This window comes from Cololabis saira, chromosome 17 (assembly GCF_033807715.1).
Source record: "Cololabis saira isolate AMF1-May2022 chromosome 17, fColSai1.1, whole genome shotgun sequence".
NCBI classification, from domain to species: Eukaryota; Metazoa; Chordata; class Actinopteri; order Beloniformes; family Belonidae; genus Cololabis; species Cololabis saira.
Window position 1 is genome coordinate 16782163 of NC_084603.1, and position 288358 is coordinate 17070520.

At 40.4% G+C, this 288358-nt stretch overlaps 1 protein-coding gene across 1 annotated transcript; it reads right to left on the minus strand.

Moving 5' to 3' along the window:
* Positions 1-93305: 93305 nt before the first annotated feature.
* Positions 93306-238446, minus strand: LOC133464112 (cilia- and flagella-associated protein 46). Its single transcript, XM_061746098.1, has 60 exons — positions 238398-238446; positions 238201-238319; positions 233796-233927; positions 231856-231920; positions 229674-229838; positions 228754-228877; positions 228159-228253; positions 225659-225811; positions 224953-225052; positions 224500-224598; positions 223574-223764; positions 209158-209383; positions 208841-208958; positions 203405-203549; positions 202149-203080; positions 198744-201401; positions 196675-196771; positions 194471-194595; positions 190187-190302; positions 186955-187067; positions 185236-185448; positions 182281-182413; positions 173198-173335; positions 170524-170634; positions 168145-168326; positions 167025-167156; positions 166797-166944; positions 164622-164688; positions 163485-163623; positions 163204-163384; positions 161813-161966; positions 160138-160355; positions 159892-160026; positions 158903-159052; positions 158428-158576; positions 156582-156680; positions 156446-156506; positions 155064-155216; positions 153274-153375; positions 153043-153147; positions 152849-152955; positions 151936-152118; positions 148607-148742; positions 142880-143077; positions 131682-131877; positions 128355-128464; positions 124261-124440; positions 123178-123351; positions 119869-119966; positions 118119-118183; positions 116599-116765; positions 116400-116506; positions 115184-115272; positions 114637-114795; positions 104409-104511; positions 104202-104314; positions 97261-97342; positions 96927-97063; positions 93604-93696; positions 93306-93415 (listed from the first exon to the last, which is right to left on the minus strand). The coding sequence occupies exons 1-60, from the start codon at positions 238444-238446 to the stop codon at positions 93306-93308; spliced, it is 11199 nt and encodes a 3732-aa protein (XP_061602082.1).
* Between the last annotated feature and the right edge of the window lie 49912 nt (positions 238447-288358).

Genomic DNA, 288358 nt, shown 5'->3' on the forward strand with positions numbered 1-288358 from the left:
CCCTTTGTGTTATAAACATGTAATAAATGTGTTATAAACATGTTATAAATTAGTAAATAACTGAAAAGAACCCCTTTGTGTTATAAACATGTATTGAAAATTTTATAAATTAATAAATAACTGAAAAAAAACCCCTTTGTGTTATAAATATGTATTAAAAATTTTATAAATTAGTAAATAACTGAAAATACCCCCCCCTTTTTTTATAAACATGTAAGACATGTGTTATAAACATGTTATAAATTAGTAAATAACTGAAAAGACCCCCCCTTTGTGTTATAAACATGTATTAAAAATTGTATAAATTAGCATATAACTGAAAATACCCCCCTTTTTGTTAAAAACATGTTATAAATGAGTAAATAGCTGAAAATACCCCGCCCTTTGTGTTATAAATATGTATTAAAATTTTTATAAATTAGTAAATAACTGAAAATACCCCCCCTTTTTGTTATAAACATGTAATAAATGTGTTATAAACATGTTATAAATTAGTAAATAACTGAAAAGACCCCCCCCCTTTGTGTTATAAACATGTATTAAAATGTTTATAAATTAGTAAATAACTGAAAATACCCCCCCCCCCTTTTTGTTATAAACATGTAATAAATGTGTTATAAACATGTTATAAATTAGTAAATAACTGAAAAGACCCCCCCCTTGTGTTATAAACATGTATTAAAAAATTTATAATTTAGTAAATAACTGAAAAGACCTCCCCCTTTGTGTTATAAACATGTATTAAAAATTGTATAAATTAGTAAATAACTGAAAAGACCGCCCCCTTTGTGTTATAAATATGTATTAAAAATTGTATAAATTAGTAAATAACTGAAAATACCCCCCCTTTTTGTTATAAACATGTAATAAATGTGTTATAAACATGTTATAAATTAGTAAATAACTGAAAAGACCCCCCCTTTGTGTTATAAACATGTATTAAAAATTTTATAAATTAGTAAATAACTGAAAATACCCCCTTTGTGTTATAAACATGTACTAAATGTGTTATAAACATGTTATAAATTAGTAAATAACTGAAAAGTCCCCCCCTTTGTGTTATAAACATGTATTAAACATTTTATAAATCAGTAAATAACTGAAAAGACCGCGCCCTTTGTGTTATAAACATGTATTAAAAATTTTATAAATTAGTAAATAACTGAAAATACCCCCCCTTTTTGTTATAAACATGTAATAAATGTGTTATAAACATGTTATAAATTAGTAAATAAATGAAAAGACCCCCCCTTTGTGTTATAAACATGTATTAAAAATTTTATAAATTAGTAAATAACTGAAAAGACCCCCCTTTGTGTTATAAACATGTATTAAAAATTTTAGAAATTAGTAAATAACTGAAAATACCCCCCCCCCTTTGTGTTATAAAAATGTATTAAAAATTTTATAAATTAGTAAATAACTGAAAATACCCCCTTTGTGTTATAAACATGTACTAAATGTGTTATAAACATGTTATAAATTAGTAAATAACTGAAAATACCCCGCCCTGTGTGTTATAAAGATGTATTAAACATTTTATAAATTAGTAAAAAACTGAAAAGACCCCCCCCTTTGTGTTATAAATATGTATTAAAAATTGTATAAATTAGTAAATAACTGAAAATACCCCTCCTTTTTGTTATAAACATGTAATAACTGTGTTATAAACATGTTACAAATTAGTAAATAACTGAAAAGACCCCCCCTTTGTGTTATAAACATGTATTAAACATTTTAGAAATTAGTAAATAACTGAAAAGACCCCCCACTTTTTATTATAAACATGTATTAAAAATTTTATAAATTAGTAAATAATTGAAAATACCCCCCTTTGTGTTATAAACATGTCCTAAATGTGTTATAAACATGTTATAAATTAGTAAATAACTGAAAAGACCCCCCCCTTTGTGTATAAAAAATTGGGGCACGGTGGCGCAGCTGGTAGTGCAGCGGTCTCACAGCAAGAAGGTCCTGGGTTCGATTCCCGCCGGGGGACGCTGTGGGTGCTAAAGTGCGTGTTAGTTCCCCCATGACTTCAGTGCCCACACCATGGGTGGGGTTGGCGAAAGGATCTTTCTGTGTGGAGTTTGCATGTTCTCCCCGTGTTCCCTTGGGTAGCTAATGGGAGCTACCCTCACAAAAACATGCACACAGTCCTGGGCTATACATGCCCCCTCTGGCCAACCGGGGCGCCAGATGGGGTGGGGAGGATCCGGCCGGAATAACGTGATCCTTCCACGCGCTACGTCCGGCCGGAGAAACCCCACCCTGTCTGGTGAAAAGATGCGGCCTGCTCACTCCTCAGGTTAAGGAGGAGACCTGAGCTCAGTGCAGGGCCCTCCCGGGGTTGGTAGAGGATGGCAATGCACAGGACTGTCAGTAGGTAGGAGCACGGGGTGGTAAAAATGGGAAAAAAAACGGGATAAAAATATTAAAAAAAAAAAAAAAAATGTTATAAATTAGTAAATAACTTAAAATACCCCCCCTGTGTTATAAACATGTAATAAATGTGTTATAAACATGTTATAAATTAGTAAATAACTGAAAAGACCCCCCCCGTTTGTGTTATAAAAATGTATTACATTTTTTTATAAATTAGTAAATAACTGAAAATACCCCCTTTGTGTTATAAACATGTAATAAATGTGTTATAAACATGTTATAAATTAGTAAATAACTGAAAAGACCCCCCCTTTGTGTTATAAACATGTATTAAAAATGGTATAAATTAGTGAATAACTTAAAATTCCACCCTGTGTTATAAACATGTAATAAATGTGTTATAAACATGTTATAAATTAGTAAATAACTGAAAAGACCCCCCCCCCGTTTGTGTTATAAAAATGTATTAAATTTTTTTTATAAATTAGTAAATAACTGAAAAGACCCCCCCCCCTTTGTGTTATAAACATGTAATACAAATTTTATAAATTAGCAAATAACTGAAAATACCCCCCTTTGTGTTATAAACATGTAATAAATGTGTTATAAACATGTTATGAATTGGTAAATAACTGAAAAGACCCCCCTTTGTGTTATAAACATGTATTAAAATTTTTATAAATTAGTAAATAACTGAAAAGACCCCCCCCTTTGTGTTATAAACATGTATTAAACATTTTATAAATTAGTAAATAACTGAAAATACCCCCCCTTTTTGTTATAAACATGTAATAAATGTGTTATAAACATTTTATAAATTAGTAAATAACTGAAAAGACCCCCCCTTTGTGTTATAAACATGTATTAAACATTTTAGAAATTAGTAAATAACTGAAAAGACCCCCCCCTTTGTGTGATAAACATGTATTAAAAATTTTATAAATTAGTAAATAACTTAAAATACCCCCCTTTGTGTTATAAACATGTAATAAATGTGTTATAAACATGTTATAAATTAGTAAATAACTGAAAAGAACCCCTTTGTGTTATAAACATGTATTGAAAATTTTATAAATTAATAAATAACTGAAAAAAACCCCTTTGTGTTATAAATATGTATTAAAATTTTTATAAATTAGTAAATAACTGAAAATACCCCCCCCTTTTTTTATAAACATGTAAGACATGTGTTATAAACATGTTATAAATTAGTAAATAACTGAAAAGACCCCCCCTTTGTGTTATAAACATGTATTAAAAATTGTATAAATTAGCATATAACTGAAAATACCCCCCTTTTTGTTATAAACATGTTATAAATGAGTAAATAGCTGAAAATACCCCGCCCTTTGTGTTATAAATATGTATTAAAATTTTTATAAATTAGTAAATAACTGAAAATACCCCCCCCTTTTTGTTATAAACATGTAATAAATGTGTTATAAACATGTTATAAATTAGTAAATAACTGAAAAGACCCCCCCCCTTTGTGTTATAAACATGTATTAAAATGTTTATAAATTAGTAAATAACTGAAAATACCCCCCCCCCTTTTTGTTATAAACATGTAATAAATGTGTTATAAACATGTTATAAATTAGTAAATAACTGAAAAGACCCCCCCCTTGTGTTATAAACATGTATTAAAAAATTTATAATTTAGTAAATAACTGAAAAGACCTCCCCCTTTGTGTTATAAACATGTATTAAAAATTGTATAAATTAGTAAATAACTGAAAAGACCGCCCCCTTTGTGTTATAAATATGTATTAAAAATTGTATAAATTAGTAAATAACTGAAAATACCCCCCTTTTTGTTATAAACATGTAATAAATGTGTTATAAACATGTTATAAATTAGTAAATAACTGAAAAGACCCCCCCCTTTGTGTTATAAACATGTATTAAAAATTTTATAAATTAGTAAATAACTGAAAATACCCCCTTTGTGTTATAAACATGTACTAAATGTGTTATAAACATGTTATAAATTAGTAAATAACTGAAAAGTCCCCCCTTTGTGTTATAAACATGTATTAAACATTTTATAAATCAGTAAATAACTGAAAAGACCCCGCCCTTTGTGTTATAAACATGTATTAAAAATTTTATAAATTAGTAAATAACTGAAAATACCCCCCCTTTTTGTTATAAACATGTAATAAATGTGTTATAAACATGTTATAAATTAGTAAATAAATGAAAAGACCCCCCCTTTGTGTTATAAACATGTATTAAAAATTTTATAAATTAGTAAATAACTGAAAAGACCCCCCTTTGTGTTATAAACATGTATTAAAAATTTTAGAAATTAGTAAATAACTGAAAATACCCCCCCCCCCTTTGTGTTATAAAAATGTATTAAAAATTTTATAAATTAGTAAATAACTGAAAATACCCCCTTTGTGTTATAAACATGTACTAAATGTGTTATAAACATGTTATAAATTAGTAAATAACTGAAAATACCCCGCCCTGTGTGTTATAAAGATGTATTAAACATTTTATAAATTAGTAAAAAACTGAAAAGACCCCCCCCCTTTGTGTTATAAATATGTATTAAAAATTGTATAAATTAGTAAATAACTGAAAATACCCCTCCTTTTTGTTATAAACATGTAATAACTGTGTTATAAACATGTTACAAATTAGTAAATAACTGAAAAGACCCCCCCTTTGTGTTATAAACATGTATTAAACATTTTAGAAATTAGTAAATAACTGAAAAGACCCCCCACTTTTTATTATAAACATGTATTAAAAATTTTATAAATTAGTAAATAATTGAAAATACCCCCCTTTGTGTTATAAACATGTCCTAAATGTGTTATAAACATGTTATAAATTAGTAAATAACTGAAAAGACCCCCCCCTTTGTGTTATAAACATGTATTAAAAATTTTAGAAATTAGTAAATAACCAAAAAGACCCCCCCCCCCCTTTGTGTTATAAAAATGTATTAAACATTTTATAAATTAGTAAATAACTGAAAATACCCCCTTTGTGTTATAAACATGTACTAAATGTGTTATAAACATGTTATAAATTAGTAAATAACTGAAAATACCCCGCCCTGTGTGTTATAAACATGTATTAAAGATTTTATAAATTAGTAAATAACTGAAAAGACCCCCCTTTGTGTTATAAACATGTATTAAAAATTTTAGAAATTAGTAAATAACTGAAAATATCCCCTTTGTGTTATAAACATGTACTAAATGTGTTATAAACATGTTATAAATTAGTAAATAACTGAAAATACCCCGCCCTGTTTGTTATAAAGATGTATTAAAAATTTTATAAATTAGTAAAAAACTGAAAAGACTCCCCCCCCCCTTTGTGTTATAAATATGTATTAAAAATTGTATAAATTAGTAAATAACTGAAAATACCCCTCCTTTTTGTTATAAACATGTAATAAATGTGTTATAAACATGTTACAAATTAGTAAATAACTGAAAAGACCCCCCCTTTGTGTTATAAACATGTATTAAACATTTTAGAAATTAGTAAATAACTGAAAAGACCCCCCACTTTTTATTATAAACATGTATTAAAAATGTTATAAATTTGTAAATAACTGAAAATACCCCCTTTGTGTTATAAACATGTACTAAATGTGTTATAAACATGTTATAAATTAGTAAATAACTGAAAAGTCCCCCCCTTTGTGTTATAAACATGTATTAAAATGTTTTATAAATTAGTAAATAACTGAAAATACCCCGCCCTTTGTGTTATAAACATGTATTAAAAATTTTATAAATTAGTAAATAACTGAAAATACCCCCCCTTTTTGTTATAAACATGTAATAAATGTGTTATAAACATGTTATAAATTAGTAAATAAATGAAAAGACCCCCCTTTGTGTTATAAACATGTATTAAAAATTGTATAAATTAGTAAATAACTGAAAATACCCCTCCTTTTTGTTATAAACATGTAATAAATGTGTTATAAACATGTTACAAATTAGTAAATAACTGAAAAGACCCCCCCTTTGTGTTATAAACATGTAATAAACATTTTAGAAATTAGTAAATAACTGAAAAGACCCCCCCCCCTTTGTGTTATAAACATGTATTAAAAATTTTATAATTTAGTAAATAACTGAAAAGACCTCCCCCTTTGTGTTATAAACATGTATTAAAAATTGTATAAATTAGTAAATAACTGAAAAGACCGCCCCCTTTGTGTTATAAATATGTATTAAAAATTGTATAAATTAGTAAATAACTGAAAATACCCCCCCTTTTTGTTATAAACATGTAATACATGTGTTATAAACATGTTATAAATTAGTAAATAACTGAAAAGACCCCCCCCCTTTGTGTTGTAAACATGTATTAAAAAATGTATAAATTAGTAAATAACTGAAAAGACCCCCCCTTTTTGTTATAATAATGTTATAAATTAGTAAATAACTGAAAATACCCCGCCATTTGTGTTATAAACATGTATTAAAAATGTTATAAATTAGTAAATAACTGAAAAGACCCCCCCATTTGTGTTATAAACATGTAATAAAATTTTTTTAAATTAGTAAATAACTGAAAATACCCCCTTTGTGTTATAAACATGTAATAAATGTGTTATAAACATGTTATAAATTAGTAAATAACTGAAAAGACCCCCCCTTTGTGTTATAAACTAGTATTAAAAATGTTATAAATTAGTAAATAACTTAAAATACCCCCCTGTGTTATAAACATGTCATAAATGTGTTATAAACATGTTATAAATTAGTAAATAACTGAAAAGACCCCCCCCCGTTTGTGTTGTAAAAATGTATTAAATTTTTTTATAAATTAGTAAATAACTGAAAAGACCCCCCCCCCCCCTTTGTGTTATAAACATGTAATACAAATTTTATAAATTAGCAAATAACTGAAAATACCCCCTTTCTGTTATAAACATGTAATAAATGTGTTATAAACATGTTATAAATTGGTAAATAACTGAAAAGACCCCCCTTTGTGTTATAAACATGTATTAAAATTTTTCTAAATTAGTAAATAACTGAAAAGACCCCCCCCCTTTGTGTTATAAACATGTATTAAACATTTTATAAATTAGTAAATAACTGAAAATACCCCGCCCTTTGTGTTATAAACATGTATTAACAATTTTATAAATTAGTAAATAACTGAAAATACCCCCCCTTTTTGTTATAAACATGTATTAAACATTTTAGAAATTAGTAAATAACTGAAAAGACCCCCCCCCCTTTGTGTTATAAACATGTATTAAAAATGTTATAAATTAGTAAATAACTTAAAATACCCCCCTTTGTGTTATAAACATGTAATAAATGTGTTATAAACATGTTATAAATTAGTAAATAACTGAAAAGACCCCCCTTTGTGTTATAAACATGTATTGAAAATTTTATAAATTAATAAATAACTGAAAAAAAAACCCCTTTGTGTTATAAAAATGTATTAAAAATTTTATAAATTAGTAAATAACTGAAAATACCCCCCCTTTTTGTTATAAACATGTAATAAATGTGTTATAAACATTTTATAAATTAGTAAATAACTGAAAATACCCCCCCTTTGTGTTATAAACATGTATTAAACATTTTAGAAATTAGTAAATAACTGAAAAGACCCCCGCCCTTTGTGTTATAAACATGTATTAAAAATTTTATAAATTAGTAAATAACTTAAAATACCCCCCTTTGTGTTATAAACATGTAATAAATGTGTTATAAACATGTTATAAATTAGTAAATAACTGAAAAGACCCCCCTTTGTGTTATAAACATGTATTGAAAATTTTATAAATTAATAAATAACTGAAAAAAAAAACCCCTTTGTGTTATAAATATGTATTAAAAATTTTATAAATTAGTAAATAACTGAAAATACCCCCCCTTTTTTTATAAACATGTAAGACATGTGTTATAAACATGTTATAAAGTAGTAAATAACTGAAAAGACCCCCCCCTTTGTGTTATAAACATGTATTAAAAATTGTATAAATTAGCATATAACTGAAAATACCCCCCTTTTTTGTTATAAACATGTTATAAATGAGTAAATAGCTGAAAATACCCCGCCCTTTGTGTTATAAATATGTATTAAAATTTTTATAAATTAGTAAATAACTGAAAATACCCCCCCCTTTTTGTTATAAACATGTAATAAATGTGTTATAAACATGTTATAAATTAGTAAATAACTGAAAAGACCCCCCCCCTTTGTGTTATAAACATGTATTAAAATGTTTATAAATTAGTAAATAACTGAAAATACCCCACCCCCTTTTTGTTATAAACATGTAATAAATGTGTTATAAACATGTTATAAATTAGTAAATAACTGAAAAGACCCCCCCTTTGTGTTATAAACATGTAATAAATGTGTTATAAACATGTTATAAATTAGTAAATAACTGAAAAGACCCCCCCACCTTTGTGTTATAAACATGTATTAAAATGTTTTATAAATTAGTAAATAACTGAAAATACCCCCCCTTTTTGTTATAAACATGTATTAAAAATTTTATAAATTAGCAAATAACTGAAAAGACCCCCCCCCCCCTTTGTGTTATAACCATGTATTAAAATGTTTTATAAATTAGTAAATAACTGAAAATACCCCCCCTTTTTGTTATAAACATGTATTAAAAATTTTATAAATTAGCAAATAACTGAAAAGACCCCCCCCCCTTTGTGTTATAACCATGTATTAAAATGTTTTATAAATTAGTAAATAACTGAAAATACCCCCCTTTTTGTTATAAACATGTAATAAATGTGTTATAAACATGTTATAAATTAGTAAATAACTGAAAAGACCCCCCCCCTTTGTGTTATAAACATGTATTAAAATTTGTATAAATTAGTAAATAACTGAAAATACCCCCCTTTTTGTTATAAACATGTAATAAATGTGTTATAAACATGTTATAAATTAGTAAATAACTGAAAAGACCCCCCCTTTGTGTTATAAACATGTAATAAATGTGTTATAAACATGTTATAAATTAGTAAATAACTGAAAAGACCCCCCCACCTTTGTGTTATAAACATGTATTAAAATGTTTTATAAATTAGTAAATAACTGAAAAGACCCCCCTCCCTTTTTGTTATAAACATGTTATAAATTAGTAAATAACTGAAAAGACCCCCCCCCCTTTGTGTTATAAACATGTAAACATTTTATAAATTAGTAAATAACTGAAAATACCCCCCTTTGTGTTATAAACATGTAATAAATGTGTTATAAACATGTTATAAATTAGTAAATAACTGAAAAGACCCCCCTTTGTGTTATAAACATGTATTAAAAATTTTATAAATTAGCAAATAACTGAAAATACCCCCCCTTTGTGTTATAAAGATGTATTAAAATGTTTTATAAATTAGTAAATAACTGAAAATACCCCCCTTTTTGTTATAAACATGTTATAAATTAGTAAATAACTGAAAATACCCCCCCTTTTTGTTATAAACATGTAATAAATGTGTTATAAACATGTTATAAATTAGTAAATAACCGAAAAGACCCCCCCCCCCCCCTTTGTGTTATAAACATGTATTAAACATTTTGGACATTAGTAAATAACTGAAAAGACCCCCCACTTTTTGTTATAAACATGTATTAAAAATTTTATAAATTAGTAAATAACTGAAAAGACCCCCTCTTTTTGTTATAAATATGTATTAAAAATTTTATAAATTAGTAATTAATTGAAAATACTCCCCCTTTTTGTTATAAACATGTAATAAATGTGTTATAAACATGTTATAAATTAGTAAATAACTGAAAAGACCCCACCTTTGTGTTATAAACATGTATTAAAAATTTTATAATTTAGTAAATATCTGAAAAGACCCCCCCTTTGTGTTATAAATATGTATATGTATTAAAAATTGTATAAATTAGTAAATAACTGAAAATACCCCCCTTTTTGTTATAAACATGTAATAAATGTGTTATAAACATGTTATAAATTTGTAAATAACTGAAAAGACCCCCCCCTTTGTGTTATAAACATTAAAAATTTTACAAATTAGTAAATAACTGAAAAGACCCCCCTCTTTGTGTTATAAACATGTTATAAATTAGTAAATAACTGAAAATACCCCGCCCTTTATGTTATAAACATATATTAAAAATGTTATAAATTAGTAAATAACTGAAAAGACCCCCCCCCCTTTGTGTTATAAACATGTATTAAAAACTTTATAAATTAGTAAATAACTGAAAAGACCCCCCCCCCCTTTGTGTTATAAACATGTAATAAATGTGTTATAAACATGTTATAAATTAGTAAATAACTGAAAAGATCCCCCCCTTTGTGTTAAAAAACATGTATTAAAAACTTTATAAATTAGTAAATAACTGAAAAGACCCCTCCTTTGTGTTATAAACATTAAAAATTTTACAAATTAGTAAATAACTGAAAAGACCCCCCCCCCCCCCCTTTGTGTTATAAACATGTATTAAAAATTGTATAAATTAGTAAATAACTGAAAATACCGCCCCCCCCTTTTTGTTATAAACATGTTATAAATTAGTAAATAACTGAAAATACCCCGCCCCCCCCTTTTTGTTATAAACATGTTATAAATTAGTAAATAACTGAAAATACCCCGCCCTTTATGTTATAAACATATATTAAAAATTTTATAAATTAGTAAATAACTGAAAAGACCCCCCCCCCTTTGTGTTATAAACATGTATTAAAAACTTTATAAATTAGTAAATAACTGAAAAGACCCCCCCCCCCTTTGTGTTTTAAACATGTAATAAATGTGTTATAAACATGTTATAAATTAGTAAATAACTGAAAAGATCCCCCCCTTTGTGTTAAAAAACATGTATTAAAAACTTTATAAATTAGTAAATATCTGAAAAGACCCCCCCCCTTTGTGTTATAAACATGTATTAAAAAATGTATAAATTAGTAAATAACTGAAAAGACCCCCCCCCTTTGTGTTGTAAACATGTATTAAAAATGTTATAAATTAGTAAATAACTGAAAAGACCCCCCCATTTGTGTTATAAACATGTAATAAAATTTTTTTAAATTAGTAAATAACTGAAAATACCCCCTTTGTGTTATAAACATGTACTAAATGTGTTATAAACATGTTATAAATTAGTAAATAACTGAAAAGACCCCCCCCCTTTGTGTTATAAACATGTATTAAACATTTTATAAATTAGTAAATAACTGAAAATACCCCGCCCTTTGTGTTATAAACATGTATTAACAATTTTATAAATTAGTAAATAACTGAAAATACCCCCCCTTTTTGTTATAAACATGTATTAAACATTTTAGAAATTAGTAAATAACTGAAAAGACCCCCCCCCCTTTGTGTTATAAACATGTATTAAAAATGTTATAAATTAGTAAATAACTTAAAATACCCCCCTTTGTGTTATAAACATGTAATAAATGTGTTATAAACATGTTATAAATTAGTAAATAACTGAAAAGACCCCCCTTTGTGTTATAAACATGTATTGAAAATTTTATAAATTAATAAATAACTGAAAAAAAAACCCCTTTGTGTTATAAAAATGTATTAAAAATTTTATAAATTAGTAAATAACTGAAAATACCCCCCCTTTTTGTTATAAACATGTAATAAATGTGTTATAAACATTTTATAAATTAGTAAATAACTGAAAATACCCCCCCTTTGTGTTATAAACATGTATTAAACATTTTAGAAATTAGTAAATAACTGAAAAGACCCCCGCCCTTTGTGTTATAAACATGTATTAAAAATTTTATAAATTAGTAAATAACTTAAAATACCCCCCTTTGTGTTATAAACATGTAATAAATGTGTTATAAACATGTTATAAATTAGTAAATAACTGAAAAGACCCCCCTTTGTGTTATAAACATGTATTGAAAATTTTATAAATTAATAAATAACTGAAAAAAAAACCCCTTTGTGTTATAAATATGTATTAAAAATTTTATAAATTAGTAAATAACTGAAAATACCCCCCCTTTTTTTATAAACATGTAAGACATGTGTTATAAACATGTTATAAAGTAGTAAATAACTGAAAAGACCCCCCCCTTTGTGTTATAAACATGTATTAAAAATTGTATAAATTAGCATATAACTGAAAATACCCCCCTTTTTTGTTATAAACATGTTATAAATGAGTAAATAGCTGAAAATACCCCGCCCTTTGTGTTATAAATATGTATTAAAATTTTTATAAATTAGTAAATAACTGAAAATACCCCCCCTTTTTGTTATAAACATGTAATAAATGTGTTATAAACATGTTATAAATTAGTAAATAACTGAAAAGACCCCCCCCTTTGTGTTATAAACATGTATTAAAATGTTTATAAATTAGTAAATAACTGAAAATACCCCACCCCCTTTTTGTTATAAACATGTAATAAATGTGTTATAAACATGTTATAAATTAGTAAATAACTGAAAAGACCCCCCCTTTGTGTTATAAACATGTAATAAATGTGTTATAAACATGTTATAAATTAGTAAATAACTGAAAAGACCCCCCCCACCTTTGTGTTATAAACATGTATTAAAATGTTTTATAAATTAGTAAATAACTGAAAATACCCCCCCTTTTTGTTATAAACATGTATTAAAAATTTTATAAATTAGCAAATAACTGAAAAGACCCCCCCCCCCTTTGTGTTATAACCATGTATTAAAATGTTTTATAAATTAGTAAATAACTGAAAATACCCCCCCTTTTTGTTATAAACATGTATTAAAAATTTTATAAATTAGCAAATAACTGAAAAGACCCCCCCCCTTTGTGTTATAACCATGTATTAAAATGTTTTATAAATTAGTAAATAACTGAAAATACCCCCCTTTTTGTTATAAACATGTAATAAATGTGTTATAAACATGTTATAAATTAGTAAATAACTGAAAAGACCCCCCCCCCTTTGTGTTATAAACATGTATTAAAATTTGTATAAATTAGTAAATAACTGAAAATACCCCCCTTTTTGTTATAAACATGTAATAAATGTGTTATAAACATGTTATAAATTAGTAAATAACTGAAAAGACCCCCCCTTTGTGTTATAAACATGTAATAAATGTGTTATAAACATGTTATAAATTAGTAAATAACTGAAAAGACCCCCCCACCTTTGTGTTATAAACATGTATTAAAATGTTTTATAAATTAGTAAATAACTGAAAAGACCCCCCTCCCTTTTTGTTATAAACATGTTATAAATTAGTAAATAACTGAAAAGACCCCCCCCCCTTTGTGTTATAAACATGTAAACATTTTATAAATTAGTAAATAACTGAAAATACCCCCCTTTGTGTTATAAACATGTAATAAATGTGTTATAAACATGTTATAAATTAGTAAATAACTGAAAAGACCCCCCTTTGTGTTATAAACATGTATTAAAAATTTTATAAATTAGCAAATAACTGAAAATACCCCCCCTTTGTGTTATAAAGATGTATTAAAATGTTTTATAAATTAGTAAATAACTGAAAATACCCCCCTTTTTGTTATAAACATGTTATAAATTAGTAAATAACTGAAAATACCCCCCCTTTTTGTTATAAACATGTAATAAATGTGTTATAAACATGTTATAAATTAGTAAATAACCGAAAAGACCCCCCCCCCCCCCCTTTGTGTTATAAACATGTATTAAACATTTTGGACATTAGTAAATAACTGAAAAGACCCCCCACTTTTTGTTATAAACATGTATTAAAAATTTTATAAATTAGTAAATAACTGAAAAGACCCCCTCTTTTTGTTATAAATATGTATTAAAAATTTTATAAATTAGTAATTAATTGAAAATACTCCCCCTTTTTGTTATAAACATGTAATAAATGTGTTATAAACATGTTATAAATTAGTAAATAACTGAAAAGACCCCACCTTTGTGTTATAAACATGTATTAAAAATTTTATAATTTAGTAAATATCTGAAAAGACCCCCCCTTTGTGTTATAAATATGTATTAAAAATTGTATAAATTAGTAAATAACTGAAAATACCCCCCTTTTTGTTATAAACATGTAATAAATGTGTTATAAACATGTTATAAATTAGTAAATAACTGAAAAGATCCCCCCCTTTGTGTTAAAAAACATGTATTAAAAACTTTATAAATTAGTAAATAACTGAAAAGACCCCTCCTTTGTGTTATAAACATTAAAAATTTTACAAATTAGTAAATAACTGAAAAGACCCCCCCCCCCCCTTTGTGTTATAAACATGTATTAAAAATTTTATAAATTAGTAAATAACTGAAAATACCGCCCCCCCCTTTTTGTTATAAACATGTTATAAATTAGTAAATAACTGAAAATACCCCGCCCCCCCCTTTTTGTTATAAACATGTTATAAATTAGTAAATAACTGAAAATACCCCGCCCTTTATGTTATAAACATATATTAAAAATTTTATAAATTAGTAAATAACTGAAAAGACCCCCCCCCCTTTGTGTTATAAACATGTATTAAAAACTTTATAAATTAGTAAATAACTGAAAAGACCCCCCCCCCCTTTGTGTTTTAAACATGTAATAAATGTGTTATAAACATGTTATAAATTAGTAAATAACTGAAAAGATCCCCCCCTTTGTGTTAAAAAACATGTATTAAAAACTTTATAAATTAGTAAATATCTGAAAAGACCCCCCCCCCTTTGTGTTATAAACATGTATTAAAAAATGTATAAATTAGTAAATAACTGAAAAGACCCCCCCCCCTTTGTGTTATAAACATGTAATAAAATTTTTTTAAATTAGTAAATAACTGAAAATACCCCCTTTGTGTTATAAACATGTAATAAATGTGTTATAAACATGTTATAAATTAGTAAATAACTGAAAAGACCCCCCCTTTGTGTTATAAACTAGTATTAAAAATGTTATAAATTAGTAAATAACTTAAAATACCCCCCTGTGTTATAAACATGTCATAAATGTGTTATAAACATGTTATAAATTAGTAAATAACTGAAAAGACCCCCCCCCCGTTTGTGTTGTAAAAATGTATTAAATTTTTTTATAAATTAGTAAATAACTGAAAAGACCCCCCCCCCCCCTTTGTGTTATAAACATGTAATACAAATTTTATAAATTAGCAAATAACTGAAAATACCCCCTTTCTGTTATAAACATGTAATAAATGTGTTATAAACATGTTATAAATTGGTAAATAACTGAAAAGACCCCCCTTTGTGTTATAAACATGTATTAAAATTTTTCTAAATTAGTAAATAACTGAAAAGACCCCCCCCCTTTGTGTTATAAACATGTATTAAACATTTTATAAATTAGTAAATAACTGAAAATACCCCGCCCTTTGTGTTATAAACATGTATTAACAATTTTATAAATTAGTAAATAACTGAAAATACCCCCCCTTTTTGTTATAAACATGTATTAAACATTTTAGAAATTAGTAAATAACTGAAAAGACCCCCCCCCTTTGTGTTATAAACATGTATTAAAAATTTTATAAATTAGTAAATAACTTAAAATACCCCCCTTTGTGTTATAAACATGTAATAAATGTGTTATAAACATGTTATAAATTAGTAAATAACTGAAAAGACCCCCCTTTGTGTTATAAACATGTATTGAAAATTTTATAAATTAATAAATAACTGAAAAAAAAACCCCTTTGTGTTATAAAAATGTATTAAAAATTTTATAAATTAGTAAACAACTGAAAATACCCCCCCTTTCTGTTATAAACATGTAATAAATGTGTTATAAACATTTTATAAATTAGTAAATAACTGAAAATACCCCCCCTTTGTGTTATAAACATGTATTAAACATTTTAGAAATTAGTAAATAACTGAAAAGACCCCCGCCCTTTGTGTTATAAACATGTATTAAAAATTTTATAAATTAGTAAATAACTTAAAATACCCCCCTTTGTGTTATAAACATGTAATAAATGTGTTATAAACATGTTATAAATTAGTAAATAACTGAAAAGACCCCCCTTTGTGTTATAAACATGTATTGAAAATTTTATAAATTAATAAATAACTGAAAAAAAAACCCCTTTGTGTTATAAATATGTATTAAAAATTTTATAAATTAGTAAATAACTGAAAATACCCCCCCTTTTTTTATAAACATGTAAGACATGTGTTATAAACATGTTATAAAGTAGTAAATAACTGAAAAGACCCCCCCCTTTGTGTTATAAACATGTATTAAAAATTGTATAAATTAGCATATAACTGAAAATACCCCCCTTTTTGTTATAAACATGTTATAAATGAGTAAATAGCTGAAAATACCCCGCCCTTTGTGTTATAAATATGTATTAAAATTTTTATAAATTAGTAAATAACTGAAAATACCCCCCCTTTTTGTTATAAACATGTAATAAATGTGTTATAAACATGTTATAAATTAGTAAATAACTGAAAAGACCCCCCCCCTTTGTGTTATAAACATGTATTAAAATGTTTATAAATTAGTAAATAACTGAAAATACCCCACCCCCTTTTTGTTATAAACATGTAATAAATGTGTTATAAACATGTTATAAATTAGTAAATAACTGAAAAGACCCCCCCTTTGTGTTATAAACATGTAATAAATGTGTTATAAACATGTTATAAATTAGTAAATAACTGAAAAGACCCCCCCACCTTTGTGTTATAAACATGTATTAAAATGTTTTATAAATTAGTAAATAACTGAAAATACCCCCCCTTTTTGTTATAAACATGTATTAAAAATTTTATAAATTAGCAAATAACTGAAAAGACCCCCCCCCCCCTTTGTGTTATAACCATGTATTAAAATGTTTTATAAATTAGTAAATAACTGAAAATACCCCCCCTTTTTGTTATAAACATGTATTAAAAATTTTATAAATTAGCAAATAACTGAAAAGACCCCCCCCCCCCTTTGTGTTATAACCATGTATTAAAATGTTTTATAAATTAGTAAATAACTGAAAATACCCCCCTTTTTGTTATAAACATGTAATAAATGTGTTATAAACATGTTATAAATTAGTAAATAACTGAAAAGACCCCCCCCCTTTGTGTTATAAACATGTATTAAAATTTGTATAAATTAGTAAATAACTGAAAATACCCCCCTTTTTGTTATAAACATGTAATAAATGTGTTATAAACATGTTATAAATTAGTAAATAACTGAAAAGACCCCCCCTTTGTGTTATAAACATGTAATAAATGTGTTATAAACATGTTATAAATTAGTAAATAACTGAAAAGACCCCCCCACCTTTGTGTTATAAACATGTATTAAAATGTTTTATAAATTAGTAAATAACTGAAAAGACCCCCCTCCCTTTTTGTTATAAACATGTTATAAATTAGTAAATAACTGAAAAGACCCCCCCCCCTTTGTGTTATAAACATGTAAACATTTTATAAATTAGTAAATAACTGAAAATACCCCCCTTTGTGTTATAAACATGTATTAAAAATTTTATAAATTAGCAAATAACTGAAAATACCCCCCCTTTGTGTTATAAAGATGTATTAAAATGTTTTATAAATTAGTAAATAACTGAAAATACCCCCCTTTTTGTTATAAACATGTTATAAATTAGTAAATAACTGAAAATACCCCCCCTTTTTGTTATAAACATGTAATAAATGTGTTATAAACATGTTATAAATTAGTAAATAACCGAAAAGACCCCCCCCCCCCCCCCTTTGTGTTATAAACATGTATTAAACATTTTGGACATTAGTAAATAACTGAAAAGACCCCCCACTTTTTGTTATAAACATGTATTAAAAATTTTATAAATTAGTAAATAACTGAAAAGACCCCCTCTTTTTGTTATAAATATGTATTAAAAATTTTATAAATTAGTAATTAATTGAAAATACTCCCCCTTTTTGTTATAAACATGTAATAAATGTGTTATAAACATGTTATAAATTAGTAAATAACTGAAAAGACCCCACCTTTGTGTTATAAACATGTATTAAAAATTTTATAATTTAGTAAATATCTGAAAAGACCCCCCCTTTGTGTTATAAATATGTATTAAAAATTGTATCAATTAGTAAATAACTGAAAATACCCCCCTTTTTGTTATAAACATGTAATAAATGTGTTATAAACATGTTATAAATTTGTAAATAACTGAAAAGACCCCCCCCTTTGTGTTATAAACATTAAAAATTTTACAAATTAGTAAATAACTGAAAAGACCCCCCCCTTTGTGTTATAAACATGTTATAAATTAGTAAATAACTGAAAATACCCCGCCCTTTATGTTATAAACATATATTAAAAATGTTATAAATTAGTAAATAACTGAAAAGACCCCCCCCCCCCTTTGTGTTATAAACATGTATTAAAAACTTTATAAATTAGTAAATAACTGAAAAGACCCCCCCCCCTTTGTGTTATAAACATGTAATAAATGTGTTATAAACATGTTATAAATTAGTAAATAACTGAAAAGATCCCCCCCTTTGTGTTAAAAAACATGTATTAAAAACTTTATAAATTAGTAAATAACTGAAAAGACCCCTCCTTTGTGTTATAAACATTAAAAATTTTACAAATTAGTAAATAACTGAAAAGACCCCCCCCCCCCCCCCTTTGTGTTATAAACATGTATTAAAAATTTTATAAATTAGTAAATAACTGAAAATACCGCCCCCCCCTTTTTGTTATAAACATGTTATAAATTAGTAAATAACTGAAAATACCCCGCCCCCCCCTTTTTGTTATAAACATGTTATAAATTAGTAAATAACTGAAAATACCCCGCCCTTTATGTTATAAACATATATTAAAAATTTTATAAATTAGTAAATAACTGAAAAGACCCCCCCCCTTTGTGTTATAAACATGTATTAAAAACTTTATAAATTAGTAAATAACTGAAAAGACCCCCCCCCCTTTGTGTTATAAACATGTAATAAATGTGTTATAAACATGTTATAAATTAGTAAATAACTGAAAAGATCCCCCCCTTTGTGTTAAAAAACATGTATTAAAAACTTTATAAATTAGTAAATAACTGAAAAGACCCCCCCCCTTTGTGTTATAAACATTAAAAATGTTATAAATTAGTAAATAACTGAAAAGACCCCCCCCCCTTTGTGTTATAAACATGTTATAAATTAGTAAATAACTGAACGGACCAACATGTAAACATGTTTCATGTAAACATGAAAACATGTAATACAAGTTTTATAAATTAGTAAATAACTGAAAATACCCCCCCTTTTTGTTATAATAATGTTATAAATTAGTAAATAACTGAAAAACCCCCCCTTTGTGTTATAAACATGTATTAAACATGTTATAAATGTGTAAATAACTGAAAAGACCCCCCCCCCTTGTGTTATAAACATGTAATAAATGTGTTATAAACATGTTATAAATTAGTAAACCCCCCTTTATTCCTGTGTTATTCTTGTGTTTTTAGACTTAACTGCTGCATTCGACACAGTGGACCATGAAGTTTTTATTTCTCGCTTGGAGCAGTGGGTGGGCATCAGGGGCGTAGCACTGGAATGGTTCAGGTCGTATTTGGCAAACCGAGCTTTCTGTATCAGCCTTGGCGACTTTCCTCCTCCACTCCTCTCTCATGTAGGGTTCCGCAGGGCATTTTCATGCAGATGACAGTCAAATTTATGTCCCTCCTAAAAAGATGGCGGTTGTCAAATCAAGTTTTTATCATTTGCTGCAGCTGGCTAAAATAAAGCCAATTCTTTCAAAACAACAGCTCGAAATAGTTATGCATGCCTTTGTCACCACCCGGCTGGACTATTGCAACGCCCTTTATGTGGGGGTTAGTTCTTCCTCCATCTCCAGATGGTTCAGAATACTGCAGCATGCCTTCAGTCAAAAGTGTTACAGTGGCGATGATAGACGCAAAAAAGCGGCCCGCCACTTCATCTGATTGGTCCATATTTGATAGTTCCTACTTTCTGCCATGACTTTTTAATGGTTTAATATAAAGACTCGTGGGTGGTGTCATCGGACTCGCTTTTGAGTCCTTGAACATAATTGGTGCAAATTAGCCCCGCCTCTTCTTCTGATTGGTCAATATTTGATAGTCCCTATTTTCTGCTATAACCTTTGAATGGTTTGACATAAAGAGTCGTGGGTGGTGTCATCTGACTCAGTTTTGAGTACTTGACCTTCATTGGCATGAATAAGCCCCGCCCCTTCTTCTGATTCTTGCTGGCACTTGAGGTCAACTCATTGCTGCTAAAATAGACTATGGGTGCTTTCACCTCTGTCCCGTTTGGAGCAGTTGTTCAGAAACAGGGAGCGTTTCCCCCTAAAGATTGGTTCGTTTGGTACATGTGAACACAACAATCGCGCTCGGATGCGGGACAAAAAAAGCGAGCCGAGATCTCCTAGGAGAGGTGGTCTCGGCTCGCTTCCATTCCAGACCTGGAGCGGTTCGTTTGCAGTGAGAACATAATCCACACAGCACACAGAAACAAACTAGCCACACTCGCTTACGATGCTCCATAGTTTTTGTTTTTCCCGGGGTACGTAAGAGGAAACTCCTTCCGCGTACATTTCTGACCAATGAGAGAACAGTTGGTTTGCGCATGGCATTTGTTAACAGCTTTGAACCGCTACAGACGGTTGCCTTGTGAACACAAACACCACAAACGGAACAAAACAAACGGGCCACAGGTCTGAAGGCACCCTATAACACGCTACAGCTGTAGACAACACAATGTTACTGGTGGATCTGGTCGTTCCTTATCGCCCGTCTAGATCCCTTTTTAATTCTCTCCTCAGCACCAGGTTTATGAACATCTGCACCTCAGAGTTGGATCACCAAACAGACTTCTGCACTGCCATTGCCTGTTGAATAAAATGAATAAGAAGCCACAAGTTGCTGTTTTGCTGATTTCCTCCTCCTGACTCAGACGTCTGACTCCAACCCCCCGACCAATCGGTGGCCTGTAGTGTGATGATGTCAGATACAGCCGACTCAGCAGCTTAGAACCTTGGCAGAATAGTTACAGAAAAAGTATGTACTCGGCACGGCTCCACCCGCTTCGACCCCTAGTGGAGAAGCGTAAAACCGAGGCTAAGCGAGTCGAGTCGGGCTGAGTAGGTACTTACGGTGGCCGAGACCCGCCATTGCTGAAAATTAAAGAAACGCTGCAAATAAAAAGAAACGCTACTGCAAATAAAATAAACGCTTTGCAAATAAAATAAACGCTGCAAATAAAAACAAACGCCGCTGCAAATAAAAGAAACGCTGCAAATAAAAGAAACGCTGCAAATAAAAAGAAACCCTGCAAATATAAAGAAACCCCGCTGCAAATGAAAAAAAAAACCGACGCAAATAAAAAAGCCACAACGTAAGTGAATTACCGGGGACTATTTTTTGCTGATGCACCGGTGTTTTTTACGTGAGAGGAGAAGAAGAAGACGAAGAGGATGTAAGTGAAAAGGAAGAAATAAGAAGAGCGAGGAATAAGAAGAACAACGAACGAGAAAATAAGTGAAAAGGTTAGTGTTCAACGTCGCTACGTGTAATTTTTAATGTGCAACACCGGCGCATCGGCAAAAATAGTCCCCGGTAATTCACTTCCGTTGTGGCTTTTTTATTTGCGTCTATTTTTTATTTTATTTGCAGCAGGGTTTCTTTATATTTGCAGCATTTCTTTTATTTACAGCTGCGTTTCTTTTTGTTTGCAGCGTTTATTTTATTTGCTAAGCGTTTATTTTATTTGCAGCAGCGTTTGTTTCTGTTTGCAGCGTTACTTTTATTTTCAGCAATGGCGGGTCTCGGCCACCGTAGGTACTAGTGGAAAAGCGCCATTATATGTAGAACTCAGACTTTTTGTGATTGTGCATTTTTTTTACCTCATGTCAGGATGTCTGCCAGTCAGTACTGTAGTGTCTACCGATCTCCACTCGGAGTTCCTCTGTCAGCTACTCACCTGTCATCTACCAACGTCCCAGTCCTGTCTGCTCAGCCGCCATTATCTTATTGTATTATTGTGTCTAACAGCCTTCCTTCTGGACTCCCGCTCTTCCGTCTGCCACTCACCTGCTTGTTGTCTGACAAGCCCGGCCACGAGCTCCTGCAGCATGTCTGCTGGCCCATCGGCCATAAAACACTTGATTTAACTTGTACTCTCTTATTGCACTTATCCCTGCAGGGCCAAGTAGACTCAGGGCTGAAAATGTCACATTAATAATTCATTTTGATTAAATTTAGAAAATAAAAATCCGCCTGCAAGAGTAGTGACTGCCTTTTAACATGATGGTTGAATTATTGAATTTCTGTCAGTCATTTGACAAGTCGATGTTTACTCAACATCCATCAAACACTTTGTTTGCTTATAATCAGAGATATAAGAGGGCGGTGCTTCTGCATGGTGATAAATGGTGTTTCAGCACTAGTGCTCGCATCTACCCCCTTCTCCCTGTGCGTTTGCTTAATTTCATTTTCTACTGCACCTTTTGCTCTGTAACATCACTATAATGTTCCCATTGTTCCTTTTGAATCTTTTTTTAATATAATTTAATTCATGTTTTTATTACAAATTGCTTTTGATCTAATTTTTGTTTTGTCTTTGTGGGTTTTAGCCATAATTGTATTACTTCTATTGCACTACTTTGCCTAGTGTTGCCTTGACTATCCATGAATCAGAAAAAAGGCATAGAATTCTAACAAATAAATTACTAAATTTGGACGAATCCTTCACTGTACAAAAAACTAAGAAAAAACAGTCCAAGAAAACCTAGAAAAGTCACAATATGAGCAATCTGCACAAAGTTTTCAGCCCGTTTGCATTCCACCACGGGTCCAGTGGTCATGGACGAGCCGCAATGATGGCGGTGTAATGAAGATGAACTGACACTAAGCAAAAACATTGAGATGAATGAATTTGTTTTGTCCCAGACAACCAGGGTTTGGTAATAAGTGGTTACATACAGGGTACCGGTAGGCCCGCCTGGGTCCTGCTTGGGACCACAGCACCCAGGTTAGAGTTGGTAAAAGAAGGTGAATCACTGTGGGACCTTGAGCAAGACTCTTAACCCCCCCCAGCCGACTCTGCTAGGGTCATAACTAGTGATATATATATATATATATATATATATATATATATATATATATATATATATATATATATATATATTCACACTCAGATGACTTTATTAATCCTATTGGGAGGTTCCCTCGGGGAAATTGACATCTCCATCTCACACACAGCACTGTCATTTACAAATCAAACACCCCAAAAGCCAAAACACCCATATGAAGATTAAAAAAAGTAAAAATAAAGATAAACATAGAAATAATAAGATTTTAAAAAAAGTCATCAAAAGAATTATATGGATAGAAAAAATGTAATATTGCACAAGTTATTATTATTTTTTTCTTATTTTATGTTTATTTGATATGGACATAGCAATTACATTGGACAAACCAGATGCATTGTTTAAGTGTTTTAGCACAAGTGCTAATTCGCAACACTTGTCCATAGGCAACTTTTGAAAAGAATAGAGAGCAATGAAATATTAGATATAAGATAACAAGAATGGGAAAAATAAATAAAAATAATAAAAGAAATAAAAGAAAAAAACAATTGGAAAGGAAATCAAAGAAATACAAACCATTTTCAATTAGAACTAGTCATGTGTACACTGCTGATTAGGTTTTAACCACTGTTTGAGTCCTTTGTTAAAAGCTTTTGTATTGGTCTCTAATTTATATATATATATATAATTATTATTTTAACAAATAGCAAACAGATGCAAACATAACTTCACATCAGTAGTTTCCCCACCTCCCTCTCCTTTCACCGTGAGCGCCAACAGTCTGCTGGTTTGACAGCTCTTGAACATAGATCTCAGATCAGCAGTGTCCAGCTTAACAAACCAGGGGCGCACACATCTTTCATGGGTAGACCAAATATTGGTACAGGGATATAAATTAAGATAGATAGATAGAATATTCCTGGTGCTTTAGTTTTTTTAATCAGTTTTGTGCTCCTTCTGACAGGATGCTGCCCACGTCACCCACACCTGAATCTCCCACTGTGGTTCAGGATGATTTGATGTGGGATATGATCATGAACTTAATCAGTGGAGGAATTTACAGATTTGAACATAACCTGAGCAGGTCATGCTCAAAGATTTACTGGGAAATACCATGGTGATACGGCCGGGTTGAAAGTAAATCACTTTTAGATAGATATGTGTTTATTGTCCCCGTGGGGAAATTTGTTTGCAGCAAAAGACACAAAAACACAACATAGCATAAAAACAGGGACGCAGAACAGCAACACAGACACGGAGCATCCACTTGTACATGGTATTTCCCAGCCAGCTGGGGTGATATTTCCTAGAAATATTTAAAAGTTTAATGGCTTGGGGTATAAAGTACAACGGAGTATTAGGGCCAAACTAAGACAAAAAAAATGGAAATTACGGTAATAAAGTCATAATAATATGAGAATAAAGTCGTAAAATTACGAGAATAAAGTCATAATATTACGAGAATAAAGTCGTAACATTACAAGAATAAAGTCGTAATTTATGAGAATAAAGTCGTAATTTATGATAATAAAGTTGTAATATTACGAGAATAAAGTCGTAACATTACGAGAATAAAGTCGTAATTTATGAGAATAAAGTCGTAATATTATGAGAATATAATTTATGAGAACTCTAACAGGAAGAGTCTTCTCCCTGTGTTAAAATGAGGAATATTGAGCATCTTGTGAAGTTATATTTATATATTTATAATATATTTAATATTACGACTTTATTCTCAAAATATTACGACTTTATTCTCGTAATATTATGACTTTATTCTCGTAATTTTACGACTTTATTCTCATATTATTATGACTTTATTCCCGTAATTTCCATTTTTTTTTGTCTTAGTTTGGCCCTAATACTCCCTCGTAATAAAGGACTTGTTTGACCTGTTTTTAGTGAACAAGGGGGGGCAATAACGAGCTGATGGCAACAATTTAAAACTGGAGTTAAGTGGCTGCCTCTCATTTTGTCACTCGAAATCAATTCACTTTAATTTTATAGCACCAATTCACAACAAAAGTCGTCTCAATGCATTGAAATTACTTCAATCCAACTAATTGTAATCCATTTAATCCAATTAAATCCCAGGAGTGTCCAGATTCAAAGTTCATAAGAAGTAATTTCCTAAAAACAGGCTTGTTAAGGAATCCAAAAGATGGAATTAAATATTCACTTTGTTGCAAGAGGCAGGACTCTCTTCTCCAGCATCCCTGAACTGCCCGGAGCAGCCCGATTTTTTTCTAAAAGTTTATTATCATTCACCTCATAGAGTATAAATGAGAATATTAACTCCTTCAAAAGTCTGTTTAAATGCAACTGGGCTGGAAATGTTGATAATTAAGTGAGAGGGATGAAAAACAAGACTCAAACCATATCAGCGTTTGGATGTTTATCTGTAAATTAAAGAACTGTCAGATGTTTGGCAGCACCAGTCAACACTTTGACCTGATGGGTGATTCGTCAGAACCTTTACTCTTAAAAAGGGCGACTCTAATTGCTGGAGTATAAATATTCCACTATGTCTTTTTTTTCCCCACAAGATGAAAAAGGACATTAGGGCTTTTCTATTTCCCCCTGCACTTTTAAACCCATCATTAATTGATAACATGTCATCATTTTGTCAAGGCTTCAGTGTTAATATTTTATCACTAGAAAAAAGGCAGAAAATTTGAAATCTTGATAAAGTGGACCTGAATGAAAAGGTCCCGCGTTGTTGGTAGTGTTGGGTGATTCAGATGAAAGAGACTAAAAATAAATCTAAATGTCAGTGATAGATTTTGGCCAGAATATGTAATGAATTTAAATGCTTGCTAAATTGGGCTCTAGAATAATTAGTCCTGAGAAACTGTATTAATATTCTTGTTCACCTGCTTGAAAATGCGGATAATATATTCTTCTGGATGTATCTGTGAATTACTAAACAAGTTCTGCCCAATATTGAATTTGTTTGAGTAAGTTGGAAACATATTTAATTTGACATGTTCTCTTTGTACTTTATGTCTGATTTGGCAATTATTTGACTTCAAAAATGTCTAACTAACTAATGACAATATTGTTTTCATGCCAGTATAATATACTATATACTGTACAGTATATTATACAGTAGCTACTGCATACCAGTGGCTACACGTGCTAGTGAAATTGAAGACAATTTCTAATTTGTGGTTTACACACTTGCAAGAAGCAGAAACCAGACTGATCAAAGTGTAGCTTAAACTCATATTTTACGTTGATTATATTTACTTTTACATGACATTCATGGCTCATAGGGCACATACTAAAAAGGTTAGCTAATACAAACAAGTCATATTTGAAAGGAATTTATACATTTATTGGCATACACAATATATTAAATAAAACTATACCTGGAAAAACCTTAAATGGTATGGGCATAACCAGTACTGGAGTTGAGAGGGGGGATGAGGTGGGATGAGCATCCCTCCTGAAATAAAAACGGTCCAAATCATCCCCCCTGTAAAACTGCCATCCCCCCTTTCCATCCCTTATGTCATTTCATCAATGAATGTGGTTTTACTGCTATTTCAACATTTAGAGTCATCACCAGAAAAATAACACCAGAAAAATAACTTATTTGACAATTTTCACCTGTTTCAAGTAGATTTTCACTTGATAAGTAGAAAAATCTGCCAGTGGAACAAGATTTATCTTCTCATTACAAGCAAAAAACATCTTGTTCCACTGGCAGATTTTTCTACTTATCAAGTGAAAATCTACTTGAAACAGGTGAAAATTGTTGTTTTTGAGATTTTTTTTACTTAAATGAGACATTTTAACTAGAAATAAGACAAATATTCTTTTTAAGATTTTGAGTTTTTGCAGTGATCCATTTTACTTATCCTGTTTTCTTTACAGTGATCACAAAAAAAGCAATGCAGTGATCTCCTCTTCCTCCAGTGCCGCTATTTCTACACTATTGGAGGATTGACTCCAGTGCTTTTAAGGATTGACACGACTACTAACTAGTCTCAAAGTCCTCTAGCAGAATAACAACACCCCCTTCCACCTCAGAGAAGGAATGAATAGTAAATATTACTGATTTAAATTGGACTTAATTTCGAGGTGAAACATGAATTTTAAATATTAAAGATACAATTATCAACTTGAAATTTCATTATTTACCATTATAGCAGCTTGGTATGTGCAATGGCATCTCAATCATCCGAGTCCGAGACATGGCGAGGCCGACACAAGACCACAAAAAAGTGGTCTTGAGACCGATCTTAACCCTTGTACTGTCTTTGGGTCAAAATGACCCAATTCTTCTATCCTTCTTTCCTCCTGCCATGCTCTCTCCTTCCTTCTTCCTTTCCTCTTTTCCTCCTTTTTTACCCTCCTTTACTCCTTTTTCTTCCTACCTCCCTTTCGTCATTCGTTCCTTTATTACCTTTTTTATTCTCCTTCCTTCTTTCCTTATTTTCTCCATTCCTTCCTTTTTCCCTCCTTTTTTTCTTACCTTTTCTCCATTCTTTCCTTCCTTTCTCCCTTCCTTCCATCTTTTCTCCCTTTCCTTCCTTCCATCTTTTCTCCCTTCCTTACTCCCTTTCCTACTTCCTTCCTTCTTTTCTCCTTTCTCCCTTCCTTCCATCTTTTATCCCTTCCTTTATCCCTTTCCTACTTCCTTCTTTCTTTCCTTCCATCTTTTCTCCCTTCCTTCATTCCTTCTTTTCTCCCTTCACCCTCCCTTGACCCAAAGACAGCACAAGGGTTAAGAACTACAAGTCTAGTATGTGGTAACAGCAGTGCCTACAACTGGCGCATCAGAAAACACAAAGTGCAACCAGGACGACCCAGGACTGTTGAGCAGCTCCAAACTTGTATCGGACAAGAATGGGACATCGTTCCTCTCCCAGAATTATTCAGCCAGTCTCCTGACATCCAAGATGTTAAAAGAAGAAGGGATGCTACTTAGTACTACACTACACACCTTGTACCAGCTCTCTTTTTAATGTGCTGCTGTCATCAAATTTGAAATTACCTTATTTTCTGAAGATGGTACATTTAATTGTAGGACAAGTATTACTGGTGTTTTGAAGTGAACTTACACAAACTCAATCTTTAACCCTCAAATGTAATTTCCTTGCGGGTATTAAAAAGGGCTGATAAGCTCATGGGTTTAATGTGAGGAGTCCATGCATATAAATCAGTGTCCATCTGTGACGCTGCAGATCGTTATTCAAAATAAAGGAGAGAACGTCACACAGTCAAACTTGACACAAATTAATTTGTGAACGTAATGAAAGACATTGTCTCTCAAGGGTCTTTTATATATTATAAATACAATGTTTGCCCATTAAATCTCAAATGAAACAGTCTTTTATACTCCTCTTTTATTAAACAATCATTTAATGAGAATTTGCAGAACTGTCTCATCGCAACTTAATGGGCATCAGTATGAGTCAGAATAAACAAGAGTGAGGACAAAAAGATTGGGACAAATAGTATTATGTTTGGTGCCACATTTAATCAGATTTCAGCAGATGCCAGTTTTTGTCTCAGAGTTTCTTGAAGTTCACTGGAAGCGTTGTGTATCGGTAAATGAAATGAAGATGGATTGTTTCAGTTTCTTACAATACCAATTTGACCATAATTTTCCTTTGGCGCCCCAGTCATAAATGTTACACAAGCCTCAATTATAATAATGATAATAATAATAATATTCTGTAATTGTATCACTCATCCTTCAACCACTCGTCCTCTAATAAGTGGTGTGGAGATCAGTACCCTAACCTAATTAGCACAGCATAGTTCTCTGGCCATTGAGGAGGAGACATCATTTTGAGATGAAATTGTGACATCATTACTGTGCAAAACATTGTGGAAATGATTACATTACAACTGACTATTGTTTTCTAAAGGATTACTGCAAAAATACAAAGGTACTGCACACTGCAAAAACTCAAAATCTCAGCAAGAATATTTGTCTTATTTCTAGTTAAAATGTCTCAAGAAATCTCATTACACTTAAAACCAGACTCATCACTGGAAAAAACAACAATTTTCACCTGTTTCAACTAAATTTTCACTTAAAATAAGTATAAAAATCTGCCACTGGAACAAGACTTTTTGCTTGTAATGAGAAGATAAATCTTGTCCCACTGGCAGATTTTTCTACTTATTTGATGTGAAAATTTACTTGAAACAGGTGAAAATTGTCAAATAAGTTATTTTTCTGGTAAGGACTCTTGTTTTATGTGTAATTAGAGTTTTTGACAAAAAATGAGACATTTTAACTAGAAATAAGACAAATATTCCTGGGAAGATTTTGAGTTTTTGCAGTGTAGACAGAGGACTTAGCTGCTTTTTCTCAAATGAAACTGCAGAAAGCTCTGAAACGTTAATCAGGGGTTGTAGGAAGTTCTTCCAGGTTCATTCGCTATTTCATAATCTACAATTCTGAGGTTATGAACATTGTGTGAACACGTACACGATCCACGAGCTGCCTTGTGACCAAAAGCTCAGATTAAGGCGAGGCAAGTTTATTTGTAAAGCACAATTCAACACAAGGTAATTCAAAGTGCTTTACATCAACATTAAAAGCGTAAATAACAAATAAAATGAAATAAAATGATAAGAAAAGAGGTAAAATAATAAAAAGCACAAATTGTTAAAAAGTAAGGACAGTAGAGTACAGCAGGTACATCTCATTCTTACAATGGCAAGAATTACGTTTCTATACGGTCAAAACGTACAAAGACCGGGTCAAATACAGTATTACAAAAGTAATCTCTAACAATTCATACGGTGAATTAAACCAATTTGACAATTCTATGCTCTATGTTTCCAGGTCTTATTTCACACCACTGACGAGAATTATGTTTCTATACGGTCAAAACGTACAAAGACCGGGTCAAATACAGTATTACAAAAGTAATCTGTGCCGATTAAATGCAACAAATCCAAAGTTTCATTTATTCTGTCAAGAACATAAATGAAAAGCATGTTTACAGTTGTAGCAAGCTTGTTGCCACTGGGGCCCGACCGACAGGACAGAGGACACAGGGTTTAGTGCAGGAGCTCTTTATTCTCTCACACCGCCACAAGTGAACAAACAGAACCTTCTCCCAGCAGCAGCCCCTCTCTGGAGTGCAGCTGCTCCTTATGAAGGCAGGCAGGATGGAGAGGTTGATGGGACACACCTGTGCCCACTCTGCTGAGTGTCTGCTCCTCCACCCTGCCACACACCCCATCGCCCAACTCAGGCCGGGGACCCTCCAGCCTAGCCAACCACCCCATCCACTTGGCGGCCTGCAGCCTCTGCCTCACGGCCTGTCGGCTGCTGCGCCACCAGCCCCTCCAGCGCTGCGAGCTGCTGCTCCCCCTGGTCCTGGAGCAGGGCTGCCAGGTCTGCCATCTCCTGCGCCAGCACTTCCAGGGTCCGCTCCCCGCATCCGCTCCCCGCATCCGCTCCCCGCATCCCTCCTCCATCCTGTCGGGCCCCACGTTGAGTGCCAGTACAGCAGGGCTAGTGCTACGGGGGCCGACCAACAGGACAGAGGACACAAGGTTTAGTGCAGGAATTCTTTATTTTCTGCCTTCACCCAAGACACACGTGCTTTCAGCTTCAGCAGAGCTGCAGTGGAGCTCCGCTATGCTTCCTTCCTCTCAGCAGCCCCTCTCTGGAGTGCTGCTGCTCCTTATGAAGGCAGGCAGGGTGGAGAGGTTGATTGGGCACACCTATGCCCAATCCACTGAGTGGCTGCTCCTCACCCTGCCAGAACAGTATATAATGAACGAGCGGTTTGGTGCACACACTACATTATTGGTACTCGTTGCATGTTTGGTCTACTTTGGATGGAAGATTCAAATGCCGAAGGAGAGAGAGCTCCAAGATACAAGACAGAGACATTGATGCCAACACATCACTGACTACGGGACAACACTGGCCTTCGTCTTTTAAATGCTGAATGTAAGATTTAGCTCAAGAGTCAAAGAGGCGACGGTCAACCACTCTAGACACGACCCGAGCTGCAGACTGTGCAAAGATACGCTACGGACAATCCAGCAGGGATTTAAGAGGCTAGCAGGTGAAAGGAACAACCAAGTGGCTGGGACGGTGTACAGGAACATCTGTACTGAGTAGGAAATTCAAAAGTCAAAATGGGAGATACGTCCACAGGGTGGAGAATGGAAGAGCAAAATCCCGTGGGACTTCCAGGTCCAGACCGATGAACTGGTGACGGCTAACCAACCGCAGACTGTGGTAGTTGACAGATCAGGGGCCTCATGTACTAAGAGTGCGTGGATTTCAACGTGAATCCGTGCGTGGAATTCTTGCGTACGCAAAAAAAATTCAGATGTACAAAACTGTGCGTACGCCCAAATCCACGCAGGTTTCTTTGAACATCACAATCAGTGTGGATTTGAGTGCACATGCGGAAACACAACACTCCTCCCTGTCTCCTCCCTCAAATACATATATTTGAATATGATAATGAAGATAATTATCTATTATAAAACCGCAGAAAAGTGCGTACGCCAGCCTCGGTGTGTGCGTGAGAGACCGCAACTTTCTACGTTCAAATCAATTTTTGTATATCCGACCATGAGCGTAGAAAGTGCCGACCGCACGTTTTTTGTGCGCGCACGTTTTGTACATGAGGCCCCAGGTGTGTTCAGTTCTAGGAAGGAATGACCGAGGGGTTGTGTGTGTTTACGTAGAGAGCAACTGTTTTAATGTCCTGGTAATCACACATCTGCTTTGCTCATGAAAGAGCACCTGAGAATGCAGAAGAGGAAGTTATGCTGGGTGACGGCTCTACCCTACAGCCAATGAGAGAGCAAAGAAAGGGCTGATAGCACTTTGGAAAAGGAATCCTGCAGACCAAGGAAGACAATCTAAAGTTTTAATGAAACACAGTACGCCAACAGTACCACAGTTTGAGTAGGTAACTACTTTGTCATTACACAATGACAAAGTAGATTGTCTGCAGCACAGACAATCTGCTGTGCTAGTAGGATCACAGGCAGCTCTCTAACCCGCGGTTTCATGAACAAATAGTGTTTTTGTGTAATTAATTTCTTATTTCCACATGTTTTGTTGACAAAGGTGCTCTGGGGAGCAGCTGGGTGGGGCGTGTGACACCAGTCAAGCTTCCAGTTTGATGAGCTGCAGGAGCTGAGGGCCTGGCGTGTCTCGGGGGTCTCCCAGATACACCGGGTGTGATGGAAAATTTAGCCTTGGCCACTTGATTAAACCAAAACTGCTGAGAGCAGCAAACTATAGCCTTGGAAAACTAAGTGTGCAGACTGGTTGTCTGCCCCAAAAAGATTAATACTGACCTTTAAAGATATTTGCTTCTACTTGAATCATAAGAATGAATCATCCTTTGTACCTTAAAATCAGTGTGCTTCATTTTTCATCGTCATTCTGCATCGAGACGCCTCATGCAGCTTATGTTTCTGACCCTTTTGCATGCAACTGTTTAGTTAAATCTGGGGTCGGCAACCCACGGCTCCAGAGCCGCATGCGGCTCTTCAGCGCCGCCCTAGTGGCTCCTGGAGCTTTTTCAAAAATGTTTGACCTTTTTTTCCTCTTCTTTTTTTCCTCTTCTTTTTTTCCTTTTTTTTCTCTTTTTTTTCTTCTTTCTTTTCTTTTTTCCTTTTTTTTTTCTTCTTTTTTCCTTTTTTCTCTTTTTTTCTTCCTTTTTCCTTTCCTTTTTAATCTCAACATTTCGACTTTTTTCTCGACATTTCGACTTTTTTCTCGAAATTTCGACTTTTTTCTCGAGATTGTACTTCAGCATTAATCTCGAAATTTTGACTTTTTTCTCGAAATTTTGACTTTTTTCTTGACATTTCAACTTTTTTCACGAGATTGTACTTCAGCATTAATCTCGAAATTTTGACTTTTTTCTCGACATTTTGACTTTTTTCTCGAAATTTTGACTTTTTTCTCGAGATTTCAACTTTTTTCTCGACATTTCGCCTTTTTTCTCGACATTTCGCCTTTTCCCATTTGCCTTCATTCTAAGGCTTATACAAGACTTTTCATTTTTTGCGGCTCCAGACAAATTCGTTTTTTGTGTTTTTAGTCCAATATGGCTCTTTCAACATTTTGGGTTGCCGACCCCTGAATTAAATCTACTGAAATCTGAATTTCTCAAGTCTTATTCTTGGTAACTTCAACACTCAGTTTCAGTCCAGTTATTCAACTACCGGTAGTTGGAAAAAAAAACATATTAAAGAGCATTAAATGGGTTTTTTCCACAACATCAGGATACATGCATGAACGGTCTCGTTGCTCTGGGGTCCCATCATCGCGTGGGGTGCCTTTTGTGATGTTATGAATGTGACATGAAAACCACATTTCCCAGCATGCCACAGTAGTTAGGGGCATGCGCAGTAGCCCCGCGGCAGTCGGACGCCAGAGGTACGCTGACAAATGAATGTCATGGCTGTTTATTAAAATAAAGGCTTCAGACCAAGATAAAGCCTCGTCTGCTAATTAAAAAGACAACACACCTTTAAAAACCATGTTCAAATGAAACAACTCGTATACTATTTGAAAGAACTTCAGATAGCGATGGTTGGTTAGGAACTAGGTAACTTGGTTTAGGAATAGATAAATAGATAAATAAGAAAAATATAAAAATAGATTAATAAGTTGACGTCACTTTCCCACTGGACCAGCCCCCTTACTCGCACTCGAGTGGCAAAAATGGCTTCTAGGGACAAACTGGACCATGCTGGAGTCTGCTAGCTGCTGACATCATGGGTCCTGGACTTCCTTACAAACAGACCACAGTTTGTGAGGACAGGAGGCCGTGTGTCCGACACGGTGGTCTGCAGCACAGGAGCGCCACAGGGGACCGTCCTGGCCCCCCTCTTCTTCACCGTCTACACAGCCGTCTTCACCCACCACACAACAAACCCTTTGTGTTATAAACACGTTATAAATGAGTAAATAAATGAATAAATAAATGAACCTACCCCCCCTTTGTGTTATAAACATGTAATAAATGTGTTATAAATTAGTAAATAACTGAAAATACCCCCCTTTGTGTTATAAACATGTTATAAACTAGTAAATAACTGAACCTACCCCCCCCTTTGTGTTATAAACATGTAATAAATGTGTTATAAATGTGTTATAAACATGTTATAAACTAGTAAATGTCTAATTTCTACACCGGGGAAATGCACGACACAAAGCTTGAAGGCTTACAAAAGTCTTGGTCCGACTTCAAGGCAGGATTTGTTGGCGAAATTAAAGTGATGAGGACACCGAACTTTATGATTTGACCATTTAACATTAGCTACCCAAAAATCCAACATTACCTGATACTAAATGGGAACCACAAATCCACGTTTCGCTGCCTGGAATCCAGTTGTTTCTGTGAATTGCAGCGATCCATTTGTCTCTCTTAAGCTTATTTTTCGGCAGTCTGTAAAACGATAACTCTGATTTCTTGCTAAATCTATGAGTACAGTCGATCGCACAACAGCTCTTTCCCATTTTAGATGTTTTCCAGTTGCTCAAACTGAAAGTTTACGCTGCCACGCAGTCTTTCTGACACTCAGTCTTTCTGCCACTCAGTCTTTCTGCCACTCAGTCTTTCTGACACTCAGTCTTTCTGACACTCAGTGGGCGTAACCTGCTGTGAATTCGCATCTGTGACGTCATGCGCATTCCCTCTATACAACAGCCTCACATATTTGAGAATAAAAATTGGTTTAGGTTTAAAAAAAAAATTTAATTTCAGGATTTTGACTGACAACAACCAACAATCGTTAAGAAAATAAATAAAAATGGAATAGAAACCACAGCTCTTACACTAATGTGTGGCTTCATACTGTAGTTGTAGTATCACGTCTTAGCGCTGCCATGTATATTTAATTTTAACTGGCATGTAAATTCTAGTAAATGTGTTTTTCCCTGATTTGATTATTTTCATCGTTCTGTGTTCCTGAGATGTTTTGATAGACGACAGCTTCCATTCACTTCCTGTTTTCAAATAACCGACATTGTAGTCAGCTTTAGTTCTCCAACTGCATGTAAGCAATAACTGTACTTGCTTTAAAACCCTGGGATAGGTTTTAAAAGATTACTATTATTTCCTGAAAACTTGACTTTAGTCAGACATAATGAAAAACAGTAACTTTCTGACACCTGGGGCCAGGCACTAACCCCTCAAATCCTCTCTGAATGTGACGCATCGCCGTCCTACATGTTGCAATAAACTTCTCCTGCGTTATTTTCAGACAGCTGCCTAAAGTTTTCCCATTCACAGATCCATGTCTTTGGTCTGTTATTGTGCCATTATCCGTCATGCAAGGTTTCGTTTTGTTGGGATTCTGTTTTGAAGAGAAACAAAGCCGGGGTGTCAATCATGAGTCAGGTCTGTACAACCTTGAAAAAACTGCAGTTTTTACTCGTGTGCTGATGCAGGTCAGACTGGATAATGAGAAGAAGAAATAGGAGCATCATCTCTGTTTTCATTAACTAGTTGCAAAGTCATTTGTTATAACCCTTGTGCTGTCTTCGGGTCAAGGAAGGAGGAAGGGAAGAAGGGAGGAAGAATGAAAAGAAGGAAAGAAAGAAGGAAGGAAGGGAGAAAAGAAGGATGGGAGAAAAGGAAGGAAGGGAAGAAGGAAGGAGAGAGCAGGAGGAAAGAAGGAAGGAAGGACGGGAGGAAGGGAAAAAACAAGGAAAGAAGGAAGGAAGGGAGAAAAGAGGAAGGGAAGAAGGAAGGAGAGAGCAAGAGGAAAGGAGGGAGGAAGGAAGGGAGAAGAAAGGGAAAAACAAGGAAAGAAGGAAGGAAGGGAGGAAAGAGAAAGGGATGAAGGAAGGAGAGAGCAGGAGGAGAGAAGGAAGGAAGGGAAGGAAGGAAGGAAGGAAGGAAGGAAGGAAGGAAGGAAGGAAGGAAGGAAGGAAGGAAGGAAGGAAGGAAGGAAGGAAGGAAGGAAGGAAGGAAGGAAGGAAGGAAGAGAGAGCAGGAGGAAAGAAGGACAGGAGAATTACTTTATTTTGACCCAAAGACAGTACAAGGGTTAAGTGAACTGTTATGTCATAAATACATGATTTAAAGATCAGATCCATTTACACCAGATCTCTATAAATAGTCTTCAACATAAAATCATACCTTAACTATGCAGGTGGTAAATGATCTGTACTTATCAGCAGTACTCGAGTTGTAAAAAGAATTCAGGGGGGATGGTGGATTTTATCATATGGGGACAGATAATTTGTGCTGATTACAAATAATATAATATATTACAAATAATAGCACTGACCAAAACACCTGCAGAAATACTGCAGGAATGACATAGCAGCAGTTAAATGCAGCCTTCTGTAAGCTTTAAATATCCACTGGACTTACATCAAATACATCAAAACACAACAATTAAAAACAGTTTTCTGAACTTATCAATATGACTCTGTCCTTCACAGGATAAGTAAAATGGATCACTGCAAAAACTCAAAATCTTAACAAGAATATTTGTCTTATTTCTAGTCTCATTTTAGTAAAAAAAATCTCATTACACTTAAAACAAGACTCATCACTGGAAAAAGCAACAATCTTCACCTGTTTCAAGTAGATTTTCACTTGAAATAAGTAGAAAAATCTGCCAGTGGAACAATATTGTTTTGCTTGTAATAAGAAGATAAATCTTGTCCCACTGGCAGATTTTTCTACTTATTTCAAGTGAAAATTTACTTGAAACAGGTGAAAATTGTCAAATAAGTTATTTTTCTGGTGTTATTTTTCTGGTGATGACTCTAAATGTTGAAATAGCAGTAAAACCACATTCATTGATGAAATGACATAAGGGATGGAAAGGAGGGATGGCAGTTTTACAGGGGGGATGATTTGGACCGTTTTAATTTTGCAGGAGGGGATGCCATCCCTCCTCATCCCCCCTCAACTCCAGTACTGCTTAACAGTGTCTTTAGCGAGGTTCAACCAAGCCCCATCATCATCAGTTTCTTGTGCCAGCCCCCCTTTTTTCTCTTTTGTGCATGTTTGCAGGCTGGAGCCTCGGGAGCTGCGTTCTGGCCTGTGTTCCCGCCCCCCCCCCCATCCCCGGTCATCCCGTTGCTGCTTCCACCTGCCCCCCCCCCCCCCCCCCCCCCCTGGTCATCCCGCTGCTGCTTCCACCTGCCTGCTGTGTGCTGCTGACGTTCCCGACTCCCCCAGTCTGGCCTTCGGCAGGAGGGTCCCCCCTTATGAGCCTGGTCCTGCTCAAGGTTTCTTCCCTCCTAAAGGGGAGTTTTTCTTGCCACTGTTTGGCTTAAGGCTTTTCTCCCACTATGGGAGTTTTTACCTGCCATTGTTTATATAATAATTGCTCGGGGGTCTATGTTTATGTTTATGTTTATGTTCATGTTCTGGATCTCTGGAAAGCGTCTAGAGACAACATCTGTTGTATTAGACGCTATACAAATAAAATTTAATTGAATTGAATTGAATCATCCCAGCTCCTGCACCAACACACCTTTTCTTTTTCTAGCTATTAATAATGTACTTTTTTCCCATTTAACAAGTTCAAGAAAAAAAAGTCAGAAGTGTTTCTGATGCTTTCTTTATACTATTATAACTATAACCTTTAATTAACTAGGAAAAAAAAGTCTCGTTGAGATTAAAAATCTCTTTTACAAGAGAGTCCTGGCCAAGACAGATACATGCAGCAGCACAAACGCAAAGTTGCAACAAAACAGTTAAAAACAAATCAGAAATACGGATCACAAACAAAATCAGCAGTCAAAGCATCTACAGCCAGTTGTACTTGCTTCCAAGTATTTCAGAAGAACCTAATACGTTTATATTCCCGCTACAAACCTGCTGTTATTAAATAAGTCTTTTTTTGAGGAGCTTATTAAAGGACAAGTTCAAGGCACCAGGAGCAGTAAGAAAAGGGTTTCTGGGAAAAACGTTTGTAAACCAGGATTTATGAATCATTGTGATCTGTTTATGTACGGCAACCAGTACTCTAAAGCATGGAAAAAAAAACAAAAACAACAACAGAAAATAAAAATCATTGTGGCGATCAATAAAGGACTGATGATGATGGCAATTCTGCTGATGCATTTCACTGCCCTTATGAAGACAAATCTCCAGTATATGCACACAGTTCGGGGGGGTAGTAGTACTTTTTTCACTCTGCCATTATTAAGTCAACACACATTGAGCAAAAAAGAAAAGAAATAAATAATGTTGGCAAAGTCCGGTACTTTGTTAGTGCACAGACGTTTATTTAAGCAGATGTTTACACAGTTAAAAAAAAAAGGGCCTCAGTCAAGCGTTTTCAGTGACCTCTAGCTGGTGTTGGTAAATCTCTAGGTAGTGTAAACTCTAGTGTGTTAGAGTCAGTAGTCATAGTTGCAGCTATAGAACAAAACTATAATAGTTAGTCTCAAATATAGCTTGGTGGTAGATATGCTGCTATAGGCTTATGCTGCAGGGGGGACATGATCCACTGGGCGGTGCCTCTCACCCTTCTTCTCCTCTCCTCTTCCCTTCCTCTCATCTCCATTTCCATTTTTATTTATTATAATAATCTCATAGCTATCATTTTTGTCCATCGCTCCTGTAGTTTCTTGTGCTGGCCCCCCTTTTCCTTTCTTTTTTCTCTTTTGTACATGGTGCAGCATCCTCTGCTGGTGGCGAAGAGCATCTCTGAACGCAAAACACCGGATCCTGCAGCGTGGGAGTGAGAGGGGCAGGGTAACGGCCCGGTCAGGCGGGGGAAAGATTTGTCCGTCAAGACTCCTCTCCCTGGCCCTGCCCCTTCTCAACCTTTCCCCGACCCTGAACCTAACCTGGGGCTTGCTGATTGGGCCGGAGCTTCGGGAGCTGCGTGCTGGCCTGCGGTCCCCACCCCCGGTCATCCCGTTGCTGCTTCCACCTGCCTGCTGTGCTGTTGACGTCCCCGACCCCCAGTCTGGCCCTCGGCAGGAGGGTCCCCCCTTATGATCCAGGTCCTGGTCAAGGTTTCTTCCCTCCTAAAGGGGAGTTTTTCTTGCCACTGTTTGGCTTAAGGCTTTTCTCCCACTATGGGAGTTTTTACCTGCCATTGTTTATGTAATAATTGCTCGGGGGTTTATGTTCTGGGTCTCTGGAAAGCGTCTGGAGACAACTTTTGTTGTATTAGACGCTATATAATTAAAATTGAATTGAATTGAATTGAATTCAGTGGCAAATGAATGCCAAAGTCAGAGTCAGATAAATACAAGCAAACAGATCTCAGAGGGTTCCTACATAGACAGAGAGGTTAAGCCACGTTTATGATGCTGTCTAAGATTTTGGTTATTCTCTCTTCCATAATTACGGTCTTGAGTCCGCTGCTTCTGCCAGAATGTGCCGTGTAGCTCTGTGAGCTGGTGTCATCATTGTTGCATTCATTTTGTCGTCACTCCACACATCTTCTGTTGGGGACAGGACGAGTCTGTGAGCAGGCCAGTGCAGGAGCTGTACACTCCTCTTCTTCCTCGGCCGGGACTTTGATTGGTGGCTTACTGTCTGAAAAATGAACAAGCGTCCCAAGATGAAAGCCATCCTGAAGGCAGCATATGTTGACAGGTCTGGACTTTTTCTGACTGTAATTCTCACTTTAGGGTCCATCAAGGTCCAAAGTAAATACATTCACAGCTACCCGATGAAATGAAAACCCACCTCTGAGTCAGGCGTAGCGTTCCAGCTGTGCTCAACTGTCAATCAGCAAGTTTTTCTGGATCTGCTGGAGAGTCGGAGCATCTGCAAATCAAACACCCTTTCAAATTTGCAGTAATACACATATTTCAACTGGTTATGGTGTCAGTGGTCATTCATATCAATTTGAAACCCAACAACAAAACAAATTAAAGCTGCAAGCAGCGATGAACGGGCCCTCGCGCGTGCAATTTTCACCCATAAAGATCAAGGACTCAAAACTAAGTCCGATGACATCACTCATGACTCTCTATCTATATATATATATAGAGAAATATGGACCAATCAGATAAAAGGGGGGGGGGGGGGGGGGGGGGGGCTTTTTGGCATCTAGCGTCGCCACGGTAACGCTTTTGACTGAGAAAAAAGAAATGCGCGTCGTCACAGGATCGAGACGCACATTTTGATGTATAACACACCTGTATGCACTTTACGGTTCGGGACGTATTAACGGCCGAAGAAGTGGCATAAATTGCGCCAAAATGACACGATTAATTCAAAATGGCCGACTTCCTGTTCGGTTTCGGCCATGGCGCCAAGAGACTTTCCTTTTAGTTGCGCCATGATACAGGTGTGTACCGATTTTTGTGCATGTACGTCAAACCGTATTGTGGGGCTTGAGGCACGAAGTTTTCTAGGGGGCGCTGTTGAGCCATTAGGCCACGCCCCTTAATGCAAACCATTAAATATCAAATTTATCGCTAGGCCTGGCTTGCGTGTAAAATTTGGTGACTTTTGGGGCACGTTTAGGGGGGCAAATAGGCCCTCATTTTGTCGGAAAAATAAAAACAACGAGAACGAGAACTCCTACAGATACAATAGAGCCTTTGCACTGTAAGTGCTTGGCCCTAAATACATGTTGGACTCAGGGCAGCCATCAAACACTGCATATTAATGTCTCTTTTGCCCACAATGGACACCTGCAGGAATATCTTTACAGGCCAGATGCCGTTTGTGTGTTTTGTTATGAATGAAAAAGTACACACACACACACACAGTAATCCTGATGATACATCTGTGGCAGTGCTGGCAGCATGACTAACACAGCCTCAGTCTACCTTAGAGTTGATCTATCAGAGGGCCCGATGTTGGGGAATGAACAAAAAAAGAAGAAAAAAAGCCATTGGTGGAACATGTTAAAGTCTGTCGTCTTTGAATGTTGGAAGCTTTCTTTTTCAGGGGAAATCCATCTCCACTACAAGCTCTCCCACTCTCCTCACGGACATCGCACAAGGCTTTGGCAGCAAGGGTTTCCAGATGTTCCTGCTGTGGAAAGTAAATAGAGAGAGGTTTCCAAGTAAATAAAAGACAATGATATACACCAACAATTTATTTAGACTAATGTAGACCAGATATTGTAGATGGGTACATCATACCCTAAAATGGTGTGGATTTGAAAATTTGCTTCATGCACATTCATTTAGGAATTTACCACAAACAAGAAAATTCATAACAGAGCGTTGGCTTGATCTGGAACTTTTGAATAATATTAACCTTTTTAAATATGTTAAACATACCTTGTTTGCAGGCCGGAGCTTCGGGAGCTGCGTGCTGGCCTGCGGTTACGCCCCCCCACCACCGGTCCACCGCTTCCACCTGCCTGCGGTCCCCCCACCCCCCTCTGGGCATCCAGCTGCTGCTTCCCCATGCCTGCTGTGTGCTGCTGACGTCCCCGACCCCCCCCCCCCCAGTCTGGCCTTCGGCAGGAGGGTCCCCCCTTATGTTCCAGGTCCTGGTCAAGGTTTCTTCCCTCCTAAAGGGAAATGTTTCTTGCCACTGTTTGGCTTAAGGCTTTTCTCCCACTAGGGGCGTTTTTACCTGCCATTGTTTATGTAATAATTGCTCCGGGGTTTATGTTCTGGGTCTCTGGAAAGCGTCTAGAGACAACATCTGTTGTATTAGACGCTATACAAATAAAATAAAATTGAATTGAATTGAATTGATACCTTTAAAGACATCTATAGAACCTTTTTCGCTGTTCTGTGTGTGTTTTGGGGGGGTGGACCTCAACCTACTTATCTCAGCTGATGACAAACATCTTATATTCGTAGAAAAAAAAACAATTACCTCAACAATTCAAGCCACCAGGCGCAGCGTAAACACGTTTGGAACTTCGTATGATGTCTGATAACCACAATTCACCGCGTAATTAAACATGTTGTATTGTAATCTGTATTAAACCATATACATTGTGTATACAACAAATTTCAACATTTTTTAAAACATTTAAGAAAATTATTTATTTATTGCATTTTTTTTTTTTTTTTGGTTAACTGCCGGCGGTGCTATGACACTAATCCAGCAGGGGATGCTGCAGCACACCCACTTGCCACAGCTATGGTGGAAACTGTTAGTGTAGTGCAGGGGTCGGCAACCCAAAATGTTGAAAGAGCCATATTGGACCAAAACACTAAAAACAAATATGTCTGGAGCCGCAAAAAATGAAAAGTCTTGTATAAGCCTTAGAATGAAGGTAACACATGCTACATGTATCTATATTATTTTTTTTTTAATTTTTTTTTTTAATTATGCACTTCGAGAAAAAAGCCGAAATGTCAAGATTAAAGTGTAACTGTTGAGAAAAAAGTCGAAATATTAAAAAGGAAAGGAAAAAGGAAGAAAAAAGGGGAAAAAAGAAGAAAAAACAGAAAAAGGAAAAAAAGGAAGAAAAAAAAGAAAAAGGAAAAAAAGAAAACAAAAGGAAAAAGAAGAAAAAAAGGAAAAAAGAAAAAAAGAAGAAAAAAAGGAAAAAAAAAGGTCAAACATTTTTGAAAAAGCTCCAGGGGCCACTAGGGCGGTGATAAAGAGCCGCATGCGGCTCTGGAGCCGCGGGTTGCCGTCCCCTGGTGTAGTGTATAGTGGTGAAGTATAAAAAAATCCAGTCTGAAGAAGCAAACAGAGAGAGTCAAGTCCCTGATCACATTTTGGTTGCAGAGATGGAGCTTCACGTCAATTTATGTGTGTTGAAAATTACTCCTTAAATCCACACTCAGAGGCTTTAATCTACGTAAAAACAAACTCGAGTTTTCTTTACTGTATGCAACGGTTCATTCGGTTTGGAGTGATGACTGGATGAGTCTGGCTGTGAGTGCTGGGACTCCCTATGAAGTTTTTGGGTGTTTTTCCCATTTCTGTCCGTGGAAAGTTCGCTTCAGTGCAGAAAGGGGTTCAAATTTCAAGCCTCTCGTCCATGTTTAATCAGGACCTCCACAACAACTCTATTTGGCATTCACACCAGCAGTTATTTACAGTATTTACACAGTTGCTTCTAACAGAAGCAGTCAACCAGCGGACAACCAGCCAGGTGTATGGTGTTGAACCCTCAACAGAGCAGACGACAGCAGTCCACTGGAGCAACGCGTCACTTTCATCCTGGTCAAATCCACCATCCTGTCAGAGGGAGATGTGCTCCAAAAGCAACGAGACACCACAGACTGACCGACATGATTGCAGAACAGAGTACACATGTGGGCAAATGTGCTGATACCGTTCCACTGAAGAAAGAAAAACCCACAAGGGCCACTGAAATTACTTGAAACTGCCCAATGTAACGAACGTTGACCAAACAAACAAAAGAACTAATGAAACTGGACAAAAATGATTGAAAGCTTATCTTCATATTTTGTTGCACAGCCTTTTGAGGCAATCACTGCCATTAAGAGACGCCCCCCTCCCCTTTCAATGAGCCTTGTGCACCTGGAGACAAGTATTTCGGTCCACTTCTCATGAACAAACTGCTCCTGCCGTCCCAGGTCTGAAGGGGTTCTTCTTCAGACGGTCAGTCGGATGTAGGTCAGGACTCACAGAATCTCACCTCAGAGGAACCCAGTGTTTTGTTCTTAGCCATTCTTTTATCTGCGATTAGAGGGTTAATATCCTGTTGGATAACCCATGACCTGTGGCTGAGACCAAGGTTTTTCTGACAATTGGCTGCACATTTGGCTCCAACATGACTGAAGACACCCGCAACGATAATTACAGGACACATTTCAGTTCAATAACATTTTGGCGGGGTTCTAGCTAATTTGCACAGGCCAGTTTAATTAATGATTTTTGTTTAAATGAGTGTCCCATTATACCATCGGCCACGTTTTGGTCCAAACCCCTCAAAAGCAATTTGATTATCAATAGTCAATTATTATTCATCATTTTCAGGTTATTTCAGTGACATTTGTGGGTTTTTTCCTGTCTTTAATGCAGGGGTGCCATCACATTTGTCCACTCGCGTAACCAGTACTGGAGTTGAGGGGGGATGAGGGGGGATGGCATCTCCCCTGAAATAAAAACGCTCAAAATCACCCCCCTGTAAAACTGTCATCCCTCCTTTCCATCCCTTATGTCATTTCATCAATGAATGTGGTTTTACTGCTATTTCAACATTTAGAGTCATCACCAGAAAAATAACTTACAATTTTCACCTGTTTCAAGTAAACTTTCACTTGAAATAAGTAGAAAATCTGCCAGTGGGACAAGATTTATCTTCTTATTACAAGCAAAAAAAATCTTGTTCCACTGGCAGATTTTTCTACTTATTTCAAGTGAAAATCTACTTGAAACAGGTGAAAATTGTTGTTTTTTCCAGTGATGACTCTTGTTTTAACTGTAATAAGATTTTTTTTACTAAAATGAGACATTTTAACTAAAAATAGGACAAATATTCTTATTTTGAGTTTTTGCAGTGATCCATTTTACTTATCCTGTGAAGGACAGAGTCATATTGATAAGTTCAGAAAAGTGTTTTTTATTGTTGTGTTTTGATATATTTGATGTAAGCCCAGTGGATATTTAAAGCTTACAGAAGGCTGCATTTAACTGCTGCTATGTCATTCCTGCAGTATTTCTGCAGGTGTTTTGGTCAGTGCTATTATTTGTAATATATTATATTATTTGTAATCAGCACAAATTATCTGTCCCCATATGATAAAATCCACCATCCCCCCTGATTGTTTTTTACAACTCGAGTACTGCGCGTAACTGATGACTCATCAGAGGTGTATTCTTATTTGTTGAGAGCTAAACCACACAAATCACCACTTACCGTGTTCAACATGCTTGACCTGGCAGTAATGAATGTACTTGTACTGTACAAGACACTCAGTTGTTCTTGGCTCTCCTTGCACAGCGTACTACATGGCGGGTGTTTATTCAGTGTAAGCAGAACACGCAGGTGGTTCCTCCTGTGCAGGTGCATGTTCTATTTGCAAGAAAAATGCTGATCAAAAAGTAAAGACAGCTTTTACAGTATGCTCCAAGACCAAGTTGTGGGAAGTCACCATGGTGACAGATGCTACGTCTTTGTTATATAAATATACAACATGTAACAGGTACAGCAGTTGCACTCAGAGAGTGAGGCTCTGTTTGTGTGGAAGCTTCCCAACTATGAGACAACATGAAGATGGTATTCTAACCCACGTACTTTAATAAGATTTAAAACACAAGTGTCTTTAATTTAAGAATACAGCAGAATAAAAAAGGATAAAAGCATTTAAGTTTGGGGCTTACCTTGAATTAAAAACAAATACCCCCCCCCTACATTTTCCATACATCCATATGTTTCTACAAAAAGATACATTTGATAGGCTGTCCATGTAAATCTGTACCTCTAAATGACTCTGTCCTATAATTACTTTCATTTCTCAAAAGTTTTGTACACTTACACGGCAGTAGACACGGTTAACACAGGAAATGCATTTATTTCAAACAACATTACCAACATCATTTGTAACAAATCGTTGCCTTTGATGGCGGTTTGGGCTGAGAGTCGGTGCACAAAAGCTGCTGACGGAGGGCGAGTTGGCCGGCGATTAGGGTCATGAGTTTCTGTTAAATCTAGCAGAATATACAGAACACAGTCCAGCGAGTTTCTGACATTTAAGAGGCAAATATACTTGCTGTATCCTGCATTCGCGTTGTGAACGGTCCTCGCTCAAGCACCACGCAAGGAGACCGCGTCGTACCAGCGGTAACCGGTTGGGGGCAGTATTGCTGAGCCAGAGTTAGAAAAGTAATATTTCATGGTACCGTATTTTCTGGACTATAAGTTGCTCCGGAGTACAAGTCACACCAGCCATAAAATGCATAATAAAGAATGAAAAAACATATATATACCGTAAGTCGAACTGGAGCATTAGTCGCATTTTTGGGAGAAATTTATTTGATAAAATCCAACACCAGGAACAGACATGTCACCTTGAAAGACAATTTAAAATAAAAATAGAATAGAGACAACAACAGGCTGAATAATTGTACGGTTTGCTTACGTTACATGACACAACTGAGAACGTGCCTCAACTGAATTAAGTACATGATTTTCTTTCTGATAAACAACGAGCTCAATAGCATAAAGCATAAAATCCTTTATCGTTTGTTTCTGCATTTCCGGCGGCCAGAGTGCATTAAGAGGCTCTTTTCCAATAGCAGAACTTACCTTTAGAAGAACTAGAAAATCACTAGAATAAACTAATCTACAGAATCTCGCCACGACAAACAGGACAAGTAGTAATCCAGAATCCTGTATCTTTGTTCCTGTGAGAGAGGGAAGACGTTGGGAGGATGTTCTCACGTGATTTTTATTGACGTACTGTGTTTTGATATGCTTCCATTTCTTTTGTTGTGATACTGTAACTATGTGAAGTAAAAAAGAAAGGGAACAATTCAAGCAGTCCCAACAATATTTTGAGATGTTTGCTCACCCTAAGAGCCAAATCTAATAAGACCTTCACACACACACACACACACACACCCTGAATGATGTGTTTCAGTTTTCACTTCTTATGCAGAGCACACAGAGGCTGTTGCGACAGGCAGACTTCAAAAAACATGACGTGCATCACATACCTGGACATTTGAGCCCGTCCTCGCGGTGAGTTTGTTCAAAGAAAGATCAAGCTTTGAGCAGAGAGACTATGCTCGGTGGCAGGTGGTGTGTTCTACAAAGTAATGTGCCTTACAGCTTTCCAGTAAAGATCAGAGTTTGAACCGATTTAAAATACAGGAGAACTAAAGGATTTGAGTTACCTTGCGCCTTATTTCCTCTCAAGCACATTGCGCAGCGACGCAAAGGCATCTTTATGGCTAACCAGGCGGCGCAACTGCAGTTCTAAGTAAACCACAGCTTCATTTCCTAAGATAAATGACAGGATGTCTCCCATGTGCTGCAGTTCTCCATCCACTGTTAAGATGAATGTTTAACCACACTTGTTATTTCGTTTTTTTATCCCGAAAATTACTCCACCATAGAATAGCCCCAGTCCCCGTTTACATGTAGCAAAAACGTGGTGTTTTCATGCATTTTGGCCGTTCGTTTACACGAAGACGAAGCTCAAAGTCTCCAAAAACAATAATTTCTGAAAACTCCGGCCAAAGTGGAGATTTGCAAAAAAACTCTGTTTTCACGTTTGCTTGTAAAGAGAAGGAAACAGACATTTAGGCTTCAGAACGTCACATTATGCGACAGAACAACACAGTCTCACTCCCGACTCGTCAAAAACCGACGCTTGGTCAGGAGCCTTTAGCGACACCTACTGACGCAAAAGGTACCCATCTTTCTCAGACGCAAGTAGAATACAATTGACTCCAATGTAATCCCGCCTGCGGCTACTGTATATGTGACGCTGAGAGCAGGTGATCAAATGCATATACTTCAATTTAAAAGTGTGGTTTGATGACATTTCTAGGGACAGAAACGTCACCAGCGTCATGTGTGCGACCTGTGTTTACAATTTGTTTGGCCACTGTGAACATGATGGATGCTGATAAAGTAGTGCTGATTTTTACGTTTGTGCAAACACAATATTCCCAGTCAATATTTTCTTGTATTTTACTTGTGTTACTTGAGTGTGACTTTTTTTTTATTTTATTTTTTTTTCCATTTCATTTTTATTTATTTATTTTTTTCCCCGTTTGTTTATTTGTTCCGTCTTGTTTTGTTTTTGTCTGTGTGGACACAGCAAGACCTACTTGCATTTAATTGGACAATTAATATGATACTTGCTGATTGCTTTTTTTTTGTTTGTACATTTATATTGAAATTTAATAAAAATATTGTTAAAAAATTTGATGTTTTTTTCCAAGATTCCGATTGGCTAGCATGACTTTATGCTTCTCGTTACACTGCCCCCTGCAGGTTTGGCTGCTCATAGCACCTTAACAGTGTATTCATGTGGGTTTGTGTAAATGAAGAAATTTTGGTTGGGCGTGAAAAACGATCTGATGTAAATGATGGTACTTTTGAAAACGTAGAGCGGGAAAGCAGCAGAGATGGTAGCTAATGGAGTGAGACAGTAGGTATTGGGATGAGGTAGGAAGGACCTGGTCTCCTCCCCAGCACCTGGAGTCTAAAGCCCCGGAGGGGGCCACAAGTGCAGCTCGGTGCCTGAGGGCGAGTCCTGCATCCACATCTTGTCAGCCATGATTATCCTCCCTGACTGACATGCAGCTGGATAACAACGAGACGGTCTCAGTCAGCGCCGCCGGGGGGCCTGACGCTATAAGATCCTCTCCAGTCTACAGTGATCAGTTCCCATAACAGCAGACATGTGATCGGTTTCCCCCTGACAGCTCCAGTGACCCGTGGTAAATGTTGAGAACAGATACAGTATTTCAGGGGGAATGACTGGTAGACTTGAGAAAATGTTCCGGTACTTTATTGTGCTTTTGCATGCCCTCCTTTTCTCCTCATCGAATGTGTGAAAAAAGTCATTCCAGTCTCTCTCCCAACACATTGAACTCTTCCACTTCAACGGAGCTGATTGATTAGAGACTGCAACAACAAGATTTGATCCCCTTTGGAGCCTTGTTTTCAGCACGGAGGGTTCATCTTGTAAAATGTGGATCGTTCCTGTTGTGCCAAACTAGTTTCATTGTCTAACCCAGGGGTCGGCAACCCGCGGCTCTAGAGCCGCATGCGGCTCTTTAGCGCCGCCCTAGTGGCTCCTGGAGCTTTTTCAAAAATGTTTGGCCTTTTTTCTTTTTTCCTTTTTTTCTTCCTTTTTTCTTTTTCTTCTTTTTTTTCTTTTTTAATCTCGACATTTCAACTTTTTTCTCGAAATTTCGACTTTTTTCTCAAGATTGTACTTCAACATTAATCTTGACATTTAAACTTTTTTCTCGAAATTTTGACTTTTTTCTCAACATTTTGACTTTTTTCTCGAAATTGTGACTTTTTTCTCGAAATTTCGACTTTTTTCTCGAAATTTCGACTTTTTTCTTGACATTATAACTTTTTTCTCGACATTTCGACTTTTTTCTCAAGATTTTACTTCAACATTAATCTTGACATTTCATTTCATAACTAATATAGAAACATGCAGCATGTGTTGCCTTCATTCTAAGGCTGATACAAGACTTTTCATTTTTTGCGGCTCCAGACATATTTATTTTTTGTGTTTTTGGTCCAATATGGCTCTTTCAACATTTTGGGTTGCCGACCCCTGGTCTAACCCAACTCAGGTTTGCTGTTTTAACCTAACTTGGCAACTTCCAACACTTATATGAAGTACAGATTCACATCGAACACTTGCCGAGTGTCACGAGAGACTGGAACCATAGTTTCAAAGTGAAATATCTGACAAACCCAAGGTGCTACACAAGTGCCAGATCTCCTAAACGTAAATCTCACAACTTGTTCCTGAGGGGTGACATTTTTCTGAAGTTTACAATGAACAAGGAGTAGAAATTACAGCACATTGAATGGCCGCTGGTTTCATTGACTGGTTTATTTGACTTCTTTGAATATTTGCCACTGGCAGATTTTTCTACTTATTTCAAGTGAAAATCTACTTGAAACAGGTGAAAATTGTTGTTTTTTCCAGTGATGAGTCTTGTTTTAAGTGTAATGAGATTTCTTTACTAAAATGAGACATTTTAACTAGAAATAAGACAAATATTCTTGTTAAGTTTTGTGTTTTGATGTATTTGATGTAAGCCCAGTGGATATTTAAAGCTTACAGAAGGCTGCATTTAACTGCTGCTATGTCATTCCTGCAGTATTTCTGCAGGTGTTTAGGTCAGTGCTATTATTTGTAATATATTATATTATTTGTAATCAGCACAAATTATCTGTCCCCATATGATAAAATCCACCATCCCCCCTGATTTTTTTTTACAACTCGAGTACTGGATGTACCTGCGATGAAAATTACAGGCCTCTCTTATGTTTTTAAGTGGGAGAACTTGCACAACTGGTGTCTGACTAAATACTTTTTTGCCCACACTGTATATTGAGAGTTACAGAGTAAGAGTGGCTGGAAAACAGCGTCGCTAAACACATTACACATGTGGGGCCCAACATCGTAAGCAGTAGAACTGAAAATATCAGCATTTACAAGCTCATTTGCTAATCAAGAGATCAGATCATTAAAAGAAGTGAAAACCCAGAGGACCGCTCTCGCTAACAGGGAATGTTTACCAGAATGAGAAAGCAATCAGTGCATCGAGCACAGAAACTCAGTCTGCTTCGTGTTAATGAATTTCTTCCACTTGACTAAGTAGCTATTCTACTACTGCTAATAAGTGGCCAGGAGATTCTATTTAGTTTAGCTTTTTCCATCATAATAACAATTCCCTAAAGATTGGCACAGTTGGACAAGAGTAACGCGGTAGAAATAAAAGGCGAGGAACCAGATCAAGGGACCCAGACTGCAGGATGAGAATTTAGCTCAGAGGAAAACACAGTAGAGCACCTGCAGCAATAAAAAAGGACACTCAAGTCACAATCTGTAAGAAACCTTGCAATTAAAACTCAAATGTGCTGCATCGTGTGTTGATTCTTAGTGGTTTTGTAGAACAGATAAAAATGATGGATGCTGTACTCATGGAAACGTCTTTTTTTTGGTTCATGTCTATGCAATTTACCATATTATTTCTATACCTTGCATTTATGGCGTCATATGTTCTCATATGAATATGAGTCTGCTCTTCATTAAGAGAGAGCAGAAAACACGGCAGAATTTGCTTTTATACGCGAGAAATCCAGAAGCCTTTGCTTTGAAGACCAATGTGTCTCAGCTGCTTTTTATAAACCTTCAACAGAGCTTCATGATGATGCGCAAATGAAGAGATGGAAATGGACATGAAAGGTGAAAGTCAAATCTGTTAAGTGATGGCCTCATTGGGACTGAGATGACACCAATGTGGACTGAGATGGTGTTGCTTTAAGGACATCTTTAACCTCATCACTCTGGATGTGTCATACCTAATACAGTACATGAATTACTAAGACCTCTGCACCACACTCAATCCAAAACAATAAATAGCTAAATAGAAATAAAATAAATAAAATCAAAATATCCAATGTATTCAAAGTGACGTAATAAAAATTATTATTTAAAAACTTAGACATTTTTTTTTTATTTCAGGCTTTAAAGGGGTTGAAGTGACACAATTGAGTCTTCTGATGTTAAAATATTTCCAATTTTTTTTCAAGTATTTGATTACTTAAGAAAGTGTCTTGTAGTCGCCTGTACAAGAGCAGGCAGGCGGAGCAGCAACGGGATGACCGGGGGGGGGGGGGGCACCGCAGGCCAGCACGCAGCTCCCAAAGCTCCGCCTGCAAACATACACAAAAGAGAAAAAAAGGGGGGCCGGCACAAGAAACTACAGGAGTGATGGACAAAAATGATAGCTATGGGATACTTATAATAAATAAAAATGGAAATGGAGAAGAGAGGAAGGGAAGAGGAGAGGAGAAGAAGGGTGAGAGGCACCGCCCAGTGGATCATGTCGGTGCCCCCATGCAGCATAAGCCTATAAAAGCATATCTACCACGAAGCTATATTTGAGACTAACTATTATAGTTTTGTTCTATAGCTGCAACTATGACTACTGACTCTAACACACTAGAGTTTACACTACCTAGAGATTTACCAACACCAGCTAGAGCTTTACTAAACACTAACTATAGGCTTTACTAAACAGAAAGGTTTCACGTTTAGTTTTAAAGGTAGAGGTGGTGTCAGCCTCCTTAACCCAGATTGGAAGTTGGTTCCATAGTAATGGTGCCTGATAGCAGAACGCCCGCCCTCCAAATCTACATATGGATACTCTAGGAACTACGAGTAAACCTGCACTCTGAGAGCGGAGAGCTCTGCCAGGAACATAAGGCACTATCAGGTCTTGCAAATAATGCGGAGCTAAGCCGTTTTGGGCTTTATATGCAAGCAATAAAATTTAAATTGGATTCTGAATTGTACGGGTAGCCAATGGAGCGACGCTAACACTGGAGAGAAGTGGTCTCTCCTGCTGATTCCTGTCAGTACTCGTGCTGCTGCACTTTGGATCAGCTGGAGCCTATTCAGCAAATTACTTGGACATCCTGCTAATAACATTCCCTCTTTGAAACAAAGAACCAGTCTGGTTCCTTTAAAGTTGACTTTGATCTCCAGTGGACTTTGCTAAAAGATAGAGATGCGAGTGAATGACTGTTGTTGGTTGACCCAAGGCGTTATTAGCAATGCTGCCACCAGCTTGGTTAACTGGTTTGTGGCTTTTGGACACGTCTGTGAGACATCGCATAAAAACCAGCTCCACCAGTCTGCAATTAGTTTGGCATGTTCTACAACCGTGGAAATGTTCATGGTTAAGGGGTTTCAGCAGTAACAAAGGGTTGTACTGGAAAATAAAGAAATTGCCACAATGCATGGATTAAATAAAATTATACCCCAAGCAAATGAAAACAAAAAACTATAAGAATGGGGGAAAAAAAGAGAGACTTAACTAAAATCTTTATAAAATAGGGCATTTAGCATGGAAATGGCTGAATGAGTGGGGTACCAAGACCATTTCACAGGAAGGATTTTTTTTAAGAAGTGAATGGGTAAGTAACGACTAAATAAGTACATAAGGAGAACAAAAAAGAAAGAGATTCCCATTTACTCTAAACTTTAATGAATTGAAGTATCGTACGTTTCTTTGGCTCCGGCCCCATCAGTTGCAGGAGCCAACGGATGAGATGTTGATTTGTAACTCATGGCTTCCTTGTGTGGCAATGCTGTTTTGTACACTACCATTTAATAAAGCATACATCACATACAGTGATTTATGCTTTATTTAGCACAGTCTATGATGATATACGGAGCCATTTATCCAACACCTGTTTGCAGCAACCAGGTGCCCCATGCAGTAACCTCTGCTCTGGCCTGATGTTGCACCTGAACCAGACCAGAACCAGAACATCCAGAAATGTAACTGTGTGTTGGTTCAAAGTTTCAAATATTTCACAGTTTGTTTCGGTTCTGGTTTTATTTTGAAACCTGTGTCTTTGTGTTTCAGTTTTGTCTTGACATTTCTTGTTCCCATCTGCCCTGATTGTCTGCACCTGTATCTCGTCAATCCTTCTGTGTATATCTGGTCTTGTCTTTCCCTTGCTCCCTGCTGGTCCGTACTGTTTCTACCCTCTTTGTGTCCTGTCAGGTTTTTGGATTTTGGCTCTTGTGTTTCTTTTCTTCAACCCTGCTTTGCAGCGCTTTTGGTTTTGTTTTTGGGATTAATAAATCACCATTTTTTGGAATTTCTGCTTCCTGCTCTCCTGCATTTGGGTCCCATCAACAGTGCAATGTGACAAAACATGTTAACAACTATGAAACTAGTGCACAGGGTTTCTAGTGGGGATCATATTAATGAGTTTGATTATAACTGGTTTCAAGGTAGCAGACAAATCTCCAAAGTTGGGGGAAAAAAAGGGAAACTTGAGTGCTGATTGATTGAGTTGGGTGTACTCCCATGACCTCAGCTGTTGGGTGTAAGGTGGCAATTGGACCAAATCATTCTGTGTCTTGGCAGCAAATATATTGACAAAATTATTATATTTTCACATTAGTCTTGTGTCTTTCAAACTGTCTTCAAATGTCTTTCCATGGCACAATTTGTGTCAGCAACCAAATGGGTGCATTGTTTTTTTTTTATTCACAATATCTGGCTTTATTTGACTATGACCACGTTCGATCCCAAATCTTACCATGAAACCTAAGAAGAGCTTTTATGTCAGCAACCTAACCTCCCAGCCAACAGAGGGACCCAGTGAGCTAAATAAAGGAACAGTTCTATTGTGCTGCTTTAAGAGAGTTGGGACCTATTTCAGTGTAGATTTTGTCAAAACGTTGAGTATGCTCAACCTGAAAATGAGGTAAACTCTCTTTTCTGTTTCAAGTTATGATGTAGTCTAAATCCCAGAAAAGGGTAATAGTGGAGCGGCTAAGAGTGGATTTTAGGCAGAATCGTGCATTTGGTGATATAGGCATGAAAATTGGCATTAGCAGTGTCCATGGGTCACTTGACAAGAAAATTGTCCCAGCCACTTGAAATTTCAAGTTGGTGACCATTTTTCAAGATGGCCGCCACCTTGGTCGATCAATTAAGTGATGTAATTGTTTGGTTGGTGATATAGGATTAAAAATTGGCATGAGCAGTCTCCATGGATCACTTGACGAGAAAATTGTCCCAGCCACTTGAAATTTCAAGTTGGCGGCCATTTTTAAAGATGGCCGCCACCTTGGTCGATTAATAAGTGATGCAATTGTTTGGTTGGTGATATAGGCATGAAAATTCATGCTTGTATCACCAAATGCACGATTATGTGACTTATCTGCTCCACTATAACTCAAGGTTCTTACAGATTGTCAGGTTACTGTTACCATGGTAATTTAGCTGTAAACATAACCTAGTCGACAGTTTGTCTTTGTCTCCTCACTTCATAAAACTCGTACAGGATTTATACCGTCAGGGAATTTATCCTGTATCACATATTTTGGAGATGTCTGTAAACAAGGGCATATCCTGTCATTAAAGAAGAATGGAGCATTTGGAAAGTTAAGACTTAGATTGTTTGATGTACCTTGATTTTCTTTTTTAAACCTTTGTTCTGCACAGTTAAATCGCCTCAAACATACTGGATGGTTAATTCACATCGACATTTCAAGAAGAGTCTCAGAGACAGCAAATTTAACTGAGACAGCTTTTTGTTTTGTTTTAGATTGTTATTTGTGAGAGAATAATGGATCTTAATTATAAAAAGGTTACCAGGGGACCCCGGGGGGGCTAGGTGTGTGTGTTTGTTGTCAGGGCTTTGCTTGTGGTGGGGACCTGAGGGATCTTCCCAAGGAAGATTTGATGCAAGCTTTTTTTATTGTCTTTGTAATGTTTTTTTTAGTCTATACATTTTAAATGATTAATTACCGCACTTTCCGGACTATAAGCCACTACTTTTTCGCTTCGACCCCTGTAGCTTTAACAACAATGCAGCTAATTTATGGATTTTCACGTGCTAACGAGCTTCATGCTGCCAATACATTTAGCTGGCGGGCACCTGAGGCTTATAGATCTAACCCTCATTCCCAGTTTTTTCCGATCAGAATTGATTTTTGTTTAAATGTGCTTGGCCTATGTGCATGCTGCATCAATGAGCATCAATGCCGAAATCTGCATGGATGCTGAAAAAATGCATCTTCTACTGCAGAAGCGCATTAAAGCCTTGTTTTTGATTCATTCTCATTGTTATGATGGTAACAGATGAGAAATTACAGCGGAGTGTGCAACCAAACGTTAGGGTACACCATACACCACAGCGGTGTTGCCAGGGCAACGGAAACATAGACAACACACTTGTTTACTAAAGATGATAAACAATAAGGTCTATACATTAGAAACTTTAGAGGTATTAATGAGAAACAAAGGCTTGTGGCTCGCATGTTTCAGCTGCAAAAATCAGTCCGCTCCTCCTTCGTCTTTTCATATAAAGCAGAGGAAGCCTTTCTTGTCTTGTGGAGCTAAATGTCAACGATATCAGCGGTGACTGCTTCTAATCTGAACTATTTCTATCCTGCCTCCATCAACTCCCCCACTTCAATATGGTGTTACATAATGCTTATTTTTTTTGTTGTTGGTACAAATGACATGCTGACAGGTATCTGATGCACAGACATCCTGTTCCAGAGGACTGTTGCATCCACACGGAAGTCTGATACAAAACACTTGTAGTTATGAAAGCAAACCATGAAATCAGATCTTTGCAAAGTCAGTATTCTATTAGGGTTGGACACTAGTGTAGTGTGAACTTTCAGCATCACATCCATTCATCCACAACCCACAGCTGCTTAAATATGTAGCCCTGTTTACTTCTGTTTTGGGTTTTGTGTTTGGCACTTCTAAATGTTTGACAGTTCAGTCAGAAATCTCTCTCTCGGCCATTCCCCTGTGGCCGATTGCCCTGTTAAAGCTCGGTTCCTCTACCAGAGGCCTGGGGGTTCTTTGCTCCTCTGGACCGAGATCTCTGATGTTTTTCTGGGATCTGCTGGAGTCACTCTCCCAGCTTGGAGGACACAGTGCCAAGTGCCAACTACTATGGGCACTACTGCTTTTTCACCTTCCAGATTTTCTATACAGCCTTCTTTCAACCCTCTGCCTTTCTCCAGTTTCTTGTGTTCCTTCTTGATATTGCTTTCGTCAGTCACCACTGCTTTCTCCTGGAGTTTGTTGACCACAACTATGTCCGATTGGATAGCCATCACCAGTTTATCCCACAGGATCTATGCTTTTTTCATTCTCCACCACCCATGAAGGTAACTCCCACCTTGACTTTGGGACTTCCAACCCATTCATTGCCAATGTTTCTGTACACTATACCGGTTGTAAATTGGTTGCGGTGGTGTGGTAGACTCTTGTGCTCAAGGCCCTTTATTGCGCTGTTATGATTATTGCCTCCGCACCATCCTTCAGTCCAGTCTTTTCCAGCCGCTGGCAGGATTTCTTAACGTGAGGCACTTTTTCCTTCTGACAATTGGTTTATCTTTCCATGATGGTTCCCCCTCCACATCTCCGTCCTTGTTGGACACTTAGTAGCTTATCCTTAGGGGCCATCTTCTTGATGTATTCCTTGATGTATCTTTGTCATTTCACCCAGGATGGTGGCTTTGATGCTCGCCGAAGCTCAACCATCCATGACCTCCCTACTTCTGTTTTATGTAGTCTCATGGTGTCGGACTTGAAATCATTCATGCATCGTGAGGAACTTCCTCGTCTTGATGATCTCTAAGATGTATGTCGCTGGATAAAAGTGTCTGCTAAATGACAGTAGAACAAAACGTTTTACTGTCCTAACATGATCTAAAGGGGTTTCCATTTAAATAGACTAAACATCTTCAGGTCTGAGCTTCGATGAAAGGACTAGATGGCACAATCCCCCGGGACTATGCATGGCAGGGGCGTCCTCTTCCCTGAGCCAAGCTTGCGCCTGACTGCATACCTGAGTGGAAGAGGAGTTGCTGCTTTACAGCCATACTTAGCCCCTGGGACACATCGTCAGTTGTGTCCTCAGATCATGGGGCGTTTCGGCCAATTATCACAAGACGCCCTCAGCCGAGGCAGGCCCACCACAGGTTGATCAGACCCGGGTGTGTGTCCTAGGGTTAAGCATTTGGCTTAGCAGCACAGATGCTGTCACTGCTCTTCATCCACAGCCAATGGCTCGTTCTCTCGGCAGTGTTGGCCAGCTCTTTGATGGCCTGTCTGTGAGTGTGTCCCCTGATTCCGACCTCCCTAAGGAGTTTCGCTGTCGAGCTGGCCACAAAACCCCTACAACCAACCTCGCCTTCCAGCCCCTGTCCTCTGCCTCAGCCGCTAGGTTGGAGTAGCAAAGTTTCTGGCGTTCATACGCTTCTTCAACGGCATCCTCCCAAGGAACTGTCAGCTCAATGATGTAGACGAGCTTGAAGGTGGTGGACCATAGGACAAGGTCTGGACGTAGGGTGGTCGTTGCGATCTCCGGGGGGAAAATGAGCCTCCGATCCAGGTCAGCCTGCATTTGCCAGTCTCTGGCTGCATTCAATGGGCCCAGGTCAGGGTGTAAAGCCCTTGCTCTCTGCTTTTCCCCCTCCCGAACAAACCATGGTGGGTGTTGCCGCACATCCTGGTTTTTGGTGGGCTGGGCGTTGATGGAAACCCTCTTGCACTCGAGCTTATCAGCCAGACATCTGAGGACCTGGTTGTATCTCCATGTATATCTGCCTTGAGTGAGGCTGGTTTTACAGCCCACCATAATGTGCTTAAGTGTTGCTGGGGTCATACACGCTGGGTCCTTTCCAAACCATTGTTGAAGGTCTATCTCAGTGGTTCGCTCTAAAGCCAGGGATGGTCACAACCTGATATCAGTGGCCTCCATCTCTTTTTGCGGCCTTTTACTATATCAGGGTGTACCTTATTACTGCTAGGGCATACGTGTCGATGGTCCGGACTGTGTTCTTTCGAGTCAGCTGGCTCATCAGGATCTGCCTGACTCTTTTCAAGTACTTGGCTGTGGCCGACTTCCTTGCAGCCTCCTCATAGTTGCCATTTGCTGAAGGAATCCTCATATTTGTAGCTATCATGAACCAAAGCAGAAAAAAAGGTTTTACTAATATAACTGAAAATGTGTCAGGAAGCACAAACAATAACCATCTTTATCATTTACAATGAAAACTCTGAGTTAGAAAGGTGTCAAAAATGATCAAGGTTACTTTCCTCTTAAAAGGTGACTTTTTTGCCACTGTTTCTACCTGCCATTGTTTATGTAATAATTAAAATAACATTTGTCTGCCTTTCGCTGTACAACATTAGTCACCGTCTGATGTGAGTCATTTTTTCACCTTTTGATGATATTACACTGCTGCCAGTTTGTGATATTTTTGTAGATTAAAATACCAGTACCAATAAGAATACGCAGATTAGTGAGTAGAAGCTTTTGTAACCAATCTGTACTTTTTTCTAGTATCATGTGTTTGTCTGGGACAGCTGTTAAAGGAACAATAAAGCTGTCATTAGAGCAGACTCCTTCGTTTGGTGACCGTAGTGTATCTCGCTCATGGTGTACTTTAGTAATACATGCGTGTTTATCATGTATGTGAATCACTGTTTCAACATAAAATTCAAATAACCAGCTGTATTATATTCTAAATAAAAGGCAGATATTATCATCTTTGGTTCTTGCTGCATTCCTCCAGCTTCTCTGTGCCTCGAGTTTCACTGATTCTGGGTAACAAGTGAAGCCTACGATGTTTCCATGCTTAAGGAAGACTGTCCTTGCTGTTACAAAACACAGATTTATACACTCTCAGTGAAACAGGTTTCATATGCTAGCTCCTAACAATAATCAAAAGTAGGTATTCAAGCAAATATAAAAGGTTTCCAACAGGAAATTGTATTTCATTTAATTTTCAACTCGCATTCATGTGACTGTTGCATGATGGATTTTCCTTTTATGGAGGTTGTGCACTGTCATGACAGTAGTTGGTATTTCAGGTTTAGAGTCATCAAGATGTGGCTGTAACATACATAAGATGTATAAGCCTTAGAATGAAGGGAAATGGCGAAAGACGAAATGTTGAGAAAAAAGTCGAAATGCCAAGAAAAAAGTCAAAATTTCGAGAAGAAAGTAGAAATGTTGAGAAAAAAGTAGAAATGTCGAGATTAAAAAGGAAAGGAAAAAGGAGGAAAAAAAAGAAAAAAAGAAGGAAAAAAAGAAAAAAAGAGAAAAAAAGGGAAAAAAAGAAGGAAAAAAGGAGGGAAAAAAAGGTCAAACATTTTTGAAAAAGCTCCAGGAGCCACCAGGGCGGCGCTAAAGAGCCGCATGCGGCTCTGGAGCCGCGGGTTGCCGATCCCTGTTTTAAATGGTGACACTGGATTACGTAGATTGATTTAGAGGAAATCATGTAGCGATGGGTTATTGATGTGAAGGGAATGAGGGAGTTAAAGCATGGCTATACTTACAAAAGGGGCAAAATTCAGCAGCTTAAAGAAAACAAAAAAAATACAAAAAAAACTTGCCATGTCTGCCCGTGTCGGGACTTTGTTCCGTCCGCTTCTAACCCGAATATTCCTGCTGTTAATGTCTATAAGGAATATCATTAACGCAAATATTTAATGCCAATTATTGGTATTTTAAGCTTCTTGTTTTTGGTCTTTTTAAAGGAGCTTGAGGCAGGATTTATGAAAAAAATTCGTAAACGTTTTAATTTTTCTAGTAATAATGTCAGATGAAGCGTTCCAAACCAAAAAGAATGAGCCCTCTAGTGCAGTGGTCCCCAACCTTTTCTGTACCGCGGACCGGTTTAATGTCTGACAATATTTTCACGGCCCAATCTAAAGGTGTAGCTGATAAAAACTAAATAAAATGACCGGCATTAAAAACTGTGGTATTTTCGCTATATTAGTAGTAGTAATAATAATAATAATAATAATAATAATAATAATAACAAAACATCATTTTTGAAGAAATAAAATGAAATAATGGAAAATGTAAATTACCTATAATATCAGTGTTTCTATAAATGTGTTTTTATGTTTGTTTTCTCATTAACGTTATTTAAAGCCGGGCTTTAATTTTATTGTTCTATATTAAAGCGACACTACGTAACTTTTCCACCTTAATATCATATTTCCAGAGTCATTGTGATGGTACATCAACTTCCAACAGGTTTAATGAACCTCTGTCATGGTCTGAGGGGTCTGTATCGCCTTCACTGGCACTATGTAACTTTGAGGAGCATGGTAGGAACCCTGCCACACTAAAAAACTACAAATCGTTACGACTTTGACTGCTTTACGGCATACGTCACTTCCCCCTCCTTCCCGATTCGTAGTCGAGACGAAAATGGGCGGGGCTTGGAGCGCAGAGCTCAGGAGAAGCTGGTAACCCGTTGCGGCTGCAGCAGCTCCACATATAACAGACGTGGGGAAAAGATCCTAATGGTTTAACTTTTCAACCGTTTCCTGCTCGGAGGCAGAACCAAGCAGGCCAAGTATCTGATATAACAAAGTAAAAGAGTGAAAGAGTCGTCGGCTCGCTTTGGATCGCGGCTGTAACGACCAAACACCGGCTTCCACACAGTAAAGCCTGAATTATGGTTCTGCGTTAAATCGACGCAGAATTACGGCGTAGGGTACGTGGCGACGCGCAACGTACGGTGCGTGTCGCTCTGCGTCGATTTAACGCAGAACCATAAACAGCCTTAAACCACAAACACTCACGCAGACCGGGTCGGATCAAAACACGGGTTTTATTCCCCACTTCTCCAGCTAAACGCAGTTGCTGGCCAGCTCTCTGCGGTGCAATTAACCCCAATCTTCAGATAAAACTAGTTTGTTGAGGAAAAAATATTAACTCTTATTTGTAGCTGCAGAGGAAAAAAATAATCTCACGAGGAAAACAAAAATATTGCTCACGCCTCGGAGCCTCTTCAACATAATATAGCAGTCAAAAAAAAAGAAAAGAGAAGTAAGAGTGATACAAAACATGTACTGTATGTTGTACTATTATACAAATTTATTGAAACACATGGCTCTTCAGTAAGATTTCATATGGATCCAGACCGTTAATAATCATTATTTTCTCCATATACCGCTCCCTGGCTTCCTTGTTTAAGGTATCCTGGTAAAATCCAGTTCCTTTCCAGCAGTTTAACATATTTTTTTTTGCGTTCCTTCTGTTCACTTGGTGAAACAGAAAAGCGTCCTGTCTCCTCTCATCAAAACAAATGCAGCGACGGGACAGGATCTTTCCGGCAGTACGCGCTGGTGCTCATGGGAAACGTAGTGTTCTTTCTGGTAAAGCACTACCGCTTTTGTCCCAAAGATGCCGCCAAACTCAGAAAAGCTGAAAGTTACGTTGTGCTGCTTTAAGTAGACCGATATTTAGTGCTTTTATTTTGAAGGCGTCTCGCCCAGACCTTGTAAACATCCGGCGCTTCGGACTTTAACGGTAAAAGTTTAACGGCAGTAGAAAGTGTGTCTAAAGACTAAACTAGTGTCTGGAATGCTAAAGTGGAGCCTAACTGACACAAAAAGCACCTGCTGATGAGGATTTGTGCAAATTTTATACTGTATTTATGTCCAGCTTGAGTTTGGTCGCTCATGTATTGGTAGCTTTATTGCCAACCGAGCGAGCAGCTGCGTCGGTCTGTAACTATTTATTTTATTTTATTCCTTGATAGCTCTTACGGTGTGTTTGCAGTGTATTTACATCCAAGGAATAACATTGTGAACCATCAGTTTGAGAGTCATCCATCATCAGTCGGGGATTCTACAGAAATAATTTTTTAATTAAAATTTTTTTTTTTTTTTTTTTTTTTCCATATTTTTTTTTTTTTTTTCTCTCTGTGCGGCCCGGTACCAAATGACCCACGGCCCGGTACCGGGCCGCGGCCCGGGGGTTGGGGACCACTGCTCTAGTGTATCTCTCCGTTGCCTTGAACAGGCTGTGTGCTGCAAAATGTGATGCAATTCCGGGCCGGAGTTTCCCGCGCTGTCCTGTGTCCTGCATGCACGTTCTCCCCGTTCTCCCGTGCCGGCTTCGCTGTTGGCTGCAGTACCCCCGACGGCCGTCGTGGCGAAGGGTGGCGCTAGAGAGTCTAATTTCCAAAAAGGAGCCTCATGCTCCTTTAAGTGTTTATATGAGAAGAAACGGGTAATATTTCACACCACATGGCATGAAATGACATCCCATATGAATAGATGCATTATAAGAAACGATGAGAGAAGGTATAATCAGGTGAGTCAACCTATGCTCCTTTACTAATGACGACACCATTTTTTAATTGCAAGAAACAGCAAGGTACCATATCATGTTAAGATTAAAATGAGATTAAAATCAAATGTATCAATGTTTCTGCATGATAATAACCCTTAAAGCGTTCCATCGTTATAAAGCAGCACGTATTGACTTGAGCACAGTCTCGTTGTCACGTTCCCATGTAATACTAGCTCCTGGCTATGAATTAATTATGTTATTCTTAATGGATTACAACCCTGTGGCCATACAATAATACCTAGTTTCCACATGTTATTTCATATCCTTGCAATCCAGCATGTTTTACTTGAACCACTCGACAGGCTTATTTGAATATATTCAATTCAGTTCAAAATGACTTTATTAATCCCGGAGGGGAAATTAAATATATAGAGGCAAGTCAATTAGATGAAAGGAACATAGACATAATATCTATGAATAGTAGGGGTGTAACAATATATGGTGCCACGAAATTTTGCGATACAAAAACGTCACGATACGTGTCGTGGAGGTGACAAACTGTAGCGCGATATTGGATTATTAATATTAATAGCCTATATTGTGTTGACTAGTGACACGCAGAGTATTTGTGCCGACCGCGCCTCTACCCGCGGACCAAAATCTTCCTCCGCTCAGAAGAAACTAGTACCGTTTTGAGCTCTGAACTTTTACTTATGTAAGGCTGGTGTAGAGTTAAGCCTTACCTTATTAAATTAAACCTTTTTGGGGTGGTGAGTAGGATAAACACGGGGAAACTTCTGCTGAGTTCCAGTGTACTTTAATGTCCCTCAACAGTGTAGGATTTTAGAACATCAACACAGCACCTAGTGCCGTACTGTGGCGTATCACTCCGCCCAATCTAAAACAGACTAATCACTACAGATAAACTGACTAGTGTCATTATAGTCCCTGATTTACATCAGAATATAAAGAATATATTTATAAAATAATGAACCCTGAATTACCAAAATAAACCTCTTAACAAAAATAAATATCCTCTTACACTTATAAGGTGAGCATGAATCAATCTTTTTTATGATGTAAAATCGTATGTATTTATTTACTTTTATTTATTTATTTAATTTTAGTTGTTAAATTTCTGGAAAGGAAAAAAGTAAAATCATGCATGAGAGAAACTATTCAGTTTGTGGCAAAATATTTGTACTAATATTTGTACTATGAAACGGAAGATGCATAATGCAAACCTGACATTTACTTTTAGTTCAGTTTGTGGAAAATGGTTGGTCTGGCTTTCTCTTTAAAACTTAAACAGTTATAAAGCATTACTGTCAGGGTTTGACACTTCCCCCCCCGTTTTTGAGTTTCAGTTCTGCCCCTCCTGTTTCCCATCTGCCCTGATTGTCTGCACCTGTGTCTCGTTACCCCCTTGTGTATATCTGGTCTTGTCTTCCCCTTGCTCCTTGTTGGTCCGTACTGTTTGCTCCCTCTGTGTTTTTCCTGAGCCCAGTTTTGATCCCTGTGTAAAGCTTTAGTTTTTTGTATCCTGCCAAGCAGCGCCTTTCGTTACTTTGAAATAAATCTTGCTTTTTTGCCAACTCCTGCCTCCTGCCTCCTGCTCTCCTGCGTTTGGGTCCTCAACAAACCACACCCTGACAATTACAAACTGTAACAATAGGGCAAACGCACAGCATTGTTTTGTATTTTGTGTCTTTCAAATAAAAGACAATTTTTTTCCAGTCATATGTTCCTCATTCAAGGTTGTTAAAAAAATACTGCTATAATCTCGTATCGTTATCGTGACCTCAATATCGTGTATCGTTACACCCCTAGTTTATATACATACAACAGTCTTGTTCTATTCTTTTTTCCCCCTTTGCCTTTTCTGCTCCCTTTCCATAAAATAAGTGTCTACTGGCTTTGACCGTGATTAGTTGCAGGTAACAGTTGGTGTGGCGATTATGAATTAACGGTGAAAACACTGTGCAGTCTTCAACAAAGACAAATGAATCTGCACACTTACCATATGCCTACCATATGCTTTCTAAATGTATGTTATAACTTTATTTATCTGTATTATATATTCTGTCGTGTGTACTATATGACAATTAAGAATGTTGTGTAAACATAAATTCATATTAAAATTTTAAATTAAGTGATTTCAGTGTTTTTTGTCAAGATGAATTGGCACTAACCTTAAAAAAAAATGATGTGGTGCAACCATGATTCATATTAAAATACATTTCCTTAACATCTTGAGAGTTGAAGTTTTCAGTATTATATAAAAATCGTTGTTTTTTTAATGGTGGCGCCACATGATATTTCATAAAATGGACATCAGTCAAACTTTGTTTGTATATTATGATGGAAATATAAATACAAATGTGTTGCAATCTTACACACTACAAGACATTCCGTAAATCATGTCAGATAGGGCAGAAGATTGATTTAAATACATTTAGAGTGACATTTTGATACTTAAAACAACAACAAAATCCCAAATAACTAGTATTTTTTGTAAAATTAAAATGAGTCCCTATGTGGGACAGTTAGTTCATATATATGGTATTTGTTTTATCCATTTAAACCTTTTTTGAATTGAAAAAAAAAATCTGTTTTTCAGAAAGTATAGGCGTCACATCATTGACCCAATGCCAGTAGACACTTAAAAAAAGAAAAAAAAAGGGGGAAAAAAGAATAGAACAAGACTGTTGTATGTATATAAACTAGGGGTGTAACGATACACGATATTGAGGTCACAATAACGATACGATATTATAGCAGTATTTTTTTAACAACCTTGAATGAGGAACATATGACTGGAAAAAATGGTCTTTTATTTGAAAGACACAAAATACAAAACAATGCTGTGCATTTGCCCTATTGTTACAGTTTGTAATTGTCAGGGTGCGGTTTGTTGAGGACCCAAACGCAGGAGAGCAGGAGGCAGGAGTTGGCAAAAAAGCAGGATTTATTTCAAAGCAACGAAAGGCGCTGCTTGGCAGGATACAAAAAACTAAAGCTTTACACAGGGATCAAAACTGGGATCGGGAAAAACACAGAGGGAGCAAACAGTACGGACCGACAAGGAGCAAGGGGAGGACAAGACCAGACATACACAAGGGGGTAACGAGACACAGGTGTGAACAATCAGGGCAGATGGGAAACAGGAGGGACAGAACTGAAACTCAAAAACTGGGGGGAAAGTGTCAAACCCTGACAGTAATGCTTTATAACTGTTTTAAAGAGAAAGCCAGGCCAACCATTTTCCACGAACTGAACTAAAAGTAAATGTCAGGTTTGCATTATGCATCTTCAGTTTCATACAAGTACAAATATTTAGCCACAAACTGAAGTTTCTCTCATGTATTATTTGCCTTTTTTCTTTTCCAGAAATTTAACAAAAAAAAATCAGTTTTTCAGAAAATATAGGCGTCACATCATTGACCCATATATATATATATATATATATATATATATATATATATATATATATATATATGCATGAAGTGAAATAAGTAGTAAGATACATCAGAAAGTGGGGAGGAAATTTAGAATATAAATCTTTGTAAGTTTTTTCCTTCTCTTGGAAAACTGACCTTTTCTTCCTCTCACCAATCTTCCTTCGTAATAAATCCTCCCTTCATGAATCTTAGATCTGTGGCCAAACAAAGAAAAGCCAAAGAATGCCAGTTATGGTCAGACAAATCCCTGCCCCTTCAACAGAACCAAAACGGTTACCGGTATGTTCGATAAATCCCTTATTCATGTCTCAAGACTTTAGTTTATATAAAATACAGGTTTTGCATTCATTTTTCCTTTCCATCTTTATTCAATTAATGTGCCAAAGGGTTTCTAAACTACTATCTAAGAGCTCCAGAGACTAAAAATACACTGCGCTCATATCTCGCTACTAAATAGAGGGAAATCATGAGTTTATCTCTTTACTTGTCCTAACAAATAATTGGCGTTGCATTGCTATGCTGGAAGCCTTCAGTGTACTCCAAATGCAGCACGCACATATCTGATTTTTCTGCAGAGTGAAAAGAATATGACATTTCCCTGCTTATCTAGCCGTTTGCAAGTTAACTGCAGTAATTCTACTGATTTACGGTGAAAGAGATAATTGTAGAAAATGTCATAGACAAAAAAATACCTGTCAGTGCTTATTGTGTTGCAATAATTTTGATAACTTTTCCCAGCAGAAACCAAGCTTTAATTATAGCCTCATTTTAAAAAGATGACACAAATGTCCTTTTGAAAAGAAAAACTAAAAGAGGAATAATGGAAGTGCAAAGCAAGATGTGTGAGCACAACAGAAGACTAATTAGTGACATTAGTGACATTACACTGTACAGATTCCTTGCATGGATACAGTCAGTACTGGAGTTGAGGGGGATGAGGGGGGATGAGGGGGGATGGCATCCTTCCTGAAATAAAAACGGTAAAAATCATCCCTCCTGAAATAAAAACGGTCCAAATCATCCCCCCTGTAAAACTGCCATCCCCCCTTTCCATCCCTTATGTCATTTCATCAATGAATGTGGTTTTACTGCTATTTCAACAATTAGAGTCATCCCCCCTCCCCCACTATAGATACACTTCAGGTGGAGCTTTGTTTGGTTTATTACACACACACACACACACACACACACACACACACACACACACACACACACACACACACACACACACACACACACACACACACATATCCCCACATACATACACATAGCCACATAGACATATACACACTCACGTACACGTATACATATTCATACATTCATTCATGCACGCACACACACACACACACACACACATAGCCACACATATGCATACACACAGTTAAATTTAGCCACACATACATATACACGCTCATACACACACACACACACACACACTCACACACACACACACACACACACACACACACACACACACACACACACACACACACACACACACACACACACACACACACACACACACACACACACACACACACACACACACACACACACACACACACACACACTCACATATATAGCCACTCAGTCACATACGTATACATACACACACACACATAGCCACAAAGACATGTACACACACACACACACACACACACACACACACACACACACACACACATAGACATACACACTGGCTTGTTCACCTGCATGCTTGCTCCGTAGTTTTTGGGGCTAGTTAGCGGTAGCTTAGTTCAGACTGTGATTTGGGTTGATTGCTGCTTGTGTTTTGGTCGGCTCCGTGTTGGTTTTGTTGGTTTTGTGTTTTGTTTGTGGTTTTTGTTGCAGATTTTCAGTGCTTGACGTGTGTTTCCATGTGTTCCTGCTTCCTGGGTTGTCAGTGGATGGGTTTGTATGTATATATTTATGTATGTATGTGTATGTGTATGTAGGCGTATATATGTATATATATTAAATATAGCAATAATGCACATATATATGCCTTTGGTTTTTACCTACATGGTATCAATCATTAATATGTGTGCAGACAAGGAAAAAAAACAAACAAACAGAGTCATCACCAGAAAAATAACACCAGAAAAATAACTTATTTAACAATTTTCACCTGTTTCAAGTACATTTTCACTTGAAAGTAGACAAATCTGCCAGTGGGACAAGATTTATCTTCTCATTACAAGCAAAACATTTTATTTTTTATTTTAAGTGAAAATCTACTTGAAACAGGTGAAAATTGTTGTTTTTTCCAGTGATGAGTCTTGTTTTAAGTGTAATGAGACTTTTTTTACTAAAATGAGACATTTTAACTAGAAATAAGACAAATATTCTTGTTAGGATTGTGAGTTTTTGCAGTGATCCATTTTACTTATCCTGTGAAGGACAGAGTCATATTGATAAGTTCAGAAAAGTGTTTTTTATTGTTGTGTTTTGATGTATTTGATGTAAGCCCAGTGGATATTTAAAGCTTACAGAAGGCTGCATTTAACTGCTGCTATGTCATTCCTGCAGTATTTCTGCAGGTGTTTTGGTCAGTGTTATTATTTGTAATATATTATATTATTTGTAATCAGCACAAATTATCTGTCCCCATATGATAAAATCCACCATCCCCCCTGATTTTTTCTTTTACAACTCCAGTACTGGATACAGTACAAGACAGCTCTGATCCGACTGATTTGCTAGAGTGCATGATCAATTTCGTTCATTTCACTCGTCAGTGGTTTTAATGTTCTGACTGATAATAACTACACGTTTTTAAAGCAACACCTTTTAAGTAATCAATAAGTCTAACACCCTCTTGCACGGTCTCTGCTTTATCTCTGCCCCAGTGACTTTCCCAGCATCCTCTGCTCTCATTATCGCTGCAGCATAGTAATGTGATGTAATCTTAACATGTGGAAAAAGTCGTGTTTCTTCCGCCACACCAGCGCACACTTATGGTGCACAGCATCTCCCAACACATTCAATTACTAAAATCAATAGAAGCGTTGGAGAAAAGCTCCAAATCTTGCCACTCGAATATGATTATGTCACTTAATTGCATTTTTTCGCAAAGGATAATACGATTATGCGTATGGAGACCAAATGTGAAAGGCCTAAACCTGGCATGTTCTAAAAGCGTAGGGGGGATGGTTTAATAATGAAATGATGATGATTACTGGCTGGGTTTTCCCTTCTGGCTGAAAGTGAAGAGGCCGTCAGTTAGTTGCTCTGTAGAGTTTGCAGTATTATCAGTACTGGAGTTGAGGGGGGATGAGGGGGGATGGCATCCCCCCTTGAAATAAAAACAGTCAAAATCATCACCCCTGAAATAAAAACGGTCAAAATCATCCCCCCTGTAAAACTGCCATCCCTCCTTTCCATCCCTTATGTCATTTCATCAATTAATGTGGTTTTACTGCTATTTCAACACTTAGATCAGGGGTCTGAAACCCAAAATGTTGAAAGATACATATTGGACCAAAAACACAAAAAACAAATATGTCTGGAGCCGCAAAAAATGAAAAGTCTTGTATAGGCCTTAGAATGAAGGAAACACATGTTGCATGTATCTATATTAAAGTCTAGATGTCGAGAAAAAGTCAAAATTTCGAGAAAAAAAGTCGAAATGTCAAGATTAATGTTGAAGTACAATCTCGAAAAAAAAGTCGAAATGTTGAGAAAAAAGTCGAAATGTTGAGAAAAAAGTCAAAATGTCAAGATTAAAAAAGAAAGGAAAAAGGAAGAAAAAGGGAAAAAAAGAAGAAAAAAGGAGTAAAAAGGAAAAAAGAGAAGAAAAAAAGGAAAAAAGAAAAACAATAAAAGGAAAAGAAAAGGTCAAACATTTTTGAAAAAGCTCCAGGAGCCCCTAGGGCGGCGCTAAAGAGCCGCATGCGGCTCTAGAGCCGCGGGTTGCCGACCCCTGATTTAGAATCATCACCAGAAAAATAACACCAGAATAATAACTTTTTTGACAATTTTCACCTGTTTCAAGTACATTTTCACTTGAAATAAGTAGAAAAATCTGCCAGTGGAACAAGATTTATCTTCTTATTACAAGCAAAAAAAATCTTGTTCCACTTGCAGATTTTTATACTTATTTTGAGTGAAAATCTACTTGAAACAGGTGGAAATTGTAGTTTTTTCCACTGACGAGTCTTGTTTTAAGTGTATGTCATTCCTGCAGTATTTCTGCAGGTGTTTTGGTCAGTGCTATTATTTGTAATATATTATATTATTTGTAATTAGCACAAATTATCTGTCCCCATATGATAAAATCCACCATCCCCCCTGATTCTTTTTTACAAATCGAGTACTGTAAAGATATCTTTAAAGGTATGACAGTTACATATTTAAAAAGGTTAATATTATTCAAAGTTTCCAGACCAAGCCAACGCTCTGTTAGGAATTTTCTTGTTTGTGGTAAATTCCTAAATGAATGTGCATGAAGCAAATTTTCAAATCCACACCATTTTAGTATTATTATATCACAACCTGGATGTCACAAAACCTTTGACAGATTAACCAGCATAAAACGGAAAAAGGGAGCAGAGCTTATCATAATATTACATTTTCCAGAGCTTACTCAAGCCTGCGGTCGTGGATCCTCGTGTTGTTTTTGTTCTGAACTCCACTCAAGGGCTCCTGTGGGTTATCAAAACATCTGCTTCTGAATTCCATTCACTTATTTACTTGGGAACGTCTTTTGCCAACGCATCAAGGACGTTGCAATATTCTTCCATTTGGATTGAGGCATTGTTTTGGAAAAAAAACAGGGTACAATATACTGTACTAAGAGCTCAGCTTCTTAGCCGATTACATTTCAATTGCGAACAAAGCTGACTATAAGGAGAAAGTCAACACTTTAGGCAGTGTTGTGCAAGTTCATACTTCTCATGAACTAGTTCAAAGTTCACGTAGTTTAAAAATGAATAGTTCACATTCATAGTTCACCATTTTCACTTTGAACTAGTTCAAATTCAGTTCATTTCAATATTTTTAGGTGAGAAGTACGCAGCATTCCATCAGACAGAAAACCAGACAAATAATTAATCATAGATAGAAAGCTTTTGTATTGTTTTAAGAACTGTGTTGTGGTCTCATGATAAATTCATAGACAACGTCATCATCCAGCTTTTGCTCTGTTTATCAACTCAATGTTCAATAAAGTTTTTTGTATACATTTCAACAATGTTTGTATCTTTTTTGTGCGGGAAAAACCTGCGTTTGTACCGTAAACCATCGGGAGGTGTTTGTTCTTTAGCTCTAAAATATTAAAATAGTTTTGAAATGGTTCTCAAAACCCTGATCTAATATCTGCACCTGGACAGAGTCGGGGGGCTGCGGTGACGTCATCGTGTCATAAACCGGTTATATCTTCAAAACTAAAGCAGCACAAACAACATTTCTTTCTGCACACACCAGCACTAACGCATCACAAACGATTGAGAATATTTTCACTGAGTTTTGCGTGGGGTGGGGGGCCAGCTTCACGGGGAGCTGCGGTGACGTCATTGTGTCATAAACCGGTTATATCTTCAAAACTAAAGCAGCACAAACAATTTTTTTTTCTCACTGTTGCCACAGCTACAGCGTTCATGGTTTGCATGTTCTGGATGTGCAGATGAAGGTGGTCTGGTTCAGTTTAGGACAAAAGTGGAGCCTTTACAGTCTGTGCACCAAAGATGGAAAAACCAGGCGCTGATTAGGAAACAATGGTTTAACAATGACCCCCTTCTCTCTCTCTGAGGTGATCAAACTTCTTAATCCCAGTTGATTGTAGCCACAGCTTTGACAAGGGCTTGAAAAAGTAAACGTCTGAGTCCAAAGCCAGTCAACACAATTACTTTTATTATACTGCTACGGAAAGCTGTGACTGCTCAAACTTTATCAAGGGAAGGAAGCATCAAATCAAGCCTTAAAAACAGAGCATTGTCTGGGCCGCCGCGGTTAGCAGTCAGACCACTCTCGTCTCCCAAGGCTGAATCAAGCAACCTCGCTGGTAATGACCATCTCATGGTCCCGCAGCTGAACATTAACCTGGCTGAAAAGGAGGGTGGAGACGGGGGAGTCTGTTGTTTTGGAAAGGCAACACATCTCTTAAATACCTTTTTAGAGCTTGTAATTTTAAGCACTTTACAGTGAGAATTACTAAACAGCAATAGATTACATTCAACACTATTTAATTATCGCAAGTAACATTGCTGATTCCTTGCCAACTACAGTACTTGCTGATAACAATACACTGATTGATTTTTGAGCTTTACTATGGTGGCCGACAAAGGCCAAACGCACTGCAACGGCCTAATGCGTCTCAGTTAAGGAAAACGGCTTCAAGTACAGAAACGATTCAAATTCACAAACTCAAAACGAGGAACAAAAAGAGGAACGTGGTGCAAATGAAAAAACGTGCTGCAAAAAACAAAGACAAATACAGCATCATCACACGCTGCAAATAGAGAAACGATGCAAAGCACAAAACGATATAAAACAAGAAACCATCTTCAAAAGAAAAACGCTCTATAACCTGTCACTACAACCAGAAGTGCTCCAAACCTGTAGGGGGCGCAGCTGACTGAACCACAGTGTTTACATCCATGGTTTGCTGCATTTGTCTTTGTTTTTTGCAGCACGTTTTTTCATTTGCACCACATTCCTCTTTTTGTACCTCGTTTTGAGTTTGTGAATTTGAATCGTTTCTGTACTTGAAGCCGTTTTCCTTAACTGAGACGCATTAGGCCGTTGCAGTGCATTTGGCCCTTGTCGGCCACCGCACTTTTCGGGTGCTGACAGGTATAAAAGACCAGTTTTCCATTGTTTCAAGCCTTTAGCAAACTAACCCGTGGTGTTGATGCCTTGCATCCGTTTACAACGGTGGCAGCATTCCAATTGATTTCCATTGAAGAGATCCTCTAGGCCAGGGGTCACCAATCCGGGTCCTCGAGGGCCGGTGTCCCTGCAGGTTTTAGATGTTTTCCTGCTTCATTGCACCATGATACAAGTGACTGTGTCATTAACAGAATTGTGCAGCCCTGGATGACAAGCTGATGACGATGATTAATTAGAATCAGGTGTGTTAAAGCAGAGAAACATCTAAAACATGTAGGACACCGGCCCTCGAGGACCAGGATTGGTGACCCCTGCTCTAGGCTGAGCGTAGACGTGGTTAGGGAGGGCACACCTGATTGATCTTCTGTAACACTTGCTCAGTGTAACCCAGCAGTGGTAAAGGTTTGGGCCCTCCAACTGTGAGACTGTGGTTCTGGGTGGAAGGCTTTCCCTGGGTCTGGGATGAAATCCTGCCTCAAGAGACTAAAGTAAGATTTAATCAAGAAAACGGTGTAAGGTGAGTAGGCGGCGGTTGCCAATTATAGGAAATGTGGACCAAACAATATCACACAATGAAGTGGGGATTGTGCAGAGTACAAGTAGGCAGGAGAACAGGTGACACAGATGAAGGTGAAGGTGCAGTCCATGCTGTGGAGAACTGGGAGCTGGGAGTTGTAGTGTCAGGACCGGTGATCAGAAGACTGGCGACCATTTGGACCATTGCAAACCATTCAGTACGCTCTGCAACCATTCAAACCATCAAGTATTTGAAACACTGGAAACCGGTTCTGAACAAGAACCAGTTCTCGATTCTCATCGCTACTGGCGACGCCGACCGTGGTGGTTTTGAACGAGGGTTTTAAGGGTGACAGGGTTTAAGTTTTATGTTTATCTGCAGTAATCTATCAGCATCACAACCAGTGACTGAAAGAAACTGAACAAATTGACGAATAAAGCTGGTTTATCGCTCTAGTTCAGGGGTCGGCAACCCGCGGCTCTAGAGCCGCATTTAGCGCCGCCCTAGTGGCTCCTGGAGCTTTTTCAAAAATGTTTGACCTTTTTTTTTTTCTTTTTTTCTCTTTTTTTTCCTTTTTTTCTTCTTCTTTTTCTTCCTTTTTTTCTTTTTTCTTCATTTTTTGCTTTTTTTCTCTTTTTTTCTTCCCGTTTCCTTTCCTCTTTAATCTCAACATTTCGACTTTTTTCTCGAAATTTTGACTTTTTTCTCGACTTTTTTTCTCAACATTTCTACCTTTTTTCCACAACATTTCGACTTTTTTCTCGAGATGGTACTTCGACATTAATCTTGACATTTTGACTTTTTTCTCTGAATTTTGACTTTTTTCTCTGAATTTCGACTTTTTTCCTCAAAGGGCATAATAAAATAATAATAAATCTCCCAGTAATAACTAATATAGATACATGCAGCATGTGTTGTCTTCATTCTAAGGCTTAAACAAGACTTTTCATTTTTTGCGGCTCCAGACATATTTGTTTTTTGTGTTTTTGGTCAAATATGGCTCTAAAACATTTTGGGTCGCCGACTCTTGCTCTAGAGAGTCTGTAGGTGATTGTAAGGAAGAAGGTTGCTAAGGTTGTAAAACATAATGGATAAAACTGCTGGAGCTCTACACAGCACCGTGATGAAACAACCTCTTGAGACAGAAAAATGCTTTTGCCCACTGGTCCTGCCCCAATTTGAACCTTCTACAATAGTTATTTAAAGAAACTCTCATTATACTCTCTGACTAAATATAACCTCCCTCCAGGGATTAAGTCAGGATGATTGAACTGATTTGAACTGAAGTAAATCAAGTTAGTGATTTTATTAAAAAGAACCCAAGTCTCATACAATTTATTCCAAAATGGATCACATCACCGGGAGACAAAAATATTTATTTTGGGAGATTTCTAAAGATTAGAAACGTTTGACTTGCATATGAAATACAGTATATTACCTACCCAATTATACATAATTATGCTACTACTGTTTTACTCATTTGGTCAAAACAAAGTCTTCTATAGAATAAAATAGCTAAGTGAATGGGCCTTTTAACCATTGCCTGTAACAATGTTGATTAAAGATATCTACCATTTACAGGATAAAAACTTTTGTTTTGCCTCTTTTCTTCTTGTCAAATAGGGAAAACAACACTTGTTCAATCTGTATTCAAATTTTTGTATATAAAAGGAGGCAACGTGATCTTGTCAGCACCCAGTACACAATACCTACGGAATCCTTTTCTTCAGCTTTTCTTCTCCACGCCAACTTTCACAAACCTGGTCTGCATTATCACCTTGAGGAAGAACACGTAAAACCAACACTCTTTCCTTGCCAACTGATGAGGCCTCTTATGAAAACTGTGTGATGCCAATGTTTTCCCAAAGCAGAAGTAGAATCAAACTGGAGACGGGATCTGATAGGATCTAGCCGTATGCTTTATCCAGTAAACCCCTGTTCTCAGCCCTGTTTAGTTCCTCCTGTCTCCGTCCTGTGAATGCTTGGGTGTAACTTTGGTTTGAAAAGGAGAACAGGGAGTTGGGATCCTGTGGCAGAGACAAAAACTGACTTTATTAGGGCCCGAGCACTTACAGTGCGAAGGCCCTATTGTATCTGTAGGAATTCTTCGTATTATTTTTTTTTTTTTGTATTATTTTTCTGACGAAATGAGGGCCTTTTTTCCCCCCCAAACGTGCCCAAAAAGTCACCAAATTTGGCATGCAAGCCAGGCCTGACGACAAATTTTATATTTCATGGTTTGCATTAATGGGCGTGGCCTAATGGCTCAACAGCGCCCCCTACAAAACTTTGTGCCTCAAGCCCCACAATACGGTTTGACGTACATGCACGAAAATCGGTACACACCTGTATCATGTCGCAACTTAAAGAAAAGTCTCTTGGCGCCATGGCCGAAACCAAACAGGAAGTCGGACATTTTGAATTAATCGTGTAATTTTGGCGCAATTTATGCCATTCCTTCGGCAATTAATACGACCCGAACCGTAACGTGCACCCAGGTGTGTTATACATCAAAATATGCGTCTCCATCCTGCGACTACGCGCATTACTTTTCTCTTTCAAAAGTGTTACCGTGGCGACGCTAGACGCCAAAAAGCACGGCCACCCTTCATCTGATTGGTTCAGACAGAAAAAACTTTGTGCCTCAAGCCCCACAATACGGTTTGACGTACATAAACGAAAATTGGTACACACCTGTATCATGTTGCAACTTAAAGAAAAGTCTCTTGGCACCATGGCTGAAACCGAACAGGAAGTCGGCCATTTTGAAAATTTTGAATTAATCGCGTTAATTTGGCGCAATTTATGCCATTCCTTCGGCAGTTAATACGGCCTGAACTGTAACGTGCACCCAGGTGTGTTATACATCAAAATGTTCGTCTCCATCCTGCGACAACACGCATTACTTTTTCAAAAGTGTTACCGTGGCGACGCTAGACGCCAAAAAACGCCTTCATCTGATTAGTCCATATTTGATAGTTCCCCAAAAGTCACCAAATTTTGCATGCAAGCCAGGCCTGGTGATAAATTTGATATTTAATGGTTTGCATTAATAGGCGTGGCCTAACGGCTCAACAGCGCCCCCTACAAAACTTTTCTCTGCCATAACTTTTGAACGGGTTGTGATAAAGACATGTGGGTGGTGTCATCGGACTCGGTATTGAGTCCTTGACCTTCATTGGCCGCCCCTTCTTCTGATTGGTTGTCCCTATTTTCTGCTATAACTTTTGAATGGTTTGACATAGAGAGTCGTGGGTGGTGTCATTTCTGATATGCTTATGGGGGACGGTGGCCGTGAGTGCGAGGGCCTGTTCATCGCTGCTTGCAGCTTTAATTTTTTTTGCATTTCTACATACATATGGACTATAGAGACACAAAATAATTATTTCAGCTGGACATATTCATATATTCTTCCAGAAAACAGGGTTCTGTACTATTTATGAAAAAACTGTCCTACATACTGTTTTATTAAATGGAAAGACAAACAACTAAGAATTGAGAGAATAATTGTATCAAGTTAGAAATCTTCACCATTTATTTGCACTTTGTGTGTGATCAGTTATGAAATCAGTTTTTTTTCTCCATTTATTTATATAACTTTGACCAGGAAAGGTTTAACTTAACTTTGTGTTTCTGCCGCTTCTTGTCATGAACTTACGGTGACCCTGAAGTTCAAATCACAACGACAAAAGAGAAAGCACAAGGGGCTTAATGTTGTGACTTACCTTTTGTCATTGGGCTTTTTAATTTGCCGTCGCGTTTTTACTTTTGTTGTCGTGTTTTCTCTTTCGTCGATGTGACCTGGAATTCAGGGCCACCGTATCAACTCTCAGCTCCTCCTCATCTGTCTTCTCACATTAAAAAAACTAAATACCAAAGCACAAATGTAGAAGGGAAAACAGGAGCCATAAACATTGAAACATTGTTAGTGGAGGCCATTTTCACTTTATCCATCCTGCCATCCATCGTCCGCCACTTATCCGGGTCGCGGGGGCAGCAGCCTCAGCAGAGATGCCCAGACTTCCTTCACCCCAGAAACTTTCTCCATCTCTTCCTCCAGCTCTTCCTCCAGCTCTTCCAGGGGAGTCCGAGGCGTTCCCAGGCCAGCCGAGAGACATAGTCTCTCCAGCGTGTCCTGGGTCTTCCCCGGGGTCTCCTCCCGGAGGGACATGCCTGGAACACCTCCCTAGGGAGGAGGGACATGCCTGGAACTCCTCCCTAGGGAGGAGGGACATGCCTGGAACTCCTCCCTAGGGAGGAGGGACATGCCTGGAACTCCTCCCTAGGGAGGAGGGACATGCCTGGAACACCTCCCTAGGGAGGAGGGACATGCCTGTAACACCTCCCTAGGGAGGAGGGACATGCCTGGAACACCTCCCTAGGGAGGATCCAGGAGGCGTCCGATACAGATGCCCAAGCCACCTCAGCTGACTCCTCTCAATTTTAAGGAACATCGACTCCGAGCTCCTCCCGGGTGACCGAACTCCTCACCCTCTCTCTAAGGGAGTGTCCAGCCACCCTGCGGAGGAAACTCATCTCTAAGGGAGCGTCCACCCACCCTGCGGAGGAAACTCATCTCGGCCGCTTGTATCCGCGATCTTGTCCTTTCGGTCACTACCCAAAGTTCATGACCATAGGTGAGGGTAGGTGCGTAGATTGACCGGTAAATCGAGAGCTTCGCCTTTCGACTCAGCTCCTTCTTCACCACGACGGTCCGGTACATCGACCGCATAACTGCGGACGCTGCACCGATCCGTCTGTCAATCTCCCGCTCCATCGTTCCCTCACTCGTGAACAAGATCCCGAGATACTTGAACTCCTCCACCTGAGGCAGAACTTCTCCACCCACCCGGAGAAGGCACGCCACCCTTTCCCGGTGGAGAACCATGGCCTCGGTTCTGGAGGTGCTGATTCTCATCCCTGCCGCGTCACACTCGGCCTCAAACCGCCCCAGCACATGCTGAAGGTCCCGGTCCGATGAAGCCAACAGGACAATGTCATCTGCAAAATGCAGTGACTAAATCCTGTGGTTCCCAAACCGGATCCCCTCCGGCCCCATAAAAATTGTCCATAAAAATTATGAACAGGACCGGTGACAAAGGGCAGCCCTGCCGGAGTCCAACATGCACCGGGAACAAGTCTGACTTACTGCCGGCAATGCGAACCAGACTCCTACTCCGATCATATAGAGACCAGACAGCCCTTAATAGAGGGCCCCGGACTCCATACTCACTGAGCACCCCCCACAGAATGGCACGAGGGACACGGTCAAATGCTTCTCCAGATCCACAAAGCACATGGAGACTGGTTGGGCAAATTCCCATGAACCCTCGAGCACCCTGCGGAGGGTGTAGAGCTGGTCCAGTGTTCCGCGACCGGGACGAAAACCACATTGTTCCTCCTGAATCCGAGGTTCAACTATCGGCCGTATTCTCCTCTCCAGTACCCTGGCGTAGACTTTCCCCGGGAGGCTGAGAAGTGTGATCCCCCTATAGTTGGAGCACACACTCCGGTCCCCCTTTTTAAACAGAGGGACCACCACCCCGGTTTGCCACTCCAGCGGTACTGTCCCCTTCCTCCATGCGATGTTGCAGAGGCGTGTCAACCAAGACAGCCCTACGACATCCAGAGACTTGAGGTACTCAGGGCGAATCTCATCCACCCCCGGTGCCACTGAGGAGATTACAAACTACCTCAGTGACCTCGGCTTGGGTGATGGATGAGCACGCCCCAGAGTCCCTACTCTCTGCTTCCTCAGTGGAAGGCATGTCAGTCGGGTTAAGGAGATCCTCAAAGTATTCCTTCCACCGTCCGACAATGTCCCCAGTCGAGGTCAACAGCTCCCCACCCACACCATAAACGGTGCCGGCAGAGTACTGCTTCCCCCTTCTGAGGTGCCGAACGGTCCGCCAGAATTTCCTCCATGGCCTCCCCGAACTCCTCCCAGACCCGGGTTTTTGCCTCCAGGACTGCCCGAGCCGCGGCTCGCTTGGCCTGCCGGTACCTATCTACTGCGTCAGGAGTCCCACCGGCCAACATAGCCCGGTAGGACTCCTTCTTCAGTCTGACGGCATCCTGTACTTCTGGTGTCCACCACCGGGTTCTAGGATCGCCGCCGCGACAGGCACCGGAGACCTTGCGTCCACAGTTTCGAGCCGCCGCGTTGACAATGGAGGCAGAGAACATGGTCCACTCGGACTCAATGTCCCCCGCCTCCCCCGGGATCCGAGAGAAGCTGTCTAACCTCCTCCTCCACCAGGGTATCCAACTCACCACCAGGTGGTGATCAGTTGACAGCTCAGCCCCTCTCTTCACCCGAGTGTCCAAGACATGCGGCCAAAGGTCAGATGAAACGACAACAAAGTCGATCATTGACCTCCGGCCTAGGGTGTCCTGGTGCCACGTGCACTGATGGACACCCTTATGCTTGAACATGGTGTTCGTGATGGACAAACCGTGACTAGCACAGAAGTCCAACAACAAAACACCGCTCGGGTTCAGATCGGGGAGGCCGTTCCTCCCAATCACGCCTCTCCAGATATCACTGTCATTGCCCACGTGAGCATTGAAGTCCCCCAGTAGAATTCTCCATTGTTCATTTTCACTTTAATTCAACGCTATTTTTTCATCAATCCTGTGTTCAGTTTTTATGTAAACTTCGGACTTTCACTGAAAACTACACACTTTTTACTGCAGATCAGGGTTTCTGCTGCTGGCCCATCTTTGTTTCTATTTACCAGGACAGAATTCATACAGAATATTGAAAAAAAGCCCAAGAAAATTCATGTCAGCGGTTATTTTTTTTCAATGTAAAAATTAACATAAAATGATTAAGAAGTGTTCAAATGCAATATAAAGAGGTGTGTCTTAAGCCCAGTCCCCATACACCCACTGTTATGACGATTGCTACTCAAAAGTCTTTCAGGGATTGCTTTACCGAGACATAGAAGTTTTGACGCGTGAACTCAGATACACATGACTGTTTATTCCAATATAAACATGATCCAAGTAAAGTGTGCATGGCTACACGGTCACAAACTGTGAGCTCATCCCGGTCTCAATCACCTGCAATCAGTTACACCTGCACCCGTGAGCGCACCTAAATCACCTCTTGCACCCATACACCACCTAGCGTTCAATATGTGAAAACAACTAAATAAACAACAAACTATTAATGATCAAACATGTATAATGGCTGCAACACACCGGCTCCTAATTGTTCAATGGCTAGACATAACAATTCCAATCAAACAAGCAAACCATTATACAGCAATACAGACAATATTGTTCATGTTTAGGAAGTTTATAGTCCATGTCCATGTTCCTTAAAGTTCATTTAGGATAAGCCATCAAACCAGTTCTGAGGTCAGAGGTCACTAGTACTTGACCAACCGTTGGGACCTCGCATTTAAACACAGTCCAAGAAACACTCTTACGGTGCTGCTTGCAAAAGACACAGTTTTGTGATCGGCCTTTCCAACACATTAGTCTTTGTCTTGACACGTGCAGACCGTACATGTCCTTGTTTGTCTGCAAAGGTGACCTGAACTCTGCCCAGCAGCCAAGAATTGCGGGGAGCGGTAGAGTCAGCTACCAAAACGATGTCTCCTGGAACAAGATTTCTCCTTTCTTTGTTCCACTTGTGACGCTCTGTAGCATAGGCAAATACTCTCGTATCCATCTTTTCCAAAAAAGGTCAGAGATGTACTGCACTTGTTTCCAGCGTCTCCTGACATAACAGTCTGAGCTTTCAAAAAGTCCTGGTGGCAACACTGGTTTGCCTTTCATAGTCAATAGATGACTGGGAGTAAGAGCTTCTAGGTCAGTGGGATCATCAGATACCTTTGTAATGGGACGGTCGTTAAGGATGGCCTCCACTTCACACAGAACGGTGTGGAAACCTTCGTCATCCAATGTCTGCTGCTGCAGAACTGAGGCGAGTATCTTTCTGATCATTCTGATGATCCTTTCCCACACTCCTCCGTGGTGAGATGCCGCTGGTGGATTGAAGCTCCATTTGATTCCATCATGTAGCAAGGCTTTCTGGATTTTACTGTGGTTCAAAGCAGCATGAGCCTCTCTCAACTCTCGCTCTGCTCCAATGAAATTTGTTCCATTGTCGGATCTCAGGTGTGAAACTTGACCACGTCTACACACAAATCTACGTATTGCATTGATGCACGAATCTGTGTCCAATGAGTAGGCACTTTCCAAATGAACAGCCCTGCTTGACATGCATGTAAAGACGACACCATAACGTTTCACCAAGCTGCGTCCTCGCTTCACCTCAACAGGTCCAAAATAATCCACTCCAACATTACTGAATGGAGGAAGGTCAGGAGAAACTCTTTCCTTGGGCAAATCTGCCATTTTTTGCTCAATCAGTTTTCCTCTTTGCCGCTTGCAGACTCCACATTTTGAGATTACCTTTCTTACTGCAGCGTTAGCCTTTGTAATCCAATAATTTCTACGCAATGCAGAGAGAATGTGGTTTCTGCCAGCATGACCCAGCTGATCATGGATGTGTTTCAGGATCACTGAAGACACATGCTGGTCCTTGTGGAGAATGACTGGATGTTTAGTGCTTTCAGGCATTGCTGTTTTACTCAATCGTCCTCCAACTCTGAGCAACCCATCCTGCAGAATAGGATCCAACTTGTAAATAGTGCTCTCTCTTTTCACTTCAGACCTGCCAGATGTCAATGCTTCAATTTCACTGTGAAACTTTTCCTGCTGACTGAAACGAATGATGGTTGTTTCTGCTGCATTAAGATCATCAACAGACAAGTTCTGTCCACCCAGTGTACTTTTCAGCTGTTGCATTTCATGCTCCACATCAGCTGGAGTATCTCCATTTTCCAGCAAAAGCTTCCTTTTCTGACTCAACTCCAGTAGAGTCCTCCTCAGCTTCACAAACCATGCAACTGAAACTTTTAGCTTCTTCCAATCTGAAAAATAGGTCATCAACTGATGAGTGGGATTTGCGATGTCTTTCACCACAACAGCATTCACCATGAGATCCCTCTTTACCTCTGGATCACCCTCAGCAATGTCAGAATCCAATATGTTAATTGGCCAGTTGTCCTCTGCTTTTCTGAGAAAGTCTGGTCCTTCAATCCATCTGTTTGGATTCAGCAGTTGTTCCGCCCTCAGTCCTCTTGAGGCATCATCTGCTGGATTTTGTGCAGTATGGACATACCTCCACTGTGAGACATCTGATGATTCTCTGATGGTAGATATTCTATTGGCAACAAAGATGTTAAATCGTTTGTCCTCATTTCTGATGTACTTGAGGACTGAGGTGCTGTCTGTCCAAAATACAGACTTCTCCAGTTTCAGTTGCAGCTCAGCTTGAAGCATCTTATCAATCCGGACTGCAAGAACAGCAGCTGTGAGCTCCATGCGGGGTATTGTCATCTGCTTCAAAGGCGCCACTCTAGCCTTGCCAAGCACAAAAGCGACATGAATACTCCCTCCATTTTGCATCCTGATGTAACTGACAGTACCATAGCCGCCCTGGCTGGCATCAGCAAAGTGATGTAGCTGAACACTTGTGGGCTGTCCAAAGTTCTTTTGTTTAAAGCATCGACTGACCTTAAAGTCTGTCACCCTTTCAAGGTCAGCCAACCACTTTCTCCACTGGAATTGGAAAGCTTGAGGTACAAGACCATCCCAGGGATATTTCAGGCGACAAAGCTCCTGCAACATCACCTTTGCCACAAGTGTTAGTGGTGCCAAAAATCCCAATGGATCATATACAGAGCTGACAACTGACAAAATTCCCCGTCTGGTGTACGGTTGCTCCTTGATTGCCAATCTGAACTTGAACATATCAGTCTCGACGCACCACTGTAAGCCAAGAACCCTCTCCAATGGCAATTTGTCTCTGTCAAGATCCAGCTCATATACATTTTTTGACCTATGCTCCTCTGATATGGCATGCAACACTCCACGGCTGTTGCTGGTCCATTTCGTCAGATGAAAACCTCCTTTTTTGCATACAGCCATGAGGTTCTTAACCATGAGCACAGCCTCCTCCTCCGTAGGCAAGCTTTTAAGCAGGTCATCAACATAAAAATTGTGATTCACTGTGCTTATCACCTCCTCAGGAAAACTTTGTCTGTTCTCTTCTGCTGTTTTACGAAGAGCGTAGCACGCACAACTGGGTGAAGATACGGCACCAAACAGGTGAACTGTCATGCGGAATTCCACCAGCTCTTGCGTTACCTCACCCTGTGGCCACCATAAGAATCTCAGAAGGTCTATGTGCTCCTCAGCAACCTTGACTTGATAGTACATAGCTTCAATATCGGCCATAATTGCCACTGGCTCTAACCTGAATCTTGTCAGCACTCCTACCAGCGAGCTGGTCAAATTGGGGCCTTGCAACAGGTGTTTATTCAGAGATGTTCCCTTGAACTCAGCTCCACAGTCAAACACCACCCGCAGTGTTCCTTTCTTAGGATGGCGTACCCCATGATGGGGAATATACCATACTTTGCCATCAGGTTGCTTCAATTGATGTTGTGGCACTCTTTCAGCATATCCCTTGCTGATAACATTCTCAAGGAAAGATTTGTATTGACCATGGAAGGCTTGATCCCTCAGAAACCTCTTTTTCAGCCCACGGATGCGTTGTTCAGCAACACTGAGGTTATTTGGAAGCACAATAGCATCAGTCCTAAATGGAAGCTTCATCTTGTAGTGCTGATCCTGCAGCTGGACTGAGCTAGCAACAATATCCATAAACCTCTTTTCTTCTCTGGACATTTCTTCTTGCTCATCTGAGGTTCTCTCATTAAAATCGTGATTATACTGAGTGATAAGCAACTTTTCCAATCTGTCAACACCAATCCTGTGCACAGATGCTGTAGGGCAACCACTCTGCTCTCCATTGCTTCCTTGAAGAGGTCCATTAATTACCCATCCCAACAGGGTTTTAATGGCATACGGACCTTCTCCGACACTATTTATGACTTCCCAGGGTTCCATTAACTTGGAAGCATTAGTGCCAATAAGCAAGTCCACTTCAGCTTTGATGTGGGGAACATGTATGCCATTCAAATATGGCCACCTTGCCAACTGTTGGTCTGAGATGATATTACATGTGGACACAGGCATTTTCTTCTGAGTTAAGACTTCTGGAAGGTAGTGACATTGTTTGTCACAATAACCAGCAATCTCCAAGCCTTGAAGAATAAAGCTTGGTACTCTCTGGTTTGAAGCCATTGTACGCAATTGAACTGTAGTTCTCCTTCCATTCGTCTTCAACTTCCTCATCAAGCTTTCGGAGCAAAAGGTTGATGTGCTTCCTGGATCCAAAAATGCATATGTGTGAATGATTTTATCACCTTTAGACAGTACTCGAGTTGTAAAAAAAAATCAGGGGGGATGGTGGATTTTGTCATATGGGGACAGATAATTTGTGCTGATTACAAATAATATAATATATTACAAATAATAGCACTGACCAAAACACCTGCAGAAATACTGCAGGAATGACATAGCAGCAGTTAAATGCAGCCTTCTGTAAGCTTTAAATATCCACTGGGCTTACATCAAATACATCAAAACACAACAATAAAAAACACTTTTCTGAACTTATCAATATGACTCTGTCCTTCACAGGATAAGTAAAATGGATCACTGCAAAAACTCACAATCTTAACAAGAATATTTGTTTTATTTCTAGTTAAAATGTCTCATTTTAGTAAAAAAAAATCTCATTACACTTAAAACAAGACTCATCACTGGAGAAAACAACAATTTTCACCTGTTTCAAGTAGATTTTCACTTAAAATAAGTAGAAAAATCTGAATGTGGAACAAGATTTTATTGCTTGTAATGAGAAGATAAATCTTGTCCCATTGGCAGATTTTTCCTACTTATTTCAAGTGAAAATTGACTTGAAACCGGGGAAAATTGTCAAATAAGTTATTTTTCTGGTGTTATTTTTCTGGTGATGACTCTAAATGTTGAAATAGCAGTAATACCAAAATCATTGATGAAATGACATAAGGGATGGAAAGGGGGGATGGCAGTTTTACAGGGGGGATGATTTTTACCGTTTTTATTTCAGGGGGGATGCCATCCCCCCTCATCCCCCCTCAACTCCAGTACTGCCTTTAGAAGCCTTTACTTGCACTGGGAGGATACTAAGAATGCCATCACTGCTACCGGCTCCTGTATGTCCACAAGTAGAGACCAGAGTATTGTCCACCAGATTTTCCTGTAATGCGTCTGTGTCTGTGTGCTTTTCTTTCTTACTGATGTGAAGAACACTAGGATGCTTTTGGCTGCAAACTTTGCATGTCATGCGCCTCTCGCAATCTTTGCTCATATGCCCACTGCATAAACAACCGAAGCAGATGCCTTTCTCCTTCAGAAAGCTAATCTTTTCCCTATGTGTCTTCTTCTCCAGCAGGGGGCATTGTTCCAACCCATGATCACAAGAGCAACACAGACACAATTTTGATTTTGTGGGCTGACCACTTTGTCTCTTGGCTTTGGTGTTCACTGCCAGGTCTTGAGCTGTTCTCTGATCCGCTGTTACAACAGTTGTGGCAAAACTGTTTCCCCTGATCTTTGTCCTTGCCTGTAGTTTGTTCTTGTCCCCAATATGGCTTGATTTTACATAGTTGCTGTCTTGCAAATCTCCAAAGATGGGATCAGATGCAATTTTTACTTGTCTTTCAACGAAGTTTACAATGTCCAGAAAACAAGCTCTACGCTGATTGCGCTCCAATAATTCACTTGCTCTTGTTCGCCATTTTTTCTTCAACTTGTAAGGAAGCTTTTGGATTACAGCTCGCATGTTTGATGGCATATCAAGCTCCTTGATGTATTCCAACTCTTCCATTGCGTTGCAGCACTCACGCAGATAGAGTGAATAAGCTTGCAGACCTTTGACATCTTCAGCCTTTACTGAAGGCCATCCAAGCACCTTTTCCACATATGCAGCAGTGATCTTCAACTCGTTTCCAAAGTGCTCCTGCAGCAACTCCATTGCTCTTGTATAGCCTTTGTCAGGAGCCATATGTTGACAGCTTTGTACAAGTTGTTGTGGCTGTCCTCTCGTGTACTGCTGAAGGAAGTACAGGCAATCTCCCTTGCTGTTGGTCTTTTCTCCCACACAATGCTGAAAGGCTCTGATGAATGCTCTGTAAGAAAGAGGATCTCCAACCAAAAACTGGAATTTCTCTTAATGGCAGGGAATTTGAACTTTGCTGTTGCACCAGAAGCTCCGTTATCTGGTTTTGTTTATGTAATAGACAGTAGAAATTATTGTCCTGGACATAAGATGGTATATACAGACTTGAATCCAACGGTTGTGTTGCTGCTCCATGTGCTTGGAATTCTGATGAGTGTATATTGGTTTCTGCTTTAGGTACTTTAGGTTGACATGGTTGTGAAAGAACTTGCACATTTTTCTGTTTTATTAACAAGTCACTGTTTTTCCTTGCAGCCTCTGGTAAGGGATTAAAATCTTTGGCATCAGGATTTAAAGGTGTATATTTTTTCTTAGGTCTTGCACCTTTCCTCGTATATGATTCCATCCCACTTGTTCCTGTACTTTGTCCATGGTTGCTCATTAACACTGCTAGTTTAGCAGTGGAAGCTGCGATTTCTGTGTCAAGTTTAAGCTGTTCCCTTTTCCTCCGTAGCTGCTCAGCTTGTTCCTCCAAATCATGTTTTTTCTGCAAAGCAGCAACACGGGCCTCAAGTGCAGCTTTTTCTGCTTCAGCTTGAATGCGTTTGGATGAGATAGCAGATGAACGACCACTCTTTGAGCTGTGTTTGCTTCCATGACTTGATGATTTGTAGGATGTATTGTTATTTCCAACATTTGATATACTGTCATGAGGCTGCAACTCACACTCAATTTCAGCATCATCATTTTCATCATCACCAACAGCAACATCACAATCACTCAACCATTTGTTAACCTCATCCACAAATTCATTTACACTGAGCATCTTGGCTTTAAACCATATTTCATGTTTTTCAGCTTCTTCAGCTGGCAACAAACCCAACAAAGTGTCCTTTTTTTTGCTTCATTACACATCCACTTGTACTTATCAAATGTGCATTTCACTTCTTTTTCACATTCTCTGTCAGTCATTAGTTCAGCAATAATCGCCTTTAGTTTGCTTGCTTTATTTAATTGAGCTTTTCTTGATTTTTGCAGATTGTCTAATTTATCCATCAATGCTTTTGCTGTGAGTTGCCGTGCACGTTTTGTAGTTGTTCCTGTCTCCGGATATGTTTCCATATTTTTTGCAGATGAATCACCGTTTAAATGCGCTTTGATGTTCTCACTCTGCCCTTTATTACCATCGACTTCATTGTCCATTGGATTAGGTTCAGAAAGCGCTTTTTCACTTTGCAGTTCATCATCCATTGTGCGTCGGTATTTGTAGAAAAACGGTAGTACTCACAGCTTGACAGTTGCGCTGGTTGTTGTGATGTCCCACTGACCTGTTTGTCCTTTTCCTCTTTTTTTTTTTTTTTTTTTTACTCACGGATTGTAACGAAAGTAATCCATTTCAAACTCCGCTTGTCAGCTGATCGCCCGGTGCGGCTCGGTTCCAGTCAAGCGGCACCGCATTAGATCCAGCTCGATCCAATAGCAGCAGTCTCCTAGTAGCGCTGCTTCACAATTTACAACTGTCCATTGACAAATCTCACGCCCTTCTTCTTAGCGAGTTTGTGACTTTTTGTTATGACGATTGCTACTCAAAAGTCTTTCAGGGATTGCTTTACCGAGACATAGAAGTTTTGACGCGTGAACTCAGATACACATGACTGTTTATTCCAATATAAACATGATCCAAGTAAAGTGTGCATGGCTACACGGTCACAAACTGTGAGCTCATCCCGGTCTCAATCACCTGCAATCAGTTACACCTGCACCCGTGAGCGCACCTAAATCACCTCTTGCACCCATACACCACCTAGCGTTCAATATGTGAAAACAACTAAATAAACAACAAACTATTAATGATCAAACATGTATAATGGCTGCAACACCCACTACCCCTACTTTTCATCCCTACCCCTAAATTTTCCGCGTTCCCGTGAGGGTAGTGGTGTCCCAATTCCTCTTTTCACCTAGGGGGAGTGGAGAAAACGAGGGCGAGGGGGCATCAATCTAACCCTACAGAGCGAGGGTTTTCAGATGCACACTAGCTGACCTAGGCCAGAAAAATTTCCCAGAATGCTTTACGTCATCATTTGCAGACTGAATCAAAAAAAAACATGGCAGACATTTCTTCTTTTTTAGTGAATAAAATCAATATTTTGAGTTAGTTTCTGCATAAAAATGCGTTTTGATTACATTTCTAGCGAGAAATATATATTTTACTTTCATAATATTCTATTTGACTTCTATTTGAGTCCTAAAATTCATATATATATATATATATATATATATATATATATATATATATATATATATATATATATATATATTTATTTCACATGCCCATTTTTACTGTGTTTGAGTGCGTGCGGTAAAGATTGGTCCCTCTGACCCACTTACATACATGTGGTCCATATAAAGGTCAATTAAAAACACCCTTTGGCTGGTACTCTTTGTTTTAATATTTATAACGGTTAAGCAGTTCCTAAATTACTGTACCGATATTCTCTTCTGACTGTTGGAGCTCTATTTAAAGGTGTTGCGTGTGTGCACGTTACGAGAGGTCAGACATCTGCGGTCCCCCAGGAGGGTGAAGAGTCAAGTTATCCACAGGTTAAAAAAAGCTGCAGAGACACACGCAGTAGTGAAGCCAGCTAGAAAACCTTATCCTGCAAATCCACCTGAATGTCATCAGATAAATATCGAGCTGTCCACACATCATGAAACAATTACTTTATAAATGTTACATGATAAAAAGTACTTTGTGTGAAACTGCAGGATGCTTTGTTGAGACTTACATCCCCAACCTTCAAAAAACAGTAGGGGCGGTTCTGCGATGTGGAGTTCAGAGTTATGTTTAAATTGATTAAGTTGAACAGCAACTGAACGGAGCCATATTGGACCAAAAACACAAAATACAAATATGTCTGGAGCCGCAAAAAAGTCTTGTATCAGGCTTATAATGAAGGCAACACATGTTGCATGTATCTATATTAGTTATAACTGGGGGAAGATTTTTTTTTTCATCCTGCATTTCGAGAAAAAAGTCGAAATGTCGAGAAAAAAGTCAAAATTTTGGGAAAAAAGTCAAAATTTCGAGAAAAAAGTTGAAATGTCAAGATTAATGTTGAAGTACAATCTTGAGAAAAGTCAAAATGTCGAGAAAAAAGTCAAAATGTCGAGAAAAAAGTCAAAATTTTGAGAAAAGAGTCGAAATGTGGAGAAAAAAAACAACATTTAGAGAAAAAAGTCGAAATGTCCAGGAAATAGTCAAAATTGTGTGAAAAAAGTCGAAATGTTGAGAAAAAAGTCGAAATGTCGAGAAAAAAGTCGAAATGTCGAGATTAAAAAGGAAAGGAAAAGGGAAGAAAAAAAGAGAAAAAAAAGGAAAAAAAGAAGAAGAAAATACGAAAAAAAAGTCAAACCTTTTTTTAAAAAGCTCCAGGAGCCACTAGGGCGGCACTAAGGAGCCGCGGGTTGCCGACCTCTGCTTTAGGGGAACCGAGCAGAGGGTCCTCTAGTCTAGGAGACCTCAGAAATGTGCTGTGGGGGTTCTGGTCGGACCATTCTTATTCATTCTAATGGCCACGATGGCAAATACATCAACGGCCATAGGTTTTGGTCCCCAAAATGCTGTCGGTTCTGTTAATTCTAGTCTTGGTGATCTCTTAGATAATAGAGCATTGACGTCACTTTCCCACTGGACCAGCCCCCTTACTCACACTGAGTGGCAAAAATGGCTGCAACTAGTGGAGAAGACGCGATAACAGCCGATTATCAGCTTAAATTAAAGGCAGTTGGACTTGACAGTGACCCGTACAGTTACCAAGAACCAGTGGTCCATGGACATTAATATTTGGTACAGTTACCAAGAACCAGTGGTCCATGGACATTAATATTTGACCACGAATCCAGTTTCCTGATATTTATATGTACTTAATTTCTGCGCCGGGGAAATTCACGAAGCAAAGCATGAAGGCATACAAATGTCTTAACCCTTGATCCTACTACAAGGCAGGATTTGTTGTAGAAATTAAAGTGATGAGGACACCGAACTTTATGATTTGACCGTTTAACGTTAGCTACCCAAAAATCCAACATTCCCTGATACAAAATGGGAACCACAAATCCATGTTTCGGTGCCTGGAATCCAGTTGTTTCTGTGAATTGCAGCGATCCATTTGTCTCTTTTAAGCTTATTTTTCGGCAGTCTGTAAAACGATAACTCAGATTTCTTAATAAATCTATGAGTACAGTCGAGTATTCTTGGATTCTCCCCCGTCTACCATGGACTGCCCCCCATCCCACTCTAGGTTACATTAACATAAAGACTCCAATCCTGACCTTATGCGTCACATTAACGCACATCCTAAGTCACTTTTGCACAGACTCATATCCAGCACTTTAAAAACCTCATGTTGTACATTTTCTCTCTTTTCATTATATATTTGCTCTTTTATTTTATTGCACCAATCACCACAACAAATTCCTTGTGTGTGTTTAACAAATGTGGCAATAAACCTTTTTCTGATTCTGATTAAAAAGGCACAAGTTACAAATAAAAAGAAAAAATGATTTATATTAAGTGCAGAAATGAGAGGGAAGAGCACCAGTTATAGAGGGAGATAATGAATTGATTTGTGCCAGTGATGACTTCCACTCGGTCCTCCTTTGATTAACTGGGGCCTAATTCATTAAATATGGTGGTATTTGAAACCTTGGCATGTTGTTCTTGCAGTGAAATACATTTTTGTCTAAGGGGGTAAATTTACCAATTAACATTCAGTGTCTGATAACATAAGTCTGGAATTAACATTTGCAAAAAACAATTATGTTTATTTTAAATCTCTTTCTTCTGACGGGGTAAATTTAAGCTGCTCTCAACTAAAGTCATTTAAAGAGGATTTCGTGTTTGAGCTTTTGGGTTTACGTTTTAAAAAGGTTCACATCAGTTATTTTACGTGACATTTGAATAAAACTATAATTACTACAGTAAAAACAAGATATTATTCCAACATCTCTGAGCTTTGGTAAACAGAGAGGGAAAAATGTATGAAAAGAGGAATAAATAAGAGATTCAGTCATGAAGCTGCACCAGTTGAAGCCTAGCTAACCATAAGCTGCTGTTTTCCACCTCAACTCAGTCAAAGAGCTAGTTTGCTCTTCAAATTACTTTCCTCACAATCCGTATGTTGCAGACGAATATCGTGGTTTTAGTTTTTCATTTCAGTCTTTTTCTTGTCCACTTCCTGTTTTATTTTGAAACTGATCTGATCCAAACCCTTTCTTGATTCTTTGACTTTTGCCTCGTCCTTTCTTTCAGTTGTTGCTCTGCCTTTAACCCTTGTACTGTCTTTGGGTCAAAATGACCTAATTCTCCTGTTCCTTCTTTCCTCCTGCTCTCTCCTTCCTTCCTTCCTTCTTTTCTCCCCTCGTACATTCTTTCCTTGTTTTCTCCTTTCCTTCCTTCATTCGTTTTCCCTTTTTTCCTTCCCTCTTTCCTTCCTCCCTTCCTTCCTTCTTTTCTCCCTTCTTTCCTTCCTTCTTTTCTCCCTTCTTTCATTGCTTCTTTTCTCCCTTCCTTCCTTCTTTCCTCCCTTCCTTCCTTCTTTTTTCCCTTCCTTCCTTCTTTCCTCCTGCTCTCTCCTTCCTTCCTTGTTTTCTCCCCTCGTACATTCTTTCCTTGTTTGCCCCTTTCCTTCCTTCATTTTCCCTTCTTTCCTCCCTTCCTTCTTTCCTTCCTTCCTTCATTTTCCCTTCCGCCCTTCTTTTTCCCTTCCTCCCTTCTTTCCTTCCTTCCTTCTTTTTTCCCTTCCTTCCTTTTTTCTTTCTTCCTTCCTTCCTTCTTTTTTCCCTTCCTTCCTTCCTTTTTCCCTTCCTTCCTTCTTTTTTCCCTTCCTTCCTCCCTCCCTCCCTCCCTTCCTTCCTTCCCTCCCTCCCTCCCTCCTTTCTTTCTTTCTTTCCTTCCTTCCTTTTTTTCTTTCTTCCTTCCTTCCTTCCTTTTTCCCTTCCTTCCTTCCTCCATCCCTCCCTTCTTTCCTTCCTTCCTTCCTTCCTTCCTTCCTTCCTTCCTTCCTTCCTCCCTCCCTCCCTCCCTCCCTCCCTCCCTCCCTCCCTCCCTCCCTCCTTCCTTCCTTCCTTCCTTCCTTCCTTCCTTCCTTCCTTCCTTCCTTCCTTCCTTCCTTCCTTCCTTCCTTCCTTCCTTCCTTCCTTCCTTCCTTCCTTCCTTCCTTCCTTCCTTCCTTCCTTCCTTCCTTCCTTCCTTCCTTCCTTCCTTCCTTCCTTCCCCCGAAGACAGCACAAGGGTTAAAGCTAAAACAGGCTGTTTTTTTAGGCATTTTCTTTACTTTTAGCCTTGATCTGTTTCCTGCTGCATCCTCACCTATAACACCATCGTTACTCGAACAAACACTAGTGGTGATTAACGTGAACAGTACAATCAAAGTGCTTGTTAAGTTGCAATGTTTTTATTTGAAATTGACAGCATATTTTCTTCTAGACAGCAATTACACAGTTACAACAGGTGAGCTGAAACTCAACAGTGACAATTTAATGCCACAAATATAAAGAGCAAATACCTGAAAATGTTTATTATACATTCATATCCATCTACATGTGTCTATAAATTCTGTATATTGTTAAATCATATATTGAAAAAATTATAAAGAGTCAAAGATCATTTGAACTGCTCAAAATCTTGCATACGCTAAAATAAACTCCCCTGGCATTTGTGCACAGTCGTTTAGAGACGTAGCGGAGAAATACTGAGGGCTTACGGTGTATTAAGTGACAATTAAGTTAGGAAGTCCATAGAGAACACAGTTGAAAGCTGACGGTGTGAGAGCCGTTTGATATTGAACTTTGTCTTCTGAGTCAGTAAGGAGCCCTTGATCTGCAGGAAAAGACATAATTACACCAGTTAAATTTAATAGTGTGGTCTGTAGTGATTTATTCAGCTAAGCTGGAATCATAATGTTGAGGATTCTTTTTGACCCTGGTACCGTAAAACGTTTGTTGTGCATGCAAATTACATTCAAGAGTGGAAATGAAAATGAGGCTTGACGTAAAAAGGCACGGTACCGTTTGATAGTTTGTGACGAGGCGTCTCAGAGTTGCTCCCTGTCCTCAGGGCCAGGACGCTCTGGCCAGACGTCTGTTTGAGACTCAGCGTCTCTGCAACAAACGAACACACGCTGACTCAGCAATGCCGTTAAACATTAAAGGTATAGTCTGTGATCGTATTCAAAAACATTTATTGTTATACTGGGTGAAATGGTCCTTCCATCCTGAGAGTAACCAGTGAATAATGTGTTCAGAAAAAGGAAAGAAAAACATCCAACCTCTCTGACAGCTTTAATCCTGTAAAAACTCTGACCAATCTGTTTTTTGCGCACCGAATGGCACGGATTGGTCAGAGGCCCAGAGGATTGGCAGGAGGGAAAGAACCAATCAGATGCCTTCATTTTAAGTCCCACCCACGCCCCCCTCTGTCCCATGCGCACACTCGTCACGAATGTAACGGCTCACCCTGCTAAAAAGGCTAAAAAAAGAAAAAGCCAAAGTGCGATTCTGCGGCGCAGGTTGTCCGCTACTGGGGGTCTGCCACGGACCATGGGTTCCGTGGGGATGGAGGCGTCTCCATCCCGGCGAGGGTGGGGAGCGTCAGTGCGCTGCGGTGCCCTACAGGCTCTGTTGCCACGGCTACGCCGTAGGGTACGCGGCGACGCGCACCATTCTGCGTTGGTTTAACGCGGAATCATAAATCAGCCTTTCAGTGTGTGCTGTTCTGAACTTAATTTTGCTGGGATGTCGGGTCCCTCGGCCGAGACACAACTTTTGCGGTAGGCGTTCATTGTTGTGTCTAAAAATGATGCGCAGTGCCCACCCAATCAGAAACGGTACAGATATTCTGTGATATTTTTTTATATTTATAAAAAAAATAAAGGATCCCCATAACTTTGATTGGGTGGGCAGGATGCACGTTTGGGTGGACACAGCCCACCCCTGCCCCCCCCTAAAACCGGCCTGGCCTACAGGTGAATGAGACATGGGGTAGTTTTGTTGAAAATGTGCTGTCCAAAATGTCCTGGAAAACTCGACTCCTGCAAATGCGCGTTCCCCAAAGTTTGTGGGGGCGTGGCTTTGGACGGAGCGCTGACGGGAGGGGGAGGAGGGGGCGGAGCTTAGAGGAGGTGCCACTTTCAAATCTTGCTAGCTCTCCAACATCAAGGACTATACCTTTAATGTCCTGGGAAAATTGTAAATGCCAGAAAAAGAATATTTTTTTTTCCAGTTTTAAAAATGTTACAAAAACAACATCAATGTTTAAACATAAAAAAAAAAAAAAATGGCAAAAACATATAAAAAAACAGGGATTTGGGCATGTTTATTACTTTGGAATATTTTCTATTCTTTCCCAGCTTTTTGAACGGTTCCAGTCATCATGTGCCGTATTTTCAGATTCACACTCCAACTGTTGTCAGACCTGGACTGCAGACTTGCCGGTTTATCCTCTGAAAGCTTTTACTAGAGCCATGATGTTGTAAAAACAGAAGATGTGATGTGAATGGCAACGTTGTTTTCCTGCAAAACCTGAATATTCAGCCCTAGCCGTACCTTCATATATGTGTAAGCTACCGTACACCCTAATCTCATTAAAGACAGAGCAGAATAAGCCTGGGCCCAGAGAAGATTAGTCTTTTCTTGATATATCCCGCTTTTTGTTGTCATGTCATAGTTTGAACTACGCACTTTCTTACTGTGGAAATCCCAACGATATAGAGTTTTTAATGCAAAGGTACATGAAGATCCAGCGATTACAATAACTGAACATTACTTTTTTACTGGTGCACAGAGACTTTTGGAAATTTGCTGAAATCTTTTCAATAATATTTAGTGCAGATTATGAAATGTTCCTGTTTAGCAGGATTTTGAGAAACATTATTAAATGGATGGATTTTCTTACAATCAGCATTCCTAATTTCATACTAAAACCATGCAAATTATGTTCAGAGCAAAATCAAAAATGCTCCCTGACTCAATACAGAGGTTCTTTTCAATTCAGGAGAATTGTTATAATCTTAGAGGTGTCTGCAATTTTACTGTACAAAAGCTAAAAAAAGGTATGAAAAGGAGACGTGTCTCCATTACTGGAGTTAAATTCTGGAATGATGCCAACATACATTTAAAAACATCTCTTTTGGTTTTTAAGAAAATTGTTTGTAAAGCTATTTTTGAAGCTTATAAGTGCAATTGACTATCTGTTAATGTTTCTTTGCTTTTCTGTTGTTTCTTTGCTTTTCTATTCTCTTTTTGTTTTTTTGGAGGTCGGTAGCCACAAAAAGAAACTTGATAATATAGGATAGGCTTTAATAAGCAGTTTGCTTCAGCCTTTTCAGTCATTGTTCAACACATGATTATTGGTTTTGTGTGAAATGTTAATGCTGTGCACAATGTTTTTTGGTGTTGTGTTGTTTTTGTGTTGTCATGACTGAATAAACTTTATTCATTCATTCATACTCAGTCATGTCAAATTCCTGATGCTCCGTTGACTTCCTAACTTTTCTTAACTGTGATGTCGGGATCAAAGTTAGCCCATACATACCTGTATACTACATACATATAACATAAATTATCTTTCTAACCAGTAAAACAATCATTACTAATATATTTTAGTTCATGAAACATATGTTTTTAATTGTTAGTAAATCATTGCAAGCTGTTTTATACGACAGAGAATTAGGGCCAAACTAAAAAAAAAAAAAGGAAATTACGAAAATAAAGTAATAATAATATGAGAATAAAGTTGTAAAATTATCAGAATAAAGTCATAATGTTGCAAGAATAAAGTAGTAATATTACGAGAATAAAGTCATAATATTTTGAGAATAAAGTCGTAATATTAAATATATTATAAATATATAAATATAACTTCACAAGATGCTCAATATTAGAGTTCTTATAAATTAACACTTTATTCTTGTAATATTACGACTTTATTCTCATAAATTACAACTTTATTCTCGTGATGTTACGACTTTGTTCTCGTAATGTTACTACTTTATTCTCGTAATGTTACAACTTTATTCTCGTAATGTTACGACTTTATTCTCATAATATTACGACTTTATTCTATTACGACTTCATTCTCGCAACATTAGGACTTTATTCTCGTAATTTTACGACTTTATTCTCATTATATTATGACTTTATTCTCGTAATTTCCAATTTTTTTTTTGTCTTAGTTTGGCCCGTCGTAGTTTTAAATGTAATTTTACACAATATTTTGGAATAAATACGAACCAAATACCGTCAGATATAAAGTAAAAGTTTCATAATGCTAAATTGCTGGATATTAAGCGCACAGTAAAAAAAACAAACCCCCCACAAGAGTCCAAACCTACTATCGAGCACTGTGGCGACGTTGTGTGTATTCTGTTGCAGACTGCAGTTCCACTGGTTGAGGATAACACAGCCGACCCCCCCCACACTCAGCAGCAGAGCCGTCTCCAGCGGCTTCTCCAGGGAGAGTTGAGCCGCACTGGGACGGGAGGAACAGTGAAGTTATTAAAGGTGGGAACAGGACAATAAACTACCAGCTACAAATTTCAGAACAGAAATAAAAAGCCAACAACAACAAACACACCAGTGTAAGTGGGGTTGGTGAAATACAGTACACTCGGAGGGCAAAGGTGAAGCAGAATTTGATTTGAAATAATTCATTCAATGCTTTCTTACCTCTTTTGCTTTTCAAGATTTGTCTGGCGGAGAGCGCTGACTTTGTTCTGGACCCGGTCAAAGAGCAGAGCCACGCGGCAGTCTGAGGAGAGCAGTCGACAGCATCATTAGTTTGTTACAAAAGAATGAACTCTCCTCCAAAGTGGGCAGATTGAAAGCAGCAACACTCTGAAGGGAAGCAGGGGAGTGTTATTCTTAATGCTGTTCTGTAGGTTGCACTTTCCAACGTTTGAAATCAAATGTCTTGTTTTCTTGCTTTTTTTGTTTGGCTATTAAGAGCACATTTTTATCTGTGGTTATACACAGATAATCTATACCAGGGGTCGGCAACCCAAAATGTTGAAAGAGCCATATTGGACCAAAAACACAAAAAACAAATATGTCTGGAGCCGCAAAAAATGAAAAGTCTTGTATCAGCCTTAGAATGAAGGCAACACATGCTGCATGTATCTTTATTAATTATAACTGGGGAAGATTTTTTTTTTCATTATGCACTTCGAGAAAAAAGACGAAATGTCAAGAAAAAAGTCCAAATGTCGAAAAAAAAGTCCAAATGTCGAGATTAAAAAGGAAAGAAAAAAAGAAGAAAAAAAAGGAAAAAAAGGAAAAAAAGGTCAAACATTTTTGAAAAAGCTCCAGGAGCCACTAGGGCGGCGCTAAAGAGCAGCGGGTTGCTGATCCCTGATCTATACCTTAATATTAAGCAGGTCCTCCATGTGGTGTCAGAAGAGCTCTGACCAGTCAGGGTTTGCACAAAATATCTGAGTGTTTCCTTCCAGGGTGTTTGTAACACATTCTTTGGACCCTGCGGGTTGTAGGTTCCTCTGTTAACATGTATTACACTACACCGATGCCCCAACATCCCATCAGACTGGTATTTGGGAACTTGGGAGACCAAGTGAACGCTGTAGAATTCGAGGTGATTTAAGCTTTGACTTTTGACTGGTGCATTGTGTCGTGCCACTTTTATAGTGGTTGTTGAGAATAAACCAGGTCCAAATATATCTTTGCATGGCACAAAGCATTACTACTGCACAAAGTTTAACACCTGCAGAAGAAGAAGTGTAGTGGAGACGAGTCACTTACTCTATTACTATAGCGTTGCTCCATTGGCTACCCGTAAAATTCTGAATCCAATTAAAAATTTTAATACTTGCGTATAAAGCCCAAAACGGCTTAGCTCCGCATTATTTGCAAGACCTGGTAGTGCCTTATGTTCCTGGCAGAGCTCTCCGTTCTCGGAGTGCAGGTTTACTCGTAGTTCCTAGAGGGTCTAAATGTAGATTTGGAGGGCGGGCGTTCTGCTATCAGGCACCATTACTATGGAACCAACTTCCAATCTGGGTTAAGGAGGCCGACACCACCTCCACCTTTAAAACTAAACTTAAAACCTTTCTGTTTAGTAAAGCGTATAGTTAGTGTTTAGTAAAGCTCTAGCTGGTGTTGGTAAATCTCTAGGTAGTGTAAACTCTAGTGTGTTAGAGTCAGTAGTCATAGCTGCAGCTATAGAACAAGACTATAATAGTTAGTCTCAAATATAGCTTGGTGGTAGATATGCTGCTATAGGCTTATGCTGCAGGGGGGCACCAACATGATCCACTGGGCGGTGCCTCTCACCCTTCTTCTCTTCTCCTCTTCCCTTCCTCTCTTCTCCATTTCCATTTTTATTTATTATAAGTATCTCATAGCCATCATTTTTGTCCATCGTTCCTGTAGTTTCTTGTGCTGGCCCCCCTTTTTTCTCTTTTGTGCATGTTTGCAGGCCGGAGCTTCGGGAGCTGCGTGCTGGCCTGCGGTCCCGGTCCCCCCCCATCCCCGGTCATCCCGCTGCTGCTTCCACCTGCCTGTGTGGATGTCTGCTGTGTGCTGCTGATGTCCCCGACCCCCCAGTCTGTCCTTCGGCAGGAGGGTCCGCCCTTATGATCCAGGTCCTGGTCCAGGTTTCTTCCCTCCTAAAGGGGAGTTTTTCTTGCCACTGTTTGGCTTAAGGTTTTTCTCCCACTAGGGGAGTTTTTACCTGCCATTGTTTATGTAATAATTGCTCGGGGGTTTATGTTCTGGGTCTCTGGAAAGCGTCTAGAGACAACATCTGTTGTATTAGACGCTATACAAATAAAATGTAATTGAATTGAATTGATGTCATGGAAAAACCTATTAAACGCTCTTTAATACGTTCTTTTCAACAAAGTGAATACCTGGACTGAAACTGAGTGTCTAAGTTACCAAGAATAAGACTTGCGAGATGATCCATATTTCAGTAGATTTAATTAAACAGTTAAAAAGGTCAAAACCTACATGAGGTGTCTCCATGCAGAATGACGATGAAACAAAGCATAACGATTTTAAGGCATAAAGGATGATTCATTCTTACGATTCATAACATTTTAAGGTCAGTGTCAATCTTTTTGGAGCAGAGTACCAGTTTGTACATTTAGATGAGCCAAGTCTATGTTTTTTGGTTTAATCAAGTGGGCAAGGCTACATTTTCCCTCACATTTGATCTTTAGCTTAGTCCCACTCTCATAGGTTTCTTTGGTCGGTCTAAGAGGGGACTGACTCGAGGACTGACTAGGAATCCAACTAGGAATGCTGAAGCTCCAGCCCTGTGAGCCGATGCGTGACGGTGCTGTAAAACGACGCGCCGTTGTCCCACAAGGACGGAAACAGCTACTTTGGCTGTTTTTTGACGATAGCGGAGACATTCCTTAATATAAAGCTAAAGCTGACATTGTAACGTTAACTAAATTCCTTATTCTGCTTCAAATTCTCACAAGACTGTGATGACATGTGGAAAGAAAGGATACTGTGAGTTTCATTTAAGTGCTTGGGGTTTGAATTTCAGTGAATATGTCCAGTTTTTGTTCACTATCACCTCATGGAACGACCTCCTAAACCACTCTGAACTTGCTCTGTTTATTTCTTTTTCAATAGAACCAGGACATGGCATTTCAAAGTTCCCTTTTGCAAATTAGGGGATGTTCTCAGAGGGAACCAACAGAGAGATTTTTGTGTCAGAAGGTTCTGCTACGGATTATCTGCCTCCAGCACAGAAACTGTGACGCACTTGATCATGGTACGATCAGATGGCGACTGCTGGTGTGACGACACGCTGCTCGTGTCTCCTACAAGGCGCGTGTCAGCACATCCAAGGTCATCCATTGTCCACCAGTGTCTCACGTCTTATAATTAATTAATTATTCTACCCGACTGCCTCCAAAGTAACATTTGTTTCTGTCTTACACATCTCCATCCGTCTGCTGCTTTCCATGGAGATGTTTGATGGTTTCACTGACAGTCCACGCCAGTGAACCCAGTTTTAATAAAAGCAAAGATTACATCCTTTATGAGTTATGTTAAGGATTATTAGGGCATAGTGCGAAGGCCCTATTGTACCTGTAGGAATTGTTCTTGTTCTCGTTTTCATGCCCCCCTAAACGTGCCCCAAAAGTCACCAAATTTTGCACGCAAGCCAGGCCTGGCGAAAAATCTGATATTTAATGGTTTGCATTAATGGGCGTGGCCTAACGGCTCAACAGCGCCCCCTAGAAAACTTTGTCCCTCAAGCCCCACAACACGGTTTTACGTACATGCACGAAAATTGCTACACACCTGTATCATGTCTCAACTTAAAGAAAAGTCTCTTGGAGCCATGGCCGAAACGGAACAGGAAGTCGGCCATTTTGAATTAATCGTGTAATTTTGGCGCAATATATGCCATTTTCATGTGTCATACTTTAACAAACTCCTCCTAGCAGGATCGTCCGTTCGACATAAAACTCACTCAGGAGACACAAAAGACATTAATGATGAAAGGTTATCAAAATCGTGAGTTTTCGATTTAACTTCAATGTTAAACAGGAAGTGATACTAGTATCTGATTGGTCGATATTTGATAGATCCTATTTTCTGCTGTAACTTTTGAATGGTTTGACATAAAGAGTCATGGGTGGTGGCATCAGACTTAGTTTTGAGTCCTTGACCTTTATTGGTGAAAATTGCACATGCGAGGGCCCGTTCATCGCTGCTTGCAGCTTTAATTTATTTTATTTTAGCAAGAAATATACAGGTTAAAGCAATTCCTTTTTAAGATACAAGTGCAGAGTGTGCAGCTAGCACTGCAGGGTCCTTTTATTCCCTACGAAACATAAAATCTGCCATCAGCTAATAATGTTTTGATGACCAAGTAAGTAGGAATGATTGTGTTTATTGTGGGAAAACAGCTGGAATTGGGTCCTATGGTGCCAGTCACACTATAGTTAGCAGCAATAAGACCAGACGCCCAGGTGGCACATACGTCTGGCCCGGGGCGATGAGCAGAGCCGACCTGACACTGCCAATCACACGGGAAAAAAAACAAAAGTGCTCCCATGTGCAGACTATCTTTGCTTTCTGGTGAGGAAGAGGAATGTGGCAATGGGTGTTTTTAAACAATATCCTTTTTAAAGCTTGAATAACTGACTGGTGAGTTGGACGCAGGGTATGAAAAAAGCTTTCTGTGATAACTGAGAACGGGGAGACGTGTCTTACGTCTTCTCGTACCCCCTAAACTCTAAATAAATTACTTCACACTTAAAATCCTCATGATGAGAAAATATGTCCTTAATGTGCTTTATTGCTATTTGGTTAAAAATACATAATGTAATCATTGTTTCTCCCCCAAGTCAAATTACAAAAAAACATCTTGTAAAAATAATACATGAAAGCAACCCACCGCTGTCTACGAATCATTTCAGCAACAATTTCATGTGAGAAAATTACCCTTATTACTTTCATTTTGCAGAGAAGCAGATGTGTTTACACAGTTTTTTCATTAAGTTTCATTAAGATCTATTGCTAACATTTGGACTCATTAACCCTTGTTTCATTTCTTCAGTCACATTAGTGAATGTATGGTTGTGTTATGGCAGCTGTTCGTTTTTAACTGTCTTTCCTGTTGTGCAGAAGTCTCTCTGTTTTCACCCACTTTGGAAATGAAACACAGACTTCATTTCTTCAATTAGCAGGATGGTAGAATGGGAGGCAGCACTTCTTTTGAGGGTTTGGGATGCAGACGTGCCTTCTACCTTCAACATCTGGCATGAAACGCCCCATTTTTGACAAACCTTTTGACAAAGGGCTGGTCTTAAACTGGGCATACACTGTGCGATATTTTAAATCGTTGATGTGTGGCGATAAATGAAAAAAGATTAGACAACGTCGTGATTGGACAAGGAATTGGCTGGGCAGACGTGGGAAATGCGGTCTTTTTTTCTGCTATTAAAACATGATTTGTAATGTGAATTTGCAACACTTTAAACTACAAATAATAGTTTTTGACATGACATCAGAGATTGCGCATGCTCTCTGTGAAAGGATGAGGCCAATTGGGTCGTAGCACGACAAGGATTTCAAACACGTTTGATTTTCTTGTGAGCACACGATTTGGGATCGGGAGCTCGTCGTGAGGTGTTAATCTCTCGTCGTTACCCCACGTTTACTGCACGAGGCACGACCAACGATTGGGTCGAAATCCGGCCCAATCCAAAAAATAGTCGCACGAGTGGAAAATCGGCTCAAAACGAGCCGATAATCGCACAGTGTCTGCCCGGCTTTAGAGTTCCGGAGGCATCCTTTGCTGATGCTTTGATAGACAGAGACTGCATTCCCCCTCCCCAAGGGGGCACATACCCTCTAGACTCTTATTTTTATTTATTTATTTATTATATGTATATACAATTATTTCTGCATCTATAACAGAAGGACTAAACGAAAGGGACAACAAATAGCCTCAGACATCACACACTCACTCTACAGTCAGTATAAGCTCCTCCCTTCAGGTCACAGATACAGATCACTACAATTCAGGACAAACAGAGCCATGTCAAGCTTCGTGCCCTCATCAATCAGACTCATAAACAGCTGATCTTACCTATTCACTTTTGTACCCGCTTTTATACATATTTTTAAAAAATCATTGTATTTATCACGCACTTAACGGGGGACTTATATTTTTTTTATCTCTCTCTCTCTCGTATTTTATCTATGCTATGGTTTTACAGCATCTAAGTCCAGCAGTATTTGTGATTGCCCAATGTATGTTGCTTTATATTGATTGTTTGGTTTGTTTCTGTACTGTCCTGTTGCATATGTTATCTGTACACGCACTGATGCTGATGCTTTTACACAAATGAAGTTCCTAACGGATAAATAAAGTTATTTATTTTATTATTATTATTATTGGCATTTTTTCAATCTTGCCGTCACCCGCTGACATGTGCATGATGAGGATGGCAGAAAACAAATTCATGTTCCGTTTGATGGGGATATTCTGTTTGGCGTTTACATGACCCAATATTCAGGTTTTAAAAGGAGTAACCCAGGGGTCATTTTCAGGTTTTTAAAAACTGGAATATGAGCCCTGGGTTACTCCTTTTAAAACCTGAATATTGGGTCATGTAAACGCCAAACAGAATATCTCCATCAAACGGAACAGGAATTTGTTTTCTGCACATGTTCTGTTCACAAGGAATCCTGGTCTTTTGAGTCCAGGAAGTTCTTATAAACACGGAGAAACAAAGACCAGGAGGAGACTAATCACTTCATAAATGTAATGAAGGATATGAACATTTCTGCATTTGTAAACGGTCGTTCAGTACCGGGATAGCGGGATTTAAAAGAAGGTGAGCGAAAAGAGCGAAAAGAGCGAAGCAGCATTTGTTTTGAATTTGGATACAGGAAGAAGAAGCGGAAATGACGGTAATTGTGTCATGACGTTCTCCGTGCGTCGCTGGTTTGATCCAGATATCCCAAATGATTAATTACCATGTAAACGGAATATTCAGAATGTTTCAGTAACCGGAATATTAGCAATAACCCAAATTTTGACTGCATGTAAACGTAGTCACTGTTTGTGTTTAAAAACCTCAGGTTCCACTAATGTGTAGTCCATGACTGTACGGTACCGGAGAGGTTGCGGGCCGCCAGGTTCGCAGGAGAAACGTTTGCCACAAACGGGTCCATCCCCACGTACACGAAGGCGCTGCAACTGCACAGCAGCCGCTCCGTCTCAGACGAACTTGAAAAACATCAACGAACACGAGCGAGATCTGTTAGTGGAGTAGAAGTGGTTGAGTGTGTTGCAATATGAAAGACGGACAAAGGATTCACACCTGGGTGTTTCTTTGCTGCCCAGGAATCCCTCCCACTTAAGGGTGTGATGCTGGCTGTGGGTTTTCAAAAGCTCATACACCGTCAAACACAGAGTGGTCCCTCCTGCGCCATGAGAAAGAAAACATCCAAATATAAAACGTTGCATCTAGAGTCACAAAGGAGCAAGAAAACATGGGTTTTATTGAAAAGGTTCTGCCTTTACAGCGTCTCAGAATGAACAAAAGGACACACGGTGCAGACAGAGCCGCCGTACAGCAACGCTTGGTTGTAAAACTGGGAAGGAATGACATTAATCACAGCAAAACTTTTTTATTTGTTGGCCTTTAAAACCCCAGTAGCCTCTGAGAGTTTATCCCTTTCATGGAGAATATCAAATAAAATTGCTGAAACTGTTTCTAAATAATACTAGAAGATTTCATGAAATTTTGATATGGGCATGCCCTACTGCCCATTCGTCCCCTCTTGCTGCTTTGGTTTGGCGTTGTAGTGGTTGTGTTTGGGATGGTTCTATGTCAGTTTGAGGAGTTTACGGTTGTATTGCATTCATTCTTTTGCTCCCCATAGTTATTAATGGGACACGCTTTTTGGCGTCTAACGTCCCCACGGTAATACTTTTGACTGAGAAAAGTAATTCCCATCGAGGCAAGATGGAGACGCATCTAACGATGTATGCCGTGCATGGGTGCATGTTCCGGTTCAGGCTACATTAATGGATAGGTTTTTGTTTCACCGTGGTAAAAAACCCCATCCGAATGAATGGGGCCATGTGGCCTGGATTTTGACAAAAAATGTCCTTAAATAACAGCTTCATGAAATTTGAATATGTTGAAGTCCACAGCGTGCCGAGTCGGGAAACATTCGTACAATGTCTCTACGATAACCTGTTGCCTAGCAACAAGTGTCCAAAGTCAAATGGAAATAAAAAAAAAATTAAAGGTAAATATCGCAAAAACTGTAATAATTGGCATAATGAGGTTGTACGGTCAGTTAGTGCCAATCGGGTTGAATGTTTGAAAGTTTGAACGGTGTCTCTACGATAAAGTTCGGCCGAGCAATAAGCGTCCGAATTTTCGCCTTTTTTTTGCTTTTTGGCATCTAGCGTTGCCACGGTAACACTTTTGACTGAGAAAAGTAATGCCCATCGAGGCAAGATGGAGACGCATCCAACGATGTATGGCATGCATGGGTGCACATTGCGGTTCGGGCCGTATTAACGGACGAAAAAAGAGTGCGGAATAAGAATACAAAGAAAAGGGAAACCTTTTATAGATACTATTTTATCGTCTTCATTTTTCAGATTTTTCTCGGGCGTGTTTTATTTTTTGGAGATTTTTTTTTTCCACATCAGAGCGGGGTCATGCTGTACACCCGCTGGTGCGCAGTGGGACTTGTGCGACTTTAGCTCGTTAGCAAAATGCTAGCAACATTGCCCTTTGGGCCATTCTGGACGATTGCAATATGGTCATGCCACTACTTGGCATGCCCTTAATAAGCATAAGTCAGGCTCCTTATCTGATTCATTTCCATCCTTGGAAAAAATGAAAAGTGAAATGAAACTAAAAACAATGGTCTCCAGTTACTTACCAACACAGCCTTCATTGTGAGGGTCAATGATATCTGAATGTGAGTTGAGGCTCATCCTCTATGAGAAAATGTATGCAGTAACTGGAAATTACTATTGTAGGCATTCAGGCAGAATGTATAAAAATATACAGGACTGTCTCAGAAAATTAGAATATTGTGATAAAGTTCTTTATTTTCTGTAATGCAATTAAAAAAAAAAAAAAAGTCATACATTCTGGATTCATTACAAATCAACTGAAATATTGCAAGCCTTTTATTATTTTAATATTGCTGATTATGGCTTACAGTTTAAGATTAAGATTCCCAGAATATTCAAATTTTTTGAGATAGGATATTTGAGTTTTCTTAAGCTGTAAACCATGATCAGCAATATTAAAATAATAAAAGGCTTGCAATATTTCAGTTGATTTGTAATGAATCCAGAATGTATGACTGTTTTGCCTTACAGAAAATAAAGGACTTTATCACAATATTCTAATTTTCTGAGACAGTCCTGTATATATTAAATGCACATCTTCATAAAGGATACACTTGAAGTTCTGGTTGTCCACTGAAGAATTGTAAGGAGGCAGCACATCTCTGTCAGACACCTGGGTAAGTAGAGATATATTGTTATTACAGTTTAAAAGCACACAGCTGCAATTGCAAAACATATAATGTTAGAATAATTGAACATAGAGTAATCTCATGTTTACTCCAATTGCCTTTACATATGAACTAAGCTTGTTTGGTGTGTATTTGCAGAGTTAGTTCTGCAGAGAGGAGAAGTCATGACTGTGGAGTTATCTGTGCAAAACAAGGCCTGCTCCCCCGGTTGAAGATATACCAGGCTGCTTCAAGGTCAAGGAGGAGCAACATATATCACGCTGAAGATAAGGATTTATGTAAAGGTGAAGAATTGCAGCTGTGTTTTCCTTCTCCCTTAGAGCTGCAACTCATATCGTAACTAGGGACTTCCAGTACTGGAGTTGAGGGGGGATGAGGGGGGATGGCATCCCCCCCTGAAATAAAAACGGTCCAAATCATCCCCCCTGTAAAACTGCCATCCCTCCTTTCCATCCCTTATGTCATTTCATCAATGAATGTGGTTTTACTGCTATTTCAACATTTAGAGTCATCACCAGAAAAATAACTTATTTGACAATTTGTACCTGTTTCAAGTAAATTTTCCACTTGAAATAAGTAGAAAAATCTGCCAGTGGGACAAGATTTATCTTCTCATTACAAGTGAAAAAATCTTGTTCCACTGGCAGATTTTTCTACTTATTTTAAGTGAAAATCTACTTGAAACAGGTGAAAATTGTTGTTTTTTTCCAGAAATGAGTCTTGTTTTAAGTGTAATGAGATTTTTTTTTACTAAAATGAGACATTTTAACTAGAAATAAGACAAATATTCTTGTTAAGATTGTGAGTTTTTGCAGTGATCCATTTTACTTATCCTGTGAAGGACAGAGTCATATTGATAAGTTCAGAAAAGTGTTTTTTATTGTTGTGTTTTGATGTATTTGATGTAAGCCCAGTGGATATTTAAAGCTTACAGAAGGCTGCATTTAACTGCTGCTATGTCATTCCTGCAGTATTTCTGCAGGTGTTTTGGTCACTGCTATTATTTGTAATATATTATATCATTTGTAATCAGCACAAATTATCTGTCCCCATATGATAAAATCCACCATCCCCCCTGAATTATTTTTTACAACTCGAGTACGGGGGACCACCCTAGGAAATAAAAAGAGAGGGGTCGGCAGCGTGAACTCTGTCCGTTCTCCTTGCAAGTAAAACTTTAACCTCTTGTCTTTCTCTCTTTCGTATTATGCTTTTGATGTTCTAGGTTGTTTGAACCTGACATATAAGAACGGGAGTAAATAAATCATAGAGAGACTGAAGTCGATATGGACAAAAAATGCAAATGTTGGCATATATACATCAGTCCACAGCAGTTACAAACAGAACACGCACGACGAATGTAGGACAGAGCGAGCGGGAAAGAACGTCGAGGCAAAATTGCTCATTAAAAACCAGAACTGCATGACAGAGGATGAACGCTTAGAAGCAGGAAATGGGATCTTTTTGAAAACACATTGTGTAATTGATTGAAAAAGCACACTTAAAAGAGAGGCGGGAGGATCTTACGTAATTGCCAGTGCTGACAGCAGGTAAAAGTAATATAGCCGTCTTTATCTGGCAGGCCCAGATTAATTTACTGAACTCACGGCTTTGATGGCTCGGTTTTGATCTCACCTTCCCCTTCGTTTTCTTGCCACCTTTCGTGTTCTTTTTGTTGTCACCTTCAGCTGCCACAAACAGAAAACAGAATTAATATGTACAGTTGTCTGGAGGGCAGATTACACCGTATTTGGACTAAAAAAAATAAAATAAGAAAAAGAGAGAAAGCAAAAAGATAGTCATTGGCATTTAACGGAAGAACTAAAAGTTTCTTCAAGCTACGACGCGTATCTGTCTGAATCCTGTTGATTAAGAATGAATTATCAATTTATTCAGCACGTTATTTGACCGAGTGGGTTTTCATTTCTAAGGAAGGTTTGGTTACAGCAGGGAATTAGTTTGGGAACAAGTTCACTTTGGTTCCAAAGTAAAATCTTTCCAGAACTTTCATGATTGAGATTCATGTTGGACTGAACATGAATATGGATCGCTGAAGCTTCTTAACCCTTGTGCTGTCTGAGCGGTCAAGGGAGGAGGAAGGGAGAGAAGATGGAAGGGAGGAAAGAAGGAATGAAGGAAGGGAGTAGGAAAGGGAGTAAGGAAGAAAGAAAAGATGGAAGGGAGGAAAGAAGGAATTAAGGAAGAAAGGAGAAAAGAAGGAAAGAGGGAAGGGAGTAGGAAAGGGAGTAAGGAAGGGAGAAAAGATTTGAAAGAAGGGAGAAAGGAAGGAAAGAAGGGAGAAAGGGAAAGAAGGAAAGAAGGAAGGAAGTAGGAAAGGGAGTAAGGAAGGGAGAAAAGATGGAAGGAAGGGAAAAAGGGAAAGAAAGAAGGGAGGGAAGAAGGAAGGAATGGAGAAAATAAGGAAAGTAGGAAGGAAGTAGGAAAGGGAGTAAAGAAGGGAGAAAAGATGGAAGGGAGGAAAGAAGGAAGTAAGGGAGAAAGAAGGAAAGAAGGAAGGGAGTAAGGAAGGGAGAAAAGATGGAAGGGAGGAAAGAAGGAAGTAAGGAAACAAGGAGAAAAGAAGGAAAGAAGGAAGGAAATAGGAAAGGGAGTAAAGAAGGGAGAAAAGATGGAAGGGAGGAAAGAAGGAAGTAAGGGAGAAAGAAGGAAAGAAGGAAGGGAGTAAGGAAGGGAGAAAAGATGGAAGAGAGAAAAGAAGGAAGTAAGGAAGAAATTAGAAAAGAAGGAAGGAAGTAGGAAAGGGAGTAAGGAAGGGAGGGAAGAGGGAAGGAATGGAGAAAATAAGGAAAGAAGGGAGGAAAAGCAAAGAAGGTAATAAAGGAACGAATGACAGAAGAGAGGTAGGAAGAAAAAGGAGTAAAGGAGGGTATAAAAGGAGGAAAAGAGGAAAGGAAGAAGGAAGGAGAGAGCATGGCAGGAGGAAAGAAGGAGAGAAGAACAAGCACAAGGGTTAAAAATGTTTTTCTGATCAGAATTTCTTAGAGCGAGTCTAAAATCAGATCGAATGTAACTTTCCCTCAGCTCCCCCTGTGTGTCTAACAGCTAGCTCACTAGCTCTGTTATCAGCACAGAACTCCCTGGATGCCAGAATGTGCAGAACCTGGGCTACCAACTCCAACTGCTGAAGATTAAAGGGAGGAAGAAGGAGATTGATTTTTGCGAGTGAAGCTGAAGCACCTGCAGGGGCTGCACACCGGCCCAAAGAACGGGGTTTATAATTGACGGATTGAAAGGCCAAGTTAACAGTTTCACACTGGTTGTTCATGGACTGTACGTGCATATATTTACTGGACTAAGACACTCCATGTGTAACTTATTTTTCTGAAAGCCAGCAGTCCACCAAGGGCTTTTCCCCTTCTGAGACAAAGTAAATAGAAACTCTGTTGTGTCATTTCCTACAAAACCTCAGTAATCAGACGTTTATTATTATGATCACTAACACTTGAGTCATTTATTAACTGGACTGACACGTTTCTCTCTTACTAGCACGCTGGGCATAACTCAGCTACATTACTGGGAGCTCATACCCGCCGTCATGCCACTGCAAGTTGCACATTTTAACAATGTTATTAACTAACTGCTGGAGAGTGTACATAAATTCCTGTTTCACTCAAATCTTTCCACACAAATACCTGGATATCAGGATATCAGGATACACTCTTGGCAAAATCAGATGTTTTCCAGTGAGACCGAAAGATACATTTATCAAAATGGTTTTAATATTGTTGAATATTGTTGCGACTAGTGTTCCATTGTAAAAAGTTTAACCTTTTAAGCTTATTGTTAGGCCGTATTTCTTCAGGATTAGATAGAATCTTTGACCACGTCTCCTCTGGATGCTTTTTTTTTTACTCTATTTCAATTAACCCTTGAGGGCCAGCCTAATCTCAGGCTTATGTTCTTATATGGCAATTCCCCCCCGTACCGGGGGCTCCAGGGGACGACGATAAACAGCGAGACAAGCCATCGCACTGGCATTTAAAAGTTTATGTCTCGGTGGATTTCCTGATATGGTTGAACATCAAATCATTTTCTAAAATCTGTGCGCTATAAATCATTGTGGATGGTTAACAAACTCTTTGACGAAGCAAAACTCAAGGCAGTAAGAGTTGTGCCCCAATAAGGAAATACTTTTAGAGTTTGGACTAATCTGACATTTCTATGCAAAGTGCTGCAAAAAATAACAGATAGCCATTTAAAAACTTCTTTTAAGATGTCAGAATAATGGTAATGATGGTCCTGGAAGGAAAAAAAAGAAAGCAATACAAAGAAAGGTTGTCTCATCATCTCAAACATACAGGACTGTCTCGGAAAATTAGAATATTGTGATAAAGTCCTTTATTTTCTGTAATACAAAAATGTCATACATTCTGGATTCATTACAAATCAACTGAAATATTGCAAGTCTTTTATTATTTTAATGTCACTGATCATGGTTTACAGCTTAAGAAAACTCAAATATCCTATCTCAAAAAATTTGAATATTCTGGGAATCTTAATCTTAAACTGTAAACCATAATCAGCAATTTTAAAATAATAAAAGGCTTGCAATATTTCAGTTGATTTGTAATGAATCCAGAATGTATGACATTTTTGTTTTTTTAAATTGCATTACAGAAAATAAAGAACTTTATCACAATATTCTAGTTTTCTGAGACAATCCTGTATTTGATAGTTATATAAACAATTTTTATGTTTTTAATTTTCTTATGTACATAAGCATGGACGAGTGAAATGCACCTTAAACGCTCAAGACTAATCTCAGAGCATCAACTCAAATCATCCAAATGATTCAACCTTTGAAAAGGTGCAGATGTTGCAGCATTAGATTCTGTGTTCTTTCACAAAGTATTAATGTAAAACTAAGATATAAAAAGAAAAGAAAAGAAAAGCTGGAGTTTGACCCTTACAATAAAGTCTCCAAACTAAAATCTCCAAAAATAGAACTGGAGAGACAAAATATGTAGGATGATGTTCATGCATATATATATTCTTTTCTATTTGCATAAAAAAACAACAAGAAAAACAAAGGATAAAATAATTCAGTTGCCATTGTTTACCTCTAATTGCTTTATAACTTTGCAGCTATCGTGAATAACTTACACACAGGTGTATACAGAAAGTGTATCACTTAAAATTGTAATTGCTCTTTAAATACCTCTCAGTAATGGAAATGTTTCAAATAGATTTCATCAGATAAGACTGGGATGAGTGGGGGATGATGCAATGCTGCGGCGGTTGTTACATCCAGCAGTCGGGGAGGATTCTGCTCTCCCTCTGCTCGCGTGAGCACGAGCTCTTCATTCATCGGGACGTTTAAGATTATAAACTGAGCCATCTTGATGGATTTTTATAATATCTCTGCCATAAATGTTAATGCTTGACATGTTAATCAAACGTCATGATTTTATTAGCCATGTTGTATTAGCATTAGAATTGAACTTTCTTTGATTTATAATGACACTTTATATTGCATTTGGGTTTAAAGAAATCTTTCTCTTGTGAGACTTTTTGGGTTTCATAAAAGACTGAAAGAAAATAGATATTTCAGCAGAACAGCAGTGAAAGTTGTGCTCAGTCTGCCAACAGAGAATTAAAAAGCCTCCACACTCTATTTGACACTGGGCTGAGTCAATTTTGGATGAGAAGAAAAACATCAGACGGAGTTGGTCGCAGATCGAGAAAAGTCAACATTAAAAAGTTATTTCTCATCAAACAATAGTCAACATTGAGTCAGTCAGTGGTTAACAAAGGACGCCACTAACCCCCGGACGATCGAATAAAAAGCTCATATTTTAAATTGTTCTAGCAGAGACATCTGAAGGGGCCACGGATAATGGACACCCGATTCAGCAAATCAGGTTAACGCTCTTCATGGATGTCCTGAGGAACAGCAGGATGTGAAAGGACCTTTCTCTGCTGATCAGATTCCTGTTCTATGGCTGCCTGTAGTCTTAACCTGCCTGCAGTCTCAACCCACCTGCAGTCTCAACCCACCTGCAGTCTCAACCCACCTGCAGTCTTTACCCACCTGCAGTCTCAACCCACCTGCAGTCTTTACCAACCTGCAGTCTCAAACAGCCTGCAGTCTGAACCCATCTGCAGTCTTAACCTACCAACCTACCTTAATACCTACCTCTCTCTCTCTCTGTGTATATGTGTGTATACAGCGGGGAAAATAAGTATTGAACACGTCAACATTTCTCTCACAAAACATATTTCTAATCGAGCTATTGACATGAAATTTTCACCAGATGTCGGCATCAACCCAAGTAATGCACACATACAAAGAAATCCAAACATTTAAGTCCATAAATTAAGTTATGTGTAATAAAGTGAAATGGCACAGGGAATAAGTATTGAACACATGAAGAAAAGGAGAGGTAAAAAGGTCTGGAATGCCAAGAAAACAGCTGGAGTTTGTCAGTAATTAGAAAGTTAACCTGTCCCCTATTAGTGCAAAGTAATATCAGCTGGTTCAGTCCTGATTGATGCCTTTTAAAAAGGTTTCTCACCAGCAAGGTGTTAGACAAGAAGCATTGCATTATGGCTAAAAGCAAAGAGCTGTCCAAAGACCTACGCAACCTTATTGTTGCAAAACACACTGAAGGCATTGGTTACAGGCGTATTTCTAAACTTCTGAAAGTTCCAGTGAGTACCATTGGGGCCGTCATCCGGAAGTGGAAAGAACCCGGCATCACCATAAAGCAGCCACGGCCAGGTGCTCCTCGCAAGATTTCAGACAGAGGAGTCAGAACAATCATCGTTAGGGTTCTCCAACAGCCCAGGACCACTCGTGGAGAGCTGCAGAAAGACCTGGAATCAGCAGCTACCGTTGTTTCAAAGAAAACAATAAGTAATGCACTCAACCGCCATGGCCTCCATGCACGCACACCACGCAAGACTCCATTTTTGAAGAAGAAGCATGTTGAAGCTCGTTTGGAGTTTGCGACACAACATCTGGATAAACCCATGTCATTCTGGGAGAACATACTCTGGTCAGATGAGACCAAAATTGAACTCTTCGGATGAAATAAGACACAACATGTTTGGAGGAAAAATGGCACCGCACATCACCCCAAAAACACCGTACCAACAGTCAAGTTTGGAGGTGGGAGCATCATGGCGTGGGGCTGTTTTTCAGCATGTGGTACTGGTAGACTTCATATCATTGAAGGAATAATGACTGGAGAAAAGTATCGAGACATTCTTGATCAGAATCTGGTGTCATCTGCCAGGCTGCTGAAGATGACAACGATCCCAAGCACACAGCCAAGCTAACACTCAACTGGTTGAAGAAAAAGAAAATAAAGCTGCTAGAATGGCCCAGTCAATCACCAGACTTGAATCCAATTGAGAATCTTTGGAAAGAACTGAAGATCCGGGTTCAAAGAAGAGACCCCCGTAACCTTGAAGATTTGAGATTTGAAGGCAGTTTGTGTGGATGAATGGGCCAAAATCACACCTGATCAATGTATTCGACTGGTTTCTCCATACAGGAGGCGTCTTGAGGCTGTAATCACCAACAAAGGTTTTTGCACAAAGTATTAAATAAATTTCAGTACGCTTGTTCAATACTTATTCCCTGTGTCATTTCACTTTATTACATATAACTTAATTTATGGACTTAAATGTTTGGATTTCTTTGTATGTGTGCATTACTTGGGTTGATGCGACATCTGGTGAAAATTTCATATCAATAGCTCAATTAAAAATATGATTTTTGAGAGAAATGTTGACGTGTTCAATACTTATTTTCCCCGCTGTATACTGTATATATCTCTTACTCACACTCTCTCTCTCTCTCTCTCTCTCTCTCTCTCTCTCTCTCTCTCTCTCTCTCTCTCTCTCTCTCTCTCTCTCTCTCTCTCTCTCTCTCTCTCTCTCTCTCTCTCTCTCTCTCTCTCTCTCTCTCTCTCTCACACACACACACAGACACGCACGCACGCACGCACGCACGCACGCACGCACGCACACACACACACACACACACACACACACACACACACACTGTACCAGTCTGCAGTTTCTCTCTGCGTAAGCGGCTGTAGAGAAGCTGCAGGGAGAAGTCTCGGGACACAGAGTTCAGGGTTTCCTCTCGCAGGACGGACAAGCACTCCAGCGGCAGCTCAAGCAAAGTCCTGTCAGCCAGGACCACCACATCCACATCTACCCCTGGGTTAAAGGAAAAACAACAATTATTGGAGATGGGTTAATTGTTTCATAACAGTGTGAATGAGTCGGACATAAAAAATGAAAAAAAAATCACTTACAGTTTACTCGACAAAAAGCTTCATGGAATAATGTGACTTTTCCAAATAAAGTTTATGTATGAGCGTAGCTAGCTATATTCACAAATGGTAGCACACCCTGTCACCCTGTACAGGATTAAACGGGTGTAGAGGATGGATGGATGGAAATGCTAGTACGACGGGGTATTTCAAAAATCAATGGGCCAGTTTCACTGTCGACATCATAGCTGACGGTTAGTTTGAAGCACTACAAAAGACTCTGTTTTGTGAAAATATCAATTTCAGTTTCACTTGAAGGAATATTTGCTTACTTTCGGGAAGCAGCACCGAGTTCCTGTCTTTTCCCTTCTCTTTACGTTGGGACATCGCAGAGACTGGTGGAGATGCAGCCGGAGGGTTGCTGGAAGGAGATGTGGACATGTCAAGCTGAGTAAAACTGCACTGTCTTTGTGTCTTGCAAGGGTACACAATGAGTTGAAAAAAGTCAATAAAGATTTCAGATCCTTTAGAGTCTGTAAAATAATAATTCTTTATATAAGCTTATCTAAAAAATGATGTTTATTTTATTTTTTCAATCAGTCTAAAAGCATTACTCCACACAAAACAAAACTGAAAGGGGTTTGGAAATGTTTTGTGAATATTTTCAAATGTCATTTTGGCATAAATCAGTAATACATTAGTGTTCTGACCGTTTTGACTTTGTCCCGAAGTCGAAACGATAGACAACTCAAACACTGTGGAATCTGATTGATTCATGAGCTGTCAGTCAAAGTCACACCCCTGACAGTGTAGACGCGCGACTGTATCTGTCACTCACTACAAACGGAGTCACAACGACAAGACAGGAGACAATGGCAGCAGAAAAACTAAATTCGGTTGTTGCATTAGAAAATAATTTCACGAGAGGATGCTGTGGTGCTGTGGACCTATTTCAGCTTCATGGAGAACAATCTTACGGAGGTCTTTTCAGAAACTGTGACTCTTTTAAAGATCCTCATCACCACACCCATGACCACAGCTGAAGCTGAGAGGCTTCTCAACCTTGAAAAGAGTGAAAATCTTTCTCAGAAACACCATGACCAGGAGAGGCTGAATGCACTGGCCATGCTCTCCATGGAAAAGAGACTTGTTTGTGAAATGACAGATTTCAATCAGAAAGTCATTGAAAAATTTGCTGGCCTGAAGGAGAGGAGAGCAAATTTATGTTCAAGTAGAGTTTATAGTTGTGTTGTAATCCCCCCTCGCCAGTGCGCCCCCCCCCCCCAATTTTTTTATCACCAGCCGCCACTGCTGGTTGGGCAAATTCCCATGAACCCTCGAGCACCCTACAGAGGGTGTAGAGCTGGTCCAGTGTTCCACGGCCGGGACGAAAACCGCATTGTTCCTCCTGAATCCGATGTTCAACTATAGACCGAATGATTTGATTATAAATTTAGTATAAGACACAAAACGCTGGGAATTTGAAAGGGTCTGAAAACACTTGTTATCTGTAAGAAAAAACAGGAAATGTGATGACTTGAAGTTCACCTCAAACAAGAGAAGTCAAACTGCGACAGAAGTGGATCCAAGTATTCTTCCATGCCTTTTACAATTTCTCTGAAGTGATGCTCTAGCTTCGTATGGTCCGATGTGTTCTGCATAGTGGAACAAGAACAAGTAAATAAACACCGTTAGCTTTAAAATGAAAGAAAAGCTACAGTACACGTAGTATTACGGACTAAAAAACCTGATGTTTGCTGGAAGGTTCCTGCCAGGCCTCAACACTGTGCCGAGAGTCTCCCTGGAGGGGGGAATGTTTGGTGTCCTGGACGAAGGCCCGAGTCTTCTCCCTGAGCGCCAGCAGCTCCTGCGGGCAGACGGAGACCTTGGCCACCCTGGAGCATGTCAGCGTACCTGCAACAATACCAGCATAATCAAACATGCACGCTCAGACACACATGGAGCCTTTGTAATTGGTCCCGCTGAGCTCCTCTTTATCCTCTGTTAGTTAGGTCTTCTCTCTATATCTGTGTTATTGTTTTCTTCACTGTTTACTGAACTAGTCTTCACTCAGGCCACGAGTCCAGCCAAACATTCATATATTCCCCATTTTCACAGTTCCCACAGCTTTTTATATCAGACAGGTCTCAGGAAAAAGGACTTAAACAGGTAATGAAAGATGCGAGGCCAGTGGCCAGAACAGTGGAACCAGTACTGGAGTTGAGGGGGGATGAGGGGGGACGGCATCCCCCCCTGAAATAAAAATGGTCCAAATCACCCCCCCCTGAAATAAAAACGGTCCAAATCATCCCCCCTGTAAAACTGTCATCCCCGCTTTCCATCCCTTATGTCATTTCATCAATGAATGTGGTTTTACTGATATTTCAACATTTAGAGTCATCACCAGAAAAATAACACCAGAAAAATAACTTATTTGACAATTTTCACCGGTTTCAATACATTTTCACTTTAAATAAGTAGGAAAATCTGCCAGTGGGACAAGATTTATCTTCTCATTACAAGCAAAAAAATCTTGTTACACTGGCAGATTTTTCTACTTATTTCAAGTGAAAATCTACTTGAAACAGGTGAAAATTGTTGTTTTTTCCAGTGATGAGTCTTGTTTTAAGTGTAATAAGATTTTTTTTTACTAAATAAGACATTTTAACTAGAAATAAGACAAATATTCTTGTTAAGATTTTGAGTTTTTGCAGTGATCCATGTTACTTATCCTGTGAAGGACAGAGTCATATTGATAAGTTCAGAAAACTGTTTTTTATTGTAGTGTTTTGATGTATTTGATGTAAGCCCAGTGGATATTTAAAGCTTACAGAAGGCTGCATTTAACTGCTGCTATGTCATTCCTGCAGTATTTCTGCAGGTGTTTTGGTCAGTGCTATTATTTGTAATATATTATTTGTAATCAGCACAAATTATCTGTCCCCATATGATAAAATCCACCATCCCCCCTGATTTCTTTTTACAACTCGAGTACTGAGTGGAACAGAGGAAAAGCAAAGTTGAGATGTTTTTTTTTTGCCACTTCACTTTTCTGTCCTTCCTCCTTCACTGTATTCTAAGGTTTTTTCCTTTTATCCAACAGGTACGAGGTTATGCATGTGTAAAGAGGGTGAGGTCCTCTGGAGAATGGAAAAGGTCATATCCAGGATGAAAAACACAAAGGAAATAAATATTTGAAACAACATTCGCTTTTGGGAACGTATGCAACTCCTTTTCTTTACAAACATATAAAAATGAGAACTAAACCTGTGGCTTGTGTCGTCTTTCCTTTAGGATTTTCTGCCTCATAGAAGCCCCCGTAGAGCTCTGACCTAAAGCAAACACAAGAACCAAACCATCTATACACACATATACACACACACATATTTTATTCAGGCATTACAGCAACAATAATGCCCCGTAGTGGCAGGTTTAGCACATAATGAGGTCCTTCTGCTTCACTAATGACTGCAACCTGGATCCAAGCCGACTGGTGGCTCCTGCAGTGTCTTACTGTCATCTACATTGCTGGGTTTTGTCCCCTTCAATTTACAATTCCCTCTTCACTTGTGTGCCCGTCTGTGGCTGCTCCGTACCGTGTGTTTGTGCGTTGGGGGATTGGTCTTTGGCTCCCGTCATCCTCCACAGCTGTGCACCGTAATCATCCCGTGACACATTTACCTGCCCAGTCCTCCACTCCACAGCCAGATTGCTTGTTTCATCCGTCATAGCAAACCTTTGTTTCTCAGGTTATTAGTTTCCTTATTTTTTGGCCCTTGCTCTGTTTAATCCTACCCCAGCTTGTCAGTCCTGCTCGTCTGCTGACCTGACATTAGTCAGATTTCACTATTTTCCATTATTTTCGTGCTACTGTTAAACATCTACATGTACATCAACTTGCCAATCTCGGTTCTGCATTTGGGCCACTTTTTTTTTTTTTAAATGTTCTGTTTATTTGAAAAAGCAATTCTTTCCATATACAGTATTACATTTACTCCTTGGACTATTGCAATGTCTTTATCAAAAGTTCAACCACCTGTTCCCAATTAAATTGGGAAAGGTGGATCCAAAAAAAAACTAAACAAAAAAAAACAAAACTCCAAGTGTCTTTGATCATGATGCTTTTCCAAGATTTTAAATAAGTTTGTGTAACATGGACAACAGAACTGGGGGAGCTCTTTTCTAGTTATTGTCACAGCTTCGCAAGATGAAAAAGAGATAAAGTACAGTATTAGAGCGGTATCAGGTGCAGAGATAAGGACGTCACAAAAAACACAGATTCAAATGAAGTCAGATCTTACAGGCTTCACGTACTCAGTCCATTTAGACCAGGGGTCGGCAACCCGCAGCTCTAGAGCCGCATGCGGCTCTTTAGTGCCACCCTAGTGGCTCCTGGAGCCTTTTCAAAAATGTTTGACCTTTTTTTCCTCTTTCTTTCTCTTTTTTTCCTTTTTTTCTCTTTTTTTCTTCTTTTTTCTTCCCTTTTCCTTTCCTTTTTAATCTAGACATTTCAACTTTTTTCTTGAAATTTTGACTTTTTTCTCGACATTTCGACTTTTTTCTCAACATTTTGACTATTTTCTCGAGATTGTACTTCAACATTAATCTCGACATTTCGACCTTTTTCTCTAAATTTTGACTTTTTTCTCGACATTTCGACTTTTTTCTCAACATTTCAACTTTTTTCTCAACATTTGCCTTTATTCTAAGGCTTTTACAAGACTTTTCATTTTTTGCGGCTCCAGACATATTTGTTTTTTGTGTTTTTGGTCCAATATGGCTCTTTCAACATTTTGGGTTGCCGACCCCTGATTTAGACCAAATCCGATAGAACTTTTCTTTTTGTATTCTGAAGGAAAATGACAACTTTTCCATGATGTAAATTTCGCGGACAGTATCAATCCAAAACCCTTATTTATGTAAAACACTGTTGTGAAAGCCGTACCTAATAAAGGATCCACTACATAGTAAAGAGTAAATTAAAAGACAGAATGGATAGAGAGAAGCTGCTAGTTACCCGTCATCTGTGTGCTGAAGCAGCAGGATCTTCAGGTTGGATGGGAGTTCTGACAGGATGTTCAGGTGGTTGGGACTGACGGTCAGCTGGCCGAAGGCCTCAAAGTCAGGAAAAAAATAGTTTAAAATCCCAAACTTAGCACCATACTATACAAGGTCAACATTTATCATAACCAATTCTATAAAGCAGAAAGTACGAATTTGAATTGTTCTTCAAATGCGAAAAAAATGTGATGGAAAAGAAACATTACTATATGAAGAGAAGAGGAATATTTGTGTATCTCATGTTTGTATCTCTGTAACTGCTACTATGGCATGTTAATAATAATCTATTTTTAGTGCTTCTGGACACTTGTTTCATCTTTTAAAATATACTCACTCTGCGCGTCCAGAGTGAGTATATACGACGGAGTATAAGGGCCAAACTAAGACAAAAAAAAATTGGAAATTACGAGAATAAAGTCATAATATAATGAGAATAAAGTCGTAAAATTACGAGAATAAAGTCATAATGTTGCGAGAATAAAGTCGTAATGGAATAAAGTCGTAATATTATGAGAATAAAGTCGTAACATGACGAGAATAAAGTCGTAATTTATGAGAATAAATTCGTAATATTAAGAGAAGAAAGTCGTAATTTATGAGTATAAAGTGGTAATTTATGCGAATAAAGTCGTAATTTATGAGAACTGGAAGAGCATCTTCTCCCTGTGTTAAAATGAAGAAGAATATTGAACATCTTGTGAAGTTATATTTATACATTTATAATATATTTAATATTACGACTTTATTCTCATAATATTACGACTTTATTCTCGTAATATTACGACTTTATTCTCATAATTTTACGACTTTATACTCATATTATTATGACTTTATTTTCGTAATTTCCTTTTTTTGTCTTAGTTTGGCCCTAATACTCATAAGTATGAGACCATTAGCTCTAACGAAGCACAGTCCTGTTGCTTAGATTTGAGCAGCTTGAATCTGAAAACAGTTGCAGTTGCAGTGGCATTATCAATTATCTTGTCCTTCACTCCACAACAGATCATGCAACATCCTCCAGGAAAAAAACCCAGACAAACATGAATAAATAAAAAATGCAGAGCCCACAGATGAGAGGGTTGAAGTCAACCATCTGAGTCTGGGCTGGTAAAACTGGCAGCTATGAGCAGAGCTTAAAGGTGCTGCTGTAGCTGACATGTTGACCAAAGCATGACAGAGAACGTCACTGTTGACAGTTTCTTAGTGAAATGCTGTAGACATTTCTGTAAGGCCTAAGAATGAATTAAATATTTGTCAAATTTTGAAAAAGATCAAAAAACGTGTAAGTTTCCTTAAAATAAACAAGTATATGGGGGTAGAATCACAAAAAATATGAATTAAAGCTGCAAGCAGCGATGAACGATCCTCCACCCTTGTGCACGTTCAGGCTGCAGTGGAAGCTTGTATGACTTGATGTAGATTCTTCAGACCTGGACATTTAGTGGATGAAACCACCCACGACTCTCTATATCAAACCATTCAAAAGTTATGGCAGAAAGTAGGAACTATTAAATATCGACCAATCAGAAGAAGGGGCGGGGCTAATTCAGGCCACTGAAGGTCAAGTACTCAAAACTGAGTCCGATGACACCACCCACCAGTCTTTATGTCAAAGCATTCAAAAGTTATGGCAGAAAGTAGGAACTATCAAATATGGACCAATCAGATGAAGAGGCGGCGTGCTTTTTGGCATCTATCGTCGTCACGGTAACGCTTTTGACTGAGAAAAGTAATGCGCGTCGCCGCAGGATGGAGACGCACATTTTGATGTATAACACACCTGGGTGCACGTTACGGTTCGGGCCGCATTAACTGCCGAAGAAATGGCATAAATTGCGCCAAAATTACACGATTAATTCAAAATGGCCGACTTCCTGTCCGTTTCGGCCATGGCGCCAAGAGATTTTCTTTAAGTTGCGACATGATGCAGGTGTGTACCGATTTTCGTGCATGTACGTCAAACCGTATTGTGGGGCTTGAGGCACAACGTTTTTTCTGTCAGGACCAATCAGATGAAGGGTGGGCGCCCTTTTTGGTGTCTAGCGTCGCCACGGTAACGCTTTTGACTGAGAAAAGTAATGCGTGTTGTCGCAGGATGGAGACGCATATTTTGATGTATAACACACCTGGGTGCACGTTACGGTTCGGGCCGTATTAAAGGAGCTTGAGGCAGGATTGAGGCAGGATTTATGAAAAAAATGCGTATACGTTTTAAGTTTTCTAGTAATAATGTCAGATGAAGCGTTCCAAACCAAAAAGAATGAGCCATCTAGTGTATCTCTCCGTTGCCTTGAACAGGCTGTGTGCTGCAAAATGCGCTGCAATTCCGGGCCGGAATTTCCCGCGCTGGGCTGCGGATGTGACGTCACATGACGCTGCATGCACGTTCTCCCCGTTCTCCCGTGCCGGCTTCACTGTTGGCTGCAGTACCCCCAACGGCCGTCGTGGTGAAGGGTGGTGCTAGATAGTCTCATTTCTTAAAAGGAGCCTCATGCTCCTTTAACTGCCGAAGAAATGGCATAAATTGCGCCAAAATTACACAATTAATTGAAAATGGCCGACTTCCTGTTCGGTTTCGGCCATAGCTCCAAGAGACTTTTCTTTAAGTTGTGACATGATACAGGTGTGTACCGATTTTCGTGCATGTACATCAAACCGTATTGTGGGGCTTGAGGCACAAAGTTTTCTAGGGGGCGCTGTTGAGCCATTTTGCCACGCCCATTAATGCAAACCATGAAATATAAAATTTTTCACCAGGCCTGACTTGGTGCAAAATTTGGTAACTCTTGGGGCACGTTTAGGGGGAAAAAAGGCCTTCATTTCGTCAGAAGGAAACTTAAGAAAGAATTCCTAAAGATACAATAGGGCCTTTGCACTGTAAGTGCTCGGGCCCTAAATAGTAAGGTAATTATAAAGTAAAAACATGTTTTTACTTTAAGCTTCCCGGTAACATCAGTATTCCTATATTTTTCTGAGGTAGTACTTCAGAAAAACCATCAGCCTTCAAGACTTATTTCACATCCAATCTGTTGGGGTTTTCAACGGACGGCAGCTTCCACTGGGATGTGTCACATAATGAATGTCGGAGGAATGACATAAAATCTTTATGACCAAATGTGTTTGTGGCCCCACTACTTCATGTAATTTTAGAACATTTCAGTGCATTTGTAGCCACGGCCAGAACAGCTCCCTATGAAGGGAATTTAGTGGGCTGCATGGGACAGCGTTCATAAATCACGGCCGGGGCTGCTCGGTGACCTAGTACCTTGGAGAGGCTGTTAAGGGAGTTCTCCACTCCCCTCAGCATGCTGGTGGGCATCTCCTCCTGAGAGAGGAGCAGATTCCTGCGGACGTTGAGCAAAGCTGCGAGCTGGGACACATCGGTGTCCGTGCAGGCGGCGTTTAGGACCTCGGCCGCCATGGCAACGGTGCAGCAGCTCTTGGGAATAAAGCAGAAGAAGATGGATGAAGGGGCTGCTGGTAGTAACGGGGATTATTAGTGGGCAACAACATGATGTGTGGGCAAAGATGGAATGGAATGTGCTGTGCATGCAATTCCATAGGATAAAGTTTATTTGCCATTTGTACATTTGTTAAAGTACATAGGAATTCTTGTGCAGAGGACACTCAGGCCCCGTTTACACGTAGCAAAAACGGTGGCGTTTTCATGCGTTTTGGACGTTCGTTTACAAGAAAACGAAGCCCAAAGTCACCAAAAACTATCATTTCTGAAAACTCCGTCTTCACGTTTGCTTGTAAACGAAGGGAAACGGACATTTAGGCTTCAGAACGTCACATTATGCCACAGAAACGTCACCAAACTGCAAAAACTCAAAATCTTAACAAGAATATTTGTCTTATTTCTAGTTAAAATGCCTAATTTTTAGTCAGAAAAATCTCAATACACTTAAAACAAGAGTCATCACTGGAAAAAAACAACAATTTTCACCTGTTTCAAGTAAATTTTCACACTTAAAAGTAACTCCACTTCTCTGTCACTCCAAACTAAAGACTCTTGTTTCATCTTGGAAGAAACTTGAAGTTACTCGTGTCATTTGTTGATGTTTTTTTCCAGGATTCTGATTGGCTAGCATGACTTTATCTTCTCGTTACACTGCCCCCTGTAGGTTTGGATGCTCATAGCACCTTAACAGCTATTTATGTAGGTTTGTGTAAATGATGGAATTTTTCAAAACGTAGAGGGGGAAATATCCGTTTTTGTAAATACCGGCTATGTGTAAACGTGGCCTAAGAGTACAAACATTCGACATTCTTGTGCATTCTACAATTATTGCACTCCTAACGTACTGTAGCGAAGGAAGCAAAGGGACCTCATGCGATGCTTTACCTGAAACATGGCGAGGTGTTGACCTGCTACTGCCGGGTCAGACTGGCCATGACACTCCACGATGTTCAGACAGACATCAGCCAGGACGGAGGAGGACAGGTTGTGTTGGAGACACAAGTTGAAAGACTCAAGCAGAGCCTTACTGGCATCAGCCAACAGTAGCTGGGCCTTGCGTGTTCCCTGTTGTAAAATATAGAAACACACACATATATAAGGCCAGATAAAGACTGTAATACATCAAATGCAATAAAAGAAGGGAGTGTAGTGGTTGTTAAAAATGGATGTAAATTTTGGTCATATTAGTGAGAAGAAGTCTTTCCCTCTCTTCTGTGTGTCCACTGAGAAAGATTCCTGTGTTTCTTGCATCATTACGTGGGAAGTGTATTCTGTGGTGATTTCAGCGATGCCACTTCCTGTGCAACACTTTTAAAGTCCTATTCTTTCTTATTTTTATGTACAGATATCACCCCAAATGTTTTGGGAGGAGGTGTTATGGTCCTTGGTTTTTTCTGTGCAATTATTTAGGCCCAGTCCCAATCTCCCCCTAGTCCTACTTTTCAGTCCTACCCCTACATTTTGCATGTTCCCGTGAGGGTAGTGGTGTCCCGATTCCTCTTTGCATGTAGGGGTAGTGGACATAACGAGGGCTAGTGTGTATCAATCTAGCCCTTCACAGCGAGGGATTTCAGATGCTGACTTCGCGACAGAGGGCTTGAAAAATTTCCCAGAATGCTTTACGTCATCATTTGCAGACTGAATCAAACAAAAAAAACTAATTTTTAGTGAATAAAATCAATATTTTGAGTTAGTTTCTGCATAAAAATGCGTTTTGATTACATTTCTAGCGAGAAATATATATTTTACTTTCATAATATTCACTCAGTGAATGTACATAATCACTTGCTTCCTTGTTGTTGCGAAGATCTCGCCAGAATAAAGGCTGATTTATGGTTCCGCGTTACACCAACGCAGAGCCTACGCCGTAGGCTCTGCGTCGATTTAACGCAGAACTGGCTGCTGCTCCCGAGCCGGCGGCTCTTCTCTTCCCCCAAAATATCGGAGCAAATTTCTTAACAGGCGTTATTTGGATAAACTGAGCCCAGGATGGGGATCTTAACAGTTACTTTTACACCTGAAAAAATATTAAAACGTAATAAAGTGGCATATTAACAGCGCTACAGCGGAAATTAAAACAGCTTTTATCTCTGGGCTTCCTGATATGGTGTGACGTTTGTGCAAACGTAACTACGCAGTCGCTTACGTACCCGAACGTAAACCACGCAGTGACGGAGCAAGTGGTGTCCCAATCCCTAGGGAAGATTACAAGGGCCCAAAAGTTTGTGGCTTCATTTTTAGGGCTAGTGGTAGAAAGTAGGGTGAACATTGGGATTGGCCCTTAAACAGTTTTCTGCCTGTGTTCTGGTTTGGTTGTGTGGTTGGCTGCCTATTGCTAATCCTTCCTCCATCCCAGTTGTTGGGTGGGATTTAAGCGGTTGTGACATCATCTACTTATCTGCAACCATGTAATATTTGTGATGAAGCATTATTTAATGATTCAATAAAAAGAGAATATTTACTGTGGCAATAAAACAAGTGGGAGGTCGGGGGCAATATAATCCAATTTGCACAAAAATAATCAACGAGCCAAATTAACTGGACTAACATTCAGTGAAATAACATATCTGGCCCTCAGTCTTCCTCCTAAGTGATGGAAAACAGCTGTGACAGGGGTTATGTGTTTGCGTTTTCTTGCTCGCAGGGGGATAGCACATCTACGAATTGCAAACAGATTATGGCTACCAATAAATCAATTCAATTGCTGAAATATGACAAATGTTTTCAGATGAAAAAAAATATTTTTGTGGCTGTTTTTCATAGTTTATGTATCTCCTCCCAAGTGTCACAGTTTTTCCTGATTTATGTACACCATAATTGAATCAGATAGATGAAAATGGCCATCATTATTGTTAATTAATTAATTAATTCATTCATTCATAGCACGTTGTGTCATACAACAAAGTTTTCTCAAATGCTTTGCCCACATTTGTAAAGACAATATTTAAAAATATCTTCATATTCAAAGCACAGTTTATATCACTATAGATCATGTTTGCAAATAATGAATTCGTCTCGTCTGGTGTCTTTTTCATTTTGTCAAAGACAAAATATAAGAGGATCTCACTGAAACCAAACTATAAAGAGCTCTAAAATATCAGAACTGTCTTTTTTTTAATCATTGTAGTTAATTTTAATAGAGATAATAAAGCAAACAAAGTGATTTTTCTTGCCCTTTCAGACTGAACATGGCGTTTACTAAATTTCAGTTCAAGTTTATCAGTTCAATTCAATTCTATTCTATTTATATAATGTCTGTTACAATATAAGTTGGGGGATCTTTCCAGAGACCCAGAACATGAACCCCCAAGCAATAATTACATAAACAATGGCAGGTAAAAACTCCCCAAGTGGGAGAAAAACCTTAAGAGAAACAGTGGCAAGAAACCTTGATCACTTCCTGCTTTGTTAAGCACTTTGGTTATGGAGTTTTGAGCAAAAGAGCCCACTTTAATAATAATAATACATAAGATTATACGCTTTTTAGCGCTTTTCTAGGTACCCAATAACGCTTATACGAGGGCAATCTGCAGTGATATATCTCATCCCCTCAATGCAGAATATATGCTGTTACCATCAGGGCAGAAGTACAGGGATCTTTTATTCCCTCTAGTATAGCTCTGCTATACTAAATAAAATAAATAAATTATAGATTCATTATTAATTTCATAATCCACTAGCTTTGGTGTGAAGCACTTTAGGATCAAAGATTCTATTCATTAAATTATGTTATTGTATAGTGTTGTTCTTTACTGCACTTAATCGTTCTGTTGAATTGTCTTGTATATTGTTCTGTTTTTTTTCTGTTTTTGACTATGTATTCTGACTGCCACAGATGCAAAAAGAATTTCCAAAAGGACAATAAATTTAAACTAACTAACTACACTGCAACAACTCAAAATCTTACCAGGAATATTTGTCTTATTTCTAGTTAAAATGTCTAATTTTTAGTCAAAAAATCTCATTAAACTTAAAACAAGAGTCATTACCAGAAAAATAACTTGTTATTTGACAATTTTCACCTGTTTCAAGTAAATTTTCACTTAAAATAAGTAGAAAAATCTGCCAGTGGAACAAGATTTATCTTCTCATTACAAACAAAGAAATCTTGTTCCACTGGCAGATTTTTCTACTTATTTTAAGTGAAAATCTACTTGAAACAGGTGAAAATTGTTGTTTTTTCCAGTGATGGGTCTTGTTTTAAGTGTAATGAGATTTTTTTTGTAGTAAAAATGAGACATTTTAAGTAGAAATAAGACAAATTTTCTTGTTAAGATTTTGAGTTTTTGCAGTGTAACTAACTATACTTCAAGTGTTTGTTGTTGTTGGCAGAGAGCTTCCGGTTTTTATGAAGTAGATTTGTTAATAGCAAGACAGGTAGGTCTATTCCCTGCTAAGAAACAACAAACAAACGAATAATTTAAAAAAAGCAATGTACAAATCTTTCAGATAAGCATTCCTGTGGAGACAGGAATGATCACTGCAAAGTTGTTTCATGCAGATCAGGGAATCTCCACACACTTTCCCTCCACCTTGCTCCATCCATCCTCGTGTCATCCGTCTACTGGCTGTGTGAGTTTTGTTCACAGTGTGCTGTGTTAAAACTGAACAACCCACTGTGAGCTTGCAAAGCTGCACACTTTTCTACCTGTGCAACTTTGCTCAGAACAGTCACTGCACGTGTACAAAACTTTGGAAATATGGAGTGTCAAAGCACACGGGTGGCGTCGCTGCAACCTGTCAGAAAAAGGCCTTTAGGATGTTACTTTACATTCTAAAACGTTGCCGTATGATATAAATAATGCATTGACCCCATTTTACCATGCACCAAGTTTGATGTGAACAGATCTCTCTGTGCTCACTTTTAATATCCAAACTATGCGGAACATCCCGAGCTTACCTCTGATGTGAGGAGGATGGCAGCAGACAGATTAGAGAGGAGTCGGGAGTGATGGGGTCACTTGTCAGGAGGAATGTACCTGCAGATCGGCTCTTGGAGTTGAGGTCGTGCCCGGATCGTTTCTGCTTGAATCACTGTCTCTCTCAGAAATCTCCTCTTCCATGGGAACACCTTTAGGATCCCACGAGGCTTCCTAAGGATATTTTACAACCATAAAACATATATATACTGTAATTAAAATCAGATGGTTTATGATCACAGTGTCGTGAATCAAATTGTGGTTAGAGTATAAATGTATACGTATAGAGGGAATGCGCATGACGTCACAGATGCGACTTCACAGCGGGTTACGCCCACTGAGTGTCAGAAAGACTGAGTGGCAGCCTAAACTTTCAGTTTGAGCAACTGGAAAACATCTAAAATGGGAAAGAGCTGTTGTGCGATCGACTCAACTCATATTTTTAGCAGTTTAGCAAGAAATCGGAGTTATTGTTTTACAGACTGCTGAAAAATAAGCTTAAGGGACAAATGGATCGCTGCAATTCACAGAAACAACTGGATTCCAGACACTGAAACGTGGATTTGTGGTTCCCATTTGTATCAGGTATTGTTGGATTTTTGGGTAGCTAACGTTAAACAGTCAAATCATGAAGTTCGGTGTCCTCATCACTATGTCCATGGACCACTGGTTCTTGGTAACTGTACCAAATATTAAAGTGGAAATGAAACGTGCATGTTTTGGCACTGGTAGTGGTCAAATATATTTAAAAAACGACTTTGTCTAAAATCTGATTTTTATAAATTGTGAAACCCATAGAAATAACACATTTATTTTCGTAGTTTCTATCAAGTTCTCTGGCTAGCGAGCCGCCATCTTGAAGTGACGTCGGTGCTTACGTCACGGGGTTGGTTGGTGCTTTGAACGCTCTATTGACAAGACAGGACAGCAAGTGGTTTTTGCGAAAGATCATGGATGAGGACGAGATTGAGAGGACTGTGGAGGTCAGCAACCCTATGGCCAGTGGTGAAACAACTCAGCACCGGGCCCCGATGCAAGATCATTAAACCGAGCCCTGCCCATCACAATGCAAAAACAGACACGCTGTGATTGACGCAATCTCACAGCACATGCATCACCATTCAAATGACAACGGACACTACTGACAGCTTTAACTCTTAACACAACCACAGCGCAGATAGATATGTTTAAAAAAAAATCTCATATATATAGCACATATAACCAACAGCATAACGCACACAGTGCGCCGGTGTGCGACAGAACACCGGCAGTGCCAACAGCTGAGAATAAACCCACACAGCGCGCAGATTGAAATTTGGTGGCACGGCGGCACACCACAAATAAAAACATCATAAACACGCATAAACACAAACAAACTAGTGATAGACTATCACTATAACAAATATTAATAATAATGGGTCATTACTTACAATTACAGTTTGACTTTCCGGGCCTTCCGCTGGGCAAAGTCATTAATTAATTCCTGACAACAGTTCAACTCTCAAGCCTGAATTATGGTTCCGCGTTAAATCGACGCCGTATGGTACGGCGTAGGGGACGCGGCGACGCGCGCAGTACGGTGCGCGTCGCCGCGTACCGTACGCCGTAATCTGCGTTGGTGCAACGCGGAACCATAAATCAGCCTTAACTCCTTTCCTCTCCTCACCATGGATCTATTATAAAACGCTCCTCACTCGCCAACTCTTCCTCTACGCAAATATGGGTTACACATGCGCACTACACCGACATCATCCGAGATCATCTATAAATTAAAATTTTTATTTAAACTAGATATATCTTTATAACCAGCCCATAACATTGATGTAAACACAAAAAAAAAAAAAAAAAAAAAAAAAAAAAAGTCCAAGCCCGCACGTCCCCAGGTCCTGCGCGTGCGGGCCCTGGACAAGTACTGAGTACTGGAGTACTGGATAAGTAAATTCATTTTATCACGGTGATGATTGCACACCATGTTGATGGACGCAGGTGTTGCTGCAGAGCAGAGGTGAACTTTTTTGACCGTGCTGTGGAGTATAAAAGCCACGTTTTTTTTATTGTTGTTTGAGTGGAAAATGGACGTAAAACCCAGAGGCAGTTGGATGCATTTCGTTGTATTGGAAAACACGATCTGTAAGTAAATCATCTTTATTGGAAAAAGCGGACATTTTCATCATCGTGTGCAATAATGATTCATCACAAATAAGTGAAGTTAGCAACCAGAGGTAGCCTTTTTAATAGGCAAAAGGGGACACAAGACTTAGTTTTTTTTATTTGGCGTAATTGGTAATAGTTACCAGTAGGCTATTTGTGTCTAGAGACAGATATTTGACAGTATCTGTCATGAAGTAGTTGTTCAACGTTATTGCTGTCCAGATATTTGTGTGCATCAGCTGTTAGCTTCTCTTGTTTACGAAGCAGTATGGTGTGGAAAAACGTAGGTTTTGGCTGAATTGCTTTGTAGCCCGGATGTTTATAATAGATGTGGTTCATTTTTAATTTCTGACTGTCTTTTTGGCTGCTATATTGTATAGCTAAAACTCTTCTGCTGCAGAGATGATATGGAGATCTAGGGGGAGTGTCTGTGCTGTCAGCGACAGGTGTTATGAGTGCTGTTGTTTGGAATGAAAGATGTGTTCAATGCGGGAGATGTGAAACTTTATTTCAGTGATGATGATGTCAAACAGCTAGGTTTCTGTGACTGATGTTTGTGAATACTGCCTTTGCGTTAGGGGCTATTACCTGTCTCTTCCCTGCCTCTTTGGTGCGTCTCACTGCTCTTTCCTTGCGGCGGACTGATGACTGATGTCAGTGTGTACAGGGCGGTCTGTAGAGCACCAGTTATACTCAGAGCGTACCAACCAACCCCGTGACGTCACGGCCAAGATGGCGGCGTCCGTGCTATGAAAGCTATAACGGGAGTTCTTTTTATTTTTTATTGTATTACGTTTTTCATGTTTATTACATAATTGGTGAATAGAGTGGATATCCATTTAGCAAATAATGTATACTTGACTGACTGCTTCATTTCCACTTTAATGTCCATGGACCACTGGTTCTTGGTAACTGTACCAAATATTAATGTCCATGGACCACTGGTTCTTGGTAACTGTACCAAATATTAATGTCCATGGACCACTGGTTCTTGGTAACTGTACCAAATATTAATGTCCATGGACCACTGGTTCTTGGGGTAACTGTACGGGTCACTGTCAAGTCCAACTGCCTTTAATTTAAGCCGATAATCATCTGTTATCCCGTCTTCTCCACTAATTTCAGCCATTTTTTCCACTCAGTGTGAGTAAGAGGGCTGGTCCAGTGGGAAAGTGACTTCAATTCATTCCCTCTATTGTTTAGAGTATAAATGTATTCAAGTGTGAATGTTAGTACTCTGGACCTGCTTATCTCCGTTCCAGAGAGCGCTGGGATGCGTGGGCTCCTCCTTCACTGCCAGTAATCTCAGGTACTTTCCCACCAGACTGAGACACCGAGTCCTGGTCTCCACGTCGTCCAGGGAGTGAGAGCCGACGGCATCCAGCTGGCCCTCGGCCACCGGCCCCGCGGCTCTGCAAACATCCAGCCACTCCTGGACAACACACCAGTACATGGGCCAAATGAGGAGATTGATTAGCATAATCATTCTACTGACACCTGACAAGCAACTACTTGGAAGTAAGATTTTTCTGAAACTTGCTGAGAATAAACTCACTTTGAAAGTTATAAAAAGTGTTTACTGTATTTTTTATTTTTTTTAATTTATTAACATACAGTACAAACAGCAACAAAAGACAGTTACAGTTACAATGATATGTATCTGTGTGTGTGTCTGTGTGTGTGTGTGTGTGTGTGTGTGTGTGTGTGTGTGTGTGTGTGTGTGTGTGTGTGCATGCATGTAAATAATATGATGAAAGTAGATAAATAAGTATATAAATGAGAATATTCATTTGAGAATACATAAGTAAACAAATAAATAATTATCTTATAGAGTGGTGTAGCACGATATAATATAAATATAGCATAATAATATAGTAATATCCTAATATAACATAATAATTTGTATAATATTATAACATAACAAAATGATATCACCATACTATAATATATAACAATATAATAATACTATTGTTTAACAATTGCGTTTACTGTATTTTAAAAATAATTCTTTTTTTGCTTTTCACTACAAAATGCTGTTAAAAATGGACTGCCCTTGTGCCCTGATCACCTCCATCCATTTCACCTGTTTTAAAAATAACTTGTTATTTGACAATTTTCACCTGTTTCAAGTAAATTTTCACTTGAAATAAGTAGAAAAATCTGCCAGTGGGACAAGATTTATCTTCTCATTACAAGTTAAAAAAATCTTGTTCCACTGGCAGATTTTTCTACTTATTTTAAGTGAAAATCTTGGTTTTTTTTACATTTTAACTAGAAATAAGACCAATATTCTTGTTAAGATTTTGAGTTTTTGCAGTGCAGCTCTTCCTGGGGGTTCAGGCTACACCTGAGTCTCTGCGTGCGTCTTATTATTAGTCACGTCTGTGTTTGTTTCAGCCTGTTGCTTGGAAACCTGACAACAACAGACTTGTGTAAGGTTAATGCATAGCTACACATTCAAAGAGAGTGGTAGAAAAAGAGAAAAAGGTGAACGTGTAATAAATAGCAGCTTCACATCTTCTATATTTGGTATAATTCTCCTCTGTGCAGTAGAGAAGCAGTTTCTGCTTCGTGGTGTAAACGAGTAATTTCTGATTAAGCAGCTAACATTTTATTGTACTTTTCAAACTGTGTTCGCTGTTATGATGCAGGACATTAAAAATGGAGAATATGTTAATATAGTGAAAGTGACATGTAACTTTTTAATTAGTTTAACCAGGGGTTAATTTGTGCCGGATCCTGCCGGAACAAGATCCGGCACCTCTCGATTTTGGCCTCCCTGCGTTCCGGGACTTATTTGGGCAGATCCAGCACCTCTCGTATATATAAAACAATAATAATATAAAAAAGTTTTTTTTTTAATGTATAAAAAATAATAATATGCATAAATTCATTTACAGAACAAATCCCAAGCATTTCATGTTGTTTATAAAGATTTAACGTCATTTGAAAGAGTCGGAGATTTGTTGATGCAATGAAAAGATGGGCCAGCAAACCACGCCCCCGACCAAAAAAACTTTGGAAATTTGCTGGATCTGGGGAGCCAGCAGCGAGCAACACAAACATGTCAAAAAGACAGCTGAATTTACTGTCTTTTTTCCAAAAGAAGGAAGAGTTGCATGATTCTTCAAAACGAATCAGAAAAGCAACAAGCGGCGATGAGGGCAGCTGCAGCACAATCAATGTGGTCCTTGCGCCGCGGAGCACATACACATGAACCCCCCCCCCCCCCGGTACCCCCTCGATGTTCCGGGACCTCTTCATTGACAAATTAAGCACTGAGTTTAACCGACATGTTTCTCAAACTTGGAAGTTTGTAATTAATTTTGTGATTGTATCTTTCTGTATTTCTGTTTTCTAGAGAAGTATTTCTGAAAAGAGCAGAGCAGAGTATTAATACGAGTAATGGGAACTATTCAAACACCATATGGACACAAATTAATTTAACTGTCTCAGTTAACCCTTGTACCGTCTTTGGGTCAAAATGACCTAATTCTCCTGTCCTTTCCTCGTCCCTCCCTCCCTCCCTCCCTCCCTCCCTCCCTCCCTCCCTCCCTCCCTCCCTCCCTTCCTTCCTTCCTTCCTTCCTTCCTTCCTTCCTTCCTTCCTTCCTTCCTTCCTTCCTTCCTTCCTTCCTTCCTTCCTTCCTTCCTTCCTTCCTTCCTTCCTTCCTTCCTTCCTTCCTTCCTTCCTTCCTTCCTTCCTTCCTTCCTTCCTTCCTTCCTTCCATCCTTCCATCCTTCCTTCCTTCCTTCCTTCCTTCCTTCCTTCCTTCCTTCCTTCCTTCCTTCCTTCCTTCCTTCCATAAGTGAAAGTAGATGATAGAAAATACTAATGTGTCTCCAGGATGTAGTGATGCTTGGATTAATAACTGGATGAATAACTAGCGTGATTCAACAATGATAGATTTCATTAACTAGTGATTGCAGCTTAGTGGAAATGAGAAGTCTTAACTGTAACTAAGTATTAACTGTATTTTTGTGTAACGACTGAGGTCAAATGGCTGTTGGTACAATGAAGAGATAATATCCATATTTAATATGGTTACCATAACAAAATGAAAGATGATGAAATCATAAAACACGCCACTCTATGAAACCCACAAAAAATGAATAAAAGCTTCGTACAAATGAACATAATCAACAAAATCAGAGATAAATGTGAACAGACATGATTCTTATATCAGCCGAGGGTAAAAGAAAATGAAAAACATAGTCAGGAAAGGCCAAAATGACATGTAGAAGGACTTTGTAGCTGCTTCAGTAAAATTCAAATACAAAGATACGTTATTAATCTCCACAGGGTAAGTTGTTGTTGCAGTTGTTATGATTTAATGATGGAATGAATGAAGTCTCTCTGAAGAAGCCTGTGTTGTGGAGAGAAGCTCAGGGTTGTCCAGGATATTCTTCATTTCATGAAACATCCTCATTCACACAATCAGCTCCACAACAGTCCCCAGAATAAATCCAGACTTCTTTATCAGTTTGTTCAGTTTCTTTGAGTCTCTGGCTCGGATGCTGCTCCCCAGCAGACGACTGCAGCAGATTTATAGAAGACATACAAAATATTGCTGCAAATTCTGAACGACTTATGCTTCCTCAAGAAGTAATGTCTGCTCTGTCCTTTCTCATAAACACTACCGGTGTTGCGTCTCCAGTCCAGTCTGCTGTCCAGGTGAACACAGAGGTATTTAAACTCCTCCACCTCCTCTCCCTTGACACAAAAATCTATTTGACTTAATCTTGGCTCTCCTAAAATCCACAATCCTTTTTGTCCTGTTCACATTCAAGATGATTATTCCCACACCGGGCCGCAATATAGTCCACCAGTTCTACAGTTCTGGATGTAAATATACCGGGGGTCGGCAACCTGCGGCTCTAGAGCCGCATGCGGCTCTTCAGCGCCGCCCTAGTGGCTCCTGGAGCTTTTTCAAAAATGTTTTTTTTCCTTTTTTCCTTTTTTTTTCTCTTTTTTCCTTTTTTTCCTCCTTTTTTCTCTTCTTTTTTTTCCTTTTTTTTTCTTCCTTTTTCCTTTCTTTTTTTAATCTCGACATTTCTATTTTTTTCTCGACATTTTGACTTTTTTTCTCAACATTTTGACTTTTTTCCTCAATATTTCGACTTTTTTCACAAAATTTTGACTATTTCCTCGACATTTAGACTGTTTTCTCGACATTTCAACTTTTTTTTCGAGATTGTACTTCAAAATTATTCTTGACATTTCAACATTTTTTCTCGAAATTTGACTTTTTTCTCAACATTTTGACTTTTTTCTCAACATTTCGACTTTTTTCTCAACATTTTGACTTTTTTCACAACATTTTGACTATTTCCTCGACATTTCGACTGTTTTCTTGAAGTTTCGACTTTTTTCTCGACATTTCGACTTTTTTCTCAAGATCGTACTTCAACATTAATCTTGACATTTCGACTTTTTTTCTCAATATTTCGACTTTTTGCACAAAATCTTGACTATTTCCTCGAAATTTCGACTGTTTTCTCAACATTTCGACTTTTTTAGCGACATTTAGACTGTTTTCTCGACATTTCAACTTTTTTTTCGAGATTGTACTTCAAAATTAATCTTGACATTTCAACATTTTTTCTCGAAAATTTGACTTTTTTCTCAACATTTTGACTTTTTTCTCAACATTTCGACTTTTTTCACAAGATTTTGACTATTTCCTCGACATTTCGACTGTTTTCTCAACATTTCGACTTTCTTCTCGACATTTAGACTTTTTTCTCGAAGTGCATAATGAAAAAAAACTCTTCCCCCAGTTCTAACTAATATAGAAACATGCAGCATGTGTTGTCTTCATTCTAAGGCTTATACAAGACTTTTCATTTTTTGCGGCTCCAGACATATTGGTTTTTTTGTGTTTTTGGTCCAATCTCTTTCATCATTTTGGGTAGCCGACCCCTGACGTATACAAACGGTTTGTTTTTTTGTAAATGCAGTGTTGTGCTTTGACACAGTGTTACTGCAGCTCCCCGCACATATAGACCCGGAGGGGATGCTGCACATCGAGTATATTTGAGACACATGTCCGGCTGATGGAGTCTGACAGGTGGAGTGACAAGTCTGCACGTCTCACCAAGTAGATCATGGAGAAGATGGAGAGAGGAGCTCCGGACGAGATGGCGTGTGGAAGAAAGGGAGACAGACGGGATAAAAAGGGAAGGTATCTGCTGGTAAATGTGCATTTATTAAGCACAGCTGCACCAGATAAGTCAGTACATGATGTAAATAAACATACTAGGTAGCTTGAGAGTCATTGGGTAATATGAATATGCACTTGGCTGCATATTTTAATGGAAATGATAATGAAGTATTAGCTTCTATTAGTCTTGTAAAAGGACTTAATCTGATTATTGTCTTTTTTTGGGACGAGGGCAGAAACAGAAATGCATGTGTACAAGTAAATGTAATAAGTGCTAGTGGCACAGAGGAGCATGGGACAGATTTCCGCTACAGAGCAACCTAGTTTTGATGGGTAATGTAATTTATAACAGCAAACTCAATGAGTTTCATCTGTTGTTTGTGTTTTTTTTTAACAGACAGCAAGAATGGCATTTGTCTTGGCACAACGAGAGAGAAAGATAGAGAGAAAGATATTGTAAGTTGTGTTTTTTGTCATGGAAACATATTTAACTGGGGTTATTTGATGGGTTATGTTCAGCTGCTTTTTCTGCACTTTTTTCTGGTTTGCAGAGGACACAGTGTTGACGCTAACCATTTATTAATTTATTAGGGCCCGAGCACTGACAGTGCGAAGGCCCTATTGTATCTGTAGGAATTGTTTTTCTTCCGACGAAATGAGGGCCTTTTTTCCCCCTAAACGTGCCCCAAAAGTCACCAAATTTTGCACCAAGGCAGGCCTGGTGAAAAATGTGATATTTCATGGTTTACATTAATGGGCGTGGCCTAACGGCTCAACAGCGCCCCCTAGAAAACTTTGGGCCTCAAGCCCCACAATACGGTTTGAAGTACATGCACGAAAATCGCTACACACCTGTATCATGTCGCAACTTAAAGGAGCTGTATGTAAGAGCAATAATAAAACGAATCATAAAATGACCCCGATATGTCAACAGACATTTAAAAATCAGTTGAGGAGTTGCAGCCCTCAACTGATGTTTATGTTGTCATTTTTTGTTTTGGCCTGAAGCTCACCCTCCACCTGTCTCCCAATCACCAAGTCAGTATTGTTTCTGAAGCTCCACCCTCCACCTATCTCCCAATCACCAAGTCAGTATTGTTTCTGAAGCTCCACCCTCCACCTATCTCCCAATCACCAAGTCAGTATTGTTTCTGAAGCTCCACCCTCCACCTATCTCCCAATCACCAAGTCAGTATTGTTTCTGAAGCTCCACCCTCCACCTAGCTCCCAATCACCAAGTCAGTATTGTTTCGGCATCCGGGTTGCCAGCTCGGCTCTAATTATCGCAGCCATGGCAGCCTACGTTCCTGCTGCATTCTGCAGCCTACCTGGCAACCTCTGGTCGGGGGGAGGAGGGGGAGGGTACACGCCGCTCAACAGTATTTTGAAAGTGACTGCAGTACCAGTTTTGGACATTTCTTACAGACAGCTCCTTTAAAGAAAAGTCTCTTGGAGCCATGGCCGAAACCGCACAGGATGTCGGCCATTTTGAATTAATTGTGTAATTTTGGCGCAATTTATGCCATTCATTCAGCCGTTAATACGGCCCAAACCGTAACGTGCCCCCAGGTGTGTTATACATCAAAATGTGCGTCTCCATCCTGCAACGACGCGCATTACTTTTCTCTTTCAAAAGCGTTACCGTGACGACGATAGATGCCAAAAAGCGTGCCCACCCTTCATCTGATTGGTTTATATCTGATAGTTCCTACTTTCTGCCATGGTTTTTGAATGGTTTGGTATAGAGAGTCGTGGGTGGTTTCATCCGCTAAATGTCCAGGCCTGAAGAATCTACATGAAGTCATACAAGCTTCCACTGCAGCCTGAACGTGTACAAGGGTGGAGGGCCCGTTTATCGCTGCTTGCAGCTTTAATTAGGGCCCGAGCACCTTCAGTGCGAAGGCCCTATTGTATCTGTAGGAATTTTTTTTCTTTCTTCTGACGAAAGGAAGGCCTTTTTGCCCCCCTAAACGTGCCCAAAAAGTCACCAAATTTTGCATGCAAGTCAGGTCTGGCGAAAAATTTGATATTTAATGGTTTGCATTAATGGGCGTGGCAAAATGGCTCAACAGCGCCCCCCGGAAAACTTTGTGCCTCAAGCCCCACGATACGGTTTGACGTACATGCACGAAAATCGGTACACACCAGTATCATGGCACAACTTAAAGAAAAGTCTCTAGGAGTCATGCCCGAAACCGAACAGGATGTCGGCCATTTTGAATTAATTGTGTCATTTTGGCGAAATTCATGCCATTCCTTCGGCAGTTAATACGGCCCGAACCGTAACGTGCACCCAGGTGTGTTATACATCAAAATGTGCGTCTCCATCCTCCGACACCACGCATTACTTTTCTCTTTCAAAAGCGTTACCGTGGCAACGCTAGACGCCAAAAAGCGCGCCCACCCTTCATCTGATTGGTTCAGACAGAAAAAACTTTGTGCCTCAAGCCCCATAATACGGTTTGATGTACATGAACAAAAATCGGTACACTCCTGTATCATGTCGCAACTAAAAGAAAAGTCTCTTGGCGCCATGGCCGAAACCGAACAGGAAGTCGGCCATTTTGAACATTCTGAATTAATCACGTAATTTTGGAGCAATATATGCCATTCCTTCGAGAATTAATACGGCCCGAACCGTAATGTGCACCCAGGTGTGTTATACATCAAAATGTGCGACTCCATCCACTACACGCATTACTTTTCTCTTTCAAAAGTATTACCGTGGCGACGCTAGACGCCAACAAGCGCACCCCCCCCTTCATCTGATTGGTCCATATTTGATAGTTCCCCAAAAGGCACCAAATTTGGCATGCAAGCCAGGCCTGGTGATAAATTTGATATTTCATGGTTTGGATTAATGGGTGTGGCCTAATGGCTCAACAGCGCCCCCCGGAATACTTTGTGCCTCAAGCCCCACAATACAGTTTGACGTACATGCACGAAAGTCGCTACACACCTGTATCATGGCACAACTTAAAGAAAAGTCTCTTGGAGCCATGGCCGAAACCGAACAGGAAGTCGGCCATTTTGAATTAATTGTGTAATTTTGGCGCAATTTATGCCATCCTTCCTTCCTTCGGCAATTAATATGGCCTGAACCGTAACGTGCACCCAGGTGTGTTATACATCAAAATGTGCGTCTCCATCCTGCGACTACGCGCATTACTTTTCTCTTTCAAAAGTGTTACCGTGGCGACGCTAGACGCCAAAAGGCGCGCCCCCCCTTCATCTGATTGGTCCATATTTGATAGTCACCAAATTTTGCATGCAAGCCAGGCCTGGCGATACATTTGATATTTCATGGTTTGCATTAATGGGCGTGGCCTAACGGCTCAACAGCGCCCCCTAGAATATTATTCTCTGCCATAACTTTTGAATGGTTTGACATAAAGAGTCATTGGGTGGTGTCATGGGACTCGGTATTGAGTCCTTGACCATAATTGGTGAAAATTAGCCCCGCCCCTTCTTCTGATTGGTTGTCCCTATTTCCTGCTCTAACTTTTGAATGTTTTGACATAGGGAGTCGTGGGTGGTGTCATCTGACTCTGTATTGAGTCCTTGAGCTTCATTGGCCTGAATTAGCCCCGCCCCTTCTTCTGATAGGTTGTCCGATTTTCTGCTATAACTTTTGAATGGTTTGACATAGAGAGTCGTGGGTGCTGTCATTTCTGATATGCTTATGGGGGGCGGTGGCCGTGAGTGCGAGGGCCCGTTCATCGCTGCTTGCAGCTTTAATTAGTTATTTGTTTTGTTAAATATTGGGGACACTGTTGTTTTCCATCTATGTGCCTGTTTTCTTGAATCTGTGACGCACATGCACTAAAACCATGAGCATACATTAAATTATGCATTTTGTTATGAAAAAACCCAAGGATCCCAGCTGGGGCTGGGACCGTATTGCTCAGTCTAAATTATTATCCCAGCCTTGCTGCTGCCCCAGCATCCATTTTCTAAGAATCTAAGGATCAGTCAGGGGGTGAAGTAACTGCTCAATCCCAACATTTCAATGTAGATATAATCAGTGGCGGTCCTAGCCATTTGGGGGCCCCAGGCGAAATTATCTAGGAGGCCCATCGAACCCTTACTTTTAACAATGAGTTTCAGATAACACACCATTGTATATCAAAAAGCAAAGTATTTATTTAAAGAATATTTTAAAAGAGAGGTCTGAGTGAGGGATAGATATCTGAGTGTGTGTGTGAGTGAGTGAGTGAGCCTTTGATTTGGCCTCTTCCTTTTTCTTCCTTTTGGAAGCACCACTTTCATAGTGGCGCTTCATTTCGCTAATTTCAAAAGTTTGTTCAACTTCTCACAACTCGCTTCCCCGCTAGCTTGAGTGTAGCATTTCACTTCCGTCTTTCAGAAACAGCACGTTCGCGGTGCCACCCACTGCGCAGATGTGCGCAGCCACCACTGAGGGATCACAATGCATTCTGCATTGTAATTGCGCCGTGCGCAGATATGAACATCGTGAACATGGGGGATGTTTTGGAACAGTTGTCTCGCGCACATGATGGCATGGATGCAGTGCTTTAAGTGGACAAAAATAAGTGCCAGTACTCCCCTTATTCAACTGATGTCAGGTAAATTAGGCGGTGGGTAACAGCAGATGATTAAGTGATATATTTAAATACTAGGACATTATCCGGATTTTTAAAAAGAAAATTGTTTTATTGAATTTTCCAAACAAAATATGTGTACACAAGAAAACGCTCACATTCACTGGTAGACAGTACTGGAGTTGTAAAAAAAAATCAGGGGGGATGGTGGATTTTATCATATGGGGACAGATAATTTGTGCTGATTACAAATGATATAATATATTACAAATAATAGCACTGACCAAAACACCTGCAGAAATACTGCAGGAATGACATAGCAGCAGTTAAATGCAGCCTTCTGTAAGCTTTAAATATCCACTGGGCTTACATCAAATACATCAAAACACAACAATAAAAAACACTTTTCTGAACTTATCAATATGACTCTGTCCTTCACTGGATAAGTAAAATGGATCACTGCAAAAACTCAAAATCTTAACAACAATATTTGTCTTATTTCTAGTTAAAATGTCTTATTTTAGTAAAAAAAAATCGCATTGGACTTAAAACAAGACTCATCACTGGAAAAAACATCAATTTTCACCTGTTTCAAGTAGATTTTCACTTAAAATAAGTAGAAAAATCTGCCAGTGGAACAAGATTTTTTTGCTTGTAATAAGAAGCTAAATCTTCCCAATGGCAGATTTTTCTACTTATTTCAAGTGAAAATTTACTTGAAACAGATGAAAATTGTCAAATAAGTTATTTTTCTGGTGTTATTTTTCTGGTGATGACTCTAAATGCTGAAAAAGCAGTAAAACCACATTCATTTTTATTTCAGGGGGGGATGATTTTGACCGTTTTTATTTCAGGAGGGGGGGGTGATTTTGATTTTGATGGACAGCTTTTAGCAGAGGTTTCTCCTCCTCTCCACTTTTAAAGAAAGATTAAAATATGTTCTTCGTTCTTCGCGTTCTTTGTATTGCTTTCTGGCACACTCTCGACTCCCGGGACCTCCGTAAACTGATTTATGGTTCTGCGTTACACCAACGCAGAACCACGCCGTTGTTACGCGGCGACGCGCACGTACGTTGCGCGTCGCCGCGTACCATACGGCGTAGGCTCTGCGGCGATTTAGCGCGGAACCATAAATCAGGCTTTACGAGTGAACGTCTCACGAGGGGCAGTCGCGTTGCGACGCCACTGTAGCCAAATCACAAGGAGAGAACAGTACAGTACTGTGAGCTCATGAGAAGTCCCGGTACACCGTAAAAAGTCCCGGTACCCCAGAGGCTAACATTGAGAAGTGGGGGTACTCCGTACCGCTGCGCACCAGCCCACTTAAAGCACTGCATGGATGGAATATTCCATTTTAACGCGAAAGGGAGGGGGTTGCACGGATTCTGTATTTCTCTGTATTTTATTGTGGTGTTTTTGCTTGTGATTTAAACATACAAAATGACAATTTATAAACACATGGATGGGGCTCACTCCACACTCCAGGGGCCCCCAATTAGACTAACAGCTGTACGGGGAGTGTGTGGGCAGCTGCTCTGGGGGCCCCTATGTATGGGGAAGTTTGGTGGGGCCCCAGGCGGTTGCCTACCAACGCCTCAATACAAAGACCGCCGCTGGATATAATTCATGGATTCGTGAGATGGGGTCAGAGACATGGAATACTCCATCCTCCCTTTGGTCCAGGGTGTAATATTTGTTTTCCGTCTTACCTGTTCTGTGGAGCCGGGCTCCGGTGGGCTGCGTGTGAATTCCTCCACTGCTATTTCAATAGACGTCTTCTTCATGCGGGCCAAAGCGATCTGTGTGTTCTCAGTGCAGTTCTGCTCCAGAACGCTCAGACAGAACTCAGCCAGGGTCAGTCTCAGGCGCAGCAGCTTCCTCGTTGGGACTAACGATAACTCAGGTCTCTGAATGGATGACAGCATTGTTATAAACAGTGAAGATTGAATTGAGAAAATGCAAAAAGAATTGTGAGTTGTTTTGTAGATTTTTACACTGCAAAAACTCAAAATCTTACCAAGAATATTTGTCTTATTTCAAGTTAAAATGTATCATTTTTAGTCAAAAAAAATCTCATTACACTTAAAACAAGAGTCATTACCAGAAAAATAACTTGTTATTTGACAATTTTCACCTGTTTCAGGTAAATTTTCATTTGGAATAAGTAGGTAAATCTGCCAATGGAACAGGATTTATCTTCTCATTACAAGCAAAAAAATCTTGTTCCACTGGCAGATTTTTCCACTTATTTTAAGTGAAAATTTACTTGAAACAGGTGAAAATTGTCAAATAACAAGTTATTTTTTCTGGTAATGACTCTTGTTTTAAGTGTAATGAGATTTTTTGACTAAAAATGAGACATTTTAACCAGAAATAAGACAAATATTCTTGTTAAGATTTTGAGTTTTTTCAGTGTACACAACTCCAGCTTTGCTATTGTTACTAGTTAATAGACACAAACTGCTGATAACTTTTAAAAGACCTTCATTAATGGAGGTCCTTTAGTCCAAAAAAATTTCATTACACTTAAAACAAGACTCATCACTGGAAAAAACTACAATTTTCACTTGTTTCAAGTAGATTTTCACTTAAAATAAATAGAAAAATCTGCCAGTGGAGCAAGATTTTTTGCTTGTAATAAGAAGATAAATCTTGTTCCACTGGCAGATTTTTCTACTTATTTCTAGTGAAAATTTACTTGAAACAGGTGAAAATTGTCAAATAACAAGTTATTCTTCTGGTGATGACTCTTGTTTTAAGCGTAATGAGGTTTTTTGACTAAAAATGAGACATTTTAACTAGAAATAAGACAAATATTCCTGGTAAGATTTTGAGTTTTTGCAGTGTACAGGAACCGTTTCATAGTATAAATAACTATACACCAGTTATTTCTTTTTTGCCATCCTGAAATTCTATTTATAATAGCTAAGCTAATAAAAAGTCAATTAAGCAGTGAAATGGATGTCCAAATTATCCTCTAGGGGCCAGTGTGTACAAAACAGAGCGGCGATGATGAGTGCAAAACCTAATTACATTTAACAAGATACATGATACGACACTGTGGAATGTAGAAAATGATTAATTCATTGATAGAAGTGGTAAATGTTGAGAAAAAAATAGCACACTGCAAAAACTCAAAATCTTAACAAGAATATTTGTCTCATTTCTAGTTAAAATGTCTCATTTTTGGTCAAACAAATCTCATTACACTTAAAACAAGACTCCTCACTGGAAAAAAACAACAATTTCCACCTGTTTCAAGTAGATTTTCACTTAAAATAAGATACGATAAGATTTTTTTACGGTACTTGTAATGAGAAGATAAATCTTGTCACACTGGCAGATTTTCCTACTTATTTCAAGTGAAAATTTACTTGAAACAGGTGAAAATGGCCAAATAACAAGTTATTCTTCTGGTAATTACTCTTGTTTTAAGTGTAATGAGATTTTGACTACAAAATAGACATTTTAACTAGAAATAAGACAAATTCCTGGTAAGTTTTTGCAGTGCAAAAGTAAATGAAACTCATAGAGAATATTCAGTGGGAATGTCGCTCTTAATTACAGCAGTTTTTTTTTAATCTTCAGTGGATTTATCTGTATATACAGCAGATTTTCCTACTTATTTCAAGTGAAAATGTACTTGAAACAGGTGAAAATTGTTGTTTTTTCCAGTAATGAGTCTTGTTTTAAGTGTAATGAGACATTTTAACTAGAAATAAGACAAATATTCTTGTTAAGATTTTGAGTTTTTGCAGTGTAATAATATCCTGTGTGAATAAAAAAATCCATAAAGATGAGCCAGTAGACAATTTTCACCTGTTTCAAGTAGATTTTCACTTGAAATAAGTAGAAAAATCTGCCAATGGAACAAGATTTATCTTCTCATTACAAGCAAAAAAAATCCTGTCCCACTGGCAGATTTTTCTACTTATTTCAAGTGAAAATCTACTTGAAACAGGTGAAAATTGTCAAATAAGTTATTTTTCTGGTAATGACTCTTGTTTTAGTTTTAGTTTTGTAAATGAAACTCATAGAGAATATTCAGTGGGCATGTCGCTCTTAATTACAGCAGTTTTTTTTAATCTTCAGTGGATTTATCTGTATAACCAGCAGATATTTCTGCAGGGACACCAGGACGTTTGCACCGCTGGCCTGCAGCACCATCTGCTGAGAGAACGGGGCGGCGGCTCCACGGCTGAGTCACTCACACACCATTCCATCCAAAACTCTATTGAAAAAGGATTTGCAGCAGGTGTGAGAGCTGGTCGATCAATCTCCCCGTCACAGTTCTATCAAAATGTAAATCAAAGCTCAGGCCGTGGTAGGCCAGCTTTTCCCTGAGAGAGCCGTATCTGAGTGACACTGGGTTTACTGCCTGAATAAATGGATGATTCCACCAATCTGTTGCTGACGTGGAACGGAAAATTAAAGCTTTATGATGTTTTCCGTCAGTGTTTAAAAATGAAAAAGATATACATAGAAGCGCACACACAAATGCGTACATATTTGTAACTTATCTCACAACCCGGGAATCATACTGTGACACAACAGCAGCTTAATTGCTATTCTGTTAATTAAACATTAACAAACCATAAAGAGTAAAGCGCCTTTTTTTTTCTGTAGCAATCCATCGTAATTTCTTAGCTCAACACGGAAACATTCTGAGAAACCTCTTAAAATACCATTTTCACACATTGAGTAAGCCAGAAATGATGGCAAGCTATCTGACTCTTTTACTCTCAGACTAAAATAGATAAATAAATACCGTCACGGGTGTTTGGAGCAAGTTTACTGGACATGTTTTCCATTAATGAAGTTCTTTTAAAAGTTATCAGCAGTTTGTGTCTATTCACTAGTAACAATAGCAAAGCTGGAGTTGTGTACACTGCAAAAACTCAAAATCTTAACAAGAATAACAAGAAAATGTGTCTTATTTCTAGTTAAAATGTCTAATTTTTAGTCAAAAACTCTCATTACACTTAAAACAAGAGTCATTACCAGAAAAATAACTTGTTATTTGACCATTTTCACCCGTTTCAAGTAAATTTTCACTTGAAATAAGTAGAAAAATCTGCCAATGGAACAAAATTTATCTTCTCATTACAAGCAAAAAAATCTTGCAAACCTGAAGAGGTAGCATATAAAAAAGAAAGGAAAAACAGAAAATAAAGAAAAAAATTAAAGCTGCAAGCAGCGATGAATGGGCCCTCGCACTCACGGCCACCGCCCCCCATAAGCATATCAGACATGACACCACCCACGACTTCCTATGTCAAACCAGTCAAAAGTTATAGCAGAAAAAAGGGACGACCAATCAGAAGAAGGGGCGGGGCTAATTCAGGCCAATGAAGGTCAAGGACTCATTACAGTCAAGTCCCATGACACCACCCACGACTCTCTATGTCAAACCATTCAAATGTTATAGCAGGAAATAGGGACAACCAATTAGAAGAAATGGTTGGGCTAATTTTCACCAATTATGGTCAAGGACTCAATACCGAGTCCCATGACACCACCCACGACTCTTTATGTCAAACCATTCAAAAGTTATGGCAGAGAAAAGTATTCTAGGGGGCGCTGTTGAGCCGTTAGGCCACACCCATTAATGCAAACCATGAAATATCAAATTTATCGCCAGGCCTGGCTTGCATGCCAAATTTGGTGACTTTTGGGGAACTATCAAATATGGACCAATCAGATGAAGGGGGGGAGCGCTTTTTCGCGTCTAGCGTCGCCACGGTAATACTTTTGAAAAAGAAAAGTAATGTGCGTAGTCGCAAGATGAAGACGCACATTTTGATGTATAACACACCTGGGTGCATGTTACGGTTCGGGCCGTATTAATTGCCGAAGGAATGGCATAAATTGCGCCAAAATTACACAATAAATTAAAAATGGCTGACTTCCTGTTCGGTTTCGGCCATGGCGCCAAGAGACTTTTCTTTAAGTTGCAACATGATGCAGGTGTGTACCGATTTTCATGCATGTACGTCAAACCGTATTGTGGGGCTTGAGGCACAAAGTTTTCCGGGGGGCGCTGTTGAGCCATTTTGCCACACCCATTAATACAAACCATAAAATATCAAATTTATCGCCAGGCCTGCCTTGCATGCAAAATTTGGTGACTTTTGGGGAACTATCAAATATGGACCAATCAGATGAAGGGGGGCGCGCTTTTTGCCGTCTAGCGTCGCCACGTTAACACTTTTGAAAGAGAAAAGTAATGCGCGTAGTCGCAGGGTGGAGATGCACGTTTTGATGTATAACACACCTGGGTGCACGTTACGGTTCGGGCCGTATTAACTGCCGAAGGAATGGCATAAATTGCGCCAAAGTGACACGATTAATTCAAAATGGCTGACTTCCTGTTCGGTTTCGGCCATGTCGCCAAGAGACTTTTCTTTAAGTTGTGTACTGATACAGGTGTGTAGCGATTTTCGTGCATGTCCGTCAAACCGTATTGTGGGGCTTGAGGCACAAAGTTTGCTGTTGTGACTCGCTGTTGGGGCGCTGTTGAGCCATTTTGCCACGCCCATTAATGTAAACCATTAAATATCAAATTTTTCGCCAGGTCTGACTTGCATGCAAAATTTTGTGACTTTTTGGGCACGTTTAGGGGGGCAAAAAGGCCCTCCTTTTGTCAGAAGAAAAAAAAAAAGAAAAAAAAAAATTCCTACAGATACAATAGGGCCTTCGCTCTGAAGGTGCTCGGGCCCTAATAAAAAGCCATTGCATTTAACATTTAGATACACTGCAAAAACTCAAAATCTTAACAAGAATATTTGTCTTATTTCTAGTTAAAATGTCTAGTTAAAATTTTTAGTAAAAAAAAAATCTCATTACACTTAAAACAAGACTCATCACTGGAAAAAACAACAATTTTCACCTGTTTCAAGTAGATTTTCACTTAAAATATGTAGAAAAATCTGCCAGTGGAACAAGATTTTTTTGCTTGTAATGAGAAGATAAATCTTGTCCCACTGGCAGATTTTTCTACTTATTTCTAGTGAAAATGTACTTGAAACAGGTGAAAATTGTCAAATAACAAGTTATCTTTCTGGTAATGAGTCTTGCTTTAAGTGTAATGAGATTTTTTGACTAAAAACGAGACATTTTAACTAGAAATAAGACAAATATTCTTGTTAAGATTTTGAGTTTTTGTATGCCGGTGGGTTTCTGGTCAGCATGAAAACACCTACTGTCTCTGTGCAGATATTGTTGATTTTAAAGATATAATTGTACAAGATGCGGTCAGGAAACCTAAATTGAGATTATTCCAACAGGGCCTGATGCCCGAGAACTGATCGCGTGTGGACTGGCGTTGCAGCCGGTTTGATCCCACAGGCAGTTTTCAAACATGTGAGGAACGTACCACCTCTGAGATAACGTCATCAGAAAGAAGGATGGATTTTGGTGGGACACGCTTTATTTACCTCCTGGGAAGGGAGCTGGTTCTGAGCGTTTAGCGTCACGTGTTCCTGCAGGGCGACGGCCGACTGCATGTGGGAGAGGCCGGCGAGTAGGAGCCGCCGTTTCTCTTCTTTGTCAGGATGATGAGTGGCACGGAGTCTGCAGACGAATAAATGTGCAGGATAGAAAACAAGCTTGAGTGAGAGAAACTGCAGGAGAAAAGACTCCATAGTTATGGAAGTGTGATGTGTGGCTGTAGCATGAATTCATTGCTAAGTTTAACTTTTTTGTTCAGATTTATGCAGGGAATAGGCCATATCAAATAAATGGAAACACACATGCCACACAGTATGGTATCTAAAACATTTATTTTTTTCATGTGAAAACGTTAGTATCCTCTCTTTTAACCCCTTGCTTTTTAAAATCATCTAATTGAAGTCGGTACTTCTTCAAGTAGTCGTCTCCTGCATCTTTTATCCATGTCCAACACTGTAGTAGAGCAAGTTCTCTTCACAGCGTGAGACTTTGTGACTCTTGTGATCCTGCTACGTTTTAATTGGGGTGAGGACTGGACTTCAACTAGCCCAGGGGTCGGCAACCCAAACTGTTGAAAGAGACAAATAAGTCTGGAGCTGCAAAAAATGAAAAGTCTTATATAAGCCTTAGAATGAAGGCAAAACATGCTGCATGTTTCTATATTAGTTAGAACTCGGGGAAGATTTTTTTTTTCATTATGCACTTCGAGAAAAAAGTCAAAATGTCGAGAAAAAAGTCAAAATGTCGAGAAAAAAGTCAAAATGTTGAGAAAAAAGTCAAAATGTCGAGAAAAAGGTTGAAATTTTGAGAAAAAAGTTAAAATGTCGAGAAAAAAGTGAAAATGTCGAGAAAAAAGTCGAAATGTTGAGAAAAGGAAAAAAAGAAGAAAAAGGAAAAAAAGGAAAAAAAGAAAAAAAAAGAAGAAAAAAAAGAGAAAAAAAGAAAAAATAGAAAAAAAAGGAAAAAAAAGAAGAAAAAAAGGAGAAAAAAGGTCAAACATTTTTGAAAAAGCTCCAGGAGCCACTAGGGCGGCGCTAAAGAGCCGCATGCAGCTCTAGAGCCGCGGTTGCCGACCCCCGGACTAGGCCAATCCAAAGCAGTAGATTTTCTGATGAGTCACTGTCTCAGGTGTGAAGGATGTTGCTGCTTTTTTCCACAGATGATCAATAGGATTTAAAACGGGCCATTCAAGAATAATCCAATGTTCTTTTTCTGAGTCCGTCGCTCCAGAAAGTCTTAATAGTCTTTAGATTTCATTGTACCCTGAACAGTTTCCAGAACAACCACGTTTCACATAAGCTTTTGTCTCCTCTGTCCAAAGGACTTTCTCCCAGAAGCTTTGTGGGTGTCAGGACGTATTTTGACAATTTTTTGTCTCTCTTTCTTCTTCTTTTTTTTCCTCATGATTTGCTTTCAGCAGAGTCCTCCTCCGTCATCTACTTTGGCTCCAGATGTGATGGATGGAGTGATCTGACACTGATGAATGTTGACCTTGGAGATCACCTTGCATCCCATTGGAAATTGTTCTGGACTCTTTGGTTACCATTTTTTTTTATTCTTCTCTTCAATTTGTCATCAGTATTACGGAGGTTGACTACAGTCCTGTGGATCCTAAACTTCTGAATAAAATTTTCAGCTGTCGTCAAATGACCATCAAGTTGCTTGAAGATGGTCTTGCAGCCTTTACCTTTAACATGTTGGTCTATGTTTTTCTTTCCATGATACCAAACAGCAGAGTGACGACTTTTCACCCTTTAAATAGTCAGACTGGCTGACAGCAAGCTTGAAAACACTTATGATTCTAACTACAGGACACACTTCATCTAACAACAAACCTGCTGCTGGCAAAGCACCTTTATTTCAGTCTCATCTGTTTTATAGACCATTATTCCAGAAGTGTCTTATTCAGAAGAAGTTTAGTTTACCTCAGTCATGATCCATGTCCTTTTTAGAGAAAAGAGGCTTTCCTCTGTTTAAAAACCATAATAACCACACTCGTTCAGTCTTCTCAGTTTTCTGTCATGGACTTAAAGAGGACCTATTATGGCATTTAATGTCTATTTTAAACAAGCCTTGAATGTCTTAAAAACAAGCTTTTGATTGTTTTTTCTATATAAATTATAAATTCAGCCTCAAAACCATGTCTTTATCTTCCCATTCTCTAACCTCATTCTCTATGCAGGATTCTGAGTGGGCGGGGCTATGATAATGAGGCTCTGTGCTGATTGGCTGCCTGAATGACGCGATACACCGCTAAGAAAAAATGGCGGAAGCTCCGGCCGGTGGAGTTATGGCTGAATTATGGTTCTGCATTAAATCGACACAGACCCTACGCCGTACGCTCTGCGTCGATTTAAAGCGGGACCATAATTCATGGCTTTAAACCGTGTCCCATGTGATGCGAGCGAGCGTCAGCGACAAAATCAATTCCATTGCTTTATTTTCTATTGGACTGTCTAAACTGGACGCAGCGCTGCGCAGCGATGTAGCGATGTAGCGACGCGGCGCACCGTTTTGAGCTGAACATTTGTCGGACGCCCTGCTTCTATTTTCTTCCTGTCGCTCGCGTTGAAAGCCGGTTGAAAGCGCTGTAGGAAACATGATGAGGAACGGCTGATCCAGTTAGTTGAAATGAGAAGTTATCTCTATGATTCCTCCTCATTTCACTACAAAAACCTCAATAAAGTGGCAGCTGCTGGAGGGAGATGAACAGAGAGACGATGTCACGCAGTGCTACGATAGTCGGACGCTCATGCAGTTACACGGTTTTATAGTTGTGGGCGTGGTTTGCATTTTGGTTACATAACGAAAATCAGCAGAATCTTATTGGCTCGTAGATCCACATCACACTGGATGGCTCATCCGGGCGGTTGTACAGACACTGCAGAATTTGGTTGCTTTCCTCCTTCTCTGAGTTGGCAGGCTAAGGGGAGACCACTTTATATATGTTAAAGCAAGAGAAAACCTGTTTTTTATAATAGGTCCCCTTTAAACACTGACCTGGCTCAGTTAGGGCCACAGGGTCTGAAAAAGCTCTTAATATTTTTTTTTTGTATATGTGCAAATTGATTGTTTCCCAAAAACATTGGCCTCTTTTTTCCCCGTTTTAGCATTTTTTAAACACACCAACGTGCCAAAACATCTGCTTTTATAGACGTCCGCAGACCAGCACATGACTGTACGGTGGATGACGTAAAGGAGTATTCATTATCGCCCATATATTGTTGTTTTTTATGATTTCTCAAATAAACAGTGGTATGGTGGAAGAGGTTACAGACTGTATTTGCCTCGGGTCCAGTACAGCTGACTGACTGACCTGAGACCGTGTGCTTGCTCTGCATGCGTCTCGGCTGCCTGCTCTCTGTAGCCCAGTGTTGTGAAACTACTTGCACACTCTCCAAGTTTATCACAGGCAGCCATTAACTTCTGGGAAGACTCAGGGCTCAGCGTCTCTCCAGGTCTCCACTCACCGCCGGCATGAATGCATTCCACCGCTCCTCTGGAAAACAGCACAACACACTGGATCAGGTCACGTTGTGGACTATGATGATGTACAAGGTCTAGTCAGTACTCGAGTTGTAAAATAAAATCAGGGGGGATGGTGGATTTTATCATATGGGGACAGATAATTTGTGCTGATTACAAATAATATAATATATTACAAATAATAGCACTGACCAAAACAGATTGTAGATTTTTACAATGCAAAAACTCAAAATCTTAACAAGAATATTTGTCTTATTTCTAGTTAAAATGTCTCATTTTAGTAAAAAAAAATTTTCACCTGTTTCAAGTAGATTTTCACTTGAAATAAGTAGAAAAATCTGCCAGTGGAGTTAAAATGTCTCATTTTTAGTCAAAAATCAAAATCTGCCAGTGGGACAAGATTTATCTTCTTAATACAAGCAAAAAACTATTTTCCCAATGGCGAAAAGTGAAAATTTAATTGAAACAGGTGAAAATTGTCAAATAAGTTATTTTTCTGGTGTTATTTTTCTGGTGATGACTCTAAATGTTGAAATAGCAGTAAAACCACATTCATTGATGAAATGACATAAGGGATGGAAAGGGGGGATGTCAGTTTTACAGGGGGATGATTTGGACCGTTTTTATTTCAGGGGGGGATGATTCGAGTACTGGGTCTAGTACGGTGTAACTAGAGCAGATTTTGGGGCCTTGAACGCAGAGGGCTGATAAAAAAAAAGTACTAATGAGACATTTGGAGTTACCTCCTCTCTAATGAGGTGATCATGAATTTGATCTCCGACACTCTGTTCACTCTCTGCCCCAGAAGCAGCTGCAGAGCAGCACAGCCTTGTTTTACAGTCACGTCCACCTGTAAAAGTAAATAATAAAGAGGCCAATACAGGAAATGTATCCACAGCAAACGAAGGAGATTGTGCTCCAGGTGGGTGTTGGAGACCTTGGTTTGTGAATCTGGTCCTCTCTGGCCCGCCAGGGCCGTGACCTTGGTGAAGGTCAGCTGGTACCAGAAGTGTTCGTCCCCGCCCCGGTCCTGGGCCCGGTCCTGGGCCCGGTCCTGGGCCCGGTCCTGGGCCCGGTCCTGGGCCCGGTCCTGGGCCCGGTCCTGAGCCCGGTCCTGGGCCCGGTCCTGGGCCCGGTCCTGGGCCCGGTCCTGGGCCCGGTCCTGGGCCCGGTCCAGCAGGGCCAGAGCCCGAGCAAAGTTCTGCTCCGCACAAGCCAGAGCTGCCAGGCTCAGGAGACATTTGGAAACAGCTTTATCCTCTCCGAGACTCTAAACATGGTTGAGTTGGAAAACAAGATCATATTTAACTTATCTAGTAAAACTATTGAAATGTAATATTCTAAGACAGGGGTCGGCAACGCAAAATGTTGAAAGAGCCGTATTGGACCAAAAACACAAAAAACAAATATGTCTGGAGCCGCAAAAAATGAAAAGTCTTGTATAAGCCTTAGAATGAAGGCAACACATGCTGCATGTATTTATATTAGTTGGGGGGAGATTTTCTTTTTCATTATGCACTTTGAGAAAATAGTCGAAATGACGAGAAAAAAGTCAAAATGTTGAGAAAAAAGTTGAAAATGTTGAGAAAATTGTCAAAATTTCAAGAAAAAAGTCAAAATGTCGAGATTAATGTTGAAATACAACCTGGAGAAACAAGTCGAGAAAAAAAGTCGAAATGTTGAGGAAAAAGTCAAAATTTCGAGAAAAAAATCAAAATTTCGAGAAAAAAGTTGAAATGTCGAGATGAAAAAAGGTAAAAAGAAAAAAAGAGAAAAAAGGAAAAAAAAAAGGAAAGAAAAAAAGAAGAAAAAAAGAGAAAAAAAGGAAAAAAAAGGAAAAAATGGAAAAAAAGGTCAAACATTTTTGAAAAAGCTCCAGGAGCCACTAGGGCGACGCTAAAGAGTCACATGCGGCTCTAGAGCCGCGGGTTGCTGATCCCTGTTCTAAAATAATACACAGTCTTAATTAAGTGATGTCCTTTCTTTGTAATGGTTAGAAATTGTTGCAGACATTGAAGTGGTATAACATTGAATGACCTGATTCTTATTGATTTCTACTGCCCTTACTTTTAAAAACAACCTGTGCTTTTTATTATTTTACCTCTTTTCTTATCATTTTATTTCATTTTATTTGTTATTTAAGCGTACTCATAAATTAAATACTCATGATTTTTGAAAACCGCGCAAAGTTATGGATAAGCCTTGAATGCAGGCATTGTGACGTAGAATTGTCAAATTGGTTTAATTCACCGCACAAATCAGCACAGATTACTTTTGTAATACTGTATTTGACCGGGTCTTTGTACGTTTTGACCGTATGGAAACGTAATTCTTGCCATTTTAAGAATGAGATGTACCAGCTGGAAACATGGTAGATTCTTTTTCAGCAAGAATCAAAGGTAAAACGTCTTCAAGAACCAAGAAAAAGAAGTGGAGTGGCCTTTGATTCCCGATGAGAAGATTGGGTTTTTCCACTCCTGCTGTGCCATTATTAAGGGTCTCTTCACTGAGCTTTGTGACATGTGGTGCTAAGTCACGGACCAGAGAGGCTGCCATGAGAAAATATGATTGTGATGATGAGTGCCAGACAAAAACTCAAAAACGGAGAACAAATCATAAATGAATTAGAATAACAAAAAAAACTGGTGACGGAGAGGAGTGCAGACAATGGAAAACAATGAGATGAGAGTTTTGAAGAAAATCATATTACATCTGCGTACTCTTAGAAGAATTCCTGTTCCAGCTCTGTGTGAACTCATGTCATTCTGTGTTCTGTGTTCTCATTGAACTGAGCCTTGTACTCACCCGAGCATAAGAACAATTATTGGGATATATTGAGGGTTTTTTATTTTATCAAAATGTTGTATATATTTTTCAGTTTCCAGCTGCTTATGTAAACCATGAAAATGTGCCAGAGAACTGAAACTAGGGCCTAAAGTGGGTTTTCCTTCAGCTCACCGTCGCCACCGTGTGGGCCTGAGCGAGCAGCGTTCTGGCGGACGGATAGAGCCCCAGGCCGAGACACACGCCGGCTTTATCCAGCCAGATATCCACCGCACTCACATCCTTACTGGGTCGGTTAGTTACAGCTGGTCCAACCAACTCAGCTTTCTGAAAAATAACAAACATATTTGACAGTTAATTGATTTTTTTTAAAATTTTGTGCAATATTAACTAACACATTTGATAAACACAGGACATTCACTTTTTCACACAGGGCCATGTAGGCTGTACTGGAGTTGAGGGGGGATGAGGGGGGATGGCATCCCCCCCTGAAATAAAAACGGTCCAAATCACCCCCCCCTGTAAAACTGCCATCCCCCCTTTCCATCCCTTATGTCATTTCATCAATGAATCTGGTTTTACTGCTATTTCAACATTTAGAGTCATCACCAGAAAAATAACTTACTTGACAATTTTCACCTGTTTCAAGTAAATTTTCACTTGAAATAAGTAAAAAACATCTGCCAGTGGGACAAGATTTATTTTCTCATTACAAGCAAAAAAATCTTCCACTGGCAGATTTTTCTACTTATTTTAATTGAAAATCTACTTGAAACAGGTGAAAATTGTTGTTTTTTCCAGCGATGAGTCTTGTTTTAAGGGTAATGAGATTTATTTTACTAAAATGAGACATTTTAACTAGAAATAAGACAAATATTCTTGTTAAGATTTTCAGTTTTTGCAGTGATCCATTTTACTTATCCTGTGAAGGACAGAGTCATATTGATAAGTTCAGAAAAGTGTTTTTTATTGTTGTGTTTTGATGTATTTGATGTAAGCCCAGTGGATATTTAAAGCTTACAGAAGGCTGCATTTAACTGCTGCTATGTCATTCCTGCAGTATTTCTGCAGGTGTTTTGGTCACTGCTATTATTTGTAATATATTATATTATTTGTAATCAGCACAAATTATCTGTCCCCATATGATAAAATCCACCATCCCCCCTGATGTTTTTTTACAACTCGAGTACTGCATGTAGGTTTGGATTTTGTTTCCCCTTAATAATAAAAACCTTCACTTAAAAACTGCATTTTGTGTTTACTTGTGTTATCTTTGTCTAATATTTAAATGTGTTTGATGATCTGAAACATTTAAGTGCAACAAACATGCAAAAAAAACTGAAATCAGGAAGGGGGCAAACACTTTTTGACACAACTGTAACCCATCATGTGAAATGATGGATTGAATATAACAGAAATCATTATGTTCCCCTAAAATCATTGTTGATGAATATAAGTAACTTGTTGAAGAAATTAGGAACTAGTACATTTTTATGATTTGGTTTAAAAAAAAAAAACCCAAAAAAACCTATCTATTTTTGAATGCAGCACCTGACCTGGTTCTGAGCTTTTTGAAGGCTTTTCCTCTCCCGAGAGAGGAGTATGGCTTTGTGGCACCTGCAGTCATGAATACAATAGCAGAGGTTATAAAAAATGTAAAAACATAAAACTTTCATAACAAAGTTCACGCACCCCATTTGTTCTTGTTCCTGAATTCTGCTTAAAGTCAGAAGTTTCTCCTGATACGGAGACTGGGACTCCAGTCCCAGCTGAACGCACGTCCTGACTAGTCTGAAGAAGAAAACATACTTTTACTGAGTAACTGCCTGCCTGCCCGCCCGCCCGCCCGCCCGCCCGCCCGCCCGCCCGCCCGCCATCCATCCATCCATCCATCCATCCATCCATCCATCCATCCATCCATCCATCCATCCATCCATCCATCCATCCATCCATCCATCCATCCATCCATCCATCCATCCCTCCCTCCCTCCCTCCCTCCCTCCCTCCCTCCCTCCGGGAATTCGGAGCGGCCGGCTGCGGCCCCGGAGTGCTGCAGCGGTCCGGCTCTCTCTCTCCTAATAACTTTTCTCTGTTTGAGTTCCTTTCGCCAGGAGGACCCGATCCTCCGGCAGCGTGCCCCTACCAGCCCGAGAAGCTAGATCCTCCCGCGTCCGTAAGTCTGTGCCTCGGTGATGATATGGGAGCGGCACTGATTAGTGGATTGCCCCGCGTGCCTGGAGGCCGCGTCAAGGCTCCGTAGATCCAGAGGGATTGCCCCGGCTGTTCATCTAGAGCGGTTCGGAGCTAAACTCATTGTTTGTGTATTTTGTGGCGCCATCTTCGCCAGTTATTCACGGTTTAAATGCCGTGTTCGTCATCCGGTCTGATTCCACGTGGCGTGGCGAGGGCGCCGCCATCTTTAAACGTTTTGTCGGCCACGTGCAGCCACGTTGTTTTGAAACATAGATGATAATTTTTTATTGTTTTGATTTCTTTTTCCATTCAAGCAGTTAACGTTTTATTGTTGTTGTTTTTCTTGATGGTTAATGTTTTGTGTTTTAACGGAGTGCGCCATCAAGATTTATTCAATGGTGTCGCTTTTACCATCTGCTGGACACCTGGATGTGAATAAATTCTGATTGATTTTAATGAGAAGTTGTTTGTGATGTTTTTAACAAATTCTCGTCACAATGGCTGTTTGACCGAGCTAGTGCAGAACTGGTAATTGCCTTTAATATTATTCACCAGAAATAACAGCCCTTACCGTTGTTCTGGTGGAATAATCACTAATCTCTGAGACTGATTTCTGCTGTTAAAAGTTATCATTTTTCCTGGTTAAGGCCCAGGTGGTGCCCCTGCAAGAATCAAGTCATTTTGACAATTCAATTTGATAAGTAATCTACCTTATTAATTATTAATAATTGTTGAATAAAATTATTAATAGTTCTTGATAACTGAACAGCGCATCCACAAAACACCATCCATCTATCCATTTGTTCATCCATCCACTGGGATGACTTTAGATCTCAGTTTGACTGGAGTTTCAGGTGATTTGTTCTTGCTGGGATTGTTTTTGCCCCGCGGCTCGAGCCTCAAACACAGACGAGGCTGCAGTCGTCTGGTTAGTTCTTTTTTGAGGACACCAAATTTCTTTTTACAATTTTCTAATCCAACCCACAGCAACTGATGAGACACCACATGAGGCAAACTATCAGTTTGCACAGATCCTCCTGGAGCCATAACAGTCTAGTTGGTTTTTGCAAGCAGTGTGTGATGCCTGATTTAAAGGCAATGTTGTTTCTTTTCTAAATAAATAAGTGGAAAAAAACAATTTAAAAAAACCATCCTGAATGCAGGTAAATCAATCAGGACCAAAACAAAATGAGCAAAGAACAAAATGAAGTGTTTACTAGTTACTCAAATTTCACTGCCCCATTTAGAGCCACAAAAGAGCTGTCGACAACATTTCTTCTCATTTGCTCTATTGCCGCGGAAGAACCAGTAGCTGGTGTTGTTTCCTGTGAAAGTGTGTCCGTACCTGAGTCTGTAGAGGTCGGACAGGCTCCTCCTGTCCAGCAGATCAAGAGCGATGGTCTCAGCGAGGTGCAGTACCGGCAGAGTCAGGTGACCCAGGGAGACGGAGTGGAGCTGTTCTTCCAGCAGACTCAGGAAAAACAAACTTTGAGTCTGCAGAAAAATAAATACATTGAAAACTTTAAAAACGCTTAACTATTAAATCCAGGCTTATCCCATGCTTCCATCTCACTGCAGATGTAGATTTGTATATTCATGACAGTACATATTTAATTCACAACCCCACGGTTCCAACTTCATCCCTAATCCTAATTTGATCCCAAGAGATCAATAAGTGCGCCTTCTTTTGACCAACAAAAAACTAGCTAGAAGATATAAACCCTGCTGCATTGGAAAAAATAAGAATAAATGTGTAATGACATTATCCGCTTGTTATAAAACTGAGTAGTGTGAGAGTGTTGGTCGGTGCTTTGTTTTACCTGCTTTGCGATGCTGTGTGTGTTGACACATTGGGGATTGCTGCTGGTTCTGAATATCTGCCTGGCCGGGTCGGGACAGACATAACGAGCCCACTCCGTTGTTGTTGAAGGAACCGTTAGATCCAAAAGTTTTTCTTCTGGAGGGGGCGGCTGCACAGAAAAAAAACAACCTGTTTTAAAATAGCTGTAGTTCTCCAAGTAGTCCATACAGAACAAATGTCTCAGCATTGTGGCAAGTGGCGTCAAATGTTATGGCCTAAACCGGGGGTCGGCAACCCGCGGCTCTAGTGTGGCTTTTTAGTGCCGCCGTAGTGGCTCCTGGAGCTTTTTCAAAAATGTTTGACTTTTTTTTCTTCTTTTTTTCCTTTTTTTCTCTTTTTTCCCCCTTTTTTTTAACCTTTTTTTTTTTTACCTTTTTTTCTCTTTTCCTTCTTTTTTCTCCTTTTTTTTCCTTTTTTTCCTCTTTTTTATCTTTTTCTTTTTTTTCTCCTTTTTTATCTTTTTTTTCTTTTTTATCTTTTTTTCTTCTTTTTTTCCTTCTTTCTTCCTTTTTCCTTTCCTTTTTAATCTCGACATTTCGACTTTTTTCTCAACAATTTTAAGTCTCAACTTAATTCAAGTGAAAATTTACTTGAAACAGGTGAACATGGTCAAATAACAAGTTATCTTCCTGGTAATGAGTCTTGTTTTAAGTGTAATGAGATTTGTTGACTAAAAATGAGACATTTTAACTAGAAATAAGACAAATATTCCTGGTAAGATTTTGAGTTTTTGCAGTGTATAAATAAAAACAATACATACTACATTTTATAACATCAACAAATTCAAACAATGTATAGTTATCATATTTTGCACAAATAACCATTTTTAATAAATATTAATTTATTTATATTATATCTCTCTCTATATATACATACATATACATATATACATGTAGAAATACCCATATACTATCTACATTTTTTATTTATTGTGTGATTATGACTTACATTTTTCTCTTTCTTGCTCTTTTTGCTCTCTTTCTCCTTGTCTTTGCCCGCTCTGCGTTCAGCCGGCGGCGGATTCTGTGGTTGCTGACTCTTTGATATTTCCTCAGAAATCTCCCGAGCCACGGCCATAGAAGCCTGCAGGGAGGAATAAAAGCACATTAAGTACATTTCAACTGCATTCAAGGCTAATTATCATGTACAGTCTCCTCCATCGTGTCAGTGTTGGAGGTGAAGTATCTGTAGTACCTTCCATATGTGCAGTACAAACGTGTGGGCTCTGAGCAGGTTGAGTTCACGCTCGTGTGAGGTTTTGTCACACATGACAGCGAGCAGAGTGTGAGCTTGCACCAGGTAGTCAAGGCGACGCACCTCCTTTAGACTGGACAGGTTTTGTGTAAATAAACCATGGACTCCCACCAAGGACTTGCATTTCCAAGAGGTTAAATTCCTTTTGGATTCTCCATCTAGGGATTTTAAAGAGACTTTAGTGTTGGGACACAGCGGGAGAACAAGGACTTAACAAACACTTCCTGCTTCTCTCGTATGAACGATCGTAAGCTCTCACTTGGGATTTCAAAGTATCTCTCTCATCGTCCTTTAACCTTGTACTGTCTTAGGGTCAAAATGACCTAATTATCCTGTCCTTCTTTCCTCCTGCTCTCTCCTTCCTTCTTCCCTTCCTCTTTTCTCCCACCTTCCTTCCTTCCTTCCTTCCTTCCTTCCTTCCTTCCTTCCTTCCTTCCTTCCTTCCTTCCTTCCTTCCTTCCTTCCTCTTCCCTCCCTTCTTTCTTTCTTTCTTCTTTTTTCCCTTCCTTCTTTGCTCCTGCTCTCTCCTTCCTGCTCTCTCATTCCTTCCTTCCTTCCTTCCTTCCTTCCTTCCTTCCTTCCTTCCTTCCTTCCTTCCTTCCTTCCTTCCTTCCTTCGTTCCTTCCTTCCTTTTTCCCTTCCTTCCTTCTTTCCTCCTGCTCTCTCCTTCCATCTTCCCTTCCTCTTTTCCCCCTTCCTTCCTTCCTTCTTCCCTTCCTTTTGTTCCTTCCTTCCTTCCTTCCTTCCTCTCCCCACCTTCCTTCCTTCCTTCCTTCCCTTCCTCTTTTCCCCCTTCTTTCTTTCTTTCTTTCTTTCTTTCTTTCTTTCTTTCTTTCTTTCTTTCTTTCTTTCTTTCTTTCTTTCTTTCTTCTTTCTTTCTTTCTTTCTTTCTTCTTTTTTCCCTTCCTTCCTTCTTTCCTCCTGCTCTCTCCTTCCTTCCTTCCTTCCTTCCTTCCTTCCTTCCTTCCTTCCTTCCTTCCTTCCTTCCTTCCTTCCTTCCTTCCTTCCTTCCTTCCTCCCTCCCTCCCTCCCTCCCTCCCTCCCTCCCTCCCTCCCTCCCTCCCTCCCTCCCTTCCTTCCTTCCTTCCTTCCTTCCTTCCTTCCTTCCTTGACCCGAAGACAGCACAAGGTTATTTACTTGGCTCAGTTCACAAGCAGACGTATGGAAAACTGAGTAAAATAACAGGGTTTCCTTAAAATAAGCAAATACTCCAGACACTTTAGCTTCCCTGCAAACTTTAGAGGACACATTGAAGGAAAGGCAAGTTTAAACCCATAGAAAGTTCTTGACAGAATATGCAGAGATACAATAAAAGAATAAATTGAAAGTTCTAAGTAAAAAAAATGTATGAAATGACTTAAAAGAAAAGGAAAAAAAATACAGTGGTTGTAGATCTTTGTATTGGCCCTACAGTTGTGACAGATACTTTTCTCGTCAGAACATTTATCTTTGCAATTAAATGGGTTTGTCGTACCACTCCTGGTTTCTACAGAATCTCCGTTAAACGTTTCAGGATTTCTGTTAACCCATGTCAAGTCCAGGATTAAGGTGGAACTATCAACCGTCAGTCACACAAATGTGTCATGATACAGTGAAAAAGAGTCAAGAGTGCACCTGGTTCCTCTGCTGGTTCAGGTTCCAGGTGCAGGAGGACGTCTATGGCCCACTGGACCTGCTGTTGAGCAGCTACTGGGGAGAAGTTGTTCGAGTACAGCCATGTCCCAAATTCAAGCAGGATGCCGGCCTTCTGCCACTGACTGTTGGTGCTCTGTTGACAGAAGAGAATCAGAAACCGCGTTACCGATCAAATATACTGACACTCTCAGGGAATTTGGCTCTGGATGGAGCACGACTGAAATACATTCACCTAAAGTTCACATCATACAATCAACATTCAGGTTACATACAACACTGTTTCTACTGAGGTCAGGTCTTTATTTGTCTGAGTCAAAGCGTATCGTCTCACTACAAGCTGAACTTATTCTCAGCTGAGTACAGCTTTTAATCAAGCTACAACACCCACATGTAACCAGTACTGGAGTTGAGGAGGGGTGGCAGCCCCTCCTGAAATAAAAACGGTCCAAATCATCCCCCTGTAAAACTGCCATCCCTCCTTTCCATCCCTTATGTCATTTCATCAATGAATGTGGTTTTACTGCTATTTCAACATTTAGAGTCATCACCAGAAAAATAACTTATTTGACAATTTTCACCTGTTTCAAGTAAATTTCCACTTGAAACAAGTAAGAAAATCTGAAGATTTATCTTCTCATTACAAGCAAAAAAATCTTGTTCCACTGGCAGATTTTTCTACTTATTTCAAGTGAAAATCTACTTGAAACAGGTGAAAATTGTTGTTTTTTCCAGTGATCAGTCTTGTTTTAAGTGTAATGAGATGTTTTTACTAAAATGAGACATTTTAACTAGAAATAAGTCAAATATTCTTGTTAAGATTTTGAGTTTTTGCAGTGATCCATTTTACTTATCCTGTGAATATATATAATATATCCAGAATCATATTGATAAGTTCAGAAAAGTGTTTTTTATTGTTGTGTTTTGATGTATTTGATGTAAGCCCAGTGGATATTTAAAGCTTAAAGAAGGCTGCATTTAACTGCTGCTATGTCATTCCTGCAGTATTTCTGCAGGTGTTTTGGTCACTGCTATTATTTGTAATATATTATATTATTTGTAATCAGCACAAATTATCTGTCCCCATATGATAAAATCCACCATCCCCCCTGATTTCTTTCTTTACAACTCGAGTACTGGCCAATGTACATCATTTGCAGACACAGTTGTAGTGACAGGTTTCTTCCACATGATGGCGGAAAAGACTTTTCTAAAAATATTTCCTTATCTGTGTCCAGGCCAAATACACAGGAATAAAACACGAGCTTCAGGATCACAACTTTTCAAAAGGACAAACAGCAAAAGCCCCTATTTCATTAACTTAATGATGATATAATCTCTTGGTGAAGAAGGTGTTTGAGCAGAGACGTTACCGTGAAGGAGGTGAGGGCTTTCCTGTAGCAGCTTAGCTGTTGCTCTACAGTCTGGGCGTATATCGCCACCTGGTGCCACAGGAGAGGACAGCACTGACTGTCTTCTTGCAGTTCCTGCATGTCCATGGTTACACTCTCTCCCAGGCATCCTTTGACCAGAATACGATATTTGAGCAACGGTCTGGGGGAAAAAAGAGAACTCTAAAATCTCTGTCTCATCCCTGTCCCCAGTTATCGTTATTAGTCATTATTATTATGATTATTAGTAGTATTTTACTCACAGACGATGTCTGGTGGGAGGCATGTCTCCTATAGCTTCATCAAGCAGCAGGAGAGCGCTTTTAAAGTCTGCTTTATCCATGTGAACATGGAGCAAAAAACGTAAAATATTTCCTCTCAATGTCAGGCTCTCTTCGTCTTCTAAAGGATGCATGTGTGGAGAAACACGTATTTAAAAGATCGTCAGGTAAATTTACCATTTTGCTTTTATTGTACATGAAAAAACTAGATAGCCCAAGAAGACGATACAAGTTCTTAAACCTTGTACTGTCTTTGGGTCAAAATACTAATGACTAATTCTCCTGTTCCTCCTTTCCTCCTGCTCTCTCCTTCCTTCCTTCCTTCTTTACTTCTTTCCTTCTTTCTTTTCTCCCCTCGTACATTCTTTCCTTGTTTTCTCCTTTCCTTCCTTCCTTCCTTGCATCCTTCCTTCCTTAATTTTTCCCTTCCTTCCTTCTTTCCACCCTTCCTTCCTTCTTATCTCCCTTCCTTCCTTCTTTCATCCCTCCCTTCCTTGCTTCCTTTTTCCCTTCCTTCCTTCCTTCCTTCCTTCCTTCCTTCCTTCCTTCCTTCCTTCCTTCCTTCCTTCCTTCCTCCTTCTTTCCTTCCTTCCTTCTTTTCTCCCTTCCTTTCTATCTTCCTTCCTTCTTTTTCCCTTCTTTCTTTTCTCCCGTCCTTCCTTCTTTTCTTTCTCCCTTCCTTCTTTTCTTTCTTCCTTCCTTCCTTCCTTATTTTCTCCATTCATCCCTTCTTTACTCCCTTCCTTCCTTCCTTCTTTAATGCTTTCCTTCTTTCTTTTCTCCCCTCGTACATTCTTTCGGTCTTTCCTCCCTTCCTTCTTTCTTTTCTCTCTTCCTTCCTTCCTTCCTTCCCTTTTCCCTTCTTCCCTTCCTTCCTTCCTTATTTTTTCCCTTCCTTCCTTCCTTCCTTCCTTCCTTCCTTCCTTCCTTCCTTCCTTCCTTCCTTCCTTCCTTCCTTCCTTCCTTCCTTCCTTCCTTCCTTCCTTCCTTCCTTCCTTCCTTCCTTCCTTCCTTCCTTCCTTCCTTCCTTCCTTCCTTCCTTCCTTCCTTCTTCCCTTCCTCCTCCCTTGACCCGAAGACAGCACAAGTTATTAAGTATTAGAGTTCTTTAGATCTTACTTGATTCTCCGTGTTTAGGCGTCCCACGGGGAAATTCTCCTATGGGGGGCGATCTTTTTCCCTTGGCCTGTTATAAAAAACATTAACACTTAAATGTCACCATAGTGAAGGGAGAGTGTTGTTGGTACGGCAGGTCGGGCGGCGCTGACGCTGGAGTTGAGCTGAGGATTGTTGATGTTCACTCTAGGGTCTTCCACACAGCAACAATTCATAGCGTCGCGAAGGCAAAGGCACTAAGGTACTTAGAAGCCTTGTACTTTTCGAATGATTTAAGTGTTTCATATTCATAGGTTGTTTCTTCTTTTTAATATTTTAATGCATTATGTAAAGCACTTTGAATTGCCTTTGCGCGGTGCGTTATTTAACTGTCTTGTGTTGCCGCGCTCTGCTCCACTCCGTTAATCGAGTGCCAACTGCTGGCACTAACACTTGCAGCACTTTTTCACGGACGCTGCCAAGTAGGAAAGCGCCCCACAGATGAGCGTCATTGTAAATTCTCACATAAGCTACCTTTAATTATGGATTTTCAGTTATTTCACAGCTGAGTGGCTGTTTATCCTACTGGCGGGGGAGTTGTTTTTTGGCACCAGTGAATAGACCCAAGTTCTCCCTGCAGTGCACTGAGGACATTTGGAAGCATCAATTATACATATTAGATTCTATAGCTTACAAATGTTGACGCCTATTTTACTAAGCTTTCTTGCAACCAAAATGAATAAATGAAAAAGTTAACAAAAGTCAAAAGGACAAAAAAAGTTAGGCCTTGCTGTCATTATGCTGATGTTTTGGGTATTTTTGCTGAAACGTTATTCCATATAGGCGTCCAAGTAAACTAAGGGCCAATCCCAATACACCCCCTACTTTCTACCACTACCCCTAAAAAAAGAAGCCCCAGATTTTAGGGCACTTGGAATCTTCCCAGGGGTCTGTCCCAATACTCCCCCTACTCCTACTTTCAGCACCACCGCTAAAATCAGGAAGCTGAGAGCCAAAAGCTGTTTTAATTTCAGCTGTATCGCTGTTAATATAATAATAATGACTTGGATTTATATAGCGCCCTTCAAGACACCCAGAGCGCTTTACAGAAATCATTATTCATTCATACACATCCTCACTGGTGGTGGTAGCTACATTTGTAGCCACAGCTGCCCTGGGGCAGACTGACAGAAGCGTGGCTGCCATATCGCGCCAAACGGCCCCTCCGACCACCACCAACATTCACACACATTCACACGAGGCAAGGTGGGTAAGGTGTCTTGCCCAAGGACACTATGACAGCAAACTGGGACAGAACGGGATTCGAACCGCCGACCTTCCGATCATTGGACGACCCGCTCTGCCACCTGAGCTACTGCCGCCCCAATATGCCACTTTATTAAGTTTTAATATTTTTTCAGGCGCAAAAGTAACCGTTAAGATCCCCAACCTGGGCTCAGTTTATCCAAATAATGTCTGTTAAGAAATTTGCCGGGGAGCAGCAGCAGCCGCTCACGTACAGACGTGATTGCCGGGTCAACCTGCGCCATCATCCCGGGGAGAAACCTGCAGCTCTGTGGAGAATTACCTCTGGCTGAAATAAATCATTTAGGAAGATAAATGTTGGTTTAATAGATGAAATCTAACAGTTGTAGCCTGTTAAGAAATTTGCTCAGAAAATTTCAGGATTTCTGCCTGCCGGCTCTGGAGCTGATTTATGGTTCCGCGTTAAATCAACGCAGAGCCTACGGTGTAGGGTACGCGGCGACGCGCACCCTACACCGTAGGCTCTGCATTGGTGTAACGCAGAACCATAAATCAGCCTTCATTCTGGCGAGATTGCAACAACAGGCAAACCAGTGATTATGTACTTCACTGAGTGAATATTATGAAAGTAAAATATATATTTCTCGCTAGAAATGTAATCAAAACGCATTTTTATGCAGAAACTAACTCAAAATATTGATTTTATTCACTAAAAAATAAGAAATGTCCGCCATGTTTGTTTTTTTTTATTCAGTCCACAAATGACGACGAACTGGTCTTGGTTCATTGTTGCTGTACACCTTGTTTCATTTCTTAGCTTTTTAGTTTGAACACTTATAACACAAGTTTTTTTTTTTTTAAAGTTATGGTTTTGAAACATAACAAGAATTTACATGATTTGAAACGAGATTACAAATGTAGCTTCCTACATACATGTGTGGTGGTATTAAGGAGTGCAATGACGATCCTTTCCAGGTGCTCTTTGAATTGAAATGTTTCCTGTGACAGAGCCAGACAGGCGTTCCAGTAATGCCCGGCAGCTGTGACACATAACACTTGACTTTCAGCTTTCTCTGCAAAGCTGTGAACATGAGAGGAAGCCGTCAGATAAAAGTTAAGCCTTAGGCATTAGCCAATTCCTCCAACTATTCTACACAGTACCTGACACTGGACACGAGCACCTCCAAACCCATTCTGTAGGCGTCCACGTCTCCCCTGGACTGGTGGATTAAGCTCAAACCTCTCACACAGGCTGCACCGCTCAGCATCTCGTTCACTGCAGACGGGCCGTACCTGCAATTAGAGGGACAAACTCAGTCAGCCAATCAATCAATCCATCAGTAAGGCCATCAGTACTCGCAGTGTAAAAAAAATAAATAAATCTGGGGGGATGGTGGATTTTATCATATGGGGACAGATAATTTGTGCTGATTACAAATAATATAATATATTACAAATAATAGCAGTGACCAAAACACCTGCAGAAATACTGCAGGAATGACATAGCAGCAGTTAAATGCAGCCTTCTGTAAGCTTTAAATATCCACTGGGCTTACATCAAATACATCAAAACACAACAATAAAAAACACTTTTCTGAACTTATCAATATGACTCTGTCCTTCACAGGATAAGTAAAATGGATCACTGCAAAAACTCACAATCTTAACAAGAATATTTGTCTTATTTCTAGTTAAAATGTCTCATTTTAGTAAAATAAATCTCATTACACTTAAAACAAGACTCATCACTGGAAAAAACTAAAATTTTCACCTGTTTCAAGTAGATTTTCACTTGAAATAAGTACAAAAAATCTGCCAGTGGAACAAGATTTTTTTGCTTGTAATAAGAAGATAAATCTTGTCCCACTGGCAGATTTTTCTACTTATTTCAAGTGAATATTTACTTGAAACAGGTGAAAATTGTCAAATAAGTTATTTTTCTGGTGTTATTTTTCTGGTGATGACTCTAAATGTTGAAATAGCAGTAAAACCACATTCATTGATGAAATGACATAAGGGATGGAAAGGGGGGATGGCAGTTTTACAGGGGGGATGATTTGGACCGTTTCTATTTTCATCCCCCCCTCAACTCCAGTGCTGCATATAATTAAGTATAAAATTATAAGACTGATGAGCTTACTGATTCAAACTGCATTTCATCCAAATATGCACAATGTTACCTGTTTACTAATGCTGTCCGTGATCCTCTTGGAAACAAACAGTAATTAATAACTTCCAAAAATGATCTCACTGTTTTAAATGTACTGTATTTCTGACTCACAGAACACACGGCGTGGTGCTGAGACTCTTCGCCGCGGCTTCTTCCAGCTGCAGAGCTCTCTGGGTGCAGCGTAACACCAAGCTGTGGTTGTTGCCATGGCGACAGGAGGCAGCCAGCTCGCACCAAACCTGCAACTCCACCACGGCGTCGGACCAGCAGCATTCAGACGCCTTTCTCACCAGCTTTGGGTGGGGAGGGAAGAGATGGAGAAGAGATGGAGTTGGTGTGGGAAAAGGAGGAGGAGAAAAAAGAATGGTGATGGAGCAGAAAAAAAGGGGGTGAAATGCAAAAATAACATACCGTAAGTAACATGGAGGAAGTAAATGTTTAAAAGAGGAAGTTCGATGTATAGAAAGGCAGCAAAAGTATGAGAAAAAAAACATTTAAATAAAACTAAGATGCATAGGAAGAGCAAGCCAAGTAGCCTTTGTAGGGCCAGTCCCAATCCCCCCCTAGTCCTACTTTTCAGTCCTACCCCTAAATTTTGCATGTTCCCGTGAGGGTAATGGTGTCCCAATTCCTCTTTGCATGTAGGGCTAGTGGACATAACGAGGGCTAGTGTGTATGAATCTAGCCCTTCACAGCGAGGGATTTCAGATACTGACTCGCTGACCGAGGGCTAGAGAAAATTTCCCAGAATGCTTTTCGTCGTCATTTGCAGATTGAATAAAAAAAAAACATGGCAGACATTTCTAATTTTTAGTGAATATATTTTACTTTCATAATATTCAGTCAGTGAATGTACATAATCACTCGCTTGCTCGTTGTTGCGTTGTCTGCGTCGATTTAACGCGGAACCATAAATCAGCTCCCGAGCCGGCTGCTCGTCTCATCCCCCAAAAACATCAGAGCAAATTTCTTAACAGGTGTTATTTGGATAAACTGAGCCCAGGTTGGGGATCTTAACGGTTACTTTTACACCTGAAAAAATATTAAAACTTAATAAAGTGGCATATTAACAGCGCTACAGCAGAAATTTAAACAGCTTTTATCTCTGGGCTTCCTGATATGGTGTGACGTATGTGCAAACGTAACTACGCAGTCGCTTATGTACCCGAACGTAAACCACGCAGTGACGTAGCAAGTGGTGTCCCAATCCCTAGGGAAGATTACAAGGACCCTACCCAAGTGGCTTCATTTTTAGGGTGAAGTGGTAGTGGGTGAGGGCTAGTGGTAGAAAGTAGGGTGAACATTGGGATTGGCCCGTGGTGTAATTTAAAAAAGGAACAGATTCTAGTATTCGAAGGTCTTTTGAGACCTTCGAATAATTGAAAATTAGGGGAAAGGGGAAAATAGGTCACTAAGTATAAAAGAAAGAGAAGATCAGAAGTTGATGGACTGTAATAAACTCTTAGAGAAAGCAAAGCAGCTCTGATGTCAGATGACGCCTGACATGATGTGACCACATAAGAGTTATGTGACCGGCATGACGTTTAACCCTTGTACTGTCTTTGGGTCAAAATGACCTAATTCTCCTGTTCCTTCTTTCCTCCTGTTCTCTCCTTCCTTCACCTTCCTCTTTCCTTCCTTCCTTCCTTCCTTCCTTCCTTCCTTCCTTCCTTCCTTCCTTCCTTCCTTCCTTCCTTCCTTCCTTCCTTCCTTCCTTCCTTCCTTCCTTCCTTCCTTCCTTCCTTCCTTCCTTCTTTCTTTTTTCCCTTCCTTCCTTCTTTCCTCCTGCTCTCTCCTTCCTTCCTTCCTTCCTTCCTTCCTTCCTTCCTTCCTTCCTTCCTTCCTTCCTTCCTTCCTTCCTTCCTTCCTTCCTTCCTTCCTTCCTTCCTTCCTTCCTTCCTTCCTTCCTTCCTTCCTTCCTTCCTTCATTCTTTACTCCTGCTCTCTCCTTCCTCACGTCCCTTCCTCTTTTCTTCCTTCCTTCCTTCTGTTTTCCCTTCCTTCCTTCTTTCCTCCTGCTCTCTCCTTCCTTCTTCCCTTCCTCTTTTCTCCCTTCCTCTTTTCTTCCTTCCTTCCTTCCTTCCTTCCTTCCTTCCTTCCTTCCTTCCTTCCTTCCTTCCTTCCTTCCTTCCTTCCTTCCTTCCTTCCTTCCTTCCTTCCTTCCTTCCTTCCTTCCTTCCTTCCTTCCTTCCTTCCATACTTTTTTCCCATCCTCCCTTCCTTATTTTCTTCCTTCCTTCTTTCCTCCCTTCTTCTCTTCCTCCTCCCTTGACCTAAAGACAGCACAAGGGGTTAAAGAAGTCACACGAGCTCTTAGTATAAGCACATAACACATTACACATAGACGGGCTCAGAGAGATTGCAGGTTTCTGCAGCATCTGCTGTCGCCGTCTGGGCAACAGCTAGAGTAGGAAAACAGACTGAGGAGACGTAGTGAGACATATATTATTATTATTATTATTATTATTATATTATTGAGACATATATTACTGTTGAGAGACTGGGAGCAGAAAACTCCGACTGGCCGGGGTTCCTGTTGCACTGGAGCGTCTCCACTCCAACCAGCACGTCCGTCATCGCAGACACTCCGTCATTGTTACACTAGAAATGGGAGAGGAACGAATCATTGTGAAAACAAAGAAAATCACTTTTCCCTCTTGTTGGACCACCGTCATGTGATCATGTGAACTCTGTTTTATGTTTTTAATGTAGTGTGCCGTCAGGATTTATTCAAGGTGTCGCTTTTCCACCTAAATGTAAATAAATTCTGATTGATTTTAATGAGATAAGTTGATTTGACAGAGCTAGTGCCAAACTTGTAAGAGCCTTCAACATTATTCTGCAGAAACAATAGCCTTTACTGTTATTCTGGTAGAATAATCCCTATTTTGAGACTGATTCTGCTGTCAAAGTTATAATTTTCCTGGTTAGAGCCCAGGTGGTGCCCCGATTATTAATAACTCTTGATAAATGAAACAGCGCCACCTATCTGCTGTGTGGCACAACACTCTGATAACTGTTTTGTCATAAAAAGCCTCTCAGCTCGCTATTTTTTTAAATCTTAGAATGGATATTCATAAAAGGATGACAGCTCTTAAAACTAATCTGAAACTAACTGTATCAAAGGTTTGAAAACAGCAAAATTGTTCCCTTTTAAATGACAGCACTTTGATGGTTCATAATACAGAAGTTTGTTGTTTTATTTTCTATCCACCTCTTCTCACTGAGTGCTGTAACTGATCTCAACCATGAAAAAGTATTTAGTTAGCCTCATATTTACTTTCAACGCAACTCTGAAACGTATGAGGGTCAACACTTAACATTCAACTCCGGAGAAATGTCTCTCTCTGTGGAAATCCACAATGAATGCAGGAATATAAATGTCACAGAAAAAAAGCAGGTGTTAGGCAGAGTTGTGGGAATATTTATGGAGATTTAACGGATTTTGTTACTTTGCTACAATGTGAGGTTTGATCATTTCACTGACTGCAGTCAGGCGTCTCTAGCAGCAGTGACTCATTCAGATTACAGCACAGGTATAGTTACTGGATAGCATTTTTTGTAGCAGTATTTTCTTTTGAAGACATGTGTGTAATTTATTGATCAAACCCACATGTTTAATCTTTTAAACTTAACTGGGCTTTTGTTTGAACCATAATAAATGTTTGTATTACTCTACTGGCTCAGCCAATGAGATCCTTCTGTTTCCTACTTGACTTCGTATCTTAAAGTTTCCACTGAAGGAAAGACTGCATAAAGCAAAGCTGCTGTTGGCCTGGCCTCATTTATAAAGCTTGCGTGTGTAAAACAGGGCTTGAAAGATGTGCACGCCACCTTTTACGCAAGGTTGGGATTTAAAAAAAATAAACTAACGGGAAAATGTGTGTATCTCTACGCCATCCCTGACCCTCGTGCACAAACATTTTGAAGATATGGGGAACTGTCGAACGCAGGCGGTGAGGTGGTGAAATGAAGCCAGATTCATGTCATACTTTTAATGTCATCACATATCAGACTTATAATATAATAGCGCTGATCGTGTTCCTCTGTGTTTGAAGCTCAGCGTCAGTCAGGACTCTGGTGCTGCAGCCGCGGTGCAGGACACGCAGGGAACCTCCTCTTCACCCACCGCTTCCAACCATAGAGTGACTGAGGACAGAACAAATGAGTGCCGGGCCACTCTACGGAGCCCCTAAAGGGACTCAGATTTTTTAAAATATATATATAATGAGTTGTACGCGCGTGCGTAAGCCTAAATTATGGTTCCGCGTTAAAACGACACCAACGCAGAGCCTACGCCGTAGGTTCTGCGTTGGTGTAATGCGGAACCATAATTTAGGCTTAAAGGTTTCACGCGCGCACGTAAAACTCATTATACAGTATATATATAAAAAAATCTGTGTCCCTTTAGGGGCTCCGTACCTCTTGGCCTCCACCTTCAAATCACACCACTTGTTTTTTTTTCTGCACCATCTGTCCGTGGCACTCACGGCGTTTAGCGCAGCAACGATGTGCTGCCACTCTCTCGCTTTATTTTATACTATTTATATACTATTTATACTTTTACTGTGACCACCAAATAATGTGGTTTTCCTGCCTCCTCCTCATCCACAACATCTCCATCTCAGTCTCTGTGAAATTTAGTGGCACGGTTGCCTGGCTCGACACGTTCATTCATCCTGACGTGCAGCAGAAACAGACTGCAGGAAGCCGCTGCGCATGCTCAGCAGGCTCATTCATATGCAAATACTACTTTGCATTGCCCATTTATGGTATGAGGTGGGCGTGTAGAGGGTGGGATATGAGGCGAATTCACCTGCGCAACCTTCCAGATGGAATGTGATTTATAAAGCGAACATTGCGTGCAAGTGTGCGCTCAGCTGATTTCTGATCAGCGCCGACACGAACAAAGGTGTTGCGCAATCGAGTACGTCACAGCAGCTTCACCCCAACCTGCCCACTTCTCACCTGGCTGTGGAAAAACAAACGGGGACAAAACGGGTAGAGGCGGGACTAGCCGAGTCGGGCCGAGTAAGGACTAGTGCAAAAGGGCCATAAATGAGGCCCCTGTTATGTGTATAGAGACTGAGATACTAAAAAGAGACATGTATTACAAAATAACAGCGGATTTAATAGGCCAGTAATGTCATAAACAGGATTTTACCTTTAGCGTATCCGTCTTTGAACTAATTTGCTGCTGCAAGAACCTCTTGATTGTCATCCATGTGCTCAACACCCGTTTCCTTGCTGCGATCGGGACGGAGATGTGACAGCCGGATATGCTGAGGGCGTCGTCACACAGCTGACGGAAGTATTGAGGACAATAATGAGTGTTATAACATTTAATATTCGCTACAATATTAACAGCCTGAAAACCACAGGTGGTGATCATTAACCCTGGTACTGTCTTTGGGTCAAAATGACCTAATTCTCCTGTCCTTCTTTCCTTCTTCCTTCATTCTTTCCTCCTTTCCTTCTTTATTTTCTCCCCTCGTACAATCCTTGTTTTCTCATTTCCTTCCTTCCTTCCTTCCTTCCTTCCTTCCTTCCTTCCTTCCTTCCTTCCTTCCTTCCTTCCTTCCTTCCTTCCTTCCTTCCTTCCTTCTTTTTTCCCTTCTTTCCTTCCTTCTTTTTTTCCTTCCTTCCTTCCTTCCTTCCTTCCTTCCTTCCTTCCTTCCTTCCTTCCTTCCTTCCTTCCTTCCTTCCTTCCTTCCTTCCTTCCTTCCTTCCTTCCTTCCTTCCTTCCTTCCTTCCTTCCTTCCTTCCTTCCTCCTTCCTTGACCCAAAGACAGCACAAGAGTTAAAGGGAATTAACAGTTAACAAAATCCATCAACCTAAACCTGATATAAAATAAAATGGTCTTTCAAAGGCCATAAAATGTGACGTATATCTGTAGATATCAGTATTCTCGGGACATTTTCTGAGCAAAAGACATTTAACAGCCACAAAGGAATCAGCGAGTTTGTTCCAATTTGTTCCAGTCACACACTGTATCACCCTCTTATATTGTGTAAAATGTATTGCAAAGGATAATTTCTTATCTTCTCTTCAAAAAGGAAGCAGACAGGATGAAATTTAGTTAATAATTCAATGAAATGGTTCTTTCATCTTAAGTTAGAGCTGATATTCATGGTGGATCCTTGGAAAAGAAAAGGAGGGGTGTTAATTGGCAGCAAAGAAGACAGAGAACCCAGACTTCAAAAGCACCAAACCCAGTCATGGAAACGTCATATGTGCACGTATGTGTGTGCATTCATGGTCGACGTACAAAATAAGATATATCTTAACAATGCTGTGATGTTCTAACATCTGTCATGGTTTCCTGTTGAACTGATGTTCCCTGAAAGACTGAGCTCTTCTCCATTTGTCTGTGGGCGATGGTCTGCACATTACCTTTGTACAAATTAATACTATATTTAATAGGTGAATTCTAATTACAGTTGTCAAAAGAATAAAAGGATGTAAATCAGATTTTTTCTGGTCTCATGCTATCAAAGGAACAATGAACTAGTCCAGGGGTCGGCAACCCAAAATGTTGAAAGAGCCGTATTGGACTGTGAGGGACCAGAGCGGCCTCCCCACGTACAAGGGGACAAGGCAAAACTGGACCTGGGTGATGAGGTGTAAAAAAACCTTGCAGAGCGTAGAATGCCAAAAAAATAAGGCCTTTTATTTTATGTAAAAAACACATACAGGCAGAGGGCAAAATCAGTAATAAAAAAAAAAAGGCACAATGGGGCATAGTCTCTCAACAAGCTTCCTCCATTCAGCAGACCCCTCTTCTGGTATGCAGCTTCTGTTTATAAACCCTGGCAGGGTGGAGAGGTTGATTGGACACAGGTGTGCCACAATCAGTAGAACCAGGCACACCTGTGTGCTGCTTCCCCGCAGACCACGCCCAATCCTCCACTCTGCCACACACATAAAAAAAAAGTCCGGTGATGGTGAGAAGGGGAGGGGTTGCTCACTTTCTCACATGGACCAAAAACACAAAAAACGAAAGTTACGCCTGTAACTACGGTTCTATGAGTCCCGGATGACCGCCAGGCGGTGCTGTAAGCACTGGATATCTTCCCTCGCGCATGCGCATGTCGAGTACAATACCAACAATGTCACGTCACCCGTGACCCCTGCATGACCCCCGGAAGGGTATATCTTCCGGCGTCAGCATGGGATCGACTCCTAGAATCTTCTCGCGAGAGCACGAGGATTCGGAGTGACCGGCAGGCCTGGCGGTCATCCGGGACTCATAGAACCGTAGTTACAGGCGTAACTTTCGTTCTATTTCGTCCCTACTGACCGCCAGGCGGTGCTGTAAGCACTGGATGACGAATACCAACAATGTCACGTAGGATCCCGGTCACATACCTCACTGACCAGGGGCAGAAGGACCCGGGAGTAGAACCACGCCCAACGGTTGGGGAGTGGCGACATTGATCCGGTAAAACCTGGAGAACGTGTCCGGCGACGTCCATGAAGTCGCGGTGCAGATGTCCTCCAGAGGCACCCCCTGCAGGGCAGCCAAGAAGCTGCGACGCTTCTGGTCGAGTGGCACCTCACCCCCACTGGTAAGGGGCGGCCACTGGCCCTGTGGGTGCGCTCGACGGTGTCCACCACCCAGTGGGACGGCGCTGTCCAGAAACAGCACGCCCCCTGTTGGGGCCACCATGGCAGAGAACAAGCTGCTCCGACCGTCGCACAGGCGCGGTAGCATAAGCAGCAAGGGCCCGTACGGGGCACAAAGGGCTTGGCCCACTCTCTGCAGGACCTAGGGCAGGAACGCCACGTTCGGCCACAACGTAGCCCCTGAGCTGACTGACAGGGCATGTAACTCATCGACTCGCCAATGTCATGGCGAGGAGAAAAGCGATCTCCATAGAGAGCCACTTCAGGCCCACCCGGGCCAAGGGCCCAAAAGGGTGGAGAAGAGAGGGCACCTAGCACCATGGGCAGGTCCCACACTGCTCGGGGTTTTATATTCATGTTTATGTTCTGGTTCTCTGGAAAGCGTCTAGAGACAACATCTGTTGTATTAGACGCTATATAAATAAAATCGAATGGAATCGAAAACTGGGGCCTTTGGGCTCCTCGGGGGGGGCAGCCTCAGAGCCCCCCTGAGAAAGAGAAACCAGCCGGTGGCACCCCACGGTGGCATTCTCAACCAGGGCATGTTGCGATGAAATGACAGCCACATACACCCTTAAAGTGGACTGAGCACGGCCACCATCCAGGAGGGACCGAAAGGAACCCCAGGATCGTGGCCACGGGGCAAAGAACAGGGTCCTCTGCCCCGTCTGCACACCAGGCAGAGAATCTCCCCCACTCGCACTCATACCAGAGGCGGGTGGGAGGCACATGGGCATTCGAGATGCCAGCCCTGACGGGTTCAGGACAGCTTGACAACAATGGGTCGGGCGCCGCAGCGGCCAGACTCAGAGCCAAAAACGACGGGGTCGGGGTGCAAAACCTGAATCCCCGGCTGAAAAAGACGGCCTCTCTGGGGGGTGTCATGTTGTGTCGCAGCAGAGCCTCCGCAGCAGTGGAAACTATGTTTCCCCGGTCGGAAGGGGGCCACCAAGAGGAGCCCGTGAGCCCTCTGGAGGACCCTCTGCAAAGGCGGCTTGCGCCGGGAGAGGAAGTCCGTCACCCGGTTCCTGTCTCCAGGCAGGAACATCGCCCGAAGGCCGGGCAGGCGAGGAGCTGTCCACGCCAGGAGGCCCCGGGACACCTGCAGCAGCTGTGCAGAGTCGGGGCCCCCTCTGGTGGCTGATCAAGGAACAGTGGACACACTGTCCGACCGACCCGGCACGTGCCTCCCCCACAGGAGTTGCAAAAAAATGTTAGTGTGAAGTGCAGAGCCCAGAGCTCCAGCACGTTGATGTGGCGCGTGCGGACCCGGGAGGACTACTGATGACAGCCTCCCGGCAGGGAGGGGACAGCGCCTAAGGGCACACCCCTCAGCCGGAATGTCCCGCCTTTCCAGGGTGCAAGGGTATAGACACACACCCGCGAAACCCTGACCAGCCTGCGCCCGTGCCTCTTGGCATCCAGGCGAGGCTGTCCAGCCACATTGCAGGGGGCGTAGCGACAGCAGGCCCAAAGGTATAAGAGGGGCAAGGGTTGCCATCACGCACCTGGTGAAAAAAATCCTCGGTGACAGGGAGAGCCCGCACAGGAGCACCCTGAACCGACAACGGTGGCCCCGGTAGGCGAACCCCCGGAACTACCGGTGACGTGCCGCGACCGGCACGTGAAACAAGCGCCCTGTAGGTCCACAGTTGCAAACCACTTCCTCCTGACCAACGCAGAGCATCTGCTGTGGTCAAGCCTCCGGAAGGGCAGGACCTTCATGTATTCGTCGAGGTCCCTCAGGTCCAAGATGGGACGACGTCCGTCGTCTCTCTTGACGAGAAAGTAGCTCAAGTAGAACCCCCAGGCCGCGGCGGGGGGTCCACCGGCATGATGGCGCTCTTGGCCAGTAGGGCGGGCAACACCTGAGCCCGAGCCGGAATGTTTGCCGGGTCTCTGACGATGGTCATCTCAACCCGGCCGGAGGTAGGAGGCCGGTGTCGGAACTGCAATACGTACCCCTGGGCTAGGGTGGAAACCACCCGGGCCCCAATGAGCAGGCAGCCCAGTAACCGAGCTGCTGCCGGAAAAGTAGCTGACGACCAGCTCCGTGGTCTTAGCGCCGTCTCCCCCGGGCTCTGGACGTCCCGGGGGGGCGACGGTCGGGATCAACGCCCCGACGCTGGTGGGACGGTCCGCGCACAGGGGGGCGAAAGTCACCAGCAGGCTGACTCACAGACCGCTGAAAGCCGCGCCGGCCGCCGTGACCCCAGAGCAAACTCTGGCATGGCAGGTTCCACCTGGCCAGTACCATGTTGCAGATTGAGGAGGGGCGCCTTCATCTGCTCCATGTCGGCAGCCAAGCGATCTACCTTCGAGGAGAGCTGGCTCGTCATCCGCCGTCGTTTGGGGGCCCCCACCACTCTCTTTGCCGATCGCTTCAGAGAAGACCCCGGCTGAAATGAGGGGAGGCTGGCCGACGGCCCCGGCTGCTCAGGGCCGAGGCACGACACGCAGAGGTCCTGGTCATCCGCAGGGTCCAGGGCGGCCATGCACCCTGGGCATGAACGCTCCATCACAGCGACCGGTGGGAGAGGGAGCGGACACGCTGCCGTCGCCACGGATGTGCTGGCAGGAGAGAGGAGCGGACACGCTGCCGCTCACACGAATGTGTCGGTGGGAGCGGTCACGCTGCCGTCACCACGGATGTGCCGGTGGGAGAGGGGAGCGGACGCGCTGCAGTCACCACGTAGGTGTCGGTGGGAGAGGGGAGCGGAAACGCTGCCGTCACCACAGCGAGCACGCTGCCGTCACCACCAATATGCTGGCGGGAGAGGGGAGCGGCCACGCTACCGTCAGCACGGATGTGTCAGTGGGAGAGGGGAGCAGAAACGCTGCCGTCACCACAGCGAGCACGCTGCCATCACCGCCAATGTGCCGGCGGGAGAGGAGAGGGCCACGCTACCGCCAATACGGATGTGTCAGTGGGAGAGGGGAGCGGAAACGCTGCCGTCACCACAGCGAGCACGCTGCCGTCACCACCAATATGCCGGTGGGAGAGGGGAGCGGCCACGCTACCGTCAGCACGGATGTGTCAGTGGGAGAGGGAGCGGACACGCTGCCGTCACCACGGATATGCTGGTAGGAGAGACGAGCGGACACGCTGCCGTCCACACGAATGTGTCGGTGGGAGCGGTCACGCTGCCGTCCACACGAATGTGTCGGTGGGAGAGGGGAGCGGTCACGCTGCCGTCACCACGGATGTGCCGGTGGGAGAGGGAGCGGACGAGCCGCCATCACCACGTAGGTGTCAGTGGGAGAGGGGAGCGGAAACGCTGCCGTCACCACAGCGAGCACGCTGCCGTCACCGCCAATATGCAGGCGGGAGAGGGGAGGGCCACGCTACCGTCAACACAGGTGTGTCAGTGGGAGAGGGGAGCGGAAACGCTGCCGTCACCACAGCGAGCACGCTGCCATCACCGCCAATATGCAGGCGGGAGAGGGGAGGGCCACGCTGCCGTCACCACGGCTATGAGAAAAGGCAAAAATAGGCGTCTTTACTCAAAAAGAAGAGAACAATCCTCTCTCGTTTCTTTCCTTTTTTTTTTTTTTTTTAAAGAAAAAAATAACTGCAAGGAAAAATAATAATGTCACATCAATAAGCGGGAGAGGGAGCGAATGCTGCCGTCACCCTGAACGAACCAGTGGGAGAGGGAGCGAAACGCTGCCGTCACCACAAATGTGCCGGTGGGAGAGGGGCGTGGCCTTCACCACGGCTGTAAGAAAGACCAAAAAAGGTGTTTGTATGGTTTTTTTCAAAAGAAAAAAATAATCCTTTTCTGTCTTCTTTTTTTTCCTTTTTTTTTTTTTTTTTCAAAAGAAAAAAATAATCTGCAAGGAAAAAATAATGTTGTCACATTAATAAGTGGGGAGAGGAAGCGAAACGCTGTCTCCCTGCGCAGATTGTGATCAGGTGTCCGGCGCAGCTGACAGCTTACCTTCTGTCAGCTGGGCTGGGGGGCGGGGCGGGGAGACGCCGCCGCAACCCGACACCATCAATACCGCGCCGGCCACAGCTCCTCGGAGGACGAAAAAAATCGTTACTCCTACCTGAATGGCACGAAGCTGCACAGAGGCCGGCGGGTTTCTTAGGGAGGAAAGGAAGAAGCCTCACAAAGCTCCTATTTCCGTCCTGTACTTCAGACGCGCGATGCGAGAAGAATAAGGAGTCGATCCCATGCTGACGCCGGAAGATATACCCTTCCGGGGGTCATGCAGGGGTCACGGGTGACGTGACATTGTTGGTATTGTACTCGACATGCGCATGCGCGAGGGAAGATATCCAGTGCTTACAGCACCGCCTGGCGGTCAGTAGGGACGAAATAGAACCAATATGTCTGGAGCCGCAAAAAATGAAAAATCTTGTATAAGCCTTAGAATGAAGACAACACATGCTGCATGTATCTATATTAGTTATAACGAGGGGAAGATTTTTTTTTCATTATGCACTTCAAGAAAAAAGTCGAAATGTCGAGATTAATTCTGAAGTACAATCTTGAGAAAAAAGTCGAAATGTCGAGAAAAAAGTCGAAATATCGAAAAAAAGTCGAAATGTTGAGAAAAAAGTCGAAATGTTGAGAAAAAAGTCAAAATGTCAAGATTAAAAAAGAAAGGAAAAAGGAAGAAAAAGAGAAAAAAAAGAAGAAAAAAAAAGAAGAAAAAAGGAAAAAAGAAAAAAAAAGAAAAAGAAAAAAAGAAAAAAGAGACAAAAGGAAAAAAGAAGGAAAAAAAAAAAAAAAAAGGTCAAACATTTTTGAAAAAGCTCCAGGAGCCACTAGGGCGGCGCTAAAGAGCCGCATGCGGCTCTAGAGCCGTGGGTTGCCGACCCCTGAACTAGACTATTTTAATGGAGAAGAATGAAAGGTATCTTGATACCTTGATATCTTGAAATGATCACTATCTAAGTTTATATAAATTATAATCTAAGCAAGTGTGAAGGGTTTTTCATTTGCATTCAAAGAATCCTGTTTTAAACTGTTTTGAGAGGCTAAAATAAGCATTTAGAGGTCTAAAACCTTCAAAACAGTGTTTTGCGTGTTCGTAGAGTCTCACATCGTGTGCTGTGAAATACTGATGTGCACAACATATCAAAATTTCATTTTCTCTACACAAGCAACAAACTGCAGGCAAAGATTAAGCACACGCTCCTCAAACCACGTCTTTCAACTCCTTTCAGAGATTCCAAGCTTTTCTTAAGCTTTGAGAGCTGGGATTTCAGACGTTCTTTTCACAGTAGAAAGATCAGAAAGAAGCAGCTCAAAACAGCACAATCAGTCTGAGGGGGAATCGGCAGAGGGCCGAGCATGTGCTATCTCTCAAAATCTGTCCCCCAAAAATCGACAGATTTTCATCAAGAAGCCGTCTGATTATCTGAAATGTGTCGTGGCGGCGAGACGGCGGAGTGTGCTGTCGTTAATACTCGTTGCATCATGCACTTCAAACCCCAGTGAATGTATTTCTCCTCTCAACCGCAGTATTTCTTCTAAATTGATCACTTAATAGCTTCAATAGCAGTATTGAGCAAAATCTTCTTTAATCAAATGATCCCTATGAGTCATTTTGGTTTAAAAGGAAACTCATTATGCCTATTTATTTATTTATTTTTTTTGTGAGGCGTCAATGCTTTCTGACGTCTTGATAAATGTGGTCAAAATACTACAGTTTCAGTAGTTTTCATATAAAAGGCATGATAAAAGAAATAATGGAGTTGAGAAAAGAGGGAATGTGCATGACGTTCACAGACTGCGTTTCCATGCATCAATAACCCTTTTAAAACCTGAATATTGGCAATAACCCGAATTTGCACGGCCATGTAAGCACCAAAACCCTTTGAATAACCCAAATTTGCTCATATTCTGGTTTTTAAAAACCTGAATATGAGCCCTGGGTTACTCCTTTTAAAACCCGAATATTGGGTCATGTAAACGCACAGAATATCCCCATCAAACGGAACATGAATTTGTTTTCTGCACATGCTCTGTTCACAAGGAATCCTGGTCTTTTGAGCCCAGGAAGTTCTTATAAATACGGAGAAACCAAGACCAGGAGGAGACTAATCACTTCATAAATGTAATGAAGGATATGAACATTTCTGCATTTGTAGACGGTAGAAAGTACCGGGATAGAAGATTTACAAGAAGGTGAGAGAAAAGTTGCACGAAGCAGCATTTGTTTTGAATTTGGATACAGGAAGAAGAAGCAGAAATGACGGGAATTGCGTCATGATGTTCTCCGTGCGTCGCTGGTTTGATCCAGATATCCCAAATGATTAATTACCATGTAAACGGAATATTCTGAATGTTTCAGTAACCGGAATATTAGCAATAACCCCAATTTTGACTGCATGTACATGTAAACGTAGTCATTGTCTTAGCGTTTTCCATCAAATCTTGGTTTGGACTGTTAGTTAGAACAATGCAATACTTAGGTGATAGATTTTATACTTATTATATGACAAGTGATATAGTAAGCATAATAAGTAAGTACAAAAACATGTTGATAAGTCATATTCTGGCAATTCTTAAACATTTAGATTAACACATTTAGATCGTTCCAAGTCACGCAGGGGTTTCCATTTCCCCATCGCACTTCTGTGCACACGCAGTGACATACTGTACCTTTAATGCTTCGTGGACATCCTGCTCTGCAACATGTTTTAAATTGTCTCCTGTCAGATCAGCATCATCTCTCTCAGACTGAATCAACCCCCGGGCCACGACGTCACAAAGCAGCACATGCAGCGTACAGTTCCTGACAAACACACAAGCAATCCAAATGGACAATGTCTTTGGGAATAAGAAATTGAGTTAAAAAGGCCCCATATCTATGGTTTAGCTCTTCCTGTAATAAAAAAAAAAAAACAAGAAACTTCTTACATATTTGTGTGGGAAAAATATGTAACACTGTCACAGTAACTCAAAATTCCCACAACTATAATGTATGCCCAAGGACATTATGTCTGTTTTCATTGGCATTCGTTGGCTCCTTCTTAAGTCAAAAATTGGAGCACGGCTTAAAATATTCCATATTCAGAGTGAGCTACGGCGCCACAAGGAAACGCATTTACAGAGATTTTCAGAAGTCAACTCTGACTGTGCCCCAAATGCTTGTTAGCAGAAAAGGAAATGCTTTTTAATTCTACCTGAACTGAGGGGCTTTTGAATTGAAGGACAACCGACCCGGGGACCACAGTGTTTATAGATAAAATGATCGCTGAGCTGATGAAGGTGATTCCTTTTAAAGGCTTCTGAATCATTCAAAATAGGTTTTCGAATCGTCAGTCTAAAAACAGCTGTGTTTCATCTCTCTCAAATGCTGAAATGTACTAAATAAAATTCACATGTACAGCAAATGCACAAATTTAGTCTTAATCAACTGACGGTAAAGTAGCGTGTTTCTTCTTTTAGTACTGAAAAATACTTTTTTCGCACTCCCGGGCAAAAATGGGACCTGCTTTGCTTAAAAGGGACCTATTATGGCATCTATTACCTATTTTAAACAGGCTGAATGTTGAATGTTGAAATTGAATGTCTAAAAAACAAGCTTTTGATTGTTTTTGCTAAATAAATTAGAAATTCAGCCTCTGAGCCATGTCTTTATCTTCCCATTCTCTAACCTCATTATCTATGCAGGATTCTGAGTGGGCGGGGCTATGATAATGAGGCTCTGTGCTGATTGGCTGCCTGAATGACGCGATACACCGCTACGAAAAAATGGCGGAAGCTCCGGCCGGCGGAGTTAGTTGTGGCCGTGGTTTCCCGCATCGGAGGCCAAACTATGTAAATCGCTCTGTTGTTACATAACGAAAGGGAGCAGAATCGGCTCGTAGATCCACATCACACAGGACGGCTCATCCGGGCGGCTGTACAGACACTGCAGAATTTGGTTGCTTTCCTCCTTCTCTGAGTTGGCAGTCTGAGGGGAGACCACTTTATATATGTTAAAGCAAGAGAAAACCTGTTTTTCATAATAGGTCCCCCAAGATTGGCCCTTTGCTAGGGCCAATTTTGTTCAGTTTATACATGCGGCCATTGGGAAGTATAATCCAGAATCACGGCATACACTTTCATTGTTATGCCGATGATACGCAGCTCTATTTGTCTATGAAGCCGGATGAAACAGAACCGTTGGTTAAACTTCAGGCATGTCTTAGGGACATCAAGGACTGGATGTCTGGAAATTTCTTGCTTCTAAATTCAGATAAAACAGAGGTTATCATTCTTGGTCCAGACCATCTTAGGAAGGGACTAGATGGTGTTGCGATGGCTTCCAGTGCAACTGTGAGAAACCTTGGTGTTGTTTTCGATCAGGATTTGTCGTTTAAACCATATGTTAATCAGGTTTGTAAAATAGCATTTTTCCATCTCCGTAATATTGCAAAGATTAGGAAAATCCTCTCGCAGAGTGATGCAGAAAAACTAGTTCATGCGTTTGTATGTTCTAGACTAGATGACTGTAATGTGTTATTAGCAGGATGTTCAAGTAATTTGCTGAATAGGCTCCAGCTGATCCAGAATGCAGCAGCACGAGTGCTGAGGGGAATCAGCAGGAGAGACCACGTCTCTGCAGTGTTAGCATCGCTCCATTGCAATATCTGCAATATTTGCAAGACCTGATAGTGCCTTATGTTCCTGGCAGAGCTCTCTGCTCCCAGAGTGCAGGTTTACTCGTAGTTCCTAGAGTATCCAAATGTAGATTTGGAGGGCGGGCGTTCTGCTATCAGGCACCACTACTATGGAACCAACTTCCAATCTGGGTTAAGGAGGCTGACACCACCTCCACCTTTAAAACTAAACTTAAAACCTTTCTGTTTAGTAAAGCCTATAGTTAGTGTTTAGTAAACCTCTACCTCGTGCTGGTAAATCTCTAGGTAGTGTAAACTCTAGTGTGTTAGAGTCAGTAGTTATAGTTGCAGCTATAGAACAAGACTATAATAGTTAGTCTCAAATATAGCTTGGTGGTAGATATGCTGCTATAGGCTTATGCTGCAGGGGGCACCAACATGATCCGCTGGGCGGTGCCTCTCACCCTTCTTCTCCTCTCCTCTCCCTTTCCTCTCTTCTCCATTTCCATTTTTATTTATTAGAAGTATCTCATAGCTATCATTGTTGTCCATCGTTCCTGTAGTTTCTTGTGCAGGCCCCCCTTTTTTCTCTTTTGTGCATGTTTGCAGGCCGGAGCTTCAGGAGCTGCGTGCTGGCCTGCGGTACCCCCACCCCCGGTCATCCCGTTGCTGCTTCCACCTGCCTGCTGTGCTGCTGACGTCCCCGACCCCCCAGTCTGGCCTTCGGCAGGAGGGTCCCCCCTTATGATCCAGGTCCTGGTCCAGGTTTCTTCCCTCCTAAAGGGGAGTTTTTCTTGCCACTGTTTGGCTTAAGGTTTTTCTCCCACTATGGGAGTTTTTACCTACCATTGTTTATGTAATAATTGCTCGGGGGTCTATGTTCATGTTCTGGGTCTCTGGAAAGCGTCTAGAGATAACATCTGTTGTATTAGACGCTATATAAATAAAATTGAATTGAATTTAAAAGATGCACAGCTTTACAGCAGGGTCATTTTAAAATCCAGCCTACCTAGAATTCCCGGTCTTTCTGAGCAACTCCAGTAGAGTCTGGAAGGCGGGCAGCAAGCGATGGTATTCCTCAGCCGCCAGCAAGTGACTGTTGTAGTTCCACAAGTAAGTGGCCGCGTTGGCTACGAGCCACGGTTCCCGGATCTCTGCCCCCAGCTCTCCGGCCCGCAGGAAGCTGGAAGTGGCGGAGGCAGACAGAGCCTGGATCCAGTCTCTGGGAGACAGAGTTCACAGAGACTCAAAGATGTCATGAAGGGGATAAGGGATCAGAGGTGGGTAGAGGAGCCAAAATTTGTACTCAAGTAAAAGTACTGTTACTTCAGAATAATATGACTCAAGTAGAAGTAAAAAGTAGGCATAATTACTTGAGTAAAAGTAAAAAAGTACTTGGTGAAAAAACTACTCAAGTACTGAGTAACTGTTGAGTAACATCTGATTTATTTTTTAACACAACCATTCGAAAAAAACAAAAGTACAAAATAATCATCTTCAGGTAAATTAAATCAATAAAATAATAAAATAAATTCAAATTAATAAAAAATAAAAAATAGCTTAAATTAAAATAATCTTAAAGTAAATTCAAGTACTTTAATAAATAATAAAATAAATGAAATAATAACAGAATAAAAAATAAATTAAGCACAAGTAGCACAAAATTTCCAGCCTTTGTACTTTTCTTTTTTAACCAGGCAGAACTAGAACAAAATGAACTCATAGAAACTCTGTGTGTGTTTGAGTCTGTGTAAATGTGACAAAACATGCAAAAACAAAAGTTTTTCCTAAAGAATCACCCAGTGCTGTCATGAGATTGACACGTACGTGGATAAAAGGGATAAAAGAAAAGTAACAAGCTCAATGTAGCCTAATGTAGCGGAGTAAGAGTAACAGTTTCTTCTTCACAAATCAACTCAAGTAAAAGTAAAAAGTATAGTGATTCAAAACTACTCCTAAAAGTACAACATTTCCCAAAACTTACTCAAGTAAATGTAACGGAGTAAATGTAACTGTTACTACCCATCTCTGTAAGGGATGCAGGAAAGTGGTGTTTATATGTCAAGGTGTATGATGCATCTCAAACACTTTACATACTTAGGTGCTACAACAAAACAGCAAATTTGACGGAGTTGCAATTTAATTATTTGCAATTAAGAACAAATCTTTCCTAATTCAATATTTATGCATTTATGAACTTGATTCGTTTTTTTTAAATGATTATTAGTAACTTTATTTCTTTTAAATAATTATCATTTAATTAATTGAGTTGCAGTCTGATACATAATAACTGAGCTTTAGTGGCATTAAAAGCAAAAAGTAAGATACTTCATATTATAATTACATGCTGTCTTTTTCTACACAATACTCCAGTACTGTTTACTCAAAACAACTTATAACTGGACCACCATGTTTTTACACTTTTCTTTGCAAAGCGAGCTGTGGTAAGACTTTTTTTTTTGTTTATAGATTACCAGTACTTCTCTGTCTGAAGACTTTGCAAGATAAATTCAATATATTGACTGTAATTCTCACAAGTCATAAATAAGTTTTATAACAACTTACAGTAAATCAGCACGACAACAAGAACAGAAAACATCTGGGGGACTATGTGGGAGATTAATTAAAAATTTATGTTGGCACAATATATACAAAAAGAGAAAGATGTTCCCTTTAATCCCAGACTTTTTCATGCAATTCAGGATATTAAAGTAGAATCTTTTGTCACCTGTAATCAGCCCAGCGTGGATCTTCTTCAGACACGCCAACCCATCTCTCATGCGAGCGGACAGCTGGACTGTTCAATTTCACCCCCTCTGTTAAAAGCTTTTGAATAGTGGCCTAAAAAGATAAAATAAAAAAAATAAAACGTTGCAAGCTCAATAGCTGTTAAAACTTGATAATAAAAAGAGAGAACTGGTTCTGCCAAGGGACTGACAGCTTTTCTAAACACATTAAAGCTTTTGTAAATATCAAAGTAAAGACTGTTAGAGTCTCACTCCATTGGAATATAACTTAGTTAAGACTAGAAGAGTAGGTTTTCATCATCTGACTGGGAATAATGTAACTTTAAATTAAGGAGGGATAGCATGATTCACAGAAAACGTTTCTGTGTGTCGTAGAACAAAGAGAGAAATACATGAAAGGAACAAGCGGAGACATTGCTTTGTGTGTCGGGTTTGGCAAGGTCACGTCAATGCTGTGCATAGTTCCCTTCCTTTTCTTCAAAGTGCAGTCAAGTTAACATCTCCATAGAATTTATGAAGACTTTAGGCTGCAGGCTCGACGGAATGTGAGGTTACACAACAGGACGAGTCCAGCCATTTATGACTGGGAACAAATAAGATCTCCATGTAGTGTTTGCTCCTAATCTTATATTTTAAGACCACTGACCAAAAGTAACAATAATTTTTTATCGTTCACAACGTTCAACCCATCTCAGCAGGGATGCCCAGACTTCCTTCACCCCAGACACTTCCTCCAGCTCTTCCTCCAGCTCTTCTGAGGAGAGTCCAAGGGGAGTCAGAGACGTTCCCAGGCCAGCCAAGAGATATAGGGCCAGTCCCAATCCCCCCATAGTCCTACTTTTCAGCTCTACCCCTAAATTTTGCGCGTTCCCGTGAGGGTAGTGGTGTCCCAATTCCTCTTTGCATGTAGGGGGAGTGGACATAACGAGGGGTAGTGGATATGAATCTAGCCCTTCACAGCGAGGGATTTCAAATGCTGACTCGCCGACCGAGGGCCTGAGAAAACTTCCCAGAATGCTTTACGTCATCATTTGCAGACTGAATAAAACCAAAAAACAGCGCCATACGGTGCACGTCGCCGTGTAACCTACACCGTAGGCTCTGTGTCGATTTAACGTGGAACCATAAATCACCGGCGGCTCTTCTCATCCCCGAAAACATGGGGGCAAATTTCTTAACAGGCGTTATTCGGATAAACTGAGCCCAGGTTGGGGATCTTAACGTAGGGCTGCACGATTCTGGACAAAATGAGAATCACGATTTTTTTGCTTAGAATTGAGATCACGATTCTCTCACGATTTTTTTCCAATATAAAATGTATTGCACTTATTACTTTAACTTTGCAACAGCTGAACAAAAATATAATAACAATAAACATCTCTTGTCTTCTTTACACAAACCTTTGAATAATTTAAACAATAATAACAATTTTGAACAATATTTGTTCCTCCCTGAGTTGAACACCCTTTCAGAAAGGGGACTTGTAACAGATCCTGTAGTTCTGAGGCAACAAATTATTCCTCTGGCTGGGATGAACCCCCCATTGCCTTTTGCTGCTATTAAGAAGCTGCCGATACAAAAGGTAAACGTTACAAAAAATATGATGGTGCCTGATAAAAGACTGGCATCAACTTTGTAACAGCTGACATTGAACATAAAAACAATAAACATCTCCCTTGTCTTTAAATAATTTAAACAATAATAACAATTTAACAATATTTGTTCCTCCCTGAGTTGAACACCCTTTCAGAAAGGGGACTTGTAACAGATCCTGTAGTTCTGAGGCAACAAATTATTCTTCTGGCTGCTTTTTGCTGTAACAGCTGACATTGAACATAAAAACAATAAACATCTCTCTTGTCTTTAAATAATTTTAACAATAACAATTTTAACAATATTAATGTGCAATATGTGTCAGGTGATGAGAAAGGTAGATGTTTCTCCAAATGTAATCCACAATCATTAACAAAATATAACAAACATGACAACATGATAGTTGACCATGACAGGACTACAACAACCTAGAACATAGGCCTAGTCCTTTTTTTATGCAGCCATCTTTAAAAAGAAAAAAAAAAATATATATATATATTTTTTTTTTTTTAAATCGTTGTCATTTGGAAATGAGATCGCGTTCAAGCATGAATCGAGATCGCGATTTTTTAACGATTAATCGTGCAGCCCTATCTTAACGGTTACTTTTTTTGCCTGAAAAAATATTAAAACTTAATAAAGCAGCATATTAACAGCGCCACAGCGGAAATTAAAACAGCTTTTATCTCTGGGCTTCCTGATATGGTGTGACTTATGTGCAAACGTAACTACACAGTCGCTTACGTACCCGAACGTAAACCACGCAGTGACGTAGCACGTGGTGTCCCAATCCCTAGGGAAGATTACAAGGACCCTACACCTGTGGCTTCATTTTTAGGGCTAGTGGTAGAAAGTAGGGTGAACATTGGGATTGGCCCTATAGTCTCTCCAGCGTGTCCTGGGTCTTCCCCCGGGTCTCCTCCCGGAGGGACATGCCTGGAACACCTCCCTAGGGAGGAGGGACATGCCTGGAACACCTCCCTAGGGAGGAGGGACATGCCTGGAACACCTCCCTACATCCGGTACAAATGCCCACTTTTCCCGCTTTGCACCCGCCTTCAAACCGCCCCAGCACATGCTGAAGGTCCCGGTCCGATGAAGCCAACAGGACAACATCATCTACAAAAAGCAGAGATGAAATCCTGAGGTCCCCAAACCGGATCCCTTCCGGCCCCTGGCTGCGCCTAGAAATCCTGTCCATAAAAATTATGAACAGAACCGGTGACAAAGGGCAGCCCTGCATGGATATGCATAAGTGTAAAATGAAATTATACCAAAGAATAATTATCTAATTTTGCCTATGATGCTTGACCACTGACCTTCATTTTCCAGGAACTGATACTTTAAACAAGCACACAAAAATATGCTATAAAGCTGAAATGTAAAAAGCTGCATTTACATAACTGAGCCAAGGTAACTGAATGTAATCCAGCCAGAAACGTCATGTAATAATCACAGCGACATTAGGGATTTGGACTGACTAGAGAGAGAGGATTTGGTTATGAGGGTGAAGTAAGAACAGACACAGATGAATGAATGTTACCTTGATGCAGGATGTTAAGCTGTAGGAACTAAACAGATTAATGGTGTTCTAGGAAACATGAGAAGGTAGGCGCACACCTCAGCACTGATGCAGTTAATCTCAGCTAAAAGGCGCAGCAAGTGCACACGTGTTTGTCTTCCATCGCCACCATGAACACACGGTGCACCACGTTCTTCCTCTGAGCATCTGCAGTCTGGAGAGAACAGACAAACATGGATTCCAACTGTTGACAACATACCTGCATTTTATAGGCAAGTGCAAACACAAGCAGCAATCAACCCAAATCACAGTCTGAGCTAAGCTACCGCCAACTAACCACAAAAACTACAGAGCAAGCATGCAGGTGAACAAGCCAGTGTGTATGTCTATGTGTGTGTGTGCGTGTATGTATATGATCATGTGTGTGTGTGTGTACATGTCTTTGTGGCTATGTGTGTGTGTGTATGTGTATGTATACGTATGTGACTGAGTGACTATATATGTGTGTGAGTGTGTGTGTGTGTATGAGCGTGTATATGTATGTGTGGCTAAATGTAACTGTGTGTGTGTATGCATATGTGTGGCTATGTGTGTGTGTGTGTGTGTGCATGCATGAATGTATGAATATGTATACGTGTACGTGAGTGTGTATATATCTATGTGGCATGTATGTATGTGGGTATGTGTGTATGTGTGTGTGTGTATGTGTGTGTAATAAACCAAACAAAGGGAATGTGATCTTTTAATACGTTTCTGGAAATCAATTCATTCCTTCACACAATCAGTATTAGAAATGAATTTTGAGTTAAGCTCCAGTTTTTATTTATTAAATGATACACTGGATCTTCAGTTAGACCGTAAAAAAGCAGGATAATAATTATGATCACATACTTCGCTAAGAAATGCATACTTTTACTTTGGAAAGATGATTCCCCTCCAACTTTCAAGTTTTTTTTTGATCAAATTTCAGTTTTTTTACCATTGGAAAATTAACTTTGGAAAAATACAACCGTGGTCATATTTTTCAAGAATTTTGATTATTATTATTCAAAATCATTATTTTCAAAACTGGAGAACTTTTCCAAGGCAATGAGTATCTCTATTTTGGAACTTGTGCCTTATATGTATGTATGTTTGCATGTATGTATGGATATATATATATATATATATATATATATATATATATATATATATATATATATATATATATATATATATATATATATATATATATATATATATGTATATATATGTTTGCATGTATGTATGGATATATATATATATATATATATATATATATATATATATATATATATATATATATATATAGTTTGATATCGCTGTTGCTGCCATTATTTTTTTTATTTTTTTAATATATATTTATTTAATTTTGTTTCCCTTAATGTATGATTTTTATTTATTTATTTATTTTTTCTTTCCCCAGGGCAATTATGGGGAGGGTAAGAATGTGGGTAAAATAGAAATCGTGAATGTGAAAATGTGAATTGTGAAAATTATTGTGAAATAAAAAGATATTAAAAAAAAAATAAATAAAAAATAAAGTGCTATATCTTTTAAATACATACTTTTGAAAATAAAGAGGATAATTCGAACAGTTTTGCAAGAAATCTGTCCTTTCACAGTAATACTTAAATCATTATAAATGTTTGTGTGGAAGGAAACTGGACTTATTTTCTTCCAAAAGGTTTCTTGAGTTCACGCTGACTGGCTGGGGTTTCAGGGCATCAGCTGTTACTGGGACATTCACACTCATGTGTGTCCTTGACTCTCCCGCCCTCCCCATGCCGTCTCAGTGTTTCGGTCATCTGAGAGTTGTTTACCAACCTGGATAACGTGACACGTTTTGGTCACATCATTAAAGGTGTGAATGGCTGTGAAACTGGCTCAGGAGGGGAATCTGCCCTGGCCTTCTGGGGGATAAAACACTTCAGCTGTTTTCTTAGCCATCTAAACCAGCAAATTACTTTCTCTGCTTTCTTTTTTTTTTAAATCAACTGACATTGATTTGAATTTAAAGAGAAAACCCCAGTTTCATTCTAAATTGATTTAAGCAGTTTGACCATGATATATTCTAACCACTCTGGATCACTCCAGGCTGCATGCGTGCATATCTTTCACAATGACAGCCTGCTGCAGACATGAGCTGCTTGTGAAACAGCATTTTAGTTTTTCTAAAGGGGAACATTTAAAATGCCAGCCGTCTGTCAGTGACTGAATTCCTGTTGCATAATTCTGAGGAGGAGTCTCTTTTCTCAGGTACACGAGTGAACATCATAATCCAGTTCTGCAGCCAGCCAACCTTCAGTTCTCTGGTATTCTACTGAAGACCAGAGAACAACTTTTACATTTTTCAGGGTTCTCCTATAGGCTTGGAGGTTAAGTAACGTTTACAACATTGTTTGAGGTTTACTCCTGGTTTGTCTCTTGTTCAGTCATTTTTTCATTGCCGCGTCATTGTTTCTTCCATCATTGCTTTCTTGGGTCTTTTAGTTGCCTCTGCCAGGATGTCTTCTGTAGCTCTGTGTGACAGCTCCGTCATAAATGTACGGAAGAGTATTAGGGCCAGGCAGGAGAAAAAATGTAAATAATATTTTGGAGGAGGAAGATTTTTTTTTCATTATGCACTTCGAGAAAAAAGTCGAAATGTTGAGAAAAAATTCGAAAAGTCGAGATTAATTCTCACTGGAGAGACCACGTCTCTCCAGTGTTAGCGTCGCTCCATTGGCTACCCGTAAAATTCAGAATCCAATTTAAAATTGTATTGTTTGCGTATAAAGCCCAAAACGGCTTAGCTCCGCATTATTTGCAAGACCTGATAGTGCCTTATGTTCCTGGCAGAGCTCTCCGTTCTCGGAGTGCAGGTTTACTCGTAGTTCCTAGAGTATCTAAATGTAGATTTGGGGGCGTTCTGCTATCAGGCACCATTACTATGGAACCAAATTCCAATCTGGGTTAAGGAGGCTGACACCACCTCCACCTTTAAAACTAAACTTAAAACATTTCTGTTTGGTAAAGCCTATAGTTAGTGTTTAGTAAACCTCTAGCTGGTGTTGGTAAATCTCTAGGTAGTGTAAACTCTAGTGTGTTAGAGTCGCTCCTGTAGTTTCTTGTGCTGGCCCCCCCTTTTCTTTTCTTTTTTCTCTTTTGTACATGGTGCAGCATCCTCTGCCGGTGGCGAAGAGCATCTCTGAATGCACAACACCGGAACCTGCAGCGTGGGAGTGAGAGGGGCAGGGTAACGGCCCGGGCAGGCGGGGGAGAGATTTGTCCATCAAGACTCCTCTCCCTGGCCCTGCCCCTTCTCAACCTTTCCCCGACCCTGCACCCCAACCTGGGACTTGCTGATTGGGCCGGAGCTTCGGGAGCTGCGTGCTGGCCTGCGGTCCCCACCCCTGGTCATCCCGTTGCTGCTTCCACCTGCCTGCTGTGCTGTTGATGTCCCCGACTCCCCAGTCTGGCCCTCGGCAGGAGGGTCCCCCCTTATGAGCCAGGTCCTGGTCCAGGTTTCTTCCCTCCTAAAGGGGAGTTTTTCCTTGCCACTGTTTGGCTTAAGGTTTTTCTCCCACTAGGGGAGTTTTTACCTGCCATTGTTTATGTAATAACTGCTCGGGGGTCATGTTCTGGGTATGGGTCTCTGGAAAGCGTCTAGAGACAACTTTTGTTGTATTAGACGCTATATAAATAAAATTGAATTGAATTGAATTCAATTGAATTAATGTTGAAGTACAATTTCGAGAAAAAAGTCGAAATGTTGAGAAAAATGTCAAAATTTCATGAATAAAGTCGAAATGTCATATTGGACCAAAAACACAAAAAACAAATATGTCTGGAGCCGCAAAAAATGAAAAGTCTTGTATAAGCCTTAGAATGAAGGCAACACATGCTGCATGTTTCTATATTAGTTATAACTGGAGGAAGATTTTTTTTTCATTATGCACTTCGAGAAAAAAGTCGAAATGTTGAGAAAAAAGTCGAAATGTCGAGAATATTGTTGAAGTATAATTTCAAGTTCAATTTAAGGAAGGAAGGAAGGAAGGAAGGAAGGAAGGAAGGAAGGAAGGAAGGAAGGAAGGAAGGAAGGAAGGAAGGAAGGAAGGAAGGAAGGAAGGAAGGAAGGAAGGAAGGAAGGAAGGGAAGAAGGAAGGAGAGAGCAGGAGGAAAGAAGGATAGGAGAATTAGGTCATTTTGACCCGAAGACAGTACAAGGGTTAACTTCCTACTGGGCCTTCCTTTTTTTGTATTTCATGCATCTGTTAAAGGGTCAAACAAATGACACATTTTTGTTTTTGTCGTGTTTTAGGAAACTACAACTTTTCTGGAAATGGGTTCTGTGTTTACTTTTTGTTATCTCATCATCTTACCCTCAGTCTGGGAAATCCTCCACCGTCCATCATCGTACAGCAAACAGAACCGACAGGCCGCCCGGCAAACATCCCACACTTCCAGTTTCCTGGCCGTCCTTGCGAGCGTCGCCCACAGCTTCGCCCTGGAAGAACCAGCAAAAAAAGATAAGACTCAGTGATTCCCTGTTGAAGGTTGTGGCCAGAACAAGGGCACGGCCACACACCACGACCTAAAACCGTTTATGTTCGGGGTAATAAATAATGCAAGGTGGCTTTCAAGTCCTGGTATTTTTGCTCTCTTTTGACCCTGAAGCCTGTCGTTTCAGACGGACACAGTTTGGAGGAAATGATAGTTTAGACGCTGCACTGGGAATGATAAAATGAAAGGGAAGGTACAACTTTAGTAGCAGAGAAGATCAGCGGATCAAACATTCATTAGTATCTAATGTTCTGTAAACACTAGAGTAGTAAATTGACAAAGCAATAAAAGTCTGATTATATGAGCAATTTTACAGTTGGCCTCCTTTGAGGCTTGATAACTAACGTAATAATAAAAGATGATAAATTACATGAAAGCTTCTCTTTTTTTCACGTTTTTCCTGCATAAAGTCAATGTATTTTCGGTCTCAAAGTCAATGCCAATAACTTTGTTTTGTTTTTTATATTGCTTTTATCGGTACACAGGGGTGTACTCCTGCAAAGCTGATAGGACTTTTGAAGGCAAAGACACAGAATATTCTTCAATGGCCGTGTCAGTCACCTCACCTCAGCCTAAAGCTACTTTCACATAGAACGCGGCAACACCGCCGGGATGGCACTAACTCAGCGCAGACTCAGCGGCGAGTGGGCGCAGACTCGGCGCCGCCGGGTTACCGCCGGGTTGCCACCGGGTTGCCGCGGCAGCAAGAGCGCAATACGGCGCAAGACGCCCCAAGCTGCTGCTGCGAATTGAACATTTTTTAATTTCACCGTGCGCCCTGTGACGACATCTCGGCGGTGTCCAATAGGAGAGAAGGTGCTGGAGCAGGGTGGCCAACCCTGGTCCTCGAGAGCCACACTCCTGCATGTTTTAGATGTTTCCCTGCACCAACACACCTGATTCTAATTAATGGTCCTAATTAGCTTGTCATCAAGGTCTGCACATTTCTGTTGATGACACAGGTACTTGTATCATGGTGTGTTGAAGCAGGGAAACATCTAAAACATGCAGGAGTGTGGCTCTCCAGGACCAGGGTTGGCCACCCCTGTGCTGTAGGGAGAAAAAGAACTTGCAGCTTGTAGATCAGAGACGATCAAGATGGAAGAAAGAATGATCTTGGCTGTGAGTCTGTGAGGAGCTGTGGGATGAGACTGCAGTCCTATCGGGACATCAATAAAAAGGGACAAAAGTGGAGAGAAATCTCCCAGAATTTGGACATACCTGGTGTGTTTAAAAGTGGTAGAAATGTGATATTCTTTTGCTCTTTTAACAATAAAATGTTTATTTAAAATAAAATATAGCATTTACATGCCTCATATCAGGATCATATCAATATACTATATGGTTATGAAACTTTTTTTCGGTCGCCAAGCAACTTGCAACAAATTTGTACACGATGCGCGCAGGCGCGCCCTGCTCTGCTCCCTGCTCTGCGCCCACCCTAGCGGTGTGCGCGGCGCAAACCGCGTTCTAGGTGAAAGCCGCTTTGCACGGCAACCCAGCGGCGTGCGTCCACTTGGGCCTATGCCGCCGCGCAAACTCGGCGGCGTGCGCCCTGTTGCGCGCCGCCGACCTCGGCGGCAGACCCTGCCCCCTTGCGCGGAGGCAGCACATACACAATGAATGGGAAAGCCGGCGGCGGCTGCCGCTGTGCACCTTCTATGTGAAAGTAGCTTGACAGAGCTTTTGTTTCAATTAAGAAAAAAACTGAAACTTCCACAAACAAGCAGCAGCTGAAGGTGGTTGATTTAGAAGATTTAGAGATTTAGAACTGGGTGAAGTCCCAGAGCTGCAGAACTGCAGGCAGTCATTGCCTGGAAAGGATTCTCATCAGAACATTAAAGATTATGGTTAAATATTTATATTATGGATATATTCAATGTTATTTTGTCCGAATACTTTGGAGCTGCCCAAAATGAAGTTGCTTTGTTGTTGACGGTGTATAAAAGCAAGATTATAAAAACTGTCCGTCTTCAAGTAGCTAATTATGCATATTAAAATAGGAAACAGGAAAATCCCGCACCTCTCCATCCCGGTTTCGTCCTCGCTTTGTCCGGCCCCGTGTGCAGATGTGGAGCGATGCCGAGCTTTAGCAGCGACTGGATCAGATCCAGGAACGCCTACGGGAAACAGACAATTGTTGAAATACTGTATGCATAAGTCAAACTTTAATAATGTTGGGAAAGTGTCTGCATTGTTTATACATAATAAATCAATACAGTTACTGGCAATTACATTATGTATAAGCTTCAGTCAGCCTTGTGCAGTGTTACCTAGACGCTCACACGTTGCTGCCATTTATAGGACATATGCAAAGCAAAAATGTACTTGATCTATAAGTACAATTCCTGTAATTGCTGAACTACTAACCGTGTAATAATAAACTTTATTTCTATAGCACCTTTCATAGGAAAATCGCAGCTCAAAGTGCTTCACAGTAACAGTACAAACATGTCAAGAACAATGAGAAATAGAGAAACAACAAGAGCAAATAAAACAAAAAAAACACAAATATTTAAGTGCAGTGATATAATACATAACCCTGACAAGATTCAAAAAGCTACTAAGATAGGATAAAAGATAGGATAAAAGCAATGTTGAATATAAAAAGGTAAAAATGCTGCACTGAGTCGTAGGCAAAAATAAAAGATAAAAATATCAACAAATAAGAGTACAAGATAAAAATGATCATATAAAAACATTTAAAAGTATAAAAGTAATGCAGACAGTAAAAATCAATGATATATAGATAAAAGGAAAGTGACAACTAAGGCGCGGTTATCTTATGTATAAATGCTTGAGTGAAGAGAGAGGTTTTAATAATAATAAATAATCTACCGACTCTTCCCTGATGTTTTTTGTCAGTGTGTTCCATAGTTTTGGGGCGTAGTTGACAAACGCTGCATCACCCTAAAGCATCTTGTGTGGCACATGTATGAAAAGTTTGATTCATTGATTGCTTGATGGTTAAAGAGCGGGGACCCACGTATGCTGTTACGGTTTCACCTCCACTCATTCTAATGCTGTCCCTCCACAACAACCGGTCTGCCCACAGCTCGCGCTCTTCACCACAGGTGACATGAATGTGGGTGATTAGGGAAGGAGCGTCCAGCCAGGTCCAGTAAAGCTGCAGCCTCTCTCCCCATCAGATGCCTCTGCCTATTTAAACCCCGGTTCTTCACTCATTCATGGCCAGATCTTCCCTAGGAATTGCCTGTTTTTCTCCTACCCGTTGTGCTGCGATCAGGTTGGACTGCCAGCCAATTTACTCCACTCCTTCACCCTCCGATCACCCCAGACTGCCTTAGATCCAGCCCACCATGCCTGAACCGTTTTTCCTCCCACCCAAACCGCAATAAAGGCCCTTCCCGGCATTAAAGTACACCTCTGTCTTCCCGTGTTTTTTTTTTTTTTGTTGCCCCACTTGGTTCTTATTAGGTATAAATCATTGTATAATTGTGACAGGCTCACAAGGAGGAACCCAAGAGCGAGACAGTGGTGGAGTGAAAAATGAATTTATTTTAGGGAAGGGGAAAAAGGGGGTCCGGTGGGGGCAGAGGTGGTTGCTGGCCCGGGGAATGGCTGGCATGGGGAGGAGAGGATGATGGAGGACTGAGTGGAAGCCAGGGGTCGCTTGGAGCTGGAAGGTGGCTAGGAGAACAGGCTGGTTGGTAACTGGAAGATGAGAATGGTCCTGGGGGAACAGCAGAAAAGGCAGTCAATAACAAGATCAAAAAATAGCAAGAAGCTTTCACGAGGGTTTTCACTGGGATCGGCCTGAAGTGCGCACCACGGAGGTTTGACAACAATCTGGCGAGGAGTGGTGGAAAAACCAGTGTAGATATACTGCAGTGGAGATGAGTTGATGGCAGGCAGGTGTGGAGACTGAGGGAGCTGATGAGCTGATGGCAGACAGGTGTGGAGGAATCCAGGAGCTGAGTGTGAGTGGCAGATGACCACACAAAACAAAACACAGGGAGTGACAAGGAAACACAAGGGAGGGGAGAACACAGGGAAACACAGGGGAAGAGGGAGGTACAGCCATGGCTGTAACAGTACCCCCCCCTCAACGGGCGCCACCAGGCGACCCACCAGGCTTGTCAGGGTGCTCACGGTGGAAGTCCCGGACCAGGGACGCACCAAAAATATGCCGACGAGGAACCCAGCAGCGCTCCTCAGGCCCATAACCCTCCCAGTCCACCAGATACTGGAAGCCCCTGCCGCGGCGGCGCACGACCAACAACCGCCGGACAGTGTAGGTCGGATGGTCATCGATGACGCGGGGGGGTGGGGGGGCCGCAGCTGGAGGAGACAGTGGGCTAGTGGAGACCGGCTTCAACTGGGAGACGTGAAATGCAGGGTGAACCCTCATGTGAGGAGGAAGCTTGAGCTTGACAACGGTGGGATTTATGACAGAAAGTATCTCATAAGGGCCAACATAACGGGGTGTGAGTTTCTTGGAAGAGGTTTGCAGAGGGAGATCCTTAGAAGAGAGCCATACTTTCTGACCTGGTTTGTAGTTAGGGGCCGGTGTCCGATGGCGGTCAGCAATGCGGCGATTGCGGTCAGCAGTGCGGAGCAAGGCAGCACGGGCATCCTTCCAGACCTTGCGGCAACGGCGAAGATGAGCTTGGACCGAAGGGACGGAGATGTCCTCCTCCAAGGCTGGAAACAGAGGTGGTTGGAAGCCCAAGGAACATTCAAAAGGTGACATACCCGTGGCGGCACTTGACAGGGAGTTGTGTGCATACTCAATCCATGGCAGGTGGGTGCTCCAGGAGGAGGGGTTCCTAAAAGCAACACAGCGAAGCGCAGCGCCCAGGTCCTGGTTGGCCCGCTCCGTCTGACCGTTAGTCTGGGGATGATAACCGGACGACAGACTCACCGAGGCGCCGAGGGCCTGGCAGAAGGCCTTCCAGACCTGCGAGATGAACTGGGGCCCACGGTCAGACACAATGTCGGAGGGTATGCCATGGAGGCGGAAGACATGGTACACCAACTGGTCAGCGGTCCCCAAGGCTGTAGGGAGCTTGAGGAGAGGCACAAAGTGCACAGATTTAGAGAACCGGTCCACAATGGTTAGTATAGTGGTATTACCTTGTGAAGGTGGAAGTCCAGTAACAAAGTCGAGGGCTATGTGAGACCAAGGACGAGCTGGGACTGGCAAGGGACGGAGTAACCCGGCAGGTGGTTGGTGAGAGGCCTTGGCACGGGCACACACCGTACAGGCGGACACAAAGGCACGGGTGTCAGAATCCATTGAAGGCCACCAGAAATGCCGCTTAAGGAGGGACAGGGTACGGGCAGTTCCGGGGTGGCAAGCAAACCGGGAAGTGTGCCCCCACTGGAGGACTTGGGAACGGGCAGAGCTAGGCACAAAGAGACGATTGGGAGGCCCGTTACCTGGGTCCGGCTGAGCCTGTTGAGCATCCCTGACAATGGATTCGATTTCCCATGTAACTGCTGCCACCACACACGTCTCAGGAAGGATGGTGTCCGGAATAGAGGGCGTCTCCGCCGAGGAAAATTGGCGGGAGAGAGCATCTGGCTTCAGATTTCGAGAGCCTGGACGGTAGGTAAGTATAAAAGAGAAACGGCCGAAGAACAAGGCCCAGCGAGCTTGACGGGAGTTGAGGCGTTTGGCTGTCTGGATGTAAGCCAAGTTCTTGTGGTCGGTCCATACGACGAACGGATGTTCGGCCCCCTCCAGCCAGTGCCTCCATTCTTCCAGAGCGAGTTTGACAGCCAGCAGTTCCCGGTTCCCAACATCATAATTCCTCTCTGCCGGTGACAGACGGCGGGAGAAGAAAGCACAAGGATGCAGCTTCTGGTCGGTGGCAGAACGCTGAGAGAGCACAGCCCCCACTCCAGAGCTGGATGCGTCGACCTCCACAATAAACTGACGAGTGGGGTCTGGGTGGATGAGCACAGGCGCAGAAGTGAAGAGCCTTCTGAGACCAGAGAAGGCTGCCTCGGCCTCAGGGGTCCAAGAAAAAGCAGTCGCAGTGGAGGTGAGTCTGGTTAGGGGTGCGGCCACCCGACTGTAGTCTCTGATGAAGCGGCGGTAGAAATTAGCAAAGCCAAGGAACTGCTGGAGCTGCTTAACAGATGTGGGTTTGGGCCAGTTAGTCACTGCCTGGATTTTAGCAGGGTCTGTTCTCATTTGTCCACCCTCAAGGATGTACCCCAGGAAAGAAACTGAACTGGCATGAAAATCGCATTTCTCTGCCTTCACAAAGAGTTTATTCTCTAGGAGCCTCTGGAGTACTTGTCGGACATGTTGGATGTGTTCTTCTGGGTCTTGGGAGAAAATCAGAATGTCGTCAAGATAGACAAACACGGTTCTGTTGAGGAAGTCACGGAGTACATCGTTCACTAGGGCTTGGAACACAGCGGGGGCATTAGTCAGACCAAAAGGCATCACAAGGTACTCGAAGTGTCCAAGAGGGGTGTTGAAGGCCGTTTTCCACTCGTCCCCTTCCTTGATCCTGACAAGGTGGTAGGCGTTTCTCAAATCCAGTTTTGAAAAGACAGTGGCTTTCTGGATGGGTTCGAAAGCTGAGTCGATGAGGGGTAAAGGATACTTATTTTTGATGGTGATGGCGTTGAGGCCTCTGTAGTCAATGCAGGGGCGGAGAGTGCGATCCTTCTTGGAAACAAAGAAGAAACCTGCTCCAACTGGGGAAGAGGATGGACGGATGATGCCAGCAGCCAGCGATTCATGAATGTATTGCTCCATTGTCTCTCTCTCTGGACGGGAAAGTTTAAACAGACGACTAGAAGGCAGGGGAGCCCCAGGGAGGAGGTCAACAGAGCAGTCATATGGGCGATGAGGGGGAAGGGAGAGAGCACGCTGTTTGCTGAAGACCTCACCCAAATCGTGATAAACAGCTGGGACTGTTGACAGATCTGGGGGTTCCGAGGGGGGAGGGGAAACAATGGCCTCTACTGGGGCAAGAGCAGACTGCAAGCAGGTTGAATGACAAAAGGGACTCCAGCTAACCAATTTGCCAACAGACCAGTCGAGATGGGGATTGTGTTTCTGGAGCCAGGGGTGACCTAAGACAATGGGGGCACTGGGAGAGGAAATTAGATGGAACTGGATGTACTCATGATGATTACCAGACAGGATGAGATGTACAGGTCTTGTACGGTGTGTCACAAGGGCGAGGAGATGGCCATTGAGGGCATTAGCCTTCAGGGGAACGTCCAGGGGCTCGCTGGTGATGCCTGTTTGAGCAGCTAGAGTGGCATCCATGAAGCTCTCGTCCGCACCAGAGTCCACCAAGGCGGGTAGAGGCAGGGACAATTGGTTCCAACATAATGTGGCATTGAACTGCATTCAGGGTTGGGGTTTAGGAGAGGAAGAAGTTTGGCTCGACAGAACCCCCACTGCTACTGACGAACCTGTTCCTTTTGGCCGATGGGGACAAGAGGCAAGGAAATGACCCTTTTCGCTGCAATAAATGCACTCTCCAGCTTGCATTCTCCTCTGACGCTCTGTTGGGGAGAGACGAGCCCGACCCAACTGCATGGGTTCTTCAGGGGGTAGAGAAGAGGAGGAGCTGGAGGAATCACTGGAGCGGGACCTGGCACAGGGGATGGCTCGGGGAGCTAAGCTGGGTTGAGGCACAGGCAGAGGGCATGACATGGGAATTTGTGGACGGCCTGCTTTCTCCCTGCGGCGCTGCCGCAGACGGTTGTCAAGACGAGTAGCCAGGGAAATAAGGGAGTCCAAATCCTCCGTTTCATCCCTCGCCGCAAGCTCATCCTTGATGTAATCCGCCAAACCATTCATATATGCTCCCTGCAAACTTAGCTCTCCCCACCCACTTTCTGCTGCCAATATCCGGAACTCAATGGAATAGTCCGCAACAGACCTGGAGCCTTGACAGAAAGAGAATAGCTTGCTAGAAGCTTCTTTGCCTTGGATGGGGCAGTCAAAAACTTTCTCTAACTCCGCCACAAACTGAGGGTAGGAAGAGAGCACGGGGGACGCTCTATCCCACAGCGCTTTAACCCACTGAGCTGCTCTCCCGGAAAGCAAACCCATAATAAAGGCAATGCGTGACTGACCTGAGCTATATGTTGCCGACTGCTGCTGAAACACTAGAGCACACTGGAACAAAAACTGTCCACAAGCTCCCGGCTCGCCAGAGTATCGCTCCGGGGTCGGGATGTGAGGTTCCCGGGAAGGCGGAGCTGGAGCGGCCTGAGCTGGGGGTGAATCAGGGTGAGCAGTGACTGGAGGAGCAGCGGGTGATGAAGCAGGGAGTTGGGAAATACTGGTGGTTAATGCCTGTAATGACTCCCCTACTTCACGAAGAAGCTTGTCATGTTGTCCAAGCAGGGTCCCCTGGGAAGCCAGAGCACGACGGAGTGAATCCACGTCCGCTGGGTCCATACTGGCCAGATTGTTCTGTGACAGGCTCACAAGGAGGAACCCAAGAGCGAGACAGTGGTGGAGTGAAAAATGAATTTATTTTAGGGAAGGGGAAAAAGGGGGTCCGGTGGGGGCAGAGGTGGTTGCTGGCCCGGGGAATGGCTGGCATGGGGAGGAGAGGATGATGGAGGACTGAGTGGAAGCCAGGGGTCGCTTGGAGCTGGAAGGTGGCTAGGAGAACAGGCTGGTTGGTAACTGGAAGATGAGAATGGTCCTGGGGGAACAGCAGAAAAGGCAGTCAGTAACAAGATCAAAAAATAGCAAGAAGCTTTCACGAGGGTTTTCACTGGGATCGGCCTGAAGTGCGCACCACGGAGGTTTGACAACAATCTGGCGAGGAGTGGTGGAAAAACCAGTGTAGATATACTGCAGTGGAGATGAGTTGATGGCAGGCAGGTGTGGAGACTGAGGGAGCTGATGAGCTGATGGCAGACAGGTGTGGAGGAATCCAGGAGCTGAGTGTGAGTGGCAGATGACCACACAAAACAAAACACAGGGAGTGACAAGGAAACACAAGGGAGGGGAGAACACAGGGAAACACAGGGGAAGAGGGAGGTACAGCCATGGCTGTAACAATAATATGTTGTGCTGAGATTTTCACACTCACAGTTAACATTAAAGCAGCACAATGTAACTTTCAGCTTTGGTTGAGTTTGGCGGCTCCTTTGGACAAAAGCAGTAGTGCTTTACCAGAAGTGTGGAAGGGTTCCTACCATGCTCCTCAAAGTTACATAGTGCCAGTGAAGGCGATACAGACCCCTCAGACCAGGACAGAGGTTCATTAAACCTGTTGGAAGTTGATGTACCATCACAATGATGATGATGAAATATTACATTAAGGTGGAAAAGTTACATAGTGCTGCTTTAAAACAAAAATTGCAAGTGAATCTCCAAATGTGTTTTGGGTAAAATCATTCGTCATCAACAGCCGTCTATCAACGTCATACGTCATCATGGATCACTTGTTATAAACACAAAAGTGATTATAAACACAAAGTTATAAACACAAAAGTGGAGCGATAAAACGCAAAGAAAAAGAAAAGAGGGAGCAAGAAAAGGCCAAATTGCCCAAACTAGACGCATATTTAGTTGGCCCTGATCCTCCTCCTGTGGGAGATGAACCTGACATTGTTAGCAACGATTCATCCCGGGGCCCGGGCCGCCAAAAGCTGCATCGTGGTCAGGGAGCAGGTTTACAGGTAACTACAGTTAGAACAATCACAGACACACACTGGCAGCAAGAAAATGTGAGTTTGTGTTAAATTGTTGATATAGTAGCCCGAGCTTATTTCCTTCTCTGAGAGACTTTCATTTACTGAGGCTTATTTTGAAGTAACAGAGGTATCCGTGCATTTCTTGTCCAGAATTAGGCAGAGGGGAGTAGTGAAATGAAGAATCCATGAGCCACCGTGTAAAAATACCTCTCATTGACAGACATCTAAGAAACGGTACAAAATTGTGGCAATTGTACTGTATATGCTCCAATTGATGAGTTCTACTTGACTGGAGGATTGCATCAGTCGCTGGCTTTGAAGAGCAGAATGCATTATTATACGTCTGCGTCTCGGAGGACGCTGGAGGTTCGTTGAGGAAAACAAGAGGTGCTTGTGAGAACCAAAGGGATTAACCCACGCCCGAGGAAGAAGCCCTTTGACTAGCTGTCAAAGGCAAGTTCTTTCCTGGGTCATTAGGACGGCTGAATCTTCATTTGATGCCGTGGACCGAGGAGCGCGGTATGAGTCAGAGATGAAAGGCTCTCCCTGAGCTCAGGCTGTTCTACTCCAGGATTCATTCACACCGCTGATGGAGCTGCAACGTGAAGCTGAAAGACACTCTGGAAGACGTCCCTCTGAGAAATCACGCCCGGGCAAGAAACAGAGCTCAATGCTGTCACTGTAAGGTGTTTTCTCTGTACGTATAACATATTCCATACTGATATTGGTCTGCAACACTGGGTTATATGTGTAATAAGGTTCTGCCTTAATTTTACTGCATCAAATTATGTGTAAAGGCTGTGAAGAAATGTCATGATGATTTCCATCTTTTGCACCTGCCACAACTGTTACCTGCTTTTCTTTGTTTAACCCTTGTACTGTGTTTGGGTCAAAATGACCTAATTCTCCTGTTCCTTCTTTCCTCCTGCTCTCTCCTTCCTTCCTTCCTTCCTTCCTTCCTTCCTTCCTTCCTTCCTTCCTTCCTTCCTTCCTTCCTTCCGTCCTTCCGTCCTTCCTTCCTTCCTTCCTTCCTTCCTTCCTTCCTTCCTTCCTTCCTTCCTTCCTTCCTTCCTTCCTTCCTTCCTCCTTCCTTCCTTCCTTCCTTCCTTCCTTCCTTCCTTCCTTCCTTCCTTCTTTTCTCTCTTCCTTCCTTCCTTCCTTCCTTCCTTCCTTCCTTCCTTCCTTCCTTCCTTCTTTTCTCCCTTCCTTCTGTCCTCCCTTCTTCCCTTCCTCCTTCCTTGACCCGAAGACAGCACAAGGGTTAAGTGAAAATGTGGTCGAAGTGGTCATAGAAAATGGATGAGATCAAGACATGAAAAGACAGAATAAACAAACCCTTCTGCCAGAAGTATTGTCAGGATACGGGATAAAACAAACATAAAACAAAACAAAAAAACAGATCAATACACTGGATTGGGTTATTGCCTCCAAAGCACAAAGTGCACACGGATGCCTGCATGTTTTCAACTATGTTTTTGGACTGAGTGAATGCATTACTTATATTCTAAAAGTTAGATACCCAAGGTAATGCAATAAAACAGTTTGCAGTGATTGCATGTAAATTCTGTGCAGGGCCAATTATCTGCCATTATTAATTCAAGTTAATCAGAGACTCCAACCTCACTTTAGCTTTCTCTTTTTCCTCCAGGTGACTTTTACAAGTGAAAAACTCAGATCCGTGGAGTCTGAGGGATTTTTCTGATATCGTCTCTCCAAACTTTCTAAACTGAAAGTCACACTACACAGCCACAAGTGTGTATGATACTGTTCAAAACTCATTAATGGAGCAAACATTGTAAAAGTACCATCGGGGGAAATGTAAAACACAAAAACTGTGCAAAACCGTGTGGGAAGACCAGCCCACTGAAAACATTAAAAGATGAGCAGCGCTCTCGACTCCGAGACACACAGAGTGCAGATTCACACGCTTCATCTACTCCTTTATTTCACAAACTCCAGATTCTTACTATTTATGATATCAATATTTTTCAGATATGTGTTTTTACTCATAAGCTAAATTCAAGTGAAGGGAATATTCCTGAAAGTTCAAGACTTACTTTAAATTAAATTCACAGGTTCATTCTTATTCAACTCGACAATCCTCAGATCTTCATCCTCCTAAATTTCTCACTTGCAGACGTCAATGTTCGGTGAGATTTAGGGACTAAATTGTGGAATGATTTTTCCCACTTGGCAAAGACTCTTCCTCTTTGAAATGTTACAAAAGATGTTTGAAGGAACTTGACTGCTGTTTTGTAACTGTTTTCCCAATGTATTGATGTACATGTATCCATGTTCTTTTTTTTTTGTGTTTCACTCATAGTGACATGAACCGTCTTATTTGCTCAGGAGTCAATATAAGTAATATAAGTTGTAAAAACAATATCCCATGCACACTCACACACACTTATTTTTTTGTATTTATTCTTTATTATTTATATATTGCATTATTAGTTTGCCATCACTTTTGGGTAGTTATACTTTTTGTTTTTGTATGTTAATCTTGTGTTCTTTATAACACATTAAATTTTAATAACTTCGGTGGAGGCTTCAAATAAGCCCATTGGGGTTTTTGCCTATTCCTGCAACTATAGTATTTATATTTGATATTTTCTTGTATATTTTTAAAAACTGTGCAAAACAAACTAAAAAAAAAAAAAAAAACAGCTCAAATGATCCTTTTCCAGCTGTGAACCAAGTTAACAATGTTTTAAAATGTGACACTTACATTTATGGACGTTTTTTGCCTTTGTGAGGATGTTATTAGGGAAAGGAGAGTTAATCAGCTTTAAAACGTTCATCCCATGTCTGTTTCTGGTGACAATTTGTAAAAGTAACTGGTAAAAAAATGGGTCTGACAGAAATCCTCAACTACTGTTCAGGATTTCTGTCATTGCTGAATGTGATTACATGTAAGTGCAGGATAAATAGATGTACATCCTGTACTGTATCGTAACAACCACAGACGACCACGGAGCATTAATCTGATTACTGGTGCTGCTTTTCTACTTTCCTTATCAAAAAAAAAAAATTATTCCAGGCTTAATCATCACCAGACAGTAAATAGTAAATTGTGCAAATTCTAGCATCCACAGAAAGTGCATTTTGATGATTTGTTTTACTTCAATAATCCCTAATACAATGTAAATAGTTTGAGTAAGAAGTAGGTCTTTCATTCAGTATTATACAGTCACTAACAAGAGCCATGATACAAGGTTATAAGTGACAGCAGGAGTGATGTCCTGTACTGGTTTGCTTTGCACTGAATCTGAAGAACTCACTATAAAACTCTGGGGCCTCATTTCTAAAGCTCGCTTGCGCACAAAACAGGGCTTGAAAGATTTGCACGCCATCTTCTACACAAAGGGTTGGGATCTAAAAAAAAAAAACGAACCGAAAAATGTGTGTATCTTTACGCCAACCCTGACCCTCGCGCACAAACATTTTGAAGATATTGGAAACTGGCGACGCAGGCGGTGAGGTGGTGAAATGAAGAAGGATTCATGTCATACTGTTAATGTCATCACATATCAGACTTATAGATCCATGTACACCCAAGCCGGTGTTCTGCCGAGGTGTCCTACCTCGGCAGAAATACTACCATACGATCCGCATTTCTTTTATCTCAGTTTCTTTTTTTTCAAAGGCTTTTTGCATGCAAATAGACGATTTAACAGCAGGAAGTCAGAATGTGGTTCACATAGATCTATGTGCACGACGCTTCGGCGGAAGAAAAAAAAAACGTCCGATCACGCTTCCACATAGATAAATGTTGATGTCCATGTGGAAGCGTGATCTGACGGGGTATTATCATCTGTCAAATCATCCTACCAGTCTTTTTACCTGCCAACAATTGTTTGAAGGCCAAATACAGTTAATGAAAGGTTGTTTCTAGCTAAATATGATTTGATCTCATTCTTGAGCTTCATAATCTGAAAATCTGACGGGCTGCTGTGCGCGCTCCCGCGGCCAGAAATCAGATTCTGGCAACTCACTCGCTTTATTTTTGTTAGTGATGCCATTACTGTGACCACCAAATAATGTGGTTTTCCTGCCTCCACCTCATCCACAACATCTCCATCTCAGTCTCTGCGAAATTTCGCTTTCTGGTCTTCTATGACATGATTTTTGAGTGTAAAACACAGTTGATCGGCAGGTTCATTTATATGCAAATACAGTCGCCAGGTGCTTTGCATTGACCATTCTTGGTAAAAAGTGGGCGTGTAGAGGGCGGGATATGAGGCCAATTTACGTGCGCAAACTTCCAGCTGGACTGTGATTTATAAAGCGAACATTGCCTGCAAGTGTGCGTGCACACGGTTTTATAAATCCAGATTTTTTTTTGCGCACGCCATTTTCGGCTTTTGGCCGCACGTACATTTTTAGTATGAATCCTACACACTCTTTTATAAATGAGGCCTGACTGGTCTTTAATAACTGTGAAAATGATGTGCAGTGTTCTTATGCTGTGAAGTCCTTTAAAAAAACATCTTAATGAAGAAAATGAGGCCAAAAAAAGAAGACATATTTACTTTTAGAAGTGTTGTCTGCATCCAGCACCATCTTAAAATCATCAGGAGCCAAAAGGAGACCGACAGAGACAAGAACACGGCGGTTGTCTTCATGAGCTTGTGATGGCTCGTCCTTTATCTGGGGAAGGACGGAAAGAGTTTGATGTCAGAATTATATTGTAGTCAAACACTTTTCTTACAGTAATCTTGGCAGCTGTGCTGAAGCACAGCAGAGCACGGTTTAAAGTGAACTTCATAAGCAAGCCATTTCCATTTGAAACAGCTTCTTTACTGGGCTTTTTAATGTAAGACAGTTTAAAGTAAACGGGGCAGGAAACCTGCTGCATCAGCAGAGCGGCTTTATCCTCGGCTCGGGTCGGCGTTTGGTAGCGGGTTCGTTTGAGCTGCAGGAGATGGAGCGCCGATGACAGGCGCTCTCGTTGAGACCCGTTATCCAGCAGCGCGGCTTTCTGAAGGTGAGTCAAAGACGCCTCGAGACGCCCGTCCTCCTCTTCACTTCCTGCCAGCTCTGAGTGGACGTGACAGCGCTCCTCCAGCAACAGACTGTGGTGAAAGCAACACACAAGCACTCCGGCATGACCTCATGTTGGGTGGAAATAGAACATCTCTCAGTTTGCTTCATTAAAAAGGGTGAAATACTGCTAATGTGGAACTGAAACCCCTGATTGCAGAGAACATTAGCAAAAGTGTTAGCATTTTTCATCATTAGGGCCCGAACACTTACAGTACGAAGGCCCAATTGTATCTGTAGGAATTTTTCTTCATTCTTCTGACGAAAGGAGGGCCTTTTTGCCCCCCTAAACGTGCCCCAAAAGTCACCAAATTTTGCACGCAAGCCAAGCCCTGGCGAAAAATGTGATATTTAATGGTTTGCATTAATGGGCGTGGCCTAATGGCTCAACAGCGCCCCCTAGAAAACTTTGTGCCTCAAGCCCCACAATACGGTTTGATGTACATGCACGAAAATCGGTACACACCTGTATCATGTTGCAACTTAAAGAAAAGTCTCTTGGCGCCATGGCCGAAACTGAACGGGAAGTCGGCCATTTTGAATTAATCGTGTAATTTTGGCGCAGTTTATGCCATTTCTTCGGCAGTTAATACGGCCCAAACCGTAACGTGCACCCAAGTGTGTTATACATCAAAATGTGCGTCTCCATCCTGCGACAACGGGCTCAGTCAAAAGCGTTACCGTGGCGACGCTAGACGCCAAAAAGAGCGCCCACCCTTCATCTGATTGGTCCAGACAGAAAAAACTTTGTGCCTCAAGCCCCACAATACGGTTTGACGTACATGCACGAAAATCGGTACACACCTGTATCATGTTGCAACTTAAAGAAAAGTCTCTTGTGCGTGAACTGCAATTTTAGTAATATATCCAATACTCAATTACAATCAGGGAACATTAGATATTTAGGCATAAACATCTCCCCTAGGCTGTCAGAGTTAATAAAATTAAATTATGTTCAGCTTATAAAGAAAATAGAAGATGATCTTGCTAGCTGGAGCTCTCTTCCCATTTCACTCATGGGTAGAATAGCCATCATTAAAATGATGGTCTTACCAAAAGTAAATTATTTTTTCTCAATGATACCATGCAAACCCCCTATTTCCTGGTTTAAATCGTTGGACTCCATGCATTAGTTTAAAGACATTGCAGAAATCTAAAGAATATAGAGGTTTAGAGCTACCTAATTTTCAGTATTACTTCCTTGCCAATAAATTACAGTATATTGTAAAATGGTCAAAAGATCATCCTTTAGATAGTCAATGGCTAGACTCAGAGCAAGTGTTTTGCAACGAACTAGAAATCTCAGAGTTACCATTTATTAGTCAAAGTATCAAACGTCATCAATGTTTCAAAAGCATTAATATTAGCACAACTTTATCAGCTTGGTGGGAATTTCTTAAAGTAGCTAAAATTTCACTTTTTCCATGTGACCGTACACTCACATGGAACAACCCAGACATCGTGAAAAATGATAAAAAGATGGTTAACTTCGTTCAATGGAGAGACCAAGGAATACGGTATTTACAGCACGTAATTGTAGGAGGACAGTTTGTACCTTTCAATAAACTTATGGTACAATACGGAGTTAGCAGGAGTACATTTTTAGAGTATCAACAACTCAAGGCCATAATAAATAAAACATACAAAATTAGACAATTAGACTTACAACTTCCCGCTAAGATAATAGATTTATTAAATCTAAGCACTTTAAAGTTGTTATCAAAACTTTACAGGTCAGTGTCTAAACTGGACGATTCAGTCTCTCTCCCGATCTCTAAGTGGGAGGCGGATCTCTCTCTGAATACCGACCAGTTTTCTTGGTCACAAATATGCTTAAATACGTTTACTATGACTAACAACCCAAACTTACAACTTATACAGTACAAAGTTCTTCATAGAATACATTATACTGGACAAAGGATGTTCCAGATGGGCTTTGTCACCTCTAATATCTGTTCACAGTGCACAGAGAACACCCCAGATAATTATATGCATGCTTTATGGTTCTGTACACCGGTACAGAGGTTCTGGAAGGAGATTTGTGAGGATTTATCCACATGGATCAACCACAGAATCCCAGTGTGCCCCACGGTATGTATATTAGGTCACCTGGGAGACACTCAAATAGAACCTAATTGGACACACCGGGTTCTCACTGCTTTATGTATCACAAAGAAAACCATTCTAGTAAATGGTCCCCCCCCCCCCCCCCCCCGGGGGGGGATCCGGGGATCGGGCCTCCCCTGACCGGGGGGTGCACGGGCGGGCGCGACGGCGGGGTGACACCATTCCCAGGTGTCTATGTCTTATGTTGTCAGTATGAATGGGAGGATGTTGGACTGTTTCCCCCTCCGTCTGGGGGCTCCGACGGCACCGGGGGCGCCCGTGGAGGTACGGTGGGGCCCTGGCCCGGCTCGGAGGGCCGGCCCCCGTCTACTGGATGGCCGGTGGGGGGACGCGGGTGTCTTATCAGGGCCGGCTTTGCTGGTCCTGCTTCCTGGCTTCGGCCTCCGCTCCCCCTCTTGCCCCCCCTACACGATTCATATGCACATAGGCGAAAGGCGGGGGGTCCGGGTCGTGGGGGGCACCGTCCCGCGTGGCCCGGCACTCCCCGCCTCATGGTTTTAACAGCAAAATAGACACTGCACATTCAACACTTTATAAATACACTTGACAAGGACACGTAGTTCGGGAGGGGGGGGGGGGGTCGGTGTCAATCGATACTTGGCCCTCCCTCCTCCCTGTTTTTATGGCATTAATCACATGCACTCAACACCAGGGGCGGGAGGGGGTCCCATATCACCCGCGTTCCCTCACCGGCCTGGGACAGGTGGGTCGGGTTACCCGGGCCTGGCGGGGCCCGCCGTGCAGCCTGGGGTGCCTTCTGGCGGTGCTGGACCCCCCCGGGGAGGGGGAAACGGTGCGTGATTGTATGTCTGTGTCGGTGAGAATGTGGTATGGAAGGGTCCTGCCATGGAGGATTTGAGCCTCCATTGGCAGGACATCAAAAACTTAATAATTTATCAATATTATATTATACAAAGATGGTTATTATTATTATTATTAGTATTATTATTATTAGTATTATTATTATGTATAGTATATTATATTATTATTAGTATAGGTATCGGATAGGTGAATGGATGAATGAATGGGATGCCTGGGTCTGGGGCCCTCCGTTGTCGGGCCTGCGCGGGTGTCGCCTTGTTGGGGGGTTCCCTCTCTCCGGGCCCGTCTCCGGTCCCCCCCGCTGCCTCTGCGGCGGGGCGCCCCTCTGGTCTTGGAGGGCCACTTTCGTGGGGGGGGAGCAACCCCGCCACCCGCGAGACCAGAGGCCGACACGGAAGAGCCCGGAACCCAGGCCACCGGCAACCCCACAGAGGGGAGAAGTAGGAGGGAGGCAACCCACCGCCTGCGAGCCCCCCCCCCCCCGGCGGCGGCCGTCCCGCGTGGGGGACTGGTCAGACTGCGATCAGATCTCAAGATTTAGGTCGATTGCTGTTACTGTTTTGGTTGGCTCCGTGCCGGTTTCGTGCTTTGTTTGTGGTTTTTGTTGCAGATTTCCAGTGCTTGACGTGTGTCTCCGTGTGTTCCTGCTTCCTGGATTGGCAGTGGATGTCGTCAGCCCCCCCCCCCCTCCAAAAAAAAAAAACAAAAAAAAAACACTGGGTTTGTATGTGTGTGTATGTATATATACACTTTTGGTTTCTACCGTCATGGTATCAATCGATAATATGTGTGCAGACAAGGAAAAGAAAAAAAAAAAAAAAAAAAGTCTCTTGGAGTCATGCCCGAAACCGAACAGGATGTCGGCCATTTTGAATTAATCGTGTCATTTTGGCGAAATTCATGCCATTACTTCGGCAGTTAATACGGCCCGAACCGTAACGTGCCCCCAAGTGTGTTATACATCAAAATGTGAGTCTCCATCCTCCGACACCAATCATTACTTTTGTCTTTCAAAAGCATTACCGTGGCGACGCTAGACGCCAAAAAGCGTGCCCACCCTTCATCTGATTGGTTCAGACAGAAAAAACTTTGTGCCTCAAGCCCCACAATACGGTTTGACGTACATGAATGAAAATCGGTACACACCTGTATCATGTTGCAACTTAAAGAAAAGTCTCCGGCGCCATGGCCGAATCCGAACAGGAAGTCGGCCATTTTGAACATTTTGAATTAATCGCGTAATTTTGGCGCAATTTATGCCATTCCTTCGACAGTTAATGCGGCTCGAACCGTAACGTGAACTAGGGCTGGGCGATTTTGGAAAAAAAAAAAATCCCGATTTTTTTATCTGAAAACCCGATTTCGATTTTTTTTGGTAAAACTACAAAAGACTTGTTTCAAATATTTTATCTTTATTTTTAAAGAAAAATAGCGAACAAATTTCCCCATTGGGAATGAAGTGCAATTGAAAGATACTGTAAATCCTCCTTGAGTTTAGTAAAGTGACAACATTTGCAATTTTCTTGACCAAACAAAGATGACTAGACGAGCTCTGTCTGTAATGCAGCCAGCTGCAAAAAAGGAAAATCGATTTTCCGATTTTCCTTTTTTTAACATCGTCTTGATTAATAAATCCGATTTAGATTTAATAATAATAATAATAATAATAAACTTTATTTATATAGCACCTTTCCTGTCATAGAATGCAACTCAAAGTGCTTTACATGTCAAGAGAAGATAAGCAAGCAAGCAAAATAAAAACAAAGCAGTTTTAAGACAGTGAAAAAACAATATCGCAAACAGAATAAAACCAGCAATAAAAGCAATAGCAAAGAGCAAAAAGAGTAAAAGAGTAAAACAGGCACGGCAGTAAGCATAAATGGGGTCACACACAGGTAAGAACAAACCTTTAAAATTCAGCTAAAAGCAAGAGTAAAAAGGTGGGTCTTGAGCTGTGCTTTAAATATGTCAACTGAGGATGCCTTTCTAAGGTGTACTGGAAGTTTATTCCAGGCTGTCGGGCCGTAGAAGCAGAAAGCTGCCTCGCCATGTCTTTTAGTTGCCATCCTTTTAGGCACTTGGAGCAAACCAGCGGTTGTGGACCTGAGATGGCGGCCTGGGACATATCTAGGTAGGCAGTCGAGGAGGTAGGAAGGTGCTAGTCCATTTAAGGCTTTATAAACCAGTAAGAGAATTTTAAAATCAATCCTAAAAACTACTGGAAGCCAATGTAGTGAGGCTAAAACAGGGGTAATGTGTTCTCTCATTTTGGTTCTGGTTAAAATTCTTGCTGCTGCATTCTGGACTATTTGAAGCCGGTCTGACGTTTTTTTTGGTAAGCCACAAAATAGTGCATTGCAGTAATCAATGCGGGAGAAAACAAATGCATGGACCAGTGTTTTTGCATCAACCAGAGACAGATATGATCTAATGCGTGCAATATTTCTAAGGTGAAAGAATGCGGTTTTGGTAATGAAATTCATATGCGCATTGAAATTTAGGTCAGAGTCAATGATAACCCCCAGGTTCCTTACTGTATGGTTATTTGCTACAGTAAGGTTACCAAGTCTGTTTTTAATTAATTCTTTCTGCTCATTGGAGCCAACTATGAGAACTTCAGTTTTGTCCTCATTTAATTTGAGGAAATTTTCACTCATCCAGCATTTAATGGTAGAGAGACAGGTCAACAATGGATCAAGGGCAGAGGGGTCATCCGGAGCTACGGAGAGATATAGCTGAGTATCGTCAGCATAAAAATGAAAGTTCACTCCATGAGCACTAATAAGCTCTCCCAGGGGCAGTATATACAGAGAGAACAAAAGAGGGCCCAGAATTGAGCCCTGTGGAATACCAGAGCTAATTATGTGAGTGTCTGAGACAGAGTCAGCTAGATTGACAAAATATCTTCTTCCCGACAGGTATGAGGAGAACCAGGATAGGGCTGTGCCTGATAGACCTACCCAGTAGTTCAGACGTTGTATGAGAATTGAGTGGTCAATAGTATCAAACGCAGCTGTTAGGTCTAGGAGTAGAAGAACAGACACATGTTTCCTATCTGCGGATACTCTAAGGTCATTGAGTACTTTTAGAAGCGCTGTTTCGGTGCTATGTCCCTTCCTAAATCCAGATTGCAGTTTGTTATGAACCATATTTTCCTGAAGGAAGACATCAAGTTGATGGTAGATTATTTTTTTCCAGAACCTTGCCTAAGAAGGGCAAATTAGAAATGGGTCTGTAATTGCCAAGCACAGTGGGATCAAGGTTGTGTTTTTTGAGGAGGGGTTTAACCACAGCTGTTTTCAGAAAATCTGGAAAAACACCTGAATGAATGGAACTGTTTACAATTCTGTGGATGTCACCAATAATACTGTCTAAAACTGTTTTGAGAAAGTGTGTTGGAATAGTATCGAGTGAACATGAGGATGATGTCATCTGTGAAATTGTATTTCGAACTTCCTCCTCATCAACTGCAGAAAAAGATGCAAGGCTTCCCCTTGGGGGATCAGTAGGCCTGCTTGCACTCATGGCAGCGTGAGCTCCATTCACAATGCCAGCTCTGATGTTAATAATTTTGTTATCAAAGAATGATGCAAACTCATTGCATTTGGCTACAGAGGCAGGTAGTGACTGTTTGTAGGACTGAGGTGGGTTGAGAATATGTTCAATGGTGGAGAATAGGACCCTGGGATTGTTCTTGTTCTCATTGATAATGGCAGAGAAGTGTGCCTGTCTTGCCGAGCGCCGGGCTTTGTTATATGCAGCTGTTGATGACCTGAGAATTTCTAAGTTAACAGTGAGTTTGTTTTTTCTCCAAGCCCGTTCTGCTCTGCGACACTCTTTCTTGAGTGAGCACGTATGCTCATTTACCCAGGGTGTTACTCTGGAGTGATGTTTCTTTTTAGTTTTTAGAGGAGCCACTATGTTGATAGCAGATTCTATTTTTAGATTAAAATGTTGTACCAAAACGTTCACTAAGGGGGTAGAGGGCAGGGGAGTGGCGCATGCGAGATGACGAGAAAAGTCATCAGCAGCAGATGGACTAAAATAGCGTTTTTTGATAGTAATTTCTGTGTTATTTTTCTCTAAAGCAGTGGCAGTCATGTTAAAACACACCAAGTAGTGGTCTGATAGCTCTGGCCTATAGATGGTTTGGTCAATGCAAATATTCAGACCTCTAGAAATTATCACATCCAGTGTGTGGCCGTGGTTATGAGTCGGACCCACAGTGTGCTGAATAAAATCGAAAGAGTGCAGGAGCTGAATAAAATCGATAGCCATGGAATCTGTGGCATTGTCCAAATGCAGATTAGCATCACCTGTGATCAAAGTTCTGTCATAATCCATGCAGCAGGTTGATAAAAGTTCTGACATTTCTGTTAAAAATAGTGCTTTACTTGAGTTTGGAGGACGATAAATATTAATCATTGGCACAGAGTTTTGTGAAGCCAGTATGGTGGCCTGGTACTCAAATGATGTGAAATTTCTAAACAACAGAGGCTTGAATTTTAAACTGTCCGAAAAGATGTTGGCTAGGCCTCCTCCTTTCTTGACCTCGCGTTCTTTATGGATAAAATTAAAGTTTGGGGGACAGGCTGCGGCTAATATAACAGCACTGTCCGAGCTAAGCCATGTCTCTGTCAAGAAAATTATGTCTAGCTTCTCTTTAATAATTAAATCATTTACAGAGGAAACCTTGTTGGTCAGTGATCTTATGTTAAATAAGGCAAGGTTTAGCTTGACAGGTGATGGGTTAATTGTGGTGGGTGGGATCAAGATGTGTGTTAAATTAGTGGCTACAACAGAGCGTTTTGAGTGCTGGGTGTGTCTGGCAGAGATTATAGTGGGAATATGGTGGGTGGCTGTAGTGTCCGTTTTTTGGTAAAATAACATAGTGATGGTGGATGGGATATTGTTCCACAAGGGGGCAGCAGTAGCGCTGAGGGGAGTTTGTTGACTTTCGCTGGGCTGGGGGGAAGGGGGGCACATTAACTGTCACTTCTCTGAAAGTGAGATCACCGTTTCCTTTCTGGATGTGAGAGTGGAGGGGGGCGGTGCCGTTGTTTTCATTCGGCTGTGTTGTACTGCGTGACGAATGTTGTTAGCCAACATGTGGCTGCCCAGTTGACTGGGATGTAAACCATCACGGGAGTAGAAGGTTGGGCGATTCCAAAATAGATTAAAATTATCAATGAAATTTACATTGTTTGCAGCACAGAAGGCGGGGAGCCATGAATTGAGGGAAAGAAGTTTGCTAAAACTACCCATCCCACGTCCCAGCGTGGGAATTGGACCGGACAAGTGGATGGATTTACCGCAGCTGCTGGCCATATCAATCAACTTTTTGAAGTGGACTTTCAGACACTCCGAGTGGTTCCGTGCAGTGTCGTTTGTGCCGACATGGAAAATGATTTTATCGATCGTCGTTGGGAGAGAAGAGAGTATGTTTGGGAATTTGTTGATGATGTCGGGGACTGTGGATCCGGGAGACGATTTTGTCAGCGTGTTTGCGAACCTGACATTTTTTAAGATCGAGTCCGCAATGATCACCGCAGTCAAGGGGATTAAAGGAGGCACCGGAGACGTTTGGGGAGTGCGGGTGCTAACGGTGGTGGGAGGAGGTGGTTTAAGAACTGACCGCTGGCGGGGGTCACCCCTCGATCGTCTAGCCACCGCCGCGCGTAATAGCTCGCGGCGGGTAGTGGAGGGTGAGGCTCTAGGCCTAATAGGCAGGTGAACTGCAACACCAGCCGGCTCAGCCGAGGGAGTAGAACCAGAGGGGATCAGGGTGGGCACACTGGACCATGGTCCGGTGGGAGGCGAAGGGGGAGAGCGATCAGGCTCCGAGGGTGCCGGGAGCCTGCCATTTTGGGGCAAAGGGGGGAAATTGTTCATGTCCAGAATGGAAAAAGGATTGCTAGTGGATAATGGAGGTGCAGGCTGGTGTGGACGAAATGGTCGGGTGCAGGATTTTCCAGTGGATTTATGAGTGACTACTTTCCAAGGGACAGGAGTGGAGCTGGCAAATGGATGAGACTTAGGTCGCGCACCGAGATTGGACCATTTATTGGTGGTATCCAGGTGAGGGACGGTGGAGCCTAGCTCAGCGGGGGTTTCATTCCGAGCGGCTCGTTCGAAGAGAGCGTCCATATCTGGGGGGACAGTGGCGTCCAGTTCAGTCGCCACAGCGACGGCACCAGTAGCCCCGACAGAGACCTCCGGGTCCAGTGACTCGGGTTCGGGGACAGATGCTATGACTTCAGGATTGAGGGAAAATAACTCGTCGAGAAACAGCTCGTCGTCCCGGATCTGGTAAAGGACGGATATTCTTCCCTCCAGCTCCGAGATTTTCTGAGTCAGGCGGAGACATCTGTCGCAGGATGTTGTGGTGAGTGAACTCATGGTGGTGGAGAAAGCTTGTGCAAACTTGTTATTCCCACCAGTGTCGTCCGGTTCTGTATCGTCCTGTTCTCCACCAGAGCAGCTTGTTGCACCAGGTTACAGCTGGACTCCGAAGCGTTCCAGGTGTGTGGCCCAAACCCGCTGCAGCACCTCTTGGCCCTCGTTTCCAGCGTTGCAGAGGTGCTCTGAGTGACGCATGCGCTGGAGGTAATAGCAGCTTCAGCTAAAGGCAGGGGCCCAGACCAGTGCTGGTAGCTGCTGCTGCTGGAGATGGAGGCCCAGCCCAGTGCTGGTAGCTGCTGCTGGCTGGTGGTAGCCTCTGCTGCTGCTGCTGGCTGGTGGTAGCCTCTGCTGCTGCTGCTGGCTGGTGGTAGCCTCTGCTGCTGCTGCTGGCTGGTGGTAGCCTCTGCTGCTGCTGCTGGCTGGTGGTAGCCTCTGCTGCTGCTGGCTGGTGGTAGCCTCTGCTGCTGCTGGCTGGTGGCTCGGATGCCAGCTACTAGAGCTAGAGAGTTCAAGAGAGGAGGCAGGCTCCAAACAGTCCAGCATCAAACTAGGCCTCAAACAATTCTGAGGCAGACTGATACTAAAATGTCACAAAATAAATGTCACAGAGATCTCAGAGTGAGAAAATCTTGAAGATCTTGCAAAACATCCAAAATTCAGACCCAGTATGATAAAATATCTCACATGAAGTGACTTAAAACATTACAATTCCACAGACCTGACAAACAAAGGGTTAATTTAAAATCGATTAATCGCACAGCCCTAACGTGAACCCAGGTGTGTTATACATCAAAATGTGCGTCTCCATCCTGCGACGACGCGTATTACGTTTCTCTTTCAAAAGTGTTAACGTGGCGACGCTAGACGCCAAAAAGCGCGCCCCCCTTCATCTGATAGGTCCATATTTGATAGTTCCCCAAAAGGCACCAAATTTTGCATGCAAGCCAGGCCTGGCGATAAATTTGATATTTCATGGTTTGCATTAATGGGCGTGGCAAGATGGCTCAACAGCGCCCCCTAGAATACTTTTCTCTGCCATAACTTTTGAATGCTTTGACATAAATACTCTTGGGTGGTGTCATCGGACTCAGTATTCAGTCCTTGAACATAATTGGTGAAAATTAGCCCCGCCTCTTCTTCTGATTGGTTGTCCCTATTTTCTGCTATAACTTTTGAATGGTTTGACATAGGAAGTCGTGGGTGGTGTCATTTCTGATATGCTTATGGGGGGCGGTGGCAGTGAGTGCGAGGGCCCGTTCATCGCTGCTTGCAGCTTTAATTGTGACAGCGTTCTTCATAAAACTGTAAACTGGGCACACCAAAAATATGTCATACTTTCCTGTAAAACATTAAATTATTTAAACTTTGTGAATTTTTAAAAATCTATGTTGGCAGTGTGTTGCTTTAGAAAATAAAATGGATCGTCTATCTATTGGCTGGATATGAAGCAGAAGCACAGGTTATTGATCCTGTTCTGTTTTCTTTCAGTTGCATTTTTTTGTTTGAGGCAAACCTCTAAATGACACATATTGCAGAGTAGTTCAAGTAACTCAACCGACCATTACTTCTATTATTCACCAGTCTTCCAGTACTTCCATTTTTCAGCAGAGCAGTCTCTAAGTCTCTAAGCGCCGTCTGAGGTTCGACTGTGATTTCTGGTGAAGACGTGCCATCTCACTGTCAAATCACAGCGTGACTGAATGTTTCTCGGGGCATTTTATTCTCCTTGTGTAAACTGAAACAGTTGTCTTCAGAAGTGACAGCACCGCAGACAAACTAATACATCAAGAGTTCAAGAGAGAAAACAACTATCACAAATACAAAGTTCCCTGATTTAAAATAAAAAGAGCAAGCTCCTTTGAGCTGAAGTTAGCAAATAAAGGCTGATTTACGACAGCAGTCGTCTCATAGGAGGAGATGTGTTTCCTGGTATTTTTTGGAGGGTGAAATGAAGCAATATATATTTAAGATTAAGGTAAGAATCTAGTCTTTTTTTGATTTAACGGAGGACTCAAACGAAAAACACGATAGGCAAGTTTAAACATCAAAAGTGAATTTAGATTCTTTCTGAAGAAGCATTGAAGCTGGAAAACAAAGCAAACAAAAACCCAGGAAACATAATGAGGCTCACAAAACATAAAGAAGAGTGAACACTAACAACAACAGTAAGCAACTCAGGTATGAAGAAAGACGAAGAGAATCCTGACTAAGATGTCAGTGTGAGTTAATGGGCCCGGGCTGCAGCGTAAAGGGCAGGGAACGTAATCACTATGGAGAGAAAAACTCAAAGGCTAGAAATAAAACAAGGCTCTACACACAATAATAATCTGGAAACGAAGGCCATTGCAGCAAGGTTTGGGTTAGAAATAGTTTGAGGTTTCATAGATCTGTGTAACTGACAAAATGATGGAGTAAATCAAAAATAAAAAAAAAACATGGAGATGGAGATGCTCAAGTGTAGGAATATTAAACACTTTCAAAATATTGCTCCTTTTGATTTAATGTGGAAACAGGTCACATGTTATCTTTCTGTGAATTTGTTTGAATGCAATACATCATATAATGATATTTGTTTAGAGAAAGAGGAACACATTAACTGTCTGTTAACAATAATCAATTCAGAATATATTTAAACAGCATCTATCCAGTTAATGGTTTCGGTATGTAATAGAGTTGTGTATGTAATATGATTGTTTTGGTACATGAGATATAATGGTATTATTGCATAATAGTGTTATTATATAATAGGTATACCGTATTTTCCGCACTATAAGGTGCACCTAAAAGCGTTTTTTTCAGAAGCTGACGATGCGCCTTATAATCTGGTGCGCTTTATACTGTATATGGATCAATGTTGAGCCGTAACTTCACCAACTTCTTGAAGTGATTTTTCATCAGATCAGCCTTCCGCATCAGTTCCAAAACAGCTTTTTTTCTCTCTTCTCCCTCTGGATATTTTTCAGCAAAGGCTCTGTGTGTATTGTTGAAATGTCTTGCGACATTTGAGCGTTTATTGTTAGACATTTTTTCTCCACAAATTAGGCATACTGGTAGGCCACTCTCATCAGAGGTAAATGCAAATGAATCTGCCCAGGCATCGTTGAATGTTCCATTTTCTTCAGATATTTTTCTTTTCTTACATTTCTCTATACTTGGCCTTGTTGGGGTTGAAAGTCGCGGCGAATGGACGGCGTTTTGGCGGGAATACCGGCTTTCGCGAGTATGACGTTTATTTTGCGACGAAAAACGTTAAAATATATTTATTTTAATATGTCAATATCAGAATAATCTTCCAATTTAGAAATAAACTATTAAAGAACTAACACAAATAAAATACACTTCAATTAAATACTTGGTTTTTTTTGTAATTTTTTTTCCCAAGCCACTCGGAGCCGCAGTATGAGGATGAAAGAGCTGCATGCGGCTCCGGAGCCGCGGGTTGCCGACCCTTGGTCTAATGGATGCAGAACGTAACCCCAGCCTCTCCTGTAGCGCCTTATTGGCCCTTTCGCACTAGTACCGCCTTAGCCCGGCTCGGCGCGGCGCGGCTCGACGCGGCTCCACCCGTTTTGTCCCCGTTTGTTTTTCCACAGCCAGGTGAGAAGTGGGGGGGGTTGGGGTGAAGCTGCTGTGACGTACTCGATTGCGCAACACCTTTGTTCATGTCGGCGCTGATCAGAAATCAGATGGAGCCGCGAGCGGCTGAGAAAAAAACAGGCCGTCTACATCCCTTTTTAAATTCTCTCGTCAGCCCCCAGGTTTATGAACATCTGCACCTCAGAGTTGGATCATGAAACAGACGTTTGCGCTTTATAATAAAATCGCCGTGAGCCGCCAGTCGCCCTCGCGCTGACTCCCGCTTCCTGATTCAAACGTCTGCCGGCCCCCCGACCAATCAGAGGCGTGGAGGGTGGTGACGTCAGAAATAGTCCCGGCTCAGCCCGGATAGAACCTCGTCAGAATGGTTACAGAAAAAGTATCGGCTTGGAGCGGCTCTACCCGTCTCAGCCCTAGTGCAAAAGCGCAAGACGGGGCGGGTAGAACCGAGCTGAGGTGGTACTAGTGCGAAAGGCCCATTATAATGTGGTGCGCCTTATAGTGCAGAAAATATGGTATATGAGTATGTATGTATATATATATATATATATATATATATATATATATATATATATATATATATATATATATATATATATATATATATATATATATATATATATATATATATATGTATGTGTGTGTGTGAATATAATATAGAATTGACTTGGAATATTAGATATGATAAGGTATTATATAATAGGTATTTATATATTAGGTATATGTGGGGATGAAGTCATACACTCCTCTGAAGCAAGGCATTCAGAGGAGTGAGAAAAGGAGAGAGGACCTCTGGGAGGAGAAGAGAGAGCGAAGGCAACAGAAGGAGCATCAGCACCCACAGAGGCAGCACACCTTACATCTGTGGAAACTGCAAAAGAGACTGTCACTCAAGAATCGGACTGTTCAGCCACAGCAAGGCCTGTAACCCATCAACAGACTAATCCCTGGCGCATACCCCGTCTTGTGAGACAGAAGGAAGCCAACAACAAGTGGGGATGATATAGTTGACTTGGTTTCTGTTCTTGTCTTGATTTTAAAATATATTGATTTTGTATATATATATATATTTTTTTTTTTTCTTCTTGCTCTTATTCTGTATTTTTTTATTTTTTTAAGTTCTTTTCTCAATTTGTTTGCTTTTGTATTGCATTATTTTGTTAAGACCCCGGGAAGAATAGCTTCAGTTTCTGCTGCAGCTAATGGGGATCTCAATAAACAACAACAACACCTTACATTTCCTAGTCAATTTTAAAGGCTAAAACAGTGCAAACCTTTGCGTGTCCTCCAGAACCTGGGCCAGCTTGAGCAGAGGTGTCTTGATGCGTTTCCTGAGGCCGTGCTGCAGGAGAGGCAGACAGCAGTTCCACTGGGCGACACACACAGCTTGCACGGCCCGGGGGCTCGCCGTCCTCACCGCTCTCTGCAGCAACTGATCCAGCCGCTCCACGTCCTGCAGGCGGGCCTGGAAATAACAACTAACACTGAGAATCTGTCCAGCAGCAGCCACAGCACAGCACTTCTATCACTTAGCAAGGACTAAATAAACTCAGATTAAATGTAGGTGTATATAAAATATGAGACCATTCTTAATTATGGCAATTTTTATAGTATACTCTGAAATATGATTACACGTTTACATGAAAGTATGTCAAAAGTTTAAGTGAATCAGGATGATTCTGACAATCTTTTTTCTTTTTTTTTCCTGAAATGGCTTTAGCAGTATCGTACGGAAGAGTATTAGAAAAAAAAAGTAGAAATGTCGAGATTAATGTTGAATTACAATTTCAAGAATAAAGTCAAAATTTTGCCTTTTTTCTCAACATTTAGAATTTTTTCTCGAAATTGTACATCAACATTATTCTCGACATTTTGACTTTTTTCTCGACATTTAGACTTTTTTCTCAACATTTCAACTTTTTTCTCGACATTTCGACTTTTTTCTCGAGGTGCATAATGAAAAAAAAAATCTTCCTCCTCTAAAATATTATTTTTATTTTTCTCCTGCCTGGCCCTAATACTCTTCCGTACTATTGAGACATGAATATTGATTAAACCGAAGGAGTTTCGGATTTATTGCCTCCAGAGATTAGAAATCATAGTAGACAGCCTGTAATCAAGACACTGAGTCATTTGCTTGCAATATGAAGATTATTGTTAATTATTATTAATTATTATTATTAATTAATTGATGACGCACCTCTATACCAGCTCTGGAGTACTCGTTCATCTTAGCTCCTTTCTTCAGGAGGTTGAGTTCACAGTTGACACATTCCATCATTATGCGTTGGTCAGGGCTCTAAAAAGACATAAATATGCAATAGCAACAGTTAGTATTAACCGGTGCATAAAGCATCGGATGATACCGTCACATCTTTTTTTTTTCCTTCATCAGTGGAACCTACACATGCAATGTTACTAATTATTTACACATAACTTGGAGGACAAAACACCAATCTGAAACAGACATTGCTCAAAGTACAAAGTACAAAAAACAGCTTCAGCTACATGTAAGTTATCTCCTCTATTTTTTCGAGTGGCTCCTTAAAAGGGGATATCAAAATCATGAATACATTTGCATGCCTCTAAAACATGTAGTGTTGCTGCCGCTGCTGCTCCTGCCTGAGGTTTAAAGAGAATATCGGACACTCACCGCCTCTCCCGCCGACTTCAACTCTCTCAAACAGCTGGCGGCGACTTTCTGATGCTTCATCTGCACGGCCAGCAGAGCCAGCTCCAGCAGGAAGGAACATCTGCAGATACCCAATAAGACATCATTTGTACAATTCACAAAACACTTTCAGTATAGTAATCGAAGCACGGGTCTTGGGTGTGGGTTTATAGTTTATAGGAGGTTCAGAAAGAGCGTTAACAACTAAGATATGACCGGTGTTCTGCCAATCTTTGCTCCCTGCCCAGAAATGCTACTTTGTGGTTCTGCGCACGCGCACAGTCGATTTTCAAAGTTTGATTACCACGCCAATCATTTCTTGCACGATGTAAAATTGCTAATATAGGATGTTGAGTATTTGATCCTTCAAAATACACGACCCATGACATGAATTGCATTACACTTTGTGAACATTATGAGATAAAGAGAAAAAAAACCCAATTATATCGCTTTATTTGATATTCATTCAGTCATTGGCCTTTATTTAACCAGGCAGGTCATTAAGAACACATTCTTATTTACAATGACGGCCTGGCAAGCGACAAGGACCACTTGGGGGGAAAGGAAGTGGTTTAGGGAGTAAAACAGAGTAAAATTGTAGCTCTACAAAGGTAGAAAACCATTAGGTAGCATTTTTTGGCAAAGGAGCAGAAATTGGCAGAACACCGGCCCTCTTCGGGCTGCAGACCTGTCAGACGGCTGGATGGGTGTCAGGCTTGGTGGAGGGATGAAGCTCACAGGCGTAGAAGGTGCTTTAATACGAGCCGCCAGGAGACAGAATATCTCCTCCAGCTTCTCGGAATCCTCTTTTGTCATGTCGTTTGCATTTATTTCCATACACCTGCTAAAAAAAATGGGAAAGTTTGTAATCTGCAATACTACAGAGATGCATACATGCTCTTGGATACATACATGTACCCAAGAGCATGTATGCATCTGTGTGTTAATTCCCCCTGTAATGTCCTCACACCAAAACAGTGTATAAACCTTCAGGCCAAATAATCTGTGCGGTGCTGACGACGGCTGGGCCGGACTGAGTCATGCTGTCGATGTTTATTGCTGAAATGAGGAGCCATAAGCAGCTCTGACATGCTGAGTACATGCCTGGAGAGAGGGGGTGGGAACCGGGTTTGAACTAGTGCTGCACACCACGGGACATGCTAATATACTAGAAATGTATGCGGTCAGGTAGTGAACCTGCCTCTGCGGGACCCACGGGCTGAGCGGTGAGCCAGGTGATCGCCGGCCCGCTGAACGAGGTGGACAGCTGGAGTAAAGCTTGTTTATCTTAGCTGGAAGTGGATAAAATGTCCGGAAATTTCTTGCTCCTAAATTCAGATAAAACAGAGGTTATCATTCTTGGTCCAGAGCACCTTAGGAAGGGATTAGATGGTGTTGTGATGGCTTCCAGTGCAACTGTGAGAAACCTTGGTGTTGTTTTCGATCAGGATTTGTCGTTTAAACCATATGTTAATCAGGTTTGTAAAATAGCGTTTTTCCATCTCCGTAATATTGCAAAAATTAGGAAAATCCTCTCGCAGAGTGATACAGAAAAACTAGTTCATTGCGTTTGTATCTTCTAGACTAGATTAATGTAATGTGTTGTTAGCAGGATGTCCAAGTAATTTGCTGAATAGGCTCCAGCTGATCCAGAATGCAGCAGCACGAGTACTGACAGGAATCAGCAGGAGAGACCACGTCTTTCCAGTGTTAGCCTCGCTCCATTAGCTAACTGTAAAATTCAGAATCCAATTTAAAATTGTATTACTTGCATATAAAGCCCAAAACGGCTTAGCTCCGCATTATTTGCGAGACCTGATAGTGCTTTATGTTCCTGGCAGAGCTCTCCGTTCTCAGAGTGCAGGTTTACTCGTAGTTCCTAGAGTATCCAAATGTAGATTTGGAGGGCGGGCGTTCTGGTATCAGGCACCACTACTATGGAACCAACTTCCAATCTGGGTTAAGGAGGCTGACACCACCTCCACCTTTAAAACTAAACTTAAAACCTTTCTGTTTAGTAAAGCCTGTAGTTAGTGTTTAGTAAACCTCTAGTTAGTGTAAACTCTAGTGTGTTAGTCAGTAGTCATAGTTGCAGCTATAGAACAAGACTATAATGGTTAGTCTCAAATATAGCTTCGCGGTAGATATGCTGCTATAGGCCTCTGCTACAGGGGGGCACCGACATGATCCGCTGGGCGGTGCCTCTCACCCTTCTTCTCCTCTCCTTTTCCCTTCCTCTCTTCTCCATTTCCATTTTTATTTATTATAAGTATCTCATAGCTATCATTTTTGTCCATCGCTCCTGTAGTTTCTTGCTGGCCCCCTTTTTTCTCTTTTGTGCATGTTTGCAGGCCGGAGCTTCGGGAGCTGCGTGCTGGCCTGCAGTCCCGGTCCCCCCGCCTCTGGTCATCCCGCTGCTGCTTCCACCTGCCTGCTGTGCTGCTGACGTCCCCGACTCCCCCAGTCTGGCCCTCGGCAGGAGGGTCCCCCCTTATGATCCTGGTCCTGGTCCAGGTTTCTTCCTTCCTAAAGGGGAGTTTTTCTTGCCACTGTTTGGCTTAAGGTTTTTCTCCCACTATGGGAGTTTTTACCTGCCATTGTTTATGTTATAATTGCTCAGGGGTTTATGTTTATGTTTATGTTCATGTTCTGGGTCTCTGGAAAGATCCTAGAGACAACATTTGTTGTATTAGACGCTATATAAATAAAATTGAATTGAATTGAATTGAATTGAATTGAATTGAATTGAATTGAATTGAATTGAATTGAATTGAATTGAATTGAATTGAATTGAATTGAATAAAATGGGCTTCCACAAAAAGATTCTCCAGGACAATCAAGGTAAGAAAAAATAAACATTACTTCACAACCCCAAATTATAAAATGTTGGGACATTTATAGAACATAAACTGTAGACTATAAACTTCTTAAAAAGTATAATTAATATTAAAGTATCATCAATGATTGAGGAATTTCAGTACATAAAGGTAAAAATGCAAAACCACATTCTGCACATTACAAAGCCAAAGCTAGGGAAAGATACTCCCAGATAGAGAATGTGCGGACAATTTTGAAATGAAAAATGATATAACAACTCTATGTTGTCACACACTTTGAGATGTTTGTGTGAGGAATCCTAGAAAATGACAACTGGTCGTAATCATACGTATAACAGAATCCTTCCTTACTTCTTTAATGTCTGAATGTTGTAAATGACCGTTAGGGCCGTGGACCGCCTGCTTGTTTCAAGGAGAACGTCACCATCGGACAGCTTGTGTTTCACCTATGAAGAGGATCATTAGAAGATACAATTTAACATCATGAATCACTAAAAAAGTACAGCTTATTTAAGGTTTAATGACAACTGAAACAACCCCAGGAGTTATTTCAACCTGGCAATCTCAGCAGTGAGTGTGTCTGCTTACATTTACCATCTGAATCGCTTGTTCCAATTATCCATTTTTTATTTGACTTATATAAGGAACTAAAAGTATGTTTCACCTTACAAGCTCGCTAGTACTCTAAGATGACAATCCCACCTCCACCCTGGCTCCACCTGTTCTACATCCTCGTCTTTCTATTTGAGCCTGATAACTCCAACAGAGCCTCAACACCAAAGAATGTTTTATAATTAAAGTGTTCTCTGGCTGAACCAGTCTACACATATTTAATGACTGTTGTTAGTTTAGTTTTTTTATTTGAACAAGATGGCATTTTGGAGTAAGATGGGTCTTTTTGGATAAGTAAACCAGCCCGAGAAAAAGCTTTCATCACGCCATTTACCAGTAATGTATAGAGTCTTGGATAAAGGTGTGGAGAATGTGACTTGGTGAACTCTTCTGTAACTTTAGCGAAACTTGCAGCATCATCGATTTGGCCAGAGTGCATGAGACATTCGAGCAGGTGTCTGAAGAGAAAAAGTACAAACAATAGGTAATATATGGTAATGTACTGTTGTAATGTAATGTAACTTTTCTACATTCTTATCACAATACCATATGCCAAAGAAAATGCAATTTTCTTCATGCCACTACATGCACATTTTGTTACACAGTTTTGATAGAACACCGTGTTTAACATGCCAGAGAAAACTATGTTTTTAACAGCATTGCTAGTTTCATCATTGGCACTGAACTGTACATGAATGCCTCATTTTATTCCATTAATAATGATCAAATCAGTTATCTGAGTAAGAGAAAGCGATGAAAGGAGGAGAAGAGGCATCAGCAATAGCACTCCTGTGATTAACGATCAATATCTGACCAATCCCAGCTCAGAGCGCTGCTGCAGGTGAAAAGATGGTTATTCAGTGCTGTAGCCAGCCGGGCCTGAGCTTCCTCCGGTTTAGTTCTTTCGTGTCGGTCAGACTTAAGCAAGGTAGGAAATAAAGCCCGTGTTATGTGAACTGGGCCACGTAAATGTTCAATGACAATCATTTTTAACAACAATGCAGTAATCTGTCGTCCTACGCTGCTAGTAGCGGGAAATACCAACATAAAAGCGCTGTTGAAATTACTTTTTTTTGCATCACATTCGTAGCGTTGCTGCCAAAACCCCCATTTGAGCTGGACGTGTGGGAGGAGAACATACTGTAGCTACATGTTACGTTAACTGCTGATAGACAGCTGTGTATTCCATCTCCATTAACTGTGCTTCAGAAGAGACAGAATCTGAACTGGACATGTACAGTAGATATTATTTACATCATGAGCTCAGCTCTCCAGCCGTGGTCCTGGTCGGCCACCTCCTCCAAACTTTGCACCACCTGCTTAAGGGAGGGCACCAGGTGGAGGCAGCGTTGTGTCTGCAGGAGAGGACGCACCGTCTGGAAGTAAAGGACTGAGGCATTGAAGACCAGGAAGTGGTATCTGTAAGACACAAACCACACGTGGAGAGAGTGAATGCAGAACCCTGAAGTATTCACACACAAGCAATGGATTTAATCTATCTTTGTTTAAATCAGGGATCGGCAACCCGCGGCTCTAGAGCCGCATGCGGCTCTTTAGCGCTGCCCTAGTGGCTCCTGGAGCTTTTTCAAAAATGTTTGACCTTTTTTTTCCTTTTTTCTTTTTTTTCTCTTTTTTTCTTTTTCTCTTTTTTTCCTTCTTTCTTTTTTTCTTCTTTTTTTCCTTTTTTTCTCTTTTTTTCCTTCTTTCTTTTGTTTTCTTCTTTTTTTCCTTTTTTTCTATTTTTTTCTTCCTTTTTCCTTTCCTTTTTAATCTCGACATTTTGACTTTTTTCTGGACATTTCGACTTTTTTCTCGAAAGTTTGACTTTTTTCTCGACATTTCGACTTTTTTCTCAAGATTGTACTTCAACATTAATCTTGACATTTCAACTTTTTTCACGAAATTTTGACTATTTCCTCGACATTTCGAGTTTTTTCTCGACATTTCAACTTTTTTTCGAAGTGCATAATGAAAAAAAAAATCTTCCCCAGTTCTAACTAATATAGATTCATGCAGCATGTGTTGCCTTCATTCTAAGGCTGATACAAGACTTTTCATTTTTTGCGGCTCCAGACATATTTGTTTTTTTTGTTTTTGGTCTAATATGGCTCTTTCAACATTTTGAGTTGCCGATCCCTGGTTTAAATCAAGTGTCAACTATATAATCAAAAGTCCTGAAAATTGCAAATATGTGTGCATTAACAATCATCCAACGAGCCACAGAGGGTCAGCAGCGATAAGACTCAGCCCCAACTGTATGAAATAAGAGACATTCATGAATTCCAAGAAGAGTTCTGGGGGAAAAATGTGTGAACAAACTGTTTGAGTTCTGCTAATTTATTCTCCAGAGAGCTTGTTGTGAATTAGTCTGGGCTGGATGTATTAGATATGTATTCCCTTTCATGATAATTGGTTATGCTCATTCAGTCAGTCTCCTGACAGGTTATGGGTTCATTAGCAAAAAGGACCAAAAGTGAGTGCATGCAAGAACTAAACCAGTATCTGTAAACCCGTCTGTCATGGCAAATAACAAAGGAACTTATCTTTACCAAGTTATATACTGTAGAACAGTGCACTACTCAAAAATATGTCAAGTTGGTTGTTAATGTGGATCACATTCAGACAACTTGAGCAAGTGTGATGTATGAAAAAGAATATTTCCAAATCAAACCTTCAATTATCAGGAGCTTTTATGTCCAGCAGACTGAACAAAACCTGTTACTGTAGCTAAAAATAAACTAATTTCCTGTTCAGAAAACCTTGCTTTTATATGACGGAGTATTAGGGCCAAACTAAGACAAAAGAAAATTGGAAATTACGAGAATAAAGTCATAATATAATGAGAATAAAGTCGTAAAATTACGAGAATAAAGTCATAATGTTCCAAGAATAAAGTCGTAATATTACGAGAATAAAGTCATAATATTATGAGAATACATTTGTAATATTACGAGAATAAAGTCGTAACATTACGAGAATAAAGTCCTAATATTACATTAATAAAGTGGTAATTTATGAGAATAAAGTCCTGATATTACAAGAATAAAGAGAATAAAGTCGTAATTTATGAGAATAAAGTGTTAATTTATGAGAACTCTAACAGGAAGAGCATCTTCTCCCTGTGTTAAAATGAGGAATATTATCTTATCTTTACCAAGTTATAAACTGTAGAACAGTGCACTACTCAAAAATATGTCAAGTTGGTTGTTAATGTGGATCACATTCAGACTACTTGAGCAAGCGTGATGTATGTGATGATTATGTGCAGCAGACTGAATAAAACCTATGAAAACCTTGCTTTTGCAATATGCCTTACAGGCACAACTTTGTGCCAAACAATATCAGAAGTGATCATTTAAAAACAGAATAAATGGGTCAACTTTCATGAAACTGCTGAAGAGCGATGGACACATTTCTGAGATGTTGCATACCGTACCTTGGTTCACTCTTTGATACTTCAATTGCTTTCAGAAAATACACCACAGCCTCTCCAAAGTCTTCCTAAAATAGAAAATAGTTGCAAAAGGGCAAATGAAAGCATGTCATGTCATACAAGCATGCAAAGATGCTTTTGAAAGAATGAGAAAACAAGATTTTAAACTGGATTAAAATAGACCAAGAAAAAAGTCAGGATTTCTTGTGGACTGACATGATGTGAAAAAACAGTTGTTGTTTTTCATAAACATACAAAGAAAGGCCCAGTCCCAATCCCCCCACTAGTCCTACTTTTCAGTCCTACCCCTAAATTTTGCACGTTCCCGTGATGGTAGTGGTGTCCCAATTCCTCTTTGCATGTAGGGCTAGTGGGCATAATGAGGGCTAGTGTGTATAAATCTAGCCCTTCAGAGCGAGGGATTTCTTTAGCGCCGCCCTAGTGGCTCCCTGGAGCTTTTTCAAAAGCTTTTTTTATTTTTTTCTCTTTTTTTTTATTTTTCTCTTTTTTTCCTTCTTTCTTTTTTCTTTTTTTTCTTCTTTTTTCCTTTTTTTCTTCTTTTTTTCCTTTTTTAAAATTTTTTTCTTCCTTTTTAATCTGGAAATTTCTACTTTTTCTCGACATTTCGACTTTTTACTCGAAATTTTGACTTTTTTCTCAACATTTGAACTTTTATCTCAACATTTCGACTTTTTTCATGAAATTTTGACTATTTCCTCGACATTTCGAGTTTTTCTCAACATTTCAACTTTTTTCACGAAATTTTGACTTTTTTCTTGACGTTTCGACTTTTTTCTCAACGTTAATTTTAAGTGAATAAAATCAATATTTTGAGTTAGTTTCTGCATAAAAATGCATTTTGATTACATTTCTAGCGAGAAATATTTATTTGACTTTCATAATATTCACTCAGTGAATGTACATAATCACTCGCTTGCCCGCTGTTGCGAAGATCTCACCAGAATAAAGGCTGATTTATGGTTCCGCGTTACACCAACGCGGAGCCTACGGCGTAGGTTACGCGGCGACGCGCGCCGTACGGCGTAACCTACGCCGTAGGCTCTGCGTCGATTTAACGCGCAACCATAAATCAGCTCCCGAGCCTGCGGCTCTTCTCATACCTGAAAACATCGGAGCAAATTTCTTAAAGGAGCTTGAGGCTCCTTTTAAGAAATGAGACTCTCTAGCGCCACCCTTCTCCACGACGGCCGTTGGGGGTACTGCAGCCAACAGTGAAGCCGGCACGGGAGAACGGGGAGAACGCGCATGCAGCGTCATGTGACGTCACATCCGCAGCCCAGCGCGGGAAATTCGGCCCCACAATTGCAGAACATTTTGCAGCACACAGCCTGTTCAAGACAACAGGGAAATACGCTAGAGGACTCATTCTTTTTGGTTTGGAACGCTTCATCTGACATTATTACTAGAAAACTTAAAAAGTATACAAATTATTTTCATAAATCATGCCTCAATCCTGCCTCATGCTCCTTTAACAGGCGTTATTTGGATAAACTGAGCCCAGGTTGGGGATCTTAACGGTTACTTTTACGCCTGAAAAAATATTAAAACTTAATAAAGTGGCATATTAACAGTGCTACAGCTGAAATTAAAACAGCTTTTAGCTCTCAGCTTCCTGATATGGTGTGACGTATGTGCAAACGTAACTACGCAGTCGCTTACGTACCTGAACGTAAACCACGCAGTGACGTAGCAAGTGGTGTCCCAATCCCTAGGGAACATTACAAGAGCCCTACCCAAGTGGCTTCATTTTTGGGGCTAGTGGTAGAAAGTAGGGGGTGTATTGGGATTGGCCCAAAATTGCTCCACTTTGAGGGCAAATAAGGACAGCACGTGTCTACGGTGATTGTGGACGTTCACTGTCAAGGAAACACTGAAAACAAGCACACGCCACCCTGGAGACGTGTTCCGTTTACAGTTCTCACCACAGTCCCGGTGGCCGGCGGAGCCTTCAGCCGGCCCTGGCAGAGGAGGGCTCGACAGAAACACTGATCCGCTGGCGGATTCCCATCAAAGAACATCTTTAGACACGCCGCGCTCATCTCCACATGCCCCAACTGGAAACACAGACAGAAACTGTTTGAACTTCATCTGAATCATAATTGTGACCATGGCTTGATGAATTATTGAAACTATACATAAATTGTTGAACTTATGTAAGATGTAAATTCATCTTACTGGGGAAGAAAAAAGAAGATAAACGTGATCGAGATTTCAACCACATGTCACAAGCATTTCATTCTGAAAATAAGTTTCATTTTCTAAATAAAATGACAGCGATGAACAGTGGATTATAATGCTTTTTTAACCCTTGTGCTGTCTTTGGGTCAAGGGAGGGGGAAGGGAGAAAAGAAGGAATGAAGGAAGGGAGAAAAGATGGAAGGAAGGAAAGAAGGAAGTAAGGCAGAAAGGAGAAAAGAAGGAAGGAAGTAGGAAAGGGAGTAAGGAAGGGAGAAAAGATGGAAGGGAGGAAAGAAGGGAGAAAAGATGGAAGGAAGGGAGAAAGGAGGAAAGATGGAAGGAATTAGGAAAGGGAGTAAGGAATTAAGGAAGGGAGAAAAGATGAAAGGAAGGAAAGAAGGGAGAAAAGATGGAAAGAAGGGAGAAAGGAGGAAAGAAGGAAGGAAGTAGGAAAGGGAGTAAGGAATAAAGGAAGGGAGAAAAGATGGAAGGAAGGAAAGAAGGAAGTAAGGAAGAAAGGAGAAAACAAGGAAGGAAGTAGGAGAGGGAGTAAGGAAGGGAGAAAAGATGGAAGGAAGGAAAGAAGTAAGGAAGAAAGAGGAAAAAGAAGGAAGGAAGTAGGAAAGGGAGTAAGGAAGGGAGAAAAGATGGAAGGAAAGGAGGGAGGGAGGAAGGAATGGAGAAAAGGAAAGAAAGAAGGGAGGGAAGAAGGAAGAAATGGAGAAAATAAGGAAAGAAGGAAGGAAAAGCAAAGAAGATAATGAAGGAAGGAATGATGAAAGGGAGGTAGGAAGAAAAGGGAGTAAAGGAGGAAAAGAGGAAAGGAAGAATGAAGGAGAGAGCAGGAGGAAAGAAGGAGAGAAGAATTGGGTCATTTTGACCCAAAGACAGCACAAGGGTTAAATAATATTCATTCATAAATGTATCAAAAACATTTAAGTATATTGCATTTTAGTCCTACTGTGGATAGGGACTTGTTTGGTGCTGAAGGTAAGTTGATTTTGACAGAAAACATTCTGGATGAAGAAGAGAGAACCAATCAGATTACGGCATAGCCATGTATTTCATTAATCAGAAATGTTTCCCTTTACCCTGTGACACAATATTCACCTGTGGGAGACTTATATCATGAGTGACACTTATAATATTTAAGTCTACATTAGGAATCTTACAGAAAATGTATTTTTTACCATGTTATTCCATATTTCTACCTGTAAATTTCATGAAAGATTAAGAAGATCTTAGTCAAATCCACTTAATCTGTTCTAAAGTCCAGTGTCAGTAAGTTTTATAGTAGAACATCCTTGCACAGCAGCAGGTATTTACTTATATAAATGAGCATGATTCACTCAAATATAAATCTTTCTGCCCACTAGATGTTGCATTTTCTTGGGATTGGCTTTTCTAAAGAAGAGAGATCTGAAGTCTCACGCTGACTGGCCTGCAGTTTTAGCTGCTGCCTAATGGGCAGAGAGTACAATTACACACAAACCGCTTGGTGTGGGTAGTCGCTCTGCGGGAGCCTGGTTAATGAATCTCTATGTATCATTCAGCTATGAAAATGCAGATTCTCTTATCTACTGGAAAAAGGCATATTTCATATCTGCAGTCTATGACCCTTCACAAAATATTAATAATAAATGATAATAATAAACAGTAAAATATATATCGTGCTAAAAAAAAGTAAAGGGAACACTTTAACAACACAAGACAATGTAATGTGTTCCCTTTATTTTTTTGAACAGTTTATATCATACCTGTCAAGTCTCCCGTTTCGGTCGGGAAACTAACGTATTTTACCCCTCTTACCCGCCGCCCTCCCGTATTAGTATTTTCCTGGAAATTTCCCGTTTTATAATATAATAATTTTTAAAAAGCATTCCTGTGCCTCTCCAAACTGAATTGTCATTAGTCTCGCGAGAACTGACACTTGCTGTTCCTGGTTCTCGCGAGATTAGTGGCAACAACGGGACAAATCAGAGATGGATGGATGTAACCAGAGAGAAGATATTTCTGCCAAAAAAGCGAAGACTTGGTGTAAATATCTCTAAAAACGAGAATTTACTTCCCTAAAGAGGAGCAGGGTGGGCCACAGAGCCACATGAGTTAAAATGACATATTGAAAGAAAATGTAAATGTTTCACTTGAAGACAATCAATGTGTATATTAACTGAAAATATTTAAAATAAATAAATGTGCTTTAATCCCATTTTGTATTTTCATTTAGGCTCTATTATGTAGTGGAGTAAGAGGAACAGTTTCTCCTTCATAAATCTACTCAAGTAAAAGTAAAAAGTATAATGATTCAAAACTACTCCTAAAAGTACAACATTTCCCAAAACTTACTCAAGTAAATGTAACAGAGTAAATGTAACTCGTTACTACCACCTCTGAGAACAGGTATGATTCAGAGACGTTTTTTTTACAGAGCCATGGTTGGCTGAAACTCTATACCAGTTCATATTTCTCATGCAGGTACTGTAGCAAATATTGGTTTAAGATTCAGTTGAAATCTTTTAAAATTTAATGAATGATGATTTGTCATTTAGAAGGAACAAAGTGAAGGTTGAATAGAATTAGAGGTAGTATAAACCCTATCATAATAAAGGTGAAAAGTGGTCAAATAATTCTAGATGAGGTCATTTCAGGCAGGTATTGGTTATGAAGGTGGTTTATTTGATTTCATTTCTATGTATTTATGTTTGAGAATTATGGTGATTTAGTTTTATCCTCTGTATAGATTGTGGTTAAGGGAGTTGTGTCTATTATTGTTTTGTTTTGTCATGTATAATGTATGTCTGTTATATATTAAGTGCAGAGGTGTCAAGTAACAAAGTACAAATACTTTGTTACCTTACTTAAGTAGAAATTTTGGTTATCTATACTTCACTGGAGTAATTATTTTTCAGACGACTTTTTACTTTTACTCCTTACATTTTCACGCAACTATCTGTACTTTTTACTCCTTACATTTTAAAAACAGCCTCGTTAATCTATTTCATTTCGGCCTTTAAAAAAAAACTATCCAGTTAAATTGCTCCATCCGGATAGAGTGAATTTGGTTGTGGTTGTTTCAGATGTTCTTGTCCAGTTTTGTTCTTACATCCGTTCCCTCAGATTCCTGCAACTAAACTTGGATGTACATTCCAATAAAGGTTAGGATAAATGATAACATGCCTCTGAAGTTTGACTTTTTGCACCATTACAATACTTATAGGCAACTAGTAATCATATCTCCTGCTCTCTGAAACACATGTTAATGCTCAATAGTACACATTAGGAATGGGGGATACTTTACCGTTCACAATAAACCGTCAAAAAAATTCCCCACGGTAAGAATTTGTCATCTCGCGGTAAAAACGATAAATTCCCATTAATGATGTTTTTGTGTAAAGCTGATTCATGGTTCTGCGTTAAATCGACGCACAACGTAACGTGTGTGGGAAAGAAAGAAAGAAAGAAAGAAAGAAAGAAAGAAAGAAAGAAAGAAAGAAAGAAAGAAAGAAAGAAAGAAAGAAAGAAAGAAAGAAAGAAAGAAAGAAAGAAAGAAAGATAAATTCCCGTTAATACGTGTTTGTGTAACAAACATGGCGGATCTGAGTCATTCCAGTTTTGCAGTACAGGTGTAACTCATTTAATAGTTTTTTATTGATTCAATTTAATTGGTGTAGTTTAGTAGCATTTAGTATCTTTTAGAGCAGTGTTTTGGGGACTCCAAAGACTGAATATGGTGATAGATTTATAGTTACAAAGGTGGAGTTGAATTGGTATTTTTTTTATCGTCATTTTTATCGTTATCGGGATAAATAACAGAAATTATCGTGATACATTTTTTAGTCCATACCGCCCATCCCTAGTACACATATATGGTTCTTTAATATATTTGCATTATACTAAGATACATTCATTTTCAATGGCTTTTGTCCTTAATGGCTTTTTTCCCCTTACATTACTTTTACTTTTATACTTTAAGTAGTTTTGAAACCAGTACTTTTATACTTTTACTTGAGTAAAAAACTTGAGTTGATACTTCAACTTCTACAGGAGTATTTTTAAACTCTAGTATCTATACTTCTACCTGAGTAATGGATGGGAATACTGAAGACACCTCTGTATAAAATAAACATATAATAAAGTGGGTATTTTTACCTGCAGGGCTGTTTCTGCACAAACCACGTAAAACTCGCTGGGAACACGTTCGGTTTGTCCTCTGTCTCCTGCTGCTGTGGTGAGAAGTAACTTGTAGGCAGACTGCAGGGCTTCAGAGTCTGTATGGCATAAATACAATCAGCTCAAATAACTTTTTTCAATTCTCTACTCCAGTTTCAAATGAGTAAATGACGCACCTTTGTTCTCGTTCGCCTTACGCAGAAACTCGCCAATATCCACGTCCATGTCGGCTGAACGTGAAGACTAGTTCCAGTCCAAGAAAATATACTATATTTTGTGTTTATGTAAACACTCTACATGGGAATTAGTTTTTTTTAACACAAAACAAATCCCGAGTAAACGGACTGGAGAAACAGACATGTGTGACCGGTTGTTAGGGAAGCGTTGCCTAGCAACGGAAACGGGGCAGGGGCTACGGTAGGAAGACTGTTAAATACCTGTCAAGTCTCCAGTTTCGGCCGGGAATCTACCGTTTTTTACCCCTCTTTCCTGCCGTCCTCCTGTATTAGTATTTTCCCGTAAATTTCCCGTTTTATAATATAATAATTGTTAAACTGCAAACTGAACGGTCATTAATCTCGCGAGAACTGCTGCTTGCTGTTACCTGGGTGGTAGTTCTCACGAGGTTCAGTGGCGACAACCAATCAGATGGATGGATGTAACCAGAGAAGACATTTCTGCCAAAAAAGAAGAAGACTTGGTGTAAATATCTCTAAAAATGGGATTACATTTACTTTCATAAAGAGGAGTTTAGAAAAACGTGCATCTGTGTCATCAGTCAGTGAATGCCAGAGAGCCACATGAGTGAAAATGACAAATTAAAAGAAAATGTAAATGTTTCACTTGAAGACAATAAATGTACAAGACTGTCTCAGAAAATTAGAATATTGTGATAAAGTCCTTTATTTTCTGTAATGCAATTAAAAGCAAAAATGTCATACATTCTGGATTCATTACAAATCAACTGAAATATTGCAAGCCTTTTATTATTTTAATATTGCTGATCATGGTTTACAGTTTAAGGAAACTCAAATATCCTATCTCAAAAAATTAGAATATTCTGGGAATCTTAATCTTAAACTGTAAGACATAATCAGCAATATTAAAATAATAAAAGGCTTGCAATATTTCAGTTGATTTGTAATGAATCCAGAATGTATGACATTTTTGTTTTTAATTGCATTACAGAAAATAAAGAACTTTATCACAATATTCTAATTTTCTGTGCACTGATACATTTTGAAATGTTGATTTCTACTAACTTTTCTCTTTCAGTATTCCTACATAAGGATTTCTGTTTTTTTACTGAAGAACGCTTATGAGCATTTCAGACATATCAAGCGCTTTTATTGACAAATTCATCAGATTTATTAAAATACTTAATTTTATAAGTGGTAACTTCTCTTCAAAGCTTCTGCAATTCTCTCTGGTACTTTATACAACATATTGCCATTGCCAGTATCTTTGCATAGAAATTAAGAAAATGCCATCACCAAATTGCTGCTGTTGGGAGTAGTTGCTCTTGGAGAGTATTTTGACAACATTTTTTATTCATTTCATTTATTCATTCATTATTCATTGATTCTTAATTAAACCTGATGAGAAAAAAAAACAACATTGATGGTCTCACTGACGGCTTGAAACAAGACTTATATAGTTTTCACAATTCATTTTCCAGATTCCCCGACTGGATGGAAGCTGCACTGAACAAAATTGCAACAATTACCATTCTTATCTAATCTTTTGTTAACTTTCAATCTGTCCTGGATGTTTTACTGCTATTAAGTATTGAATTAATCTAAGGGGAGAACTAAATTTTAGAAAACATAAAGTACGAACAACAATGAAAAGCATGTGCATATGGAACTGTGGAGACTCTGTGGAACAGTTTGGAGCTGGAAATGAAACAAAGTAATAACATAAATCTGTTTAAAAAGAAATACAAAAAATTATTTATAAATAGGTTTATGGAAGAGGAAATGGGTTAACAAGGAGTGTGAGAAACAAATAAAATAGGGAAAAATTGTATATTATAATTGCTTAAGATATGTTTAGATATTTATGTACTATATATTATCTGTTGAGAGGGATAGTTAAAATTATGTAATGTATGTTATATACATTATTATGTTATATTTATTGAGTATGTAGCACATGTATATTTATAGGGATATTTATGTAGTTTATATAGTGTATATTTATATAGATGTATAAAATAATTGTGTTTTCTAGATATTGATATAACATTTATGTAATATTTATATTGTCTATATACTTATATGGATAATTATTTAATAATAGGCATGTTTACAGAGTATTTATATAGATTATATTCATATGGATATTGTGTAGATATAATACTGTAATAGCAATAATGTAAATCCATAGAGTTATAAAGGGGTACGAAGTGGGAAAAAGTGTAAACTTCTTCCTACTCCTTTTTTTTTTTCGAACTTATGTTTATATGAAGATGTAAATGTTTATCTTTTTATTATTATTTTTACTTTCATTTTATATACATGTTCGAAATAAAAATTCATTCATTCATTCATTCATTCATTCATTCATTCACCTAACCTGAATACTCACGATGATACAGTCCTGGCACTTTGCAGACATCCTTTAGCTTTCTTCAGGGCTGCTACGCCTCCGTCTTTGATTTTCTTGATAATCTGGTACATTTATTGAAAAAAATCACTTTTTTTAATGATGTATTTAGAGATTTCAGTTGGTGCTTTTATTTGTTGTTTAACATTCCATGATCATTGTGATATACAGTGCAACACCATACCAACTTAACCTTGGTTTCTCTGAAAGGTTGCAGAAAGAAACAAGGAGACAGACAGAGATTCTTCATGTTCGTTTCCTGCACATTCAAGAGGGTTCACCAAAGTCAGTCCTGGGTGTTTTGGGTCAGGGAATCAAGCTGAACACAGGTCTTATGCAATAAGGTCTCTTTTATCAATACAATAATTAGTGGTAAACCCACAGAAAAAACATGCAACAAATGCTCTCCTCCTCAACAGGAAATGCAAATGTGTTTGTTTCATGTTAGTGAACTGTTGCTTGTTTGTCTATAATGTGTCTTAGTTTGCTAATTGGCTGTTGATGCTGATGGGATGTTTTGTATTTTGGTTTTTTGATCATCTTCCCATTTACCTCACTTGTGCTTTATTGAACTGCAAGTTCTAAACAGAACACCATTTAAAAGAACAACAACAAAAGGTCTTCTGATTGCCACTTAAACACTGACTACGTTTACATGCAGTCAAAATTCGGGTTATTGCTAATATTCCGGTTACTGAAACATTCAGAATATTCCGTTTACATGGTGATTAATCATTTGGGATATCTGGATTAAACCAGCGACGCACGGAGAACATCATGATGCAATTACCGTTATTTCTGCTTCTTCTTCCTGTATCCAAATTCAAAACAAATGCTGCTTCGTGCTACTTTTCACTCACCTTCTTGTAAATCTTCTATCCCGGTACTTTCTACCGTCTACAAATGCAGAAATGTTCATATCCTTCATTACATTTATGAAGTGATTAGTCTCCTCCTGGTCTTGGTTTCTCCATGTTTATAAGAACTTCCTGGACTCAAAAGACCAGGATTCCTTGTGAACAGAGCATGTGCAGAAAACAAATTAATGTTCTGTTTGATGGGGATATTCCGTTTGGCGTTTACATGACCCAATATTCAGGTTTTAAAAGGAGTAACCCAGGGGTCATATTCAGGTTTTTAAAAACCTGAATATGAGCAAATTCAGGTTATTCAAAGGGGTTATTGGTGTTTACATGGCAGTGCAAATTCGGGTTATTGCTAATATTCGGGTTTTAAAAGGGTTATTGATGCATGGAAACGCAGTCACTATCACACACGGGTCTAACACCAAAAGAAGAATTTATAGAGCAGAAAGCCAACCAGTTTAACGCTATCATCCTCTATGTTCACTTGCTTGGTTGTTAATTACTCCTCTACCTCCACCAGGGAGGGTGTTAGGTGTTTTAAATCTAGTCATGTTACAGATTTGGTGTTAAGCCCTGGTGATGCGGCTCTTACCGCTGAAAACAAGCCAGGCTCCATTAGCCAGGACGGGCCTACCTGTCAAACTAATCCCTGAGCATCCCCCTCACTGTGCCTGCTCTCCCACCAGACAAATTAAATAAATGCTTATGAGAGTGGTTTATAGTAGCTCTCACATCCAAGTCTCTGCTAAATGACAGAATTAGTCAGCGTCATAAAGATTTATTCAGTCAAACAAAGCTACGCCAGAAGGATCAGGAGAATTTAACATCCCCTATCAATACATGTCTAATGATATACACATCAGTTCTAATTAGAATACAATTACATTCATAAAAATCTATTTGTAATACATTTTGTTCCATTTTGGTACGAACCATTATAACTGTCATCATGTATCATGTCAATTAAAAAAATAAAACTGGGAGGGAATCAATTTTCCATAAATTATTAGGGGGTTGGAGGACAAAGGGTATGTGAGGATGAGTAACCAGCAAAAACATATTCACATTTTCATATTCAATGTAAAAAATGAGATATTCAAAGTTAATGACAATTAGGGCACATGTCTGTATAATACAGAAGAGTATTAGGGCCAGGCAGGAGAAAAATAAAAATAATATTCTCCAGGAGGAAGATTTTTCTTTTCATTATGCACTTCGAGAAAAAAGTCGAAATGTCGAGAAAAAAGTTGAAATGTCGAGATTAATGTTGAAGTACTATTTCGACTTTATTCACGAAATTTAGACTTTATTCACGAAATTTAGACTTTATTCTCGAAATTTCGACTTTATTCTTGAAAATGTATTTTAACATTAATCTCGAAATTTCGACTTTATTCACGAAATTTCGACTTTTTTCTCAACATTTTGACTTTTTTCTCGAAGTGCAAAATGAAAAAAAAATCTTCCTCCTCTAAGATATTATTTTTATTTTTCTCCTGCCTGGCCCTAATACTCTTCCGTAGTATAAAGAGTAATGGGAGCATGAAGAAAGATGTCCAGTGGATCAGAGGTTAATCTTCCGATGGCAGCGTAACTGAAGGGGAAAGTTCTGGCTCTCCTGCAGCTGGCGTGAATATAAAGTTCATCAAAGAAGAAAGTTTTAAGTCTCTGTATCCACAACCCAAACCAGGAGCTGGTTCCACTAGACCAGGGGTTGGCAACCCAAAATGTTGAAAGAGCCATATTGGACCAAAAACACAAAAAACAAATATGTCTGGAGCCGCAAAAAATGAAAAGTCTTGCATATATATATAAGTTAGAACTGGGTACTCGGTTGCAAATGTAGCTGCTAATGTCTTTCGTCATGACTCTTTTTGTTATCGGACAACTTCTCGCTACAGAGCAAACATTCAGGCAATTAATGCAAATGATTCGCTCCATGAAACGTTGAATCCTCTACGGAAGAGTATTAGGGCCATGCAGGAGAAAAAATATTTGAGAGGGGAAGATTTTTTTTATTTTGCACTTCGAGAAACTTTTTTCTCGATATTTCTACTTTTTTCTCATAATTTCGACTATTTTTCATCATTTTGACTTATTTCTCGACATTTCGACTTTTTTCTCGAAATTGTATTTCAACATTAATCTCGAAATTTCAACTTTTTTCTTGACATTTTCACTTTTTTCTCGACATTTCCACTTTTTCTCGAAATTGTATTTCAACATTAATCTCGAAATTTCAACTTTTTTCTCGACATTTTGACTTTTTTCTCGACATTTCGACTTTTTCTCGAAATTGTATTTCAACATTAATCTCGAAATTTCAACTTTTTTCTCATCATTTCAACTTTTTTCTCGAAATTTCAACTTTTTTTCTCAACATTTCAACTTTTTTCTCAACATTTCAACTTTTTTCTCGACATTTCAACTTTTTTCTCAAAGTGCGCAATAAAAAAAAAATCTTTCAAAATGTTGAAATGTAATATTTATTCTACACATTTTTACACCATTGGAAAACGTTAAGAATGTTTGTGTCATGTTTGTCCTCCTACAGAAACCATAGGAAAACAAAAAATATATTTCCCTCCCCCATCTATTTCCATTTTCAAACATTTTTGAAAAAGCTCCAGGAGCCACAAGGGCGGCGCTAAGGAGCCACATGCGGCTCTAGAGCCGCGGGTTGCCGACCCCCACACTAGAACCAAGTCTACTGCTCCATCTTTTCATTTGGAAAGTCTTTGACCTGCATTGAAGTGAGAAGAAAGTGCTTTGTTGGGATAATATGGTGCTGTAAAATATACAGTAAAGAGTCATCAAAGGTTTATACTGTATGTAAGTAGAAAAATGTAAGTGTTTTTACTGGAATTTAAAGGATGCCAATGAAGAGAAGCTGACATTGGAGACATGTGATCCCTTGATGCTGTAGCATTTCAAAACAGCTGTTGGCTCTTCAGTTTAATCCTTAGCGTATAAAAACTGACACATTTTCCTGCATCACTCTGAGAAAGGTGTTCTTATTATTTGCAGCATCTGTAACGACCAGGACTCGAAGGAGGACTCAAATGCACGACTCCAGGAACAAAAGAGTATATATTTGAAAAAGCAGGAACCAAAAAACGCTGCAGAGCAGGATCAAAAGGGTAGAACAGAAAGCGCTCTCAGGGAGGATCAATCTTCCACAAACTTGAACGCGACGTGACACACTTGATTACACTCGACATGAGGCAACAAACTGGCAACAAGACGAGGGGAGACAAACCGTGCGTCCGAAATGTCATACTAAAAAGTATATACTAAAAAGTATACTTAAGTTCGGCACACTTTTGAGTAAATATCAGTAGTGTGCATTAATTCGGACGTACTACTCAGAGTGCACACTTCACTTCCTGCCGTTGGGAGGAAGTGACGTGTCACACCAGCAGTAGCAGCTGTTACCATGGCAACAGCAGCTGTAGCAGCAGTTACCATGGTAACAGCAGCACCGCTCCGCTATTTCCCGTTTATCCTGGCCGAAACAAGATGACATTATATCATATTATTATATATGGATATTATAATATTAATATTATATAATAATATTATCATACTTAATATTATACTTATGACATATACCGTATTGTCCCGAATATAAGACAACCCTGATTATAAGACGACCCCCTCTTTTTCAAGACTCAAGTTTGAAAAAATACTTTTTGAACACCAAATTCAATTTTTATACAGAAAATAATTACAGTACATCTGAAACAAATGATTATAACAATGTATTCGAGAGAAAAGCATGTTATTTTGCCTCATTGAAATCATTATCTTGAAGTTTGCATCATAACTTCTCCTCAGCTGCCGGTTCACCTGCCGAACTTCCACCCTCTTTTCTCCAGATTGTCGCTACGTTTCTCCACTTTCTGTTATCTCTTCTCTTATTTTCTTCTCTTTTGTTTCTTATACTATTTTTTATTTTTCTTCTTGGTGCCAGGGGTTCACTTTGGCCTGGGGAGTTAAGTTCAGCATTCACTTTAAAGATATCTGGCGCCATCTAGCGTTGTGAATGGGTATAACGTCTAGACCCCGAATATAAGACGACCCCCACTTTTTCAGTCTTATTTCAATGCAAAAAACACCGTCTTATAGTTTCTGCTCGGCTAGTGTCCATCAATCCACTCTTATACATTTCTCCAGAATGAGTATGGATAGTACATACTATTGAGTACGTACTAATGTTTCGGACGCACTAAAAAATCTTGCATACTCATTTTGCATACTCATTAGGGTGGAAATATGGAATTTCAGATTTTATACATGAGGTTGGGGAACAAAGGTGGAACCAATCAGGGGCGGAGTTGACAATCACAGTGGAGGGAAAATCACACAAAGGGGAGAAGTCAGGATCTGAAACGAGAGGGAAAAGGTGAGTATCAAAATAATACAGGAAGTGCATAAAATGAACACAGACATGACATGAAACATGAAACACTAAACTTGAACATGACTGACATTAACACCTTTGACGAGACACAGCAGCATCCGCCACTGTCCCCCATTCTTGTTCTCCAGGAGGCGTTTTCCTGTTAAAAGGAAGCTCCTCTTCTGAGAGCTGCACACTCAGGACGGTCCCCTGAGTTGAAGTGATAGTGCAGGAGATAACCAAAACGATCGTTCAGTTTGTGATACAAGCATGAAATTTGGTACACACATAGCCAAAGGCATTCCAAAAATAAGTGGATGTGGAGCCATCGTGAATTTTCGACATTGCGCCCATGGCAGCCATTTTTCAAAATGGATGCCAGAAACAACTCTTTTTATATGACTTGGGGACATAATATGATATTTTAGACATATTTACCACATATAGTACTTGGTAGATGTCTCTTGGATAATTGAAAAGTTTTAATTTAATATTCAAGATGGCCGCCATTTTTTAAAGATGGCAGCCATCATTTGTGTGACTGTCTGATATGGATGATCTTGGTGTCTAATCAGTCATTATTTATGATGCAGAAATCAAATTTGAAACATTGGAATTGGCCAGAAGCTTCCTTCTACCTCAAAACTGAACATGACAACTGTTTCTTGCATGATAACAGCCACATTAGCCAAAATAAAATATATACCGTAATTTCATGAAAATAGATCTATTATACATAAAAACAAACTCTGAACTAATAAACCAAAAAAGATCCTCATATCTGCAAGAACTGAACCATCCAATGAATGGATAAGTAATAGAGTGGATGTTGAAGCTCAGCCAGGGAAAACTTGCAACTCATTTCAACTAATCACTCATTAGAAAACACTTGTTTCCGGCGGCCATTTTGAAAAATGGCTGCCATGGGCGCCATGTTGAAAATTCACGATGGCTCCACGTCCATATCTTTTGGGGAAACCTTTGGCTATGTGTGTACCAAATTTCATGCTTGTATCACAAACTGAACGATTCCTCTACATTTTATAGCTAAACAGCTGGACTATGAAGACTTATTGCAATCTGTTAGTTTTCTTAGCTAAACTGCTGGACTACTGCATTTTTTGGGGACTTTTGTGGACCAGTTTAAGTGCCTTGTAATTGCTCTGAATGTGACGATGTGTTAAAAAAAATAAAGACTTAATTTAATGTGACAGATGCTGGACATATTTAAGGTGGATATCCCGACATTTATGTCAGCAGTAGTGATGTACGATGTACCATTCATTGTAAAATGACATTAATGTGCAGAATTTTCTTAAGATCAGAATAAAGACTTGTACTTCAGTAAAACTTCACAAACATAATTTGGATAAAGATGAGTCATACTTTATTCGTTATCTACTTCAATATTATGTGTCATATTGATTAAGAATACATTGAATCTACCAAACTTTTAAAATCTTTCCACTGGAAAGTTGTTTTATTTTTCAAATATTGCAATGCCATTGATCAAATCTAGATAATTGGAGAGTGAAAATGTCTTTACATAACAGATATTCTATTTGCATAAAGGTAAGCTTACATCCATGCACAGTTCACCTCTCATCCATATTGAATCAAAGCTTGGAACATCTATGGAAATCCCCACAACACCAGCTTATGCTTAAGATGTTAATTTAGCAGAATCCAATGAATTATTGATCATTTTGGAAATTGTCATCAATATTTTAACACTTTGCTCATGTGAAACCCATATACATGAGAAGGGCAAAAGCCAACTAATAATGAAGTCAAATGATACTCAAATTGTTGATGTTCTTCATGCTGTAATTTATGTCTGCACTGTGCATAGACATGAAATATCTTTCAGTGTGATGCAGCATTTTACCATTGTTTGCTTTTAAAGCTGAGATTTATTTAAAGCATTTCTATGAAGAATTCAGTTTAAGAAGAATTGCTTTCTCATGAAGAACTATACGCTGAAATGTCCGCGCTATCTTTCAGTCCAGCCTTTTCCAGCCACTGGCAGGATTTCTGGATGTCAGCCGCTTCTTCAAGGGCTTCTCTTTCCATGCTGGTTCTTCCTCCACATCGTCTTCTGGTGCCTGATCTTTTAGGGGCGATCTTCTGGATGTACTCCTGCATCTGTTGCGTTTCATCCTGGATGGTGGGGGACCAAGTCACTCTAAACCCAAGTGGAAATTCTGCACTAAAGGTCAAATAAATCATTTTGCAGTGTTGCTTGAAGGAGTAGGGTTGAAAGCGAGCGCCAACCAGCTAAAGCCAGGCAGACACTGTGCGATTGTCGGCTCGTTTTGAACCGATTTTCCAGTCGTGCGACTATTTTTAGATCGGGACGGATTTCGACCCAATCGTTGGTCGTGCCTCGTGCAGTATACGTGGGGTAACGACGAGAGATTAACACCTCACGACGAGAGATTAACACCTCACGACGAGAGATTAACACCTCACGACGAGAGATTAACACCTCACGACGAGAGATTAACACCTCACGACGAGAGATTAACACCTCACGACAAGAGTAACAGCTCACGATGAGCTCCCGATCACGAATCGTGTGCTTGCAAGAAAATCAAGTGTGTTTGAAATCCTGGTCGCTCCTCGTGAAGGAATCACAGTTGAAGCAGCTACGACCAGATTTGCCACAACCTTTCACAGAGAGCATGCGCAATCTCTGATGTCACGTCAAAAACTATTATTTGTAGTTTAAAGTGTTGCAAATTCACATTACAAATCATGTTTTAATAGCAGAAAAAAAGACTGCATTTCCCACGTCTGCCCAGCCAATTTCTTGTCCAATCACGGCGTTGTCTAATCTTTTTTCATTTATCGCCACACAGAATGGCACAAATTGCTAAAGCCTGATTTATGGTTCCGCGTTACACCAACGCAGAGCCTCCGGCGTAGGTTACGCGGCGACCTGCACTGTACGGGGCACGCACAGTTTTGTACATCTGAATTTTTTTTTGCGTACGCAATAATTCCACGCACGGATTCACGTTGAAATCCATGCACTCTTTGTACATGAGGCCCCTGGTGTAGTAGCTGGTAGCTAACACAGTTTCTGTCGGCTTCCCGAGCAACATGGCTGCCCCCCCATAGGCCTACAAAGAAAAAAAGGCGTCAAAATCACTTAATAAACCAATGGGTGACTTCATGCAGCTATGGTTAAGAGTAGAAAAATTGGGCAAGGAATTGTGAGCAGTGGCAGTTACTTTTACCAAAAGTCACCCATGAACCTCGGATCGCCCACACTGGAATGTACTGTAGGCGAGTGTAGGTGCATCTTTTCATCCTGTTTCTCTCCTTCTTGTCTCTCCCTTTGCAGTATTCCTCTAATTCTTTTTCATTTGGTCTGATTTTAAAAATGTTACTTTGTGATGTTGTTAGTTTGACCCTGTCATGCTTGTTTTAGACAGCAATAAAAAGAGCAGAGGAAGTAGCAAGATGAACTGTTATGGAGGTCGTACAGTTACAGTAGCAGCTTCCCCCTCAGTAAACATGATTGAGGCCGGTTGGAGGTCTTTGCAGCCTCAGAGTCCAGCCAAAACACTGAGAACTAAACTGAAAAACAGATGGTTATGTGCAGTACTCCAGTTGTAAAAAATTTTAGATCACAAAGCCCACATTTTCTATTTTCTATGTAATGTGACGAGCATTCACTTTGGGCTCCCTCCACTGCTCCCTGCTCACTTAACTGGTACCGGTTACCTAAACCCAGTACTCGAGTTGTAAAAAAGAAATCGGGGGATGGTGGATTTTATCATATGGGGACAGATAATTTGTGCTGATTACAAATAATATAATATATTACAAATAATAGCAGTGACCAAAACACCTGCAGAAATACTGCAGGAATGACATAGCAGCAGTTAAATGCAGCCTTCTGTAAGCTTTAAATATCCACTGGGCTTACATCAAATACATCAAAACACAACAATAAAAAACACTTTTCTGAACTTATCAATATGACTCTGTCCTTCACAGGATAAGTAAAATGGATCACTGCAAAAACTCAAAATCTTAACAGGAATATTTGTCTTATTTCTAGTTAAAATGTCTCATTTTAGTAAAAAAATCTCATTACACTTAAAACAAGACTCATCACTGGAAAAAACAACAATTTTCACCTGTTTCAAGTAGATTTTCACTTGAAATAAGTAGAAAAATCTGCCAGTGGAACAAGATTTTTTTTGCTTGTAATAAGAAGATAAATCTTGTTCCACTGGCAGATTTTCTATTTCAAGTGAAAATTTACTTGAAACAGGTGAAAATTGTCAAATAAGTTATTTTTCTGGTGTTATTTTTCTGGTGATGACTCTAAATGTTGAAATAGCAGTAAAACCACATTCATTGATGAAATGACATAAGGGATGGAAAGGAGGGATGACAGTTTTACAGGGGGGATGATTTTGACCGTTTTTATTTCATGGGGGAATGCCATCCCCCCTCATCCCCCCTCAACTCCAGTACTGGTTATGTGGTTGTATTCCCCTTCTGTGGAATGGCTTCCATTTTTACATTAAAGCTACACAATTGAATATTTTTAATCTCCACTGAAAACTCCTCTTTACTTACTGGCATTTAGTTTAACCCTTGTGCTGTCTTCGGGTCAAAATGACTTAATTCTCCTTCCTTCTTTTCTTGTTTTCTCCCTCCCTTCCTCTTTTCTCCCTTCCTTCCTTCCTTCCTTCCTTCCTTCCTTCCTTCCTTCCTTCCTTCCTTCCTTCCTTCCTTCCTTCCTTCCTTCCTTCCTTCCTTCCTTCCTTCCTTCCTTCCTTCCTTCCTTCCTTCCTTCCTTCCTTCCTTCCTTCCTTCTTTTCATTCTTCCTTCCTTCCTTCCTTCCTTCCTTCCTTCCTTCCTTCCTTCCTTCCTTCCTTCCTTCCTTCCTTCCTTCCTTCCTTCCTTCCTTCCTTCCTCCCTTCCTTCCTTCTTTGTTTCCATCTTTTCATTCTTCCTCCCTTCTTCTCTTCCTCCTTCCTTAACCTGAAGACAGCACAAGGGTTAAGCGTGTATCAAACATGTACGTGTGACGGACTGGTAACATATCCATGTTGTGTTCGTCCTCACACTGGATGTTATGGACGCCAGCACCTCCTTCCCTGAATAAAACAGCCCATAGAAAAGGGATGAACGGATGTTCCAAGGCTCTTCTTATGAGCATCGAATAATAACAATAATAGACTGAACAATAAGGCTTAATTTTAGCCCCAGGCTTAATTTTAAGCCATTTTGACAATGATTCAATAATGTGAAAGCAGATATTTATTCTATTCTATTTATTTATTAATTCTCTTTGTGATGATGACTGTCTGATTGAATATGTGCTTACTGCTAGCTTTGCCTCCAGGGCTAATAAGGACATTTTCAGACCCTTAATCCCTCAATTTTCTAAACAAAAATGTAACAATGAGACTATAATTTTGGCCTGATGTTTCTTTTCTGTCACATGATAGTGTATAATAATATTATTTTCCCTGTCACATTGAGGTTTTAAGCAAGGGGTGATGTGACTCACACTGTGGGAGCATTAACAATCATGGTTATACTTTATATGTGTTTGGGAACATGGATTCCTGCATAACCGTCAAATTCTGTGTCACTGGGAGCAAAAAGAGAATTCAGTTCTTTAAAGCAGCACTATGTAACTTTTCCACCTTAATATCATATTACCAGAGTCATTGTGATGGAACATCAACTTCCAACAGGTTTAATGAACCTCTGTCATGGTCTGAGGGGTCTGTATCGCCTTCACTGGCACTATGTAACTTTGAGGAGCATGGTAGGAACCCTGCCACACTAAAAAACTACAAATCGTTACGACTTTGACTGCTTTACGGCATACGTCACTTCCCCCTCCTTCCTGATTCGTAGTCGAGACGAAAACGGGCGGGGCTTGGAGCTCAGAGCTCCGCAGAAGCTTGTAACCCGTTGCTGTGTTATGGCTGCAGCAGCTCCACACACAACAGACGTGGGGAAAAGATCGATAATGGTTTAACTTTTCACCGCTTTCCTGCTTGGAGGAAGAACCACGGAGGCCAAGTATCTGATATAACAGAGTAAAAGAGTGAAAGAGTCGTCGGCTCGCTTGGATCGCGGCTGTAACGACCAAACATAACCTTCCTCAGTAAACAAACAAACAGACACACAGACGGGCGTCGGATCAAAACACGGGTTTATTAAACCACAAACAAACACTCTCAGACCGGGGTCGGATCATTCAAACGGGTTTTATTCCCCACTACTCCTGCTAAACGTAGTTGTTGGCCAGCTCTCTGCGGTGCGATTAATTTTGTTGAGGAAAAAATATTAACTCTTATTTGTAGCTGCAGAGGAAAAAAATTATCTCACGAGGAAAAAAAAATATTGCTCACGCCTCGGAGCCTCTTCAGCATCATATAGCAGTCAAAAAAAAAGAAAGGAGAAGTAAGAGTGATACAAAACATGTACTGTATGTTGGACTATTATACAAATTTATTGAAACACATGGCGAGTCAAACATTTACCAAAACAGCTGCCAAACACTCCTAAACAAGGTAGTAAGACGTGGGTTCTGCAGAACTGCGGCAGTAAATCCTTCTAAAGAGTGGCGCTCCGACGAGGAGCTCCATTCTTTAGAAGGGATTTCATCTGGATCCAGACCGTTAATAATCATTATTTTCTCCATATACCGCTCCCTGGCTTCCTTGTTTAAGGTATCCCGGTAAATTCCAGTTCCTTTCCAGCAGTTTAACATCTTTTTTTTTGCGTTCCGTCTGTTCACTTGGTGAAACAGAAAAGCGTCCCGTCTTCTCTCAAAACAAATGCACGCGACGGGACAGGAGTTTTCCGGCAGTACGCGCTGGTGCTCATGGGAAACGTAGTGTTCTTTCTGGTAAAGCACTACCGCTTTTGTCCAAAAGATGCCGCCAAACTCAGAAAAGCTGAAAGTTACGTTGTGCTGCTTTAACCCTTGTACAGTCTTTGGGTCAAAATGACCTAATTCTCCTGTTCCTTCTTTCCTCCTGCTCTCTCCTTCCATCTCCCTTCCTCTTTTCTCCCTTCCTTCCCTTCCTCCTTCCTTGACCCAAAGACAGCACAAGGGTTAAATCAATTAATTGAAATCAATAAATGAATGAATAAATGTTGTTTATTTAGACATTTTATTCCCAGAAGATCATTGCAATTCAGTTCTCTGTCAGTGAAAGCATTAACGTTGCCACTGACACATCGTCTCCTTAGCAGATTCATCTGTACTGTAAAGATACCAATGTTCTGAATACTCATAGTACAGCTTTCATACTTTTACTTAATCAATTTGACATTTGAAATGAATCTGTTGCTTCATAGGTGGACGATCAGGCAGGATTTCTTATCTACACAAGCATGTGTTCCAACAGCTAATGAGGGAAGTGACTCACGGACCACACACTTATTGGAGACGACAGCTGTTAAACATCACCGGCGCGGGGATTGGATTTGACGGCACCCTGGATGCATACTTAGGAATATCTGACATGATGCCCAATCCTCCCCTTGCTGATTTGGCTGTGCTCCATAATGATTATCTCTTTAAATCAAGTTGAACAGATATAAGGCACTATTTTTCTCACTCATGTTGAACGGACTGGAATCCAATCAGCCAGCAGTTACTCCCACTTAATCCTTTACATAGTGGACGAGTATCTTAATCTATCTTAATGCAGCCAAAAATTGTAGCATCACAATCCAGGATCAGGAATTGTGAGATGGAAACATGTTGTATCTGGAAGCTGTTTAGGAGGTATCCAAGAGCCGAGACAGTAGCTTGTGGTTTTTCGTTATGTTTTCTTACCTCAGCTACTCAAGGTATAAGATATTCCATGGTGGTTGAGGATCAATCAAGAAGTGACTACCGGTAATGGCATGTGTTTAAGTACATGGAAGATAAACTGAGTCCGTCTGCATCACAGTAGAAATGTCAGGAACAGTATTTTGGTTTCTGTCAAATAAACTAGTTACCTCTGGTGGTGGAGGATCTTAGCTTTGTCAATGAAGGCATAAGCCAGAAATAAGTTTATACACTGGATATTTATGGAAAATTGAGCAATTTCAGTGCATAGAGGCCAAAAACACAACGCTAAGATGGACGGTTGTGATCTAACATCCCTGAGAGAGCACTGCATCAGTGAATGCCATTCACCACGAGCTGTTACATCCAAACTGCCAAAAGATTACCTTGGGAAACCTTTATCAAGCGCCACAATATGGAGCGACATTCACAAATGAAAAGTTCACAGCAAATGAACAACCTTGCTGACCTTCTCCAGAGTTCAGCTCATCAGGGATTTGCCATCAGAGAGTGGGAACATGTATCGTGTTCAGCTGAATCAATTCCTGATCTCTTTTGGAAGACGGACGTCCCATGTACTTCAGACTAAAAACAAAATGAGCCATATTGGTGACAATTGAAGAACCAGTGGTTGTATCAACACCCTTGGCCATGCCTTTTTCATTAATGTGATAGCATCATGAATGCAAAAAACTGCACAGACATTTTAGAGCAGCATATGCTGCCTAGGGATGGGAATTGATAAGATTTTTACCATTCCAATTCCATTTTCGATTCTGCTTAACGATTCGGTTCTTCTTTCTTCATCGACCAGCTGGTGACCTGGGGCCTCATTTAAAATGGAGTGCGTAGGATTCATACTAAAAGTGCACGTACGCCCAAAAGCCGAAAATGGCGGGCGCAAAAAAAAATCCGGATCTATAAAACCGCGTGCACGCAGACTTCCACGCATTGTTCCCTTTATGAATCACAGTCCACCTGGAAAGCTGCGCAGCTGACTCCGCCCCATATCCCGCCCTCAACACGCCCATAAATCCATATGGATGAGCCTACTGAGCATGCGCAGTGGCTTCCTGCAGCCTGTTAGGGATGAATCCGGATGAATGCGTCAGAATGAATGAACGTGTCGAGCCACCGTGCCACTGAATTTCGCTGAGATCTGAGATCTAGATGTTGTGGATGATGTGGAGAGAGGACAGTGAAACGAGATTATTTGGTGGTCACAGTAAAAGTAGGAAAAGTATATAAATAGTATAAAATAAAGCGAGTGAGTGGCAGCACGTCGTTGCTGCCCGTTAGTGCCACGATCGCACGACGCAATTTCCACTGGGGGCAGGGGGAACATGTCCCCCCCACTTTTCAAAATGATGTATTTGTCCCCCCCACTTTTTACAGTTTAAAAACTAACGGTAGGCTCAGCAAATCATCAAGACACTCGGGACGGCGGCCCGGCAGCCCCGCTCCCCCTCCTCCCTCCCGTCTCCCCTCAGAGCTGCTCTAGGCTGTTTTATGGTTCCGCGTTATACCAACGCAGAGCCCACGGCGTAGGGTACGCGGCGACGCGCACCTACGCCGGACCCTACGGCGTAGGCTCTGCGTTGGTGTGACGCAGAACCATAATTCCGGTTTAAAAGTAAACAACATGAACGCACGTACCCGTGCATGACAGGCAGACACACACGGGGAGAAGAGACTATTTCTTTAATATTTAAAAAAAAAACAACTTTATCCTTATGAACGCAATTGTTATATAGTCCAACTTTCCTTATTTTAATCAGAACACTTTCTTTTTTCCTCTTCGGCGTGGAGTAGTGGGTTCGGAGCGGCATTCCCCCCCCGTTATCAGCACTATTTTATTATAAGTCTGATATATGTTGTGATATGTGATGACATTATTAAGAGTATGACATGAATCTGACTTCATTTCACCACCTCACAGCCTGCGTCGCCAGTTCCCCGTGTCTTAAGTAAATTCTTACGGGAGGGTCAGGGTTGCCGTAAAGATACGCAGATTTTTCGGTTAGTTTTTTCTTTTTAGATCCGAGGCTTTGCGTAGAAGGCGGCTTCCGCAACTTTCAGGCGCTTTTTCTGCGCAAGCAAGCTTTATAGATGAGGCCCCTGGTGCGGTCAAAACAATCTAGAGCTCAATGCTCTAAAGAAAGTGGAGATGATTGTGGACTACAGGAGGAACGCAGCCCCACCTGCCCCATCACCCTGTGTGACTCTCCAGCAGACACGGTGGAGTCTTACCGCTTCCTGGGGACCATCATATCCCAGGACCTCAAGTGGGAGCTGAACATCACCTCCTTCACCAAAAAAGCCCAGCAGAGGATATACTTCCTGCGGCAGCTGAAGAAATTCAACCTGCCAAACACAATAATGGTGCAGTTCTACACGGCCACCCTTGAGTCCATCCTCACCTCCTCCATCACCGTCTGGTTCACTGCTGCCACTGTGAAGGACAGGAGCAGCTGCAGCGTATCATCCGCTCTGCAGAGAAGGTGATTGGCTCGCTGCTCGAGACGCAGTGCAGGAGTCGTTGGGTTTCAGCCCGAACGAGCTCATTTTTGGCCACACGGTTCGCGGTCCTCTCAAGGTCCTCAAGGACAGATTTATGGCCGCGAACGTCTCTCCCCAAAGTAATGTGTCTGACTTTGTGAGTAAGTTCCGTGGGCGTCTTAGTAAAGCATGCGCCCTAGCCAGAGAGTTTTTGTGTGATTCTCAAAAAGAGATGAAAGAGCACTATGATAAGGCCACTGTTGCGCGCTCTTTCTCTCCAGGAGACCGGGTGTTAGTGCTGCTGCCTATCCCTGGCTCCGCTCTGTCATCACGTTTCTCTGGGCCACATGTGATTCTGGAGAAAATTAGCGACACTAACTATGTGGTTGGCACTCCCGACAGAAGGCGTAAGAGCCGTGTCTGTCACGTGAACATGTTGAAACCATTCCATGTTAGAGAGGTAGGGTTATTAGCGGCAGAGCCTGTAACCACCTCTATTGGTTCTAATAATGTTCGGGGTGAATCTGATTCGCAGGTGCCAGAGGATGATGGGTTAAGGTTGCGTGCGTTTCCCACACAACATCCTCGTTTATGCAACTTGGAAATGATTGCCAAATTGCCAGATCACTTAAGTCACTTACTTCCCGAACACCAGAGGGATGTCCAGCTAGTTGCCGATTTTCCTGTAATATTTGGGGATGTTCCTACTCGCACTACTGTGCTAGAGCATGATATTGACGTGGGGCGCGCCAGGCCTATTAAACAGCACGCGTACCGCGTCAATCCCACCAAACGAGCGCTCATGAAAAAAGAGGTGGAGTACTTGATCTCTAATGGTTTAGCGCGGTTCGAGTCCGTGGAGCTCTCCCTGTCTATTACAGGCTAAATCAGACGGCAGCCCTAGGTTTTGTACTGATTACAGGAAGGTTAACGCAGTCACTGTGCAAGATTCTTATCCTCTCCCTAGAATGGAAGACTGTGTGGATAACTTGGGTTCTGCTGCATTTGTGACTAAGTTAGACTTGCTTAAGGGTTACTGGCAGGTGCCATTAACGCGCCGTGCCTCTGAAATATCCGCTTTTGTTACTCCTGATCATTTCATGCAGTATGACGTCATGGCCTTTGGTATGTGCAACGCACCGGCCACTTTTCAGAGGCTTGTTAACATTGTGTTGGAGGGGGTGCCCAACTGCAATGCTTATTTAGAGGATTTAATTGTGTATTCTGGGGACTGGGCGGAGCACATTAAACTCCTCAGAATTGTGTTTGAGCGTTTAGCGAAAGCCTCTTTGACTCTGAATTTGGCTAAATGTGAGTTTGGTAAGGCTACAGTCACTTACCTAGGCAGAGAAGTGGGGCAAGGACAAGTTCGGCCTATTGAGGCTAAGGTTGCTGCTATTTCCGCCTACCCCGCTCCTACCACTCGGCGTGGCTTGCGCCAGTTTTTAGGCGCAGCGGGCTACTACAGGTCTTTCTGTGCCAACTTCGCCACCGTTGCCCACCCCTTGACCAGTCTGTTAAGTCCGACAAAAGCATTTATCTGGTCTCCTCAGTGTCAACATGCATTTGAATCCATTAAATCTCTCCTGTGCAGTGTGCCCGTGTTGGCTGCTCCTGACTTCTCACGTCCCTTTTCTCTAGAGGTGGATGCCAGTGGGGTGGGAGCTGGAGCTGTGCTGCTGCAAGAGTCTGTGAGTGGGGTCAATCATCCTGTCTGTTACTTCTCACGAAAATTCAACAAACATCAGGTGAATTATTCAACTATTGAGAAGGAGGCGCTGGCTATGTTACTTGCGCTGCAATACTTCGAGGTGTATGTTGGGTCAAGTCCGCTGCCAGTTGTCTGTTACACCGACCACAACCCTCTAGTATTTTTGCAGCGCATGCGTAACCATAACCAACGGCTCATGCGGTGGGCTGTCCTCATTCAGGATTATAATTTGGAAATCCGACAAGAGAGGAGCAGATAATGTTATGGCTGACGCCCTATCTCGGGCTTGGTGTTGAATCTTATCAAACATATTTTTTTTGAGGGCATATGTTTGATTTTGAGGGTGGGGGTGTTACATCCCTGTAAATTTGCTATTTTTATTTACTATTTTTGTTTGTTTATTATTTATGAGTATCTGCTACTGGGGTGCAGAGGTTTGGTTGGGCGAGTGTGTTTACTGTTGGAGGTGGCCTTTACTAAATCACCTGTCAGCTCAGGTCCACTGGTGTGGGAGGAGTTGGAGCTGCTGCAGGTGTGCTGATGGAGAGCGACGCCCACCTCTACCGGGAGCCAACCAGAGGAAACTTCTCCCCCTACAAAGCTGCTGCTGGAGCAGTGAAGACGCGCTGTCCGTTCTGGCTGTTGTGTGAGCTTTGGGGCCAAATGTTTGGTTTCCCTCAGCCAATCTGCCCAAGCAGTTTGTGGCCCTGCTAAATCTTGTTGATTGAATAACTTGTGAAAGTAATGGAAAACAGTAAGGTAAATATTAGATAGCTCCAACGCTTGAGTTATATGTAAAAGCCTACTTTGATGAGGATTGGTTTAGAGTAGTTAGTATAGTTAATATTATTGTAATTTTGTTTTGGTTAAAGGTTAGGTTTAGTTAGTGGATTTATTATTTTAAGGTTAGGGTCCAGTTCTTTATGCTTATTTCTTTGGTTTACGTTGGAGTTATTTTCTTTATATAAACTTTAGTTTTGGGTTTAAATTGTAAACTGTTTTCCATGCTGTTGCACTTCAACTTGAACAAAACAACCATTTGGTCAAAATAAAAACATATCTTTACTCGCAAAACCTGCCTTTCATTTGCGTATTCTGTGATCCCTAGTAGCAGAGTACGTAATAAGGACCTGCACGCCTCCAGGAACCTGAAGGTGCAGGAAAGATTGCAGCAGACCCCTCCCACCCCGGACACAAACTGTTTCAGACTCTTCCCTCTGGCAGGAGGCTGCGGTCCATCAGGACCAAAACCTCACGCCACAAAAACAGTTTTTTCCCATCTGCAGCTGTCCTCGTCAACAAGGCCCCGGCACCCCTCTCCTCCGTCTACCAAGGACTGCCCCCCCATCCCACTCTACGTTACATTAACGTAAAGATTCCAATCCTGACCTTATGCGTCGCATTAACGCACATCCTAAGTCACTTTTGTACAGACTCATATCCGGCACTTTAAAAACCTCATATTGTACATTTCTGTTTATACATTTTATCTCTTATATATTTGCTTTTATAATTGTATTGTATTGCACCAAACACCACAACAAATTCCTTGTGTGTGTTTCACAATCTTGGCAATAAACCCTTTTCTGATTCTGATTCTGATTCTGATATTAATCCCCTTATCGATTCTCATTTGGAGAAAAAAAAGACAACAATGAGGCAAATGGCACTAATATGATAGTATATATGATAGTATAATATGATAGTATCGCATCCATCACAGTAGAAATGTCAAGAACAGTATTATGGTTTCTGTCAAATTAACTAGTTTCCTCTGGACAAATATTGATTACCTGCCATCATATTCAGACAATTTATATTCCAGGAAAAATAATGAGCTGTTCAGTTTTTCCTAGATGAGCTCAGATTTATTTCATGGTATTACTTAGTACTTAGTACTTAGTAATTAGTGTAACACCTCAGACTTAGAGTCTCTGTGGGTTAACATGATGTCATGAGAGGTATGATCCCATGAACACCTTTAACTCCGTCACAGATGCTGAGTGTGATCTGTTGGTGCAGAGCGAAGCCTGTGAACCCAGATGAGGGTCAGAGACTGGAGCGTTGCTGCGATGACAGTTCAAGCATATAGAGGTCATTAAAAGGCTCATTAGCCCTGCCATCTCTGAAAGGCTTCCGAGGTCTGCATTTTTTTTCAGACCACTGTATTTTCATTTAATGGATATTCTGGTATTCTGATTTATTTCCATTCGGGTACAGATTAGAGGGAATGTGCATGACGTCACTGGTCTGACGTTGACAATGGGTTACGCCCACTGAGTGTCAGAAAGACTGAGTGTCAGAAAGACTGAGTAGCAGCGTAAACTTTCAGTTTGAGCAACTGGAAAACATCTAAAATGGGAAAGAGCTGTTGTGCGATCGACTGTACTCAAAGATTTAGCAAGAAATCGGAGTTATCGTTTTAAAGACTGCCGAAAAATAAGCTTAAGCCTTGTGCTGTCTTTGGGTCAAGGAAGGAGGAAGGGAGGAAGGAAGCAAGGAAGGGAGAAATTAAGGAAGGAAGGAAGGAAGGAAGGAAGGAAGGAAGGAAGGAAGGAAGAAAACAAGGAAAGAAGGGAGATAAGAGGAAGGGAAGGAAGGAAGGAAGGAAGGAAGGAAGGAAGGAAGGAAGGAAGGAAGGAAGGAAGGAAGGAAGGAAGAAAACAGGGAAAGAAGGAAGGAAGGAAGGGAAAAAAAGAGGAAGGGAAGAAGGGAGTAAAGAAGGAAGGAAGGAAGGGAGAAAAGAGGAAGGGAGAAGGAAGGAGAGAGCAGGAGGAAAGAAGGAAGGAAGGGAAAAAGGAAGGAAGGAAGGAAGGAAGGAAGGAAGGGAGGGAGGGAGGGAGGGAGAAGGATGGAGAGAGCAGGAGGAAAGAAGGAACAGGAGAATTAGGTAATTTTGACTCAAAGACAAAATGGATCACTGCAATTTGCAGAAACAACTGGATTCCAGGCACCGAAACGTGGATTTGTGGTTCCCATTTTGTATCAGGTAATGTTGGATTTTTGGGTAGCTAACGTTAAACGGTCAAATCATAAAGTTCGGTGTCCTCATCCCTTTAATTTCTACAACAAATCCTGCCTTGAAGTCGGACCAAGCGTCAAGACTTTTGAATGCCTTCAAGCTTTACTTCGTGTATTTCCCCGGCTTAGAAATTAAGTACATATAAATATCAGGAAACTGGATTTGTGGCGGCCCTGTGATGGACTGGTGACCTGTCCAGGGTGTAACCCCTGCCTCTCACCTGAAATGAGCTGGGATAGGCTCCAGCAGACCCCCGTGACCCTGCAAAGGATAAAGTGAGTATAGATAACTGATGGATGGATGGATTTGTGGCCAAATATTAATGTCCATGGACCACTGGTTCTTGGGGTAACTGTACAGGTCACTGTCAAGTCCAACTGCCTTTAATTTAAGCCAATAATCTTAACCTTGGTGTTGTTTTCGATCAGGATTTGTCGTTTAAACCATATGTTAATCAGGTTTGTAAAATAGCGTTTTTCCATCTCCGTAATATTGCAAAGATTAGGAAAATCCTCTTGCAGAGTGATGCAGAAAAACTAGTTAATATGTTTGTATCTTCTAGACTAGATTACTGTAATGTGTTATTAGGAGAATGTCCAAGTAATTTGCTGAATAGGCTCCAGCTGATCCAGAATGCAGCAGCACGAGTACTGACAGGAATCAGCAGGAGAGACCACGTCTCTCCAGTGTTAGCGTCGCTCCATTGGTTACCCGTAAAATTCAGAATCCAATTTAAAAAATTGTATTACTTGCGTATAAAGCCCAAAGCGGCTTAGCTCTGCATTATTTGCAAGACCTGATAGGGCCTTATGTTCCTGGCAGAGCTCTCCGTTCTCGGAGTGCAGGTTTACTCATAGTTCCTAGAGTATCCAAATGTAGATTTGGAGGGCGGGCGTTCTGCTATCAGGCACCATTACTTTGGAACCAACTTCCAATCTGGGTTAAGGAGGCTGACACCACCTCCACCTTTAAAACTAAACTTAAAACATTTCTGTTTAGTAAAGCCTATAGTTAGTGTTTAGTAAACCTCTAGCTGGTGTTGGTAAATCTCTAGGTAGTGTAAACTCTAGTGTGTTAGAGTCAGTAGTCATAGTTGCAGCTATAGAACAAAACTATAATAGTTAGTCTCAAATATAGCTTGGTGGTAGATATGCTGCTATAGGCCTATGCTGCAGGGGGCACCAACATGATCCACTGGGCGGTGCCTCTCACCCTTCTTCTTCTCTCCTCTTCCCTTCCTCTCCTCTCCATTTCCATTTTTATTTATTATAAGTATCTCATAGCTATCATTTTTGTCCATCGCTCCTGTAGTTTCTTGTGCTGGCCCCCCTTTTCTTTTTTCTCTTTTGTACATGGTGCAGCATCCTCTGCTGGTGGCGAATAGCATCTCTGAATGCACAACACCGGAACCTGCAGCGCGGGAGTGAGAGAGTCAGGGTAACGGCCAGGGCCCAACCTGGGGCTTGCTGATTGGGCCGGAGCTTCGGGAGCTGCTGCTGGCCTGCGGTCCCCACCTCCGGTCATCCCGTTGCTGCTTCCCCATGCCTGCTGTGTGCTGCTGACGTCCCCGACCCCCCAGTCTGGCTTATGAGCCTGGTCCTGGTCCAGGTTTCTTCCCTCCTAAAGGGGAGTTTTTCTTGCCACTGTTTGGCTTAAGGCTTTTTCTCCCACTATGGGAGTTTTTACCTGCCATTGTTTATGTAATAATTGCTCGGGGGTCATGTTTTGGGTCTCTGGAAAACGTCTGGAGACAACTTTTGTTGTATAAGACGCTATATAAATAAAATTGAAAATCGATAATCAGCTGTTATCCTGTCTTATCCACTAGTTGCAGCCATTTTTGCCAGTTGGATGTTTTGCCACTCAGTGCGAGTAAGGGGGCTGGTCCAGTGGGAAAGTGACGTCAATGCATACCCTCTATACTGTATAACCTTTTGATGTTAAACATTTGCTCTCATAGCAATCTAAGAACAACAAAGGTAAGCTTCCATTTTTCATCTAAATAGGTTTCCTCGCAGGGTTCCAGTATGTCTATTAACTCAAGGGTTAAGAAGAGTCTAGCCTGACTGATCTTGTTAAGTTCCGACACCTCCGTCTCAAAGCTTCTTCTTACCATAGAGACAGGGTGTCTGTCGTCATTAGCCACACTCTGGCTCCCTGATGACAGGCATCAATAAACCACTTACAGACACATTGGCATCATTTCAAGCCTCCGTCCTCCGCCGGCTGCCGGCTCTACAGGTTGAGCTGTACACAAACCGTATCACATATTCATCGCCACACCTCCGCACCTTGAGACACTTCACTCAACAGACGGCATTTCATGGCCACAGTGACATAATTAGTCTGTAGCTTGTGCGTCTACCATCCCCACAATACAGTTTTCTTTGATTATCATTAACTAATTTTCAAGAGCTGTGCTTCTCAACCTTGTGCTTTCCTCATAGCAGGGTCATATCAATAACCTTGTGACAGGATTGACTTTGGCAATCAGTGTAATCGTTATTAACTGACATGATGTGGCAGTTTGGAAGGTGGAGGGGATTAATAAGGCATAAAGATTTGACCTCAAACTGTTTGAAGTGAACAACGATACTGACTGTTCCTGCGACTGTTGCTGCAGTCAATAGAGTCCAACTGTTACATGAGATTGAGAGAAAGGTGTCAATTACAGGTTTTACAAGAAGAAACAGAAACTGTGTAAACTGCTTCCAAAACTGACTGCTGACTAAAAACAAGCGTGCGCTGCAAAAACTCAAAATCTTACCAGGAATATTTGTCTTATTTCTAGTTAAAATGTCTCATTTTTAGTCCAAAAAAATCTCATTACACTTAAAACAAGAGTCATCACCAGATAAATAACTTGTTATTTGACAATTTTCACCTGTTTCAAGTTAATTTTCACTTGAAATAAGTAGAAAAATCTGTCATTGGGACAAGATTTATCTTAAAAATATTGTTCCACTGGCAGATTTTTCTACTTATTTTAAGTGAAAATCTACTTGAAACAGGTGAAAATTGTTTTTTTTTTTCCAGTGAGGAGTCTTGTTTTAAGTGTAATGAGATTTTCTTTGATTAAAGATTAGACATTTTAACTAGAAACAAGACAATATTCTTGTTAAGATTTTGAGTTTTTGCAGTGTGGTAAACTAAGTTTCCAGGTCCGTTTTCACTCAGGATTTGATTTAAAATTTTAAACTAAACACTAAACAGGAAAGAAAAATGCAAGAAAAATATATATGATAAATATAAAATAAATATAATAAATAGATATACTAATGTATGTCCAGCTTTGCATTTCAGACCTGAAATGCATTCTAAAAAAAAAAAGGTCGTGTCAACAGGTGAATACAGTGGATGGGTGGAGGATCTTAGCTTTGTCAATGACGGCATAAGCCAGAAATACGTTTGTATACTGTATTAATAATTTATGGAAAATTGAGCAATTTCAGTGCATAGAGGCCAAAAACACAAAGCTAAGATGGACGGTTGTGATCTAACATCCCTCAGAGAGAGCTGCATCAGTGAATGCCATTCACCATGAGCTGTTACATCCAAACTGCCAAAAGATTACCTTGGGAAACCTTTATCAAGCGCCACAATATGGAGCGACATTCACAAATGAAAAGTTCACAGCAGATGAACAACCTTGCTGACCTTCTCCAGAGTTCAGCTCATCAGGGATTTGCCATCAGAGAGTGGGAACATGTATCGTGTTCAGCTGAATCAATTCCTGATCTCTATTGGAAGACAGACGTCCCATGTACTTCAGATTAAAAACAAAATGAGCCGTATTGGTGACAATTAAAGAACCAGAGTCTGTGATGGTATGGGGTTGTATCCAGTACTCGAGTTGTAAAAAAAGATCAGGGGGGGTGGTGGATTTTATCATATGGGGACAGATAATTTGTGCTGATTACAAATAATATAATATATTACAAATAATAGCACTGACCAAAACACCTGCAGAAATACTGCAGGAATGACATAGCAGCAGTTAAATGCAGCCTTCTGTAAGCTTTAAATATCCACTGGGCTTACATCAAATACATCAAAACACAACAATAAAAAACACTTTTCTGAACTTATCAATATGACTGTCTGTTATGTTTTGGGAATGTGATCTTTTAATACGTTTCTGGAAATCAATTCATTCCTTCACACAATCAGTATTATAAATTAATTTTGAGTTAAGCTCAAATTTGTATTTATTAAATGACACACTGGATCTTCAGTTAGACCGGAAAAAAAGCAGGATATTAATTATGATCACATACTTCGCTAAGAAATGCATACTTTTACTTTGGAAAGATGATTCCCCTCCGACTTTCAAGTTTTGTTTGGATCAAATTTCAGTTTTTTTTACCATTGGAAAAATTAACTTAGGAAAAATACAACCGTGGTCAAATCTTTCAAGAATTTTGGTCTCCATTATTTTCAAAACTGGAGAATTTTTCCAAGGGGGACCAATGAGTGTCTCTATTTTCGAACTTGTGCCTTATATGTATGTATGTTTGTATGTTTGTATAGATATATAAATATAGTTTGATATCGCTGTTGCTGCCGTTATTTTTTTTTTATTTTTTTTTTTATATTTATTTAATTTTGTTTCCCTTAATGTATGTTTTTTTTTGTTGTTTTTTTTCCCCCTAGGGTAATTATGGGGAGGGTAGGAATGTGGGTAGAATAGAAATTGTGAATGTGAAAATGTGAATTGTGAAAACTATTGTGAAATAAAAAGATATTAAAAAAAATATATGACTCTGTCCTTCACAGGATAAGTAAAATGGATCACTGCAAAAACTCAAAATCTTCTGGTGTTATTTTTCTGGTGATGATTCTAAATGTTGAAATAGCAGTAAAACCACATTCATTGATGAAATGACATAAGGGATGGAAAGGGGGGATGGCAGTTTTACAGGGGGATGAGTTTGACCGTTTTTATTTCAGGGGGGGGTGCCATCCCCCCTCATCCCCCCTCAACTCCAGTACTGGTACTAGGCCTCATCCAGAGTGTCCACAAGACGGTACACTGGTCTATGACAAACAACTTGACCCTGAACATGGACATGGAGTCAGACCAGTCACAGACCAGTCCTCGTCAGAAACACAGCAGTTCAACGGGGGGCAGATAACAGAGCACACATTCCCCCTCACATCCTCACCACCTTCCAGAGAGGCATTACAGACTGACCAACTGCATCTCCGTCTGGTCAGGAGCCTCCGTGCGTCTGGCTGGGCGGATATTCGGAAGGTGGTGAGGCCAACGGAGAGAGTTATAGGGACTTAATTTCCTCCCATCCAGAACATTGCTATGAAACGCTGGCCTCCTGGCCTCCTGGCCAGAGAATAGATATCTGCAGACTCCTTCCACCCACACCACGGACTGTTCTCCCTGCTGCTCTCTAAGAAGCTACGCAGCACGAGCAGGAACACCAGGTTCAAAAACAGTTTCATCCCACATGCCATAACCCTCCCAGATTCAATAATATTTGCACAATGTGTTTTATTCTTGTATAATGTTACCGCTGTTGTTGGAGTCACATAAATATCTATCTATCTATCTATCTATCTATCTATCTATCTATCTATCTATCTATCTATCTATCTATCTATCTATCTATCTATCTATCTATCTATCTATCTATCTATCTATCTATCTATCTATCTATCTATCTATCTATCTATCTATCTATCTTTCTGCAATGCCTTATTAGTTCTAAAAAATGACTAAAATAAATCTGAACCAACTTCAAAATACTGCAACTGGAGTTCTGATGAAGATTATCAGCTGGAGAGATCCTATATCTCCAATTTTAGCTTCTCTTCATTTGCCTCCTCTTAAATTTAGGATAGGATTAAAAGTTCTTCTCTGTGAATATAAACCCCTCCAGGGCCCAGCTCTCTTTTAAAGCTCATAGTTCCAAATGATCCCAACAGACACTTCACTCTCAGACTGCAGGCTCAGCTAAAACGGGATGTTAGGACTTTAAATCAAAGTGTCTGCGATCAGTTTGTTTCTCCGACAAGAGATGCTGATTTAAAGGCAATGTGTAATGTAAAATCAAAAATGAAATTCATACTCCACACTCATTACTCCACACAAGTTCCACATTACACTTAATGCTAATTCGGGTGATATTTCACCTGTCAAATACATACAGCCATAATTCTATTCAATTCAATTCAATTTTATTTATATAGTATCTAATACAACAAAAGTTGTCTCTAGATGCTTTCCAGAGACCCATACCCAGAACATGACCCCAGAGCAGTTATTACATAAACAATGGCAGGTAAAAACTCCCATAGTGGGGGAAAAACCTTAAGCCAAACAGTGGCAAGAAAAACTCCCCTTTAGGAGGAAGAAACCTTGAGCAGGACCAGGCTCATAAGGGGGGAACCCTCCTGCCGAGGGCCAGACTGGGGGTCAGGGACGGCAACAGCACAGCAGGCAGGTGGAAGCAGCAAAGGGATGAACGGGGGTGGGGACCGCAGGCCAGCACGCAGCTCCTGAAGCTCCGGCCCAATCAGGAAGCCCCAGGTTGGGGTGCAGGGTCGGGGAAAGCTTGAGAAGGGACAGGGCCAGGGAGAGGAGTCTTGACGGACAAACCTCTCCCCCGCTTGCCCGGGCCGTTACCCTGCCCCTCTCACTCCCACGCTGCAGGATCCAGTGTTTTGCATTCAGAGATGCTCTTCGCCACCGGCAGAGGATGCTGCACCATGAACAAAAGAGAAAAAAGAGAAGAGGGCAGCACAAGAAACTACAGGAGCGACTCTACCACACTAGAGTTTACACTACCTAGAGATTTACCAACACCAGCTAGAGGTTTACTAAACACTAACTATAGGCTTTACTAAACAGAAAGGTTTTAAGTTTAGTTTTAAAGGTGGAGGTGGTGTCAGCCTCCTTAACCCAGATTGGAAGTTGGTTCCATAGTAATGGTGCCTGATAGCAGAACGCCCGCCCTCCAAATCTACATTTGGATACTCTAGGAACTACGATTAAACCTGCACTCTGAGAACGGAGAGCTCTGCCAGGAACATAAGGCACTATCAGGTCTTGCAAATGATGATGATGAATAATTCTGGTGACATGACTGCACTTATTTCTTCCCACTCTCTTGCTGTTTCTATGTAATTTGTGGATGTTTTAAGCTATAAAATTACACATTGCTCCTTTAAATGTGCTCAGTGAATTTGACTATATAAACTTTGAATAGACTGGAAAACTTGATGACTCATTGCATCTAATTGCTTGACCTTTAGAGTTTGCTGCTGACTGGTCATTTACATACCGTAGCGCCTCTAACAACTGTATACCGCATTATTTTTTTGAGGATATGCAAGACCAACATGCCAAATAAATGCAGGAAGGCAAGATAATAAATGGCCACCCTGCAGAGATTTATTCAGGCATGTTTTGAATGACCAACCATGCAGCTATCCCTACATATCTGGTCAACCTCGCCGTCCTCAGACTTGAGTCATTAAAAAAAAAAGAAACATCCTGTCCCCATGTCGTATGAGTAGCAGTAATTAGTGTGACTGGTTTAGGTAACCAGTACCAGTTAAGTGAGCAGGGAGCAGAGGAGGGAGCCCAAAGTGAATGCTCGTCACATTACATAGAAAATAGAAAATGTTGGCTATGTGATCTAAAAAGCCTGACTCTCTGGCTTTCTTTTTGAGACATGATCAAAGTAAATCAACTATTGTAGTGCATAATCACTATGAATAGGAATCACAAATGCATGAAACAGCAGCTTTAAAATTGAAACAGAACAAAAGGTATTTGTACCCATCCTGTAATGAAAAGAAACACCTAACGGTCACCGAAATAACTTGAAACTTGAAACCAAAGCAATAATAACGAGTCATTGAAAAGTAATGAATAAAAAGGCCCCAGGTCTGTTCTTGTTGTTCCAGGATTGTCTGATTTCAGCCTCTAAAAGATTGAACATCCAACATAAAACACTTACTGATTCTAAAAGATGTTATTGTGTTGTTTAATTTTATTTGTATCAGGGGTTTAAAAAAGAATTCAAAGTAAAAGCATAAACATTTGGGGGAAAAAAAGGTAATGGTGCAGAAAATACACATTTAAGATTTTCTTTTTAGCAACAACCTTACAGAACTGTCTCAGAAAATTTGAATATTGTGATAAAGTTCTTTATTTACTGTAATACAATAAAAAATAACAAAAATGTCATACATTCTGGATTCATTACAAATCAACTGAAATATTGCAAGCCTTTTATTATTCTAATATTGCTGATTATGGTTTACAGTTTAAGATTCCCAGAATATTCACATTTTTTGAGATAGGATATTTGAGTTTTCTTAAACTGTAAGCCATGATCAACAATATTAAAATAATAAAAGGCTTGCAATATTTCAGGTGATTTGTAATGAATCCAGAATGTATGACATTTTTGCATTACAGAAAATAAAGGACTTTATCACAATATTCTAATTTTCTGAGACAGTCCTGTATATGTTTCCCTTTGAGTACATATTTTATACAGAAAAAAGTAGTTTCTTCCACATATTGCATTTGCATATACAGTAACAGCAATTAGAAACTGAAATCGTCCCTCTAGAGTCCCAACTCAGCAGTGAAGTGAGATAAAAGCTGAAGTTCTGAGTTCACTGAAGTGCAAAGAGTCGTTCATTCTTACCACCGATAGAGCTCTGAGTGAACTAAGCCGAATGTGTGATGTTAAGCAGCACTGTGTGCATTTAGATTTAAATAAATAGCTCATTTCCTCCCAAGATTCCACTGCAACTCTTCCGCCCATGTAGAGACATTACCATTGCAAAGTGTGCATTGCCCTTTCAGCTTTGGCCTGTTCCCTAAAGCTCCAAAGCTCTTAACATTCAACGTAAACAATAAGTGGTGGTTGACCGTGATGATAGTCCGCTTCAAGTGCTGCATTATCACTGGTAAAAACCCAAACAACATATATCAAGAATCCAAGGACCTCCATCTCCCAATTCTTGGTTGAAAGACCTGATTTCCTTTTTATATTTAGATAAAATTAAATACGGTATTAGGGGTTGCTCTGATAAGTTTTCTCATATTTGGGAACCTATTCTTTCTCTTGTTAATTCTTTGGCATCCTTGGATTTAATTATAGGGAAGTGTGATATTGCTAACCATGTCTATTTTATTTAGGGTTCCTCTTATGTCTGTTTATTTTCATTTTTATTATTTTTTATTTATTTTATTTCATTTCATTTTATTTTTTTATTATTTTTGTTGTTTTGTGTGTCCTGTATTTTATTACTTTATTTTTCCTATTATTATTGTCTTCAGTCAGAGTTTGATTGGTAATTGGTACTTACTTTGGAACCTGTTTATAATTATGTATTTTACAGTGTGTGTGTTTTGGGGGTTTATTATGTTAAGTTTTGTGTCTTTATTTATTTTAGGGTTAGTTTTTTTTTGTTTTGTGTGTGTGTGTGATAAAATATAAAACGGGGTAATCTGTCGAATCCTTTAAAAAATGTTTATTGTGTAATATGCATTACATCGACTACCCAATAAAGAAACGTGAAAAAAAAAAAGAATCCAAAGACCAATAGTGCACAGAACTAAACACAAACGTTAACATTTATATCCTTTACATTGAGGGAATCATTTGGGAATTGGTCCATATGAAAAGTGTATACCACAGCCCAGTAATCTTCAGCATTTGTGCACAAACGCATCACTCCCTAAGTGAAGGAAATCAAAGACAGCGGCGATAGCACCTAGTACAGCATAAAAAGGAAAGTACACAATGTAAATTTAATAGGCTATAACCAGCGGTGTTTTGGGTTTGATGTCTTTGCATCTGCTGCAAGCAGCAGAGAGGCTTGTCTGCTCACAGGAGGCGCCTGCAATGTTTCACCACGGCGTCCTACAAATCGAGTTGGGAACTGAGTCCCGAGGAGCCGTGGGCTTTAGGTTCGTGCGTCACGCTGAGAAATGGATATGAAACAAATCTTTACAGGAGATATATTATGCACTTTGCTCAGATGTGCAGATTGACACTATTTCTGTGCGTGTATTAATGAAATAGCGGTCAAAATACCATAGAAATGGAGATGAAGTATTTTTTCAAGCATGTATTAACAACGTTGTCCATAGTAGCTGGAACTGAACTGAATTGAACTGAACTGAACTGAAAACCACAAGTCTGTTATCACAGCTACTCAAGATGACACATGGTTTCAAATAAGTGCCAGAATAACCACTTTTAAATAAAATAACAACCAGACAGGTTGAGGGAAAAAAAGGTTTAAACGAATCTTGAAACAGAAAAAAGCTCAATAGTAAATTTCAAGAAGATACAAGAAAGCCACCATTTGATCAGAGGTAATGCAACAAGCTGTCCATCTTATTTTTGCTGCCTTTTTTAACTTGTTTTTATTGTAGCACTTTGAGATTTGTTTCAAATATAAAGTACGTTATAAATACAATTTATTATTATAATTATAAGCTTCAATTTGAGGGGTACAGATCTATAATATAAATAGATAGATAGATAGATAGATAGATAGATAGATAGATAGGTAGATAGATAGATAGATAGATAGATAGATAGATAGATAGATAGATAGATAGATAGATAGATAGATATTATAGCTTTGCACCATTTCCACTGTTTACACTCACCACCTTAGTAATACCAGGTATACCTAATAAAGCAGCCTGTGAGCGTGTAATATGAAGTTTGCTGAGGATGAAAATGTGAAAATTGGAAAATTCTGCTTTCAACTGGGTCTGCAGTTTCCCAGCGCCCAACAGCTGTCTGAAAGAGATATTTTCTGACTGAAGCAGTTACTGACGTGTCATTTTTTGTGAGATATTTTTTCTTCCAAACATCTGGACACAAGCTGTCAAACACAGAATTTTTGTTTCATAAAACCCCGATTCAACAATATTGGAATCAGAATTAGAGCAGAAATAATGCACAAAAAAAGACGAAATAAGAAAGTTTCCAGACTACAGCTAAAGTTCATATCATGTCCTGTATGTCTTTTTAACCTACAGAAATTCTGCCAGGATCTGTGTGTAAACTGGCGGATGCCATGAGTAGGCCTCTCTGGCAGGGAGGGGGATACTGGGGGGTCACAATCTGTGACCCCCCATTATCATTGGCACACGAACATCAGTGGTCTGGGTATAACCAAAACCTATCACCTTATCCTGCATATAGCATTTCTACTGGCCTGGTTTAAAATCTGATGTAGCTTGTCAGGGGAAAGGCATTTGCAAGCATTAATACCAAAAAAAATCTTTTAAAATATTCAAAGTATCCTCTATTAAGGGCTGTCCGGTCTCTGTATGATCGGAGCAGGAGTCTGGTTTCCATTGCCGGCAGTAAGTCAGACTTGTTCCCGGTGCATGTTGGACTCCGGCAGGGCTGCCCTTTGTCACCGGTCCTGTTCATAATTTTTATGGACAGGATCTCTAGGCGCAGCCAGGGGCCGGAGGGGATCCGGTTTGGGAACCACAGTATTTCATCTCTGCTTTTTGCGGATGACGTTGTCCTGTTGGCTTCATCGGACCGGGACCTTCAGCATGTGCTGGGGCCGTTTGAGGCCGAGTGCGACACGGCAGGGATGAGAATCAGCACCTCCAAAACCGAGGCCATGGTTCTCCACCGGGAAAGGGTGGCGTGCCTTCTCCGGGTGGGTGGAGAAGTCCTGCCTCAGGTGGAGGAGTTCAAGTATCTCGGGGTCTTGTTCACGAGTGAGGGAACAATGGAGCGTGAGATTGACAGACGGATCGGTGCAGTGACCGCAGTTATGCGGTCGATGTACCGGACTGTCGTGGTGAAGAAGGAGCTGAGTCGAAAGGCGAAGCTCTTGATTTACCGGTCAATCTACGCAAAGCCGTCTGGGAGATTTGCGAGGCCCTGTGCGAAACGGCCGGGGGGGGACCCTCGCGCGGGAGCGTAGCGAACGCCCGTGACATTTTTGGGTTTTTCGGGTCGGATCGGGTGTCTATATGGGCAATTTTAACTCTCCAATTAGCAAAATACTGGATACCTTCCCCTGCCTCATCATCATTTGGCTTGCCCACGGCTGCTTGAGACCCGGTCGGATCGGTGATTTTGGTAACAAAATTATCAAATGAGCCTTTCAGAGAGGCATTAAAGGCATTAGTTTTTTTCTTTTTTCATTCCCTTATGGAAATTTCCTGAATCTGTCTCGTTCTCTCGACATTGTGTGACAGGTCTGTAATGGAACGTGACTGTTGATATTTATAAGGGATAAAACGGAAAAAAATTTGAAAAAAAAAAAAATTTGAAAAAAAAATTGAAAAAAAAAAAAAACGGCCCATAGCGTGAGGCCCCTTGGGGCGCAAGGCCCAAGGGGCCCCATGCGGTCGCACGGGTCGCACACCCCTTGCGGCGGCCCTACATACATACATACATACATACATACATACATACATACATACATACATACATACATACATACATACATACATACATACATACATACATACATACATACATACATACATACATACATACATACATACATACATACATACATACATACATACATACATACCATACCTCGGTGTTACAAAACCCTTACTCCACACTGATCACATCTGGTGTGCACTCAGAGTTCCTTCGTGTCTAAAAGAACTGCTCAACGGGTTTGTTTCTTCTCCATACACTCCTTTCTGTGTAAAATGTCACTGACATGCAACTGACAGTAGGCTCATGAACACGCCCCTCCACTGTATCCAAAACACAGCGGCGCTAATTTCATGGGACGAAACCCAACCTGATGAAGCTGTTAATCATCAGTATGTGACTTCCCGACAGACAATGTAAAGACAAATGATTGATATGTTTCCACAACACATGTAACAGTCAACCCAATCATACGCCGATCATACTTGCAATGGCAAGGATTAAATTTCCATATGATCCAAGTCAAATACAGTATTACAAAAGTAATGTGCAACCATTCGACAGTGAATGACACCCATTTGACAATTATACATCACTATGCCTCCAGTCTGGCCCTCGGCAGGAGGGTCCCCCCTTACGAGCCTGGTCCTGCTCAAGGTTTCTTCCCTCCTAAAGGGGAGTTTTTCCCTTGCCACTGTTTGGCTTAAGGTTTTTCTCCCACTAGGGGAGTTTTTACCTGCCATTGTTTATGTAATAACTGCTCAGGGGTCATGTTCTGGGTATGGGTCTCTGGAAAGCGTCTAGAGACAACTTTGTTGTATTAGACGCTATATAAATAAAATTGAATTGAATTGAATACAGGGCTTAGAATGATAGAAAAAGCTTCATTACTCCATTTCTACACCTCTTCAAGAGGGGAGCTTCTCACTTGAAATACTAACCTCTGATGGTCTTGTGTTGTCCAACAGACAAAAAGTCTCCCTTGCAGACACAGACCCAAATACAGTTATTTGTTTCATTTCAACAAAAACTTCAACAGAGAAAATTTAAACCTCACCTCACGGACATTTAGTCCCCAAAATGAGAGGACCCCTAACTCTGGATTCACCAAGCCTCATCCATGCAGCATGTTGCCTAGATAGGCAACATGGAGCACTCTTACACACACACACACACACACACTCTCTGCAGCTCTTTTACACACACCATGACCTTTGGCCCTGCTGCAGCTTTGCAGCAGACCCCTGTTCTCCCCTTTCCAATCTCCCATCAAATCACATCTCTTTATGCTATTCTTTTACAGGTTTGCAACTTTCCCATTTCATTCTTTTCCTCTTGCTGGAACCTTGTCCCATTTTGAACATTTAATCAGTTTTGCTTTTAGCCTTAAATTTAAAATTTAAGTTTATTTTAATCTTTTAAGTTCCCGTATATTATTTCGCACAAGATTTTGTCACCATCTTTTTTATTTCCTAGTTTTAGGGATGTCTCCCATCGATTAAGCGTCTTTTAGAAATTCAGTAACACTTTATAATAAGGGTCCCTTAATTTATGTTAGTTAATGCATTAAATAACAGTTTAATAATAGTTAAATAACCATTATTATTATGTATTACTTAACATTAATATGCATATTAGTTAATGCATTAATAAACAGTTAATTAATGCTGAGTTAATTAATACATTAGTAGGCATTAATACACGTTACATTATGTAATTATTTATCCTTACGTATGCATTACTTAGTATTAATTGATACATTAGTTAATATATAAGTAAAACGTTAATAACCCCTCTAGTAATCATTTACTAATGGTGTTTATTTGAATTGAATAAGCATTAAGTAACAGCTACCTAATACATCTACTAATCATTCACTAATGTTGTTCATGTTACCTGGATGGGCATTATTAAACAACTATTTAGAGTCTTAAGTAATCATTTCCTAATGGTGCTGTGTATGTTATCAGGTAGCTTACCTGACCTTATGAATGGTAACCTGACATAAACCTTAATAAATGTATAGGAGTGGCTCATAAGCATTACTTAACCATTAGTAAATACTTTCTGGACCCTTATTGTAAAGTGTAACACATGTATCCCATAGGTAACACATTATTAATGCTTAACTGCCTCATAAGCATTACTTAACCATAGTTAACCATTAGTAAATGAGGCAATCACATATAAAGAAGTTTACACTGTTTATTTAAAACAAAAAAAAACAGATAACATCTGTTATATGTATACATCTTATATATACACATCTGTGATAACAGATAAAACCACTCGCACAGAGGAGAGCTTTGAACAAACATTATTTTGTAGATAAAACAATAACACAATATGGTAGGCTGCCCTGTTTACCCTCCCTGGAAATGTCCGCTCCCTGTAGAATAGATTACTCTCCCCACTGTCTGTCTCTGTATCCCCGTCAGTCTCTGTCTTGTCAGCTGCTCAGTGCGGTTTCCCCTTAATCTGCATACTGTCTCTTTATATGACCTCCATGCTCTTTCGATGTGCTGGGTGTGGGCCCCTGTCTCAGCATTAACAAGAGACACTGTGATTTACACTCTATCCGGATGGAGCAATTTAACTGGATAGTTTTTTTTTAAGGGCCGATATGAAATAGAGTAACAAGGCTGTTTTTGGAGATTAAGGGGAAACCGCACTGAGCAGCTGCTCATGGACCACCTTTATGTCATCGAGTGACACGCTTATTTTAGCCAGTTATTTTTTTTAACTTTCTCAAGTTTCTTTCAGATCATAAGTTTCCTTTTTTGACAGTTTGGTTTTTAGCGCTGATCAATTTAGTGAACAATTGAAACTTGACTTCACTATTTTGGAAAGCCCAACATTGTCAATAAACAGTGTCAGTCATGAACATTAGACAAGGACATTAGACAAGACAAACATTGGCCAAAAGAAACAGACAAAAAACCAAAAACCCCATTCCAATAGAAACCTCCTCTCGTTGAGTCCCAGACCCGTGGGCGTTGGTGAAGTCCCTGACTTGGGTCCCAGACTCGTGGACCAACGCTTACAAATTTTATAATACCCCAGGTATTTATCAAGAGGAGCATCTTCTTACCCAGTCTCGGTGCCCTTCCTGGCTCGATGAACCCCGTCACCGGGCATCGGATCGGCGCGTCGCCCCGACACAGGGCACAAGGATCTGTGCAGAAAACGTTTTTATTCTCTTCTTTCAGAGCTACACGTGCACCAGCACCTTCAGCAGAGCTGCAGTCGAGCTCCGCTCTGCTTCCGTCCTCTTCCATCTCCAGGGCCCGCACACTGCTGAAATACACAGGGAGTGATTAGACACACCTGTGCACCATCAGCTGTTCCACCTGTGCGCCACTCCCCCGCACTCCCTCTCTCCCCTGCAGACCATGCCCCAATCCTGCACCCTGCCACACTAAGTTAACTAGAAAAGGGGAACTAACATGTTCATATAGAGAGGAGAAGCAGAGAAAAGCATAATTTCCTCCGGCAGAGACAGAATGACACCACGACTGCAGCTCTTCATTACTTTACTGGTTCGCTTTGAAGGTAAAGATCAACTTTATTTCATATGCTTTAGGGCTTTATGTGATTTAAAATAAACACTTGTAACATCCCACTCTGAACCTACAAGAAGCACAAGTTGTTAAAAGGTAAGGGCAGTAGTTCCAGCAGGTACATGTCATTCTTACAATGGCAAGAATTAAGTTTCTATATGGTTAAAACGTACAAAGACCGGGTCAAATACAGTATTACAAAAGTAATCTGTAACAATTTGTGTAGTGAATCAAACCAATTTTACAATTCTGTCACAATGCCTGCATTAAGGGCTTATCCATCACTAGTGTAACTTTGCGCAGTTTTCAAAAATCCAAAGTATTTAATTTAAGAGTATGCTTCAGTAAACAGTACACAATTAAACAGAAAATAAAAAATAAGTAAAGGACCGGGTCGTTGTTGGAGAACCACGTTCACACCCTCAGGTCACAGCACATTTACATGTAGCAATTCAATCAGGTTGCAGATCAGATTAGACCTCGCTCAGACTTTTAAAACTGCATGTAAACACCTGAACCCGATCTAGTTTGGACCTATGTGGGACTGACCAACCCGATTCATTAACCGGGTTGGAGCACCTAGATAACCCAGTCGCAATCCGGTTGTTAACGCCATGTATACGGGGACATAGATATTGCAGTCTGCGCATGCTCGAGAATTTCCCCCGGGTGGGGTTTTCCCCCGGGGGAGGGGATTCACCCGGAAGTGAAGGGAGACGGCGCATGCTCAGTAGTTGAAAAGGAGGCGGCGCGTGTTTAGCCATTCTTTGATTCTTCAAACACAAACATGTCTTCAGGAAGAGCAACTCATTTTTGGTCGGATGAGGAGACGCGTTTTCTGCTACGGCAGATACAGGAGTTAAACATTTTGAGGTTCATAGATGGGCGTAAAAGTCGGAACGCGGACATTTTTAAAAAGATCGCCAAAGAGATGGCTGACGTGGGCTTCATGAGGACACCGGAGCAGCTCAAAATCAAGTGGAAGAATGTGATTCAGTCTGATCTCTGAACAGCATGTATACTCAGACAAGTGACCCGATGTTTTGGGAGAAATCTCACTTAGGGCCCGATTTACTAAGATCCTAAATAAAGAGTACTAAATTGCGTGTGCACTGAAAAAGTTTGCGCGTGCTGTTGTTGTGTGTTTTGCGGGTGATCAACTAAGATTGCGTGCGCAATTGATAACAGGTGCAAACTGCAGTATTTAAATGAGGTGTTGCGTGTCTTAAGGTTTGCGAGCGCAAACTTTGCGCCATGGAGAGTCTGGATGAATCCGTGTATCATTCGTTCTTTCCATTTTCAATTGCCAATCAAAAACCAAAACATGAAAAAGTGGTTATGTTGTTATTAGTTTTTTATTATAACACAAAAAACGGAAAAACGTCTGGTTTTTCATATTTCAATTTTAGGCACAGATCAAAAATACGAAATAGAAAAACGGGCCACAGGACTGAATTTGATTTTAATATTGAATTGGTCGGGTTTACGTGACCCCGCGGTGCTCGGCATGATCTGAGGAGAAAAAGCCAATCAGACACAGAGCTGGAGAGCGCTTTGATTCATCTATTTATGAGTTAAGTTTTTATTCAGATGTCCACAGAATATTGCAAATATTATATATTATATAGCAAACACTGACAGTAAATGTGTGACAGACGGGACCATCATATGGCCGAAAGAAGAGAAGAGAAGTGTTCAGAACAGCACAGAGCGCACACTAAAGGCTGATTTATGGTTCCGCGTCACACCAACGCAGAACCATAATTCAGGCGAAGCTGCAGTCTGTCTGCGCTGATACTGACACAGCGGGTCGGAGCGGATTTGGTCATGATGTTTAACCTGTGTTTTGTGATTAATAAGCACGGGTTTTAATTAAATGTAATTTACGAAGGATGATTTCACGTTCAATAAGATAAGTAATCAATAAAATACAAAGTTTTGGCACAAAGGCTTGGCCTGCTTGTGGGCGAGTGGAGGGGGGCACAATAAGAGAAGGTGGCAAGATATAAGGCGAAGAACTAAAGAAAAAGTGGCCTTTAATAAAACTTGTGCAACCATTTTTAAAATAGCATGCAGCAGAATAAAGACTCTCTCTCTGCGTATTCTTTGATTTTGGATGTCGCCTCCTTGCCACAATAACAGCAGCAGCAGATTAGCACCTTCCTTTCAAACGTATGAAATACAGACGCAATCACAATACGCGCAATTACTTTCAGGCTTGGTAAATCTCATTGCGCGTGGTAAATGGACCAATTTGCATCTTATTTAGGATTTCTATTTAGGATTTCTGGCGGGTACGCCCCATATTGATTATTCATCAGGGCAAAAGTACTAACTGAATTGCGTGTGCTATTTTGCGCATTTCAGAGACGCAGTCGTCTTTGCACGCTGTTAGTAGATCAGCTGGCACTTTGGTTTGCAGGTGCTGTCAAGTTTGCACACGTTTTTACACACGCAAACCTTTAGTAAATCAGGCCCTTAGTTTCTAGAGTGGTCGGCTGTGCAAAAATGAACCACACACACACTCGCTTTTGCTATAATGAATACATTTATTAGCAAGCAGTGCAAACACAAAAAGACTCAAACACAACTGCCCTTTGCTAGGATAATAGGTGTCAGGTTATCCCCCGCAAATGGCAGAGCAACATACAATCACATAGGGGCTAGGCCTTGATAAACTCTTACCTCGACACACAAAGGACTGGAGAGCCGGACAGTCCGGGGCAGAGCAGCCTAAACCCGCTGGGCGTCTGTGCACTTCGACCCGCAGCTGACTCCGATTCCAACTTCCGGCTTTTTCGTCTTTATACGACATCTCGAGGAGGGGGTTGGAAGGGCCCCTCCAACCCCCGCCTGCCAGTTCTCACTCTTCTCAAGCTCTCAAGTCTCGGTTCACATGGGAGCCAAGCACCTCTCTCACAGTTACATTAAACAACAGGAGCATAGCTGATATGACTGTTTTGAGAATGCAGGACATTTCAGGACACAAAACTTATTTTTCCTTACTTCACCCGATCTTCTGCATGTCATTATCTGATACGATCTGCAACCCGATTGAACTGCTGCATGTAACCGTACTGACTGATTTCAGTTCGTTAACAAAAACAGAAGCTGGTTATTCTCCTACATGTCTCTGCAAAAAACTGAATGTTTTATACAATCCAATATATCATTTCAGCTAAAATTATCTTTTTCACATTGAAGTGTGACAAAGTAAAGAAGTCATATGAAACAACTTTACATATTTATAAAAGAGTAGTTGTATAAAAACATTTTCATATTTGATTGATTTCAGCAGTTAACCAAAAAACCAAAAGCTCTTCTTTTATTCTTCTGTTTCTGAGAAAATGGTTCAAAGTTGAAGCAGAAGAGGAAGGTTTTCTTCCTCTTTTTATGTTTCCATGAAACCAAATATATCATTCAGCTAAAAGCAGTCATGTCATATTAATTTTTTATTAACATCAACCTCAAAACAACTTTCTTTTAAACTTTATTTCTCAATTCTGGGCCTCGGATACCTGCTATGTGCAGCTCTGATCATTCACACGTTTGAGCTCAGATTTGAGTGTATTTTGGGCAGTTGATTTCAACCAAAAAGTGAAAATGGTGGAGGATGTGTGAGGTTATTGAATGTCGCTTCTGTGTGCCGAAAAAACCTAAATACTGTATGTAGGTCGAATATGTTTATTGGGTCAGGTTGATGTGTGAAGTGTAAAACTTTTCTCAGAGTGTTTTTCTCTGCAGCAGGAATCAGTGATGGGAGCGTTCTCCATCACAGAGCTGGAGATGACGTCGTTGTACCGTCTAACGTTGATTCTTCATATTACCCATGTTCTGATGTTCACTGGATTTACAGCAACATTCAAAATGCAAACAAACTAAATGAGATTATTAATGGAAGTATTGTGAAGACGTCACCTCGAGCTGACAGGATGAGTTTGAGCAGTAACTGCTCTCTGATCATCAACAACATCACTGCTGAAGATGCTGGTCGTTACATCTGTGAGATTGGACATGATGTTGATTACTCCCACACATCTGTGCATCTGAATGTTTTAACAGGTGAGTTTTTTGACTTAATAACATCCAGACTGTCAGTTTGAATCGTCCTCATCAACTCTGAGTGAAACTGTTAAAAGCTTGTGTGGATTTGTCAGCGACATGAACGTCTGGTGTGTTTGGGATCCTCCTCAACATGATGGATCCTCTCAGAGGAACTGGACCACAAACACCTGACATTTATTTACACGTTTAAATATTTGATGTTTCCATCAGACAATCACTCAGTAAAACTGGATCAGTAAAATGAGGAGTTTCTCATATTCAAGTGGCTGAAATAACAGTTTTTTGTATTCTTCCAGTCTCTCCATCTCCACCAGATGTGGATCCAGGAAGGGATGGAAATTTAACATTACACTGTTCTCTGGTGAGACATCGTTTTTTCGGTCCCTGTGAGCAGAACAGCATCATGTGGGTGAATGAGACAGGAAGTGTGCTGCTTGGTGAAGGTGATGGGTTTGTGTCTGGAGGACAGAACAACTGTGTTTCTGATCTGATGGTGAAACATCAGAGAGGCTCCAAGAGAAGATTCACCTGCCAGGTTGTTGAAGGAGACAGAGTGAAGATAGATGCTGAATACACGCTGGACTTTAGAGGTAAGACATCCTGAAATCATGATGACAAGGAAACTAGGTTAAGATGAAGATAATAAGAACTGGATGTCATGATTCAGACTTTACACTTTTAATCATTTAAAGTGTTAATTTTGACTTTCTGACCATTTTGTTGAATCATTTGATTCCAGATTCCAGTCTGATCAATACCAGATTGATTATTGGATGGGTGGTCAGGGGGCTGATGGTGGTTCTGGTCAACATCGCTACGTTTCTCATCATTTACAGGATGAAAGTTAAAAGGAACAATCCCAAAAATCAAACAGGTGTGTTTGACCTGCCTGTCAGGTTGTTATTTAGTTTCTGAAGTTAGATTGAGTTAAACTATGAAATAAAATCAACAAACAGCGTTTTCTCAAACTGGAATAAAGCAGTTAAAGATGTGATTGTTTGTGAAAATGGCGTGGAGACTGGTGGACAACATCCTCTGGATCTGAGAGTCAGTGAGAGTCTGAGATGTTGGATTTCATCTGCTGGTTTTTAAAGAACTACTGCGGAATAAAATGATCTAAACTAGACTTGAAGAGAAGACGTCACAGCTGCACATGTAGAGAAAAGAGGAGGAAGTAGAAACTATTTCTTCCCTCCAGCATCACTAGATATGTAACATAAGTGACTTATTAATGAACAAGTTAATCAGAAGTTATATTGTCATTAATAATAATGACAGAATAAGGATAATAAATGTGTTATCTTGTCAACTAACTCTAAGAATTTAACATTCTTTGTTCCAGATGTTCAGTTGCCAATGCAGCAGTATGTGAGTATCTTCACTAATATTTCATATTTTATATATATCTACCTTTAAAATATAAATATGTATGGAATATCCAGGTTCATCCAATGTTTCCTTTTTGTTCATTTCCATCAACATTTGCTGCAGATTATTCTTGGTTTTCTGTTAATAAATCAAGAGTCAATCATTATTGTTGTCTAGTTGACTAACAAGACGTTAAATCTGCTAACGTTCATAAATGTTAATAATGGATGATTTTCTGGTTTTCATTCAGATATTGATATAAAAAGAGTTTATAATTGTAGATCAAATTCATAGGAACCATTAAGAACATTATCATGTAAATTGGATCTTTTATCTCCCTCTTGTGGTGAAAACATGAATTACAAGAACATTGACGTTCAGTCTGATGATCTCTAAGTCACGGAGGAAACTGATAAACTGGTGGGGGCTGCTGGTTTCATCCAGGGTGTGATGGTCAGTGACGCTGCTCAGCTGTGTCAGCTGTTGCCCCGGTAACTGCTCAGGTGTGTCAGCTGTTGCCCCGGTAACTGCTCTGGGGCCTCATCTATAAAGCTTGCTTGCGCAGAAAAAACGCCTGAAAGTTGCGGAAGCCGCCATCTACGCAAAGCCTCGGATCTAAAAAGAAAAAACTAACCGAAAAATCTGCGGATCCCTACGGCAACCCTCACCCTCCCGTAAGAATTTACTTAAGACATGGGGAACTGGCGACGCAGGCGGTGAGGTGGTGAAATGAAGCCAGATTCATGTCATACTCTTAATAATGTCATCACATATCACAACATATATCAGACTTATAATAAAATAACGCTGATCGTGTCCCCTCTGTGTTTGAAGCTCAGCGTCAGTCAGGACTCTGGTGCTGCAGCCGCGGTGCCAGGACAAGCCGGGAACCTCTTCTTCACCCACCGCTTTAGGACAGAACAAATGAGGGGCGTTTAGGGGCTCTACGGAGCCCCTAAAGGGACACAGATTATTTTTTCATATATATAATGAGTTTTACACGCGCATGAAACCTTTACGTGCGGGTGTAAGCCTAAAATAGGGTCCCGCGTTAAAACGACGCAGAGCCTACGGCGTAGGGTACGCGGTGACGCGCACTACGTCGTAGGCTCTGCGTTGATGTGACGCGGAACCATAAATCAGCCCTGAGCAGCTCTGAGGGGAGGGAGGCGGAGGGGGACGGGGGGACGCGTCCCCCCCTGTAGCGCCGGGGTACTCACGTCGTTTAGCGCAGCAACGACGTGCTGCCACTCACTCACTTTATTTTATCCACTATTTATATACTTTTTCTACTTGTACTGTGACCACCAAATAATATCGTTTTCCTGTCCTCCACCTCATCCACAACATTTCGATCTCAGATCTCAGTGAAATTCAGTGGCACGGTGGCTGGATACTTCTCAATCATCCTGAAGCCAAACAGGCTGCAGGAAGCCACTGTGCATGCTCAGTAGGCTCATTCATATGCAAAAACATACCATTTTTGGTATGAAGTGGGCGTGTAGAGGGCGGGATATGAGGCGGATTCAGCCGAGCAACCTTCCAGCTGGACTGTGATTTATAAAGCCAACATTGCTTGCAAGTGTGCGTGCACGCGGTTTTATAGATCCGGATATTTTTTTGCTTCCGGCATTTTCGGCTTTTGAGTTTACGTGCACTTTTAGTGTGGATCCTACGCAGTCCATTTTAAATGAGGCCCCAGGTGTGTCAGTTGTTGCCCCAGTAACACACCTCCTAACCAGCAACACCAGAGCAGCCACACAAGAGACGGGAAGACACAAGACAAGGAGGGAGGAGCAGTGTTGTCTCATGACCCATGAACTCTGTTGGATGTTTCCACAGGTGAACAGGGAGGAAGATGATGATGATGATGTGGTGAACTATGAAAACAATGAAGACCTGCCTGCTTCTGTCCGATCCACAGATCAATAAATCAGCTGTGTGTGATGGAAACATTAGCCTTAGCCTGGGTACAGAGCAGCAGACAGATGTTTCGTCTCTGAAAGCTCTGGGGTCAACAGGGCTGTTTATGAGAATCCTAGTGTTTAATCTTCATCATTTTGTGATCTTCAAAAATGCTATGCAACTTTTACTCGGTGTCACTCCTGCATCGAGGAGTCTGATGTATGTTTGACCCACTTGCATGCTAACGATGTATTAAATCTCCTAAACTGGGATATTCTCTCACGTCTTTGTTTGTTCCTCTCTTATAGTCTCATGTGTTGGGCCACAGTCCTATGTGAACATGGGACCGCAGAGGGGCCCGGGCCCAGCAATAAAGAGCAGGCTCCCCCCTCTTTCTGCCTCTTTCTTTTTTCTTGTCCCTCCAGGGGCCTCATGTTCGAAACCTTGCGTGGATTTCAACGTGAATCTGTGCGTTGAATGTTTGCGTACGCAAAAAAAAAAAATTCAGACGTTCAAAACTGTGCGTACGCCCAAATCCACACAGGTTCCTTTGAACATCACAATCAGCGTGGAATTGAGCGCACATGCGGGAGCACAACACTCCGCCCTGTCTCCTCCCTCAAATACATACATTTGAATATGATAATGAAGATAATTATCCATTAAAAAACGCTCATCCTAACAAGGAAATTGCAAAAACAAGTAAAACAAATTAAAAAAAACATCGGCTGTGAGCTGGAGACAGTCCTGTCAAAAGTTGAGGCCTGGAAAAAAGGATTTATTTCTTCCGATTTCGGCTGCATTGCATTATGGGTAATGCTGTTCTTTGCTTTGTGTTGCGTTCCGTGAAGAGTTGTGGTTTTATTATGATCGTACGGGGTTGTGAATGTTTATGGGCAGCGTTAGTGCATCATTACACTCTGCTTTTCTTGTTTGTAATTTAAGAACCGACACCGGAACTTAAGTTTGTGGACGAAAAACGGCTCCTCGTTCCGCTTTATTGTGACGCGTGTTATATACTGACGGATTAAGACCAATGTACACGTTTATTGAGTCCTACACATTGTAGATGTCCGCGATCACCTCTCTCATAAGTATAACAATATGAACAATATACATTTATATTTAAAACATGAAGCATCACGATCTGATTCCTCTGCTGCCGAAAGACAACTTGTGCTGACGAGATTATTGAGATGTAAACGTGAGAAATAAAGAACTAAGTTGCTGTAACTCGGGAGTGTTGCATCCGCAGGAGGAGAGACCGGTCTAGATCCCGGTCCATCACCCGAGAAACACTTTCTGGAGTCTCGCAGCAGCTGCAGCCGACTACATATCAGACTCTGAAAGTTGCCTAAACATTCAATAAAAACTGTATTCATCATTGCTGAGTCACATCAGTTCTACCAACCAACCTTTCCGTGACATCTTAGTTTTATTTTAAATACAACTTTACAGAACCTTATTTTAAATACAACTTTACAGAACCGGGTTTTTGCTGCAAAATGTATTTTAATGTTTTTCTGTCCAGACACAGTTATGGGATGTTTTAGGATCTGGCTTTAATCTCCAGTAGTCCTCCCATACGGTCGTCATGACGACAGAGATGTCCGACCTGTAGCAGCTCCAGCTGAAGCATCATGTTGGTCTGAACCGGAGCAGCTGGTCCAGTTCAGATAGAGATCCAGAAGATCCTCTTGGTACCTGAACCAGCTGATGGTCCAGTCTTAGTCCTGGACCAGCAGATCGGTGTGGTCCCTGAGGACTCGCTCCTGATCCTGCCATCAGCAGGTTCCTCTACCGGAGCCAAAGCTCCATCAGGATTTGCAGGTTCCATCGTTGAGCTCCTTTAGTTGTTTGTTCAGATCATGTGGTTGATTGTGAGATTGTTGCAGCTCCACTCGTGTGTAACTTATCTGGTGATGTGGGGACTGTCGTGTCCTTCACGTGGTCATTAACTTATTGAAGTCACGTTTCCTCAAATTCTGCACTTCACTGTATCACCAGTGAGTGTCGCCAACGGACAAAACCTCAGAAAAATGCGTACGCCAGCCTTAAAGGAGCATGAGGCTCCTTTTAAGAAATGAGACTCTCTAGCGCCACCCTTCACCATGACGGCTGTTGGGGGTACTGCAGCCAACAGTGAAGCCGGCACGGGAGAACGGGGAGAACGTGCATGCAGCGTCATGTGACGTCACATCCGCAGGACAGCGCAGGAAATTCCGGTCACAATTGCAGCACATTTTGCAGCACACAGCCTGTTCAAGGCAACGGAGAGATACACTAGAGGGCTCATTCTTTTGGGTTTGGAACGCTTCATCTGACATTATTACTAGAAAACTTAAAACGTATATTAATTTTTTTTATAAATCCTGCCTCAATCCTGCCTCAAGCTCCTTTAATGTGTGAGTGAAGGACCGCAACTTTCTACATTCAAATAAATTTTCCAACATTCGACCGTGAGCGTAGAAAGTGGCGTACGCACGTTTTTTGTGCGCCACACGTTTTGAACATGAGGCCCTATCTACGCACCTACCCTCACCTATGGTCATGAACTTTGGGTAGTGACCGAAAGGACGAGATCACGGATACAAGCGGCCGAGATGAGTTTCCTCCGCTGGGTGGCTGGACGCTCCCTTAGAGATAGGGTGAGGAGTTCGGTCACCCGGGGGGAGCTCGGAGTCGAGCCGCTGCTCCTTCACATTGAGAGGAGTCAGCTGAGGTGGCTTGGGCATCTGTACCGGATCCTCCTGGATCCTCCCTAGGGAGGTGTTCCAGGCATGTCCCTCCTCCCTAGGGAGGTGTTCCAGGCATGTCCCTCCTCCCCAGGGAGGTGTTCCAGGCATGTCCCTCCTCCCCAGGGAGGTGTTCCAGGCATGTCCCTCCTCCCTAGGGAGCTGGAGGAAGAGCTGGAGGAAGTGTCTGGGGTGAAGGAAGTCTGGGAATCCCTGTTGAGGCTGCTGCCCCCGCGACCCAGGAACGGATAAGCGGAAGAAGATGGATGGATGGATGGATGGATGGATGGATGGATGGATGGATGGATGGATGGATGGATGAGTATTCAAAGTATTTATTTTTGTTTGTTTTCGTGTGATAAGTGAACAAAATGAAAAAGGTAACTGAAGCCAACCTCCCACAAAGTAACATAGCATAAACTAATAGATATTACAATAGGCCTTAAGCAAAGACATACCAATCAGAAGACTCAAAATCAATTCACCTAAGGCTTTCCAATAAATATCTACCAAAACTAAAAGTCACAATCTCTAAGTCACAGAATTCCCTTAACAATTGTATTACAAAGTTTCCAAACAGTGGCAAGCTGGGCGGGTTACACACAGCTGCTGACATGCTGCGCTTTTTGCCACTAAGGGCTCCTTTCTCACTACACTCGAGAGATTGGAGCAATCTGTGACAACTTCAAGAGCTTAAACAGCTCCTCAAAATGTTTCTCTCGCTCTCCTGCATCTCCATGTACCCATTTAACAATGGCTTTAAATAACTCAGAGTGACGTCTCGGCCAGAGCAGCTCTGATCCCAGCAGGTACTGGAGGAACACAGGGATGGGATGGACTAACGACCAGAGCTGGGTAGTAACAAGTTACATTTACTCCGTTACATTTACTTGAGTAAGTTTTGGGACATTTTGTACTTTTAGGAGTAGTTTTGAATCACTATACTTTTTACTTTTACTTGAGTAGATTTGTGAAGAAGAAACTGTTCCTCTTACTCCGCTACATTAGGCTACGTTGAGCTGTTACTTTTCTTTAACTTTTATCCACGTACGCGTCAATCTCATGACATCACTGAAGGATTCTTTGGGAACAATGTTTGTTTTTGCATGTTTTGTCACATTTAGACAGACTCAAACACACACA

Excerpts from the sequence above, each read along its gene's own strand:
- LOC133464112 (XM_061746098.1), bottom strand. The coding sequence starts at position 238,446 with ATGGACGTGGATATTGGCGAGTTTCTGCGTAAGGCGAACGAGAACAAA. Across the intron at positions 231,921-233,795 it reads CGCCGGCCACCGGGACTGTG|GAAGACTTTGGAGAGGCTGT; the intron begins GTGAGAACTGTA and ends TTTCTATTTTAG. Across the intron at positions 93,697-96,926 it reads CGTCGCCACAGTGCTCGATA|AGACGCTGAGTCTCAAACAG; the intron begins GTAGGTTTGGAC and ends CGTTTGTTGCAG.